At 40.5% G+C, this 208,513-nt stretch overlaps 5 protein-coding genes across 14 annotated transcripts; 2 read left to right on the forward strand and 3 right to left on the reverse strand.

Annotated features, from left to right (window-relative positions):
• Nucleotides 1-22,311: 22,311 nt before the first annotated feature.
• Nucleotides 22,312-48,450, reverse strand: LOC100706059 (DNA-binding protein SATB2). Of its 3 annotated transcripts, none has more exons than XM_005460652.4 (12): nucleotides 48,250-48,450; nucleotides 40,012-40,257; nucleotides 37,475-37,660; nucleotides 33,841-33,967; nucleotides 33,116-33,239; nucleotides 32,063-32,165; nucleotides 29,400-29,450; nucleotides 28,632-29,161; nucleotides 28,326-28,538; nucleotides 28,002-28,154; nucleotides 26,066-26,257; nucleotides 22,312-24,135 (listed from the first exon to the last, which is right to left on the reverse strand). In XM_005460652.4, exons 2-12 carry the CDS (start codon nucleotides 40,211-40,213, stop codon nucleotides 23,497-23,499), a joined length of 2,520 nt encoding a protein of 839 aa, XP_005460709.1. In that variant the 5' UTR covers nucleotides 40,214-40,257; nucleotides 48,250-48,450; the 3' UTR covers nucleotides 22,312-23,496. The 3 variants fall into 3 exon arrangements, with proteins under 3 accessions (XP_005460709.1, XP_005460708.1, XP_005460707.1); XM_005460651.4 differs by lacking the exon at nucleotides 48,250-48,450 and adding an exon at nucleotides 46,752-46,852; XM_005460650.4 differs by lacking the exon at nucleotides 48,250-48,450 and adding an exon at nucleotides 46,724-46,849.
• LOC100700946 (beta-crystallin S) lies at nucleotides 46,942-53,885 on the forward strand. 2 transcript variants are annotated; one of them, XM_013264494.3, is made up of 4 exons: nucleotides 46,942-46,973; nucleotides 52,107-52,209; nucleotides 52,668-52,910; nucleotides 53,198-53,885. In XM_013264494.3, exons 2-4 carry the CDS (start codon nucleotides 52,180-52,182, stop codon nucleotides 53,468-53,470), a joined length of 546 nt encoding a protein of 181 aa, XP_013119948.1. In that variant the 5' UTR covers nucleotides 46,942-46,973; nucleotides 52,107-52,179; the 3' UTR covers nucleotides 53,471-53,885. The 2 variants fall into 2 exon arrangements, with proteins under 2 accessions (XP_013119948.1, XP_003455941.1); XM_003455893.3 differs by lacking the exon at nucleotides 46,942-46,973 and adding an exon at nucleotides 52,395-52,593 and having other exon boundaries at nucleotides 52,161-52,209.
• Nucleotides 53,886-54,091: 206 nt separating this feature from the next.
• Nucleotides 54,092-107,489, reverse strand: LOC100706322 (potassium voltage-gated channel subfamily H member 8). Of its 5 annotated transcripts, none has more exons than XM_005460654.3 (15): nucleotides 107,362-107,489; nucleotides 85,747-85,980; nucleotides 85,506-85,637; nucleotides 83,720-83,865; nucleotides 82,743-83,001; nucleotides 80,055-80,212; nucleotides 77,379-77,586; nucleotides 75,477-75,854; nucleotides 74,744-74,943; nucleotides 73,689-73,938; nucleotides 68,840-69,054; nucleotides 64,081-64,355; nucleotides 57,135-57,244; nucleotides 56,828-56,874; nucleotides 54,092-55,009 (listed from the first exon to the last, which is right to left on the reverse strand). In XM_005460654.3, exons 2-15 carry the CDS (start codon nucleotides 85,874-85,876, stop codon nucleotides 54,269-54,271), a joined length of 3,249 nt encoding a protein of 1,082 aa, XP_005460711.1. In that variant the 5' UTR covers nucleotides 85,877-85,980; nucleotides 107,362-107,489; the 3' UTR covers nucleotides 54,092-54,268. The 5 variants fall into 5 exon arrangements, with proteins under 5 accessions (XP_005460711.1, XP_019207651.1, XP_005460710.1 ...); XM_019352106.2 differs by having other exon boundaries at nucleotides 107,333-107,436; XM_005460653.4 differs by lacking the exon at nucleotides 107,362-107,489 and adding an exon at nucleotides 101,038-101,621.
• A 103-nt stretch (nucleotides 107,490-107,592) lies between these two features.
• fam184aa (family with sequence similarity 184 member Aa) lies at nucleotides 107,593-174,483 on the forward strand. 3 transcript variants are annotated; one of them, XM_019352104.2, is made up of 24 exons: nucleotides 107,593-107,787; nucleotides 119,326-119,403; nucleotides 120,832-120,966; nucleotides 121,243-121,341; nucleotides 126,244-126,450; nucleotides 126,881-127,054; nucleotides 129,599-129,769; nucleotides 130,227-130,362; nucleotides 133,196-133,377; nucleotides 133,452-133,637; nucleotides 141,602-141,724; nucleotides 141,828-141,989; nucleotides 149,405-149,526; nucleotides 149,872-150,022; nucleotides 157,965-158,079; nucleotides 159,249-159,346; nucleotides 162,612-162,765; nucleotides 163,342-163,469; nucleotides 163,600-163,784; nucleotides 165,313-165,459; nucleotides 165,623-165,740; nucleotides 166,569-166,673; nucleotides 170,452-170,819; nucleotides 173,075-174,483. In XM_019352104.2, exons 1-24 carry the CDS (start codon nucleotides 107,623-107,625, stop codon nucleotides 173,187-173,189), a joined length of 3,624 nt encoding a protein of 1,207 aa, XP_019207649.1. In that variant the 5' UTR covers nucleotides 107,593-107,622; the 3' UTR covers nucleotides 173,190-174,483. The 3 variants fall into 3 exon arrangements, with proteins under 3 accessions (XP_019207649.1, XP_019207650.1, XP_013119976.1); XM_019352105.2 differs by having other exon boundaries at nucleotides 129,599-129,760; XM_013264522.3 differs by lacking the exon at nucleotides 170,452-170,819.
• Nucleotides 174,484-180,705: 6,222 nt separating this feature from the next.
• pln2 (phospholamban 2) lies at nucleotides 180,706-187,993 on the reverse strand. Its single transcript, XM_005460656.4, has 2 exons — nucleotides 187,834-187,993; nucleotides 180,706-182,668 (listed from the first exon to the last, which is right to left on the reverse strand). The coding sequence occupies exon 2, from the start codon at nucleotides 182,515-182,517 to the stop codon at nucleotides 182,356-182,358; it is 162 nt and encodes a 53-aa protein (XP_005460713.1). The 5' UTR covers nucleotides 182,518-182,668; nucleotides 187,834-187,993; the 3' UTR covers nucleotides 180,706-182,355.
• Between the last annotated feature and the right edge of the window lie 20,520 nt (nucleotides 187,994-208,513).

Below are 208,513 nucleotides of genomic sequence, written 5' to 3' on the forward strand. Positions count from 1 at the left end.
GAAATCCTTCCCTGGCTTCTTTCTTCCCTTTAATAGAGCAAGAATAGCCACAATGTCCTGTTGGGTTTTGGGTGGGGAAATGTGCTAATTTTGAACCTAAAATGTGCTTAACTGCTGAGTCCTTTCCTGATTAAAAAAAAAAAAATTATGGGCATGGAACAATTTTTCTGTCCTACTTCAGTCCACATTTGTTGTATTAAAAAGTACAGTACTAAAAAGTGGCCACATAGAGGCGCCATTTCTCTGTTGCTAACAAAGGCACAGGTAGTCACAGAGACCCAGGACGTATCGGATTCAAGCATGTCCTTCTCTTTTCTTTCTGTTTGAATTATAGAAATGAAATTTTTGTTAAATGTGAAATATTGTCAAAGAAATCTGTCTACAAAGTTCAATTCAATTCAATTCAGTTTTATTTATATAGCGCCAAATCACAACAACAGTCGCCTCAAGGCGCTTTAAGTTCACAAATATCTCATCACTGACTGAATCCCTTAATGCTGATTAAACACACACAACTTATATTTCCATTTAAAAGTCAATTCTTTGTTTTGTTTTAATGTGTTTTAATATTATGTCCCTCGCCGTTAAGAGCTGCAGGAAAAAGTAGAATAGAGTGACTTTTCCACATTTCCACATTTCTTTCCTCTCCTGATCCTTCAGGAGCCACTTCAGATGTTGAGCAAAATCCTCACGGAGCCATAATTTGTCTATGATTGGCTGCAAAGTGTTCTGAAACGCCATCATTTGCATCTCGTGCCCCCCCACCACCACCACCACCTTTTTGTGCTCCTCCCTAGGACCACAACAAAGTGACACTGAACACTGAACAAAGTCTTCAAGAGCTGGAGGGTGGGGGTGGTGGCAACCAATTCCATACCTAGTAATACTAATAGTGAATGAAAAACACACAAGCAGGAACAGGATTTTCACTCAAACACATCCATATTATTATGAATAAATGTGCAAACACAGTTTATAATCCACTCAGTGTGTAATTCTTCTCAGTCTGTGTTGCACATTTCCCACCATTACACCCTTCTGTCTCTGGATTGCTTGCCCTCATCTGAGTAATGTGGGCCACACCATTACTTGTCATTCATTTCCAGCTTTCCTTAATTGCCGGGGTGAATTTGCCAACGAGGTCTGACTGTGCAAAATGAGAAGGGCATGTTTGATAATTACAGCAATTTACGAGCTAAAAGTCCTTTTATACTCCACAAAGATCATTTAAGACACAAGTGCTGTCAGGGCAACTCGCCTGGCTGTTTGAGTTTTCTCTGGAAACAAAGGAGAGTGAAGGTTTTATTCTGTGACTGTTTTAGTTTGTCGCTTTGTATTGACTACTTTCATTTCCTCTTAATATTAATTTTCCATGTTATACATCATTTTTCCCCCCACCCCGTCATTGCTAGGGAATGTTGTGTGTCAGAAGTCTTTCTATCACTGCGTTTCAAGATTCAAGACTTTTTATTGTCATCAGACAGACAAATTAGGACAATTCTCCATCACATGGTTCCAAAAAAGGACTTGAATAATATACATATATATATATATATATATATATATATATCTACTCATACATACACCCATAAATACATATATATATGTACATGACAAATATATATATATAATCAGTTAGATTGGGATGTTATATTGCACTGCTGGACTGAACATGAGTTATTTCCATGCCATGTGTATGTCTATGTAATGTATATATGTTTTGCGATCATTTCAACCTTCAATTGACTTAAATCAAACAAAAATGACCTCAGATGAGTCTGAATCAGACACAAACTGCTGACTTCACATTCAAATGCAATATTTAGGTTAAAGTCATTCGTTGTGTCATCTGTCTTACATCGGAGTGAGTAATTTGGCCCAAAATGAGCCTCGCGCTGGAGGGGTGCAGGCTTTGCCAAATGCAGAGGAAGAGGGCTGGTTTTAATCTGAAATATAAGGTTTGGAGGTAGCTTATTTCTCATCAAAAGTATTGATATGAAAATGACAAAAAGCAGATTTTCTGTTTGTTTATTTCAGAGTAAAAATACTGAGGTAAGTGTTCCAAAATAAAATCAGTTGTGCCTCACAGAGATTCAAATCTATCCAGTCTTGGTTTTGTGACAAACAAGAGGTAGAGAGTAAATAACAGGCATGGAAGAAATAAAATGGAGGTCAAATATCAGGTCAGACTCACATTCCCATTGAAAAAAGGGCCCGTTTTTACCTCAGTCGGTCAGTCACTCAGACAGTCGTGGAGACAGAGGTTGATGAAAAATGAGCCGTAACAGAAGGGTTCAACTCTGACTCTGTAATTACTCTACAAATCTCTGATTTCCCCTCCTTCATCTCCAGACTATTTATAGCTGCTGCATTCCTCTCAGAGAATAAAATGATCTCTTTGAGACAGTACAATGCCAGAAATAACAGGTTTGGACAAACATTTGCTGAGGCGTGGTGGGCCTGGCTGACCATCGCTGAGTTCCACTGTGGTTTCAGTCTACTGTTTTTTTCCCCCCTCGTCCATTTATTCATCTGTTCTTCTAAATGTGCTCGGGGTGGGGAGGTGGTGAGTAAGATGCGATGGCTCGACAAAAGCAGCTTGAACGGAGCGGGATGAAATCACTTTGTAGCAGAGCAGGGGGTTTCTAACACACGAGGGGATTGGGCGAAAGAAAACACACAAACGCGCACCTTCATGTCTGCAAACACTCAGGTGCCTACAAGGCCCAGACCTCCCTCTTTGTGCATCACTGTGTTTATGTTACAATCATATGGATTTGCTGGCAAATATGATCCACTGAGACATGTGTGAATATGTGTGTGTGTGTGTCCTTGCGTGCCAGTGTGTTTAGGTTATCAGAGGAGCTTTGCTATCGACTGTGTTTTTTGTCAAATTTTGTTTGCCAGAATGAAACAAAGATCATATGATGCCTGCTTAGCATCCAGGCTTCATATCCAATTTATTTAGACCAGTGTTTAGAAAAGGCTGTGTGGGTAAATGAATGGGTAATGCTCCTTTCAACTTTGGACCACTGGGCCAGATGACCCCCTAATTTGGGGTAAGTTTATACCACTGAGTAGAAGAGATTTTTTTTGGGGGGGGGGGGGTGTCATTGTTTATAGTATATTGTATGGAGTTTTGGTCTTCAGTATGTCTAAATTCCCTAAATGTATCCAATGTGAACTAAGGAGCTTGGAAAGAAAAGCGTCTGGACTTCTTGAGTTGCTTGAAGACGTTTCATCTCTCATCCGAGAAGCTTCTTCAGTTCTAAGGGTCAGTGGTGGAGAGTCCCAGATTTAAACCTAGTGGGAGACTCTCCACCACTGACCCTTAGAACTGAAGAAGCTAATCTCTACTTTTGTGGACCCAGTTCTATTTGATTCAAAACCTTGATCTAACGTTTGTTTAAGGTTATCCTACTCTTTTTCAAGTTTCAAAATTCCTGCCAATAAAACCTCAGACTATGCAAAGGACCCTAAACATAGGCTATAGTGGAGGAAATATGAAGCTACTGTAGGAGTCCAGGACTCTGTTAGCTTAGCTCAGCATAAAGATTAAATCAAGCTACAAAGGTTTTAAAGCCATCCAACTACACATGGCATCTATAGCCTGTTGTTTCATTTGAGTGCATTGAACCTATTTGAACCTCATGGCAGTGCCAGGCTAACTATTCACCAAGTTTTCAGTTCTTTTGCTAAGCTAATTGTTTCCTAGCTATAGCTTTGTGTTTAACTTACACACGGCAACATCTGTATGTAGTAAAAAAAAACAAAAAACCCCCCAAAGTTTTCACAGGACTGGTGTAAAAAACTAAGTATCTTTCTGCTTCAGTTAAGGGGGTAAGTAATAGCCAGCTGCTGCTAATCAAATATACTTAATTAAGTAATCATCGAAAGCTGTGACCACGTCTGAAAAAGTAAACATTTTGGTACTATTCAGGTGTGTGTTAACAAAAAATCACAACTGCCATAATCTTCTCAGGAATGGGTTACCACCAAATTCACCCCAAGGTCGCCATGCTGAAAAAAAAATGCAAGAGCTACATCTCAGATGCTACAGGCCTCAGTTAGCATGTTAAATGTTAAAGTTTATGACAGCCCAATTGGAGACACTTCCAGGAGAAAGCCTCTTCTCTTCAAAAAGTTCATAGCAGCTTGGATTAGGTTTGCAAAGTTGCATCTGAAGTCAACCACAGTACTTCTGGAACAATGTCCTCTGGAGAGATGGGATCAAAGTGGAGATGTCTGGTCATAATAGTGCACAAACACATCATAGAAAGTGTCAAGCACAGGGATGGGTGGATGATTTGGGCTTGTTTTACAGCTATAGGACCTGGGCCACTCTGCAGTCATTGAGCTGTACACGAACTCCTCTGTATACCAAAGTCTTCAAGAGCTAAATGTGAGGCCAGCTGTCCAACAGCTAAAGGTTAACCAAAATGAAAAAAAAAAATGCCTGCAAACTTCAATAAGTTAAAGCAATTTTAGAAGGGAGAGTGGGCCAAAATTCCTCCACAAAAAAACCATTACATGTACTTCAACTTATTGCTGCTAAAGATGGTTCTGTAGTCTGCTGAATTTTGGGGCATGGTAAGTGAAACCACTGTCTTTTGCACGACTGTAAATAGACTTTAAATGAAATCAAAAACTTCCATGTAACAGTAAAATGCCTTTATTCTCATGGCGTGGTCATTTGGTTACTGAAGCCAGAAGCTTGCCATCAGTTGAGCATATAAGAGTGGATAAGAGTCATTGTTTCTTTGGAACCCACTTAACTCCCTGACATATACTGAAATATGACAATGCCATCTATATAGCTGTGTCCCAATTCCTAGGCCGCATCCCTCGGAGAACCCAGTCCCGGTCTACGTGGGCCGGGTCCTTCGAAGACCAAGAAGGCCGGAAGTGCGAGGTTGTGAAATGGGACGGTCTACCCTTCAGATTTGCATCTGATTTGCACCATCTCACACTTCTGTTTAATCAGTTTTCTGTTTGACATTTATTCAGCTGTGTGAAAACTATAACTAAATCTCTGCCAAACCAATTTACTCAGAAACAAATAAAACACTGAAAAAAGCCAAATAACAACATTTTTAAGTTATGCAAGTAATTATATATCATTTAACCCTGGAACACTATCGCTATAAATAGTAACACAATCACTAATGCCGGGTGATTTTTACCTGATATAATATGACCAACAAAAAGTACTTGTTATCAAAATATATCAAAATATGACAACACATGACAAATTAGAGTGGTCTTCGTTTACTTTCAACTGTGCCATGTCTAACAAAATGAAAAAAAAAAAAAAGTGTCATGGGGGGGACCCTAAAATAATGCTTCAAAATTACAGAAAAATTAGGACAATGAACAAAAAAATTCCTAAAACAAAAATGACACTGGAAACCTGGTCTTTGGTCCACCCAATCCTGGGACATTTGAGACTTCCCTGGTGAAGGCAAAGTCTCCTCGACACGCTAACAGCTGCAGGAGAGAGAAATCGTGTAAATGTATTTGCTCGGGTGAAAATCACCCAGCAATAGTGTTTTAGTGTTAACCTGAGTAGTGAAAGACCGCGGGGGTCTGAAAACAATGTGCCGGGAGTTCGGTGTTCTCGTCGGCTCTAGTGAGCCTTGACCTCCCGTTTAGCTGAGCTGGTGGGTAACAGACGTCTCCAAAAACTTCGGAGCACTTTTGCAAATATGTGATGTCTTGATAAACCAAGCAGATATTTGGAGTTGACACAGCTACATTCTCACCTGAAAATATCTTTATTTTGTGATCCAGAAATTAAAATTAATTTATTATTATTAATTTATTTATTATTTATTAAAACTAAGTAGCTGCCGCCATTGTTGGAAACTGGAATTGGCTGGGCTGCGCTATGAATTCTGGGATAGGTTGGGCCACGAAAGATACACCCGACCCATCTGACACATTTGTCAGCCGCATTTGTAGCAGGCTTCAAATTGGGACAGCCTTTGTTGCCTGGCTGTGACGTAATTGGCCTTCAAATGCGGCCTCCGAAGGATGCGGCCTAGGAATTGGGACACAGCTTTTGTTTATCATTTTTGCCAGTACATTAAAAACAGCTTTTCTTCTGAATGCCATCTTTATGCCACTCTATCTCACACAAAGTTTGCTTTAACATGTTTAATGTCTCTAATAGAACTTCAGGTAAAAATCCAGGACTGTGGGCCAGATTTGTATGTGAGTACAGAGAGAGGGGATGTTATAATAAACCCTTTTAACTGATGATATTTTATTTGTCACAGCAGTATAAGCAGAGGTGTTTCTAATGACCTCAACGATAAGTAATGGTAATAATTACAAAAGCACTTTTCATTCTGCTATATGTTAAAATGCCTTTAATTAAAAGGGCCTGATGCAATGCAAGAAAAGCATGGAGATGGAATTAATCATTTCACTGATTCTATTTTACCATTTCTTAACAAGAAAAAAACAACAACAAAAAATAATTGCACAAAAACATCTTTGCCCACAGTGGATGTTGAAGTACTTGCTACATAATAACCATTATAGGTAACCCATATATAATACGGCCACAAAAAAATACACGTGTCAATCACATTGTATCATAACACAAAGACGTTGTCCCTTTTCTGGCTTTCTCCAGTGGTTGTTTGCTCTTTTGTGAAAATGTTTTACCACAATGGTGTTGCATTCCACAGCGACACCCGATGATTTCTCTAAATGTAGACATATTATTTAGGGTTTTATATGCTGAGGCCCTGGCTATAGTTAGTGGGTGTGCACACACTGACCTATAATAAAGTAAACACAGTCAACTGGGCTCCGGCCAGTGAACTAAAAGTGAAGCCAAGTCTTCTTGCTATTTCCCTCTGGAAGTATCAGGTAAAAAGAAAATAATGGTACGATTCAGCTGATGTTTCACGACATAAAGATACATTTCATAGTATCTGTCAGCTGCCACTACTCCAGCGCTCATCAAATTAATTGATGACTGGTAATGTTTTTATGGTTGTGCTACCTGAGGGTTCCCTCCTGGGGGAACAAGATATTCTGCCAGAGTAATGCTACGTTTTTTTTATTTAAAAGGCGACTTTGTCATCACCCACACACACAGTCATTGCCACTCTTGGTGGTGAAGAAAAGATCCACTACTAAATCACTGTTTTGTTGACCTCTTCTGATTGAAAGCTGTTGTGGGTGCAGAGAAAAGCCACATCCCAAACAACATCAGTAATGTGCTTGCCGCTGCTTTTACAACGTTTTGCTAGCCACCTTGTAGCCCAAACAAATGGGAGCAAAATTGGAGTTATTAGATCACAATTTCTATAAAAAGTCATGTATTAGACTTGATATGGTTCATATTTAATCTTCTTGTTGTTGTTCCAAGCCACATATGCCCTGAATTACAGCCCTTGTGCTTTTTAAAGCAGACCTATTATGATTTTGACCACTTTTCTGTTCAAATTGTGGATGCTTGTATCAAACATTCAACTAATGAGGCATAATGTATGTACTTTTAAGCCCTATAAGCCAAAAGCTCAGGCTTCAGTCTGCTCTAAGCACTCAGTTTCTTTCTACAAATGGTTCTCAGTCATCTCAGTGAGAGCTGTTAACCCCAATGTGGTCATCTTAGAAACACAGCTGGAAGCTCAGAAGCCCCACCCACCTTCAGCCTTTCGTTAATATGGAGCAGCCAATCAGAAGATAATGCAAGAAAAGCATGGAGATGGATTTAAGCATGATGGATCAAATGAGCTGCATCTCTGCATTGGTATGGTTTACTTTACTGTTGAGTAAACTCTAAGATTTAAAAAATTAGGCGATAAACAATATGTAGACCTTACCAGGGCTTTAAATTAGGCAAATACAACCTCAGACGAGCAATGACACATGGTATATTGCACTGTGCCATTTATTCATTTGACAAAAACTAAGTCAAAATGAAGAAAGCAGAAAGTTCTCACAGGACTACATATAGGTTTATAAAAACTAAGTACACCCCAAGATGCAGTAGCTTGTAGAAACACCTTTAGCAGCAATAAGTTGAAATAATTGTTTCCTGTATGACTTTATCAGTCTTTCAGATAACTTTTGGCCCACTCTTCTTTATAGCACTTTTTAGTTCACTGAGGGTTTCCAGGATTTGCTCATGAACAGCTCTCTTAAGGTTCTAACACAGCATTTCAGTCAGGGTAAGGTCTGGACTTTGACTGGTCCACTACAACCTTGATTCTTTTCTTTTTTTTCAGCCATTCTGTCGAGTTGCTGATGTGTTTGGGATCATTGTCCTGTTGCACAATCCAGTTTTGCTTTTACAGCCAGACAGATGACCTCATATTAGACTCTTGAACACTTAGGTTTACAAAGTTCTCCACTTTGGTGTGGTCTGTCCAAAGGACATTGTTCCAGAGTTCTTGCAGTCTAAAATAAACCATGCTGCCATGTTCTTTTTGGAGAGATGAGGCTTTCTCCTGGAAACCCTTCCAAACAAGCTATTTTTGTTCAGTCATTTTCTAATTGTACTTTCATTAACTTTGACATTTAACATGCTAACTAATGCCTGTAAAGTCTGAAATGTAGCTGTTAGGCAAATTTGAACTTGGGGGCAATTGCTGGGATATTCACTCTTGGAAAGATTGGCAACTGTCTTGAATGTTTTCCCACAGTGAATAACTTTCTCACTGTGGGATGACTGTGTGGAAACAGCCTTATAACCCTTCCCTTGATGGACAGCAACAATTGCGTCTCTGAGATAATTACTGATGTCTTTCCTCTTTGGATCCCTCCCAAATCAAGCACATTTGAATAGCAGAATGTAGCTGCTACCTCTTAATTCCTATTTCTAAAGGTTAAAGGTGTACTTAGATTTCCCCCACTGTGTTTCTGCATTTTGTCACATTTTATGATTAGTGTGAGTTTGTATTTGCCTAATTCCAAGATCCACCCAGGATCAGATGACTTTTTAATTACGTTCTAATACATAAAGCCTTAAACTGAAAGACAGTGTACCTCCTTTTTACAATGACTGTAAGTCGAGATGCTGCTGCTTCTTCTCATATGCCCTCCACGACTCGAATCAGGCCTAATGGTCATTTGGGATCAAACCAGAGAATTGTCAGTTGTAGCTGTTCTTATTTACTAGTTTCTGCTCCATGTGACATCTTAAATAAATCATCATTCATGGGGGAGGAGTGACAAAGACAGAGGGGACGACAAGCCGAGTCATTCTGCGATCATTTCAGATGCGGGTTCATGAATTATTTGGTAGGAAGATAACACTAATTTTGCATTAGATTTATGGCCCAGTGCACCTGCAGAGTTTCACCCCCCCAACAAACATGCTTACACACAAACACACGCACGCATATTTCCTGCCCTGCCCCTCCTGACACCCTGTTGTTTGTGTGTGTAGTAAATGTAGGTCATAAATGTGTGTGCGTTTGTGTTTACTGTACTGTATGTGGTCATAATGGACACACAGTGTGCTATGGGGGTCTCTTGACAAAACTACAAATATAAATACACACATACACACGCACTCAATCCAGCGGTAGGTCAGTTTAATATTTCATTTGGCTGATGGACGGCGTCTGCTACTCGGTGAGCCAAACATCATTACAACTCACTAAGTGACTTAACTCTAATTAGAGCTGAAAATCACATTAAAGCTGCCCTGTGATACAGGAAGTAGTTCACCTTTTCCCATTGCTTGTTTGGGACTGGAATGCATGAGTACCTTAAATCCATATCGTTAAACACATTTTAAAGTCAGAATTTTTAAAGCACAGAGAACAAAAGTGAAACGTGCAAATTTCAGCATTTTTTAATCCACGTTTTTTGCATTCAAACGTCACACTTGCTGCTTAATGCTAATTTACAGAAACAGTGACGCTTAGCACCTTTTTGCCCAGATATTTGTAGCCAATGCAATGAAAAAATAAAACACTGCATCGCTTTTTTGTCCAGCCGTTTTGTGATGTGCCAGAATGTCTGTGTTTACGTATATAATTTATGAATGATGAGGGAGTAAACAGCCCTCCCTTTGGTAACATGCTTTTGCACTTTGAATGCTTGTGCGTAAGGCTGTGCAGCTCATGTGTGAATGAATTAACAGCCTGTTTATGATTATTCTTTCATTCCATTTTTCTTTAAAGTTTGCTTCGCTTTTATTTTTCATTTGTTGGTGAGCTGGTGGTGTCAAGTTTGAACATAATGTGTTGCAGTGTGTTGTAGAATGTTTGGTATTATATATGTGATAATGGCTTATTGGATGACTGGAGGAAAGAGAGTCTTTGTAGCCTCTGAGTTGGTTGAATTCTCACCTGAAGCCAGGCCATGAATCCCACTAAATCAGGAGAAGATCCAGGAGGAATTTTCTGGAACTTCTGGCTGTGGTAGAGGAAAGGGATTAGTTATAAAGTTCTTTGTAACTGTAACTGTAATTTCAAGTGCAACTACCCATATTATATGAGCTTCATCACCATTGGCTGTATATGCAAATGATAAGAGTGAGTGATCAAAAAAATAGATTATTCGACTCATAGTAATTTGCCATGCATTAAATGATATTAATGATTATCTAATATAATGGGAGACTGGCCATGCATTAAAAAAGAGTCAAGATAGACTAATGAATCATCACAGTTAAGGATCATTTTATGAGTCATGAAGCATTTAGGTGTAAGGCTTTCTCCAGGGAAACAAACAGAAACAGAAACCCTTTATCACTCTTTAAAAAAAAAAAAAAACTTGATAAGAGTATAAAAAGAGACAAAACAAAGAACTGTGTATTTTCTTCTTTAAAACTATTGGAACCAAAGTCCCAGAAAATCTTGATCTGAGGTTTTTAGTTTCTATAGAAATCTGTCCTTTTTACTTCAAGCTTGTAAGTTTTCCTTTTCCATGAAACTGTTTTGGATTCCTATTTTGAGTCCATATCAACTTACTTTTAAAACCTCAACAACCACCTCCTTCACTCTCCATCCACTTCCCTGCACAGCACCATGCTTCACCTAGGGTGGGAGTCAGAGATGCCCTTGTTTTCTCCTCCCTCCATTCCTCCATCCCTCACTGTGTTTGTGCTGAACAGATGCCAGTGCTGGGTAAAGTCCTCTCCAGAGGGACTGCGAGCAGCATATTGGTTTATAATTAATGAAATTAGGGCTGCTGTCTGCTGAGGAGGCTACGGTCCCAGTGTAGGATAGACTGCTGCCTGCCAGGAAGACAGACGACCGGAGAGATCCAGGAGGACAGACAGAAAGAGACGGATATCGCTGGATCACTGTCTGTACACTGGACGACCCTGGCAGTTTCCTGAACTAATATTTTAAAAATTGATCCATTTGTGACAAAGGTGCTAGCCTAATGCTAGCTACTTCACTGCTACAGTACACCGGCCTCCTTAACACTTACCAGCCAGTAACATGTGAGCACTAAGCCTCATATACACTGCCTTTTTACCACAGATGTAAACATGTGCACGAAAACAAATTACATATACAAAAAAGTCCAATTGTAATTGTAAAATTGTAATGCCAACTCTCAAAGTTTAGGGTACGCCTACACTTACCCTAAACCTACACATGCCTACACATAGGCCCTTTGTGCTGAAAGCCAAAGCTGTGTGGACCCTCACAACCAAGTATGACATTGTAAAATCACAAATTAGTAACGTGTTCTCGTTCTGGGGAGTCAAATACTGCTGTTCAGAGAGATTTGTGTACAGTGTCTCATGGCACCAGTCTTTGACGCAACTTTGGAGGCAATATTGAACACCAGGATATCACAGTCCCTGAGGACAGGTGATGGTTGGTGGGTTGTTTTCTTTTGGCAGGATTTGGGAGAGCACTTTGTTTCACTTAGTTTTTGCTTACATATTTGTGTGGCTCTACCAACTGGTTGGGTTAATGCTCCAAAATTTGCTTGTTAAGGTTTATACGGTTAAAACTAATGAGTAATGTAGGCAAATATTGCAGTTTTGGTTAAAATACACACCTTTACAACATTAAAATGGCATGTTAAAAAATGCTTAAGCAATATGTTTGCATTTCAAGCCAAGGTCAAGTTTGATGAGTTTGGCGTAGTATTGCCACAACCTACATCAAAGAAAAAAATGTGTATTGTGCAAGGAGTGAAAACAGGCTGGAAATTTCCATGGCTTTCCATGAAACTAGGGTGATTCATTCTGTAACCTAACAGTGGACAGTTTCCTTCCCTGAAAAAATTCAGTTAATTGATGAAAAACGTTTCCCCAAATCCAGTCGTGTACTTCTTTGTTACCTGTGAAGACACATTTCCCTTTTTTTGGCTTTTAATACTAAAGAAGCAAGAACAAACTAGTACCACAAGCAACCCGGGGGTGCCCTAAGGTCTGCCAAATGAAATTATCATGCTATACAAATACAGATGCCTATAAAATATTAATCCTTGAATTAATAATTTGTTGTTTCATGTTAAATATTTAACATTGTTTTGAGCAGATTACATGACCTTCATCAAATGAAGTCCTAGACTAGAATCTGCTATAAAAAAATAATAGTTTGCAAATAAAAGATGTGAAAAAAAACTCATAAAAGTGTGGATAGTGGAATTTTCTCACCAGACATTTTGAGTAGCAGTAGGAAAAGCACAGGTGTTCATAAGATATTAACAATAGTTTTGTTCTATTCAAGTGCCCCAGTGAGTCGATGCAATGACATTCAGAGAGCGTGGTTTCAAGAGCCTAAATGTTACTATAATATCACTCATTTAAACATTTACTTTGTCAAAATGTCCACTATGAAAAGGGGACTGACTAAACATTGACATTCATTTTCTAGAGACTTGCCTTAACCTTAAAGCTCAAGTTTAGCTTTCAATATTCACCCTAAAATATATTAACTCACAGTATGCAGACTTTTTGCCTTTTGTCCCCAAAAGGGAGCCACAATGTGACTGCATGGACTCACTAATGTCCACAAGACCTCACACACACACACACACACACACACACACACACACATACACACACACGCGTGGGCTTGTAGTCCTATTCATGCCCACTAATCTTATTTTAGTCACTTTCAAGCTCTCCTCCTCCAGTTAATTCACTTAGAGCTGCTCAATCTAGCAGCAGCCATTAAAGCTCTCCCGCTGTGTCCCAATGCAGCCGAACCTTCAGTCCACACAAACACAAAACGATACTGCGGCCACATCAAATGCACCGAGCTGACCTCTAGCATGTTTTTTGTTTCCGTGGGGTCGTGTTTTCCATGAAACAAGTCATGGATATTCTTGGCGAATGAATCTTAACGTTTTAACAGAACATCTGAAACATAATAAGGGGTGCTGTGTGATAGTGCAAATTTTGGTATTTACCTGATAGCAAGTAAACATCGGGACTGTATTTATACCGATACCAGTACCGATACTTTTAACATATAAAGATCAAGACGAAAGATCATCACCACCAGTTTGCAAATTCTGAGCATGTTTTTATGAACGCTAACTCGCCGTGTTACTAACTGAGAAAAAAAATAACCATGGCTTTTTTTGACGTTCGGAAGATTAAGACTTCCTCAGTTTCTCGGCTTGATAACATAAGTGCTTGTAGTTTACTACAGGCATCATGTTGATAATGCATCTTGTTTGTCTCAAAGCTTCACTGTTATGACATTTGTGCTCCATCACATTATAAACAGGCAGCGTGGCTGGCTGGTAATGTACAACCACTAATTGTTGTAATTGTTAGCAGTTGTTTGAGCCGCCTGGTCTGTGTGTATTTCTGTATATGAATACAGAATATCTGTGTGTTTATAGTGCGCGTTATAGGTTTCTTTGAGTGCAACATACACCTACGCACATGTGTGTGTCTGTGTGTTTATGTATTGATCTGTGTGGATGCATTACTCTAAACACTTCCTTTCTCTTTCAGTTTAGGCTTTAAACACTCATGATTAGTTGGGAAGATTAGAAGAAATACCAGAGAGGAAGGAAGGAAGAAATAATGAGGGAAAGCTGAGGAGAGATAAGAGCAAGTAAAATGAACAAAACAACATCTCATTTTGGTTATTGCGTTTTGTTTGACAATAGCAGAAATGTAACTGTTTCAAAATCTTACCTTTTCTAAAGTAAGTTCATACATATTTCAAAAGGACGGCACATGTTTTTGTGGACTACTATTTTAAAGTAGGAACTGACTGTTTTTTTTTAATTGTGATTGTGTTTGGATTAGACTGTAAAGCTGGGGAGTTAAACATCCTGTAAAAAAAGAGGGCACGCTTGCTGCTAATCAAATCCATTTCATTAACTGAACCATTTTGGCAGTTTACTGGTCTGGAGCATTCAGGTTTGCACTAACACAATGTTACAATCTGCTCAGGAGCGAACATCCCTTCAAATTCAATCCAAGGTCAGAGCGTGCAATGCTTAGGGAAACTGCAAAAAACCCAAGAGCTACATGTCAGACTCCACAGACCTCAGTGAGCATGTTAAATGTTAAAGTTCATAACAGAAAAAGACTGGACAAGTGTGGATTGCTTGGAAGGGTTGGAGGAGAAAGCCTCTCGTTTCCAATAAAAACATGGCAGCATGGATTAGTTTTGCAAAGTTTGAACAGACTGCAAGAGCTCTGAAACAATGCCCTTTGGACAGATGATACCAAAGTGGAGATGTTGCAGTTGACTATGAACTCCTCTGTATACCAGTGGCTAAGTCAAAGTTCAGACCTGAGGTGTGCTGTGTATAAATGAATGCCCACAAACCTCAAAATGAACTGAATCAATGTTGTAAAGAAGAGGACCAAAATTCCTTCACATTGATACCAGAGACTGATAAAGTCATACAGAAGACCAGGACTTCAAGTTATAACTACCAAACATGTCTCCAAAAGCGACTGAATGATGTGGTGTAGTTTGTTTTTCATGGGACTGCATAGAATCACTTCACTGTATGTTAATATATATATGCTAGCTAACTTGCGTGCCTAGCAACTGTAGCTTGCAATGCACTGTGGTATAATATAGGGTGCTAATTTTGGTTATCGAAAAACAGACTTAACATTCATCTCCGATAACTGTGCCACTGCCTCGATAGAATGGAGTCAGTGGAATATCGTCACATCATTAAATCTGACTAGAGCTAGCTTTTGGAAAATATATACTATTGATTATCTTATATGTGCTAAACACAGCTAGAACTTAGTTAGCTAAATTTTGCACCAAGATTGGAAATAGGAGGACACCTGTGTAACATGGCTGGTTTCAGCTGTGTGTTATAGCAACAGTCATATAGTTAAACTTGCACTGCACTGAAAGTAATATAGAAATGTTACTAGCTAGGAAAAGAGGCTGCCATTACAACTTTTGTGGAAAAGTAACCAGTGTAGTCATTTGCACTTGAAGCAGTCATATCCCGTCAGAGTAACGGGAAAGCGTGCACATCTGAAAAGGGATTCATTCACACAGTCTGTCATTGGAAGTGTCAGAACTTGACTGAGGCTTTGGACTATCCAGGGTTTTGGGGACCATGTTCTGGGAATAGAAAATTTCAGCGGTAGACCAACGCCACCAAAACCAAAAACTATTTGCATGAACAATTTGTGTTTTTGTAATTTTGGTAAAGTGACCTTTCTTAATTAAATATTTCTTGTCTTGACAACAGTGAAAACAAATATGCTCACCCTGTCAACAAACAGATCTCAACCGTCACTAAACACAGACTACCAAAACACGGCTTCGGCAGCAAACTTGAAAATAAGTCCAAAGAACATTTTCCTCCATTCTGTGTGAGGGAGATGGGCAGTAAAGCGTGGTGAGCTGTGGGCCCGTGGCGGCACTGTGGAGGAACAGCCGGTGCTAATCCAACCCAGTAACGGTTCAGCAGGCGGCAGTAGGAATCGGTGGAAAGAGGGAAGGAGCGTGAAATCCCAGACACCTGGTGGCTCTTTCTGCACAAGAGTCTGCAGCTGGTGTCGAGAGCCCACAGCCACCCGGCCAGCTGTGCTTCCTCGACGGCTCCTCTGGCTCGCACTGAGGTTAGACCAACATATTATCTGTCTGCTGAAAGGGTTAATAACTTCAGCTGTGCTCCAGTCACTGCCACATTTCTTTTTCAATGCAAAACAGTTGAAAGTGTATGTTTCAGGATCAGTTATTAAATATTCCTTTGGCAAACTTGTGTCCTTTAGTCACTGAGAAATAACAGAAACCTGTTCTTCAGGGGTTTTTTTTGACAACCTCACCTAAGCTGGAAGTTGTGGATGTGATGTAAAATCCAGTGTGATGAAGCGAGATCACTGCGCAATGACATAATTATTTACAGAGCATAAATTAAGCCAACGTTGCCTTACATAACTTCAGAATGCCTTAATAGATCATTGACTCTCACTTTCTCTGTGTGCTCAAAGCTCAGAGAGGCATTAATGATGGTGTATACGCCGATCACGAGCCACGGCACTTGTTTCATATAGTCTAGGTCCCTTTGACCTCTGTTGCTGTCCCATGGTGTCTTTCACCAGGATGTTGGCAGTGGATCATTCAGGTCCTGTGGGTTGTGAGGATTAGGTCATTTCTGGCACATTACATGTTTGCTTGGGATGAGATTTAGGAAGTTTGGGGGCAGAGTCAACACTTTGGGTTCTTTGTCATGTTGCTTGAGACATTCCTGAACAGGTTTAGTGGCGTGGCTGGGTAGGAGGGGGTGAGTGTGCTTGGTCTGCAACAGTATTTAGGTGCTCCATATAAATCACAGTAACATCTACAGCAGTTTCCCAGTCACCTGTTTAATTTTGCTGCTGGCTGGTAGTGTAGCCTAAAAACCTCTTCAGTTACTGGGTGAACAATAAGTACCAAATGAAAAATCAGAACAAGCAAATAAATTGTGCCACGAATTAGAGCCTGTAAATTCTGTTATTTTTTATTAATTATATTAATTGGTCTGTTTCCTAATTAGAGTACATATGTGAATGTTCTGTTTACCATACCTACAGAAGCATTAGTAATCTATCAATGGAGTAAATTAAAAAGGTAAATAACTTTATTGTTCTCGCTCAGTTTGTACTGCATGTTGTATAGATGTATTTAATTTTAGATGTTTCTTTCCCCCATTAAAACACTGGGCTAAAAGTACATTATTTCAAAGGGAGTATTACGGGTGCCTTTATTTAGGTTAATAGGCTCACCCTGCATCTCCTTTTATCTGTCACACTTACAACCACATCACACATGTTAATATGTTAGATGGAACAATGCCAAAAAGCCTCTTCACCTAAATTAATGTGCATGGAGCGAATCTGCATCTAAGTGGCTAAATGAATCATCAACATTTAAAGATGGGATTTTCACGGTAACGATGATACACTGTATTCCCCTACAAGCAGCAGGGGGCCCGGGACACTCCCCTGTGGGACTCCGTGTGCTAAAAGATAGATATAGTTTGAACCCTAACTCTTTATCATTGGGTTAAATACAGAGTAAAACGTTATAGTGTTTATGATCGTAAACCATCACTGAAAGCTTCTGAAGTAGCATAATTTGTTGGATTAGTCATTCATCATTGAAAACACCTGACTATAGAGAGTAAAGATGAGCTGGAAGGTTTTATTGGAGATCAACAAAATCTTGATCAGGAGTAGGTTAAAGTTAATGGTAATCCACATCCACCAATGAATTATCCAAATATAAGATGTCCATTCCTAAAGTTCTCCCAAAAGTAGAGAGAAAGCTTCCTAATTTAGCTTTAAATATATTTCCTTTTTTTAAAAAAACATGTATTAACAAAAAAGATGGAGCTTTTATTACTTGAAATGGCACGTTAAATGATCAGATTCCAGACTTTTAGAAGTTAAAACCCTATTAGTCTTAAATTGTCTTTCATTTTCCTCTTGAAGTGATTTGCTTTGAATGTCTTTTGTGGGCGTTAAAAATGTTACTGGCTCAATGTAACGCTATTTAGAGGCGCACATCAAAACCCGCCGGTCAGCCACTAATGCAGCAGAGCTGCCATAATTAAATGTTTGTTTTTGAAGGAGATGTGATGTGGTTGTTTTCTGACTCGTTTCATCTCTGGGTGTTTTGAGGGGTGTTTTCACCATCTGTGTGTAAGTGTGTGTGTGACGGGCCAAAAGTTGTGATGTTTAGTTACCACGAGTAGCTGATGACAATGTGCAATAACTTGGATGCGTCTTAGCATATATAATACCCTACAGACGTACTGTGTTAATGACACATTTCTGAGGAGGAATTTTCTACGATTTGAATAAGAGCGAAATTCTGTTTTGACAAATGGGAAGGTTAACGTAACCGTGTGTGTGTGTGTGTGAACTGGTGAGGATTTAGATGTCACCATACCTGCTTAAAGCTTTGTTTCAAGACTTGGACTTGGTTTTACACTTCATCTTAGAACCAGTTTTAGGTTCAGGTGAAGGTTAAATAGTTAGTAGTTGTAATCGGTAAGAGCATTAGTGCTATAAGAGGAGGTGTTATAGGAGCATGGTAATTATAATTTACACAGTTTCTGTTCAGGTGCTTGTGGGCGTGTAAATTGCATAATTGTGGATAAATGTCACCTAATGAGACAGACAGGATGTACTTCGATCTCAAGTATGATACATTAGTAATATTGTGTTTAAGAAAACTCAATCAATAATTCGTAATCTGACTGAACGTGCTTTCTGTGAGATTATTTCAACGTCCGGTTTTATTCACAGAAAATAAACCCCACATCTGTAGTCTGGACGTTTAAGCTGCTCATACTTGTAGTAAAGAAATTTTCTCCTATTGTAGGAGGTAGTAGGATATTAGGATACTTTTAGGTTTTTTTGCTACAAATGCAGAGACAACTTGTTTGCAATTTCTAACAATTCATATTCAGATGAAGATCACAACACTAGTTGCAATCTATCTGCAGCACTGTGCAAAAGTCTTGAGACACCCTTCACGTCTTTAAATTTTGCATACAAGGAGCCAGACTTTGTTGTGATTTTTAAAGTTTAGTTTCTTTCAAGTTTCTAAAATAATGTTCTTAAGAAATAGGAAAAGAAAATCCAGAAAAGAACCTTCAGCTGGTCTACTGTCTACTGAAGCCTCATCAGAAATGGTCTCAGTGGAGGGTGGATGTCAAGAAGCCATCCTTAAGGAAGGGAAACAGGGAGAACATTAAATAAGAACTAGATTGAAAGTCAGTGGCAAAAGTTGAAATTTTTGGTTCAAATTGGGATCAGTATGTACAGAAAAGGTCAGGAGAGAGTACAATAATGAGTGAATACACCCATCTGTAAAACACGGTGGAGGCTCTGTCGTGGTTTTGGTTTGCATTTCAGCAAAATGGTGTTGGAGATCTTGTCAAAAGTGATAAAATTATGATTGTACTGTTAGATTGGCAACAGCTTGACATTGATCCTGAACACACCGGCAATGCAGTACTAGCATACCTGGAACACTATCAGTCTTGGATTGGCCTCCCCAGAGCCTGGACCTCAGCATTATTGAAGCAGTGTGGGATCATGTTGACAGAGAACAGAACAAAAGGCAGGAACATCCACAGAAGAGCTTTGGATGTCCTTTCAAGAAACCTGGAGAACTATTCCCGAAGACTGCTTTACTAAGCAAAATATAAAGAAATAAGGGATGGCTCAAGACTTTTGACAAGTATCCTACGTTTTCATGGGTTCTGTGCAAATTAGTGCTACTCATACTTATTGCAAGCTATAAATGAATCACATGAGTGTTTAGTTGACTAAATGAAGTCATCAGGGTGCCCAAAGGAACAGAGCACAGTAGATGAAAAAATAAAAGCCCTCATTATGCAACTAGTGTGCTGCAATGTGGACTCTAAATTAAAAATGTAAAAACTGGTTTGCACGTATAACTTTCTCGAATGTTTCACTACACGCTGTTTGTTGCTTACATGCAAGGCAGTGCACACAAAGGCCACAGAAGCCTCCAAAACCTCACACACAGACACACACACAGTGCCACGTGTTGGCTTCACTGATTACCGTGTGTTGCGTTCAGTGGTGTGTGAAGTGTTGCCACTGCGAGTATTAGCCTGTTTATCAGAGTGTGTATTAACGTGCTCCAGCGCAGGGGCTAAGGGAACAGAGTGTGTGTGTTTGAGTGTGTGAGCGTGCTAGCAGGGGATCACAGGTGTGTTTGCGAGCTCCGCAGAGAGCCTCCTTCCCCCTATAACCCCCACGCCCCCACCTCGAGCATCCTGGGTAATATCAGCCCACGGAGCACCTGCGTCCCTGTCCCAGAGCACTCACACACACACACACACACACACACACACACACACACCTCTAATGGCCCCGTATCAGCCTGCCATACGGCTCTAATAGCCAGCTGTGTGAGCAGAAAACCGGTGGACCGTGCTGACACTCACTGATGCAGTTGTAATATTAGATCTGAGTTAACTGTGATCTCCAATTAGTTTTCATCACACTTGAAACAACCGATGAACACAGAAAACTACATGAAACACACAAAAGATATTTCACGCTTTAGCTTTGAATCCATTTTTTACAAAACGTTTTAGTAGCACAGGGCTCACGGCTTTACTTTTACAATAACTTTTTCTTGACTTTCCACCACTAGGTTGGCTGTTTTCTGAAGGATTTCCTCTCCAGTTTGAGTGAAAACATTTTCAGTGTGGGAAAGAAACCTGTAAACAAGTAGGTTAGAGTCGTGGTCGAGCGTGCAGGTCAGGGTTTTCACATGCAACTTAATATAAATGTCTTCCCGACAACAGCCTGCTACCACAGTCATTTCACACAAACACGTGTGACCTTAGAGGGGCAGACAGTTAGAGATACGAGAGTTTGCTCAGATGATTCAAATTGTTATCAGGTGCTCTGGCATGTAAGGAAGACACGGAGCTGCACAGAGTTAGCAAAACTCTTAATGACTCCCAGAACAAAACAACTCTGAACCCTCACAGCAGATATCATCACAGTGTCTCTGACAGATACGCAGTTCTTTGATAACATTTTTAAATGGATTGTATTCATTGGAAAGACTCAAGGACATCATTACACTCAGATTTACTTATGTAATCAGATCAGTACATTTTGCCATTAGTACACCGCAGAATGCTATAACACAGCGGTCCCCAACCTTTTTTGCACCACGGACCGGTTTATGCCCGACAATATTTTCACGGACCGGCAATAAGGTGTCGCGGATAAATACAACAAAATAAAACTAGTGCCGGTACCGAAAAAAGAAGATTTATTCATAACACACGTGAAAAGACCCAGGAAAACCGAGTTAACGATAAAAACGATAACAAAATAACGCTGAAAACCGATAAAAACCCTGAAAACCATACATTTCACACCTGAGCCTCAACTCTCGCGGCCCGGTACCAAACGACTCACGGACCGGTACCGGTCCGAGGCCCGGGGGTTGGGGACCGCTGCTATAACAATAGTATTCAAAAAAGGAAAACGGCTCCGGGAAATATTAAAAACTATAGGATGAGGCTTTCACTCGCACATACAATTTAAGTTAACAAGAACTTTCTTATTTCTGCAAACAATACCTACATTGACTTCTCTGGTCAGTAAACTCAAGCAGCTCTCAGTGAGTAAAAACTGCAGGACGGTTCACCTGCATGGTGTCATTTAACACGTGCTTGTGTCAGGTAATGTTTCTCCCTTTAATATTTGTTTCTACACAGTCCTCGAGTTAAATCTGCACGACCTAAATTTAAAAAAAAGAAAGAAAAAAGAATCCCCCCCCTCAATCCCTTTAATTGCTTTTGTACAATTTATATTGTGCAGTTTACAGCTGCTGTTTTTACAGTCACGTCTGTGGTCAGCGAGGCCTTTGCATATGACAGCTGCTCTTTTTATAATGTCGGAGGTTGGAGTTATTGCAATTGACTGCTTAGAATCAGTGATGGAATGACAGCTATTTTGATACGAGCTTTTACATGACTTTACATGCACCCTTCAGTCATTATCGAGATCAACTGATGGATTTCTGTGGAGCGCAGACATGACGACAACAAACAGGAAGACCCTTGAAAACAGCCGCCTTCGTAGGTTGATAGGTGTGTTTGATAAACACAGAGACACATACCGAGGTTTGTACAGGCTGCTACTGTAAGTGTCATTGCAGTGCTATTGAAATTTTATGATTCAAAAGATGCAAGATTTCCCACACAGAGAATGCATTAAACTTATCAGATTTTCCTGCCCTGCCTACAACAGAATCAGCAGTTCAACATTACAAGTGAAACTAACAGGAACTCTGTCCTGCAGATAAACTGTAAAGCGATTCATTGGTTTTCACAAAATCTCAACCTTGTTGCACAAAATGACACAAAACAGTGTAAAGTGACAGTGGTTGCATCCCAGTTTAATGGCAGATTCACTTTTGCAGGTGGATCACCAACATTTACATCATAACGTACATAAATGTCCAAAAAAAAGAAAGAAAAAAAGAAAAACAGTTTCCTTTTCAGCCAAAGTAAAAGTTCAATGTTGAGTGTGTAACAGTCCAAAGGTCCTCTTGGCATGTTTTAGTCCCATTTACAAAGACATCTGTAGTCATTGCAAAGAAAAGAAAATGTAATTACAACAATAATACTTAGATTTAAGTAAATACAAAGCTGGTAATAAATAGTAAAAGGAGCAAATTGTGAACTGGCTTTTTTTGAGTTTCACATACAGACAAGTCAATGCAGGGATCTCCAAAATAATTTTAAGGACAACACAAAAAAATTATATCTAGAAGGAAAAAAAAAAATCAGAACATAAGAGGTTATAGTATTTTTTTCCCTGCATGCTTGTATTTCTAAAAGGCGAATGCCTTCGCTGTGAGCTACCACTGCAGTTCAGTGCCGTTTATCCTTGGTCCCAATGTAGGTGCCTGTAACCTGAACCTGAAGGCATGTATGAGTTTGCTCCTCTGACCTGCTGTAAGCCTCTATCCCTGCAGTTATGTATTTATGGGGTTGGCTTTAAGAGGGGCAACATGCACTCAATCACTTTTTACAAACCGGATATGCACCTTTTATCAAAACAGTACAGCAAATACAAAATTTATTGCATTTTATCGACAGCAGACAAAGAGGATGCACATTCTTTGCTAAAACTGTTGGAAATGTACTTGGAGAGCTAGTAAGTGGGCTGTGTTTTAAATGCAGTCTAAGATGTAGAAGGTTTGAGTGTTTTCTTTTTTATCCTGTCAAAAAGTGGAAAACGACTCAAAGAATTAAATAAATCTGATTTTCAAAGACGTGTTGTCCTATGGAGCCTTTTCCCCATCCTCAAAACAAAATCCATGGCATAACTGAAGAGCATTTTCTCTCAGTGGCACTGAACATTGTCCCAAACACTGTTTTACAAACCAAAAACACTGGCTCTGAAGGTAGGTGGACTCACTTTTCAGTCAAACCATCCATAAATACTTTTCCCAAGTTTTTCAGATATTAAAGAGCTCTGATCATCAGCTCTATTAAAGGTGATGACAAAATTGTGTTTATTCACAGGTTGTCTGTGTGTGGTCTCTGCTGTTATCTCTGCTGCTCTGCAGACTGGGGGCTGTCCACGCTGCTGTAAGGGGACAGAGAGGAAGCTACTGGCCCTGAAGCTTTTGCATCATCCCCTTCCTCCTTCTCAACCTCCATTTCCACCTCACCTTCTCCTCCCACATCTCCTCCTTCTGTTCTGAACACCTCCACTGATCCTCTCCCGTCCTCACTTGACTCCTCAGACGGGGAGAGAGCCTCTTCCCCTCCCCTGCCCTCGATTGTGCAGACGCCTCCCTCGCTGGGACTGGAGCTCTCCCTGTCATCCTCCCCAGCGATATGCTCTCTGGTCTGGCTGTGGTGCTTAACGTTGTAGCGCTGGTTCTGGAAGAACTTGATGATTGTGTGTTTGGGTAGGTCGAGCTGGGCTGACAGGGTGTGGATCGCTTCCTGGTCCGGGTACAGTCCCACATCGCCAATGAAGCTCTGAAGGATTCCCAGGGCCTCCAGAGAAATCCTTGTCCGTGACCGGGCCTTCTTTGTTCCTCCACCTCCGAGGCCAGGGCTCATCCCGCGCTGAGGCCCATCTTCTGAGCTTTGCAGGGCTGGCGGGGGGATGGGCTGGGGGTCATCATGAATCGGGGATGGCGCCATTAGAGGTGGCAGGGGCTGCCTATGGAGGGTCTGTTTAGAAAATAAAAAAGGTTGAGTCACAGCATTTAGAAGATTTGTGTCGCCTATTCTGCAAACCAAGACAATGGATCCGTCTCACCTTAACAGAAATGTTTGCCTTTTCTTGATTTTCCATATCAGTTCATTTAAAACTTTGCCAAAAATGTACATTTAAAAAGCAGATTCAAGGTCAGCTCATCTTGTTCTGAGGCAGCTTAACACAAAGTTGACACTGTATGAAGTTAATAAGTGGCCCTTAGACATGATTTCTTTTATTTACTGTTAAATGTTATCACTTAAACTTTTTAAAACTTCCTCGGTGTCCTGTACAGATGAACAAATAAGACTCAAATCCTAACAAAGTATATATGTTATATGGAGTAACTGTTGTCAAAATAAAAGGCAACATCAGGTGTATGCTTTAAATACATTTAATGAAAATGTATTTAGATTTTGCTGGTAATTGATATGCAGCTTGCAAAGAAGAGTAAAAAAAAATATGTAATATACATTTGTTTGGCTTTTCTAAAGTTTTTGTCTTCTCGCTATACACAGTGAAATCAAGCTAAAAACAGTAACAAGATAAATTAACATATGTGTGTGTGTTTTCATACGTGAGTGAACTGAACAAGTGACACAGACTTCACAAAAACTGCCTGTAGGTCGGGTTTTTAATAGTAGTCCTGCTGTAGATTTGAATAACTTTCACTGTGTGACAAAAGGAGACGGCGATTACTTTATCGCTGTTTTTATGAGTTTTTTTTAAGACAGCTGCATCACACGTGTATTTCCTGCATTAGAAACTCAGTAGGATATGACTGAAAGCAGTTAAAAAGGACATTTGGTTATATTTTTGTTTTGCTTTGTGTCACTGAAGAAGTTAGATGTGAAAGACAGGAGAAAAATATTTCAGCACTTAAAACACTTTCATCATTCCCTTTACACACGTTTCTTATATGCAAAGCTACAAATATACTGCCTTTTGATCATTTGTGTAGAGGGCATATTTGCTTTGCCATCCATGCTGAAAAAGGTTGCACATATTTGTTCATAAATAACTAAATCTCTTAAACTCTGAAGCTTTGAAACATCAAAATCTATTACACACTATGGTTTGCTCTGTCACAGTCTATCTGAAGATTATTCATTCTGTGTTCTCACACTCCTCATCGCCACGGGAGTAAGTGAACTGTTCGGCTCGTATTTCAGCTCGTGCCCCTCTGCAGACTCAAAGAAAATGTACTACAAGCGGAAGTGTTATCAACCAGCTTCCATCACCCGCCAACATGCACGCTAAACTCCCAGATTCATCACACAAACAAGCACGCTACTAGAGCTTATTAACAGGGTGGGGAGGCCTGCACACCCAAACACAGGAATCCAACACCATAAATCTGTGGTCCATCAAAATTAAAGGACCTAAATAAAGATAATGGCAATTCCTTTTTCTCTGCTTCAATAATTACAGGCTATGTTCTGAATAATATTGAGGTTAGGGCTAGACTGGAGAGCATTTTGGTTTTTGGGAGAGGGTGGGATGGAGGAGTGTTTAGCAGGAAATGTGTGGGCTGGTCATTTACCACTTCTATTTTCAATGACTTATGGGACACAAACATGACAAAGAGGAGGGCTGCTAAGAGGAGCAGGTGGTGGGATCAGACAGACGGAGGAGACAGAGGAAACTTTTCGACACAGCACAGCAAACGCTCACATGCTGGTTTTCCCATTTTCTCACTCGTAAAAACACTTTGATTGTGTCTTTTCTTACACATGGCTGCGCTGTGGTTGCGAGTGGCTGACTATTTTTAAATATCAGATTTTCACGCGTTTCTTTTGCTCCTCGGATTTTTAACCACATTTACCACATCAGTGAAACACAAAACAAACTTTCCGATTCATCCTTGAGGTCCCAAACTCCAACCACTGACTGCATGTTTGTTACCTGCGGCTCTGAGATGTGCAGGACGGTGTGCAGCCTGTCGCTGTGCTGCTGTCTCGACTCTTCTTCATACACCTGATCTCGGTCGGCTTGTGGCAACGCCAGGAACCTCCTGATGGTACACAGGTTCTCCCACAATGTGCGGTTCTCGGGGCTTGGGCTCTCTTTCCATCTTAGCAGCTCACATAGCCAACCCTGAAGGAAGAAGAGAGGTTAGCTGTGTCTTTACTATCAAACAAATTAATGTAGTGCCCACTTGTTTGCAGGTGTAACTCAAAAGGAAAGCATTAAAACTACTCTAGCCTCGTGTACTGAGCATTTTCCCAGACTGAGATCTGGATGGTTTACCAAAGGAATACTGGTGGTGGTGGACACCTGATTAAAGGGTGTTTACAGCAATTACATTGAAAGAAAAAGAAGGTGGGGCTTTTCTAACATGCTTCAGTAATTCGCAAAATCAGTAGTGAAATAAATAAAGAATCTTTTAAATAATGTTTTTGCATTCACGTAATCACCTACACAAAAATGCTAAAAAGTAAGTGAACTAGAATTACAATCCAAATAAACGCCCAAACAAACTTTATCTAGAGCAGCTTAGTTAAAACTAGTTTACAACTTTCCAAAACTGAAGGCAGGTAAGTTTAATGATTTCCCTGTGAAGAAAATGCTCTGTTATGGCATTTAGGTGACTAATATGAGATTTTAGGGCTACACACGAGGTGACTGTAACATTCGTTCTCTTTTAAGTAGCAAAATGATTTCAGTTACAAAGTGTCTGTACTTATATCCACAATACCTGAACCAAAGCATGACGTATATATGTACATATGTATAAACCACTGTAGACACGTATACACTGAATATATACTGTCAAGTCCTTATGTATATACAGTAAGCAGTTATCCATGCCTCGTTTATTCCATAATTTATCCCAGCATGTTTGCGCTTTTTCACCATTGCACATATAAATATAAACATACTATACAAGCTGCTTTTCTCTATTGTTTGTTCTGTCACATACACTGAGACCCTGCATGTGCACACATACTTGGTGAATAAAGCCGAGTCACTTTTTCTTCAATTTTACACTTTTTTTAAATATTATTTTATATATGTGCGAACATGAGTGAATCAAAGTTTGTCCCAAAGAGTGGAAGGAAAAACCAGAAGGAAAGTCTGATATGAGTGGGGCCTGCAAATGAGTGCATGCATGTGTGTGTGTGTGTGTGAAGATTGCATTATCTCTGCTAGGCTGACCCAGGATCTGCCACCAGCTGTTGTTTATACACAGCCTTCAGCCTGGAAATTAATGGTAATAATGTGATCATCCCTCCATCATCTTGTCTGTCTTCTCCTCCATGTTGCATCCTTCTGTTCGTCCTGTGTTCTCATCCTTTAGCGTTTCAGATTTAGTTTTTAAGCATCTCTCAGTGAGTCTCACACACCCAAACACACCAACTCGGTATTCATAATAAATGTAGTCTGTTGTCAGAAGATATTTAAACTGGTTTTAAAACCATAGCGTCCTCCTTCTCCCTCCCTCCCTCCCCGTCTCCCCCTTCAGAAGCAGACTATGCTTTGATCTCGCCCTCGATCGCCCGCATTGTTTATCTGAGGATGGAGTCATGATGGTATGCCACAAGTGGGTAATCAGATACCGCACACGCCCTCGCACAAACACACAGTCACACACGTCTACACTACACCCTCATCAGCTCCTTCAAACATTATCAACTCAGAAATTTTTACTCATGTTGAGACATTTTTATCTCAAGTTTGCACGTGTAACCTTCTGACTACATGCAAGTTTAGGCAGCCCACCTACAGCCCACACCCGTTCAGGCTAAGTTCACAGCAGTGGGCTGTGATTACAGATTCAGATTTGAGTATAGTTCGGTTGTGAAAATAAAAAAACGAAACAACAAAAACAAGGACTGACCTGACTTTTATTAGCAGCCACCTTAGCGAACAGAGCCTGGGAGACCTTCGCCCTCTTCATCTCCTGCTGGATCTCCTCATAGATCCCTGATGTGATGTTTACCAGCGAGTCCAGCTTTATCTGCAGCTCCGGGCCGGGCATGCTGCATTTTGTCTGCACAAGACCAAGAAACACAATCTGACGTCAATGAAAAATAAAGATATGTTGGAGTGAGTGACGTGAGCTAGACTGTAAGAGTCTAAGATTTTTCAAGTTTTAGTTGAAAAGAAATCTGTTAGCGCTTTATTTAATGTGCAGAGCTTGTATTTAAATGTGTGCTTGTACCTGCGCGTGTCTGTGTGTGTTGGCACTGGAGATGTGGTTGGTGGAGTGGTTGTGGTTAGTGCTGGTACTCCTCTCCCTCTCCTCCTGGTAGATCCGGTCTCGCTCGCTCTCAGGCAGGTTGAGGAAGTTTTGCATGGCTTTCAGGTTGACCAGGAGAGACTGAGAGGCAGAGCGAGGATCCTCCTCCTTACGGAGGATTTCTGACAGCAAGCCCTGCAGACGCACACATTTAAATAGTCATTCTTACATTATATAGAATGAAGTCTTTTATAATGATCTCCACATTTGCCTTAATTCCACGTTTACCTGTGTGCGGTTAAAGGCCACACGGGCAAACACAGCCTGGGAAACGCTGGCCCTCTTCAGCTCATTCCTGACCTGCTGGTAAATGTCGGAAGAGACTTCGGCCCCGGAGTTGAGGCTGGGCTCAGAAACAGCCCCGGAGATCTTGCAGCTCCGTGCGATAGGAGGATGGTTGAGGAACTGTTGGTTGACTCCCTGTGGGTGCTGGTGGGCAAGCAGCCGGCTAACAGCCAGCTGCTGGTTGATGAGGTGGGCCATCGCGAGCTGTTGACGTACAAGCTGAGGGGGGAGTTGGGGAGGCAGGAGCCCGCTGTGGCCCAGGAGAGGTGGAGCCTGTGGACGAAGTGGAGGACTGGGGTGATTCTGTCCACTAGGGTGAGGCAGGCCGTGAGGCTGAGTCGAGGTCTGAGTGTCCCCGAGGCCACTCTTGAGAGAATGAACTCCGGACCCACCCAGGGTGCCCAAATGGGTGGGAGAGGGCAAGAGAGAGGGAGGACGATGGCTGAGGACGCTCAGGTCCAAATCCCGCTCCACTACGTCAACACACATATACAACATTGTGTTAATATATCTGGATTAAACCCACACCAGGATGTTCAAAGGTTAACATTTCTTAGACTGCTGGTATTCAGTTTGAAGTTTCAGACAAATCTCACACAGGAAGCATGCAAACACTCTGAGACACTTCTTATTAGCGAGCATCATATGTAATGTAAATGTCAGAAGTATTTAATTTTCATTCCACTAGAAACACACAGACGATGGACGTACCTTTTATATCCGACTTCTCCTGTGACGACCACATCTTTTCAATGTATTCACCTACAAAGAAAGTGAAAGCGAGAGGACCAAGACTGTTAGCAGTTTCTTCAGAAATAAACTAATTTCTGCATACATGATTACCCACGTAGTTCAATGATCCTTTACTTATAAAAATGATCTACACTGTATCCACTCCATTAATGGTTACTTCATGTTTCTCATCCCACTCTGACATCAGACAGTGTGAGCAAAAGTTACATGGCTCAGGTTTTATCCAAGCCTCAGTAGTGACAGTAGAGGAGCTTGTGAGAGATACTATAGGGATCGTTCCAGGAGTTCTTACAGCAGCGGTTCTCAAATTAGGTCATGGGACCCCCAGAGGTCCAGGACCCGGAGTCAAGAATACCACAAAATTTTGCTCCAAGTCACAAAACTGTACTGTATCATTTCAAAGTGTGAAGATCTCAACTACAATTCCAGTCCTCAGGGGACAATCTGATCACAACCTCGGCTGAAGTATGGTCTTATTTTCACTTACTGTCTCCATATTCACGAGATAAGATTATCAAATAAGTAAAGAATGTTTCCTCTGAACTCTTTTCTTTCTGTTCCCCTGGATTTTAACAGCCTCTCCACGTAAGTCTGCTTCTTGTTAGGCTTCCACTCCGGTTTGGCTGTGTGTCGCATTTTTGGTTATTAAGGGAATAAAAAGTTGCAGCAAGGTTTGGCAGGGGATCAGATTTTTACCTTGTGTGTGTGTAATAAGTATTATTCCTGTGTTTTGTTGGTGTGTGTGTGTGTGTGTGTGTGTGTGTGTGTGTGTGTGTGTGTGTGTGTGTGTGTGTGTGTGTGTGTGTGTGTGTGTGTGAGTTTGGGGGGGGGTTACTGCTGTTTTCCATTAGGAGTTAAGAGCATTTAGTTTTGTCATGTGTATTAAGGGTGACATTAATGTGAACCATGTGTGACAGTTCCTTCCTACTGAGAGCTGTCACTGACAGACGTCTCATGCAGCAGATTAGACACACAGAGGCTGGCACACGTGCTCAGACACATACAGGGGGTGGACAGAAGAATGGAAAAGCTTCATTAGGAAGGATCACAAAACGAAGGCATTAAGGCAGGTGAGTCATATTAACTTGAGATGTGACTAGCAATAAGTGTCACTTCCTTCTTTTTTAAAAAAAGTGTCTGACAGTTTTTACCTTTATGAGTTTTCAAAGCAGCAGAAAGCAAATAAAGTATAAACAGCTGAACAGCTGGTGGCTGAGGTTCAGGAGAGTTGTTCAAAAAACTGTAAAAGTTTTTAACAAGGCAGGAGGGGGACACTTAACCGGGAGGTTACCAAAAGCCACACACCTAGACTCAAAATATAATCACTACATTGCAGCAACACCTGGCAGTGAGGACCAGAACTGTACATACACACAAGGATCCGGTACTCAAAAACCCATGTGTGGCCACATTTCTGCTCACTGCTGCGTAAAAAATATCATTTTAGTCACCAGCTTTCCTTTAAAAAAACAAACAAACAAAAAGATTGCAAGATGACCTCATTATCGAGTTTGTCATTTTTACTTGTTGTGGCAGGAAAAGCATGTGTGGAATCAACCCGGGAAAACAAACATCAGCTATTCTGATTTAACCTCCGGGGGAAACACCTTCATGCTCACACCTGAAACCTGCTCTAATGTTAATGGTCAACAAAACTCTCCTGTTATTTGGGTTTCAATTAAATTCTATTTTATTTTGTTAAATATATAGACTGTTACAATAACCAATGCTCATATTAAAGATGGCTACATTTTCAAATAACACGACCAATAAATGCAGACATATAAGGTACAGGTGTAGTTTCCACTTTTGAAAATATTGTTATTTATATTTTTATTAAAGATAAATAAGGATATTTTCAACTGTGAGAGTCGAGGAATGAAAACAGAATTAAGCGTTAAAGTTTAAATGACATGAAACTGTCATTAATGACATCATTAGTTACATTTCTTCGAGACAAAAGTGTTCACAGTGGAAAATTACCACCCATAGATTTTCACGTTGTACAAAATGGTTCACTGGCAAACTGTTTCAATATTGATCCTATAGTCAAAGAGACACATAATGAGCTTCTTTACCACGGAGCAGGAAAAACACTAAGGCGACCTTACATCACATCAGTCTTTATCTCGTCTTAAACATTGTTCCACTTTAAAACAACAGCGTTAGTAAAACCAGGGGAATCATTTGGTAAATCATAAAGCCAATTTACAACCGTAATGCCATTATTCATTTTTAAAAAGGATAATTAGGGACAAATTCCTTCCTGCTTCAAACTGTAGCATTTCAGCCAGGGCGTTAGAAAGCATTCAGTTGTCATAATCTAAGTGAGAGCGCACAAGCTGCAGCTAATTAACTACATTGTGGTCCCATTAGACTTTGCATGCTGTTGTCTCTGACAGCCAACAAATATATGCAACGCTGTTCCATAATCAGAAAAATACTGACGAGTCTCCCACTGAGCACCTTCACTTTAGCACTTTAGGGCAGGAATATCTGTGCCCAGCTTGAGGCTAGTTTGCAGATATAGCTTGCTTAAAAATGAAAGAAAGAAAAAAAGGAAACCGACTGCCTTAATTACACTCAGCTACCTGATAATGTGAGTAAGGCTTCAGAGTTACCTTTGATGCGTTTGTATCTCTTGTACCAGCGTCCAAACTCCTGGCACTTGGAGGTGGAGACGTTGGCATAGTAGGAACTGTTGACGATTGCTGAGATCATACTCTGACACAGAGACAATTTGACATAATACATTAGTCATTCATGGGGTTAGCCAAAATTTTTGAACCATTAAGCAACAGCTTTGTCTTTCAGACTGATTAAAAATCTCAAGTCTCCGCAAATGACCAACAACTGGCCACTTATACCGAGCAAGAGATGCAAAAACGCCAGCAAAAGCTCAACATGGGAAACACTGAGGATTAAAAGTCACATGAGTCAAGCTGCAAATGCACACCACCCACACACTTCCCCTAATCACTAATTACATCATGACTAAGTCTTATGTATAAATCACAAGTCGAAATGACACACTCTCGACTCTAATGACTGCAGGGTGTGTGTGAGCAGGATAATTGAGGTGTGCGTGTTTGCATCCTTTCCCATGGGATGGTACCAATATTTGTGTGTGTGTGTGTGTGTGTGTGTGTGAGAGAGCGACTCAGATTACACATTGCACTAAGCGTGTGGTGAACTGATGATGAAACCATGTGCTTAGAGACAAATACTTAGCATCTTGGCTATCAATAAGTGTGTGACAAAAACGGCAAAAAAAAAAAAATGGCAAAAAAAGAAAAAAGAAGGAGTTTAAACTTTGTCCTTGTGTTCAGTTCATCACAACACATCATAAAGAAAATCTGAATATCAAGCAACCTGCAGGAACATGTAAATATGTACTGCATGTGCTGATTATAGCTCACATTTGTGGCTTATGGGTGCTAAAACCTGAAGTATAAAGCATTTATTATCTGGGACTTAGCAAACTAATTCTTTTGAATGTTCTGTTTACACCATCTAATGTGAGTAATATGCAGTGACTGAATGGATTACCTAAAAATCATAAAAACATTCAGTTTATTCAGAGAAAGAGCGACTCGAGTCTGATTTGGACCCATGACACACTGTAACTCCTGCTGAGCTTGAACTCTGCCTGGACAGAGTTATGAAGCGGTTACCTGGGAGAGAGGACACTCCTTTGCCAGAGCGCTCTGGTTGGTCTCTCTAAGCAGCTCTTTGAGGGCGTTCCTCACGGTGGCGTGGGTCCACTGGTCTGACGGCAGCTCCTCCAGCCGGGCAAAGCTACATGGAAATGACAAAACTTTTCTGTTCACTCTTTCAAGAGCAGTGCTGATTACAGAAAGAAACAAACAGGAATCTGATGTAATCCAAGCATTTAGAAGACAAGACTAGTTTTGACCCTTGTTTTCTGCAGTCACTGGTTGTAAGAGGCTTTCCTCTTGTATTTTGCCCGTTCCAAAGTGATCTCTTGTATAAATTATACCTGCTGCACACATACGATGAATAATGTAATGTATAAAAATGTATATAGTGCATTCTAATGCTTAGAATAGGATTCTACTCAAGTGTATTTATTCTGTAACTCTTAAAAGTCACCACTATAATGAGTGGATGGGTAAAACTGTACTTTTGGGCTCCCAGTGACACCAGAGCTACTGGCCTGTGTGCATAGTGTATACATATGGTCATCTCCATATGTCCACCAAGCACACGCAGCAGATACACACACTGCAGTTCTGTTACTGCAAAGTGCCCTCTGCAAAATGAAATTAGATGAACAAAATCAAGTCAGCTGGTGTGCCTGGTAGTTATTTTGAGGGGATGCTCCACCAAAAAAAAAAAGCTGGATTCCTATGTACAATCTGCAATACACAGTGCTGACCTGTGCAGTAGGATCCGCAGTGTGACCATGTGGTAAACATCCAGCAGCATGTCCGCCACCGTGGCCTCCGGAGCATCTGTTAGGTAGTGGATGGGCATCGGCTTCCACCGGCCCACTTTAATGATCCCTGATGACACACACACAGGCCAATTACTGTTTAAAAGTTACCATTTTAAACTCTTTTGTTCCCGTCAATATATTAAAAACAGCTCAATCTGTTTGTGCCTTTTGACCTGTTGGTTAAACTCTTGGTGAATCTTTGAGCATCATCATGATTTGAACATTCCCCTGGCCTTCATACGGCCGTGACTGGAAGTGCAAATCTAAACAGACCTAATCACATTAGGATCTTCTAAATCAAACACAGACCCTGTCTAGTCTTAGCCTGCCAGCCTCAGTTGTGTGCGTGTGTGCGTGTGTGTGTTGCGTGAGGATGCTGGTGATAGGGGCAAAGAACAAAGTGTGTTCTCTTTGGCCTCCACAGTTGATTAATCAGAGGAGAAATGTAAAATCAGCTCAACATTAGGGCTGAAGCAGGCTGTGAATGGGTGCGCTGTTTTGATGCTGATGCTCCAAATAAACACTGTGAGGTCATTGCTCTCTTGTCTAACAGAATATCTTCTGATAACCGGCAGTTTTTACGTTTCCTAGAGCTGCCATGTCTTTAAAATTATTGATACCTTCACATGTGGTCAACTACACACTGAGATGCTACTTTAACCTTTTAAAAACTCTCACTTGAAGTGAATAAAGCTTAAATTGCTGCTGACAGGGCAGATGTTTAGGCTTTATCATTTTACCAATCTGCAGTCTTCCCTAGAGCCCAAACAATACCTCATATCAGTGTATCTGTCTGCATGTCAGGCGCAGAGTAAGATTTTGCACTACATATTTTGCAAGAGGGTTCGACTTCCTCCACAAAGACCCAAAAACAAATCTTTTTTTTGTTGTTAGAGCAAAAGGATGTTTATCAGAGATTAAGCTTAAATATTAAACACAACTTCCTGTCATCTTTTCATACGACTCTGCAAGGTCTAAAAGATGAGTACTGGATTCTTGATGGTACAATTTACTCACGTCATACACTATTAAACATACCTGCATGCACACCAATGCATTTCTCCCTGCATTTTTTCCCCACAGACGCACATCACAGTACTGTATCCAACAAAATCACAACTTTGTAGGTGGGATAAGATTACGAATACAGACATTTTTTGACAATGCAACAACAAGATAACGCAAAAATGCTAACTAACTGAAGATGACTAACAGACAGATGCTAATGACCTAAAAGCAGCACACATGTAATAAAACAAAAGGGCGTTTTAGTCATTTAATCTAATTATCAAGCAAGAAAAGGTTTTATGGAGAGAAAAAAGAGACACCTAAAGGAGCTACGTGTTCCACAAGCAGCAGTTTGGGGGATTCAGAGGTACCGTAAAATTTTATTTTAAACATTTTAAAATAAGTGGGTGCCGACATAATCTATGTTAAGTTATGTTAAGTGCAGTATCCTTCTTAAAATAAAGTTTGGGGTGTTTAAAGGGATCCACTAGTGGTTTGAACACTTTAAAAATAGTCATTTTTAAGTTTGTAATATCAGTGAATGTTTCCAAAAACTTGACCTTAAGTTAAATTTAGTTAGACTACTTCTCAGCAGTGCACCTAAGCCCACGTTACAACCCGAGCCTTAACCATATATTCCAAATAAGAAATAGCTGCTTTTTAATTAGCCATAATGTGCAAGTTAATTAAAGAAAAAAAAAAGCCCTGTGCCATTCAGTGAAGAGTTTAAAAATACTCATCCAGTCAAAGTTATGCAAGATGCAATTCAATCGCAGAAGAGACTCTGTATAATTTTGGTCGTGACCACACTCGGGGGAAAAATGCATGACTCCAGCCAAAAATTATTTATTTGAAAAGAAAAGGCTTATTTCTCAGAACAAAACCTAGCTATTTGGGACAGGCGAGGGGGGTCGTAGGGCGTCGGCCACATGGTTAGAGTACCCTGTGTTTATGGGACACACCAGGAATTTCAAACTGCCCTGCTCTGTGAGAGTGAGTGCGTCTCCCTGTGTGTGTGAAGGCAGTTGAACTGGATGTTGCTTGCTCTCCTGTTTTGATCTCTGAATTTTGGTGCTGGTCTGGGGTTTTCAGATATAGATTTATTGTTCAGTTTAACCGCCACGCAGCCAGGTGGGTGTACTGAATCACTGAAAATACTTTCCTGGTAAATACCTCTCCTGTGACTGTCCCAGAGTTTTGCGACATCAGTACTCACTGTACCGATGTGGAAAAACCCCACTCAGTAATATTTCATTCAGCTGCTGCTGGATTAATTACTCAAATAACTAACAGGGCGGTAATAATGAGTAAGGCATGAGGTTTCCCATCAGCGTGTAATAACAGAGAAGTTTACAAACGCATGTTTCTCACATGTGAAGAGGCTTCAAATTAGTCAACATCCGATCATGTTTTTTAATTTGTATTTAAAAGATGTGGCATGACTACAGTTTGGCTTTGTTTTCACTGCTCTGCTGTCTGGGTGGCGTTTAAGGGGAAGTTAAAGCCCTGAAGATGCTCACAGTAGATCCCCTCGTGTCTTGGATGTTCTTAGAGAAGCAGTAAGTCATTCAGATTTAGAGGCGTCAGTTTTATGTGGATAAAATTTACTGATTTTAAATTGTAAGTCAGGGCTGCAGTTTGCCTGCTATTCCTTGTCATGTCATCTGTGAGATTTCTTAAAAATATATATAATGCCAAATCGCATAAACTATCACCTCAAGGTGTTTTATATTGTAAGGTAATGACCCTACAATAATAGAAAACAATAATAGCAAACCCCAACAACCTATGAGCAAGTACTTGGAGACAGTGGGAAGGAAGAAGCCTCCAGCAGAACCAGGCTGAGGGAGCAGCAGACATGCGCTGATCGGTTGTGGGTGAGAGGAGACAGACAGAACAAAACAACTATGGATTAAATTTAGCTCCCTAAACCTGTCAGTTTAGGGAGAAATGTCTAAATACATTTAGAAATGCATTTAATAAACCCAGGTATGATCTTAAATTCGAACACATGTCTGCACCTCTGCATCACTTCTAGTGCAACTGCAACTTTTAGATCATTCCCTGGAAACGTCCCAGCCAGCTTGACTTTGAGATTGTGAATCAAGGTTTCTACTCCAACATCTTGAGGGATCCGAGGGTGAACATTTGGTACAAACCACCTGAACTGTGACACACGACACTGTTTGGCAGTACCCACCATATAATTTTTGGCTACACCAACATTATCTGTGCACACCACCTGTCCTGCTTTACAGATTTGGCTCTCAGTGACTTCATCCTTAATCCAACAAATGAAAATCTAGTTGACGAGTCACTGTTTCGAGGAGCTCCAGTACACCTTACAGACCAAGAAGTGGTCAGTATGGGACTTCCAGAGGAGACTAAAAATACTAGCAGTGTCAGGAGATGTGCCCAGATAGACAGGGCGATGAGCCAAATTTAAAAATCAGTTATGGTTCATTTTTAAGGACAGAGTTGAGTCCTCTTCATAGTGAGTAACATCTGAATCATCTGAAAACCACATGAATTTACCTTTTCAGACCTACCCACACCCACTGCTTACCTCGTGCCTGCACAGCTGAGTTATGAGAGTATCCGAGAGCAACCAGTGCCGTCTCTACCAGCTGTGTGAACAGGACATCTTTACGAACCAACACAAACTCAGCGTGGCGGTCGCTACGCCCCTCACAGTTGCCTGCCATTCCCATGTCTGCATGCTCCACCACACAGTAGACTGGGATCATCAAACCTGGCGCAACAAGACAGAGGGAGAAAGTTACAGCGCTAATGTGTAGCTCACCCTCTTCCCAGGTCCTCGCATTTAACGGGAAATCGCAGGTCAGGCCTTACTAGCGTTTCACAGTGTTTCCCTCTACCCCACCTGTTAATGTGTTTTTATCTGAGGAGGGGAGAAAATTTCCATGATACGCATGACAAACAGAATATTTCAATATTCAACACTTTACAGGTAAAAGGTAGAAAAAAATCCTTTCAGGATTTCCCATCCCTGGCCTTCTTGTTGCTGTGGGTCTAGCAGTTAAAGCCGTGTGACTGGAGTGAACCAAATCTAATTATCTGCATCAGTCTGGAAAGTGTGGGAGAAGAAAATGTGGGATAGTTTACCCTTTTAGCAATTACTATCAAATGCTTGAGCACTCCCCTCTCCCACCCTCCCTCTTATCAATGAAGCGATATTCTTACTCTGTTAAACGGTGACAGAGAAAATGTCTTTTTTGCTGTAACACAATGTATCATTATAGTCATGAAAACAACTGTTACTCATCTTATAAAAGGTCTACAATTATTTGTATAATAGGCAAATAAAAAAATAGTACATTTTCAAACATGTTAAGTCCTCCCAGTTGGGCTAAGGATTTGTGCTAATATGTGGACATATTTAAGATTTAATGCTACATTACTGACTGGAAATTCATCCGAGGGAGTAACACAAACTTAATGTTATAAATTACTTTCTCCAGGGATTCCTCCAGAAGTTGAAGCTCACAGCCACACTTCAACAAATTTGTCTGTTCAGTATTTAGTGCATCAGCACTGCTGCACTATAGCAGCTTGGTGGTCTCATTGTGTTACACTGGGCAGCTGCCAGTGTCAGTATAAGTCAGTGCAAGATCGTACAACTGTATTTGTGTTTGAACCACATATTAAAAGCCACAAGGGATAAGACTTGTTTCCAGAACCGCTATTAAACTGCTGCATCTAGCGCTCAGGAGCCATGCCACGACTCTAGTGGTGAAAACGGTTCCTATGCATCGGTCTGAACTTGTTATCGGGTAAGTGCTTAGAGATCCTCAAAGCACAGAACCACTCACACCCATCCAGTCCACTCGTCTGTCCCACAGGAGCTGCTAATTAACAAGCCATCAATCCTTCTCCCCCAGTGTGCGGAGCAGTGACAGATCAGCCGGAGCCAAACCGCAGCAGCATCAGGCACGCTATCAGCCAATAACCAGACCGCTGAGTGGAAGGGTGGAGGGAGGTAACTCAGCAGTGTGTGTGTGTGTGTGTTTGGGTGTGCGTGTATGTTCCGCTACAGTGTTTGTGTGATGATGCATGATGATGTTTTCAACTGCATGAGAGAATAATGGGCATCTATGACTGAGTGTTTTCTGTACCTTCTGCTCTGTAACACTATCCATGAGCCGACGTTGCACAAACTCTCTATAAAGCTCTTTACAATGTGTTTCTTTTTCTGCCAGGGGGAGAAACTTGGGTTCAGTTTCTTTCTCAAAGCCATGCCCGTGATTGTGATGTGATTAGCAGACAACCTGCTTTGCCACCAGAGCCATGGCTGTGTCTTTTAGCCATTATATCCAATCATTACAACATATGAATGCGCTAGAAAGTAGTATGCAGTGATAATTTTACTACATATATCCTCTTTGATTAAGGCTGGGACAGCCTCAGAACAAAGCAGTTTTTACATAGTATCAAGCCTGCTGGATGTTCATATGCTCAGTACACTGATGTGGAGTGGAAAGCACGCCGTAGACAAGATATCATAAAGATTTAGACTGACATACATTTTTAAACAACCTCCTGTCAAAGGCTTTCATGCCGAGCTCACCTTCAAAGATGGACTCATTCATTTGTCACATGTCCAGTTGCATGAAGTAAAAAATAAATAAAAATAATTAAACATGTATGATCACTAACCAAGCAGAAATACCAAATATTCTGATTTGAGGTTAATAAAATTGATGTAAATACATTTATAATAATTACATGAATAAAACTAGAAGTGAGCACTTTAGAGATTCTTTATGTTCCCTTTACACTGCTGAATTTAATTTAAGGATAAAAGTCATTTTAAATGAGGCAGGTGTGGCAGGACTGCTGGGTGTCTTTCAGTGTCTGACCGTTTAGACAAAGTTGGCTCAAGTGTAGCATTTTACTGTGTGTTTATGGCATAGAGAGAATTTGGGGAGACTGATATAACTTCCGTGGAGAATCCAATGCAGAGTTGGAGCCACTAAATGTTTATTAACTCCTTTCACTGTCTGTCGACAGCTTTGACACTAAAATAACTTTTATTAAAACAAACATGTACACCTTTATCAAGCTATCCTGTTGACAACGCACCTCCAAGTGGTCTCAGCGGTGTGCAGTTCTGTCGGGTCCGTGGGTTTGTTGGGCTGCCATTGACCTCCATACGGCTCAGCTTGCACTGAAGACCACCGCTAGAAGTGGGACTTTCCCCTTTCTCCCCCATCTCCTCTGGGCTGGCGCTGTCCTGATGGCTGGGGCTCTCCGCTTCCCCCCCTGCGTTTCCACGCTGCTCCATCCTCTTGCAAACTCCAGGAGGAACACACAGCACAGCCTGTGAAGCTGGCAACACACAAGAGCTTTGCTTTAGCACAATTGAATCTACAGCGATTAATAACTACAACATGAATTAGTCAGTAACAGCTCTACAGCAGTGAGGCCACAATTAACAACCTAGAGATAAGAGACACATGGGTGGATTACGAAATACAAGAAGTCTTTGTATGAGCTCACCAGTCTGGAGTGAGGTTAAAAAAACTCAACAGAAGCTACTTTTGGCTGAACCCTTATTCACCAGCAGTCCCCACAGCAGGTAGTGCCACATGTTTGACTTCACTACACATCCTTCCTGACACAATCCCACAGCTGTTTGTGCATCCTCCCAGGATCTAACCGGGGAGCTTTCATTTAGTAGGTGAATGCATAAACTACACCATGAGGAGGAAGAAGGAATCAAAACCTCATCAAAAAACTGCAAATCACAGATCCTTATAACAATGAGTCAGTAACAGTGATGTTACAGTAATTGTCCTAGACAGCTTCTCCTGAGAATTAGCCAAACTTTGCAGCCTTCAAAGAAAGTGGAGCGGGAGGCTAGCTTACATTTTATTACACATCCAGGTGGTCCAGAGATCTACCATATGCATAAATAGCTTGCACTGTCATCTTTTCCAGTGTTTTCTTCACGATGGAAAGAAAAACCCACAGCACTAAAACAAAACAATCGTAAAAAACAAAAATAACAAAACACACGATATAGTTGATCTACAGCGTGCAGATCAACTATATCATCTTTCTTATTTTACCACTGTTGACAGTGTAGAGCCATTACAGACTGTTTCATCAACCACTCTGACTTTGTTCCTTCCCTGCACAGTCAATCCAGCTAACACATTTTTTTCTCTTATTTACACAGAAGTGAGGCAGGGACAACCACAACAGACTAAACACAGACCCGTTTATTATCCGCTGTTTAGGCTCACAGGAGTACACAACAGGTTATAATGAAAGACGTGAAGGTGCTTAAAGCACATATGAATACAGTGATAGTGCACACTGTATACTGTGGATGCAAATAAGCAGAACTGTACTTTATAAAAATAGTATGCTATGCAGTAGTAATTTTCAAATGCCTACATTTACTCTCTTCTTAACTTCAAATCGCTCGAGCCTCTTCTAAGCAACAACAAGAACTTAAACTGCACACTGCTGCAGTACACATCACTATATGCTAATGAGGTCATCTTTTGCAATACTATGTGAATGTGCTCGACTTTTATTCCCGTCTTTTCAGTCGGCATCTAAAAAACATCAAGAAATTAATAAAAAATAAAATAAAAAGTCTGTTTTGCTTTCATTAATATGCTAAAATATGCAGCCGCTTTCTCCAATATACAGTCCGATTAGCTTATTTACCTGGAGTTCCTGTGGTGCGACTATGACGTTCCTGTCACTCTGCTACCAGAGAGGATAAAATTATAGCAAATAATATTCAAGATGAGATGCCTACTTTTGCTTCGAGGTAGATCCAGTATCAACTGTTATGCACACGATTAAATAACATGGACAGCATGTGAGACAACATGACAGGGAAGGACACGACAGAAGAAACCAGGAGAGGACGGAGTACATCACAGCACACAGCATGAAATCACAAGACGTGACACTGTGTGACCTAAGGGGAGGTTACAATACTATATAGTGTTTTATAACTCTCAGTGACAAGACGAGCTGAAGTTAACACAACCAAGAAAGTAACTGCTGTCGCACTTTACACATTTTTGCACAGATTTAAAAGAATTTGCGTGCTTAACTTTATCTCTGGAGGGTGAACTGTTACATTTGAACCAGGTGAGCCGTTTCCCTCCGTTCCTACTACTTTTGATAAGCTAGATAAATGAGCTTAACAACTGAAAGACATCAATGGGCTATGAATATACTCATGTACAATTTAGACTAAATGAAAATTAACACACTTCCTGGCAATCACTTCAATAGACAGCACTGCAACTGGGCACATGAGATCATATCATAAGAAAGAAAAAAAGACAAGAAGGCCCAAAGCAACACGATGATGTGATTGAAAGCACTTAAACTGCAAATCTGTCCTCATGGGTTCCTAATCTTGCACAAAGCATTCAAACAATTATTGCTGAGGCTCATTAAAAAAAAAAAAAAAGTGTGTACTCTCTAGATTTATGGCACATGGTAACAAACAACTGATTGTTAACTAAGAAGAATGAGAAACATCCTGTTTACACATATTTCTGTATACTATAAAAAGGTTTATCTGCACTGTCGTGCTGTCAGAAACAACAGTCCTCTTATATTTAAATTCGCTGAAGCTTCATGAGAAATAAGCTCAGAACCTGAATCCAACTGACGCCGTTAAATAGACTCGGCGCTGCTCGATTGTGCTCACAGCTTTGTGTTTTTCCTCACGCTGTGTGGTTTGCAGTGGTATGGCCGTAAAGTCGGCAGTGACACGCGAGTCTGCGCCAAATGTGACACATTATTATAATAAAAGTCACATGCAAAATTAATAGCTGCCATTAAAAGAGTTTGGCCAACACAAACAAGGAAAAAATAAATAAAGAATCACAACGTATGGAGCACAATGAGGCCCCTCCACACTGGTACAGGAAACAGAAAAGAAAGTCCTGAATGTTTCAACGGTCCTGTAAACGGAATTCCTCGTCTTTACATTTGCTGAACTTCACTTGGGCAGGCTCCTTAGATCTATTAACAGCTGTCAAAATATATTAACACCTCATTTCTATTGTCTGACGCCTTCTAAGGCTTCAAGTAGTACAACTATGTCTCTCTGTTCACATCATCTGAAATGACACATGCAAGTGTTCCTCGAGTGTTTCAACATCAAAAACGGCCAAACTTTCAGCTCTCACACGGGACAGTTTGAGCTTGGTTTTCTCTTGCCTTTTGAGTTGATTTGATGTAAATAAAAAAGAAATACTCTGGTTTTGTTTAATATACATCCTCTCACAGCATGTTAACACTCAGCTGTCTGGTTCAGCTCCATCAAAAGTTTATACGTGCTTGCATGTCTGCAAGCAGAAGCTGCAAACACTGAGCGCAATGAGTTATTCTGGTTCATGCTTGGAGTCTGCCTGTGTAGCTGGGATATTGTAATGTAGTTATTGTAGCGTAGTATCTGCAGATTTGAGCTGAAGGTCACGCTGTCACACACTCACAGACAGTATAACACTGGCGTCAATGTGACAACACTGAAATACATTTTACATACAGTTATTCACACTCACTAAAACATCTAGTAGGAGCTTGCACAAATGACCCCAGTCCCCAGTGTAAGAACAAGCAGAAGCACCCTCCTCACACCTGGTCCTGGAAAGGCTCAGCTATGCTTGAGACACTCAGTGTTGAAATCAGGTTCTCATCGTGAACCCTGTGGAGAAAACCCAGACCGTGCTCTTTGCACCCGTGCTCTTTGGTGAGAATAGTCAAATGTCAGTCTAATAAACACAAAATAAAACCCTCACGATCTAATCCACTTCTTCACAATCGTAGTTTCAATCAGATTATTTTTCCAGTATATCCAGTGTTACTCTACATTAGATCTTTTTTTAAAATTAATTCTGATTTTATTGCATGTAAACTTAAAACAACAAAGTGCTCTTTCTCCCTCTCAATTTGAGTTTGGTCTGCTTTTAATAAGCACATTTTTTAAATATTTGGGGTAATGGATTATAATCAACCCCTTTCCCTCGTTCACATTTTCTCCACTAACCAGAGCAACATTTAAGTCATTAATGAGGAGACATAAAATGTGGGAAGAAAAAAGTAAATGGCTTTGAGGTTTGAAAAAAAAAAAATGTAATGTGGACATGGAGGCATCACGGCGAAGCACACAGGATGTGAAAGGAATCAGTTTAGATTTAAACACAAATTTTAAGACTTTTTTGAATAATGTTTGAGCTTGCTATGCTTTTAAAACATGATAAACTTCTGCTAGAGTCTGATCAATGCTGGCAGGGAGTAAAGAAATATTCTTTATATGTTGAAAACTATGCTCTCACTGTTTATTAACTTACCAGGAAAGCATTTTTCAAACTAGTAACTTGATATGACGCCACCATTTGACCCTGCATCATCCTGCTCTGCTACATGTGCTGCCACACAGCGCTCAGAGTGCTGTGAATTGTGTGAACACATTCTGCTGTGTATGAGAAACCAGAAGCTCATAGTGATAAACATCAGCCATCCTATTCATCAAACACAGTTGATGTAATGAATTCAATAATAAAATGTTGGAAAATAGACTAAAAAGATACCTAACATTTATTTTTCCTTCACAGAAATGACCAAAAATACCTGCAGATTTATTTTCTCTTGATGAACCCTTTACTTCAGCTCGCTTTGTGACCCATGGACCATAGTTTATGCATTCGGATTATGACTGGACTAATTTTTTCCTTCTATATTTTACACGTGTCAGAGTGTAAAATCGAGCAGTTCATCCAAAGAAAGCAAACCGCTTAACCTACCACGTATCCATATTGGATATAGGACCCTTGGAAAAATTGGCTCCATTGAACGTGAGACAAAAAAGGAGGAGGATAGTTCCTAAATTCTTCATCAAATGCATATGTAAAAACAACTCTGGCCTCATGCTGTAATACCTGTTTGACTTTAAATGCAACGTGCCAGGATACAGATGTGTGTGGGTGCACGCCATATGCCGAGGCCAGGCGATTTATTCAGTAAAGAATTCCTATCATTTGTTTAAAGATTCCTGTTGCAGGCCCAAAAACCCCCTTATTTTAAAGGTAAACTTTGATTATGGCATGGGACCTATGAGTTTATAAGAAAAGCTTTACTCCATTTTGATTTTACACCACATCAGTGTGGCTGAGAGGCCTTTATTGACTTAATCGATCACTTCTGTACATAAAGAATACGACATATTCTAGCCCTACTGTGACTACACATTCTTGAGCTCGCTGTATGGTTATGCTGAACCACGTGAATATATTTTAAAGGCAGGCACCGACTAGAGTCCCACATATTTCAGAGCTGTAACTGAAAAGGCATTTTACTACTCTGATGTCTTAAATTCACATCAAAAACAGAGGGGGTAAGACGTAGTTAGCCTTTGTATGTTGCTTTTTGGAGTAAAGTGTCTTTTACTCACTCATACACACATTAAAACTACTTCAAGCAACACAGTTGGTGGGAGTACAGCTCAGAGACCACACACTCCCAGCACGCACTCTTTACTAGCGCACATGGAGGCCAAATGTACAGTCACACTCAGTAGCCTTTGACCGACAAATCACGTAGAAACACACGGAAAACCTCCAGCAGACTCTAATTTAGGGAGTGTGCGTAAAAGCAGAGCTTAAGGTGCCTTTAACTGCTTTTTAATGAATTAAACTGTGAATTCTAAGAGTAGGGATACTGGATTAAAACCTGATGGCCCAGGAGATTAAAACCAAGCTGAGTTGTATTTAGCTGAAATGATTGGGGTCTGGTGACACCTAAATGTTTGTGGCGAGGGTCTTAACGACTTCTGGAAGATTTGTGGGTTGCTCAAGATGCTTTCGGGATCTATATTCTAAATATGTAGACAGACAAGAGTTAAAATCTGTATTTCCAACAATCTCATCATGTAAACACACTGCTTCAATCAGAAGATGAACTCTTGACCAGAGTAGTGTAATAATGCTATAGATTCAATGTAATTCATTGCAAGCACATTTAATACCTATAGCATGTGAGCCGTACAGGACGACAACTGGTGATTGTTAAACTAAACTATGAGGATTATGCAACTATGCTTAATACACTATATCAGCAGCAAAACCACCTTAAAAAAGAAAGTTTACATCTCATCAGGAGCCTCTAACATGGCTCAAACATATAGTTTCCAATCACTGCTTGCTCACTTAGAGAATAAGGAACAGATCATACTTAGGGATTTTTTTCTTGGAGAAAAAAAGAGATGAGAAGCTTTTTTAGAAAACCGCACAGTGACTCTGTCCTGTAGATGGGAAATGATGGTCTGGAAGCTCTCAGTGTTTGTATGTATCCCACTTAGATAAAAACCTGTTATAAGTGGAAAATCATTTTCCCATTAACACAAACTCCCTATTTAAAAAAAACAAAACAAAAACAACAAAAACGTTTTACTTTGCCTTTCTTCCTGTACAGTGAAATTACTTTTACATTGAGGGCATTTTAGCCAATTATTTTTTAAAGTTTACTATCTAACACATATACTAGCCAATACATATGATTATTAAATACTTTATAACACATTTTGTTCCCCACACTCCTTATGTTGCCATACTTAATATGACATATTTGCCTCTAAAAGCTGCCTCCTGTCAGCTACTGTAGCTTGCAGCTTGTTTCAGCAGAACCCCTCCTCTCGTCTCTCAAAATCACCTAAATAACAGTTATTTATGAATAATTATTAATAAATTCGCAGTATTTTAAATACTGGCTAACTCATCATTAATTCGGCATACATATCCACATTATTACTTACTCTACTGTCGTCTGAAGTTATAACTTACACCCAGAGGAACAGCAGCAGCTATTAGCAGCTCTGAAAAGAAGAAAAAAAAGCAGCTTTTTCTCTGGCCCTGTTGTGGCAGGAGGGCAAACACAGCTGCAGCTAATAAAATTAGGCTAATAATGGCTCCGTTTGATTCAGGTGTGCCAAATGAACCACTACTGACAATATACGCCAGTGAACACCGACAGAAACGGCGCTATTGTTAACGCTCAGCGGCACAGTGAGTCAAACGGTGCTGGAGTTATTAATTTTATTAGCTGCAGCTGTGTTTAACCAAAGGCGCCTACGTGAAAGAGGTCAGCTAAACAAAAGGATATTAAAATAATGGACGGCTTGCCAAAGTGAAGAGGGGAATATTCGGTTTTTAGAGAAAAGGCATGTTCATTTCAAAGATTTTTTTTTTAACTGAAGAGAGGGCAACTTTTGCCTGCTGGCAAAGGCCTCTGGCTAATAGACCAGTCAATTAAGTGGGGCCTTAATTAAGCTAACCCTTTGCATTGACAGTGAGGAAGTGTTTTTGGTGTGGTTTATTAGTTTTTACCATTTTAAAATAATACGGAGGTCATAAAAGAAATATTTTATACCAAGAATAGGCCACTTTGTTTAAATGAATCCATGTTAATCTCCCTGTTAATACACAGATGCTTCTTACATTTAATTTTCCAGCTTTTCTTAGAAATCACTGACAGTCTCCCATCATCTGTATTTAATATTGGTGGGAAAATGCAAAGCTGCTTCAAACTTCAAAGCACAGAAAACTGAAGGAAGAATTATTTGAAGTTAGTGGTCCCAAAACTATTCAAAAAGAAAGGATGTGTCCAGCTTACAGAGGGATAGATAGAGGGTGTTGGAGGCGAACTTCCTTCACACAAGTGTTTAGCAGTTATTATGGCACCATAAAAATAAACGAGTGTTAGGATTAACTCTTTAAAAATTAGTAAAATAGACATGTATTTACTATGCAACGCAAATGTGCCAAAGAGAAGGGGTGGTATTGATACATGATAAGAGAAACAACAATTTTCCAATGTGGGTCTTGTGCCTAAAATACAGAATCAAAAACTAAAGCTAAAGCTGTTAAATAACTACATTAGGCTTAAAACTGTACTTTAAGTCTTCAGAATATTCCACAAGTTAAAACCCATTAATATCTCCTTGTAACATGATTGTGAGGGATGTTAGTGTTTACTTTATTTAATAACTATTGACAGTTTAAGGATAAACTACCATGACTTCTATCAGCTCAGCCTGGCACCTGCTTACTTACATATAAATATATATGCATTGACCCTTGTGATTTTGGTGCTACATTGTCCTCAAGCATGAGTCAAAACTGCCATAAAACTTCAGTCTGTAAGCTCTTTGGTTTTAATATGTCATTAATAATTTGTAACAACTGCTTAACTTTTGGTAACATCTAAAAGCATCATTTCAACTTCTACCCATTTAAGCTTGCCAAAGTTTTATGTCTGCTTACTCGAATATGAATAACTCACTTTTCAAGAAGTCACTGTGTGCGCTTGGGAATAAACTCCATCCATTGGTGAAAACAAGTGAATCCAGCCTGAGAGAATAGGAATTTTCCACCGTTTTCCCTTCCTGGCGACAAATGGCACGACAGTGGACCGAGCAAGGAGATCTAAAGACAAGGAGTGATGAGGACAGACTGCTGCTGGCGGGCTGAGTAAAGAGCAGTAAAATGACACATGCAAAGAGAGTGAGAGAGAGGGGAGAGTGCAGGAGGCAGGGAGGGAAAGAAAGGGGAGGGAGGAAGGTCTGGGAGGGAAACTCAGAGACAGAATGACATGAAATCAGAAACAAAATGCAGTAGTCACATTTATTACTGCCCCCACATCACAGTGTTAGCCTCAATTAATGTAAAGTAGTTACAAGTGCAAAGTAATGGACAAAGCTGTGCAGGTAAAATAAGCCACTTCTTTGTTCTTGAAAGCCGCAAACTAAAATGAATAATGTGATCACGTTAGTCATTAATTCATATTCCAGATGTGGCGATAGCAGAGAACAGGAGGACGGGGAGGAAAAAGTGGAAACGGTGATGGCAGAATATTAATGTCAGAAGTTCATCTTGGAAGCAATGTCAGAAATCGTGCAGCTCATAAATAGAAGTAGATGCGGAGATCTATAAATGAAAGACACAGAGATGATTCCTTCATATATGATAGGCTTAAAAGTCCTGTCTTTGTCTTTATGTCTCTTTATCCCACAGCTCTGTTCTTCTATACTACACAGAGTTTTCCACGCTTTGGCATTAGATAGATGAGCAACACGCTTCAACGAAGCATTAAAGAAATGGTTACGTGAAGCACTAAACTGATGGAAAGCTAGGCCTTTTTATGAAGCGGAAAATTCAAAATTCAGCGGGGAATGCTGGTGTCCAGCCGTCTTTCTGTGTTTTTCTCACAGTGTAAAATCAAGTCATTGTATTGAGTTTGTGGTCCCTGATTATAAATGGATTTACCTGATCAAACCACGGGGCGCTCGCTGTACTCTGTGTGTAACATGTTAGTGCTATTGGATTATAGCTGATTGTGTTTCCATCGTCTTTACAAGATGATAAATGGGGAATATTATCTCCCTTGCTTTTAAGGAAAGCAATAAAACCCTGGACTTTCCCCATTATTTATTTCACATATATACACCGTCCATCCACTGGTTATATGTTTGTTTGTGTGTGCGTCCAAATAGCAGGCCTGGGTTTTCCCAACAGTGTGGTCAGCATGTCTTGATTTATTCTAGATGGAAGAATAGTCACCTATCATTACCACTCAGCCCGTCTGCCTTCCTGTCGCACCTCCTCTGTGGTTTTGCTCTCTCTCTCTCCCTGTGTGTTGTGTGTGTGTGTGTGTGTGTGTGTGTGTGTGTGTGTGTGCCCGCACTGACAACACTTGTCTGTCCTACATCATCTTAAGTATCTTTGACAGCTCACCACAGGTCACTCACCGTGAGCATAAGGTGTGTGTGTGTGTGTGTGAAGGTATGTACAGCAGTTAAAGGGTGCTTTCAGAAGGCTCCAGCGGAAACAAGCCGGCTCTTATAACCTGTAATGGCAAATATTGATGTTACACGTGCTTTAACGTCCTTAAAAGACCACGCGGTGTGTTCTTGATTGACTTATATGGCATAAAGCGAGATGTCTGCAATCTGCTTTAAAGCAGAACAAAGTTTCAGCGCGGCCGATTGAAGGCCTCAAAGTTACTGCAGAGCGAACCGTCACATCACAAATAAAAATCAAGTCTCCTTTTTTTCTCTTTCAATCCATGAGGATTTTTTTTTTTTGCTTTTCACATTTTAAGAAGACACTTGTCAGATCAGTTACATACAAAATATAATCGTCAATAATAATCAATAATCACTCTTTGGCTTCTCTATTAAATGGATTAATCTTGAAAAAGATGCAAAACTTTTCATATGTAACTCACAGAGGCTCAGGACTACGTTTTACTCACAGGCCCACAAGATAAAAATGTTTCTATAACTTAATATGTAATATAATAAAAAGAAAATGAAACAAAGCCAATTGGAAATGTTTAATATTAACATTCAAAATCAGTTATTAAAATAAAGACATGCATTTTCCGTCTGTTTGGTGACACTTGTCACTGGTGCAGGAGCACTGCTCTAACAAAAATGAGAGACTGTACATATACTGGACCTGTCATGAGAGGAGCGCGTGTCCTTGTGCTTTTCTGTGCAAATGCTGCCTCACTGTGGTGCCAAGGGGGAAATTATATGTTTGCTACTGAGGGTGTGTAAACTAGTCCAGAGCTCAAGCTTAAGGTAATTACCAGGTAATAAAACTAAATACAAAAGTAAAAGAAGATGAGTTTTTTTCCCTAGTTGAAATAAAAAATACTATAAGAAAATGTGTGTTAAACAAAATTAAACAGATGGAATATACTGTATATAATAAAAATAATGAATCAATCAATCAATACATACATGTACAGAAAATGTCTCCTCTACCAAAGCCACATGTAGTTCCTTTGTCTGTCTTCCGTGGTTCACTGTGGCTTTGACATCCTCAGAAATAAAGATAAATTAAATTGTGTCACCTGTACGGAGAACAAGAATAAAGAAATCATTTAAAATGTTTTTAAATGTGCCTACGTAACTTCTACTGAGCTACCATGGATTTAAACAAATACATTTACATTGCTTGTTTTGATTCCCAAAAACCACAAATCCAAGTAAGAAGAGGAGCAAGGAGAAGACCCATCATGGAAAGGCAGGCTGCTGCACGCACCACAGGCAGATAGAAGAAATGGCTGGCACCCAGCCTCTATGGATCTTGGCTGGACAAAAGCCTACCAGTGGCTTTTGTCCAGCCAAGATCCATAGAGGCTGGGTCTACCACACCAGCCAAGACCCCAGGTGCAGGCTGTGTAAAGATGCCCCTGAGACAATCCAGCACATAACAGCAGGGTGCTAACAGGAAGGGCATACACGGAACGCCATAACCAAGTGGCGGGCATACTATACAGAAACATCTATGCCGAATATGGCCTGGAAGTCCTGAGGTTCTGGTGATGGCTAACCAATGGACATAGTAGTAGTGGACAAGCAGAAGAAGATGGCTGCAGTGAGAGACGTAATGATACCGAATGACAGCAACATCAGGAAGAAGGAACATGAGCTGGAGAAGTACCAAGGGCTCAGAGAAGAGCTCAAGAAGATGTGGAGAATGAAGGTAACAGTGGTCCCAGAGACCAACAGAGAGCTCAGTGCAGTGACTCCCAAGCTAGGCGATTGGCTCCAGCAGATCCCAGGAACAACATCCAAGAGTGCCGTCCTAGGATAAGCAAAGTTACTGTGCAGGACCCTCAAGCTCCCAGGTCTCTGGTAGAGGACCCGAGCTTGAAGGATAAAGACCGCCCGCAGGGCAAGAGTGTAATTTGATATGAATATATATTTCATAATCTCTATATAAAATATGACAAAATCACAAATCAGGGGAAAAAAACAACTGTGCTTTAGTTGGCTTTATTTCTTTAACCAGGTCTGTTGAGTGATATCACCAAAAACCAGCTGTTAAGCCAGCCTTGTTCATGTCTATGTAAAGCCTGTGTAAATGCTTTTACTTTCATGTGAGCACAGCGTGTATGTGTCTGAAAAGGGCAAAAAGTGAGTACTGACTGCAGAGATGAAGAACTGCTGCCATTGCTGCACTGAGATGAAAAGAAAACAGATTATCCACAGAAATATGTAACTAAGTGAGCGGACTAACCAGGTTTCCAGTGTGAAAAGTTTACAGCCCAAACCACAAGCTGAAGATGGAAGATTTTTATGCTACACAGCAAGAAGTGCATCATCTTACTTCTAATATGAAATTCAGAACTGAAGTGTTGAAGCTCTGGACGACAATGCAGCGTTTTGGACTGAAGAGGAAGAAGTATCACACTGACTGAATGGCAATACACATCAGCAGTTCAGCTAATGTGAGTTCTAGTTTAGCTCAGAGTTGCTATGATTAAGTGCAGTTTAATATTTATGCAATCATCCGTCAGTGTGTTATTTGTAACTCTGTGTGCGTGTGTGTAGTTAGCACTGTGTGCAGTATGTTTACAGTTTTCTGTAAAGAGTTGGTCAGTGCCTGAGGTCTTTATGTGGTCTAATCCCACAGCCTCTTTCTGGAAAACACGAGTAGCAGTGGAACCACTGACTCAAATTTTGGATCTCATTCTCATGACCAAGCAATTGTGTGAGTTTCAGAGGGCTCTGAAGCTATAAAAGAGGGCAATATGAGCACATACGTTACATTACTTGTAGATATTTCAAGGGAGGCTAAACAGTGAAGCACAGTCGGTCCCAAGATGGGCAGGGTGAGTAGAACAACATTTAGATCTGGCATGTAAAATCATTAATACCAGGTTATCACTCACATACAATCCCCCAGATCATTTTCTACGAGGACAAGAACTTCCAGGGTCGCAGGTACGAATGCGACAGCGACTGCACCGACTTCCACTCCTATCTGAGTTGCTGCAACTCGGCCCGTGTGGAGAGCGGGACCTGGGTGATCTACGAGAGACCAAACTACTTGGGTTACCAGTACGTCCTGAAGAGAGGGGAATACCCCAACTACCACAGCTGGAATGGCCTCAATGACAGAGTCAGCTCTTGCAAGATGATTCACTTTGTAAGCCATCTCAACACATCAGGTGCCTCGTACCAAGAGGTCAAAGACACTGTGGTTAGTGGGAAAGTGGCTGTGATACCCTAAGATCCTACACATCTCAGGGGATTTTTATAGCATTTTAAAAACGCCACTTCATTTTCACATAAATGAATCTTGAAAACTGGATTGGAGGAATAAATCCATGATAAGAAACAGCATATTTCTGTAGTGACATCATTCGAACCTAGCTTCATTGTTTTCCCAACCCCCAACCCTCCCCTCTACCTACTGTCTTCTGCTTCACTCAGGCCCCTGGAGACCCCTACAAGATCCAGCTGTACGGCAAAGCCGATTTCTCCGGTCAGGTGTTTGAAGCGAGCGAGGACTGCGCCTCTGTGCTGGAGACGTTTCACTGGAGAGAGGTGCACTCCTGCAGGGTCCTGGGAGGCTGGTGGGTCTTCTATGAGCACCCCAACTACAAGGGCCGCCAGTACCTACTGGAGAAAGGCGAGTACCGCAGGCCTGTGGACTGGGGCGCTGTCTGCCCCACCGTGCAGTCGTTCAGACGGCTGACTGAGTAAAAGAATTCCAATTATTATTATTTTTTTAACCTTTTCTTTGGCTTTCGATTAGCTAATAATTTGCATCAATGCAGCTGCTAAATAGGTAAAATAAAAACTGAATGATGAGACATTGCGAAGTTGTTTCATCCCTGTGTGTGAGTGTGTTGCTTTAAAGTGTGGAGATGAAAAAGTCTAGCCCGTGTGACCACAGCTAAATTATTTAAAGCCGTATTAAAGGAGTTATTAAAAGGGACTACAGGGTCTAGTTGAGGGGGTTGTGGGTCCTGTAACACCCTTTAACGGATTTTATGTTAACAGATTTTCCCAAATTAAAAAAATAAGGCACCACTTCGGTGTTTATGCAAAATTCAAGCTATTTTAAATCAAGACTAAACTTGGCAAGCATGCTCATGTCCTTTAGAAAGCTCCAATCATTGCTTTTGCATGAGTTGTGTAACACCTGCATTCATTTTCAGTCAGTCTAACATTACTGCTGTGTGGTGCACACCTTTCAAATCACTTTACAGACTGGTATCCTAACAGAAACCAGTGCTAGCACAGTAAAAGGAGAAAAGAACATGCTTTTAGTATTAGAAGTCTTTCCTTTATATGATTGACTGTAAATAAATCAAATGAAACTGTAAAACAAACATTTATTCTCAGATCTTCTTGAAGGTGCTCATGATAACAGTTTCCAACAGTTTAAAATCAACATATTTACATTGTAACCCGCATGCCAAACTTTGTCATGCAGTAGGATGTGTGGCATGCTGCTCCCGTCTCTTAGTCGAGTATCCCAGTCTTCCTCCTGTGTGCTCACATCGAGGACTGTCCTTCATCTACAAGGCTAAGCTGGGTGGTGTGCTCCCCCCACTCCACCCTCTGCAGGTCCAGGGGGGGCTCTCGGGAACGTGACGCCATGCTGGAAGTTTGGAGAGAAAACTGAGGCTGGATGTCAGACTGGGAAAGGGAATGAGGATAAGACTGGGACATGAAGTGGGTCTCTGACTGGAGGTGGGACTCAGAATGGGATTGGAGTGGGAAGTGGGGCCGAAGCCGTGATTGCGGCTCTGATAAATCCACCAGAAGGGGAGTGATGGATGATGGGTGGCTTGATGAAGAAAGAGAAGGGATGGAGGTAGAAGAGGAGGGATGTGGCATGATTGTGTGCTCGTGGGGAGAGCTGTTGAGCGAAGGGGGAGCCGAGCGGTGAGAGACCGGGGGAGTGGTACTGGTTTGGTGAGAGAATGGAGGACTATGGGGGGAAGGAGAAGAAGACAACTCTCCTTGAAACACCTTGGTCATGCTCAGCTGTGGAGAGGGCGGTTCATGCATCATGGACGACGGAGGATTTTGATCATCAGAACAGTGCACAGGTGCACGCTGGGTATTGAGGTGTAGGGCCAGAGAGCAGCTGAGTGGGGACACGCTGGGCGAGGGAGTCACGGCACTGGGTGTCAGCAGTGTAGACGGGTTGTGAAAGAGAGGCTTGAGAAGTCGCGTCATTTCCTGCAGCTCCTGACTCACAATGGATACTTGATGGGAGAGGACAGACATCTGGAGGACGAGACGAAAGGATGTGAAAGCAAAAATAATATTACTGGTAATCTCATATAATACAGCATTTCTCAGTAACACATAATTACAAGAAACTTTTATCCCAGACACTCTTGTCGAGATAACCCCACAGGGATTTGTGTCTCCTCCTTGAAGGAAACTGAGGATCTCATGCTCATGCTCACTGGCCAAATGTGTAAGCCACTACACTTTGGAGCTCCTCTAAAATGGCTTATAACTGTTTCTTAATATATTCATTGGTCAGTGTCATAAATAGTTATGAAGAATGATTTCATTCATTCATTCGTTCTTCTCATTTGGTCTAATTAACTTCCTGCCCTAATGAGTCTTATCAAACCAGTAGCGAGTGATTAATTTTTACTGTCATCATGCAACACAAATTACGCCAAATTATATACAGATGAAGTCTCTTTATGTCTCCAACAAATCATAAATAATAAAGCAAATAACAAATAAAAAGAGCTGATGAATTCCATCATCTCACCGCCAGAGAAAAGAAACTGTTCTCCAAATCCACACTGTCAAAGTCTATTTATTTCAAATTGTGAAAGTACACAAATAATTAGGCAAACAGGAAAAAACCTTATGCCTCAAGCTTAAAAACAAGTACTGAAATATCCATATTCATAGGTGTTTCACATTTTGAAATCCCTGAAGCGCACAAAGCTGCTTAAGGTAAGTAAAGTTGTAGAGCTATCTTACTTTTTTTTTAACAAACCAATCTCAACCTGGGGCTATGGGAGGTATTTTGGCGGGGTGGGGGGGGGTAAATTCCACAGTGGATTTGATTTGGCACAGATTTTTGCTGGATGTACTCCCTCTAGGAGTACACTAGCTTGTGCCCCAGGGACCATTCACATGTCAGGGGACTGGTTTCATCACATAAGGTAGTGTATTTAAAAATAACAAGGAAAAGCGACACACATGCAGTGCATGAAATGTGCATACAGTATACCTTTCTAGCATTTGGGGTCATCGACTGGATCGATTCCTTTAATTATCACCTAACTGCTTCTTTGTTAAAGCCACAAAGAAATTGAATAAAGTTTTGATGGACTATTCTTTTGCCCTGAAGTAATACACAAAATCTCTTGACAAACAGCTACATCTTAGGCCCCTGAAGGTTCTTATCTACATCATGTTATAACATCATCACGTTGCTTATCAACCACCTACCAACGGGCTGACCTGTTCTTAACTTTTAAGCACCTAACATCTAATGAAAGAATTACATAACTTTCATGTAATGCCAGTCAAATCTGACATGTTATATTTAATGTAAAAGTTGAATTATACATGATATATTATAATGTTTCCTAGCAACCGCCTAGCAACAGGCTTAAATCATAAATTTTTAGGATTTGGTGCACCTAGAACACCTTATCGAACAATTGCATCATTTTCATTTAACCGCATACAGCACAGACAAGACAAACAATATTCTAATATGGAGATGTACTACTATTACTACTACTACTAATACTAATAATAATAATATTTATTACTAACTTCATGCAGTTCTTAGCATTAAAAGATTCATATCTTAAAGTGTTGGCAAAGTCTGAACCTGAACCAATTGAGCCACTTTACATGCATTTTGTTGAGACTGTCCTTAGAAACAACAAGTTAGACAGAAAGTTAAACTCTTACAGCTGAACAATTGTGTTCTACATGGTTGTGTAATAAATCCTTAGCTGCCACAAGTGCCCAGTAAAAAAATGCGGACGTAACCACAGATTAAGAGCCTGCTGAAAAAATGTTTTGTTTTGTTTTTCATGACACTATAACAAGCCTTACCTCATGTTTAAGCTTTGTAATGGTTTGCATGGTTTCATCCCGGGCCCCTGTGGACACACAGATATACACACTTACACACAATGCATTAATCCTGAATGAATCAGGACTTTGGAAGCTGGTATGAAGGATGATGTAAAAATGTGGCCTTCAGAAGTTTGATACCCAGTGAGCTGGACACAATAACAAAAACATCCATCATATAAGCGAATGTTGTTCAGCAGCAACATAATATTCACAAAGGCTCTATCCATCAAAAAACTTCAGTATAACTGTGCATTAGTTTTTACCTGCTCTTCCTGTTCTTTACCTGAGGTGGCTGAATGCGGGCCGGGCAGAAAGCTCTGGGTTGCACTGGGAGAAAAATCAAATCTCGGAGTTGAACCGCTCTGGTTTTCTGTCTCGATCCCATCCACAAACCTGAGGTAAGACAGGGAGGTGATGAGAGAACATTTCACGCAAGACAACAAGATAACACAATGAAATTTGATTTAAAATATCAGATAATTGCCAGTTAGTATAATAAGAGACTCCAGAAAAAAATGGGAGCAGTTTGGGGAACTATTTTATCTGAACGTGAGAGTTCAGCTATCAAAACCTGCTGGTTAATGACACAGAGACACCACACGGTGGCAGCAGACTCTGCCAACAAACTGCAATACTGGGTAAAAATGACACATTAAAAGCTGCAGTTATACATCCAGGCAGGTATACTGGAAATGGCTTTTACTTGTTTAAGACAACATACACGATCCCTCCTTCCTCACGTAAATGTAAATCTATATGAGCAAGTTCCAAAAAAATAAGTCATTCGTTGAGTCCAGAAATACACTATATTTTTATTATATCACACAGAACTCCTTTAGAGTTTCCAGGAGTGTGATTAAGGCACTCCCCAAAACCTTTCAGTTATTTTATATTCTTAACAGCAAATACTTTCTTTTCAGAGTAGAGTAGTCGACAAGATTCATTAGCCTGGGAGGCACGAACATGCTCAATAAAATGTCGTTATTATTTTCCTATTAGGATCTAAAATATGCATGAGAGTGGTGCATGAGAAAAGATCGAGCTGTGCCCCGTCCTCTGAGGTGCATGCATGTGCTCAGTAAATTTCAAAGTGACTGGAACCTGGATGACAAACCAAAAATCCGTAGGCAGCATGCAAAAATAAATATAAATGTAATAAGCGCCATCGATTTAAAGTCTATAGTTTTGTAGTTGAGTTCTTTTATGGGAAACTTACAACCCAGTACATCAAAAATGATCAAAGCATCCTCGCTCCACATTGCTGTCTGTGCTGAGAGTGCTTCAGCTCTGAGAGGAAAGTCTCTTGGATCTATTATCTGCTAGACTCCTGCAGATCCCAGACCTCCATCTGCTTTCTACAAACCCCGCAAAGTTCACAGACATGTCAAAGGCTCACCACGCCTCTCCGAGAACTCATCGTTATAGAGAGGGTTTATGGAAGCGCTGCCCAGCTGTCAACAGTCAGTGGGTCAAAGGTCGTGCTCAGTGTGAGCAGATGACGGAGAGAGGCTGCGCACCTGTGTACTAATTACTATCCACACTCCTGCTCACTCAATCATACACAGAGTGTCTGACTGTAAGCGCTCCCTCATTCACTCATCTACTATTTAGTCCTGCTAGGACTTTGAGCTTTTGGATGCTAATGAGTCACCACCGACAGATGTAGTATTGCATAACACTAATGTGCATGCCTATTATCTCAGGAGGAAGGAGGAAAGTAGTGTTGCATTGTGGGATTTTTAGCAAAATGAGGTTTAAGGTGAAACTTAATTTATTTTAGGAGTTTATGTAGAAATTGGACACAAACTACCAAAAACAGAAGCATGGATTGAATCAAAATAAGGTTTTTTATGTGGATATAATGTAACAAGAATCACTCCGAGAGCGCAAACCACCATGGTGGCTCACTCTCTGGGCGCCATTTAGTTTTATGGGAATAGTGTTGTAGTGTGTAAATAAACATTATGTAGGAGTAGCTAATGGATACTGACTTGTAAATAAGGGCGTTAATAACTAGAGATTATTATATAAACTTATGCTACAGTATATTTATAAGTAAGTACGCAGCTCATTCTTTCTCTTGACAATACTTTAAAGATACGACACACCTTGGGGCCAACTTGAAAAAACATAAAAGTTTGGTCAAATATGACTTGATGCAAACTATAAAGTGATATTTTAGAATTCCCATTCACCACAACACGTTCTCATCCCAACAAAATTGTCAGTATGTTACGTCTTTGGAGCTGGTTGGAATGAATCTGCACATGTAAATGTGTTTTACGTTCTGATCATGAATCGCTTTGGAAAACAATATCTGATAGGGTTAAGGTAATGGTTACAGTTATGGTTAGGGTTAGGGCTGGGATAGACGACAAATCATCGGTATGTTATGCGTTGGGAATGAGAATGCTCTTTTCACCAGTATCATTTCTTAAATGTTCCCAATACAAACAAAGGCAGCAGAATTTTAAGTTTTAAAGATAAAAGACATATTATGTTTGACCTTATTTGACCTTGAAGAAGAGGTCAGAGTTTAAAACATAACATCATAATTTTAATCTAATAACAGTACTTTGTATATGTTGACACACACCACACTTGCAAGAATCATAGTTTCTAAGTTCTAAGTAACTCAATGATTTATTGGTCAATTTTCGACCAATAAATCACTGAGTTGACCTTGAAGACCTTGGTAGATGTGAACCAATTTTAATGGACTGTTAACGCGACCCTGCTCTACACCCCTACAAAGTTTCATCAGAATTCACTCAAAAGCTTTCCAGCTATCACGGTTACAAACAGAAAGACATTCAAATACTACCAAAAACATAACCTCCTTGGCAGAGGTAGTAATCGACGAGTTTGCGACAGTTGCTTAGATATGCTCTTACTTCCTGTTCCACAGCTTCGTCCTTTCTATAAAAACCTAAAATCCATCTGCCAGCTTTTTGTGAGACGTAGTGGAAAGATTAACAGTGCCCATTCTGGTGAAGATTAAAAAAAACAAACATCCTTTGAAGTAATTCAGTGAAGTTACATTGGACATGACAAGTTGACACATCTCAGCTTTGGGACTTCCCATAGTATTACCAGACACTTCAGTCCCCAAATCCAATTACCATGTTCTTCCTCTAAGCATGTGGCGTTATTTATTCGTCTAATTTTGGTGAGTTTCCCAGTTTTGAAGATATTGGCTGTAGAGATGTCTGCCTTCTCTTGAATATAATTAAACTATACAGCGCTTGGCTGGAATTGAAAGGATGAAAAAGGATGACTGGGAAAAAAATCAGCAGCAGCATCTCATTTCAGAAATCATGACCCACTTATTCAAAATAAAATATGCCAACTTTGTTGGGAGCAGTTTCATATAAGAACTATTCTCTTTGCTACGTCCACCAATCATATTGCTCTACAGTGCAGACCCGTGAAGAGAGCTGCGTGCTTGTAATAGGATGTATTAAAGGCAAGAACTGAAACCCCCTTCAGTTGGACTGTAATGTTAGGTAGAGTATATACGCCAAAACATAGAGAATTCCTCCAAAAAACAAGAGCACGCACAGAGAGATTGTATGATTTCGTTCTTGGATAAGTCTTTAATTTATGAAAGCCATTTCTGAAACCACTCTGAGACTCTGCCTTTAGACACAAAAGGACAACTAGACTTTTTCCTCTTCAATATTAAAAATAAAATCTTCTGAAAAAAAGCATTTTGAGAATCTGCAAAAATTAAATTTTGTAACATCACTTTAGCTACACACAAACGACTTTTAAAGCAGTAATATACGACACCACCGTAGCGTCACTGACAAAAGAGAGGGGGGAAATTTTTTGACCCCTTATTTTAAGAAACCAATATGAAATGAAGACAGAAACATTCTGAAAGGAAATGCGTACATGCAGAAAATGAACAAATGCAAGTATGTACTGTGGGTCTAATGACAGCTGGGGTACCCCACCATCCTTTCTGTGGTCTGGATCCAACCACAAAATTTCATCAACATCACAAAGGATTTTATTCCCTCACCAGGCAGCATGGGAAATATGCCCTGGTATGTCTAATCCAGCCTTGAATATGCTCTATGGAAGCATCTCTATCGGCCTCTTTCATGGAAATTAAGAGGTATTCTATTGAGGGATTTCTGTCAGAAACCTTCCACTGCTATGATGAGAAAAATTCCACTACTCTGCAGTGAGGTGCAAGGGATGTGAGGGTCAGGGGAAAAAAGATTTGTGAATGTGGGGTGGTCATAGAACCAAGCACAAACCCGAGCAGACTGATGGAAACCGACATCTTAACACATGATAACGTACTTTTCACTGCTTTTGTCATCTTCTATTTTCTTGACAGAAAGTGTGGACAGTCCATGCCACAGTGAAGGGACTTAAAGTGTAGATGCACTGTTTGTCCACCTTCCTCATTTTCTTTACTTCTTTCACTTTCAATTTATTTATTTATACAGTTCCAAACCACAGCAACAGTCACCTCAAGTCGCCTAATATTGCAAGTTAGACCCTACAATAATACAACAGAGAAACCCCAACAATCATATGACCCCCTGTGAGCAAGAATTTTGGCAACAGTGAGAAGGAAAAACTCCCTTTTAACAGGAAGAAACCTCCAGCAGAACCAGGCTCAGGGAGGGGCGGCCATCTGCTGCGACCGGCAGACCTTCCTTCGTCATTCTCACTGGCCCATCATCCACCATCATCTGTAAACAAATGGCCCAATTTATAGGGATCTAATTCATGTGGCTTTTTTTTCACCAGATTAAAGGTGAATTCTTTGAACTATATAATGTGTGTGCTTTCTGAAGGAACACAGGAGGATATGTTGCAGTGAATGATTTATCAGATTTTAAGTGGATAAAGCAGGACAATTAAGCCTTGCCGATCCCCCGAACTTAACCCTATTGAAAATTGATGCCTACCATCAACAAGCTTTCAACCAAATTGTTAGTATGCAATGTATTAATATATATGAGGCTGTATGCATACTTTCGGCCCTGTTTGCATCGGAGAAAACCCCAAATAAATCCAAGCTTATGCACCGAATTCTTGTTTTTTAAAGTCATTAAAGATGTATGCTGTGCAATCATTCCACCCAGGAAAACAGAAAGGTTCAAAGAAATCATTAAAAGCCTTAAATTGTCGTGCTGTTCATGCAAACTTCTGACCACAACTGTATATGTGCAAAAAGGGTTTAACACACACACGATCTGATATCGTCGTGTTGGTGTTGTTCCCAGATCATCATACTAAATGTTGTTCCAGGATCAACATTGCAAGCGACCAATGAGAATGTTGTTACGTCATACTTTTGCGACTTCGGGAAAAACCGCTGTAAAACAAAAAAATGTAGTTAAGCTGTGATAAACCGCCTCTGTCCGCTGATCAACGGACCCTGACCCTAACCCTAACCCTTTAATAAACGGTAAGTAGAATTGATATTGTCCTTGCAACATTGGAATTTCATAAATGCATGAATGGCTTGGCGTGCAAAAGAATAACGTCACAACAATGTGATTGGTCACTTGCAATGTTGAACCTGGAACAACATTTTCATGATGATCTGGGAACAACACCAACACGACGGTATCAGATCATCCCACACGCACGGAAGCTAGTGAATATGTTTGGAAGTTTATAGAAAGATGAACATCATTTGAGATGTGAGGTAATAGCCTAATAGCTTTTTAGCTTCTTGTATTGTGTTGGCCGTTTGGAAAATCTTAAAAAAAAATGTTGAAATTGTTCTTAAAACAACTGAACGCTTGTTGCCTTGTTGCATCACTCCCTTGTATGTTCCCTGAAAATGGCTGAAGATGTATTTACCATGTTTAGCAAGTTTCAGTCGATCAAAAGTTGCTAAATTACAACTTCACTTCCTGTTCGGCAGCTTTACCGGTGGTTCTCTTTAATGGACAAACACTGTTGAAAAAAATATCTATAAGATAACTTTTGAAAGGCTTGACTTTAAGATTGGTAAGCAAGGCCGACAGGGTGCCTGACTGCTGCTCAAGCCAAAGTGCATTGAACCCCTATGGTGCTTTCTCCGAGTGGCAGACCTCATTTATGCTAGGCCTGGCTGGGTTCGAGAATGAGCAAAGGCCCAACCAAACAGCGCTTGTTCAGGCCCCTACCCAGGGCCTGGCTCCAGGATGAAGCTCCAGTGATTATGTCTTGGTCAGGGTGAACTATTCCCTTGATCTTGTCAGCATATAAGGGGTTTTCTGAATCTCTCTTAATTTGGACCCTCACATAGGACCAATTTGTCCTGAACAAAGGGCCAAACTTCTCAGGCTGAATGGTTGCTATCCCAACATGAACAAGCAAACCTCTCCACCATGATAAGATAGCAATCATGGAACAATGTCCTACTGGGAGACCGGATGCACACTTCTGATATGCCAGAGCATGTCTGTGATCTGCCTCCCAGCCAGCATGGCAATACCCTTGTATCCACCCTGAAGAGCTGTAGGAGGTAGGAGAGGAAGGTCTGGGTTTCTCAGCTTAGACTGCCGACTAATCCAGACATGGATACGAAGTAGAAAATGGATTTAAGACTATTTTTACCAACTTTGGTGAACATTAGAAAAAAATGTGTTTTTTAAAAAATTTTAACAGTTTCATTTTTTTTAATAATATCCTACAAGACAGTAATTCATATGTTTGGGTGCTTTGAACTCAACTTTATTGAAGAAATCTAACTGTGCCATTTTTTTTTTAATGAAACGTGTGATTTAAAAGTCATGTGCCAAGAATCACCCTCCATCTGCGACCCAGTGCTGGCATTTGGGTATAAAGGCATTAGATGAAGAAAAGGTAGAGACAGTGTGGGTGTCTGTGCTGATTTACTGGTTGTGCCCAGTTTACTAAAAATCATTAAAGGTAGGTGATTTTTTTTTTCTTTTTTAAAAAACCAGCTGTAATCCTACTTTCCCTACATGCATTTTTGTAAAACCGACACAGTGACACAATTTATGCTCGTCTGCGCCCTCACACAGCTGAGCCAAAATAAATTGATTCCCCAAGCCCAGAGTCTGCTGCCACCTCTCCAGGGACTCCATGCAAATTAGCCTGTGGATGGTTTGTGTTTATGAATAATGTCACAAGTGACAAGCAATTCAGGCCAAATTCCCACTGAGGATTATTTACCAGTGAATGAACTCCTCCAGGCGAATCTAATGCTAAGTACCGAGTCAATAAATCCGTGAATGGCTCCCTACCGAGGGCTGAGGTCCGGCTGCAGGCAGCTGAAGCTCACAACAGGGATCTGCAGGCTGGAGGGCCGGACGGGATCACTTGCTGGCCGGAAGGGCCTCGGCGGCAGGAGCGGGGAGCGAAGAGGGGAGCGGAGGGGCGAACGCAGGCCGCGGCCCAGCCTGCCAAGGGATGACATCTTGGGTAGAGGGGAGCGTTCGCCCTCGGACCCTGAGCCCTCCTCGTCTTCCTTAATGGAAGGAAGCTTTTTCATGATTCCTCCATTACTCTCACAGTCTCCCTGACGGGGCAGAAGTTAAAACAGGAGGTTAGAAAACATCATCAATTTTCAGCAAGACTGAAATTAATATTGAAATATTCTTCTTCTTTTTTTTCTACAGATCACCTTTTTTAGTCTTTAAAGTGAAAACACAAAACAATCTGAAAAGCTTTTAGAGAGAAATCAGGAATGATGTCATGTCACTCGCTGATCAGTAGGGGGAGCTGCTGAGTTACTCAAAGCACTGATCAGGGTGAAGACTCGCCATTCACAATAGCTGCAACAGCTCTCATCTCCATTCATTTTATGAGCAGCCCTGCAAAGAAGCGTTCTCATTCAAAGCCGAGCAAACGCTCCAGTCGCTGACAGTCAGTCTGTGTGAGGTGGACAAACTGAACTAAACAGAGTTTAATTCCTGCACTCAGCGTGTTGTAGGCAGTAAATGCATTGTATTAAAAGGTTGTTGGTTGTATCTCCTGCGCCTTTTCTCTTTTTGCATGTATGCATTCTCACATGCTCCAATTCAAAAGCTGATTAAAAAAGCTGGCATGCAACCCCGTTTTCTCTTTTCCCTCTATTCTCCCTTGTCCTCAATTTTTGTTTCCCCCTGTCACCAACACCACCCTTCCCCTCCTCTCTCCTCTGCTTGTTGTCTTCTTCATCCAGTCTTGGGCTCACGTGCCTGCTTGGTATTTTTAGATCACAGAGGTTTAATTTTAGCAGAGGTTTGCCTGGAGGGAACTAAGCGGAGAAGGGACTGTTTGGAGTTTCAGTGTGTGTGGGTCTGTGTGTAGCATGTGAGCAGCACGTGCAGTCTTGATATGCGGCGTGCCACAAAAGGGTCACCGGGAAGTTATTGGTGGTGGGTTGCAGGTGTGGAAAACGGTGTATGTATGAACACTGGGCTGGAGCATGGCCAGTAACATGTTGTGTGTGTGCGTGTGAGTTTCTACATCTTTTAGCAAGTGCAAATATGCTGTGTTATGTTAGTCCGCTATCTGCAGTGTGTTTGCACTTAGAGGGCATAAACGTGTTGACACAATCACATCACTGTGAAGTCTGGCTTGAGTCTCCAGGAAATGAATGGAAGTAACTGTCTTCTGTAAGTGATGGAAATATGACTGTGCGTGAGGATTTCTTTGTGTGTTGGCATGTGAATGCAAATATCAGCAAGGTTCTTCCTCCTTCTTCCCCTGCAGCTTCCCCTTCATCCTGATGTTTTCCTCGTCTCGTCTCCATCTGGATATCGCTCTATTTTTATCCAGCCGGGGATGACCCTGCCCCTCCCACGCACATCTGACAGCACTATTTTTAGTCCTACGCTGCGCCCACTTAAGGATGCACCGCTGCTTTCGCTGCACGTGCATATATATAAACTCTATATGTGGGTTTGTGAGTGTAAGATGCTGACAAGTTTGGTGCAGTGAGTTTGAGATTTATTCTTTTCCTTTCATGCTGCATCTGCATCCATCTTGATTCGACGACCGTTACGGCTTCACATTTTTCGTGTACCGGTAAAACATAAACCCAAGACCTCTTCACCCAGGAGCCTAAAACACATGGAACTTCATCTGTCTCCACACATGAATACAACCACGGTTTGACTTTACATTCACCACACAGACAGTAGAGCGGTCAATTTGAGGTTCCCAATCTTTGAGAAAAATTTCAATTCAACTTTAGGGTTTTTTTTGCTATTTTTCCTATCATCTGCACGATTATAGATAACAAGCTAATACTTTTATCATCTGTGTTTATTGTCTGTGTGCATCCATCCACTGGCCACTCTGTTAGACAGGCCTACACCTTTTCAACTGCCTGTTAATGCAAATATCTAATCAGCCAATCACATGACAGCAAGTCAGCACATTTAGAATGGGGAAGAAAGGTGATTAAAGTGACTTGGAGCATGAATCTGCCCACACAACCATCTCTAGGTTTTCCAGAGAATGATCTTAAAAAAGAAGAGAAACTTTTTACTTCTTTCATTTGAGACCAGGAGACTGTCACTACATTTCACACAGGATCACCACAACTGGAAAACAGAAGATAGGAAAAACATTTTCTGGTCTGGCGAGTCTGCATTTCTGAGTAAGCAACACAAAAGCATGACTCCATCATATCTTTTAATAGATCACCCTGTTGGTGGTGTAATGGTGTGGAGGATATCTTCTTGACACATTTTGGGCCTCTTAAGTACCAGCTGAGCAACATTTAAACATCACAGCCTGTCTGTGTATTGTTGTTGACCATGTCCATCCCTTTATGACCACGTGTACCATCTTCTGATGGCAGCACAACGTTGGACAACTCACAAAGCCCAAATCATCTCAAACTGGTTTCTTGTCAATGCACTAATTGAATTATTCTTGTTGACAGCATTAAACCCATATTTTTCCAAAACTGTTCTTGGCTTTGAAAACTTGTTTTGATACATCTTTCGAGTAAAATTCAGCTGGAACAGAGTTGAATTTTAATTGTGTTTGTTTAACCTGTTTGAAAACATGACCACATTTTTCTTGTAAGGCTTAAAGATTCAATTTTATCTTCTATTATTAAATTTTAGAATTTGAAACTAGGTTATTTTCAGACAGAATGAATTTAGCAATAAATGTTAAGTGAAAATCTAATATTTAGTAAGAAATTACTGCAATCATTTCATACCAGGTGAAATCTAACTTTATTATACTACACTTAAAAATGGGACAAGGTTAGGATTTCTAACAGCAGTGATGTTTTTATACAAGAACAACATCAAAAACTAAGTAATTTAAGTGTTATTTACATATTTTTCTCTCTTTTTTGTTATACTATATGAATGTCAAACTCATTTTACATTGTGGACCACACAGAGCCCAGTTTACATCACTTTGGCCTTAAATTGTAAAACTGTAACATTACAGCCCACGAGTGAACTCACTGTAAAAATCATCAATTTTTACAGTAGATATTGAAAAAACTGCAACCTTCTATCATCTAATTGTTTATCTATTACTGATTTACTTTGGTACAGACTGAATGGTCATGGGTGAGGTTGTTATCAGTAGGAAAAGCTGTAAAAATTATTAAAATACAGTTAAAAGTCTAAAATTCTTGCCATTCTTTACATTTTTCCAGGGGGACCAGACTGGTGTCTTTGGAGGGCTAATTCTGGCCCCCAGGCCTTATGTTTGACTGTCTTTGCCCTCTTGATGGCTTCTCTTGCCTCTGTGCTCATTAGCAAGCTTACTCACAGTAGAAATGTGACTTATTTCTAGTGTAAGCTGGTTTTTCATGTGCATGCTACAGCTGAGATCCATCTGTAACGCCCTGGCATGTGAATCCTCGTGTTTAGATCGTGTCTTTATCCGCTGGCTGTGTCTCAAGCAGAAGTCGCGGGTTCCTCCTCAGTCCCGGTCCAGATGGCTAATCCTTTTCAAGTGCAAAGCCATCGCCGTGGCATGGCGTAAAAAAATAAAAATAAAAAATTTGGGTGGAGGAGATCATTGCACAACTGAGACTAATCTAAGACACAGACAAACTATTTTCGTGGCTGTTACATTTAAAATGTATTATTAGCATGAGTCAGGTTTTACACTTGATCAAGGCAATGAAAACTAATTGTAATAACTAGAATTTGGTTCGTTTACACACATGCAGTGATTAGGGGTACTTTAATCTTTTTTTTTTAGCCAATTAGAGGAGGTGTGTATTGATTTCAGTAGAAATGAGTTTTCGCCCTTTGTGAAGCAGAATAAACTTGGTTAAGGAACACATGTCACAGGTGAATCGGTGACGCTTTTACTAATGCAGGTAATGACATAGCCATAGTTCTGCACATAAGTTATGGGGAGTGACTATAAAATGAGTTTGCCATGACTTTGGATGTTTTTGTTAAGTAATTGTTCAGTTTTTAGTGATATTTCATTTTGGCATCAGCGTTTCCTTCGGCGCCTCTTCTTGATTTACTTCCTGCCTTTGCCTTTTCCTCTCAATTTTTTCCTCATTCACATTTTTGCCGTTTAGGATTTCAGGGCTTCGTGTTTCTGGCTTGTTGCTTTTTCTTCTGCCTATTTCGCATTGCATTGGGGTCCACATTTAAAAGAAAAAATAATAATAATAAATCTTAGAGCTAGGGTAAGAAGGACTCATAACATTCATAAGGACTCTCCAGTGGAAGGGTGTTTTTTTGGGGTGGCATCTGCTCTGTCCCTTAAATCAACCCCGAGCATAATGGAGGGATTATACATCCCATCTGGCTGTAAACATGTTGATAGGAGATGTGGCTGTGGAGAACAATCCAAGTGCTTTACCTCCTTCCACCAACCACCAGTCACTGCTGGCACCTTACTTGAGTTTATTTGTTTTTCCTCTTATTGCATTGAACATCACTGATAAAATATCACCACTGCAATTTATAATGTGTGTTGCTTCAAAAATAATGTCTAACCTGAAACTAAAATTAATGTGGTAAAATTGTTACTTGACAACAAAGGTAATGTAGTGACGTTTGGCAGTTGCTGTACCTCAGTGTTGTGCCCTTCTCGTAGATTGTACGTCAGATCGTTCCGGATTTCTGTGATGAACTTCTGAGCGTAATCGGGATAGAGGCAGAGCACCTCACGCAGCCCTTTGAGGCTGATGTACTGCAGATCACAGTAGGTTAATGCTTTCACACAGGCGTTGGTCTTTATAACTTCCTCCTGTGTCAGACAGTCAGAGCCAATCAAGTCACCGCGACCTGGAAAGCAGAGACACAATAGATAGTAAACACTGTGTGTGAGGTGTTACCAAAAGATGATCAAAAAACTGAACTATGGTTTAGACTTCTGCTGGCAAAAAATGGTGTCTTAAAAATACTTTAAACTACAGCAGTGGCAATGTAAAAGGTTTGTAATGACACTAGGAGAGACCTGACCGTCCTACTGGCCCAACCTTACTCCATTTATTTCTTTTGCAAGTAGCCTACATACTTCTGTTTAAACAATGAAACAAAACAATGAAAGACACTAAGTGAAAATGGAGAGGATCCTTCTGGGAGTGACAAAGAAAGAAAGAAAAAAAATCAAGTCAGTGTTGAGTGGATTAAATAACAATTAAAAGTAATGCAAAATAACTAACTGCTTCTAGTCAAGCCTTAACTGCGGGGGGGAGACACTTGACTAACACAACTTCCACTAGCATCACATCACTTCTTTTGACATTTAACATCAGTTAACTAAACTATCACAGCAGCCTGGTGTGTACAGCTCCCGGCTGTGATGTGACTGAGTTGAATGCACTTTGCTTGGGACACATGCATCTAACTTGCTAGCATAGCTAGCTTGCTATGGTAGCTGAGAAGCTAGTAGTTAAATTTTAGCACTTCATAAAAGTCAGTTTGCTCTTGGGCCTCGTTACCAAAATAAACACCTTGTTCAGAGCATTAAATGAAAAGTAAACACGGGTGTTACTAATGTCTACTTTAGTGGTTCAGCTCTTTTTGGATGTGAGCTTCTTGTGACTAGTTTCACCTGTGTTTACCCACTGTTTCATGTCATACTGTGGAAAATGTATTTTAGCAAAAGAAAAGCTTGACTTCAGATATGTTTTATTGTTACTGAGAAAAAAATTCTGTACTCAGATGAGTGAAATTCTAATATTATTTTATGTCTGTGTTCACATCAATCAGTAGGCATCAGTTAAAACAGTAGATAAAACTTGCTAACCAAACTAACTAGTCACATCTGGCTGTACTGACAAGTATGGCAGTATGGCCATATCAAGACTTCAGTACAACCCATTGGGTAATGTCACAGTAAGTATGTTCATATCTGTTTATCTATGTTATGGTTCCCAGTTGAGGGCCTAAATCCCTAGGCTGAAAACTACTGAACTAAACTACCAAATAAAACTAAATAATTAAAACTAGCTTAATAAACTAGCTTGCACACTGAAGAGTCAATATCAACATTCTGATGTTATCACACATAATATCAAATGCAAATACACATTTTGCCCTACAACCACCCTTTTCCTTTGATGCTCTAAATGTATTTAGCTGATTTATTGTGGACCATTCCCTAAAATACTAATATGCAAGCATTTGCCATGCTACAAGCAGCACGTGCTGGCAGAGCTGGGAAAGTGCTCCCACTGGAAATAAACTTTGAGGTGAGACCATGTGCCACGTATTTCACATAAGAACCCGAATGCAGACACAGAGACAGACTGAATACTAAAAAGCTAATTTTTTTTTTTTTTTTTTTGCTGATTGATAGTCTAAAAGACCCTCCCAAAAACACATCAGGTAGACGGTAAAGAAAATCCAAAGAAGGCTGTAACACAGTGGGAAAGGTAACACTGTGAAAATGAACAAAGGAATGAATGAGAGGACTATATATACTGATGCTCTCTCACTCTCTCTCTCTCTCTCTCTCTCTCACACACACACACACACACACACACACACACAGATAGCCTGATAGCTAATCAGGAGGATGAGAGACAGCTGGTGAGACAAGGTACAGTTTAAACTAATTAATGAAAATTTGTCAAATGAAGCAAAACTAGGGACAAATTACAAGGGACAAAAGACTACCAAAATAAAACAGGAAGTAACAGGGAAAGCTAGCTTAAATAAATAACGAATCCAATATATGACTTTAGAAAACTGATAGAAACTCAAATTCTAAAACACCAAGAAACTCATAATACTAGAATAATCATGGAAATGCACAGAAATCAAGATATGCCTCAGAAAACTATGAGCAAAGAAACAACCATAAAACCACAGAAGCCTTTACAATATTTATAGAAATAAGGAAAACCTTAGAACACCTACAACAAGACTCACAGACCATGACAAGGTGACATGTATTATTAGACTGTGAAGTACAAATAAACAGCTATGAATTGAAATAGAAGGTCAGCATTTCCTTCTTCTGCTTCCCCTCTTTACCACACTGTCGTCTCCTGAGCTGTAAATCCAAAGTGGCAATGCCAGAGCAATTTGTGCGCATGTGTGTGAGAGAGAAAGAGCAGACAGGAATACTGTGATAAGAAAAAAAGCACTGTTTGCTCACCTCTAAATGTATAAGAAAGCAAGAAATGCATGCTTTTATGCGTGGTCATGTGTGCACCCAATAACACATGTGCACACATAACACACGCAGGCCAGACATACTAACGAGTTCCCTGTCTCTCCTCTGTAGGCAGCAGTCACTTTATTATTTACACCAGATAGCTCATTAAAATGAAAAACATTGTTGCTAATTTGCCACCTGAACTGGTTCCAGTGCTGTTTGCGAGTGTGTTTATGATTGTGCATTCTGTTTTATCCACGTCGGAATGGAAAGCGTGTCGATGTACGTGTTGTAGGACAAGACCCTGGAGAGGCTCTTATTGTGGCGGTATGACATTGACCCAGGTTGGTGATTTCAGCTGTTTAACAAGCTGCTTGTAGTGCAATTTAAAGGTGAAACTGCAGGAATATTCTCAGTGGTGGTTTGAGGTTGTTAGCCATTCCCTGCTCTTAAGTGAAGCTGCTGTCTCTGTGCTTCTTTTTTGCATTGACATTGGCTCAAACATCCTGAACCCACAGATTATTTCCCATATCCCAGAGCTTTTTAGCCCGTTTTTTGTCTTTCTGACAAACAGCCCTCACCGCAATAAAATACTTGCGGGATAGGACGAACAGCTGCATGCCTTACTCTGTTTACGTATAGTGCAAAGTGTCTGACAGCATGTCAACATGTCTACAACTTGTTCCACCGCAGCTAAGTGGAGAAATGAATAATTCATTAATTCACACATTAATGTTGTTTATAGGTTTGCTTTAGGGTTTATGGGTGCTCCCCAAACGGTCTCATCAATCCCTGGGTCACACTCCATCTTCCATCTGATGGGATGTTTATTGTTGCCCACAGGGACGGTTTAATATGACTGCAGTTTTATAAGCTCTGGGCCGCTCTTCTTAATTATGTTCGTCTCCATAAAAGCCGGCTATTAAATCTTGAAAACCTAATAACGACCTTAGTGTTAAACAGCCTATTTCCATCTTTGCACACAGCACTGAAACCAGACAAAACATATTTGCTTGCAAGCAGATGAGATTAAAAAGGAAGATTCCTTATCCTCTATTTTGTCTTCCTGTCTTTGGTACTTGGTTGATTTCCCATGCGTTTTAAAAGCAACCTTATATGCCACCATCACAACTCTAGAAATTATTTTTCCAGTTTTTTCTAAATATTATTACTTCATAGGGGTAACCCTACATTTGTACTTGCGCACAAATGTCATACCAGAGCTGGCAAAGTGCCACCACTGTTTAACTAACAGGTGATGTAAGCTTCTGCAACTAAACTGTTAGTTTCACCTGGATCACCTTTGGGTCATCTTTCTGTGCAAACATTTCACTGCAACACAAAGAGAGACCATGCAACGGTAATGGCCACGAATGAAGAGCGGAAAGAGGTTTCGATGACTCGACTCGAGTGCAAACCTCCCACGACGGGTATCTGGCACTCAACGAAGGCAATAATGACAGCGCTCTTTTCCTCTGAAGCTCACTGAACTCTATTACTCATACAAAGAAGTGACCGTAGGCCCTCGTTAGCTCCATCCTCATGCACTCTCAGATAAATGCTGGTTTTTAAGACCATAGAGAGCTTCTATGGTCTGTAGTCCAAGACAGGCCTGACACAAGGCCTAATGCTCAGACACTTTCTTCCCTTGGGTGCATCGCCACTCATGTACTTAACAATACTTTTTACCTGATTCTAGGCATTAGCATAAACTAGTCCTACCTCTTATGCCTATATTTAACTCTATATTTTCATTCTTGGACTCTTGGACATTAAACACTTTGCATGTGACTGGGTAGCATTAGCAATTTATAGCCAATAGCCTGTGCCATTTATGTTCTTTTTTGTAGACATTTCAAGGAAATACATCACTTTTTGATCAGATTAGTATTTTGATTAGAGTTTGATTATTGGGTGGGCCCCATTGGATTGCCTGGTTTTTAAGGGTCTTGCAGACTTTTTGACTTTGGGAATGGTTGTACTACATAAAGAACTGTCAGTACTCCTTTAGTCTCTCACAAACAGGGAGTCTGAACAGCAGGTGGGCAGACTGGGCTGTATGGTTGAGGTGACCATATTAAAAATCACTCTTCTCTATGACTTAAGACAGAGCCAAGAGTATAAACGTAAGCTTCTGGGTCACAGGGATAACTTGTGTGCACACCGACCTCATGGTTTTAAATTTTGGTCATGTTTAATATGAGCGTCTCTCATAGTAACAGTGTATATATGACAGAAAATAAGGAAAAATAATTTATGATTGAACTGTTTGAGTTTGTACACAAAATTAGCTGATTTCGATTTTCTTTACCTAAAATAGCCAGCACAGTGTTGTCCTTCAGGACTTCCATGGAGCCGGAGCATACAAAGTAGATAGCCTGGAGCGCGTCACCCTGGCGGATGAGGAACTCTCCCGGAGCGCAAAAGGAGGTCTTGATGATCAGGGAGAGGGAGCGCAGACACCCCCTGCTGGCCGATTCAAAGAGCGGCAGCTGCAGCAGCTCTTTATTCAGGTGCATCGCGATGTCGGCTCTGAGCTCATCCGGGAAGTCCTTCAGCAGCTGATGACGGAACGAGAACATGGCTCAATCTCTGCCTCAGCTTCTGTTGCTTTTAGACGCTTCTCAACTTTCTCTACCATCCTCTGAATGTAACTGTGTGGGAAGGTGAAGGTAACAGCCAAAATAAAACCTTTTCACCTTCCCACATAGTCACAAGCAGCTGATACATGCATGTCCAGCAAAAGGTTTAAAGGCTTAAAATGTTTTTGCATATTTACTCACTCGTGCAATCTCACTGGTCTCTAAAGGGAAAGGCCTAGTGTGATGTGGAAAAATGGGAAAACTTTGCAAGGAGGAAAGTTGTTGGTAGTCATGTCAAAGTAAGAGCGTCTGTCCTCCATGATGTTATTTCTTTAAAAAAAGACAGGATTATCTAGATTTAAAACCAACTGGTGGCAAAACACACCAGGAGTGAGTTTAGCGTCTGTGAGGCCATTAATCCGTTAAATTAAGATGGCTGCTCCAGCGTGAGAGAAACCAAACAAAAACCAAATCCTCTCAATGACTGGGAGCTGGGTTTTATTTATATATTTATTTATTTTCTAGTCTGCCTGGAGGACAAGTCACCTCATCTGCACTTTCAGTCCACTTTATCCCATTGTGGCTAACAAGGTTAATCCATGCTACAGAGGCCACATGTCCGTTTGAGAACGTTAAAGGAACAGTCTCACATTTGTTTCCATCTACAATTCACTGAATTGGATGCACAAACACTCCTATGAGTTTTACTTTTGCCTCAGGGCAGCAGTACCTGAGATCTAACTTAGATTCCAGCACTATCAAGACCAAATGTCATCCTTCCTACCTCACTGACATCAATACCGTTGTTGACAGACCAGGTTGTCTGGAAACACTCCATCATGCGTTGCTCCAGCACCTTGGGTAACCTGTGCACACGAATAAAGTCCTTCAGGTCCTTGGTGCGGGTGTGGTAGAGGGAGCGACGTGAGTACATCCTCTGGATGATGGCAGTCACGTTACCAAAAACCACAGCATGCATTAATGCTGCAGAGGAGACAGAAAAGATGAGATGTTTTTTGCAGTACTTGAGGAACTTGTGTGATTTCGCTTAACGTCCAGCATTAAATGTGCAGTGTGAGGTTTAAATAACTTGGGATTACTGGGCAAAAGTGGCATTTTCTTATATCATGTTTGTTTTGTTTCAAATCAGCACTGTAAAAATGTATATATTTCTTTTAACAGATTTTTTTTCCATATTTTGAAAACCAAGCATGAAATTTTAACACTACACAATTCCTCATTTGCATAAAAAAGCAAACAAACAAACAAACAAACAAACAGGTAAAATACTAGCAGAAAATTACAAGTAAATTTGCTGCTTTTTAACAGATTATTTTTTTCTACATAATTTTTTGGTTGCTGAAAAAACCCTATATATATATATATATAGATATATATATATCTATATATATATATTATATATATATTTTTATTTATTTATTTTTTTATTTATTTTTTATTGGCTCAGGCTTTAAAGGGTTAAGAACATCTGATTTTGATGTTGAGGTTTTGCCCACCTCCGATCAGCATGGTGCAGATGGAGAAGATCTTCTCAGAGTCCGTGTTGGCTGAAACGTTGCCAAAGCCCACGCTGGTCAGACTGCTCAGGGCGAAGTAGAGTGATGTCACGTAGGAGCTCCTGACAGACGGTCCGCCGCTCACTGTCATCCCTGAGCCATTTGGTGCCCTCACTCTGGTCTTGCTGCCATTCCACTGGCCTGAATCCAACACGCTCGGCCCGTTCAGTGGCTCCAAACTAGAGCCGTTCCACTGGCTGTAATTGCTTAGTCCTGCTGTCACAGTCTCTTGAGGCGATTCAGAGACTCCCAGCAGGGAGGTCAGCGGTGCCATAAAGTATGGCGTTCCCAAGCGTTTGGCCAGTTCATGGAGCCAGCCTGGTGGGGGAAGTGGGACAGTCCAGAAGAGTTTGTCAGTTTAATGAGAGTGAATCCGTGTTTGTTTGATGACCTTTACTAGAAGGCTTCATTAGCGGTGGTAACAAGCCTGGAAGGGTAGAGTCATTCCTTCAGCTTTGGTGTATGTGCATTTGGGAGGCGTACACGTCTGACACTGCATGCAAGCATTTTAGATAATGTCAGATTGTATTTATGCACAGTGCAAATAATAAGTCTCATTATCTGTCAGCTTGTGGCTGTTTTAACATTTTGACAGGAAGTCAAAGTCTCTTAGAAATTACTTACATCACAAGGGACTTCTCATATTTGCTTCATACTACTACTTGTTTTTAATCAACCGCAGTAACGGGCATGACTTATATAAGCAGAGCTCATTCTTTGAAGTACTTAATATAAGAAAATGTCAGAACCCTAAATGGCTTTAAAATGATTAGGCATAGTGGCGCACAATACCGATATAACATACTCTTATAATGCTTAAAAAAGCTAAACTCTATCATCTAGTCATATATTCAATTCAGTCAAAACACAAAACAGATGCAAAAATGGACAAAAACCTATGACTAGATCTAGAACAGGCTGTTCTTTAGTGCCTAAAGATACAATTTAAAATGTGTTCTTTGCTAAGTTGTCTGTTATGTGTAAACACAACATCATCCCTATCCTTCTTCTTGGCCCTCCAATGGCCAAATAAGACTTTGAAAGACCTTCAGAAACCCTGGAGAACTATTGCTCAAGACCCATTTAAACAAAACACATAATGCCCGTCATTTGGAAGCAAAATACAGAGACTTTTGTGCATTATTGTCTGCTCCCTTGTCTTCTTTCCTGCTGAGTCTCTATCAGAATGTTGCAATTTCAAGAGTAAAACATAGCTTTTTGTCTGAGTTGTAGCAAACCCGGAGCTGACTTGTGTAGTGTTACATAAATAAACTGGTAAGAGAGCTTTTAAACCTCGTGTGCACAACTCTCATTAAGCTTGACTAGTGGAGAACAAGCCTCCTCATCGGAAGCAATTTGTGCAAGCTCAATTACCAACCCTATGATAAACGGCTGACCCACTTCTCCACCTTAGCCCACCCCACGTGTACATTTACATCCATGTACATCCCCAAATCAGAGAAAACGATATATCTTTAACCGCTGCTCACCGTCGTCCTCCCTCTCTAGTCTTTTGTCTCATTGCGCTTTGTTGCGTTAAATTGCTCAAACAGGATAAGCACCAGCACCACATGCACCTCGCAGTATTGTTGTTGTTTGGCACCGGTGAGCGCAGTAGGAGGGGAAACAGATCACCATAATTAGAAGTGTTTTCGCAGTGAAAGGACACACATACAAGCTGCACATAGAAGAGTGTCTTCATGCTTTGCTTCGGAGCATTTAAAATGACACGCACAATCTTTGTTTGGGTCTGTCTCCCTGTCTCTTTGCTCTTTCCCCCCCATCAAATGAATCCCCTTAAATCTTTAAATGAAACCACAATACAGACACATAGACACAAACCTATATCCCAGGAGGTGAGGCTATTACTTTCGATCTCGCTGCGCCCAATGAAGTACCACACACAGGCCATCCAGTGGGCCAGCAGTGCAAAGGTGGACATGAGCAGTGTGAGGACCACAGCGCTGTACTGGGAGTAACGATCCAGCTTCTGCAGGAGGCGTAAAAGGCGTAGCAGGCGCACCGTCTTCAGCATGTGAACGCCGAAGTTCTGGGAGTCAGAGACAGAAGGGAAGGCAAATACTTGTAACGGCAAATATGACAAGTAGAGCTCATTAGGATGGGATTAGTTACTCTCAGATAGGTAGGGTAGAATATTTACCAGGACTTGAATTAGAAATAGTCAGGTTTAATCTTTTTCACATCTGGAGCTGGGGAAGGTTTGTAATTAGAAGTATTCGTGGACACTGACAGTCTTAATCAGTCACCTTGATAGTGAGCTATGTTACTGAGGGACCTGGTGCACAAACCTATTTACAGCTCAGACAAACAGCAAAGAAAATGCCTCAGTAGCCTTACAACATAGACAGAATTAAAATAGCCCAAGAAAATAAATTCAGAGCTGGTTCAAATTCACTTGTAGCAGGCAGAGGAAGTCACTGATGTTATCATACTTTAGTGAAAACAGTCCTGATGCTCCATCTTACCTCCTCAAACATGCTCACGATATTGATTTTTCTCATTCTGTGCAATTCCTTTCTCATTTCTGTGTCCAATTAGTAGCCTGTTCACTGAAGCAGCTCTGGTTTCCACACAACGCATGATGGATTACACCACACAGAGACAAGAATTAAATCCAGAAACCTGGACGTGATTAAGAATCGGCAAAGAAGAGACAGGTGTATGAATGCTCTGCTTTGCTCCTGTTCTAATCACAGAGGAAGAAAGTTACAAAAATATGATGATAATAATCTAAAAAATAAATGATTAGAAAAAACCCAAAACAAACAGACTAACAAACCAAAAAACTCCAACTCAGTGTCATGCTAATCACACACTGTATATACAGATCTGCCTTTAGTTACATGGCTGTGTTGCACAAAAAAATCAGAAAAAAGTTTGTGGTTCAAAGACGACTTCATGGGAAGTGTAACTGTAATGTTTTTAACAAGCACCTGTTATTATGATTTCCAGCTCCTTAGTTTTATTCTGGGACTTCACTAAAGTGGTGTTTGAATACAACATTTTTTAATTTTGGTTCTGTACATTACCACAATGAATTTTAAATGAAATAACTCAGACGCAGCTGAAGTGCAGACTTTGAGCTTTAATTCAGGAGGTTGAACAAAAGGATTGCATAAAAATGTGATGAACTACAACATTTTTAACACAATCCCATCATTTCAGGGGCTCAAAAGTAACTGGACAAATTAAATAACTGAAAATAAAGTGTTCATCTCTAATACTTGGTTGAAAACCCTTTGCGTGCAATGAGAGTCTGAGGTCTTAAACTCATGGAAATCACCAGATGCTGGGTTTCCTCCTTTTAAATGCTATCATAGACCTTCACTGTAGCGGCTTTCAGTTGCTGTTTGTTTGTGGGGCTTTCTGTCCAAAGTTTAGTCTTCAACAAGTGACATGCACGTTCAATTGGTTTAAGATCAGGTGACTGACTTGACCGAGCAAGAATACTCCACTTTGTTGCTTTACTAAACTTCTGTTTTTTTGGGAGGACAGACACTCTTCAATCTTTTGGGTCATCGTCCATCTGTATTATGAAACTTTAACTGCTTTTTGGCTGAAAAAATACAGTATATACACTCCACTTGTCACATCAGTACTTTATTTTTTTTTTTATAACATCTAGTGGTTAAGGATGCAACCAGGAAGCCTTAAAGAAGTGCCAGAAGTCTGGTCCTCCACATCTAGAGTCCCACAGCCTTTTAGACTTGCAACCCCTGAAAATACAGACATATCTCTTTATGAGAAACAGCACAATGGGGACATGAGCTGTAAATGCTCTATAAAAACGTAGTAAAAAAAAAAATATTATACCTAAGTAAAAAAAAAAGAAGTTTTTTCTCATATATAAGAAATCTTTTGTGCATTCATAGCAATTTTACCATCTTGTGGTCCTTTAGATTTCTCTGTAGTGTAGCCTCACGAGCCAGTTGCAATCTTTTCTGTATGAACAGCTATCAGGATCTGCACTGAGCATCATCTGGCTAATCTACTTGTCTCAAACGGTAATTTGTCCTCAGCATACTCATTTATCAACTTAATTACCGGTTACCTAATAATGAGTTCTGGTTGATGCTAACCCTCTCGGCTTTCCTCCCTTTCGAAGCCACTCTTGCAACATATTTGCACAGGAAGAGCAACGTTTCAAAAAAAATATGGAACAAAAAGTTGTCAGTCACTTTTCAATTCGAGTTTTTGTGAGTTTAAGTGCAGGCGTTGTTGTCTTGGTGACCACTGAGCATGTTCAGTTTAATGGCCTTATTAAATCAGCAGTGAAAGAGTGTCAGCAGGAGAGTGCTACTGATAAAAGAATGAGGTCTATGACCACCAGCGGGGCCCTTAGAGCCGCTACCTTCATGTCACGTGCACAAAAATGCATAAAAATCATAACTAAAGGATCACAAAAGCACAAGCAACAGTCAAGCATGCAGGATTTATGCATCATGCCTCTATTCTAACCATTGTGTAACCAACTAAGAGTCATTGCTGCAGACTCACCACACTGATATTGAAGGCATAGAGCAGGTCAAAGGGCAAGGCGGCGATCAGATCCACAGACAGCCAGGACGTGACGTAGTGAATATATATAGAACGGGCGTCATAGACCACCTGACCCGACGTGCTCACGTAAGTTGTTCGGAAGTTCAACACGATATCTAGAAAGAAGCACACGAAAGGCATCATAAGAACTGCAACCATTAAATCTGGAGAAGTCCATGTACTGCTGTATGATGACCCAGTTGGATTACCAAGACCACACTGTAAAAAAAAAATCCTAAAAAACCAGTAATATTCTGGCAGCTGGGGCGGCAAAATAATACCAGAAAATAACTTTCCCATAAAAATACGGTTATTTTCAGTAATGACAATACAGTTTGTTGCCCTAATTTTACATGGGATTTTGCCTTTTTCAAGTGCTTTTAAACATTAAATTAGGAACATTTTAATGTGATTAAACAATGAAATTACCTAAAAACAAGGTCAATGAATGCGGCAATATGAATAATAATACTTAAATGTACAGAAATATACAGTTCACTCTTGAATTCATACACTGGTGGAGGCAAGCTACAGTTGTAGCCACAGCTGCTCTGGGGCAGACTGACAAAAGTGAGGCTGCCATACTGCGCCATCGGCCCCTCTGGCCATCACCAGTAGGCGGTAGGTGAAGTGTCTTCCCATAGGACACAACAACTGAGACCGTCCAAGCCGGGGCTCGAACCAGCAACCTTCTGATTACAAAACGAACTGCCAGCTCTTGAGCCACGATCGCCCTAAATAACATTAATTGATGTAAAAAAAGTTTATAAGAATCATTTTATATATTTTTCCATAGCATTACATTTGAATTTAACAGTTCAATCTTTCAATTAACGGACAAATATTTGTGAAATTATGATACATTTGTGAATGTATTTTAACAATCTAAATATGCATATGTACAGACAAATACATTTAAAAAACAGGAAAATTATGTTTTATTACATTTACAGTGATTTTATGTTATTTTACATTTGAAATGTGAAATCACTGTAAATTTAATGATATTCTAGAAAAACAGTACAAAACTGTAAAATACACAGTACAATACTTTTATATTACAATTTTTTTTTTTTTTACAGTGCAACCCAACTTCTATTGAAATAGAACTGGCTAGCAAAAAATAAAAGGAACTCCACCTTCACCACAGATAAAAACAAGAAAGAAAAAGAATGAAATCACAAATGAAGGTTGAAATGCAGTGTGCCAAAACCTTAAAGTCTAATTGACCCTCCTTCTTGTGATTAATCAGTCACTTTCTTACCTAAAGCAACACTGTGTCAGTTTGGTAACGTTTACTTGCATTTTTTATGAGCAGTAGATGAGAAATTTGATACTGCAGCCATGCCTGTAGCATAAATATGAGGCTAAAGCCAGCAGCCAGTTACTCGGCAGAACCAAAGGGACTGAGCTAGCACAACCAGTACCTGTAAATCAAACAAGTATTGTGTTTGCTAAACCAGGGTTGTCAAACATAAGTCTCAGGGGCCAGAATCGACCCGCTTTTCTAAAGCCACTGGACAGCTTTGGACGAAGCGCATAAATCTTAAATCATTTTAAAAATTATTTTTGAAGGGTGGCATAAATTTTACTTTTATCTGTGTTTTCATAACTTAAAGGACCTTCTCCACGTTCATTCATAAACCATTAAATGACTGAAAGTGCCTGTTTTTTACTGTTTAATTTTGAAATTTACAATTTTTACAGTGGGTTCACTGTAAAAAAATTAAAGTAAAAAGAGGATTTTCTGTCAATTTTCCATTTTATAATTACAGGACAGTCTGTGCAATGAGCTAACAGAACTTTTTCTGTAAATTTATAGATTTATTTCTGAAGCCCATCATGCAGAAAAACTGAGATGTATTGTTGAAATTTTCTTCCACTGTGGGCTGTACTTGGCCTACGATGTAAACTGATTTTGACATTAAGCTCTAAACAAAGCCAAATGGCAAAAAAGAAAAACAGAAAAAAGAAAACTGTTTTGCTTGTTTGTTTTTTTCACTTGCTGTTTCTTCCTGTCTAAAGTCTTTATGCTAACTAGCTGCTGGCAGTAGTTGTGCACTAGTTTCCTCAGTTTTAATGTTGCTCCCAAAAAAAAAAAAATCTGTATAAAAGAGATAAATCCCATGGACACAGCTGAATAGAAGCCTACACGAGTGACTAATGTGAGCTCCTGGTGGCTTTTAAAGCAGTCTGATCTTACAAGTTCCACTTCCAGACTGACCCAGATTACCTAAATACAAACTGTATTCATGTTTTGGTACAAATGGAACAAAACACAGGCCTGGATGACCTGGTTAGTGCAGCTGCGATGGGAAATGTGGAGTCACATGGACACTAACATCCCCTTTTGACTGAAGGGACTTTTCGAGAGCTCAGGACAGTGGGTATCATTTGTCTCACAGGCTGTTTAATGAAAACATTTATGGGATTTGGGCCTTTGTAAATACTTTTGTGTGAGTTCTATATAGATACTTGATCATTTCAGGCTCATATTATATTCACCATTCATAGATGTTTCCTGCAGAAAAAAAGGTGCTCATTTTTAAATGTGGTTCATAAAATTGGATAGAAAATGATAAACGGATAGGAGTTAAAAGAGAAATGACTGGCAGAGAGAGGGGGAGCATCTTCAAATGGGCTTACCAATGATAAAAAGTATCTCCACCAAGATATCGCTGACACTCGGTGGGTTTCGCGCCGCCGAGCCGCCGTCCTCTCGTATCTCGACAGCCGTGAAGCAAACGTTATAGGGAACGGTGATGGCAACGTAGAAAGTGGCCAACAAGATCAGCCAATCCCAGCCGGCCTTGAACGCACCGTAGTGAAGGAGGATGAAACGGGATTTTTGGACATCGGCCACCTTATACTCGGGGACAGGGTTCGCATTGGCTCCGAGAACGCTCTTGATGTGCCACACGGAAAAACACACAGGAGAATTAATGGGCATAAATTAACAATATTAGCATTATATATCTGCCAAGTTAACAATGGGGAGGGGCTTTTCATCTCCATTAAATATTTCATCTTTAGCACTAGATGTGAAGGTATAATTTATGGTTCCACTGGATTGGCGTGATTGAGACTTATATCACCATCAAATCTAAATAAAATTGGCCAAGCTGAAGACAAATGGCTATTCCGACTGTTCCTCGCATGTTGGAGGCAGTTTGGCAGTCTTTATCTCATTCAGGTTGCTTGAATTTACAAGCATTCATCTTTTTGAATTAGAATGCAGATCACAGTCACAAGCAAAGCTCTTGAAACCATGACAACCCTCTTAATCAGTAAAGCCAGTAAACCCCCGACACCTTATAGTCTTGCTCTTCAGTTGCACTCTCCTGGAGGCTGCAGCTTTCCCTACAGGCAAAACATGCTGATGACACAGCTACTTTTGGCCTCACTAAAGGCTTAGTCAGGGCTCCAAAGTCAGTGACGGGGTATTTATATTTAAAATGGCGCATCCTCTGTGGAGCAGGAATTGCTTGTCAGTTACTTTTGATATTTTTTGATATTTAGCAAAGGAGAATTGTGACTGTAGAGTAAAAGTCAGAGGTCACTGAGCTTTAAAAAAACGACATTGGCTGTGGATAATTTAAACCACCAAACACAGCACATCTCACACTGTTGATCTTCAGCTTGCTCTTGGTTTTGTCCTGTTTCTGCAGGTGTCCCGACAGCTGATAGAGGACAGCCCGACTGCGCCGGCGCTCCATGTTACAGCCTGAGGGGCGGCTGATCTGGCGAATCTCCAGACCAGTTTCCTCATCTGAGAACAAGGGCACACAATAGGAGAACAAAGCACTAATGTGGCAGAAACTCTCACCGTGCTAACCTGCACATGCCTACAACTGAATCTAAAAGGAGGCAAATGAGAAATAGCTTGGGGACGACTGTTGTCTGGTTTAATTGAGCAACATTATGAACATTGTAGTGTATTGGCTACACTGAGATCTGTAATCTAAAGCTAATGTGTTTCACTTTAGGTCCTGGCTGTTAACCATAGTTATTGAGAGCCATAATCTAAATGTCTGAGGCCGTGCAAAACACTACCTGTGAGGTGATGACAGCATTAGATTAGTGGAGCGATGCTGTACATTTACTCCCGGCTGCTGTGGAGCTGGTGGTTATGTCTTTACATCCCTCAGCCACACATACAGAAAAGTTTTCAGCACATAGCAAATGCCCTCCACAAAGCAGAAAACAGCAAAAAAATAAATAAATAAGGTGATGAATTCACTGTAAAGTAGGTCTGTCTGATATTCCCATGTTGGTGTTCTTCCTGTGTCATCCTAACAATGTTGGTCTAGGATCAGCGTTGCAACTGACCAGTCACGTTGTTGTGATGTCATAGCTTTGGAATATGGAGGAAAAGGAAAAAACAAATTCCTTTGTTTATATAAAACTGAGCATTTCAGGTGTTTTCTTTAGGAATTCATACAATATAATAAATATATTATCAAGTCAGGTTTCCTGTTTGCCAAGTTTAGGTTCCCCATGTTGGGTTCCTCGTGACAGTTAGCTAACTTCTTGGCTAACGCTAACTGAATGCATCTGAATGCTAAGACAGTGTAAACAAGTCAGCTGCGACGCTGATTCTGGACCAACATTGCCATCATGATGTAGGAACAACACCGACACAGGAATATTAGACCATGTGGAAATGTAAGTGTCCACTTATATTTTCAGATAAACAGTCAAAGTAGCACACAGAAATCTCGATATGTGCTTTAAGTTCTTGATGATAAATGGTAAATGGTAAATGGCCTGTATTTATATAGCGCTTTTCTAGTTCCTAAGGACCCCAAAGCGCTTTACACATCCAGTCATCCACCCATTCACACACACATTCACACACTGGTGATGGCAAGCTACGTTGTAGCCACAGCCACCCTGGGGCGCACTGACAGAGATAACAGTAAGTTTGCCTAAAATTTACCACTTGGGAAAGCAGGACAATCGACTTGCCCGACTTGTTTGTGTTCTGTGAGAAACTGCACTGTTTCATTCATGAAGCTCCATCAGACCTTCAGATAGACAGCTGCAGCAGCTCTGCGTTTGCTCGAACCACTAGCATTATTTACAGCTCATCATGTGCAACGCGCTCACACGTCACTCTATGCTCACATCATGCTCTTTAAATGCAAAGTGTATTTGTTCAGTGAATATGTGCTAGTGCATTCATGCACAGCACTATGCTTATGTGTTTTATAAGTCCATGCACAATAGTCTAAAGGATGCCGTGTTTATTTGACCCCTTCTCTTTAATGGAATCGTATGAACTGATCGGCTCTTTGCCATCTCTCTCGACAGAACTGACAGCAGGTAAGTAGAGTAGGTAGTTTGACTGATACTCGTTAATGCCTTGCTCATTTCACGTGAATTGGACAGGGAGTGGATGATGCTCACCAATGTCAGATTCATTGCCATGGTCCTGGTCCTTGTTTTCTGTGATGTCCTTATGTGAGACCAGGAACAGAACCACCTCGCCCTTCTCATTCTTGATGGGAACAATGTCCAACAGACACCAGAACTCAGAGCCTTTTCAATGAAAAGAGATCAGAACAGAGACACATATTGATTTGGAAAAAAGAAATACTGCACTATACGCTATTTAACTTGTCAGTCTGCTCCAGCGACTGAGTCTTACCGCTCTTCTTGTACAGAATGATTTCAGTCTTGAACTCCCGGCGTTCATCCAGAGCTTTTTGCATCTGCGTGGTGAGAGGGTTGCTGGTCTCACTCCCGTACAGAAAGTGACACATGCAGCTCTTCTGCATCAGCTCGCCGCGGGCAAAGCCAGTCAGTTCGCAGAAGCCATCGGAGCAGTAGACAATGGGATAGAGAGACTGGACCTGAGCATTCCCCAGGACGAAGTTACTGTCTGAGCAGAGGGAAGACGGGAAAGTGATGAAGCAAAGTCACAAGGGAGGAAAAAGGAGAAACATAATCAGGGTAAGAGTGTAAGAAAACTGGAGAGCAGTTAGAGGACAAAAGAACAAACCCAGAAAGCTCAAGTCGTTCTCTCTTGTTGTTAAATGCTGATAAAATACTTAATCACCATCAAACAACAGCTTAAACCTGCTGAAGCTGGGAGCTGTGCCTTTAAGGATGAATTTTGCTGTGCATCCTGTCACATTTATGCACCACGCTGTGGGGTCAGCACCTACAGGTTCACCAAGCTTATTCAAAAGATATCGCATTAAAATTTCATCCACGGCTGTTTTTTATTTTTTTCTTTCAGTGCTCACTCTCGCTGAGTGTTTGGCTCTAAAAGGCTTCTTCTCACTTTGAAGAGCTGTCCTCAAGGAGAATTTAACATGCCTGCTGCTTTTCAATGAACTTCAAAAAAAATAATCATCTCCTTTTCTTTGTTCGTCTTCTGCACCTCCCGTGCATTATAATTTTTTTTTTTATTATCTTCAGCTGTTTCTTTTAATCACATCTTTTATGATTTGGGGCCACATCAATTTATCCTTACTTAACCTTTAAATAGTTTCAGACCGAAAATAGCAACAGTATTTTCTTCTTTGTGTCGGCTTTATTAGCTATTATAAAAATACTGGCATATCCAATTTTTAAAGCTATATAATATATTAATAGTTAGCCATAGCTCACTTACTAAATTAATTCTGTGTGATATATTTTTCTATAATTTCTTTTAATATATACTCATATGAATTACTATGAGGATTTTAGGTATAGACTGACTTGGATAAAAGCTTCAGCTAGATATTATAACATAAAACCACAGACTGTATATAAATGATGGATGCAGTGGTGTCTTTGACTAAAATCCTATTTAATGGCCAGCAGGAAGTGACTCCAAAAAGATAAATATCCCAGAGATGCTGAGCACTTGGTGGCCCTTTTGCCTTCACTCTGCGGTCCATCTCATCCCAAACCATCTTGATTGGGTTTAGGTCAGGTGAAGGCCAAGTGGAGGCCAGGCCATCTGGTGCAGCACTCCATCACTCCCCTTATTGGTCAAATAGGCCTCACACAGCCTGGAGGTGTGTTTGGGGTCATTGTCCTGTTAAAAAATAAACGATGGCCCAACTAAACGCAAACTTGATGGGATGGCATGTCGCTGCAGGATGCTGTGGTAGCCATGCTGGTTCAGTGTGCCTTGAGTTTAGAATAAATCCCCAACAGTGTCACCAGCAAAGCACCCCCACACCATCACACCTCCTCCTCCATGCTTCACGGTGGGAACCATGCATGTAGAGAGCATCCGTTCACCTTTTCTGAGTCACACAAAGACATGTCAGCTGGAACGAAAGATCTCAAATTTGGACTCATCAGGCCAAAGCAAAGATTTCCACTGGTCTAATCTCCATTCCTTGTGTTTCTTGGCCCAAATAAATCTCTTTAGCTTGTTGCTTTTCCTTAGTAGTTTTTTCTTAGCAGCTATTTGACCATAAAGGCCTGATTGACACAGTCTCCTCTGAACAGTGGATGTAGAGACATGTCTGCTAACTGGAACTTTGTGTGCCATTTATCTGGGCTCTAATCTAAGGTGCTGTTAACTTGTGATTTCTGAGGCTGGTGACTCGGATGAATTTATCCTCAGCAGCAGACGTGACTCTTGGTCACCTCTTCTTCCTTTCCTGGGGCGGTCCTCATGTGAGCCAGTTTCATTGTAGCACTTGTAGCACTGGATTTTTGCAATTGCACTTGAGGACACATTGAAAGTTTTAGCAATTTTCCAGACTGACTGAGCTTAAGCTCTTAAAGTAATGATGAAGTGTTGTTTCTCTTTACTTAGCTGATTGGTTCTTCAAGAAAGGCACACCTGTAAAGTGAAAACCATTTCAGGTGACTACATCATGAAGCTCATTGAGAGAAGGTCAAGGGTTTGCAGCGCTGTCAACAAAGCAAAGGGCGGCTACTTTGAGGAATCTAAAATATAACACATATTTAGAGTTATTTATCAATTTTTATTTGCTACATAATTCCATATATCTTGCTTCATATATTTGATGTCTTCAGTGAGTATCTACAATGTGTGTCCAAACTTTTGACTGCTAGTGTGTGTGTGCGTAAGCATACGTAACTTGACGAGCAGGCTATGATATAAGCCAGAGCTATGACAAATCTTTTGACAGCTTAAGTTATGCAGCCAGCCTTGAATAATTCATTATCAGACACTGGGTTAGGTATGATAACTGACTCACACTCTTAAGACATTCATTCCATTGAGATCATTAAAGTCCATGCATAAATGAATCTGGAGGACTGGAGCAACCACTTTGAAGAATGTGAGCAATACAGGATGAGAGAGCAAATGATTGAATGAGACGAGCAGCAATAGATGAATCAATAAATGCAGAGAAAGGGAGATTGCTTGAATAACTGGGGACAATGAAATTTTCTAATTTGCACATTAATAAAGCATGCCCAATGTAAATGCTCTTGCCAGACCTTGAAGCACCACTCAGACATAAATACAAACTGCCTTTCAGTGCTAGAGGCTCATGGAAAGTCACATACTTCTCCGAGGCAATACACTGAAGTTGTAAATCTGAATAATTAACTGACAAAAAATATTTTTGTGCATATCGGGTCATCATTAAATATATGGCTCAAGAAAATCTCATTTATAGTGACACAGTCATGAGAAAAAGAAAGCTTTCATAAGATAAGATAATAAAAAATAGCAGCCAAATGCTGCTAATCAACTGTATTTGATTGGCTGATAACCAGCCAGTGTGAGCATCTCTTAAAAAAACTAAAGTTTTGGCAGTTTGCTGGTCTGGAGCATTCAGGTGTGTAAAACAATGTCACAGTCTTCTCAGGAGTGGATACCCAGTAAATTCCACCAAAGGTCAGGCTGTGCAATGCTCAGAGAAACTACAAAAACAAAACAAAGAGCTACATCTACAGTTAGCATGTTAAACGTTAAAGTTCATGACAGTACAATTAGAAAAAGACGTTGCCAGGAGAAAGTTTCTTCTCTCCAAACAGTTCATGCCATCATGGCTTAGGCTTGTAAAACTGCATCTGAACAAGCCAAGAGACTTCTGGAACAATGTCCTCTGGAGAGATGAGATCAAGGTGAAGATGTCTGGTCATAACAGAGAAAACTAAACACAGCATATCAGCACAAACACTTGATCGAAACTGTCGAGCACGGTGGTGGCGGAGTGATGAGTTGACCTTGTTGGAGCCACAGGACCTTTACACCTTGCAGTCATCAACCATGAACTCCTCTGCATACGAAAGTATTCTAGAGTCAAATGTGAGGCTAAATGTGGGGACAATTAAAGTCTGACCCAAACTAGATCGTGCAACAGGACAATGATCTCTAAACACAGCAGCAACGGCTGAAAAAGAAAAGAATCGAGGTGTTTCCTGTGACCCAGTCAAAGTCGAGACCTCAACTCAAATCCTGAGGCAGTTGTCAGCACACACCGCACACCCATTCTTCATAAAAGAATGAAGATAAAAACACTGTAAATAAAGACTGAACGGCGTTGCAAGATGGTTGAAAAGAGGAGTGGCAATAAAAAAATAAAGAAAGCAATAACAATTGCTGACAAAGGTGGTTCTAAAAGCTACTAAATCGTGGGGTGTTCTTAGCTTTTCGGATGCAATGAGTCGTGTGAAAACTTTCTTTTTCACATTGCTGTATGAGAAAGCCACAATTTCTGCGAGTTAGATGAGAAGATGAGTGCTGCTTTATTTTTTTGCACCCTAAGTCGTGCAGCTACACAGCATAACGCTGACTAAAGGGAGGATAATAAGGTGATAACGTCAAGTTGTATTATTTATTGGTCTCCTGGAATACACCATGCACAGCAAAGGAACTACACATACTCTTTTGAAAAGGGAGCTTCCTGTTCAGAGAAAGTCTTACAAATTATTTCCAAATTTAATTTAATTTAAATGAGGATGTTCTGAGTTAGCTGGGAGCTGAGTCCAAACCGGCTACAGCACTGAATTGGAGAAAGGGAAGAAAATGGATGGACTTCCAGCAACTGTTAAAAGACTTCATTACATATATAAAAGTTTTATTTGCTAGCTGCTGGTAGTGGGGAAACACATTTTTTCCTAGCGACTTGTAATTGTCACGTGGTTGCCGACCTGTCTCGAGGCCTGAGTCACCTGGGATTCAGTAGTATCAAACCTCTCAACTAACTGATGGCAAAACAGTGATGTATATTTCCCCAAATGCTGGCAATTCTTTTAAAGAGCTTGTTTCTTTTATTTTTTATGATTGCTGGGAGGCAAAACTGTAAATATAAGCTTTGGTTATTGGCTGAAAGAAAAAGATTTTTGAGTGCAGTCGTGCATTAATTTCTTTCACTTCAAATTTAGTTCGCTGCCACCTACAAACAAACAACGTAAGTAAATCAGTTCAAACATTATTTTCACTCACCCATCCATCTTGGCCATTATGTTTCCACAATATGTAGGAGGAAATGTATGTTTCTGTATAAAGGCCATATGGTGCTGCTGACTGCAGAAGGGCATATCAATCAGTGAAGTGTAATTTTGTGGCTGTGCTTAGCTAAAGGCAGCTGCGAGGCCTGCGAAAGCATGTTTTTGCTGACTATGATCTCAGAAAAGCCCAGCATGACAGACTCATGTTCTGAGCAGCTGTTTTTTTCTGTGTGTTTTTTCTCTTAATGTACAGCTTTATGAACAATGGACCACGGTGAAGCTTGAGATGTAACAAGTGTGAAGCCGTGTTACTCATACAAAGCCGGGTAGACGGGCACTGACAGCAGCCACGCTGGTGCCGTCTCCTTCTTGTCAGTTTTAACCAGGTGTGCTGCTGTAGAAACGGGCTGTAATAACACCTGATCATTCAAGCTGCTCTGTCAGGGAGCAGGGGAGGGAGGCGCTCAATGATTTCGCACATAAGGATCCGGCGATTCTGAAGAGTGTGACAGAATATAATGGGATATGATGAATCACTGGGCAGCACGGTGGCACGGTGGTTAGCACTGTTGCCGCACAGCAAGAAGGTCCTGAGTTCAATTCCAACATCAGGCCGGGGTCTTTCTGTGTGGAGTTTGCATGTTCTCCCCGTGTTTGCGTGGGTTCTCTCCGGGTACTCCGGCTTCCTCCCACCGTCCAAAGACATGCAACTTGTGGGGATAGGTTAATTGGATAAACCAAATTGCCACTAGGTGTGAATGTGCGAGCGAATGTGAGTGTGAATGGTTGTCTGTCCTTGTGTGTTGGCCCTGCGACAGACTGGCGACCTGTCCAGGGTGTACCCCGCCTCTCGCCCCATGACAGCTGGGATAGGCTCCAGCGCCCCCCGCGACCCTGAAAAGGAGAAGCGGAAGCGAATGGATGATGAATCACTTCACCCAGAAAAATAGCCTTGTACATTTGAAATGATTAAATGGAAGAATGAAGGAAAGAATATATTAATATTTAATAGCGGTGAGCCTATTTTGAAAAAGAACAAAGGTAGGCTTTCAAATGAGGCTACATTAGGAGCTTTTACTGGGACTCTTAAACTTTCAGGGTGATGTGATAGAAAAAAACTCACAATGGGTATTTTTGGAAAATGAAATAACAAAAATGCTTACCACATTTGTAATTACTGACAATGATGTTTTAAAACAGATCAATCCAAATATCGATAGTATTGACACCAGCGCTGGTATTGGTATCAGATCGATACTAACCCGATAGGATCAATATTTCTTTCTGCCCTCTAAGCTTAGTAAGTAAGCTCAGTCCTGTATTTACTTGGTATCGGACCAAAACTAAAATTTGCAGTATTGCGTAGCACTAAATAAAGGCACCCTGACAATTTTTATTCAAGCCTAGCAGTTCTTCTGTAGTCTTCTTCCATGTTTAGCTCCTGTAAACTGTCAGTAGGAATGTGCAGGACTGTGTAGCATATATGCATGAATGCATCTGAGTCCAAAGCAGCAACACCCAAGAGCTAAAAGATGGCACACTAGGGACAACAGGAGTTGGAGACCGTGGCATAACCACATGCATTTATTGCAACTGTGTGCCTTTGACATGGTTGCTTTGAAGATGGGTTAGGGTCCACAGCCACTCCCAGCCAGTTGTTGTCGTCAAAGTGCCTTTGGCGCATCAAGATGGCAATAAAATGACAATAAGATTCAGTCTGCTGTCAGTTTGAGATTGAATGAAGTTAAGTTGGCAATTGCATGCAATCTGTTTGTGATAATGCAGCAATTAACTGTGAAAAGTCAGCAACAATCTGCTGCTGTCTACATAGAGATTCACATTAACTAATACTTCCATTCCCAGTCCAGCCAGAACCTCATAGACTTAAAACAGAAATTAAGAAAGTCATCCACAAATAGTGAGGTAGCTGCTGCAAAATGACCAAAGCACTTTGCAACCCTGCTTTTATATAGGAATATAACCAGAATGCAACAAGTTGGCAACTAGCTGAGTTGAGTCACCTATTGCAAAGAGATGCATCACAGACAAATTGTGCTTGAGTAATGCTTTAATGAATGTGTTGTTTATTCTAGGTTTTATATAAAAGATGGATATAGCCACTATTATGTGGTGTTGGCAGTCTCTCTGCATTTATCAACTGGATGGAAAGTATTTGCGAGACTGCAATCAGTTGGATTGCAGAGTCAAACTTGTGATTGAAAGTCTTCGCCCAGAAGTTTAGGGTGTTGCACACTGAATCTCTGGGTAGCCAGCTAGTTGTGCAACTACTTACATTTGACCTCCAACGGCTAAAAAGTAGCAAAACTAAATTCAGCCCAGTCAGCTGATCATATGGGCAACCACTAACTTTTCCTTGTTACAGCAGTTTGCTGTCTTATTTCACTCTAGTGTGACTGAGCTTCAAAACAAGTTAGTTTCCATAGTCTCCCATGTTAAAAGCATAAAGATACACCTTGCTAACATAGCAAGCTTGCTAGCATTAGCTGATAACTCTACCTTCTCTTCCAAATTTGCTCACTAATGGCTCCAAACACAAACTAAACAAACAAACAAAAACATGTAACCAAAAAGCTAAATTTGATAAGTGACATAATGGTGGCTTTATCCATCTTTTATATACAACCTAGAGTAAGTAACACGTTCATAAAAGCATTCCTCCAAAGCACTACTACTTGGTCAAAAACTCCACAGGGAACCCGTAGAGCATTTTAACAAACAAAACAATGTATTAATTCAAGCGTTATTTCTTTGAGTACCCTGACAGCACATCATCTTCAGCCTTAGCCTTGGTTCTTGCTTTTTTTGTAAGCATTTTTCTGTCTCTCGTTGTTATGGATGCAGTCATTTTCTGGCTATGGAAGATGACATCCACATTCTTAATCCCACATCCAAAGCTGTGATTAGCTTGGTTGTTACCGAGCCAAGGAACCAGCATTCAGACTTCTCCTTAATGGGAACAAAAGAGCTTAATCCAAACCATGGAAATACACCCTTACCAAATGTACAGAATGCTTGCGGACAACTTTACCCCAAGCTGTATTCATCATTTTTTCGAAATACTGGGAATAGATATATTTTTGCGCTGCTAATACAAAGCAAAAGAGTGGTTGCACAAAACCAAAATATCACTGAGCCTCTTTGCACTTTTAATCTCATGAAAACATAAAAGAATGGAATAGAAAGAGTTTCCTGCAAATGCTGAATCACATCTTTGCACCTAAACATGTGATGCTTTCTGCTTCTGCACTGTGTGCAAGGTTACAGAGCTCATTACATACACATGCGGCGGTCGGCCTCATAGTTACATGGACACTTTCCCTCAGAGACGTGATCTGCTTACAGAGGAAACAGTTTCCTGTGCCCCTCCATTTTCCTTTTGGCCTTATGCCGTGATAGTATTTTGTTTTTGTTTTATTTTCTGCTCATTCCCCGGGCACTAGGCAGGCCTGTCACATCCCCACCACAATCCAGGTGTAATAACGTGTGAACTGCACAACAAAACCGCTCAGACTCAGCCCCTGAGCGGCTTAGGGAACCCCGATAAACCCTGCTACTGATAACACTGACAGCGACAGCCTGCCACAGCACATTCACGCACAATGTAAGCCTAACACACGCGCACAGGCCGCAAACATTACATGTTTGTTTGCAGCACCCGTTTGGAGGCGTCTACTGAACCATAATTACTATAATTCTAATATTATATAAGAATATAAAACAATCTCTCCTTTTTACCCATTTCTGATACACTTTTAAATGTTTCTCATATAATTTAAGTATCGTGTGTGACTTTGTCTCATATAGTAACACCTTTTTTTTTCTGCAACTGGCATTTAGCCAATCACAACCCAGCACACAGCACAACATGTTTGCTGAAGTCACTTTTGAAATATTGATAATTTTGAAGCATCAAGTGCAGAAACTGTAGACACACTGTTGACCAAAATTATTAATATGCGTTTAATCTGGCTTCCATTTATAGCTGAATTTGTCTGTGCGAGAGCCGCTGCCAATGAAATGAAAAGGGAACAAACAAGTAAAGACACGAACACTGACAGCTGGACGATAGCAGTTATTAAAGCCGCTCTCTGACACGTTTCCTCGACTGTAACTGAAAACACGTTTTCGTTTCCAATCGGCTTCAAAACTATTTAGCCCATGGCTTTATGTATGACGAAACTCCAGTAACGCAAAGCAAGCAGATGTGTGAGCTAACTCAGAGCTACTGCATGGCCAACATTGATGCAAAGCAAACACTTAATTCTTACATATGTTGATAATTACTTGGACAAAATCTGCTTAATGACATTGTTCTCTGCTCTGGTGAAGGGACTTCCATATTTGCTCAGTTAAAATGTTTTCCTGCTGTCATTGTGCAGTACTTGTGTGTGGGTTTTTTTTTATAATGTTAGTCATTAAAGTGTCATTTTGAGTCTGAGCTATTTTACTATCTGGGTTTTGGTCTTTTATCAACAGTGTGACCTGCAGTGTACCCCTAAAATATCACCTGTTATTAACATCTGATCTGTATCTGACACATCGTCTGGATGCTGACAGCCGACGCATACATTTACATATATTCCTGCAGCTTTTGTTGGCCTCTCTGTTGACCTTTTGGCTGATGTTATTTATTCAGAACGTGGTCACGCTGTGGGCCCCAGGTGTCACAATAATGATGTGTTGATGATAACTGTGATATTTAAAAAATGAGGCATCCATAAATTTAAAATGCACGTAAGATGACGTCATGGATAACTGTGTTAATTGTCTCTGTCTGCCATGAACTTTTACATTTTGATTTTGTAAATTTTTGATAAATCTTCTATAAATTCTGAAATCAGACCAGCTTTAAATACTGCAGTTACACCAAGCTAAGAACCAAGAGCAAAGTGCTCCTGACCGTTGTTGGACTGATTTACATCCACAAGTCAAGACTTGACTTGTTTTACGTTTCCCTACAAGTTATTTGAACAGAAATCTAAAGTTGTTACAAGACATGCACTCATCTGTCACTACCTGTTCAACTAATCAGCCAGTTACATGGCAGCAACCCAATCCCAGTTTAGGTATGTATACAGGGTCAAAACAACCTGCTGACATTTAAAGTGATCATCAGAATAGGGGCGAGAAAATATCCCGTGAGCGGTAGTTCTCTGGGTGAAAATGTTTTGTTGCTTTGAGAGGTCAGCGGGTATTTAAGAGACTGTTTAGAGCTAATACGAAGGCAACAGTAAGTCAGACGTTCTTCTGTGTACCTAGAGTATAATGAGGTATGCAGAAGAGCGTCTCTAAATGCACAAAATGTTGAAGCTGGACAGCAGCAGAAGACCACACTGGGTACCACTTCTGACAGCTAAGAAACTAAGGCTACAATTCACACAGGTTCACCAAAACAAGCCAATAGAAGATTTGAAAAACAGATCTTATCTGATGAGGCTTGAGTTCTGCTGCTACATTTGAACAATAGGGTCAGAATTCAGCCTAAACAACATAAAAGCAGCAAGCCATCCCGCCTTGTACCAACGCTTCAGGCTGGTGGTGTAACGGTGCATAGGATATTTTCTGGGACCCCTTAGCACCACTTGTGCATTGTTGGTAATGCCACAGCATATCTAAGAATTTTTTCTGACTGTGTTCTTCAAGCACCTTGTCGAATTAGTTCCTCAAAGAGTTAAGGAAGCTCTGAAGGCAAAAGAAGGTCCAACAACCTTGCCCGGGTATGTTAAAGTGTCCGTTATTTCAAACTAGCAGACCTTCATCAGAGCATCACACATACTGAACTCACTCCCAGCCAACAGTTAAGACTGAATGAGGAGTCTGTACTGCATTTTTGAAAGTCAGAAACCATGAAATTAAAAAATACTGTTGAACGAAAACCTAATTGTTAAAAATCTGTCGCCACAAAGCTGACAGCTACCTTCAACATTTTCTGAGATTTGCTATCAAACTGTTATTAAACGGCTGACTTTGTACGTTTAAATATGCATGAGGTGGACTGAGATATCTCTGGGTTAAAAGGGAGTGGATTTTGCATTTTAAGCTTTCTTCTAAAATGAACGAAAGGAAATCAAGAAATTCCCTGGAGTCTCCCTGCTTCGTCTTGCTCTATTAATGTTGTATGAAAAAAAGACAAGACGATCCAACCTAAAAATACTCTTCTGCTCAGCTGGTAACGGGCATTTGAGGAGTCACTGTGAGTCACAAAGAACAGGTCCTCTGTTCTGTCGCTGAGCATAGGTAATGACAAATGAAACCAGTGAAGTGTGTGAAGATCACTGACATCTGAAGCAGTTTCACAAAGATCTCAGACAAGTTTGCTCAAAGTTACTGAAGTCTCTAAATTCCTACCCTTTGACAGTTTCTTGACAGCATCCCCGTTGACAGCGTTATACAGTTATACTGTCATATGGTTGGAGATGCCCCTCTTTAAAATTCCACCTCTATGGTTTTACCAATGGCCTGTTAAAGGTTACGGGGGAAAAGCGAATTCATGAATGAGAAAGTCAACATTACCATCATCCCAGACATCATTCGCATGCGGCTGTTCAAGCATGAAGAGCTTCTGCTTATCAAAAGTCAACATTCATCCAATCTATTCACGCGTTTATCCCCCGTAGCTGATTCCGTTTATGATTAATGCTTATACGTGTTTAATCAGGCCTCATTGAAGCCACTTATTGAAATTCTGTTACTGTGAACTGCTCTTATTATCAGCTTTTGTAGCAAGGAGCATCATTTTAGGTTGGTTCGAGTCAGCGTTAAATACGCACAGCTCAAAGAAAGGATAAATAAACATGTGATAAATCAAAAGTGGAAAAGTAAGTTTATGCTACTGAAAAGGTGTTGGATCTTATCACACCCAATATTTTTTACATCAATTATTTCCTGTTTAACGTTTGCACCAATACACATATTTCTTTTACTTTTGCTGTAAATGTTTTTTCCGTTTGTGTTTGAATGTACGCCACACTCGTCTTATTTCACGCAGATTCTAATATTAAACAAACTCTGGAATTTCCTCTTTTTTTGTTACTTTATGCATTATTTGTGCAGCATTAAAGTACGCAGAATCTCTCGAGAGCACGGGAGTTAAATAAATCTGTATAAATAAATCATCGGTTGGTTCATGATAGTCAGTGTTCACTATTTGTAATGCTGCTTTCTGTGGTATCAAAACTGATTCGTGTGTGTGTTGTTCTTCCAAACCTCCAGACAGTAGTTTATGTATATAAGGAAGGGAATAATAGAGGAAATAAATTAGAATTTCTAATAACCTTTCCTGCAATAGTACAGTGGGGGACTTTGACATCATTTATATATGTTTTACAGCAGTTTCCAGCCAATAACAACGCCTCAAAATGTACTTGCATAAGCCGTTCCTGGGATTCTTTTTTTCCAGTAAACATGTACAATATCATTGCAAGTAGCAATTTTGATCATCACTGGTAATGTTTTGCATGCAAGATCAGATGGAATCAGTTTGGAAGTGAGAGGGAATTTTTTCAAGACTGATATTGAAAAAGAAGCAAAAACTTTTAGCTGAGGAGAGAAGAGCATGGCACACTGTCCACCCCTGCCATAATTTGATTAAATATATAAACTCAAAGGATTATTTATTCAAATAATCATTAAGGAAAATGTCCTTGGTATAAAATGAATATGTACCTATTGAGTACATTTTGTTTGGCCATGAGTGTAAACCTTTTGGATCACTCCTCCTGATGAAACACCAGGAGACACTGCATGCTTTCATGTGATGGTTACATGTGGAGGCAGCCTGTAGTTTATGTCCTAGAGTCTCAGACTGTCCACCAAATACCAGAAATGAACCCCGAACAACAGACTAGCTCTTTAGGTTCATGGTGATACATGCTGGAGGGCTAAAGGAAGCTTTCCTGGTGCTCCGTGGACTCTGTCCCCCTGGGGCATCTTTTTGATGGGTACTAAAGCTGCTGCCTTGGACCTTCTGATTCCTGGATGATCCAAACTTTAATTCTGCAGAAAGCACAGGTGCATACCCTTTCTTGTTAGCTGGGTTAAATAATATTCAAATCCAGGGCCAGTTCCTAATGAAGGGTAAGCTTTATATTTCTTTTGATAAGAAAAGCAGGTGGACAACTCCTCAAGTCTTAATGAAGTGGGTGAAATCCCTGCTTACTCAAACAGTGTGTCTAATGGATTTCCTCCTGCCAGCCTGTGCACTGGGACCGCCGGGCGACTGTAAGAAGTGATCAGAAACAATCTGCTCTGCTCTCACTTTAGAGTTGAACTGATTGCTGTTGACACAAAATGAAAAAATAATCTAATTGAATCAGTGCTATCTCATGAGACTTCAACTGCACGGGCCTCGCAGAAAACACTGCATACTGAATATATTATTAGACTTTTGATTTTTCCGCAGCATTTTGCAGCAGGAAACAAAAATCGACACAAATGACATTTATTTTGTGTATTTATTCAACTTAGAGCTTAGAAAACACAGCTCTTGCGCATACAGTGCATCAGCTCTCAGTCCAGGCTTTTAATTTACACCTTCAGGTCTGTGTTATGTAACTCTCTTAAGCAACTGTATGTGCTGATTGACAGCAATATTTGTGAGCCTAATGCACAGTGCAGCATTTTTGCAGTGAATGTGAGAACAGGTCAATAATAATAAAAGGCTGGGTTTTAATTGGTTTGACAGTCCCAGTATAACACTCTGACTGAATGTGCTTATTTTCTTTTAAAACAGTGTTACTCTGAAGATGTTTAGTTTAAAGGAAAATCGGATGTCAGAGCATTTTAAATGAGTTCAGGTGGCACCATTACTTTATGAATAGATCTATGGTGACTTTTATAGCTGATGTAACAATTTGAAATGTTTTTCTCACAGAGCAAGATGTCAAGGCTCATTTCTAGAGGCAAAAACTCGAGATGGCCGAAATCTCCAGTATGAACAAACAAAAAAAGCATTAGCTGGGCACTGGCTGCCTGTCCAGGTCCTTTCACCCTATAACTACCGGATAGGCTCCAACCCTTGTGAATCTGAATAAGATAAAGAGAGGAAAATGGACTGATGGTTGGACTCAGTACGTCCATCAAGATTGAAAATTCCAACCACAGGTCCCAGATCCAGAAGGATATGATTTCACGTTTCAAGTTTATTTGTGACATAACATGTCGAAACTGTTCCAAAAAGTCCCAGCTCTAGATCAGGATTGACTCCAAACTTTAATCACTTGTGAGTTGGGCTAAGCCTCATCTCTGCTAAAAAGTTTTCATGCTAATCCATGTGCAACTTTTTAAGTGATCCTGTTTACAAACAAACAAGCCGGGCCAGTCACATCACCTCCTTGGCAAATGTAATAAGGATTTTAAATCAAGTCCTGATTTCTAACCTGAGCTTGAGGCCTTCTAATCTATTTCCAAGACCTTCATAATTAGGTTATACACTCATAAATTAAAAAAAAACACACAACAACAACAAGACAGCAAGCCAGCTGAGAAAAGATAAAAACATTGCACTGAGAGTGGAAGGACCAGGACGTTAATCGGGGTTTGACAGCATGTTTTTTGCCCTTCTGGGCTCCATCCGTCCATTTTCTTAACCGCTTATCCAAGTTGGGATCATGAAGATTATCCCAGCTATCATAGGGCCCAAGGCAGGGTACACCCTGGACAGGTCGCCAGTCCATCACGGAGCTAACAAAGAGAGACAGACAACCCCACACTCTTACATCAACAGCCAATTTAGAATCCCCAAGCATGGTCTGTGGACTGTGGGAGGAAGCCGGAACAATCCAAACTGCACACAGAAAGGCCGGCTAACGGCGCAGCACCACTGTGCTGCCTGGAGTCCATTAGCAAGTTAATTCAACCGTGCTTGAATGAGATGACTGATAAAGGTTGTGATATGGTAAACTGAAGCATTTTGAGCAGACTGACATGTATCAGATACAACCTTTCAAGTACTTACAACACATTATCTATATCTATTAGACACAGAAACTCTGGCGTGTTATATGAGGAATCAGTGCTGTAAAGCTCAACTTATGATGGATACAGTGATGTAATAATAAATTGGCACCGGGAAAGTTATGATCCAATACGACTAACTTGGGTTTTAATGCACTGTAAACTTACAATAAGAGCCATGGCTTCTGCAGGTCATTGTACTCAGTGCATTAAACTCCTTTGGCCAAGTCTGAATTATCAAGTAGCCTATGCAAAATTATCTCTAAGCTGGCGTCTCAGGTAGGCGCTTGATGAATTTTTCATATGTTAAACAATAGTCTGGGCTTTCTTTCATTCATCATTACTCATTCATTAAAGAATCGGCAAGCTTCAAGTGTCCTAAATCCCCATCAAGCACTTTGCATGTCCCCGGAGGAGCACTCTGTACAGAGTTTGGATATTTTAATCTTTTATTTTTAAAAATGTTTTCATAGATCCGAGTAAGTAAATAAGTCAGTGATAAATAAAGTGCTGTAAATGTCCATTGCGCACAATAAAAATTTGAGGATAAGGGGAATTCTCGGAGAAGACATGTACTCACGGGTGCCATCAAAACGAGTGGCGATAGTATCCAAAAAGGTGTTCTGTGGCGCGATCAGACCCCGCATCACGGGCATCCTGGAGCGGGTCGAGCCTCGTCTTTCCCGGCGCTCTGAGCCATGGCTCTCGCCGGCGGTTGACACGAAGCCCGGCAGAAACCTCGAGGATGCCCCCGGCGCTCCTCCTAACCCCTGGAGGAGGGCGCCGAGCCGAGAAACCCGGGACTCCACGGTCCAAAGCTGACCACCGACCACCGAGCAGGTGATCCGGGCTTATAGGAGGAGAGATGAGCCGCTGGATGCTACAGGGGTGAGGACGGAGGGATGAAGGGGGGATGGAAGGACCACGGCGCGGATGGTCACATTTACGCACGGATGTACTGCATAGCCATCCCTCTTTCCTCCTCCCCTTCCCGCTCGCTCTTTCTCTCTGCCTCTCTAACACAAACACTTTATTCCTTTCCAAACACTCTCCTCTCAGGCTAAATGACCATTTCCAGTAACCGTTTTCTTTTTTTCACCCAATATTTTCCCCTCTATCGCACCCCTCCCCTTTCCTCCTGTCTTTGAAATTCTGTCAATCTCTCTTCACCTTCCCTGCTTTGATGTTCTGATGGAGCGTCTATTTAAAGCTGGTAAATTAAAGTGTCATATTGTCCTTATTTCGGGTACTGTTTACACTGCGTGATTAACTATTACCAGCATTGTCTGCCACGTTTCACACTTGAAGCTGCAACATTTGTCACTCAAAGAACAAATGAATAATTTAGTCAGGATGGACATGAAAACTGTTAAAAACTCTCATCAGTATGATTATATATATATTATAATCCACAATCCACTCAAATATACAAAATCCATGTGCTTATGTGTGCAGTTAGATCAGTGGGAACATATTATACTTCTCCTTATTTTCTGTCATTTGCATACTTTTACAATAATAGATGCTCATGTTAAACATGGTACGAGGTCTAAAATAGTTATGTTTGGTTTGCTAGTTGTTTGTTTATTTGGTTGGTTGATTGGTTGGTTGTTGACATTGAAGGGAGGAGATATACCTAATATGGTCATTTCATGCAGCAACTTTAGCTGTGAGCACAAAGTCCCACCCATCTACTGTTCACATCTTTTGTTTGCAAGGGGCAGCCAATCAGAAAACAGCTGGCTTAAGTGATTGAAAAGGGAGTCAAAATAGTTTGTTTTCAGACAGAGGATGAACTGAACTGTGAATGATACAAGCTTAATCTGGTACAGTCCAGAATATGCAGCTGAAAATGAGCATGATAATAATAAAACATTTTATGCATTTTTCTAATATAAACATATCAAATAATATGCAGTGTGATACAGATGTGGTTTGCCAAATGAGATGATGACATTATGTGGCATTTGCATTTTCTCTCTGTGCAGGATTCCTGTCACTGGGCTAGTTTTCTCCATCAGTCAAAAGATTAGAGACTGCCACTTACACCCTGGTTCAGTGAGTCTTAATGGATCCCCGTCTATATGTCAGCAATGTGAGTGGCAGCACATCCAGAGTGCAGCCCTCCTTTAGCTGGGATGGTGCAGATAGTGCTAGGATGTGGATGGAGGCCCAACCTCTGCATTTGCTGATGGTGACAGCTTTTCCTTATGTTGAAGTGCTTGGGCTTGGAAATGTGGTTGAAAACCAAAACCAATACTAAAGACTGCCAACCCAAGTTAGCCTTAATGGCCTTTAAAAAAAATCACATGTCCGAAAGTTGTTAGAGTTTAAAGTTTTAAAAGAGGCTGTACCCAACCATCTCTTAAATGTGGTTAAAGCTGATGTCCCACTGCAACACTGCAAAACTAGAGAAAAGGGATGATGTCACTAAAGTTCTGCATCTTTTATTTATTGCTGCCACACAGTTAAGACACACTTTTGGTCAGTCGGTAGAAAGTGGTTTGGTCCAAAGAACAGATTAAAGATGTTAAACACAATCCAAGAGTGGGGCTTCTAAGCTCAGAAATCCCATCTTCTGCAGTTGGGCAAGCTTTTCTTAGTGGCCTAAGGTGTGAAACAGCTATGATGTAGCAGAGACTATGTTGTTTAATTTCTTACACCTACATCTATTCGGTACATACAAATGGTTTAATTTTCAATATTCTATAAGCCTGCCATGTAGGACCATGATGGTACTCGTGTTCCTCTTTAAGTAATGTTTTCTTATGATATAACTGAAATTAAATTAAATGTAAGACACTTTATATATATATATATACATATATACGTATCTTTGCTATTCCGGTTTTAAACAACATGCACCATCCCACAGACTGAAGACAGCATGGTCCTGACCCCAAGCTGAAAACCTGCAGCATTTTTTTTTTAAATATTTGTTTTGCATATTAAAATTCTACTTTCAAGGCCTTCGTTCTGCACATCCTGCCCTTTGGGTGCAGTCTCATCAGACTGCAGCTGGCTTGCAGCTAGAGTCTCCCTGGCTTCTCTTTTAAGGAGATCTCACAGAGAAAGACTCAAATATCCTGAAATGTCAGGGACAAGCAAAGCTCCAGCGTTTTCACACTTATTGCACTTTGTCTGCTTCGGGACCCCCAAAGGTCTTAATGCTCCTGGAACTGCAAAGTAAGTATGCCTCTACTCTAATACCCTTTAGAGAAATTCATTGCAAATGCTTTGCACAGCACACATGAAAACATACAAACATACCTATGTATATAAGGTGATGCAGTGTTCTAGACCTCAGTATTTCTTAGCGAGAGATTTCAATTCAGTTGGGTCGACATTGAATCCCAAGCACATGTTACGCAGCGCAGCGGCTTTTAACAAGGTAGATTCAATACAGGAAGCCCTGGCGAGTGTGGTCTGCAGATAAAACAAGGCTAAATTAAATCATCCACACCTGCGGCTGTCTGGAATTGCTGCAAAGACTAAAATAGGCTTAGAAGTTACTGTTAGACAAGATAACGGCATCTCGAGAGAAGAGGCGAGCTCCTCTCTGAACTGCTGCAGCAGAAACCTGTCAATCAAAGAGGAGGGGGTGCAGAAAAGAGGGCTTAGGGGAGGGTGGGGATGCAGTGGTGGGGAAAATTGACTGGGAGCTGGTCCGAACCAGAATGGACTCCTTCACTCTGGTTATGATATTGGGAGTATAAACCATGAGCATACTGTAACATTACAGCCCCATTCACAAACACTGAAAACCCTGACCATCAATGTTGTAAATAAAGCAAGGGTGCCATCTACAGGAAAATCTGAAATATTCTCCAGGGCAAAAGTCAGCTCTTCACTTGCAATGGTGTGTTTCTTATCACAATCAAGGGGATTTTAATTAAAAGAAAAGAAGAAGAAAAAAAGGACAGTGCACCACACAGAGGATCAGTTGTCTGGATGACTTAAGGGTGATGATCAGGACTAAATTCGTAGCAATGATTTGCTTGTTTCCAGATTCGGAGGAAGCTCCCGTGAAGTCTGAAAATATTAAAAGCGTGTAGTGTATCAAATCAGAAGCAGCAACAAAATCCGTACAACAGAACAGCTGTTCAGTGCTTTAGCAGCTGTTTAACAGCTTGTGAGTGAGTCTGATTCTGTGCAGAACAGGTGGGTTAAGAATGTTCTCAAATGTAACGGACCACAAGAAACTCACTGTGAGGTCTCTGAGGTCCCGCCTTGTAAGAGAAATCTGAATGTACAGTGCGATTCTGCACTGCGGTATGTTATCTGTTTGGCAGTAGTGCTTGGTTTAGTGAGATCTGCTCTAGTCTAAACAGCACCTCTCGTGTAATAAATTATACATGGCTATGTTACTGCTGGATTTTGTTTTGGCGAGACCACGTCCAGTGCAAAGATCGCACCTGTTTTCCAGCTTTGCATCATCGAGGCAGTGTGAGCGTGAGTGAGTGAGCCTCCCGCCCTGGTCTTGATTCGCTTATGACCAACTTATTTTATCTTGTACTCAATCGCAGCCAAAGTTTAGTTAGATATCCACGAGATGATGAGATCTGATACGCCATCTAATAATGATACTATCCCCAACATCCCTTAAGTAATATCACTGATTTGAAATTCACAGCTATGGCTTAAGTCAGATACAACTTCATAAAGTCAGCCTTGGTGAAGTGGACAGTTTCAAGTTTTGGCCAATATTATGAAAACTCACCCTCTAGACGCCCTCGAGTCAAGATAATAACCGAGAAATTATAAAGGGGCAGTTTTTTCCAACCCACCGCGGAGATCTGAACAGTATCCAGGATAATGAGGATGTGTTAGGTGGAAAGACTGAATGGTGATGCCTTTTGATCAATACAAGTGAATGAAGACAAAATGAAGGTTTACTGGTAAACATCCCAGCATCCGATAGATGGCTGGATATGGATAGATAGAGCGTGCAAATCAGAAGTAGAGTGTGGTTTGTGCTTCCTCTCCCTGCACGGTGGGAAGTCATTATACATTTTAGCTGTAGTGGGTTGGAACGATTTTCTATATCAGAGCATGTTTACAGCAGAAGTGAAGGAGCCTCCTACTGAAAAGACTGTAGCTATTTGACTAGTAGGTCATGCAGGGGATTTGATGTGTTGTCTATTACGCTGTAGCATCCTTCTCTGAGTAAGTAAGCCTAAAGGCTCCGGGGCAGTCACCAGAGCAGAGCCAGACTTCCTAATCAGCATGCAGAGCATCCAAGTGTCACTGGATGTGATGCTGCTACTTCAACACATGGCTGCAAAGAAAAATGCACCAGCAACAACACACTTGATAAAAAATGTGCAACAATTTGCTCACACATAAACTCTTTCCTTTATAAAGATGACATCTGATGACCTCCCCTCGTCCCTTAACGATGAGTTTTGACACAGCAGTATTTATCAATACAGACATGGTTTTTCGAAGGGTAGCTGCACAATCAGAGATAACTCTGTCTTCTGATACACACTCAGTCATTTTATTCTATGAACAGGCCTGAAACAGGCATACTAGGGTTAGTCCTAGGCACAGTGCTGTATATGATTTTAAGATCTTTTTTTCTATAGATTTTTGCAATAATATATTATCATGATTGTCTGATGCTGCGACAGCCCTACTAGTACTTATAGCTTGAACAATAAAAGTTGCCATGCCAATATCAGCGCTTGTCTGGGATTGGTCAAAAATCAAACTAAAGCAAATGAAGATGCAAGTAAAATGTAAGAAAATCACTTATGAAGTCATCACTGAGCACATTTCCTTGTAGCCTTGTGGTTTCAGATTCAATCCGTCTATTTGATCTAATTCGCTTTTTATTTGTTTTCTTTACTTGAAAGCTAGCATTTATTAGGAGGTGTCTGCTTTGACATAATCAATCCTTTCACATCTAAAGCTCCCATCATTTGGTCTAATCATTTTATTTATAATACACATCCACTTTCTCTGTGTGGACTGCATCTAATATTCAAACAGAGAATGACCCAAGAAACTATGAAAAGCATGTTTGATCAAAGCTCTTCACATATGCTTTCCTGAAAGCCAGCTCCAGATCATCAGTGCTGCACTTACACTAAATGAATTGTTCTGGAATAAGATTTCATGTCTGTGGAAAAAGTTCCCAGTAATCAACGTGAAAACTGAAATACCCAAACAAACCTTGAAACGAGATCACGGGCTCCATATAACTAAATCTGACCTCAACCAGTAAAACCGCAGCACACCAGAAAACTCCTCAACAGCAACGATGGTAACAGAATTATACTCTCCAGGAGAAAATTAAAGTTAATTTAGATGCTGCTTCAAATAAGTGGAGTAATTCTGACAATAAAAACAACGATTGACACAACCACCTTCCATCCATCCACCTTCTTTTTTCACCCGCCTTTATCCAATTAAGCGTGGCGGCAGGGCTGGAGCCTCTCACAGCTGTCATAGGACAGGAGACACTGAGTGTAATTTTTCACGATGTCTGAAAATTGGCTGAACTGATCCTTTAATAATAATACTAACAATAACAGCAACAGCGTCGCAGTTCACACGAGCCACCAACAGATGTCACTGCAGGATTAGTGACAGCCTGCGCTTCTCGAGAGTGACGTAATCCAGTGAAGCCTAAATGAAATCCAAAGGTATCTCCCTCCCCCCTTGGGCTTAAAGTTGTAAAAGCAAGAGTGTAAATCTTTTATGCTTCAGCCTATATATACCTAACAGGAAAAACAGCTGTTTCAGAACAACAGTAATAAAATTAATAAAATAATAAAAATAAACGTTAAAACCCGGAATGAGGAGGATGAACTGTATTACAGCTTGGACTGATGGAAAGATAGAAGAGAAAAGTCACACAAGCCACTCACAGCTGCATTAAAGGGTAAACCAATCGGACCTGAGCGCGTGCTACTGGGATGAGCATCTGGCGCGCGTCTCCGTCACTCTCCTCATCCCGAGTGCTCGCGCCCGCGACGCTGGAGGATGCGTTGCTGCGGAACGGTCTCGCGCTCCGCCGCTCCAGCTCTCCGTCCTCCGTCACAGAAACCGACAGACTAACCGCACAAGCCGCAACCACGGGACGATGTGAGGCGCAGCGGAGGCCACTTCCATTTTATCTGACTTCGCGGCGTCGCGTGTGGGTTTATTCCCGGTGAAAATGGCGACGGGGGCAGGCTGGCAGCCTCCGTACAGCACCTCGACTAGCAGCACCAAATATCCCCCCTGCACAACCTCCAGCATGCTCTACGACGGGAGCCTAACGCTGGAATACACTCAAGACCTGCATTTGAAGATGAGCAAGAAGATAGCACAGCTGACCAAGGTGCGTGGACGTGAGTGAGTGAAGCTTCGTGGAGTGGTTCAGTCATTTAGAGCATGTAAATGAAGTATAACTGTGTAATAACTGTGCTGGTGCTGGATGTCATTTGTAAACATTGCGCTTATTTTTCCTGTATTTTTCATTAACTTTGGTGTGTTGGCATTTTGAAGCAGGTGCTCTGCACGCCTGCAGGGTTCAGAGGTCACAGTTAAATACCCAGGCTGGGTTTGTTTGTTTGTTTAGTAGTTGTTAATCAGTGGCTGTGATTGCTGTGCAGTACTTACACACTTCCCCGTGCATGCTGGTAGTATACCTTACTCTGTGGCCAGGCTGTTTTCCCTATGGCTGTTGATAGCTAAGAGCTTTCCAAATGCCCAGAGGAATGTGTTAATGTGCATCCACCCTCTCCCCACCACAGTTTAACTGTTTTCTGCCACCACTGGGCTGCCTCTGGTACCCAAGGACTGAGAGAAGTTATGTAATCTCGGAGGGATGCAGAGGTTTTTGCTTTCTTTGTAGTCCACCTGACACCAGGGTAGGATTCAGGGGTACTATGCCCTGCAGTTGTAGGAGATTTAAAGTTGCAGTACATTTTTAGAGCATTTAGGTTTTTGTCAGAGTGGAGCTGAGGATGTAATGTAAATAAAGCCGTTTATGCATATCAAGGAGAGACAAAAGCAGGAGTAGATGACAGAAGATTTTACATAACACTCGCGGTGACGGTAACCCAGCGGGGAATTAGACACTCTGTAGGGTTGGATAAGCTGTGCAAATATCCACAGTATATTGAGCAGATTGGAAATGTGGACATCCAAGATTAAAATTCAGTGTTTCAGTGGTTGATTAAAATGTATTTGGTGAGAGAGCAGCGGCAGCATTAAGGTCCACATTTTGTCAGCAATCCAACTGCGTGTTTGAACCCGGGGACTTTTTCTCTGTGTTTATTCGTCACCATGTTTTCCCCTCATGTTTGGTGTTTGTTTATGCGGTTTCAGGTTGTTTCCTGCTCCTCACCCAACAAAAAATAAATAACAAAAAATCCTGAACAGCCACAAGCCACAATCATCGATCCAAATGAAAATGAAAGATTCACCTCGCCGGCTGAATTACAAAGAGGATTTAGGACCTGCAATCAATCCCAAACTGGCTGAGGGATGTTTTACTTCACAACTCTAACTTGCAGATTGGATCTTTAAATACTTTCCCTAGTGTTTTGGAAAACAGCAGCTTGGCAAAATCTGTCATCTGCATGCCTCTCAGGCTTTTAAAGTATTTTGTATAATCGATGTAAAATGTTTGCAGCCAAGTCAGCGATGGTTTAACTTTTTCAGCAACTTCCAAATGAGCCCATTTCTGAAAAAAATGATTGTGTTGATGGAGTTCCTTAAATCTAATAGCTGCACAAATTGGGAAGCAATGCTGCATAATTAGATTGGAGTATGTGTAAAGCGGCATGTTGTGTGAGCAGGATCTGAAGCCGGAACAGTTTGTTGTATTAACAGATTGACAGCATAGCTGATTAAACACTTTCAAGAAGATATGGTGAAAGAGATACTCGGCATTTTCTCCAGCGCAGCATCTGCCATGTAGAAAAACAAGCAAACATAAAAATAATAGTAAGCCGCAGCTCGGTAGCCGGCAGCTTCAGTGCCAGTCAGATTTGTCCTGAGGAGATCTCAGAAATCCCTCTGAGTTTAACTTGGATTTTAACACAGATTTAGAGCTTGTTTTGTTGCATCGTCCGTCCTCCCTTAAAGCGAACAGCACCTTCCTCTGCTGTGAATCCATGTGTCTTTCGTTTTTAAAAATTGAAAGCGTCATGACAGATTTATGCGTCTCTGTTTTGTTTGTGTGAGTGCGTAAGTGTGTGTTTATCTGCAGGCTACCGTTATCTGTTAGTCCTGCTCAATGTGGCGCATGTGTTACTCTTCTTTGGAAACATTTTAATTTCAGATGAGTGAGTCAGACATTCCCAGCGTTTCTATTCATGTGTTGTTCGTCCACGTAGTAAATCCGAGCTCTCAGCAGTGCTGTTGTGTGTGTTTCGGTCATTCTGCCTCTGCCCACAGGACTGCCCACGTCTTCGCAATTGTGCTTCTTTGTTAAATTCACAGGTGCTGCATTGCCTTACCTTTTCATGAGGGTCATGCAGCAGCAGCGTTAGACGAGGAAAGTGGGCCATTTTCAGGCTGCAGCATATTTCTCAAAAAGATTGAACACCCGGTACCATCAGCAAAGAGATCAATGAAATGAAATTAAAATGATATATGCAAATTACCAAAAATTCATCATCAATCATCCACTGTATAATCCAGGATGAGGTTGTGTTACAGTAGATATTCTGCTGTGCTCTGATTCAGTGCAGTGCTCTGACATGCTTGATTTTTGCCCTAACATTACATCATCTTCACTGAAGAGACGATACAGTGACACACAGAGCACTAAACTTACTTTCAAGAGCCTACAGCAACAGCTTTGAATAGCTGTATTCAGCCAGTCTAACCCATTGTGAACCTCAAGGTGGAACTGTTTTCATCAGCTCAAATGAGAAATGTCACTTTTGCCTGACATTTAAGATGTTAAATCCAGCCTCATAATCAGAGTTGTTAATGCAGTGAACACAAAATTTGCTTTGACCCCAAAAGTCTAATGGTGATTAAAAAAATTGTCACCAAATTAGTAGAAAATATTGATCATCTTGATGTGAGCAGCATCGCTAACAGCTCACGTTTCAGTGCAAAATCATTTCAGCTGTGACCTCAGTGCTTAAACATCTGGCAGTGCATATAACCTCTTATAAAAGGATTTTTCTGGGAGTACAGCATTGATTAAATTGAAGGTTGCACTACAATGTCATATGTTACATTAGTTTTATTCTTTAACACTCCAATCCGTTTTAAACATAAGAATTTATTGCAAAGACTCTTTTTGAAACACCTGCTCTACATTCATTTGCTTTCTACTGCTTATCTGGAACCTGGTTGCAGGGGTGGAGAAGGAGATGCCAACATCTCTCTCTCACCAGCTGCCGCCTCCAGCTCTTCTGGGGGAATACTCCCAAGTCATCCAAGAAACATAATCTCCAGCAAGTCCTGGGTCTGCCCGAGGGTTTCCTCCTGCTTAGATATTTCCAAAACACCTCTCCTGTCCCTGCTTGTCTATTTCTTCCCTATACATCCAAAACTAATGCTCACCCCAAAATACAGACACATTTTCAGTTACACTCTAGCCTAGAGAGACTGACAAAACCCACAAATGAGGGATATCGTGATGGTTGGGCCTTAAGAGTCATAAAATGTGGTCAACAGACACACCTGATCTCTTCTGTTTGTATTAATATATGAATTACATATATGCCTTTTGAAGTGTGAAAAAACCTTTACATATCAGGAACCAAAGTCACACAGAGGCAACACAATTGAAAGTTTGTCCAGTGGAAAAAACATTAAATCTAACTTTACATTCTGGCAGTCCAATTTGCAACAGCTATTGGATCTCAGCTGTAGCAAAGGTAATTTATGCTTCAAAATAAATTATTTGTTGTGTTTAAAATGCCATAGAGGAATCGGTAAATGACCAAAGGCTGGCTGATAAGACTGCTGGTTGATGTTTATGCCTGGCAGACAGTAACGATTCATAACTCTGAAGCTTAGGCATTACTTTGATTGAGTGACCACTTATTAGAAATCCATAATTGCCCGTCTGGGTTTGGCTAATATTTTTTGCAATAACTCTTGCAAATGTAAGTCAGCATTGAAAGATTTATCTAGCCGGAGTTTATACAAACTAGCTGACAGCGGTGAAAGTATCAGAATTGAGGACTAATTAGCTAATTAGAGTTTGAATTGATCTACACATTTGGCTGAAACTCTCAAAACTCTTATCATCCCCCGGGACACTAGCAAACCATCCAGGGTTTGGATTAGGTTTGGGTTTTGTTTTAGCCACATGCTAAATAGGTACATGTTCAGAAACGTCACGGAATCGCTTTTTAGTCTCATTAAGTCCTCCTAGAATACTCCGCCCGACTGTATCCTCAGTTGAAGTCAGCAACGTCCCACTCGCACTATACATCACATGATTAGAGCGCTGCTTTGCCAGAATCCCTCTGAGGCAGTCCAAAAGTCTTTTTCCATGGCCTCACCGAACTCCTCCCACACCTGACTGGGGCCACAGCTGCAGTGATGAGGATGCTCTACAGGTCTGTCATGGAGAAGCGAGAGCTGAATATGAAGCATAGCTGTCCATTTTTCAGTTGGTCTTCGATTGATCTACGACCCCACCCTCCAAAGCTATTCATGTGTTATTATTCCATGTATTAAATCCCATTTCAGGCACTATCCAAAGCTCTGGTCATAATCTAATCTAAGAATTAGATTATGGATACAAGCGGCTGGAATGAGCTTTCTCAGCTCCACTCTCTCTCAGGATGGCTGGCTTCTCCCTTAGTGAGAGGATGAAGAGTACAGGAGTTTGAGGGAGACTCAGAGTAGTGCTGCTGCTCTTCCACATTCAGAGGAGCTAGTTTGGGTGGTTTGGGCATCCGCCTCCTGGGTGAGGTGTTCCAAGCAAGAGGAGGCACCGTGGTCGACCCAGGACACGCTGGAGAGATTACAATCCTTGGCTGGCCCAGCAAGCCTTGATGTTCCCCCAGATAAGCTGGAGGAGGAGGCTAAAGAGGGAGGGCTGGGTTTCTCTGCTCAGGCTGCTGCCCCTGCAACCCCGCCCTGGACAGACAGCTGGATCAGTCGAGGCTTACTTTTAGGTTGTAACATGCTGTTATGGCTGTCGCAGAAACATTTTTCTATCAAAGACACAGTGTGCCTTTGTTCTTGCTTTCTGTTTCTGAGGTTGTGATGTAGCCTAGTGATGCTCAGGGAGGAAAAGTGTGCGTGAGCTGAGTGTCCTTGGAGCGCCTGAGCTTCGAAATGAAAACAGAAGGAACAGATGCGAAGTGTCTTTAAACCAGGAAAAAGTAAATGCGATGTGCTCGTCGGCTAATTGGTAACAGAGCCTGTGTTGCCACTTCATGGCGCGTCTGGTGAAGGAAAACATTGGACTAAAAGCTCAAATGTTGAGGGATCCCATTAAGACTACAGCGCATCTGAGAGCCAGGCTTTCATTAATCCTTTAATTAGTGCATATGATGGTAATCCTCTGAAAATGACAAGAGCAGAGCAACAGAGCTTTGTCAGAGCCAAATGCTGCAGTTGTTCCTCTCCAGACTTTAGTGACCTTTCTCCTGCGGTTTGATCAATAGTGATCGACTGTAGCCTCAGAGAGATCCCTCCTGGGTGCCCCCACTGTCATTTTTAGCATCATCCCTTATCCATCCTGCACACAGAAGCTCTAAATTTGAGGCCTCGATGATAGAGGACTCCGACTGTAAATTCTGTGCATTACTGTTCGGAGGAGAATTTGCTGTTAAACAGTCTGTAATGATAGATGCGGTTCAGTTTGATTGATTTAACACGTGCTGCGTGGAATTCAGCTGATCAACTTTAATGATACTCTTCTATGATGCTTTAATGGCTGTAAATTTTATACCACTCCGAGAGGAGTAAAAGGACGCAGCAGGAAACTTTTTTAATCTATTCAAATAGTCATTTTAAAGCTGGACCTGATTGATTCAAAATAGCCTCATTTCAGTTACCATGGGTTCCTGATAGCACTTCTTTGAACACTGATATCTCAGTGTTTCCCACAAAATTAGACTGTATTTGTATTAAATGACTGGGAAAAAAAAAGAAATAAAAAATTGTCATCTGTATAATCTCAATTTTATAACAATTTCGAGGTATTTTTTCATCATTTTGAGTTAGTAAGTTGAAAATTTGAGATACCTAACTCCAAATTTTAAAATAATACTCTGAGATTTTGGCTTGCAGAAGAAGCTTCTCTAATTCCCTTTTCCTGTCATCTTAAGCCCGGATGATTGAAAGGGAGTCTTTGGTCAACAACATCTAGAAGTAAAGATCATTAAAGGCTTCTGTAGGTGAACCCCCTTGAAGATTAATTAATGGTTTGCTTCCAAGGCTTTCTCACTGAGTCTACTTTTGGAAGCACACTACCAAGGTGTTGCTCTCCATCACACTCCCAGGTTTCCTCAGGTTCACAGACAACCTGCGGTGGAGGCTGCAGAGCCATTAACAGGGGTTAGGTGTTGCCCATGAAAGATGAGCTTTTTCACCGTGTTATGAATAATTATGTTAAAATATCAAGACTAAACTAGAGCTAGCATGGTAGGTCACGTTCGTCTCTGCATTTAATTTGATTTTTGCACAGTTTAGTCCACCTGGTGGGTTAATGGGAGATAAATATACTGTGTATCTATCTAGCTGTTCTTGAAGCACACTGTAGTTTTTTATTCCTAATGCCAGTAGAGTGAGATGAGCAACACTAAAAGTGGTACAGAAAGGTGTTTCATGATGTTTTTGTGCTGTTTTTTTCCAGCACTAAATAACTGTGTGTAGCTGCAGGCTGTTGTATTGCCTTTAGGCTTGTTTTGATTGGAGCCTCAGGACAGAAAATGTTCCTGTGAGACCTCCAGCAGAGAAGAAAGGAAGAAACTATTGGTTGTCGTTCTCTTCCTTTTGTTGTCAACCTTGTCATATCCAGCAGTGGACGTGTGCATGCTCTGCTTCACTTTCATGCATTTCTCTTTGGGAACCTGTTAGGTAAAAATAACACGAAACAAGTGCTGGTGCATGAACTCCACAACCCCCTCCTAATGGCTACATTAAACATATACAGATAAATAGATAGTTGTTATGTATTCAGCTGTGTGTGTTGCTTAAAATCACACAGTTGTGCTACATTTATCATGGCTGGAAGTTCCTCATTCTCTGCTGCTGCAAACATTAATCAGCTTGTTATGGCGTGTCAGGTTGCATCTGTGTGGTAGACAGATGCCAGTGAAGTCTGTTTAAACATACCTAGCTGTACTGTAGTGCTCTGAGAGTGACACATATCACACTGTGTTTGCTTTTTTCACCCTAAAATCTGAGCCAAGCAAGTGTTACAGTCTGCTTCTATGCAACCACGCACAAAATGTTTATCACGTTTGTAAATCTGACCTGCAGCAGATTTGTTTAACGTGGAAAAATTCAGAACAGCTACAGTAAAAATCTTAGGTGCTTTTAAAGAGTAATGAACCACTTAGTTGCTCAGATTAAGAGCAGGCAGTCAAATGTTTCACATCATATCAACTATTAGAGCCTGACTGATATATCGGCAGCATTAATATATCAGTATCAACACATATATTGTAAAAAAGCAAATAATAGAAGGAAGAACCACCATGTAATCATGTTATGTGTTGATGTTGATGATGTAGTTTGTCCACCAGAGGACACTTAGATTACACTTAAAATTACCCAAGTAATCCACAACTTGTTTTAACACATGTATTTTTCCAATTTTCTTAACTTGCATTGTCGTATTATATTAGCAAGGATTTGTCAGACTTTTTAAATTGCCAAATATTGGCTTTGGTCTTAAAAATCCTGTATTGGTCCGGCTCCATCATCGATATCAGATTTAGAGACTACTATAGAATAAAAGGCAAAAGTTTAGATTAGACAATTTTACATATTTTTTAATCTACTCTAACATCTACAAACGCTTGTGTAAAGTGAAGCCTTTTTTAAATTCTGGCTGGATGTCTCAAATTATATTGCACTGACTACATCCTGTAATCTCAGAGAATTCTCTGGCTGTTCTCTGGCTAACCTCAAAACCAAAATAATTTTTTATCAGTGTTTCCCAGAGAACTGTGTGACCAATAAATTAATGGCCGATATGTGTAGCTGCCTCTTCAGTAAGTTTCTTGTCTTGTACAGCTCTAACTCCACTTTCATGGACAGCAGGTAAGTGCAGTAGTTGTCGCTCTGTTCTGCAGCCTCACTGAGCTCAACATAGCAGCTTGTTAACAGCTTCTCCACCTGTCACAGGCTCTTTTTACCCCTAATTTATACTAAGGTGTAGTCTACACAAGTAGCAGCCACCATTGCCAGCATTTATACCTGTACATGATGATGTGCAGTTACATTTTTTGGTAGGTTTACATCAGATTACGCAATACGTTATGGTACAGGGTTTCAGAAAGGTATGCGGTTTAAGTTTAAGTACTTCAGTATAAATCCCCTGTTAGAGTGGCCTTCCAGTTCACAGAGCGTCTTAAGAGCTGAGCAAGACCTGTCATCACCACAGTAGTTCGAGAAGAGTCTACAACAGAAGAAGAGCCTCTCTAGAGGGGCAGCTGAATGATATCGAGGGCTGCCACAACAGCGACCTGGTACATCTGCTGACAGGAAAATAGAAGATGGGCTGGGCCTAGTTGGTTAGAAGCATCCATCCATCCATCCATCCATCCATCCATCCATCCATCCATCCATCCATCCATCCATCCATCCATCCATCCATCCATCATCCATACATCCATCTTCTTCTGCTTATCGTAATTCCATTTGTCAGCTGAGCAGTGTCTTCCAAGCCTCCTTGAGTGGCCAATTGTACTTTTCCCACAGTTAATACACCTGGGCAGCTCTCCCAAATAAAGTCTATGAGTAGGAAACACTGTCATCTAGTTTATGGTGACATCAAACACTGAAAAGCTGCAAATCAATAAATCTGAAAAGCCGTAATCAGAGAGTGTTTGACAGCTTTGCTAAATGATTCATGTAGATGAAAAGCTTGACTTTTCTTTTTCATCAGTAAATTCATCACTCATTAACAGTCAAAAGTCAATAACACTATCTAATTACCAAGTAAGGTTTTATCAGTGGTTAATCACAGCAGAATTTCCTTTGCAGCTAGGTTACTTTGACACAATTGCTCCATGAGAAATTATTTATGGAACTCAAGTCTCACTGTTATACCATGGATACAAATAGAGATGTTAGGTATCTTCATCCCTGCGAGATGACGAGACAAAGAAGAAAGTGTAAGAGAGAGAAGGGAGAGAAGAGGGGAGGAGAGATAAAGAACAAAAAAGGGAGATGAAAGGATGGGAGCAAAGAGAGAGGAGGGAAAGAAGGAGATGAAAGCAGCAGGCACAGCAGCGTCATTAAAATAATCATGTATAATTGAAGGAACAGTTCCACGGCAGACTTACTGCTGGGAATCAAGGCTCACTCTCAAAGAGAGCGGAGGGTTGAAATCCACCTTCCTCTCACTGATTTTGCTGCCAGCTTAAAAAAATAAAATAACCAATGACAAAATTTCAGCTTAGCACCAAGAAAAACATTCAGGATTGTTGTAAAGTGGAAAAACACAAATGAGATCATGTGTCACTCTTTTAGATTACAGGTGTATAGGATACCAGGCAGTGGTTAATGGCAAGAGAAATCCATACTTTTAATTTAATTTGATTTCAGATTAAGTCAGATTCAAGGCTTTTTGTTTTATTTTGCAATTCCTCGGCTGCAAGTGTGGGTCCACTCCTTTGCTCTATGGCGAGTCAACCATTTTGTAGTGCTGCTCAAAGGCTCGGCTGCAAATTGCATTTAGCACATACTGCACTACAAAATCACATTAAGTTCTCCATCAACTGACACCATCATGCATTATGACATATTTGTGGTTAAAAAAAAAGAAAGAAAAAACCCCAAGAAGAAATAACTATATTTTTTTTCCCTGATGAGATAACGTCCATCAAACTTGTCAGCTGTGCACTGGCATCCTCCCTCCTCTGCCTCGAGTTTTTTTTTTTTTTTATCTAAATGTGCAGAGAAATCTCAGTAACTATATGCAGAAAATAGCATCACTTAGGTGTCTTTGGCCTCCACAGGGGTGAAGATATTTCTCGTTGTTTAGTGACAGGGATACTTTGGAATATCTGGTGCTTAATCATAAACGTGTCCAAATTAATAACAATAAGAATACCTTTTTCTTTATAGAACTCACAGACACCTTACAAGCAATTAAATAATAAAATCACAGTTTGCATAAAGACACCGTAGAATTAATCCAGACCACTACATTTGGCAACAAGTGTGCTTGTAGCTCAAAACGCTCACCGGTACTGATAATACAATGAGATGAAAAACGTACAATTATCCTATTTTACCTCAGACATACAGCTAGATGTTGCTCCGGGTCAGTTGGCTCACTGAAATGATTTCTCTGCCTCCCACATGGTCCCATGTCAACTTATTTTTTCTTCACGGTGCATTTCTTTAGGATAAAGTTTTGAGGACGCAACACATTCAGTGTACATACTTTAGACGGCAAGTTTGAAACTGGAAAATTCTGAATTTTGCGTTGCGAATGCATAAGCAGTCACTGAGAGAAGACATGGGAGGGTTATTCCAGGCTCAGTAGACAGATAAAGCTGGGTGTCATCAGCATAGCAATAAAAATATATGCCAAACTTCCTAAAATGTTGCTAAAGATAAGGAAGACAAATAATAAATAAAAAGGGGCCTAAGACAAAGCCCAGAGGCACTAGTTACATAGTTGTTCAGTGTGATTCCAGTTACTGGGTCACATTCATTATCATTAAGATAGCTTAAAGGCCGTAGTAAGGCTCATCTCCTCTGGGGTGGCTCGACCTCAGGTGGTAGAGCCCCATGTAGTCTTCTGCACATCACAGCTGCTGATCCTCTTTCTGTCAAGTAAAAGCAGCACGTATAATCAAAATGTTGCTGCTTTTAAAGGCACTAGGAAATCAAATGTAATATAGAATATTAAACAGCTGTTATATTGAGTTGCTGTGATACAGTATGTATCACAGCAGTGGTTTTAGTATTTCTTGCTGAGTACAGTGAAGTTTAATAAAGTTGCAAATACCCTGCAGTGATGATTACTCAATTGTTGATCGCAGTGGTGTTTAAGACGTCAGCAGTGTGCCCATAAAGGATAAATATCCCCCACCACTATACCTTTATGTCCACTTCTTGCTGTAGATTTGTATGTAACCTTTTCCTCTCACCTGTAAATGGAGTAAAAGGTGGACCCGCTCGTCTCGATGCCAGCGGGGCTGTAATTCAGCTGACCGTGACTGAATATTAGCTGCTCTCCCTGCAGGCTTCAATTTGCTGAAGCTTAAGCTTTTTTTTTTTTTCAAAGCCCTTGCATATCATTTACCTCCAGCACTTGTAAAACCTACTTATATTCCTGGTAGAGAGAGAGCAAGCATGACTGACGAGATGTTATTCACTTAGGCTTGTGCAATATGCAGCAGCCAGTAGAGGGCTTTCCTGTGACCACAGGAATGTCTGTGCTTACTGTGAAATGTTCACTTATCTCCTTTGCACCAAATTTATTATCGAACACCCGACCCCTCGCCCCCCCACCTCCCTTTCTGGGACTTTTGTTGTGTTTTGTGTGTAGCGTAGTCCTGGCTCAGTGTGTGACTGTCTTTAATCAGAACACGAAACATAATTCTCTCCTTTCCTGATGCTGTTGGTATTGATTTTGTTGCACTCTCAATGCAGAGCTGAGCATAATCTTCACTTCTATTGATCTGATATTGAAACAGTTAATAAGAGCTTTCTTTCCTGTCTTCTTTCTGTCATCTAATTCTGCTCATTTCTCCAGGTAATTTATGCTCTCAACACCAAGAACGATGAGCACGAAGAAGAAATCGAGTCCCTGAAAGAAGCTCACGAGGACGAGGTACAGACACCGAACACCCTGTTATTATGTGGAGGAAAATACTCTGTAACTGATAAACAGCCGTGTGGTTTGTCACTTGTGGGAATGAAAGTGTGTTTAAATGGTGTTATTTCATTTACATTATAAAAGTGTGGTGAAGCAGAATTCTCCTTAGTGAGGTTTCCCCGTCATTTGTTTGGTATTTTAGTCACTGTGGAGAGGAGAGGAGCAAATTCAGTGGCAAACTGCAGTTTTGTTATCAAGGCTAACCATGTTTTTGCTGTCTGCCACCCTCCTGCAGCGAGCAGGTCAGCACTGCAGAAAGGGGCGCCCACGTAGACCTCTTCATTCTTGCTGCTTATCGGTTTCACTTGGATCTTTTTTTGTTTTTGTCTGTGCAATTACAGTAAACAGTTTATTTAATTTGACTGAGGCGGTGATTAGGAAAGTTAAACTAAAGATGAACTTAAATCTTAAGAGCAACTGTTACCCACAGCTGTTTCCAGATGCAAAGTTCTGACTTCTCAGCTGATTAATTCGCTTCACAGCTAAATCACCATGGTAGGTACAGATGTTTCCAGTGGTTTGTGGTATAGCTTCCTCAGGGTTGATGATGCTCACTGTTAAACACATGACTCCAAAAATCTCCCAGAGGTATTAATCTGGGTCAAATCTGTGAAGAAGTCATCATTTTACACTCCCTGTGCCCTGATGTCTGTAGAAATATCCACATTTATAAGGTTTTTTCACTAATGTGTTCATCCGTAATGTGCCACAGGTATTGTGAAATTACGTGATTAATCACATCACCAGGATTTTTTTTCCAACCTCACATACAAGAACATAACAAAAGCACAGCAGAGTTCCCCCAGATTGTCCACTTAATTCAAAGGGTTCAGCTGATTCAGTGTAATCGGTGTGGATGGTTTCCACCAGCTGCCTTATGTTCTAAATGTTACAATTTTCTGAACTGGTTTCAAAGACACAGAATAAGTCTGGCACCAAATCAAAACCCATTATATTCAGTGGTGGGCAGAGTTTATTTGAGGACGTGAACTTGGCCTTTACGAAACTGGTTTAAATCTACTTACTTTCACTGGTATTTCTTTTAGAAGGAAGCTCTAGTGCACCGTAGTCTGCAAGGTTGTTAATTAAATGAGTGTTTCTTTCAAGTGTTAAATTTTCAAAGTGAGACTTTTCTCCCCCAGCCAACATTTCTTGGAGTCCACGGTGTTGTGCTGGCACCTTTTTCTTATTTATTTTCACATATTTCTCCTTAGGCCTTATTTCCTGCTACTCTGTTTGTAAATTTATGATATTTTTCCACTTTGGAAAAGAACAAAACAGTTTTAATCCTGCTCATAATCATCTTAATCGTCTAAACTGGAGCTGAACTTTGCCATTTAATTCTGTTTTAAAGCACTGGCTGCTTTCTTTCCTCTTGCTCAGGTCCAACACATTGTGACAGAAACCAGAGACAAGATCATGCAGTACAAGACTAAAATGGCGGACGAGGCGGATCTGAGGCGGCGGCTTGCCAGTCTCGAGGAATCTGTAGAGCTCCACGAACACATGAAGAGACAGGTCATTCAGCGCTGCCGGGCACCACGTGGCTTCATTTAGTTTGGTTGTATCTAGCCAGGCTTTGCTTAGTTTGTGTATTGCTTCACATATTCCTACGTTGTCATCTTTAAGCCATAGTATGTTTTAATGTTGTAGCTTTTTAATATGGATTATTTAGGTGTAAAAGACTGGATAGTATCAACTAATACAGGAGTGGGTGTGTTATATTGCAGTTGTACATTTCCATAATGTGCTGCATTTGTCTTTATGTAACACTGTTGTGCTTGTTGTCTTCAGGCTCTAGCAGAGTTCGAGATGTACAGACAGAGGATGGAGGACTCGCAGCTGTGCACAGAGGCCCAGCACACGCAGAGGGTCGTTTCTATGAGCAGAGAGGTAAGTTTGGGCTCATAACAAAAATAATACCTGATTGTTAACTTTCATGCATAAACCCAATTCCCAAAAGTGTTGGGATGCTGTGTAAAATGTAAATGTAATCACACATACACATGCAGAACATGCAAAACTTACCAAAGGTTTAAAGTGAGAAGATACAGTACTGTATGTGATTCTTGTGGTCTTTGTCATTTTTTTTGCTTCATGATACTCCAAATGTTTCACTTGGTGAAACGTCTGGACATGCAAGGACTTACCTGAAAGAGATGGGAGCATATGTTGCTCTAAATCTGTATATAACTTTCAGCATTGCTGGTGCCCTTCCAGATGTGCAAACTGCCAGTCCCTGAGGCACTTATCCACTTACACCATAAGAGATACAGAGTTTTGGCTTGAGTGCAAATAGTTCCTTTCTCCTCGAGGATAAAGAATCCACGTTTTCAGATGTGAATTCTTCTGACCACAGAACAGTTTTTCAACCCGCCTCAGTCCATTTTAGATTAGCGTTTGCTCAGAGGATCAGCACCCAGGGGATGATAGTGCTTCAGGATCATGTTAACATATGGCTTCTTCTTTGTATATAGAGCTTTAACACTTCCACAGTGAACAGTGGAAGTGTTCCTGAGTCCATGCAGTGATTTCCATGACAGAATCATGTCTGCTTTTAATGCAGTACCGCCCAAGGGCCTGCTGATCACGGGCATCCAGTATTGATTTTTTGGACATTGAAGATTTCTCCAGATTCTTGGAATCTTTTGATGATGTTACAGTGGCTTCCAAAAGTATTCAGCCCCCTTGAACTTTTCCACATTTTGTCACATTACAGCCACAAACATGAATTAATTTTATTGGAATTCCACATGAAAGACCAATACAAAGTGGTGTACACGTGAGAAGTGGAACGGAAATCATACATGATTCCAAACATTTTTTACAAATAAATAACTGCAAAGTGGGGTGTGCGTAATTATTCAGCCCCCTTTGGTCTGAGTGCAGTCAGTTGCCCGTAGACATTGCCTGATGAGTGCTAATGACTAAATAGAGTGCACCTGTGTGTAATCTAATGTCAGTACAAATACAGCTGCTCTGTGATGGCGTCAGAGGTTGTCTAAGAGAATATTGGGAGCAACAACACCATGAAGTCCAAAGAACACACCAGACAGGTCAGGGATAAAGTTATTGAGAAATTTAAAGCAGGCTTAGGCTACAAAAAGATTTCCCAAGCCTTGAACATCCCACGGAGCACTGTTCAAGCGATCATTCAGAAATGGAAGGAGTATGGCACAACTGTAAACCTACCAAGACAAGGCCGTCCACCTAAACTCACAGGCCGAACAAGGAGAGCGCTGATCAGAAATGCAGCCAAGAGGCCCATGGTGACTGTGGACGAGTTGCAGAGATCTACAGCTCAGGTGGGGGAATCTGTCCATAGGACAACTATTAGTCGTGCACTGCACAAAGTTGGCCTTTATGGAAGAGTGGCCAGAAGAAAGCCATTGTTAACAGAAAACCATAAGAAGTCCCGTTTGCAGTTTGCCACAAGCCATGTGGGGGACACAGCAAACATGTGGAAGAAGGTGCTCTGGTCAGATGAGACCAAAATGGAACTTTTTGGCCAAAATGCAAAACGCTATGTGTGGCGGAAAACTAACACTGCACATCACTCTGAACACACCATCCCCACTGTCAAATATGGTGGTGGCAGCATCATGCTCTGGGGGTGCTTCTCTTCAGCAGGGACAGGGAAGCTGGTCAGAGTTGATGGGAAGATGGATGGAGCCAAATACAGGGCAATCTTGGAAGAAAACCTCTTGGAGTCTGCAAAAGACTTGAGACTGGGGCGGAGGTTCACCTTCCAGCAGGACAACGACCCTAAACATAAAGCCAGGGCAACAATGGAACGGTTTAAAACAAAACATATCCATGTGTTAGAACGGCCCAGTCAAAGTCCAGATCTAAATCCAATCGAGAATCTGTGGCAAGATCTGAAAACTGCTGTTCACAAACGCTGTCCATCTAATCTGACTGAGCTGGAGCTGTTTTGCAAAGAAGAATGGGCAAGGATTTCAGTCTGTAGATGTGCAAAGCTGGTAGAGACATACCCTAAAAGACTGGCAGCTGTAATTGCAGCAAAAGGTGGTTCTACAAAGTATTGACTCAGGGGGCTGAATAATTACGCACACCCCACTTTGCAGTTATTTATTTGTAAAAAATGTTTGGAATCATGTATGATTTTCGTTCCACTTCTCACGTGTAAACCACTTTGTATTGGTCTTTCATGTGGAATTCCAATAAAATTAATTCATGTTTGTGGCTGTAATGTGACATAATGTGGAAAAGTTCAAGGGGGTTGAATACTTTTGCAAGCCACTGTAAGTGCCGGATATTAAAATTCTTTGCAGTTTCTATTTCAGTTCTGTATTCTGTTTTGAATAAAAGATGAGTTTATGACATTTGCAAATCTTTTCCTTGTGTGTTTAATTACATATTACACAGCATCCCAATGTTTTTGTATTCAGGGCTGTAATTGTAAAAATGTAAAGTGTGTTATGCTCTAAATGCACAGTGGGCATGGTTTATTTGTGCTGAATGCAGGTTAATCAATCAAACAAGACTGATACAAGCATTAGTGAGTAATACCACTTGACACCACAGAGTTTATACATTAATAGGTTTTAACTGGTACGTATGATAAAATTGATAAAATATGTTATATTATTGTTTAATTGTTTAATTTATAAACTGAAAGACAACTTAAATTGGCATCAATTAGATCGTGATGCAGGTAAAGGACGCTGTCATCAGGCTGTAATGACGGCGTCAAAATAATTTAAAAATCTATAATAATGAAGCCCACCGAATTAATTCTGAAGGTCTGTGCTTCAGTCACATCTTGATTGAAAATTAAAAAAAAATGATCATTGTCCAAATACTTATGGTCCTGATTTAATATGCACTGTGTAATGCTACAGCCACATTTGGGAAAACCGCGGCTGGAGACTGTGGTGCGACCAAAATTATTGGAAAAAGTAATTGTTACTTTTAAAACTGGGACCCCCGTTTGTGACCACTTGCAGTTAGCTGCCATCTTCAAAGCAACTTTGTGCATCAAGACAGTGATATAAGTCTGCAATCAGTTTGCAATTAAATGGAGTCAAGTTGGCAATTATGTGTAATCTGTTTGTGATTAACTGAGACAAATCTGTTGGCATCTGTTTTAAATATTTTGCTGTCTAAACACACAGAAGTTCACATTAACTCCTTACATCCACAGTTCAGCCAGAGTCTCACAGATCTGAAGCAGAAGTTTTTCCACATATAGTGACGTAGTAGCTGAAGGACATGGCATCCAGTCCCAACTGCAGAGAGACGAGTTGCAGACAGGTTGCAGTCATCAGCATAGAATGACATGCTGTCTGTATTTTTAAATTAGACAGCAATTATTTGCAAACCTTCATCAGTCTGAGAGTGATTGCAGTCAGTCTGAGTCAGACTGTGATTGTTTGGAGACATGTTGCCTCCCACCAGGTGACAGCGTGGAACACCCACAACCTCTGTGTCATTTAGCGCTACCAGTTTCACTATTTTAATTTAACATGTGGTACTAGCAGTCAGAAATAATGAGTTGGAGGGGATAGGTATGAACACTATAAATAGTATTTATCCTCTCTTAGATCAGATTTATTTTTCCCCGGCATGTCACGCATACAAGGAGACTAGATCTGCCTGTCGGTGTCTCTCTAGTGGTACAGTGTAGAAATAAAAAAATAGGAAGTGTCCGATTGAACAAAGAAAATACTGACAGTGTACATTACATACATAAGGCTATCTTTTACCGACAAAATATTATATATTACATACAGACAGATATACACACACAGTTATGCTTGTAGAGTAGCAGCAACATGTTTTTAGTAGTGCAGCATATGACACTAAAACAAGGGTGACACACCAGTCACATGGGCAGGAGCATCTGCCAGTGACACACGAGTGGTAAGCTGTTTACGAGCTGCACACAGCAGGGGGAATGTCATAATCATTACTGGCATATGTTGATAAAGAATAAGGATTTAACTTTTAGTGCCACAAACGTGCTCTTCACTGCACTCTTCTTTTGTACGCACCTCGCTCCCAAAATTAAAATTACACTCAGAATGAAGTGCTGCTTGGCACATTTGATTAGGAGAAGGCGGTCGATTGCTTATTTACACAGTAAGTGTTCACTTTATTATAAGGAAGTATGATTTCTACTTGTTATAGTCTGCTATTACTTCAGTATTGCACAGATTATGTTATGCTACAATGACTATAATAAAAAAATAGATGTTAATCTAATATTGTTACATGTGTCATGTCATGTCATCTGTCATGTCATACGATCATGTGACACAGTTTCATATGCACTCGTCTGATGACTGTGGGGACAAAGGAACATCTCAGCCCTACGTAGATGTAATGAGCTGGTGGGTAAATAAACCCAGCTCTTCATCTCTTACATTTGGATTGTTGTGTGTTTTCTTTGGACTTTACACACTTTCACAGTGTCTGCTTCCAGTTTGACCAAAAAGATCTTTACCAGCACGAACAGTTCGCATCACATGACATATGATATCACATCACATGTTACATTTTTCTACATTTTTTCAAACTGTTTCAGATCTTGCGCTGCAAAGAACACTTTGCTAAGCTTAGAGGTGTACGTAGAGAAGCTGCACGCTTTTATTTTGGAATTCACAAACAAGTACTGAGAGGCTTAAGATGCTAGAACTGAATGTTTTGTGCCTCCCTGAGTGTTACGGGAGGATTTTGAGGCGATGCTGCGATCAGTTAGCGTGACACCATTAGCGACTGGGCTAGCAGTAACACAAAAACAGATTAGAACATATTCCGTGGTTTCAATAGGTGGAGGAGATGCGTCGGGATTTTGAGGAGAAACTGCGCTCGTTCAGCCAGGCTCAGGCGCAGTTTGAGGCTGAGAAGCGGCGAGCGCTGGAGGAGCTGAGGACCACCCACCGCCAGGAGGTGGAGGAACTCCTCAACAACCAGCGGAACCAAAGCGCCTCCTCCACAGAAGACCAGGAAAAGCTGGCTGAGCTTCATAGACAAGAGGTGGGCGGAGCTCGATTGAGCGAGGGAGATAGATGAGGTTTGGACGGACGAAGGTTTGGATTGGACTGATGCATGTTGGGATTTTTGTAGAAAGTTGATAAAGCAAGTTTCTTTCGAGGGTAACTGCTGTTTTTTTAAGGCTTGTCAATGAAATGAAAGGATGTAGTGTTGTAGTGCAGTTAGCTTATGAGCACAGTATAAACCTGGAGTGATAATAATTTGGCTATAGAGATTTGTTGCATGTCATTCTCTTATTTTTCTCCCATTTTTCTTTTCTCTCAACAATAAAAAGACTAAAAACTAACTTAAGACTAAACATAATGTGGTTTAGGGGCATGATCTATCCAAGACATGTTGTTTTTGTTTTTAAAAAAAAAGTATTTTGGCATGGGTCTTGACAAGCTCTGTGTTTATCCATCTCTTGGTGTAGGTGGAGGCATTGATGGAGAGGGTGGAGGAGCTAACAAAGGATAAGGTCCACCTGGTGGAGGAGTATGAGGCCAAGCTGGCCAAGGCTCAGGAGTATTATGAGAGAGAGCTGGAGGCCATGAGGAGAACACACCAGCTCACCACTGAGAACCTGCTGGCCTGGAAGAGGACGGAGGTAAAAGCTTATTCTTCTCCTTTTTAAGACAGAAGAAGAAGAAAAGCAGAAACCACATTTTAAGTACTAAACTCAGGCATTTAATTTGTGTTCATTTGTTAGGAATAATGTACCGCTTTATTAAACAGAGTCCGAAACATGACGTTCTGTATCAGGCCTGTAGCTGTTTGTGTTCCTGAGAGAGACACAGTGCTCTCTTTATTAACAGGTGTTGTGTGTCTTAAGACAATTATTCCATTGCAGTACAGCTACAGGCAATAAAATGTGTTTAAACAAACAGGCTTATATAAAATTCTTGTAAAAAGTCAAGAAGTTGGTCTAGAATAAAGCCGTCCAATAGTGCCAAGGGCTTTATTTATCTTAACTTTAGAAGGTAGAAGCACTTTATTGAAACAGTTTTATATTAGAGGTGAGACTTTTTCTAATTCCCTCTGTTTGTTAAATATAATATGTTGCATTAGTTTCCACTGCTGGAACTCTATTTTTTTGTATGAAGCTTTATTCTCGGGTCTAATAATACTGTTAATACAAAATCAGCACTTCCTGAATGCATTTCTCGTCATTGCTTAATATGATTTTAATTGTAAATACCATATGTAAGAACAGGCAGACGGTGTTAAAGTTAATAAATCAAACGTAAGAACAGCTGTTGAAAACAGCGGGGTGATATCGTTGTGTTGTAAAAGTACTTTTGTGATTAACTCACGCACACTTACATGACCGACACCATGATGGTTTTTTTGTTTTGTTTTTTTCTTGCTCATTATTTGGGACATATTCGCTGCTAGTTTTCACAAGCTGACTAGAGCAGTCTCTCCCAACTTTTTGGAGCCACGACACATATTTCACATTAGTAAAATCACACGGCACATCACCAAACAAAAATGCAATTTTCCCTGCGCACCAGGCATAGCGGAATTGGTTCGGTTTGTCCCCAGTATACCTTTTTTGCTTTCTTGTGACCACTACTCACACTGGGGCCTTCATCTGGGTCGAAATGTTCTCCAGGACCCGGGTCAGATTGACTACTTCCTCTTGTCAAATATTTATCTATTTCTAATACACGCTGCGTTGTCTCACTCGCAACATGGCTATGTAATTTCTTCTTCATCTTCAACCCATTTAATTGGAGCAAAACGTTGCACTGCACTCTAGTGGAAGAGAATGTAATTGTTCTGCCTGTTTCTCACGCCGGTCGCTTAGAACAGCATATCCCAACCTTTTTTGCACCACGGACCGGTTTAATGTCAGACAATATTTTCACGGACCGGCCTTTAAGGTGTCGCCGATAAATACAACAAAATAAAATGATACGACCAAGACAAAACCTCTAGTATTTTGTAAATATGATAATAAACGCAAATTCACTGTGTAATGTGTAACTTTATTAGCAGCGTCTTCCTGAAGTGTGCCAACAACAATGAGAGTAACATCCTCCTCTCTGTCCCTTAATGCTCTCTGGTCGCTATGGTGACGCGTAAATATTTCTTTCAAGACACACGACTACAACACGGGAAAAGACCCAGGGAAACCGAGTTAATGATAAAAACCCTGAAAACCATCATTTCACACCTGAGCCTCAACTCTCACAGCCCAGTAATAAACGACTCACGGACCATTACCGGTCCATGGCCCGGGGGTTGGGGACCGCTGGCTTAGAGTCCTAATCAGGTGAAACCAGATAATTTTCCACAGCACACCTGATCATTTCTCATGGCACACATATGACACAGTGGCACAGTTGTTGGGAAACACTGACCTAGAGAAAATGACCTCTGAGTAAACTTTTAATTTAGGGAAGCACAGTATGCCTTTGTGGACACACAAACTCAGTTGATGCTGTTAACACCATTAAAGCATTACCTAACATTAAGAATTGATTATCTAAAAGCAGCATTAGTTGGTTGGTTTACGCACTTCAAACACAATGCTGATAGTTTACATACATTTTTCATGGGAATGTGTTTTTGAATGTGTTATTGTTAGCAAACAGTTCCCTGTTTTTGCCTTTAGTAGATCTACATTCATTAGAAGGCATGTTTCTGTTTGATTTCCAAACACATTTTAGCTTACACGACTCCAGTGTGTTGATGTGCGTATGTCTTTGCTAGCTTACTTGCCAACTTTGTGTTTGCTGTTGGGCAGGTGGGTTGGGTTTATTCATGGTTTATTGCTCCCTGCTGCTGCTTGAAACGAGGTTAATTAAAGCCCTGAAAGCCAAAACGGTATTTGAAAAGAAGCCTAAGGTAATTATTCACACCTTTTACATTACATACAGGCGTTTGATCTACTGTTTATATTAAAATATGGATTGATTAGTCCAGCTTTTGTTTGTGTCTTCGTCAGTGGTGGTGGACTTGCATGTTATTGATACATGAGAAGCAGTTTTTGAGACACTGCCTTAAAGAAAGCCTCATTTATCTCAATGCACCTCTCAAGGTTGCTTGTGTCGTCTGCTTTTAACTCACACAGGCAGGTGCTGTTGGCTATAAACATTGTGTTCTTGTATCAGAGTGACTAATTTAATTCTGTGTCCTCATGAAGGTCGAGCTTCGTAAGGAGTTCCAGGCGCAGGAAGTGGCATTGCAGCGTTCACTGTCCAAGCTGAGGAGTGAGCTGCAGAAAGCTCAGGAGGAGGCCAGAGAGAACCGCGACAAGACCAACAGACTGCAGACGTCACTGGCCAACGCAGAGGGAACCATCAAGGTGTGTGGGGTACGAGTGGATGAACACCATGTTTTATTGTCAAATAAAATGAATAAGACAAAATAATGAAAACCCTCTGGTTCAGATTCCCTTGATGTTTTTGTAATGACAGAAAAATAATGTAGCAGTATGTGCTAATATTGCTACTGCTGGTTTTATCCTTCATCTATTTGCAGGATTTCCCAAAATAGTACAAATAATATAAAGAGTTTTTCTTTGCTTCAGTTTTAAGTACAAAGTGGGATAAATTGAATGGAAAACGTTTTCTGGAAACAGAAAGCCTCGGGGTGGAGAGTGTTTTTAAGAATCTTAAGGTGGTGGGAAATGTAGTGTGCACTGATGGTCCTGCAGGCAGATCTGTTTGGAAGTAGCTGGAGAGAGTCTGAGCTGAGGTTTTAAAATGCCAAACGTTGTATTGTTGTAACGTAGCTGAGCGTGCGTGTGTGTGTTTCTGTGCGTGCTGCAGAACCTTCACAAGCAGCTGGAAGAGGCAATCCAGGACGGAGAGATCTGGGTGATGCAGCTTAAGGACACCGAGTATGAACTAGAGAGCAGCAGAGAACGAGTTCAGCAGCAGGCTACTGAAATCCTGCACAAAGCCAGTAAGATATGCCCGCTGGTGTTCACCACTGCGCTGTGCAGTGCTGTGTGCAGATGTTTCACACATCCATTAAAGAGGAAGTCTGCTATTTGTCATCCTTATGCTCACGATTGTGTTTCATGTTCCCCAATTTGCAAAAGAAATCCTCACACACTGCTGCAAATGAAAGCGATGTTTCACAACGTGTTTTATAATTGATCGTCGCTTGCAAATTTCAGCTAAATTTGCGAGTCCAGCAGAGCTCCTCATGCTTAATTAACTAATGTTGTAAATCTCAGCTTGTACTTTTAAAATTTGATGAGGTATTTCCATTTATTCTAATTGGTCCATTCATGGCTACGTGTGGCTTTTTAGCCTTTCCGTAGACCTCTGTAACCTGTGCAATAAAGTTTCCTAATGACATGATTAAAATTCAGCAGTCAAAACGTGTCCGCGTAGAAACAAATGGATTATAATTTGTTATAATTTTATGAAAACCGTTGGAGTAAAACAACATACAAAATCCTCAGACACACTGAAAAACTCTGCTGTTAACTGGACTCAAATTCATATAAAGATTTTTCTTTTAGTTTGAACAACATTCATAGCCATTCAGCTGTAGATTTCCGAGTTTACATGGTGCACCTGAATGCACCACGAATAGTATATGTTGACTGCTTTACAAAGCGGTTTAGACTAGAGATGGCACGATACCACTTTTTTATGTCCGATACCGATACCGATATCATAAATTTGGATATCTGCCGATACCGATATTAATCCGATATAGTGTGTTTTTTAATCAATAAAACTGTTTTTTTAATATCTTGCTGCATTTTGTATAAGTTCATACTCAGGTTGATATAAACAACAACACTAAAGCTATTCTGTTATACCTGTGTGTAAAAAATACATTGCACCCAAAATATTTCATAGTTCAGCAACACTGATCAATCTAATAAACTTAAACCTGCTCCATCCTCCCTATTCTGGTATTTTAAAGAGTACTTAGCAGAAATATTAAGCAACCTAACTAATAGGGTTGCAAACTCCCAGCAAAAAAAATAGGGAACCACCCCCCACCCTCCACCTCATGATGCTTAATCGATGTAATCAACTTTAATTTGATGCAGTGTGAAAAAAATGCACAGAAATAAATTATTTTTCAAGAATAATTAAATAGATTCAACATCTTTCTTCTACAGAATTGCAGACTGCACAGATGGTACCTTCCCAAAGGAAAAAGTACTATAGCTTACTAGGGTATATTAGACTTAACAGTTACTATATATAGTAATGGACTTCTATACATTTTACATCAGATTAAAACTTTGGGTGTAAGATTCAGATAATTATTTATTAAAAGTTAGACATTTTAAATGAGAATAAGAAAGAAAAGTCTTTGTGCCCCCTTTTCCCTGTTAATGCCCTATCGGCCCCCCTGGCTAAACTTTGCTAGATCCGCCCCTGCACAGTTACCAGCCGTCAGCTACGTAGAAAAGGATCCTGGTCTAGGAAGTAATATTAAATACATTCTAACAACAGCTTATCAAGGTTAAACGCGCCGCTGTTGTTCCGCCGCTGGTTTCCTCTCTCTGGTGCAAAGTGGGCCAAAAACAAACAAGAGAGACGGACTTGCGACAGAAAAGCCGATCAGCTGATCATTGAGGAGTTTCATGAAGTAGTGGCAGGAGAGAGGGAGAGAGAGAGAGGCAGACGCTCCATATATCGGTGGTTAAGCTTAACGCAGGTACGCTTTACAAACATTCAGAGATGAACTTACACACTTGCTTTACTTCTCTCTGGGATAACTTCCTCGGAGATGAATTGCTGGATTGCTAGCGAGGCTACAAATACACACAGCCGCTCTATCATGTGAGCACACTGCTCTGACTGCTACGGTTATGAGCCGAGTTACGCCGTGTCGCAAGTTTTGTGAGGTGCTTTTTTGATATTTAATGGATCGGATTACATTTTTTATTTTTCGCCGATATCCGATCCAGTAATTTACGTCAGTATCGGACCGATACCGATACCTAATATCGGATCGGTCCATCTCTAGTTTAGACACCCAATCGATTAAAGTGTAGTTGGCAATATGATTGCAGGGAGTTTGTGTGTAGCTTGAGGAGTCTCGGTCGACGCCTGTTTGGGAGAATATCACGCAGAGAGTGCGACAGCGGGGAGCCGGGCTCCAAAAATAGAAAAAATCATTTCGCGGAGGGCAAAGTTTTATTTTGTCCAGCTGCCACAAACGAATGGTTGAAACACAGTTTTTTGCACCTTGAGGAAATTTATGTGCATGGATAATATTTTTCCCTCCAGCATCGGTGCAGCGGAGCATTTTTCTATTATGATGGGAAAAACAGCTCGTGTCTCGCAAGGTCCAGGTTGGTTAGTGATACAGGGCTCAAGCCAAGGGGTGTCTGCATGTCAGGGTGCCTGTGCTCAGGCCTTATACTGTGTGATCTCTACAGAAGCGTCTATAGAAACTTTAAAGCTCTCCTCTGATTACTGCGTTGAAATTGAGCTTTTATGTCATAAGTAGTCTGAATAAATTCATGCCACATGTTTTCCTTTGACTGCTTTTCTTTTTAGAACATCTGTTTTCCTTCTGGCTGCTCAGCTAACCACACTGTTGCACCACACTGTTTTTCTTGTTTGTTATTTAAAGTTTTTCCCACCAAGTTTTACAAGCAGCTGATATTTTAGATTAGCAGACTGTCGACTTCCTGTTTAATAACACTGCTTCTGAGGCCACTTCTGAGGCTCCATCTAGTTTAAAAGTTGGCTCAGATTCCTGATTGTAGAGCCTCTTTAATGCACACACATGATTTCGATTTGACTGCATTCAGGTCAGATCGGCTCCTTGCAGGCAACACAGATGGCCCACGAGGCGACCATCAGGAACTTGGACCAGGAGCAGAGCCGCCTCAAGGAGAAGATCAGCAGGCTGGAGGAGGAGAGGGAGGTTCTGCTCAGCCAGAGCCAGACCGCCAACGACCAGCACAAACAACAAGTGCTCAAACTGGAACAGGTACTTTTTTTTATCTTTTCTTTGTCTGTCACAAAAAGCCTTTTTATTTCCTCTAATCTGCCTCTTGTCCTCAGTCTCTGCGCGAGGAACACCAGGGCTATGAGAAGGAGCTCTCCAGGTTGAGAGCGCACTATGAGGAGGAGACACTTCGCTTCAAGGAGGCGCAGGTCAGAGCATTGGAGGAGCTCGAGGAGAAACACCAGGTGATGAGAGAGGAAGCCCAGCAAGAGAAAGAGGAGGAGAAGAAACTCCTCATGACGGTGAGTCCAGCGTGAAGGTTCGGTGTTGATATCGAATCTGACGAATGGAAACTATCCTAAAATCCTTCACAAGGTTTTCTTAATCTATTTTCAAGGATATCAAACACTAAATATGATACAAAAAAGTCAAAAATGGGGAGCAAAGTCATCATTTCAACACAGACAGTGTGACAGACAGATGGTATTGTTGCACATGTAAAATACACACGAGCACAGTCGCAGAAACGTGGCCATGACACAGTAGGTCTCTTTGTACTTCATGATCTTCATGGGTTTTTATTCATTGCATTTGTGTGTGTGGTGTCCTCATTTGGTCGAAACATGTTTGGTCAAAGTCTTCACATATTTTAAAAAGCTGAAAACGAGATTTCCAACATCCTGATTTTCTCTGCCTCTGGATATAAGAAATTAGGTTCGAGGAACATTTCACCATCAAATTCTGAGTTTGCTGCTACTAATAAATTTAAACACTTTGGTAATAATAATGTTGAGAAGAGCCTCTGCAAATGTTAAATGAAAGACATTAATTCTCTGTAGCTCTGAGCTGAACATTACCTGCACCATCATTTTGAAAAGTTGTAAGAGTTGAGGAGGGTGTGTGGATGTTTGAGGCGGGAGTAGCTCAGCGAACCTCGGGGCATAGGAAAAATACAGAGTAACACAGAACCTTAAACCATCTGTCACAGAAGTGGACGACTTTTCTCATCCACAACCCGCTGAGTCAGACATCGCTGTGGTGGAGGACCGTGGTTGGTCCTGAGCTGTGTCATCCGTTAGCTAAGCCTATAAACTGTAACCCATTGGTTAGCAGCGTCCCGTTGAGACACCTCGAGCCGTTTAAGCCGTCATCGTCTTGGTGTTTTGAAACTGTTAGTGGAGGTTGGAGCCACCACACTCCTATGGTGGGCATACACAGCTTTATGGTCCTTTCGTCGCCAATGAAGACGGTTACAAAATGAAAATCTTAAATTGAACTCTGTCAGACTTTAAACTAGTGATTGAGACTATAAAGTCACCAGGAAGGGTTTGGGTTTTTTCTGTAGCTTTCTTGTTACTATCAGAAGTCTTCACCTGGACGGGGTGCAAGAAGGAACAGAGGTTTAATCCACTTCACATTAGCTTTACAATTCAGAAGTTATGTCCATCATTATCAAGTGAATGTTCCAGATCCAGTAACGGCGGAAGCCATGGCTCACTCATTCTTGTCTCCCTCTCGCTATTGAGGGAGTATCCTGCCATCTGCAGTCTGATAAGTCAGAGCCACACGAGGGTCTGGAGAGTGTCATGCGGCGGTGTGTCTATTCCCCTTGAAATCACTGAATAAAATGAGGCTTTTCAACCAAATTGAAAAGCCCTAAGTAGAGGGGTTTTTTTAAGAAAATGAACACATATGAATGAAGATTATGTTTCATAGACTCCAAGTAAAGGGCAGAGGCTGGAGGCGGTGGGTTGGCCATTTCTGATTAGATGGTATTAAAATCTAATGCCATCTAATCATTTCTCTGTCTTTGTTTATTTTTAATCAGTTTTGATCAGTGCCAAAAGACTGACTCTGTTACGTCTTTGGCTAAAACCAACGTCACGTCACTCTGCTGGCTGTATTTCTTTGTGTTGGCACATGACTGAGAATTTACATTTACATACTGCTGTCTTTGGCCAAACCCACTGTCAGTGTCACTGCAAGGAAATCACAAACTCAGCAAGTGTTGGTCACTTGGATTATTTTAAGATATTCAAACTAAAGGAAGATGGTTTGTTTTGACTTTTTGCTGTGTAACCATCTTGATCATCATTCTTTATAAAATGATAAAACATGCAAGAAGCCATAAAGATGTTTTTTGGGGGGATAAAAACAGTAATTGGAACACAAATAGCCGAAGGTTTCTCTCAGGGTTTGTGTCTCTCACTTTTTTCACAGAAACATTTGCAATTAATTTTCCTCAGAGCAAATGGCTTTAGTCATTAAAGAAATATGTATCTCTAAAAGAAATGCGCAGCCCCCCTCAACATTTAATTAGGTCAACATTAAGACTAAAGACATGAAGCGCAGCATCTCTCTGTGCCTGTGTTTTCTCCTCTGCGTCTTTCAGTCTGTCATCGCTCTTTCTTTCTTCTTCAGCTTTTCTTTTTTTCACTCCTGATTTGCTCTCCTCTCTTTGACTTCAAAGGGGAGGGGTTACGTGAGGAGAATACGAACGGCCTTATTGCCAAAGAAGCAAAGACAACTGATGAGATTACCCAGGTTAAATTAATTTAACCTGATCTGTTTAACATAACAGCAACAACAACAGGACTGCTGGACAGACTCATCTCTTTCTTACTTGTCTCACTTATTCTGGATAGCTAAATAAGCAAAAACAGGCCTTTATGGTAGATCTGAACTTATTTTCAACTACAGGGAATATCTGTTTGATCAATGGGCACAGATTTTCAATTCTTTGTGTTTAGCAATAAGTGGGCTTGTGTTTTTCTTTTTGTTTTTTTCTTTTTTGTGAGCTCACATCTAAAATTGCTGATCTCCTGTTCTGTGCTAAAGGACAACTGTGGGCAAAGTGCTGTCCAAACATTGTCTGGGGTTAATCTTACATTTCTATCATGTTAGCTTGTTGACGTTGAACCTTGGAGAGTGCTGGCAGCGCCGTGGACCAGATTGCTGCGGCACAGTGTGAAAGTTGTAAAAATCCACCCACACCTTTAGTCACAGGCCTGCTCGTCACACGAGCACAAAATCAAGGATTTATTTTCAGTTTTTATTAATTGATTTTGATCTCCTGATGATGTACTCGTTCAGCTTGTTTCCCACTAATTCATTAGATAAAATGAGTTCAGGATCAGAAAAGAGAGAAAATTTGGAAGGTCAGTGTTTTTAAAATCACAATTATTTAATTACTTCATAGCGATTTTACTCATTTAAATTTTCTTTAGGACTAAAAGAAATAATATAGAAAAGTCAAATCAATTAAGAAACCAATCTCAACGGATATTATCCTATAGATTAAAGATAATAAGATTAAGACCTATAAAATTTTAAAAGTGCAACTTTTAAAATGATATATTTCTGTCTATGTAAAATTATAGAAGCCTATAAGAATTAAGAATTTGGCCTATATTAAAAAATATTTATTATAAATTGGTTCTGACACGCTATTAAAAATTTCTGCTATCTGGTTATTTTTACACACACACATATAATATCAGTATCTTCTGTATATTTAATATCTGTAACAAATTTCTTTGTTTTAAGCCTCACGTGAGTCATAAGGCGATAAAAGTCACATAAATGATCTGCTCTGACAAAATCTTTTGATCACTCTATTACACTAACTAGCTCATGCCTACACTACGGTAATGTTTAGTCTATTGTTATGTGGTTGCTAGGCAACTTGACAACATCTCATAAAATATCAAAGATAATCAAAGTTTTGCAGATATAAAGTAGACGTTATTGTGATAACGCTGTAAGGTGTTCGAGGTGGAAAAATGTTCAACGCAAGTCATTTTAGCCCGTTGCCCCTAGCAAGGCGGTCGCTAGGCAACATGATGATATCAAAATGTGTGATAAAGATATATAGATGTACCCCTGTACGAAGTTTAGTTGATCGTGTAGGAGTCTGTGGACAGAAAGACAGAGAGAGGTGTACGTTGCAGTGGCTCCACTGTGGCGGCTCCACCAGACCGAAAATCTGACTTTTCACTCATTTTGCATCTTTTAAAATATTGTTAAAAAATACAATTTGAGAAATAATGAATGAATAATGATTCTTTCTTATATGTAAGAAAAACACATGAGTATCAAATTGACTAAAGTTCCTGATTGTCCAGTAAGCTCTAACCTTTCCATCAAACTGTGTCAGGAAGGATAAACTTATATTGAGCAGTATAGTATGACCAGGACATGGCTTACAGCTGGAGCTGGTCCATGGGGGCTGCACGCTGCCTGCCCACTACTCCCAACGCTTAAGATGGGTTAAATGCAGAGAATAAATCACTCTATGGGGCTCGGTAAAGGCTGCCCTCCTCTCTTATCTTATTATCCTATAGGCCAGTATGACTGTTTTGCTCTGAAAAGGCAAACAGTGAGCAGAATAGTAGGTCCTATTCCTGTCTTGTTTATATCTGTTACAGCACATTACACCCCCTTTATTCACGCTCACACGGCTCCAGCTGCATTTAGAGCTGAAGTTCAGCAAAGGACAGCGTACATACTGGAGTTTGCTTCCATCCAATTAAAATGAATTAGCTAAGAGGCATGAAGGCAGTGTAATATATGACAGGCACAGAGTAACACAAAACACTTTGTCTCAAAAGTCATTCCTTTAATATTAAAGCTTGCCGTCCAAAATGAAGACGTATCTTCTTGGTCTGAAACGATTAGACGCTGCATTTTAAATCACTTTGCGCTCGGTGTTTTCTCTCTTCCGTCTCGTCCCATATTTCTCCTCTTTCATATTGTTGCTCTCTCTCTTTTTTCCTTTTTTTTCGCCCCTCGTGAGCTCACACTTCGGATGCTGTTTGAAGCTGACTGCTAATTGGTTGATTTTCATTGACATTAAATCCTGCCTCTAAGCCAAGTGAGAGTCGTGCATGAGCGTGTGGGCGTGTGTTTATAGATTCCCTGAAAGACAGAGCGACGGAGAGAATGGATGGAGGGGTTGATGAAAAAGGGAAATATTATGTAAGCCGAAGCTGCGTTTAGATTAATGTCTGTTTTTATTTGGGGTGAAACGAGAAACGGGATGCAGGACGAGAGACGGTGAGACAAAGATGCAGACAGAAGAGAAAGAGACAGAAGTGGTAATTTGGAAAAAGAAGAAGAAAAAAGCGATTCATTCTAAAACGTCTTCATCTTTGTACTTCTTAGTTTTACGACTGTCAGCAGATATTAACGAGTTTTTCAACCGAAGCAATAAAGCGACTAATTCTACAAATTGCTTGTGCTGTATTAATTCATAATTCACCACGGTCTACTTAAGACCAGATGAGACAGCAGTAGAATAAAGACTTTTCATTGGTGTTTCTAATCTCCCTGCACTGCTGCACATGTAGATTCATTCCTCTGATGGGTTTGTTTGCAGGTGAACGCAGCTTCTCTCAGTTTAAAAATGAAAGTGTCCATAATGAAGTGATAGGCTTTTGGCATCGATGCAGCTTTCTACTCAGTGTCAGCAGCGTGTTGTCTTTTAAATATGGCAGCAGCTGAAGCTTACGAAGGCAGCCAACTGTCACTTTCAGTATTGTTTACTGTGCTGATTGTTTTCTAGATCGGGGATGTCAAAGTCATTCCTCGAGGTCCACATAGAGCCTGTTTTGATCTTAAGTGGGTCAGACAGGTGGAAATCCCCTTTCTGTCACTTTGAAGATGTTTAACCACACATTTAATCCCTGAGATATCTCATTATAAGAAGGAGAAGTGCAGTTTCAACAGCTTGTCTCAGTTTTTCTAATAAAGAAATGCTGCTGTAGTTAGAGAATTCTGTCTATCATTAAAGACAGATATTGTAAGAAATGTATAAAATTATAAATGATTTCTGGCAGCACATCACCTCCACAGTTTTGGAATTATAAAGCAGAAAGTTTTTATTTATTCATTTATTTATTTATTTGACTCTACATTGTAAAAAATAAAAAATAAAAAAACACATTTTTATAGCCGATATTTAAAAAAACACTAACTTTTACTTTAGTGTCGTATGATGGCTCTAGCGGTGATCTTTATCAGCAGGAAAATTTCTATGGAAATATAATTAAAAGTCCTGTATTTTTGCCCTCCTTTACAAAGGGACCATTTCCAAAGATGGAAATAGGCCGTATTGGAGTCTTCTCAGGGCCAATTTTGACCCCCGGGCCGTATTTTGACACCATTGTTCTAGATGAATTGTTTGGCTTTTAAACAATCATAAAAATGTCCTTAATCAAATTTCGTGTTCTTTTTTCTATTTGTGAAAGTTAAATATGTTTAACTGAGGCAAGGATCGCCGTAGTCAAAGACAATTTCATTTCCACTTGCAGTCATTTCGACACAAACACTATACGCCTGCGTATGGGTGAGGAAGACCCCTCACAGACCAGAGCAGTAACACGAGATTTGACACGGATTGAGTGAAGCACTCTGTGGAAGGTGGTGCTGGATTGCAAAGCAGCTTTTGGATGTGCAGCAACTCGAGGCGGGCTAAAGAAGCTTAAATACTGCAATCCTATATGAGACCATCAGTAGGACGAGCCATCAGCTGGCGTGCGCTAGCATTCAGATTATTCGAGTAACTGATAACTGTTGCCCATTCAGTTTGTTTAAAACCTCTGTACATTATCAAAACAGAGAGTATGAAGAGATTACAAGTTCTAGCAACAGTGCAGTGGCCACAGTGAGGTCCATCCACCGGTTTTCCATCTTAACCATGTAAAAACTCCAGGGAGTTGGAGACTATCCCACTGTCAACAACATGTGAATCAATATCAGATAACTAGCTAACATAAGCTAATTAGCCCTCACTATTCATTTATAACTGAAGGGTTTCTTGTCCTTGACCTGCCGATTGATAGAATTATTGCCCCATCCAGGTAAAAAATGCTCTTAACCAGCTCTACTTTTATACACTTTCATCCTGCCGGGGGTGACAGCGATGTATCACATATCACTCTGCAGGTGATGTGTGATACATCGCTGACGTGGATCTCTGGTAGAGAGTTGAATGATTGAAATGCTGCGTCTCGCGCTATAAATCATTTCTAAGTTCTCAAAGCTTGCAGTTTGTTCACATGTCTTTGTTACACTTCTTTTGAGACGTGATCTAAATATTTATTGGCTGAAGACTTGCACTTGCATGGTGGTGTGACTGGCATGTTGTAATGCTGCAGGTTTTATTTGTTTGCTCGGCTTTTTTTCCCTTCCAAGACTTTGTGCTTCTCACTTAATTGAAATCTGTGAATCGGGGCTACAAGAGTACAAGCTCTGATTTAATTTTAATCTTGTGGCGCTCTAAAGCTGCACGGGAAAGGTGGCTCTCCTGTGAGTGGGCTAAAGAAAGAGGATGTGGATTACTGGGTGGCTCCCAGGGGGGAAAGATTAAAAGGGGGGTTGCTTTATATTTTGCTCACGTCATCGAAGAGATTCTCATGGATACAACTTGCCTCAACCCAACGGGGACGTCAAGATGATAAATAGTAGCTGCAAATTAGACACTAATGACTGAACCCTTATTGATCACTGGTAAGACAAATGCACAGCTGAATAACTAGATGTACGTGCCCTCTTTTTGTATTTGCCTGTAACAAACATCAGATGATCAGAAGATCCAGAAAATATTCTAAATTCACCTTTACACTAAAATAACAGCATCTGCAAAGAATGAACCACCAGAAACCTGTTTCTCAACACTGTTACTGAATACAAACAGAGCTCAGTATTGTTTAGGTGTATCATAAAGCATAGACAGTAAGGATCTCAGGAATTTACTGAAAAGAGAGACTTAAGAAGTAGACCAAAAGGAGATTTTCATAAGAGGAATCCAGAGTGGCCCAGAAAGGATTTGACGCTCTGGTTTGAAGGATTATAGAGACTGGATGTTTTGAAGAGATGGCCTTTTAAGTGTAAATGACAGTTCACGTGTCTTTTCCTCATTCAGTAGCCCTGCGTCACGCTCAAACGCTGCCATGACTCCACATTGTGGCAGAAATTGGATTTTCAATAGAGTGGCTTTTAACTCTCCTCATTTTTTTTAGAGACTTTAAGTTTATATCAGAGGAAAACGGGCACAAAGCGTTTTCATATTGAAAACATGCATTGAGAATTTGTCTCACAAAGACATTTTAGACATGGAGGAATGTAGAATAAATCTCTAGTTTCATGGTCCAGCACTAATCAACTTGCCCAATTTCTTGTCCTATTATCCTTCCCGTTCTTCTCATCCGTCTTTTCATCCAATCTCGTTCCTTTTCTTCCTCTCTCTCTTTCTTCCCATCTCCAGAAAATGAGCCAGGAGTTTGAGATTAAACGGCTGTCGTTAGAGGAGCAGAGGGATCGCCTCCAGCAGCAACTCGACAACTTGAAAGAGGAGCTCTCGGCCAAACTCAACATGGCCAATCAGGAAGTATGAGTCAGCTCTTACTGGAGCGCTAGCGCGTGACCAGCATGATCTGATCGTCTCCAAATATACCGACACGTCTCAATCAACTGAGTGGTTGTCTCCTCAGGTGTCCCACCTTCAGGAGCTGGTGAGAGAGGGGGAACAGAACCTGAGTTCAGCTCAGACGCAGATTACCTGTCTGAAGGAAACTCAGGAGAAACTCAAGATAGAGCTAGACGCGACTCGAGCCCGCGTCCGAGAGACGAGCAACCTGCTGACTGACCTACAGGTGAGGAGAAAGCAAAGACAGTACTGAGGTTTGGAGAACCTGAAACGAGGGTCCTCCTGTCTTACTGAGGATAATCACTTCAATATCAATATCACATTTATTTCTATTCCACATTTAAAAGCAACAAAGTTGACCAAAGCCAGTGTAAATTTGCTAAAACTGGAGTGATGTGTTCATACATTCTAACACCTGTTAAAAGACGTGCAGCAGCACTTTAGACTAACTGCATCTGATGGAGAGATGAGTGTTGAAGACCCAAACAGAGAGAACTGCAGTAGTCCAGTGTAGAGGTGATGAAGGCATGAATAAGTTTTTCTGTGTCTTTAGGAGGAAGATAAGGCTTCGCTTTGGCAATTTCACGTAACTGATAAAAAAGTGTTTTTCACAACTGTGGACACTTGCTTCTCTAATTTAAAAGAGCTGTCTAAAAACACTCTGAGATTTCTTACAGGGTGCGAATGATGACAAGCAAGAGGACCAAAGGTATCAGTTAACTTATCCAAAAGGGGCGTGTCTTCCAAAAACAAAAACTTATTTTTTTTAGGGTGAGAAAATGTTGTGTTAACTGGTCTTTAACATCATGTAGACAGTTAAGCAGAGGCTGCAGTGGGACAGAAACATCCCGTTTCAAGGGGAAGTAAATTTGGATGTCATCAGCATAACAGTGAAAGGGAATGTTGTATTTCCTTCAGTAGTCACAGATCACTTCTTAATATTTATTTTAGTATCCTGTAAGATGTAAAAATACAGAGTGTCAAATTACACAGATTGGTTATCAGTGTCACACTCGGATATTCAGATGTAGACAAATGAACAGAGCGTTAAACCGCAGCTGAGAATATGCAAATTCTGTCGTCTTTGTTTTGTTTTGTAAAAAGTGTTGAAAGTATTAAAGGTGCAAATAATGAAGTAAGCATATGTATAAGTATAAAAATAATGTAAAAGTAAGCCACTGATAGCTTTCTAGTCTGTTTTCTTTCTGAATCAGATTTCCTTATAAGGTCATTGCCCCTCAGCGGGCTTCCAGAAGATGGCCAATCAAAAGAGAGTGGGATTTTAGGGACTGGAAGGGGACTTAAAGAGACTTTAAAAATATATATTTTGGGGCCTTTTTATGGGTTTATTTTTGAAAGGGACAATGAAGACTGACAGGAAAGTGGAGGAAAGAAAGAGGGGAAGACATGGCAAAGGGCCGGGTATCAGACTCTAACGCGGGCCGGCCGCTCTCAGCCGTGTGGCATATGGTCGCCTGCTCATTCCAGTCAGCTAAACCAGCGCTCCCCAAGGATAAACTTAGGGCTGTTAATTTCTGGCTCTTTTTTTTGTCTAATGCACGTTGTTACACAAACTCACTTAAACTTAATGGATTAAATCCCAGCTTTTATTTTACCAACTTTCTGGGACTCTGAAATGAAGTAACCTTTGCAAAACTCTTGACAGGTCAGGTCAACCAGTCAAGAGTTTTCAGACCCGACACTGAGACTGGCAGATGGTAATTTGCTTCCTGACATAGTAAGTCAGTGTGACAGCCTGTCACATAGTCTGACAATAACAGCTCAGTCAGTCAAATAAATGTGGTGATTAAAAAAAGCCTTCACTGATGACCGAATAGAGAGAGAGACAGAGAGAGAGAGAGGGGGGAAAACACAGGCAAGGATGGGAGGATGGAAGGATGGGAGAGGGGAAGAACATTTTGAAAGCAGGAGAGCAGGAAATGAGAGTTAACTGAGAAACAAGCGCGGTGCTGAAGGCCAGCTGTGAGATAATGATGATGAGGCCATTATGAGTAGAGTGGGCCTATGTTTGAAAAGAGCCCTGCTGGTGTGAGACGCAGGAAGAGCGTTTGTGATAGAGAGCGTGGCTTACTGTGGCAGGGGAGGAGGAGGAGGGAGCGACTGGATCCTTTCATTAAAATTATAGCTATTAATACTGTTATTAATAATAGGAATGATATTTGTATTTAAAGGAACTTATTCATGATAATAAGTCATCAAATGAGAGTTTGGGAAGGCTGAATCATTATAGGACTGTACGATAAAAAGGTTTAAAGTAGAATAAAAATGCAGAATGGGATAGAAAAAGTGTGGAAATGTCTTAGCTTCAATAACATGAATTAAAACAACTGTTAATAAAGGCAGAAAGAAGAGGTGATAAGAGGCACAATGCAGAGAGGCTATATGAAGAGCGATAATTAAATGAAACTGCAGAATGGTGCTCTTTGAATTCCCACCAGGCTTCTTATTTAAAGTGCTATTTAAAGAGCGGGACTGGGGCAGTAAAAAAGCCAAGCTTGACACAGGATTGGATCCTGTGTTCACACTGAGCTCATTAGCATAGACACAAGCTCAAAACCAGCAGAGGCCGGCCTCACAGTAAATTTAGACCAGCTATTGTTTAGCGCACAATGAACCTTTAAGTAGATTACTAGGTTAGGAAAAGTGCAAAGAGAGATGGTTTCATTTATATCTTAAATGCAGAAAGTTCACAAAATAAAAAAAAATGAAATAAACTATGATGTCATTGTAGAGATTACATCATGTGTTCCTCAGACAAGCAGCCTGTCAGTAAGTCATGAGCCCTCATGTTTCATGGTTTAGATGTGTTGTTAGAAGTTCCACAAAAACAAAATAATTTTATGTTTTTTTCCAGTATTTCACACAGCGATTGCAAACATGCTGGTTTTATTTTGGACGCTTACATTATTACACATTACAGGGAGTGCAGAATTATTAGGTAAATGAGTATTTTGTCCACATCATCCTCTTCATGCATGTTGTCTTACTCCAAGCTGTATAGGCTCGAAAGCCCACTACCAATTAAGCATATTAGGTGATGTGCATCTCTGTAATGAGAAGGGGTGTGGTCTAATGACATCAACACCCTATATCAGGTGTGCATAATTATTAGGCAACTTCCTTTCCTTTGGCAAAATGGGTCAAAAGAAGGACTTGACAGGCTCAGAAAAGTCAAAAATAGTGAGATATCTTGCAGAGGGATGCAGCAGTCTTAAAATTGCAAAGCTTCTGAAGCGTGATCATCGAACAATCAAGCGTTTCATTCAAAATAGTCAACAGGGTCGCAAGAAGCGTGTGGAAAAACCAAGGCGCAAAATAACTGCCCATGAACTGAGAAAAGTCAAGCGTGCAGCTGCCAAGATGCCACTTGCCACCAGTTTGGCCATATTTCAGAGCTGCAACATCACTGGAGTGCCCAAAAGCACAAGGTGTGCAATACTCAGAGACATGGCCAAGGTAAGAAAGGCTGAAAGACGACCACCACTGAACAAGACACACAAGCTGAAACGTCAAGACTGGGCCAAGAAATATCTCAAGACTGATTTTTCTAAGGTTTTATGGACTGATGAAATGAGAGTGAGTCTTGATGGGCCAGATGGATGGGCCCGTGGCTGGATTGGTAAAGGGCAGAGAGCTCCAGTCTGACTCAGACGCCAGCAAGGTGGAGGTGGAGTACTGGTTTGGGCTGGTATCATCAAAGATGAGCTTGTGGGGCCTTTTCGGGTTGAGGATGGAGTCAAGCTCAACTCCCAGTCCTACTGCCAGTTTCTGGAAGACACCTTCTTCAAGCAGTGGTACAGGAAGAAGTCTGCATCCTTCAAGAAAAACATGATTTTCATGCAGGACAATGCTCCATCACACGCGTCCAAGTACTCCACAGCGTGGCTGGCAAGAAAGGGTATAAAAGAAGAAAAACTAATGACATGGCCTCCTTGTTCACCTGATCTGAACCCCATTGAGAACCTGTGGTCCATCATCAAATGTGAGATTTACAAGGAGGGAAAACAGTACACCTCTCTGAACAGTGTCTGGGAGGCTGTGGTTGCTGCTGCACGCAATGTTGATGGTGAACAGATCAAAACACTGACAGAATCCATGGATGGCAGGCTTTTGAGTGTCCTTGCAAAGAAAGGTGGCTATATTGGTCGCTGATTTGTTTTTGTTTTGTTTTTGAATGTCAGAAATGTATATTTGTGAATGTGGAGATGTTATATTGGTTTCACTGGTAAAAATAAATAATTGAAATGGGTATATATTTGTTTTTTGTTAAGTTGCCTAATAATTATGCACAGTAATAGTCACCTGCACACACAGATATCCCCCTAAAATAGCTCAAACTAAAAACAAACTAAAAACTACTTCCAAAAACATTCAGCTTTGATATTAATGAGTTTTTTGGGTTCATTGAGAACATGGTTGTTGTTCAATAATAAAATTATTCCTCAAAAATACAACTTGCCTAATAATTCTGCACTCCCTGTATTACAACGAATCTGAACGTTTGTTGTAGTGTTCAGCAAGTCTCACACATGCCTCCTGATCAGTCTTAGCCCATTCTTCTTCGGTCAATCTCTCAAACTCCTCCAGATTTGATGGTCTTCTGGATTGGACCCTGGTCTTCAGTCCACCTCACTGATTTTCAGTGGCAGTTAAGTCAGGGGTTTGTGCAGGACACTCAGTAACGTTCACTTTGGTCTTTGTCGTGTTGGAAGACAAAGCGACGACCCAGACCCAGCTTTGCTGCCGACTGCTTGAGATTTTCTTTCAGAATCTTCACACATCCTTCGTTTTTCATGGTTCCTTCCACCTTGATGAGATTCCCAGTTCTAGTTCTCATCTGACCAAATGACACGATTCCAGTATGAATAGTCTCCTGGTCATCTTTAGCATACTTCAGTCTGGCTTGAAGGCTATTTTTTTTAATTTGATTTTATAAGGTTTAAGCATCACAGAGTTAAAGTAGAACAGTAGTTTGTGCTATGGCTCACTTAAAAAAATCCGCTTTTAGTATTAAGCTTTGTCATTTTGATTTTTTCTGAAAAAATTCTTCTATTGTGTGCAAAAATGTTTATAAATGCTCTGTTAAAAAAGAAATGCGTAAGGGGGCTAATAGTTTTAACCTCAGCTTTACAGTTTCTTGTTTTATAGTCTCATTTCAATAAATTTTTAGGCTTAACAACGTTCAAATATATATTTGAACTACATTTGTAGTGCAAGATTTATCCTGTGACACTTTGAAGGGCCCCACATACTGGAGTGAACTGCACCACCCTCACTAACCTCTGATGCACATCCAGTCATTTTGTTCTATAAGCAGCTAAAATATGACAGAAACTGAACAGAGCTTTAAGGGTTACTCGCAGTTAGCTTTAATGTAGGTGGTTAGCCTTTGCTGTAGTTTCTGATTTATCAAAAATGCTTAATCAGTGCTTTTTAATTTATTATTTTTAGTCAGCTGAAATAAAATGAAGCTAAAATGACTGAGATGAATTTGATTTGTATTATGTCACATTCGCGGACTGTCTTACAGATCTTCTGGCTTAGGCAGATATAATTTGTTGTCTGAATGATTCAGAATTATAATTATTCAAGTGAAAGTATAATGAAACAAATACAGACTTTTTAGGATAATGTTACAAGTGAAATATGAGTCATGTCCGTGGTTTGATTTTTGTTCTTTTCTTAATTTGCCGTTGAGCACATCAGTCGCTTTTTGAGAGAAATCCAGCCCACTGTGGCTTACTGAAGCATATATCTTTATTACTATAAATGTCCAGTCCCCAGATAACCTGTGCACTGTTCCTAAAACAGGCTTTTAAATAATGAACAGTAGCTACTAAGAGTCACAAACACTCAAATCCGACTGGTCATATACGTATATGTTTCTTCCTGCATTGCTCCTCCAAAAATCATCTCCACTTGTAAGAAATCCAAAAGCACAATTTTTTTTATTTTTTTTAAATCTTATTTAGATTCCCAGAAATGTAAATTGTCCTCACAGTGGATTTAACCACTCATGTGCTTCCCCTTGCAGCTAAACAAGAGAGCTTTTAGCTCTTCTAATGAGCTCATCAGCACTTACAGCCTGCAGCCTCTTCAGCAGCTGGAAACAGCTGACCCGGTGAAGTTTGTTTCTGCCTTGAAACCAGCACATTATAAATGCCCTGTAGCCATGGCATTATAAATGCATGTGGAGGTGGGCATTACAGTATGAGTCATCCAGCTTCAGCTATTGAAATGTGGCATCTGGTCGGAGATGCAGACTTGGAGAAAAAAGAAAATGCACTTTTTTACTTTAAGTGGCTTTAAACTTGCATTATTAGGGCATCAGCACTCTTTAAACACCAAGGTTATTTTAGACATTACCTGCCTGCATTATTATAGATTTTACTCTGAAATTCTTTTATTACATATTTATTGATTGGGGCTTAAAATTAAAATGTGATGTCAAGCAAACCAATGCTGTTACTAGAATCTGCCATAAGACAGTCAGTCTGATGTCACACTGTGATTGAATGGGGTCAGGATGGCAATTATAATTACAAATTCACATCCAACTATTACATTTGTGCTCATCAGTCTTCCTGTTCTATAGGAATATAACCAGAATACAGTCCCTTCGAGTTATGCTTATTGACAAAGGCTCATTCAGACTGATTGCAACATGTTGGCAATCTGTATTTATAAATTAGACTGCAATTATTTACAAATCTTCGACAAGCTCTCTGAGACTGATTGCAGTCAGTCCAAGTCAAAGTGCAACTGTTTGCAGAAAGGTTGCCTCCTATCAGGCGACCTGTGCAGTCACAATGAGATCAGAAGTGGTTGTGAGTCTGCAACATTTAGTCACTACAGGTTGTGATTGGTCACAGAGCATGTAAAACAGCGATTATTCATTTTAATTTTGTAGCTGTAAGGAGGTCGCTGTTCTGTTTTATTTGTGCTCTGAATTAGGAGGCAGCTTTGTCAAGTTACCGGTAAGTGTGTCCAGTTTATCACTTTATCGTCAGGTTTTCTCGGCTAACGTTATCTCTTTTATCTTTTTTGTTTTGTTTTTTTGCTGAGCTGCAAAGAACTAAAAAACAAGCTGTGAAACTGAGTCATCTTGCACACTGGGGATCAACACTGGGACTGGGATGCAGTTATTAGTGGAAGAGGCCACGTATTCCAAGACTGAAGGTGGCACTTCATGCTGTTAGCAGCAGCAGTTTTTGTTTAGCTGTAAAAAAGAAAATCATGAAACGAGGCCCTGAGATAAAATTACCATAAATTGGAAATCTAAATATCAGATCTGTTTATGTTGAGCATGAGTTAAATTTTATAATCTTGAGATGCTTACATATATTTTATTTGGTAAACACATTTTTTGGGGGGTTTTCATTTGATTTCCTCAAAATGAAATCTGAGCCCGGCCTGGTGTGGTTTTAATATGTATTATCTGTGGCAGTGATACAATAAAACATGATGTCTCCTCAAATGTGCTACTCACAAACAGTACAGATGTTTCTTACCAACTCAATTGCTGATTTCAGACTGAGATAGCAAAAGAATATATCAGGAATACTGATACTGTGTGAGTGGTGTTGGAGTTCAAATTTGTGCACCTCTTTGTATTTGCAGGAAGAGATTGAAACCCAGAAGCAGCAGCATGAGGCCAGAGTGATGTCCATCAGAACAGAGGAGAAGCAGAAGATGGACAAGATGGCAGATGACTTGGATCGGAAATGGAGAGATGCACTGCGGTAAAAGAGAAAAAACAGAAAGCCCATCTCCCCTGATGTCTCGCTCTCTGTCAGCCTGTCAGTCTCACTTTTCCTGTTTTGCTTTTTCTCTGTTTTCTCATTCGTCTCTGTCATCTCACAGCCCTCTTCACAATCACACTTATTATCCCAACAAGTCGGCGTCTCCCCAAAACACTCATGTATATTGATGAGAACGAATAGGAAATGAACACAGTCGGAAGCAAGTTTATAAACGCATGCAATATTTACAGATGTCTTTTAGCAGGACAAAATCGAGCAGCATGAACACACGCACACCGAAAGTACAATGTAATTAATTTAGTCAAACTTTGTGTCTTTCTGTAGGGAAGAAGTGCGTTTGTTAAAGGAGGAGTTGACCGAGGAGTATGAAGCAGACAAACAGGCGGCCATGACTCAGCTGTCCCAGCAAAAAGAGCTGGAGATGATGGCAGCGAGGGAGGGCTGGCAGAGGAAGGTCGAAGACCTGCTGGAGCAGGTAAAGCACACATGCTAACACTGACGGGTGAGGGTCCGCCCTGTTTTGGTTTTGTAACAGGGGCGATCGTGGCTCAAGAGTTGGGAGTTTGCCTTGTAATTGGAGGGTTGCCGGTCCGAGCCCCGGCTTGGACAGTCTCAGTCATTGTGTCCTTGGGCAAGACACTTCACCCGTTGCCTACTGGTGGTGGTCAGAGGGCCCGGTGGCGCCAGTGTTCGGCAGCCTCGCCTCTGTCAGTGCGCCCCAGGGTGGCTGTGGCTACAATGTAGCTTGCCATCACCAGTGTGTGAATGTGTGGATGACTGGATGTGTAAAGTGCTTTGGGGTCCTTAAGGACTAGTAAAGCGCTATATAAATACAGGCCATTTGTAAGGTTACCACATACAAGTTTTAGGGCTTTAACTCCAAAAAGCCTGAAGCATAAAATAATAACGAGACACTCTTAAAATGCTGCTTAATTGTACTGTATTTATTTTATTTCACAGACATCGATTTAACTGTAAGGCTAAGTGTAAATATATTGCATTAAACTATGACTTATATGGAACTTTGATATTCTGGATCTTTGTTTTAGAAGATTTTCTGTAACTGGACCTACTGGAGCTACTTTTTAATTGAATACCCCTGCTGTTGAACATGATAGTGTCGTCGCCCAGTTTTGGAGATGTCAGCTGTAGACATGTAGACGTTTCTCCCCAGACATTGACTGGTTTCATTTTTCTGTCTATCAAACCATACCCACCGACTGTGTCAGGAGGAAGTGTTCATCCGCTGATGATGAGAGGCTCACGTAATTGACAGCAGGGCAAGATTTTAACGTTGTAGAGACCCCCCGTCAGCTGAGCTTTCATGTTAGCTAGTCGCGCACTTCTTTTAATTGGCAGGCAGCAGAAAGAGATCTGACATTGCTGGATCTTTTTTTTTCCTTCTTGTGGTGAGAAGGACATGATTTTTACAGATATTTTTAGAGCTGCTTATTTTTTTTTAATGTATTTTTAGTGTTTTGAGAACCACAAGGTAAGTACCATTTAGTTTCAGCATATACAAGCAAAAGTAGACCTTTATATGGCTGATGTCTCAAAAACTGGGAACTTCACACCAAAACAATCCAGATGGATAAATAGCTCTACAGTAAATATGACTTGCTGTTGACATAGCAACTCTTAAACGTATTCTTTTCTTAGAGCTGCCTTACAAACCGACCCCAGTCTCAGCTGATAATAACAAAAACACAATGCCAGCCTGAACCAAGAGAAAAGAAAAGGTCATGTCAGTCTGAGAGACGGAGAGAGGGAAGCTTGGACTGCTGATTTGACCAACTTCTTCTTCCATGTAAACGATTGGCTCTCTTCTTATAGTAGTTACTAACCAACGTTGTTAGTATGTTTGACTTTGCCTTTATAGTCAGACCCACAAACAGTAGCTTTCTGAGTTTTCTGTAAACAACCAAAAGCTACAACACAAGGTCGGGAGCACATGCTGGTGAAGCTGCAGTCATCACTGCTTGCAGTATGCGATAAAGCATTCATGTCACACTCCAGGTGTTGCAGGTGAACACTGTTAGTATCCGGGAATGCAGTTATTCATTTTTTATGCGTTTTTTGTTCTTTAACAAGCGGTTGAAATTATTTATCATTTACTTCAGATTTCTTGGTCTATTCCAGAGTAAAACTTGATGTAATTCAATCATTTATTTTTTCTGTTGCTTTAATAAGAGAATCCCAGCAGTGACCTGTAACTCCCTGTTAACCTAAGGCCCCATTTGATTGACAGCTTCACTGTGAGACAGCCTGAAGCAAAAAAAGAAAATCCAAATAAAGTCTCACAGGCATTCCTCTCTTTCAATAACCGTGTGAATGTGATTAACAGTAGCGCTGTAAATAGCTTCTTCACCTGCTTCACAGCTCATGTAACTCCCACAGCAACAGTTAATTGGTATGGAAACAACAAAGGCTGTAACAGTGTTAATTTTGTCCTGTTATAGTGAGGTAGAAGAAAAGGAACAGCCTCTTTTTTTAAACTAGGTTGTCTCTAAGCCATATTTTAAGGCACATGATGCTTGTATACATATGCATGCTGTGCATTTGTAGCCTTTAAATAGGTTCTTTAAAGAAGGCCTTTGAAATTAATGCTCCTTCAGATGTTCCAGTAGCTACAGTTCTGGAGATTTTATCTTATGAGGATTGAAATTAGCTGCTAGGGTCAGAATGAGAGCGCTGTAGGAACAGAGCGAGCCGTTTGACGCTGGTTTGGGAGCTCAGACGCTCGTCTACTTAGACTCATGTAGCCGTTCCTGCAGAGCATACTGCCTCTGGGTAATTCAGAGCTGAGTCACAACTGAAACCTCAAAGAGGCTCGTCCTGAGTTTGCCAAGACGCTGGTGGCTCCAGATAAACATTTTCTGACAAGCTGGAGTCACCAGTGCCAGCTTGGCAACTTTTCAGACGGCCCCCAACCAAAACCGTGACAAAAGCAGCTCACGGCAAAACGAGACAAAGTTAAAGAGCGATCTGACTTTAAACTCCAACACAAGATACAAGAGATTCTGTTTCACACAAAGTTTTGTTCTTCTTCATAAAATATTTTCGTTTACCAAAGAAAAATTGTCCTTTGGTTTTGAGACATCTGTTTGTGGTCGGCGGCTCTGCGATGGACCTTTGACTTTTAATATAGCTACTGTGTTGGATTTTCTTTATTACTCCAGAAATCATTTGTTCTGCAGACTAAAATTAAAATATTTATTTGCTTAATTGAAAAAAAATGTGCAAGCTAAGGTGGCAGTTTTCAAAAGAATCACCAAATATTCAAATAAATGATCGCTACCTATTTGTTTCAGCTATAGATATGATACTATCATTTTTAAGATGAAAGGAAGGAGTCCTCATTGATGTGCCTGAATAATTAAAATGGAATTTCATAGTGGGCTCTTTAGGGAGCATTATTTCTTATCTGAGCATCTGCAGATTATAGATGCTAGATTAGGAATCATGTAAATGTGGGTCACAGTATAAAAAGAAGCATTTTAAAGTTATAGTGCCAAGCGGCTAAAAATAAACTTCAAACAATATCACAGATCGGATATCTAAGGAGCTTACACTGTATGTGTACTATATGTGTGTCTCTGTCTGTGTGTCAGATCGCTCTTTTTTGTCCTCAAAGGGGTGTGTGTGTGTGTGTGTGTGTGTGTGTGTGTGTGTGTGTGTGTGTGTGTGTGTGTGGTTTAGGAGCAACAGAAAAAGAAGACTAATGTGTGTACATGTAATACTGTAATCCATGGATATTATTAAGTGTATATACACTTACCAGAATCTCTTTAAATATGCTTTGCTAGTACCTCTTTTGATTTCAGATCTGCATTAATTCCTCATGGCATAATTTCAACAAAGTGCTGGATAAATTCCTCAGAGATTTTTGTCCATATTCACACGACAGCAGCACAGAGTTCCTCATCACAAAGGTGCTCTATTAGATTGGGATCTGGTGATTGTAGAGCCCATTTGGGTTCAGTGAACTGAATGTCCAAAAAAAACAGTTTGAGATGATTTGAGCTTTCGGCTTGGTGTTAATACTCAGGTAGGCTGTGGCAATTAAACGATGCCTACCTGGTACTGACGGGCCCACAGTCTGTAAAGAAAATATTCTCTACTCCATTGCACCACGAGCGTCATAAATCATTGATACGAGGTAGGATGGATCCCTGCTTTCATGTTGTACACACCGGTTTCAGACCCTACCATCTGAATGTTGCAGCTGAAGTCAAGATTTATCAAAGCAGGCAGTGTTTTCTAATCTTCTGTTGTCCAATTTTCGAGAATTATAACCTCAGTTTCCTGTTATTAGCTGACAGGAGCGGCATCCAGTGTGGTCTTCTGCTTTAACATTTGCATGTAGAGATGCTCTTCTGCAGACATACTTTTTACAAGTGATTATTTACTATAAGTGGTTGCCTCAGTGTCAGTTTAAAGCAGTTTGGCCATTCTCCTCGGACCTCTGGTAGATGGCATTGGCCATCAACCAGTATAATTCAATGCAGAGAGGTCTATTAACACATAGTGAGTGAGAAAGGTGACTGAAGAAGAAATACTGGATGCATCATGGGAATCCCCCAGCAGCCAATGCCTATTGCAGCATAACTAAGGGAGGATTCGGGGTCACCTGATCCAGCCCTAACTATATGCTTTTGCAAAAAGTTAGATATTTGTGTTAATGAGCAGTTGAACCAGTGTACCAAATAAACTGGCCAGTGAATGTAGGCTTAAATACTGTTTTCTTTGCTGAAGGGACATGGAAATATAGCCTTTTACACGAGAAAGCTTTCCTAGTGGTCGGAGCATAGCAACAGCAGCAGGGTGCAGTAAAAGCCAGTCATTGCTCTGAGTTTGATATGGCCCGGGGCACCAGTACAGCATTAAAGTGAAGTGCAGATAAGCATAATTTTCAAAATCCAAGACCATGCTATATGAACATCACCTGAAAAAAACATTTCCAAGTAGTTTAATTCATGCTTAAAAGATCATTTTCAACCCAAAATATTTAAATTTAATTTTAAAGCCCAGTTAGGAATGTTTTAGCTTATCCCCGTAATACTTTCAATCATAGACTTGCGCAAAGATTAACTACTTTATGAGAAAAAACAGCAGATATGCAAGCTGGGCCACTATAAAGACAAAAGGACGAAGGTATTATTACAGTGATCTGCACTGTATTGACCTACTTACAGCTCTGCAGAAACACCAGCCCTATCGGGGGAGACTCATCAGTCTCAAGGAGAAACTCGCAGTCCCCTCAGATATAACACATCACGTTGCATTTTAAGGAAATTCTCACACTGTTCACACATAAGCCATGATTACAACTAGCATCTGTCAGAGTGATAACGGAAATATGACGGACGTATATTGGTCGATTACCCATTAATAAAGCTAAGAATAATAAATTCTCCGCTTTATTTATCAGAGAGGGTGATATTATATTAGAAGCGCTTTTAGATTGTCTCTTGTTACTTTCCTGGTGTGGTTTTAAGGCTGTCAGTGCTTCACTGTGTCTCTGCACCTCCTCTGTATCATCTTTACAAATTCAAGTTATTATGCATTCAGACAGCACCAATCCCATAATTGCATCAACAGAGCTGTGTTATTTCCACCACCGTGGTGTGTACAATTTCTCTTTCAGTCAAAAAGATTTCTCTTTAAAAAGTAATTCCAGTAGCAACCACTGCTCTTCGGCATTTCTTTTGATCAGTGTTAATACTTCATACGCCGACCCTCCAGCCTGCCAGATGCTCCGTTTGCTCAGAACAGCAGAGCGGTGAGCATGGTGGGACTCTGTTCTTGGTTGCTGTGTGATGGATTTAATGGTGTGACAACTGCCATATTGCTGAATTTATCATTTAAATACATTTCAATACAGATCTAAATTTAAGTAGATGCCTTTCCTGGCTGGGAGAGGGTCTTGAGGGGCAGCTACAGCTGTCAGCACAATTAGTCTAAAAGTAAGGGTTTGTTTTTCCAGGAACACCCCTGTGATTGATAGAGTACTTTGTTTATTAACTGGAAATGAAGATGCATACCAAATCCAATCAAAATATTTCCCATTTTTTTCAGAAAATTAATTGTGATTTAAAGGTACAGCCATTAATTTTAAGCAGTTACTTTTCTTCTGCTACATCAGAGTAAACAGACTAATATAACATGGTTAATGCCTTTGTTCTTTCCATACCAATCTGTTGCCGCAATCACTTATTGTCTGCAGATTAGACAAGCAACTGGCCCATCTCCAGACAGCTGACACCTGTTTTGGCTAAACAACAACAGCTAGTTATAAGCTAACGTTACATATGTAATGTTTGGCTCAAGTGTCCTAAAAATTACACTTTCCCTCTGATAAAGAGTTTGATTACATTCTCACATCGTATCGACGTTCAATCATGAAGTTCCTGAGTCCAAAAAAGTTGCAACCATTACAAAGACAGTTTTAACAGTTGCTAACAGAGGCTAACAGCTAACAGTGGCTCACAACTGAGCTTTTCTGACTCCATATTGGACTCCTTTCACAAAGTTTTATAGCCTCTTCCAGAGTAAATAAAGATAGATGCTTCTCAGCCAGCTTTGACAGCTGAGGTAAACAGTGGACTGACAGCCTTCCACAGACAGGGAAAAACTCCGGGGCAGACCTGCATCTGGTTCACACAGCAGTAAAAACATGCCAGCCGGCTGCATCTGTTATGGGGTTCAGTCTAAATTGAATGTTTTTGATCTCTCTTGGCATGTTTAATTACCAATGTCAGTGTTATTTCTATTCTAATTTTAAAAACAACAAAGTATCCAAAGTCTTTACAAGTTAGTTAATGAACAAGCATGGTAAATAAATATAATAAAATAAGATATAAAAAGAAGCAAATATGATATATTGTGACAACATAAAAAAGCTACAGTGGCTATCCTATAGCAGCCACAGTAACTAGGATTATGCACTTGAATTGTGAGGGGTACAAAAACAGACCCCAGTTGCCTGCAAAATCTGCAATCCACCGACACTTGGCGCTGAATAATTTGACTCACTAACTTTAAAGAATTGCCAAGACTCAACAGGATGAAAAAATTGAATGATTTACTTTTTGACTGTTTTGTGCAGACACACTAGCAGATGTAATTAAAAATGACCCCTGACATCCTGAATTTTTGATTAACCAGTTTCAGGGAAGCCATGTATGCCTTTGCTGCCTTAGCCTCTCATATTTGATGGACGTGGCAGCTACATGTGCTGTTAAAGTAGAAAAAGACATTTCTGAAAGCCCTTAAGTGAGCGCAGGTCCCGTGCGGTATTGTGCGCCTGGGCGGATGTGCCGTAGTTATCTATAATGACTTCTTTTTCATTAAGATATTTTCATTACAAGGTCCTAGCCTGAGGCTCCAGTTTGTGCGCGCCAACATGTGTGCGCTTGGGATTGTGTTTAATTAAGTCACAGAGGGCTGGGTGCATGTTTTTGCAAACAAGGTCACTTAAGGTATTTCCACACTGCTAATCTCACACATCCCATTATTTTGCTGTAAATGTAAAAATGATTATTTGGAGTAGACAGGGAGGATAAACTGTGCAGGCCATCTTTTTTTTTTATCCAATGTAGAACCTCAGAAACTTCATCCCAGCCCTGCTCCTCATCCTCTCATTTTTAAATCCATCTTACCTTACACTTGCTAATGTGGTACTTCTTCAGCACTAAGTCCTGCGGGGGATTTAACTGCAGCGGCTCAGAGAAAGAGTGGCATGTGAAGGACCGGAGCCGTCTGGCTGAGAGAGTTCTGCCACTCACCGGCAGTTAGGCCCCTGATAGCTGCAGTATCTCCTCGAAACAAAACACTTTGGCGTGCTCTGATGGGGCTTACGCTTGTTGGCTTTTGTTATTGGGCTGTGTGCGCTGTCACTCGTCCTCCTGACGGGCTGTCAGCTCATTGACACGAGTGGAGAAATCTTCATCCGCAGCCCTCAAGTGGTTTTATTACATCTGTGTGTCGATATCACCACCGGGGAGTGGTTGTTAGAAAAAGGGGAAAAAAACCTAGGCTCTCTCCCCAGTTAAGAGCGATGCATTGGAAAAAATATTGTGGAGCAAAAGAGAGAGTTTTGTAATTAAATATGTGTGCTGTGTTAAGTGAGTTGCTCCTTTCCTGGAGGTATGTCTTCCTTGTAAATTAAATGTGATGTTGCCGCACAGTTGGAGATAGAGAACCACCTGGAGAGAGACACAGTGTTGTCCCTGCGGTTCAGCCTGTAATTACTGCTTTTATCGGATGTGGGCACGCTGACCTGTTAACATTTGCTTTTAATCTAATTTGTTCTGTCCTGTTACTTTTTTCTTTTTTTTTTAAATAAGCCTTTGCTCATTATAAACACCTGTAACTTTTACTACTTCCCCCTTTGCGTCCCTTTTTCCTCTACCCAGATCTCTCTGCTGAAACAGTCCCTGGAGCTGCAGCTGTCTCAGTCTCAGTCAGCTCTCCAACAGCTGCAGTCTCAGTTCAACCAGGAGAGAGAGCTCCTGAGCCAACAGCTCAAAGGTATGTACGCGCTTCCTCCACGGGGCGACTGCGGCTACAAGCTGCCGCTGGAGTTTCAACATTTCATCCTAAAATAACTTTCTTAAAGTAGCAATTTTGCATTTGTATGTGATTTTAACCTCCTTTAAACATTAGTTCTGATCAGCAGTTTTTCATCTCATATCATTTATATTATTTCCTTAACCTTAAAATCATTTTTAATGGAACGCAGCCACAAGAAAGATAATGTCTGAAAGTTTATGTCACTGATGCAACTATAAAAAAAGAGATTTTTTATTTTTTGATTATGGTAATTTGGAAGAGAAGGAAGGTTGGAGCTGTAAGAGCCAGTATGAGCTGTTAGATGACGAGTTGCAGTCTGACAAGTTTTATCAGGGCAAACCTGCCACCTCTAAATCAGCCATTCCCAAAGTCAAGAGTGCTGCGACCCACTTAAAAACCTGAAGATCCAATGGGGCCCACCCAATTTTAAATCATCACTCTAATCAAAATCCATGAGAAAGTGATGCATTCCTCGAAAAATTTATTAAAAATAAATAAACCACCCAGGATGTTGGCTATAAATTGCTAATGCTATTTGCCCAGTCATATGCAAAGTGGTAAGGATAACTGGGACATAAACTTTAATATAAGGGAAGTAAATTTAGGTCAAAATAAAGTAATATCACCTCCTATTTCCTGTTTTAATTCCATATTTATATAACTACATTTACATAAATATGTAACTGTGCATACTACTAATTTCAAGCTGAATTTCTGTTATTATTGCAGCCAAGCGGCCATGAAGGGGCCACTGCTCCCTTAAAAACTTTTGGGAATCACTGCTTCAAAACATCCATGAGGGAAATAACTGCATTCACAGCCCAGGATGTTCACTAGCATGAGATCGTCAGCATGTCGAGACAAATCATGCTGCAGTGCACTGTGCCACTGCTGAAACCGATTTTTATTCTGTCGTGAAAAATAAATAAATTCAGAAATGTAACCTAAATATTTAATACAAAGAGTCCAAGCATTAAGTGTTTAAATAGTTTGTTGTCACCTTCTGTTCAGCGGCTCCTGCCGCTGTGCGACTGGCTCAGATTGTCATATTGCCTTATCATGTCAAACGGAAACACGTCTGCTGTTGATGCATCTCAGTGTACACGTTGATATCTCTGTGTTTGCAGAGATGCAGAGAGAACATCAGAGGAGAGAGCATCGATTACAGGAGGCTCACTGCTGTGCCCTCAGCACCATGGAGGAAGCCAGGCAGCACCAGATAAGAGTACGACACACACACACACACACACACACACACACACACACACACATATATTTGCAAGCATGTAGGTTTGCATCGGTTGTCTTGGGATTTGTCACATAGTTGCACGACACTACCTGCCTTTTGTTCTCTCTGAAAGGGAAAGTAGAGCAGGTTCTAACTAACTTCTCGGGGGCTTCTACTAAATACATTACAGTAGCCTTTCTTGTACTGCAGCTATGTTCCACTGTGGACTTCACTGCAGTCTTCTTTGAAGTCATCTGTTTCTACACACAGTAAAAGTGCGAAGAGGATAGTTTAGACAGCCTCACCAGTGCAGCAACAACAGCTGCTAAATGCTACCATCGTTCACTAACAAGTGCTGTGACTGAAGCAATAATGTGCTGCAGTAATTCTAGTAGCAAGAATGCCAAACTAAATGAATAAAATCTGTGATTTTAAGTATGTTTTAAACAGCAAACCTTTGACTACTGAATGCAGCACTCGAGAGATTTATTGTTATTAACATGAGTGCAAAACACTGTATGTTGGTGGATCCTGTATGGCTGGGCTGGAGTTTGGTGTTGCAGAGATTTCAGTGTGATGATTTTTTTTTTAAATTTGGTTTGATCATACTACTGTCACCTCAGCCAAGTCTGAGACTGAGCAGACTTGCTATAGTTCAGTTTAACTCAGTCTTATTTATATAGACCAGCATAAGTCACTTCAAGGCACTTTATATTGTAAGATAAAGAAAATAATACAGAGAAAACCTCAAATATTAAACAAGCACTTGGCAAAAGTGGGAAGGAAAAACTCCCAGCAGAACCAGGCTCAGGGAGGGGCAGCCATCTGCCATCTGATGTGGGTGAGTGGATTTGATAGTTAACTCAAAAACAGAGTGATGATGTACCGCAAGGTCAGAGGTCAAGTTTTCTGAAAATCTTGTGAATGCGATGACTCAAGGACATCATGTAGGACTTTCAAATACCATAGGTGTTCAGAACCACCGCCACTATTTTTTACCTATGTGATTAAAAATGACTACAAGGCAACATTTAAGCAGAAAATTAACCCTAGAACACTATCGCCGGGTGATTTACACCCGAGCAAATACATTTACATGATTTCTCTCTCCTGCAGCTGTTTGCGTGTTGAGGAGCCTGTGCCTTCACCAGGGAAGTCTCAAATTTCCCAGGAATGGGTGGACCAAAGACCAGCTTTCCAGAGTCATTATTTTGTTTTAGGAGGGTTTTTTTTTTTCATTTTGTTAGACATGGCACAGTTGAAAGTAAAAGACGACCACTCTAATTTGTCATGTGTTGTCATATTTTGATATATTTTGATAACAAGTACTTTTTGTTGGTCATATTATATCAGGTAAAAATCACCCGGCATTAGTGATTGTGTTACTATTTATAGCGATAGTGTTCTAGGGTTAAAAACAAAAAGTGGCTACATTTTCTTCAAGTCATCAAAAACACATATGAAAACGGCAGCATTAAAACTATGAAAAGGTTAGCACTGCATGTGAACCATGATTGATATTCTGTCCAAAGCTATCTCTGCTTATAGGTTGATTTAGCTGCTTGAACAGCAGAGTAAGCAGTAACCTTGTGTTAAGCTAATGTTGACTGAGATTTCTAGAAGAAATTTAGAGTTTTTGACTAAATCCATCAATACTAACATATGAAAACAGATCATTCAGAGAGCGCAACTCCTATCAAAGGGCAACTGATGTTTTATGTTTTATTACAACATGATGATGTCAACCTGTTATGTCATCATTGTGACATAACAGGTTAGGTAATCATGTCCCCCAAGGCCTAATATATTGCTGTTATCGGTATCTACCATCACAGAAAATCTGAAAATGCTGTTTTGAAAACTGTGGACACCATACTGCTAACAAACAGACAGACAGACAAAACCAAGTACATACTCCCTCCGTTAGGGAGGAGAACAAACTAAAAACTTGCTGCTAAACTTAAATTAAAGAATTAAAGTGTCCTTTAGCTGTCTATCAGCAGGAGAGTAGAGAATTGTGCTTCAGTAGCTGATATCTCCATAATGTCACTTCCCTTGAACTTTGTAATACAAAAGTAAAATGCCTATTACCATTATAAATGTTGATAGTTTAGGTGTATTTTAAGTTAAAAATGAAAGAAAAAGACTGACAAAAATAAGAGTTGACCTATCATTTTACCTTTAAATCATCAAATTAGTTCATGTGCTCCTCTGGCTGTATCCTGTGTCTTTTTATAGTTCTGTAAAAATGTGACTTTCAGTACAAAAATCTGCAGCTGCTGTTCCTCTCTTTTCACCTGTGTTCTCATCTACTTTTTTATGTATGTAGCAGTCTGTGATCAGCAAAAGCCCTTAAAATAGTGCTTTATAAGAGGTACACAACTTGATTTGTCATCCTGGGAGCTTCTAGTGTCTGACGTTATTTCTTCCAGAGAGGAAATTATAGTGTGGAAGGTGCTGCAATTTGAATTTCCAATATAGTCCACAGCACAGCAATGATTATGTGTAGCAGAGTATCCATTGTGAAGTTCAGCGAGTGCTGGTCTACAAAACTACTTCAGAGCAAGTAAAAAAGTTTTTCAGCTTTTCTAATTTCGTTTAATGATCCTTTTATGTCTGCCACAGAGTCAAGAAGTGTAGAAGATTCATAGCACAATCAAACCCCTCAGGAAATTTCTGGCTTTCTGAGCCATTTTATTTGGATCATTAACTTTAATTTCACCAATTTTCTTGTTAAGTAATATTAAAATGAGCCAAATTATATAAATTAAGGTTGAGGTAGATTTTTTTTCATTATGTGGGACTGAGAGGATGTGTCAAAAAGCTCAGTGATTTTATACTTTTACACTCTTTAGTCATTTTCAGCATGTTGATGGATCTCGCTGTCAGTTCTGCTTCCTGTAGCTGTGTAGCTTCTTTGTTTTTTCCCCACATAGTGGGACAGTCTCCAAAAGTCTCTGTGTGTACTTAATATTGTCACTTTTCCCGTGCCAGTCTGTAACTCAAAACCAGCTTGGAGCTGTGGTTCGATTACACTGTTCATTTTCTCTCTTTGTCTTCTGGCTTTCTTTTTTACAACATTTCACTTTTATTTTTCAGCCAAAAATAAAAAGGAAATATTGAGTCAGAGAGCCAAACTACACTTTTCTCAAAACCACATTTTTCATGTAACATATTGTGTCTTGTCATCTTCGTCCTTTCTCCTCTCCTTCCTTTCCGTCCCTCTATCCTCTTTAATCTCCTTCATCGTGCCGTCTGCCAGGCCCTCGAGGAACGTCTGAAGCAGGAGCAGCGGGAGGAGGTTCACGCTTTGAAGGAGGCCCACAGGAGGACCTTAGAAATCCTCAGACAGCAGTCGGACCAGGAGCTGCAGACACTGCGATTTGAATTGGAGGACGAGGGGAAAGCAAAGCTGGGTAAATGATGACAGATATAGTAAACGTGGCTTTGACTCATCTAGGTTTGTAGTTATCGATCAGGCTTGTTTCCACACTGCCAGCCTCGCTCTGTGGCATGGTTTTAAATTGCAGCAATGATTTTTCTCCCCACCCTTTGGTGTTTCTACCTACTGAGACGTTCTGGTTCTGTTTCTACCTGCTGTGGTGATGTTTTTATCCATAGTGATTTCAACAAAATCGCCTTCATTATCTGCCTATTGATGTTTAGAAGAATAGAAGGAAGAAGAAAGAAGCATTTGGTGGTTGAATCGTAAGATGCTTTAGGAAACCAGTATGAAATTAACTAATGGTGAAATCAGCTTGCCGGGATCTGTGAACTTGTGCTAGGTGATAAAATTGATCTCAGTAGTTGCCTCCAATATTAAACCAACTAAAAGATTAAATCATAAAAGTACGATGTAGGAAAGGAGTCACAAAAAATGGGAATATATCTTTAATTTCTTCACACTGTTGTCATTTTTCTACATAAACGTTGCACCGGTACCCCGTGTTAAAATGATCCCCTACATTACCTGCGGCGTCTCTCCCCTGCAGCCTCTCTTCGTGCAGAACTGAACCACCTCCACGCGACAGCCATCGAGCATCTGAAGCAAATCCATCTCAAAGAACACACTGCCACCAAACGAGAGCTAGAGAAAGCCATGGAGCACAGCCAAAAGCAGGTAACACTGACAGTGGTTTAGTTCTGTTTTTGTTCTTTTCTTGTCTCTCAGTGTTTCGCCCTAAGTGATCTCAAGGTTCAAAAGCCTTCTAGCAAATAACTGCCTTTTCTGTATTATGTGTATCCTCTAGGAACAAGATCTCTTAATTCGTATCTCAGACCTGCAAGCGGAGCTGTGTTCCCGTAGCAACCGTATCACCGATCTGGACCATGAGATCCACTCTCTGAACGAGACCATCGACACACTAACCAGAGAGCTGGAGCTGAAGGGCAAAGAGGTGCTGCGGGTCCGCAGCGAAGCTAACCATCAGATAAGGTTCAGTAGACATTATCCTCCCATTACCCTTAAATACTCTTGCTTATATAAGAGCAAGAGTATTTAACTAAATAATATATGTGAACTTTTTGCATCAACTATCAAATTTTAAATATGCATTCAGTTTGCAATTCTGTTGAAGAAAGATGTTGAATCTATTTAATTATTCTTGAAAAATAATTTGTTTCTGTGCATTTTTTTCACCCTGCATCAAATTAAAGTTGATTACGTCGATTAAGCATCATGAGGTGGAGGGTGGGTGGTTCCCTATTTTTTTTTTTTTTTTTTTGCTGGGAGTTTGCAACCCTATTAGTTAGGTTGCTTAATATTTCTGCTAAGTACTCTTTAAAATACCAGAATAGGGAGGATGGAGTAGGTTTAAGTTAGGTTTTAAGTTAGGTAAGGTTTATTAGATTGATCAGTGTTGCTGAACTATGAAATATTTTGGGTGCAGTGTATTTTTTACACACAGGTATAACAGAATAGCTTTAGTGTTGTTGTTTATTTAAACTTGAGTATGAACTTATACAAAATGCAGCAAGATATTAAAAAAAACAGTTTTATTGATTAAAAACAAACAATATCGGATTCATATCGGTATCGGCAGATATCCAAATTTATGATATCGGTATCGGTATCGGACATAAAAAAGTGGTATCGTGCCATCTCTAATTTTGACTTCCACGCACTTTTTCCCTTATATACTCATGATGATTGACTGATGGTCTTCCATCATAATCTAGCTAACCTAAAGACCACTCTGACTATGTTGGCTTCTCCAGCGTTAATGAAGTATTTGCACATGGTAAATGTCAGTGTCTTTCAAGCTTAATGTGTTGTTCATAACACAGACTTTCTGTCATATTGTCTCGCCCAATGTGAGAAAACACTGCATTGCAGAAGATATTATTCAATTCAAACTGAAATGCCCTTTCTAGTGGTTTGAGTGCTACTGTCAAGTGTTAAGCTTGTAAAAACAGTTACTTTAATGAGTGAGTGAGTGATGCTAAAAAGAAAACGTGAAAGCAAAACCACAGCCATTAAAGACGGATGTTCGTCCGCTAGTCGTGCAAGCTTCGGCAGCCTGTGCTAGTAACCCTGGCCCTGCTTCTTCACATTTCTTAAAGGAAGTTTAATTCTAATGGTCCCCATATGTAAATGAAGCACACTCTTCATTACGTTCTTTAACTTCGATTGCAGACACATAAATTAACACTCTGACATTGACACAGTAAGCACTGAGGGACCGGATGCTGTCTGTACCAGCTGTGCTTTGTGTCCCAGCAGAGTTTACTTTGCAGCTGCACATCTTGCTGTCGTCCTCTATAATTTAGTGAAATGCGGTGTCAATGTCACAGTTCCCCCTTCCGGGAAATTAAGTGTACTGGTGAGAGGCAGAGGAAAAGTCCCTAAGTGATTATTATTTAAGTGTAAACTTGTGATACTTGGTGGCACTTTAGGAAATATGCATCTAGCAGAAAAGTTCACCTAATGATTTATTCATTTATGACTTCTGTCTTTGCTGCAGAGCTCATGAACAAGACCTTGCAAAGAGACACGAGCGAGAGATGGGGGAGCTCAATGCAGTCCATCAGAGAGAAACACAAATCATGCTGGCTGACTTCAACAAGGCCCAGGAGGTCCTCAAAGACAAGATTTCTGCTCTACAAATACTGTAAGACATAAAACCGTGTGATGAAACCTCTTCTGTGGCTCTTTTGGGCTGCTACTGTTTCACGATAGATCAAAGTTGTCTCTGTTTTCTCGTTCTTTTGTCTCTCTGGTGCCACACTTTGTTCCTGTTTACTTACCTCTTTATGTTTTCTGGGTGCGTCCAGGTTGGAGGGCACAGAGGAGAAGTTAAGAAACAGAGAAAGCCGACCAGAAGACCTGCATGTGATAGCAGAGCTCAGAGAGATGGTGACTGAAAGGGAAGCTCTGGTCAAAAAGCTGGTGGTGAGTAGACGGGGGGGTCCATGGGTCCAGATCTTGGCATGGGATAGTCACAATAAGGATATCTCTGTGGAGTGAACTGAAAAATAGACATGCAGTTCGTGAGAAAGTCTAAATCAAGGATTAATCCTGGAAGCGAGGTCAAACTGTCAACAGTTCTCAGGGTTAAAAATGTATTTCTTTGTGTATGAAAGTTCCTTCATCTGACTGCATGTAAGGGTCTCAATCAGCAGATGTTGTTTACTTAGGAAAGAAAAGTTAGTGAGCAAGCTGCGTCTTTGGGATTTCATCAGTCTTCTGATGAATGATAAAGACCCTGAGAAGCAGTTAAATGTTGATGAGCAGAACTCGGTTTGAGCGATGTCTCTACTTCTTCACTCTCACTCCTTGTGCGTGGCCCTTCGAGGCACTGTGGATGACCTGTGTATGTTGTAACGCACATCAGACTTTGCGGCACGCTCCTGATAACTTCATGAAGTCTCAGTAAGCCTTAATGTGGAATCACCCTTTGTGGTTCTGCTTTGTGTCAGCCGGGATCTCAGTAGACTTTTTTCAAGATGCTGATCCACAATTCACTTTGTTATTCTTTAAATTATGAATCCATGGATTGCATTGCAGCATTGTGTATGTGCACTTGCTTATCCTTCGAATGCAGGATAGTGAATAAAGAATGTGTTGATCTCGTCCAGTTTTAGTTGAAAATACTGAGTGAATGCAAACTTTTTGAAACTGTGACTATTAAAAATGTGTGTTGGCACACAGACAGAATAGTGGAGTGTGTTCTGATTGGGGTGGAGTTTGACTGCAACATGTTGTCGTTTTTTTATATAGGATGACAAGAAGTTCTACCAGCTGGAGTTGGTCAACCGAGAGACGGGATTCAACAAGGTCTTTAACTCCAGTGCCAACGTTGGTGTCATCAACCCTCTTATTAAGGTGAGTGGGCTCATTCCCTTTTTTTCACTGTGAGTGGTGTGGATGCTTCAGTCTTACAGCATACCAAACTTCTGCACAGCTGAAGTCATCTACTTCACCTATTTACCCGCGGTAAGTATTAAGCCCTTTTCACACATGAACTCTGGTGGTCCCTTCTGACATGTAGCGCACAGCAGGACATACGATGCCTGCTCCCTTGATTTTAATTCTCTAGATAATTGCCTGCATTTAGTTAATTGGCACAAACAAGGACCACACGGGTTAAAAAAAAAAAAAAAAACACTGTTTAATGCCCGTTCCCACTGCTGATATTGAAAAGTTCAGGCCTGTCGTGCATGTGTGAAAACAGCTCAAATGTTTGACTGAGTGCTTTGCTGTCAAGGTTCTACATTGGTTTATCTTTAACAGTGTATGAACTACATACAAGAGAATGTAAAGACCCACATCCACGTACTAAACATATTTTTTAACATTTTATTACATATTCAAACATCCAACATGTGATATATGGTGCAAATGTACTGAAATCATCCTTGAAGATAAATGAAAGTAATCCTCTCGAGTCATAAATTCAAACCAGTGAAACCTGCAAAGGTGAGCTGTGCTCTGCAATGAGTCAACTCATCCAACAGGCTGAGGATTGGAGAAACACCAGGACAGTCACTGCATGCATCTTGGCACAGTTACCCAGCTTTGTTTACAGCCACCAGATGAAGTTATTGATCATTATCCCGCCTAATGAGGGTAGCAAGCATAATTTATCCATACCAACTATGTTTCTTTATTATATAGAAATAGATCTGCAGCAAGAGAAAGCACAAGGACACTAAAACCTTCTGTGTTGCCATTGTACCTAATTATCTTCACACGTTGGTCTGCTACTGCTGTAAGAATAGAAAAAAGTTTGCGGCCCGTGTGCTTGTGTAATCTTCTTGTCGTACTCGTTATGCTCCCATTTTTTCGTCTGTTGTCTGAGCGCCATTGAGCGTTCTTCCTGAAACCTGGTGCCCGTTGCACACGACTCATGATAACTGTTATCTTTGTACAAAGCTGCTCATCATCCTTCATGTGTGAACACAGCTGTCACAGCTCCAGTTTGAGTCATGCAAGAACAATAACACTTGATTTCAGTATCATAACATCGGCTCATTGTCTCCTCATTTCCATCCTCCTCCTCCTCCTAATCGTGCCTGTGTTGCTCGCTGTGGGTTGTTTATATTGAATAACATATGCATCTTCAGTCGTTCTCTCACACGTCTAAGCTTCCAATGTGTAGGACTGGAAAATCTCTCAGTTTGCCAACTAGTGGGGATATCAAGAAAGTGTGGAAGATAGCAACTCTCTCTCTCCAGCAAGTCCCCTCAGGGAACACTAAGAGATTATTCAAGGCTAATCTGTGCCTACATTTTAATTTATATTCTTTTTTCTTTCATGCATTCTTTGCTGACTTGCACTAAACATATTTGGTTGATCCCCTAAAAAAATATTGCAATGCCAGTATGTAGAAAATATATTAATGAGGTTTTGCTGCTGCATGTGATAAAATGTAATCTAGTGCATTGTGCATTTGGCCATATGATAAACCTTTGTGACAGCCGTCCAGTCACAGTCGAGGAAATGTACTTTTCTCCGTACACCGACCAGGCATAACATTATGGCCGCTGACAGCTGAAGTGAATAACACTGATTATCTCTTCATCATGGCACCTGTTAGTGGGATATATCAGGGAGCAAGTGAACATTTTGTCCGCCGAGTTGATGAAGCAGAAAAATGGTCAAGCACGAGGATTTGAGCGAGTTTAATGAGGGACAAACTGTGATGGCTAGACGAACAAAACTGCAGATTTTGTGGGGTGTTCCCAGTCTGCAGAGGTCAGTATCTATCAAAAATGGTCAGAGGAAGGAACAGTGGTGAACTAGCAACAGGGTCATGTGTGGTCAAGGCTCACTGATGATTGGGTACAGAAGGCTGGCCCGTGTGCTCCAAAAGATGATCTACAGCACCTCAAACTGCCCAAAAATGCTGATTCTGACAGAAAGGTGTCATAAAACACAGAGCATCACAGTTTGTTGACCAGACACGGTGATCATGCTGACCCCTGTCCACCACCAATGGTCTTGTGAGCAATGGAAGAAGGTGGCCTGGTCTGATGTGTAACACACCTGGCACCAGGATGCACTACGGGAAGAAGACAGTGTGATGCTTTGGGCAATCACACTGTCTTCTGGGAAACAGTATGAGTGCCATTGTTTCCCAGGGAAACAGTGGTAAACGTTGTGTCCTGCCATCCATGTGGATGTTAATTTGACACGCACCACCTACCTAACCACTGTTGCACACCGTGTACATCCTTTCATGGGAACAGTATTCCTTGTAGGCTGTGGCACAGAATAATCTGCCCTGACACAAAGAAGAAATGGTTTGAGGAGCACAACAATAAGTTTGAGGTGTTGACTTGGCCTCCAAATTCTGGACCAATGCTGGACAAACTAGTCCGATCCATGGATGCCCCACCGCACCACTTACTGGAATTAAAGGGTCTGTTGCTAACATCTTGGTGTCAGATACCACAGCACACCTTCACAGCTCTAGTAGTCCATGCCTTGATGAATCAGGGCTGTTTTAAATTCAAAAGTAGACCAATGCAATATTAGGCTGGTGGCCATAATGTTATGCCTGATCGGTGTATGTTGAAGCATTTTAAGGCATAATTTCTGAAGAGACGATAACTAAAAGTCTAAAAAAGATTGACGGTTGTGTTAGCAAACGCTGCCACATAAACTGTATAGCATTCCCCTACCATGTGGAAGGTGGCCCTTCCAGATAAGATAATACAAGGTGTGATCAAAAAGTTCTATAAGCTTTACAAACAAAAAAAGCCACACATCCCAGATTAAATATTCCTGCTATCCCACTCAGGGCTGTATCCTTGTGCACCTCTGGTCAACTTCTAACTTGGACTTTTAGATCACTGGGCGCCCTGTTCTGACCACTTTGTGGTCTGCAATTTTTTTGCACACAAACATCTCAACTTCTGTGTCAAACTCACCAACCTTTTTGGATGAACATCATCACTGGTGATAAGTTGGGTCTCCAGCTATAAGAAGAGCTTGAAGTAGCCCAGATGTGGTGCATCAGGTCACAACTAACTCCAGGAGCGTGCTTTTCTCTTTTTTTTTTTTCCAGTGTTGACACATCTGAGGGAGTAAAACATGGTGTACCTTAATATACCCACTCAGAGTGCACTGAAAACAGTTTTATTGGCCATACCAATGCAAACTTCGCATAACACTGGTTAGTTTTGACTCCCTCTGTCGTCATTGTCTTCCTTAAAATGAATCTGATATAGTAGAAGAGATCCAACATTAATACCTGAATAAAATAGGAAGTAATCTTAAAATACCAGGAATGGCACTGGAGTTAGTCCAGACCTGCATGAGGAGATTCCTCGAAGAGGATCACAGTTAATTTTAAATCAGGTAAGATTTCTGCTTTTTTTGAGTGGCGTCACAGAACTTTTGATCAGACTTAGTAGACTGGAATTAGAAAGATGCGTATAAGCACCTTACTCCTGCTCTTCACTGGATTTGCTTAGGCAGGGATGCAAGTTTAGGTTAAAGGTCATTATCTGAGATGATGCTAATAGCTTTGACCACTTTGGTTACCATGGAAACTATACAGCATGACAGGCACATTGTTAAAACCAGTTAGTAGTTTGATCTGAGTTAGCTGAAGATAGCCGGCATTCATGTCTTGCCTCTCTATGTGTGTCTGTAGTCAAAAACAGGCAGCCAATCAGATCACCGCTTCACCAGCTTTCCTAGCCATTCAGCTCTCCGATTCGTCAGCCCTCCCACCATGACTCATGAAGGACAGGAAGAGGAGGGACGGGAGGTGGAGGAGGTAGGATCAGGTGGCCCTTTTGCGCCTCCTAACTCCCCCCTCCAGAGATCCCTCCCCCGACTTAGGAAACCCCTTCCCCTATTCAGCCCTTATCCTCCTGCTCCTCTTCCTCAGCATCCTCCTCCTCCTCCTCCTTCTTCTCCTCATCCTCCACATCATCCCATGCCAAGCCTTGCTCTTCCTCATGCTCCTCATCCTCAGGAATCTGTGGTGCAGCATCAGGGCCTGCAGAGCTTCGGGAGGTGAGAACTAAAGTGCATTTCTGCTACTGCTGCCCACCGTTCAGCTTCACTTCACATATTCAAGCAGTGAATTATGTGATGTCTGCTGCTGCTTCCACTGTCTCAGTCTTTCACCTCACTTCTTAGTTTCCCTCCATTCTGTCTTCACCCCCTCACCCTCAACCGAGGTGAGGTTTATATTTAATCAGCACTTATGGAACCGCTGTTACTCCTATTTTTTTTTCTTTTGTTCTGATAATGTCCAGAGATGAAATATGAGAGACAACTTTTTTCTTTTTTCCTTTTTTCTTTCTGTTCTCTACTCTTTATAATTTTAATTTAGGCCCGAGCTAATACCGAGTGCAGCATTGATCTTTTCATTTCACGGAACACTGCAGCCTCGCTCCATTAGATCGGGGTCAACACCCAAAAATAATGAACATGTAATCTCTTTTTGATGCATTACGCACATTAACATCACATATTTCATTTTCTCAATGTGGCGCTATCAAAGACAGAATCGTCTTTGAAATGCACTGTAAATCCTCGCTGTATCTGCTCTCAGTTGTTAATAAAAAATATTTTACAAAAAGACGAGAACCAACCCGGAGACAGTGCACTTACAAATCAGTCTCAGTGGGACTTTAAACTGGGAGTGAAGCAAAGAGGCAAACAAATGATTACTTTGAAAGCTTTGCGGCAACTTGCAAATGTAAAACTTGAAAGAGAAAGAAATAGTTTCGGTCTTTGTTCTCTCCGCAGAAGGCAGTGGACATACAAATGAAGGAGTTCTGTTTGCTGCGGCCGTTGATTAGAAATCATTGGGAGGTCTGAGGCTCGAGGGTATAAACTGCAGCTGAACCGCAGACTTTGTTTGAAATCTTAAAGTTCTCCAACTTTTTCCCGTCTCGTAATGGAGCTGCAGTTTAGATTAAAGCTGAAGTCTGTTATGTTTTTGTTTTGTTTTTTTACTTTACTGCTTCTTTTGTGCTCGTATTGTGCAATCTTGGTATATCTAAGCAGTTACCAATCATTGCCACCACCCGTTATGCCACGGATCCCTAAAAGGAGCAGCCAACTATAACAAAAAGTGTTTATGTTCATTTAAAGTGTCCCAAGCTTTATGCAACATGTCCAGACTTCCAGTGACCTGTGCACTGATTGCAGGCTTAGGAATAGCACGGAAACTGAAGCACCTGAGTAATATAGTACATATGTGTCTGTACATTTGCATCTACAGTGATTTACATTTGGCAGTAGCCACTCTGCTCTGGGACTCCATTCTTCTGCTAACACATTCAAGGAAAGCATGGTGATTGTACCAGAGGGGTAGAGGTGGGTTGCAAAGCATCTTGCACAAAATCTGCAGACCAAAGCAATGAAAAAACTTATTGGCAAGACAATAAATAAACTGATATTAGCTATTTGTCAGTATATCAGTATTTGCATTTGTAATGGCATCTAAATGAAAAGTTCAAAAATAAAGAGACAGCAGAAAATGTCTTTACCAATAGTAAGAGTGTTGACATTGAAAAGTTTGTCCACTAGGGGGCACTCTGCAGCTAATCAGAGCACACTTGGGCAGAGAATAAACAAGTAAATAAATAACCATGCAAACATTAAGAAAATCTGTTCGTATATTGTATGCCTGAAAGAAAATATCGGCTGATATGTCGGAATATCAGATTTTTAAATCACCGAATATTGATATCGATCTTAAAAATCCAATATTGCAGTTACGTTAGTTTCCAGAGGGAAGGGGGTCAGCACTGGTACCTGAGAGCAAAAAGGTCCTATTTCTTCTCTTTTAGACTTATTTTGTGAATGAGCTTCCCACCTCACCGTGGTACACCGATGGCATGTCCATTTCAGGATGTAGAAAAAGGATTTGGTGATTTGAAGTTAGCGTTATTTATAATTTTAGGTCTGGTGTTCCCAAGCTCTCCTTTGTGCATGTGTCCTTAAATGTGGGCAGTCTAAGTCTATGTCCATGCTGGACATTGCACCACCACTTCTTCACTTGTATGACATCGAGTAGGAGCACTCACTGGATCTCCCTCATTATGCTCTGACAGTGGCTGCTGCCGACGATCACAACAAACAAGGCAATCACTATTATTTTCTGTTCTGTGAAGCTCCCAAGCTTGTCAGCTAAAAATCTGTGAGCATCTGATTGCATACATCTGTAAGCCTGTGAATTCCTGACAGAGCATTTCTCTGTCCTCGAGCTTCTGCCTCCTCATTATTCTAACAGATGTTTTTCTTCCCTCCCTCAGCCTTCCTGAAGCCAACGCTGCGACACCATCGGACCCCGCGCGGATGAATCCAGGAAAAAGCAAAGAATACATCACAAAAGAAGAGGAGCTGTACGCCCAGTACTTCACTTTCTGACTCGCTAAATCCCAACTGTGTCAAAAAAAGGAAGTAATGGGACAGAGAGCTAAAGTTGGACAACGATCAAACTGCAGGTTTTCACAGTCATTTGGGCGACATGAATATGAGATGTCCTCTCCTCATTGCAGCACTCCCATCTGTCGTGTGCATCGCTGAGTGAATTTAACCTTAGGGCTTCCATACGTGGCGAGCACGATGAGCAGTGTGGCTTATCAGTGCTTCATCATGAAAGTATGCATGGCAGAAAGAGGTGACATAAAACATTAGTATACAGCGATTTGTCTTTTACATTTATGCCATCTGTTATTCTGCAAAAGAGGCCATTTGTATGAGCTCTCATGCTACCCAATGTAAAGTGTACGAGAAAATTACAAGTTAGAAAGAATTAATGTCCTCTGAATTTAAATGTAATAATTTATTTTACACTGAAGTTCAAATGCGTGGCATGCTCTACAGAGATTTCCCAAAGGGAGTTGCATGTTTATTGATGACGAAGCTGGTGCTAATGATTTCATCTCATTTTTTTAAGATTTACCGGTTGCCAAGCGATGTCAAAATGTATCCTTTTGCATTTAAAATCTACAAATCAATATGAAGACTCTGATTAATAATGAGAGTAACTCTACACGGTGCTTTTTGAACACCGTTCTTAGGGCTGCAGTTAATTAAATTTTAATCTTGATCACAATTTTGGCTCCTAACAGCTAAAATGTATCATCTGCCAAAAGCACACAAAGCAAATCAAGCGCTCACTGAATCACTGCCTGCATGTGCCAATCACAGCTTCCTGGATTTTTCCTGGATGTAACCTGGACGAGTAACAACAAAACATGAACTACACAGACCAGACATCAATATAAAATTCAAACGTGCGGCATGCTTTAAGCGGATCATCATTATCATTATTTGGAAACACTTCAGATTTTTGGTTTTAATTGCTACAAAGCGACACAGCTAACTAACACTGGTGTACAGAATGCAGTAGTTGCTGGCGGGAATGATCCAGCAGTTTGTCATAACCCTACAGATGAATCATTAAATCATTAAATCCTTAATGCAAATTCAGAGCACATTTTAATGACCACTAAATCACTTTGACTTTTACTTTCAACAGTAGTTAATATATTAAAACACACCTTTCACTTTTTTGGAGACATCAAAATAAAACAGATGTGACAGTCAGCACAAAAAGTTTCAGACATTTTTCATGGTGCATGTTTGAGGTTTATTTTTTCATTTCCAAATACATAATTTGTTTATGACAATTCAGTGGGCTACATACTGGACTTAGGCTACGTTCACACTGCAGGCGAAAGAGCATCAAATCCGATTTTTTTGACCCCATGCGACCCATATCCGATCATGGTATGACAGTGTGAACGGCACAAATCCGATATTTTCAAATCCGATCTGGGTCACTTTCGTATGTGGTACTGAATCCGATACATATCCGATGTTTTAGAAAGCTGTTGTTTGAACGGTCATGTCGCATTAAATCCGTCTTTTACGTCACTGACACAAGACAGACGCCAATTATCAGCGCCGGAGAAGCGCCTGAGAAGACATCGCGAACGCTTTCTGGCCATCCAGTGTAGATGTTAGTGAAACTGTTGGGAAGACAACGTTGGAGAAACGTGAACATTTTATTTGTACTGTATAATCTGCAGATTCTGACAGAAATCTGCAACTATCCTTTGAAGCACCGCTCCTCTAAAACAGCAATAAGGATCATTATTAGGTTATTTACATTATTATGTAAATAACAAAATAACTTAAAGCAAAAATTGGGAAACGTAAAGTCTGAAGTCTTTATATTAAGGGCCATCAGTCAAACAATACTGTTTGGTCTGGGTCTAAACAGAGCGCGTTGTGTGTGACGTCTTCTTTTGCGCATGCGGGCCGCTTTGAGCGTTCACACTAGAGCACGTTTGCTGTCGCATTTTATTTGTAGTGTGAACAAGCAGACAAAAAAAATCGGATTTGATCAAAAAATCGGAATTGAGCATTAAGACCTGCAGTGTGAACGTAGCCTTAGAAAGTGGAAACAAAAGTATCCATTCTATCATGCTAGTATCAATAGCGGGGTTGGTATCAATACTATCGATGCTTGATGATCCACCCAACTCTACCAAAAACAAATCTTTAAAATTAAAAAAAAGTATTTTAATGTTGGATTCAGTGGGCATTGACTTGATTTTGGAGCCAGCCCCAAGTGGCCATTTGGGGAACTGCAATTTTTGCAATTTGGGGAGCTGCTTTGTTATTATTCAGCAATCTAACTAAATGTTTTTTTCCCAACAAATTTGATGAAATAACTTGTAAAAAGGGTCTGTAATAATCCTTACATGTTCTGAACCCTTACCGATTTCAAACATTCAGAAAGTTTAGATAAACACTTGGTCTATATAAAATTATCATTTGAGCTCATGCAAATGTTCACGGTGTTGCAGGTAGTATCCTGTACAGTTGGTGTGTTAAACGAAAAGTTTGTCTTCACAGCTCATTAATGTGTCTTACAATTTGTTGTCTGACTAGAAGTGCTTTCAGAGTTCGGACAGGACAAAGTGATAATGCCTTGATACTTGCCTTTAGTCTTTAATACTGTAGGTCCATCTGTTGTATAAATATGCATTTGTCATTCAGAAGTGATCTTGAGGGGAATTGGCCTCGCTGTTCATTCAAGTTGTGTTTTTGGCATCTGCAGTATGATAAACTGGAGTGCGCCACAATAACGACACCAGCAAAAAGAAAAAGACTAACTTTAGCTTGCTGTCCCAACACTTTGACCGTGTACATACAATAAATGTTTGAAAGTCCTTTTCAGATCTCTGAGCTCTCTGAGGGGTGCTTGATTTACCACTTCAGACGCCTCAACAGTCTCAGGAGGGGAAACATCAAGGTAAAGTGAATCAAGCACCCCTTGTCTTTTTATTATTCAAGTATTTATATTGTAATAAGCTACTGTTTTTCTACGGTCTGTTTATGACAATGGTAGCCCTGAGACGTTCAGAGGAAGAGTTCTGTCAGCGACACGCAGACATTGGTTGACTCCTAGAAACTTTTTTAATGCCAAGGAGTGTTTAGTTCATTACCAGCTAGGAGTTCGTGTCAGCGGCCCAACTCTTGCTGCTGCACGTCTCCGCCTGCAGAGCAGACCGTAGAGCATGTGAAAACAGGAACACTATCATAATGCTGCTGTTGCTCACTTGAAATCTTCTTTTCTTTGGTGTACTGTCTTGTTTTTTGTTTCTGTTTCATTTTTTTTTACTTGACTTGAAAGTTTACATAGTTCCTTGTGATGAAGTCCATTCAGTAATCTGTACAGTTTCCAAACTGCATGGTCGTCATCAGCCTGAAAGAGGCTCTATTTGTTACTTCTTAAAAAGCGGATAGAGAGACAGGAGTTTGAAGAGCTTACTTCCTCTCACAGTGACACCGCCAGGGTCCACCTAACCACACAGACACGTTTCAGTTCAGTGTGATTGATGATCAATGCTCGTCTTCCATAACAGGTTCAACTGAGGCTGCAGGTTTCAGGAAGTGTTTGGTCTTTCACCGTTTCAATTCATTGTTTAGGTGATGTAGGACGGATGGGGGCAGATGAAAGGAAAAATCAACACTGAGTGTCAGAATAGAACAATTTGTTGTGTGTGTAAAACTGATATTAATTAATTCCAGTTTAAAGTCTTTGCATATATTTGAAAGAAAGATTTAAGCAAAGGTTTATATTAACTTTGCTTTTGACTGGAAACAGCCAGTTTAACATTATCTGTACCTCTGGCACTCGCTTATTGACTTGTTTTGTCTTGTATCTCATGTGTTTTGTTGGGGGTTTTTCTGCGCCTGGCGCAGTGATTTCCAAGATTGTCATTCCCATCTCCTGGCTGGAGTGTCAGATTAAATGGACTCTAACTGTAGAGCTGGGCACACATTTAGTTACAGTTGATTATGAATGCAGTCTGGACTGACTGTACAAGAAGAGAACAGGCATGACCCATGATAAATCTTGCGTTCATATTAAGATTTTTTTTAAAACATGTATAATATTTGTGTCACCAGCAATCAGTCCTATCAGGGACGCAGAGGCCTTGTGTTTACCTAGAACATCACTCCTATCCAAATTTACCCCAACTACAGAAGATGGTAGCCCTTAACTTGTAGCACACCTGTTCTGGAAGCAGTCTATAATGTCCTCAGTTTTTTAGTATGTGTGTGTAAGGTGTAAAAACTTTCAACAAAGCTTCTATAATGTGTGACATGTTGTGGAAAACTCATATTGTGAGAGTAGATGTTTGCAATCTGTCCATGAGGAGAAAGGTCTGTGATTATTACTTTTCGCTGTCTCTCGAAGACCAGAATTGGCTCCAGAAGTTCTCATGTTTCTGCTCTTAGTGAAGCAAGTACCAAGCATAAACAAGAAAAGCCATAATCAATAGTCAGCTTTTTTTTTGAGTGATATATGTGAGTGTAGTATCCATTTTCCTTTGCTCGTAATCATCATTCTGTTTTTTGAACACTACCCTTGATATCTGTAGATGCTCAGAGTTCAGGTGTAGTTAGTGGATCATTCATAAGAAACACCTCAGTGTTCTTTCATTCTGCTCACTTAGGTGTATTTACCAAGCGTGACTGAAAGCAGGCTCACAATTACAGCCTGGTCTATATCAATCTTCTCGTTTGATTGAAGGTAATATGACAGACAGGCTGTCTCATTAAAGTGAAGAGTTAAACACTTCCTGAAACCAGATTGAGACATGGTTGTCTGTATTTGTGGCATATGGGAAGGACGGCAAAAATGAGCCATTAAATAAAGGAATGTGACAGAAAGTACTGCAGAGCATTCTGTGGCTGACCCTGATTCATTTTCATCAGGTTGAGAAAATAGATTTCTATAAACAGAGAACTGATCAAATGAGTAGTTTGTCGGTGGCGTCATAGTGTCCAACTGTCCCATATGACAAGAATGCAGCGTCATGACACTGAGGCTTTAGTTACGCCAAATGTCGTCATTAATTACACTAAACTGTTCCACTGTAAATACTGACCTGTAACATGACAAACCCCAGCAACAAACCAATACGTGAACTTAAACTGGCCGTATCCTTCCTGGGATCCTGGCCACGGTACACCGAACCACAGCTGGTTCATTCCTCCATGCACACTGTGAAGATTTATTCAGATAACTCTGCTTTGAAATCTGCATCCAACAATGCAGAAGCCTTCTGTTTCTTCTTAGAGCTAAGTTCTAATACATTTTCCTCACAATCACATCTGATTTTACTGCCTCTCCTTTCATTTCGTTTGAGCTCACAGCTCTTTCACTCTTTCAGTGCACACTTTAGTTGCATTGTTAACCCCAGCTGGAACCAAGAAGCACACCTTGGGGGACTGTCCTGATAGTTAGAGGATCGTTCCAGCACTTAGAGGCGTTTCACTCTCCAATCAGTTTTAAATTATTATACTATGGTTTAAAATCATAGAGAGACTTGAAAAATGCTCAAGAGAGGTAGCCGGTGGCTTGAAGCAGCTGTTCAGGAAGTAGTCAAAGATGTAATTCTTAGAAAATGATTTTCCTCATCAAGAGGAATTTTTCCGTTTGTTGGACAATTTATTTATTTTTTTGTTGTTTTCTGAGCACTTTACGGACTTTTTGTCCATGTTTGTTTGAGAGTTGAGACGTGGAGATCATTCAGCAGTTTCACCGGGTCCATTAAGTGGTATTTCTGGAGCTCTCAGACGTGTTCATAGAGATGAATCCAGAACTAAATGGGCATTATGGTGAGACTGATTAATTTTAATGAATGAACATATGGTACGGTCCTTTAAGTTTAATGTTATTTAGTGGTTTGGCATAACCTAAAGGGATTATTTATTTATTTATTGCTGTTTTGTTTTTAGATTCAACATTATATCCATGTATTTGGTTTTGTCATTAAATGTACTATTTATTTTGTACGTTTTTTGTATATGTTCATATATTACTTTATTGAGTTGATGTTTTAATTTGTTCTTACATGTCCTGCCTCTTCCATTACACATTTTCTTGGCTAATATAAGATATAGTCTTTAAAATTTTAGCTTTTCAAAATGAATTGGGATTTCTTGGTAATATCAAGCAGCCATTGGAGACCCATAGAAACTGCAGAATCTGCAGAGAAATTGAAGTAAGTCTGACATCGGTCCAGTTACAGGTAAATACAACAAATGTGTTGCAGTTTGTAACAACTGAATTAAAAAGTAAATTAATGTCTCCCCTGTAATCTGTCACCTAATGATGTCTGTCTTGTCATTTTTTTTGAAGTAAAAAATATATACCAGTAATAATAATAACAATATTTATTTATATTTATATTAATTTCTGTTGTATGTTACAAAACAGTAAAATTATGATTGTGAGATAAAAAGCTGTTGTTGTGCAATTCTTCTTGTAAGATTTGTGTTGAATCTACATCCGAGTATTGATGGTACTTTCTTTGTACTCTGCACATATCTGAACTTGCAGTATTTGAGGATTTTGAAATACACAATTGGATATTGCCAGTTTCTTAAATGTGATATTACAAATATTTGTCTTTTCTGTTTCTATAAATAAGAAAAAGTAATTTAGATCCAAATGAACCCTCATATTTTGTAAGCCACCAAATGAGGAACTTACCTTGGCTAGCTGCTAGCATACACTGTATGCTAGGTTAGAAGAAGTTGGGGACAACTGCTCTTTACTTTGTTACTTACTTAAACATGTCTTTTTATATATGTTTAAGACTGCAAAGCATTTTTTCAGTTGTCTTTTAACCTACATAAGTAGATTTTTAAATGTGAACACTGGGGTAGACACCTTTTGAGAGTCCTGGGGTTTTTTTCAGTGGCCGTGACAAAAGCTAGCAAATTTTGTTGCTAACACTATGCTCAAAACAACTGTTGGGCATCTGGTGTTCAGATTTATTTTATTTTTTTGGATTGACACTACCAGTAACTATGATCCAGTTAAGACAACAAATGGTGAAACAACTAAGAGAAAACTAGTCGAAGGAGATTTTCAGAAGGCTTTTTCACCCAGGTATTTTTCAACATTACTGAAATTATTATGGAAATTATCCATCTATAACATTTAATATGTATAATCTCAATATGTTTTGGGGCTTAAAAATCAAACATTGCTTCAGATTTGCAGACTGTTTTTCACAATAATAATAATAATAATTAACTGAATAATGTAATGAGTGTTTTTAAGCATTACTGATAAATCAATGCATTTTTTCAATTTCTGAGTATTTGCTAAATAGAACATCTATAATAATTTTTTTTTTTTTTTTTTTTTTAAATAGAATTCAATTCACATTTGGGTAAATAGTCCCTTGGCTGTGGGTGGCAGTGGAGATTTCTCATATGTTCTGGTGATCACAGGTCAAGAAAAAACAAGCTCTTGAATGTAGGCAGGCGTTCAAAGGGCTGTAAAACCAAAACAGTAAGCAGTATGGACCATACGGACAGATAAAGACAAAGCATTTGTCACTTAAATCAGACACTACTTTTAATTGTTTTGACATGCAGTTTATTTGGTGTTCCACAGTTTAAAAATCAGGTGGTAGTTTTTCAAACGTACATACAAGACAACAAAAAAACAATTAATTGATACTCACCTATGTGCATCTCATTTTTTTTTTTAAACATTTTTAGTCATAGTACATTTCAAAAGCAATGACATGATTTTATAATTAGGTATTTTATTCCAGCGCCTAAAACAAAAAGTCTAGCTTGAGTAAAGAAATTGGCACTACGTGTAATCACACCATGCAAAGTGAGCTTTCTTTCACAGCTGATAGTGTATAGACTGCATGTACCTGTGAAGCACACTGTAAAGCAAACCTTTCACTGTCACTGTTAGACTGTGCTTCACACACACTCGTTAAAGGTCTGCAGTACTTAGAAACATTCCTAAGTATCATATCAAGTATGTTTATATATGTTAATTAAGAGTAAGAAACACACTGAATAAAATGGCAGACATGCTGCACCTTTGGGAGTGAGCAGACAGTGATAACAGAGCTTCAGTTGATAAATAATGCCATGGAGATTTAAGATATGTGTCAAATTTCTCAGCAGAATTGATGAAAAACAGGGTAAAAATAATTTTACATTTAAAATGATCCACCATGTCTTTTGTGATATAACCACTGGGCGGCGCCAGAGTTTGAAATTTCAATAGAATTGCAAATTTATTAATTTTTTCATCTTCTTCTCTTCTGAAGACGTCCTCAGTGAAGAAATCTGAATGTCAGTGATAGTGAAACCAGCAGGTTTACAGCTTTAGGCGACAGCAGGTTTAGCAGCGTATGTAAGTGAACTGTAGCCTCCATGATTGGGTGTATGCCCATCTGATGTAACTATGGGCCAATAAAGAGTGGCAACAACTCAAGTACTCAACGGACGTCACACATGGCAGCTTTTCTAGGGCAGCAACGTTACATTTTGAGGCACGCTCATCTCAGACTTTCTACCTGCTACCTTTTGCTAAACTTGTGTTGCTGAAAGCTTTTTTTATTTTTTTTACCAACAAGCAGTTTCAGGAAACCTCAGCGAAACCTCAGTGTTTTCCTGTGATCTGTCTGTGGTTTCTGTCAGCGGCACACCAAGAAAGACGTGAAAACGCTCATGGAAAAAAAACATTTCCAGCCTGTTTATCTTTCTGCTGTGGGGGTTGGGTTGGGGGGGGGTTTACAGGAAGTAAAGGGGGGTAGGCTTGTGGGAAATAGAAGTCAAACATTGGTGATGTATTGATATTTCAGCATCGCTGCACTTACTCGTGCTTATGCGTGCATAGCGGGAGTCGCTGTCCTCTGCAAGCGAGCACAGTGTGAATCTGAATGAGCAGCAGGAAGAGGTGAAGGTTACAAACTGCTGGAGTCGGGTCACTTTCGATCATTCCCTTGAGACACAGACAGCGCAGCTGATTCCCGATCAGCTCCCACATCACCCTTGAGCTTTGCTGTGAATTGAGAGTTTGGCCAATGCCTCCGTGATCCTTCTCCGCGCCTTGCTGGTAAACGGGGTTAAGCTGATACATGCCACTTATATTATTGCTTCTTATCCTTTTTTAAAAATATATCTGCATGTATCAGTGAAACCCTCATCTTTGCCCAAACTCTCTCTCTGCACGTGTCTCTCAGCTGCTCAGTAGGACGATGATGTAGATGAGAAGCAGGCAGATGAGGATGAGGGTGAAGTTGACGAACAGCTCCTGCAGGTTCCTCTTGGCCTGCGGGTTCACCTCGATCTGAGACGCTCGGCGAATGGCCGATTTGGTCATGTGCTGAACGCGCTCCATGAAGGCCGGTTACAGTTTGATCGGCTCGATTGGGAGACGAGGGAGTTCAGGTCAGGCTGCTGGGCCTGTTGTTGTAGAGATGGGGGGGATGGGGGGGTGTTGATCTGAAGATGAGCTCGGGTCAGGTGGCAGTCGCTTTATCTTCTCTTTTCTAGTGGCGAAATAAAAAAAGAGACTGTTAAACACATGAAAAATGGGATTTCAGAATCACCCCAGGCCCTCGTCCCCTCATGCGACCTTTCCATATCAGCACTACATAGTGTGATGATAAGACGGCTGCTCAAGAGGCGCCAGCTGAGGCCTGATGATGTGTTAAGCTGGAGTGTAGTCTGAGTGGCAGCAACACAAATGTCATGACCACAGTCCTGGGACATGTTTGTAAAGAGGGAGGAGAAAAAAGTTTCTCATGACTTTATAATATGTTTTGTCCCCCCTCTGTCATTACATCCCAATCAGCTGGGGGTCGTAGATTGTAAGCAGAGTGCGTAAGCAGGAAATAAAAGCACGTCACACAGTGCAGCTGCAGGCTCTCGACACTGGCTTAAATCCCCTTTTGTCATCTGATCTGTGACTTTCCCCAGATCAGAGGCACCGTGACAAGGTTACCGTGCTCTCGCATTAGAGGCTCCTGCACACAGCGAAAAAAAGAAAAGAAAAATCTTCCCACTTGTGCATCGGCTGTGCCAAGGTCTTTTCTATTTTTAACAAGATTAAAATCCACACAGGCGCACCCCTGCTGGGTACATTGTACATTACATCCCGCATTACAAAAAGAGGCTCAGCGATCTACACACAGCTTAGGAACCTGAGAGCTTTGCTGCTAGAAGGTGTAGGTGTTAGGGTGGTAATCCAGGAGTTTGGAGGTCCTCTGTGCAAAGTTTCAAGTTTATCCTCAGGGGGGCGCCAAAGGAAAAGTGCCCCATACTGCATATATTATGACTTACGCTTATGATACTTGAATTGCACTTTTAAACTCTAATGTGCCATTTTTATTTTTTTTTTTAAATCTTGTTTCCTCGTGTCTGTAAAAATAAAAGCAAAAAGGCAGCCATGGCTATTTTTAATCATTTCACTTTTTTCCTTCCACCCCCGTAATCTTCCTCTGAGTCACTCATTATCACTTGACATGTTGACACTTGTGCACACAGTTTCTCAGACCCCACGGGTTAACTCTCCAGCCCGCTTGATCAGACCTCACTGAAGTGGAGCGTAGCGTGGCTCTGGAAGAAGGAGGTTTGAGGGGTTTCATTTCTGGAGTAATCGACCGGTACACAGTCGTGTCTTAGCTTTGACCTGTGTGTAGAGGCGTACTGACAGAGTTCATTAATTCAGCGTATTAACCTGATTAAAGAAGAAAAAGACACTAAAATCTGCTGTTTTCATGCCAGGTGACGAGCACAGAATTGCTGATTGTGTCCTGCATGTGTCTTTCTCATCATCATCACCTGTTTTATCTCATGCCCATGTTTGACCAGCTCCTCAGGACGTACATATGCTGTTTCATCAACACAAGCAATCACTGTTACTCATAAATCCTCCAAGTCTCTGTATGTCCTCGAACAAATGCACCAAGAATGATCAGAAAGTAATCAGGCTGAACTTTTCCTCTCATCTGTTTATGATTTTTCTTCTTTTCTTCCACCCCACAGAAGCAGCCAGTGAAACTCCTCTTTCTATCAGTGTGAAGAGATTTAACTACACATTGAATCCCTGACATATATTAATATAAGAGAACGAGGAGTGGTTTCAACAGTACGTCTCTTTATCTACGTGATAAAATAATGCTGCTGTAGTAAATGAAAGAAATCTGTCTGTGCTGAGTCTGTGCTTAGACAAATCTGGTCCTCAGGCCTTATGTTTGACACCCATGATTTAGAGCGTTTGCGTTCAGTCTGGACTTTTAAACTCATTAGATTCTAAATATTTGGCTCCATGTAGAAGTAGGCTTTGACTTTATCAGCTATGGAGCTTCAGGGTGGCCTGAAAGGGACAGGCTGAAAGTCCTGTTTGGTTTGGGTCAACAGGTGGCGCTCTTTCAGCTCATTATTTGTGATTAAAGGGTTTTTATTGAGGTATTGTCTGTAAACACAACACCTCAAAATGTTTTGTATCCATGCTGGTAAAATGTTGTATGGGTGTAGAGCGGGGTCATGTCGTCCACTGAGGTCTTCAAGGTCAACTCAAAGATTTATTGGTCGAAAATTGACAAAAAGCCTTAAAACTTACTGATTCTTACAAGTCAACATATAAAAAGTACAGTATAAAGATTTAAAATGTCTTGTCACATTTGACCTCTGACCTCTTCTTCAAGGTCAGCAGATTGATCTGAAGGTCAAAGTGCTAATAATGCTAAATAGAACTATTTAAAATGACAGAAAGCTTTCAGACTGACACAACTATGCTTTTTGAGTATAGCTGACACAGGTTATAAAATACAAAACTATTTAAACACATGTGCAATCCTCACGAATAAGTATTATGTTTGTTTTTTTAAACCAAATAAACTTTTTTTTCACTTCATATTTATCACTAAAAATGTCCATTTTTACTAAACAGTAAAATGAATTTCCTCAGCTCCATCTAGTGGTCTGCAGACAAACTGTGTTTGGACTGAAGCAATCAAGAAAAATCTTTGCTTGTGCGTCTTCTGCACAGACGGTTTGTATTCTGGGCTTCCCTCTGACAGCAGCTCAAACTACACCTATAGAAATTAATATTCATCCGCCCCGGTGTTTCCCTGCCCCGCTCTGTTCCTCTCAATCATCCTGTGCCCGAGGTCATGAGCCTTCCACTTCCACTCATCCTTCTCTCCTCCTTGCTTCCTTTCTCACTTTTTATATGAGAAATTAGCATTTTTGTGCAGCTTGTAGTTTGACCTTTGAGGTGAAATTACATTCTCTCTGTATGTCAGTCTGCACACCGCGTGTCTGATAACAAGCGAGCCACCGCTGCTCGGCTTCATCCTCGGCTGGTCTGCAGCCGCATCATTATAAACTGAGCTCTGTCAGTCAGCCAGGCTGTGCTTTTCTTTCTTGTGTCTAGAGTGCAAATAATCTTCATTTCCACTGCACAAAATGAGTGAAAATGAAATGTTGACAGTAGATATAAAGCTTTCATCTTTTTTGGCCCACACAGGCACACCTACATCCTGATGCAGTGCATACATCTATTTTCTTATTTTCAGCAAGCTCTTTACTCGTCATCATTTCCTACTTTGCTTCTTAGCCTGTTTATACATCTCAAGTGGCTTAGGGCCAAATGTGTCACAGGAAACATGGTCTAGCTAACTTCACAAACACAACACCTTTATTTAGGTTGAAGCTGTGGCCTTTATTTCAGTGGTAATTTTGTAGTTTAATGGAACACATGAGCCACTGTGTCAGCCCCAAAAGGGCTACTGATTAAACCTGAGGGATTATAATATTTATTAATAAGCTCCCAGGCTTCTAAAAGTGTTGGTGATAAAGGATCATTAGCTGAATGCTATCTTGTGTCCTAACCAAAAGTCAATAATCTCAAAGCAACACCTGATGGATTCAATTTCAAATTATTCCAACAAATCAAATCAAAAGAGGAGTCTAGGTTAACTGTAATTTCCCATCTTAGCCACGTCCTTTAATATGGAGAAGGCCCCAAAAAGTAAGCAGTAGATCATTTGGGTGATATTATTTTACCTCCTGCAGTTTCAGTAAAGCGGGTTAGGAAATGAATCTATGTTTTACTTTACTGTACCATTCTGCTGCTACTTTTGAAATTTATCTAAAAGGCCTCACGCAAAAAACACAGTGCATTTAATCATTTGATTAGCTTATTTGTATTTACCGTGCAAAGCTCGAGGAGAAATCTGTTTTTATTTTTAGATTATCACCGTTAAAGTGCAGATTGCTCCTCTGGGCTGCTGAAAGGACCGCGTTGTCCTATAAACACAATCAGCTGTTGTTAGCCGTTCTTGCCAAGCGATAGATTTCTCCAGTGTGACCAACACAGAAGTGGAAAATAATGGTGCTGATGTTACTGGTAATAAAGTTTTTAGAGATGGAAATAGTTTCAAAATAAACTGAAATAAACTGAATTAATCTTCTGTTTTTCTCCTGTGAGTTTTGTCGCTGTGTGCCAGAGCGCGCAGGTACATGCACGCCACTTTCTGCCCACTCTAGAGGCTAAAGTGACACTAAAAATAAGTCATTAGCGATGCTTTTTGTCTTTGCAATCAACATCAGCACTTGCAAGAGAAGTAGCTGGTGTAATGTTAGCATTTCCTCTTAGAAAATGATTGACAGCTGTGAAGTATGTAGGTTAGACAGATGCATGGGCTTACTGATGTTGTCCTGCTACTCTAATTGGGTCATGGCTAGCTGCACCCACTCCTTGATAGCAGCTGTTGGGAGCCAATACCTCACATAAATCACTTTAAATTTGGCAGCATATATATATATATGTACAAAATTTAAGGTCTTTATCATAAATAAACATGTCTAAAAATATATACATGTGTAATATTGCATTGTATAGCATGATATAAACATAGTTTCATAGTATTAAATATAATTGATTTCTTTTTTTACCAACTGTTGTGTATTTTGCATTTGTCACATGTCAGAAAGAAAATCTTACCACCCACTTCTTTCTAGTGTTGCTTTTTTGTGCGTAACTCGCTCCATGTACTGTATCTCCTTGAGAGGTCATTGTGAAGTAAAGATACATCTAAAAGTATCTTAAAATTTTTTTCTTCTTAATATTTTTTTAATGGAAACACATCTAGAAATAGAATAAGATTATCAAATGGAGCAAAAAAAAAAAAAGAAATACAGTGAATTCTCCTGGACCACACTGGGAAATATTGTATATCGTACTGCAGCATTAAGTATTACTAAGATAGAGTTGATTTGACTCCTCAGTGCTTTTAAATAAAATCATGTGTTCGGGATAGGAATGTAAGAATCTGGGATAAGTCTTTATCCCTCTGGGAGTTTTAGCCCAGTCCCTGTTCCCCCTGCTTCTCTCTACAAAGCTGTATTTACTGTAAGTGAGCAATGACTTTATAAGAATCAGTGATTCATATCGTGCTCCTTAATATCTTAACATAAAACATCTCCTGTAACCGTTTAACTTCTGCAAGTACAAATGTCCTTTATGTCCCTAACCAGTTAAGTACCTGACTCAAATAACTCAGCTACCAATAATAATACGTTTTAATGACTCTTCTTATCACAAGATTTACCCTACTGGGCTTTTATCCTGTCTGTATCATCATTTGTCATCATCAACTCTCTGTCAGCCTTCCTACAGAGCAGCTCAGAGGATGCTGGCTCTTACCTTTCAGATGAGAAGAGAGCTGGTTGGAGTTTGAGAGAGAAATGTCAGATATGCCGTCCTCTCCAAGGCTGTAAACACAGTGAGAGATGGAGAGAGAGGGAGGGAGGGGAGAAATAAAGGAGAGAGAGAGAGAGGCAGGACATCCCAGCAAAGATTTCAGGAGAGTGGGGATACCAAATTTGTATTAGGGCTCCTGAATTATACATGCAGCCACCGGCACGTACCGCTGCATTTCAGGGTTCAAGTTTGGGTGAGAGTTCTGAAAGCTGAGATCGCGAGGTCATTCCCTCGTTTAAAACAACTCAGTCATATACGCAGACGTTACAATACTTTTTGTTTCTGGCTCTGTAATAGTTTATTATTGATGATGCAGTATTACTGTTCATTTAAGATTTTTCAGGGAAAGCATGGTAATGCTCTTAAGCTCTCTGGGCTAAATGGCTGACGTATTAGCCACACTCCTAGAGCAGATTTGTTTTCTGGGAAAATTATTTTGGGAAATGTGGAAAATTTGCCAGCTTTAGAAGGACACCAGTCCTGTTGCACTGTGCCCATCTGTGAAGAAAGAGATGCTTTATGTGTTACTGCCATGCCATCCTCACCATGCGTGCTTTCTTTATCCTTTCTTTAATGCATTAATGACGTGGCTGCTGGGAGGGGCCAAACACGTCCCTGCGATCACTTGAAATCTGGCTTCCGATCAAATACCACACCTAGACCACCCTATTGTCTTCATTATCCTGGCAGCCTGATATACACTTGGCACATGTGTTGTGCTTTTTGAACAGCTGATGACACCTCTAAATTTACAGTATACATTTGGCCATGACCACATCATTGATCCTCTGGGACCTTGAAATTGTTGAAGCAGCCACGAGAAAGTTATTTCTCTTCTATTGCTTAACTCGCTAACTCTGTGTTTCGCAGCTGGTGGAGAACAAACAGCAGATTTGTTTGCCTGGATGTGAATTTAATGTGTCACAGTAATACTTGTGAAAGCTAGTCTGCTTATCAGATCCATTCATTTTGAAGCTATTTTAAATTCGTTAGCTGTGAAGGTGGGTCTACCTGACATTGTATGAATTTCATTTAAAAAAGTATTTTTATCATTGTGTGTATGTGTGTTTGCGAAGTGTGTGAAGTCCTGGACAGCATCCTCCACTTTAGAGAAATCAGTCGAGACAAGGGTTTCAAAAAGAAGTCTGTAAAAAGTAAAAATAACCCCCCTGCTGTGGCCCAGAAAGCATTGCATCTGCCTTATAAGGGGAATCAGCATGTAAACAGGCTGTCAGTCACATACTGGGAAGTCTGCTTTGTTGATGTTGCTGGTCTCTACTCCACATGGATACACACTTCAAACAATCCGAGAACACGGGCAAGCAGATAGTTCTATCTTTTATGACAGCTGTATCTTTCCCAAACATGAAGGGGAACCTTGATCCTCCCTCTGGGAGACAGCTCCACTGTTTCAGGAACATTTGTAAATAGAAAATTAACATAATAATAAAATAATATCATATTAGCCGAGAGTCAAAAGCACAGTCAGAACTGTTCATGAAGAAGAATTTGTTGTGCACAAAATCATAAGAAAAGGACGTTTAGTAAGAAAGACTGAATTTAAATCTAAGGAGTAGTGGACGTGCTGTACTTGGGACATTATTTCCTGATGCATTCTGAAATCCAAAATTAGCCATTTATCTGGGGACTAAAAGGGTCCAGATGTTGTTGAATGTACAGATTATGAGTGTTCTTAAGAGACTGTTTTTAAGCCTGCTTGTCGTGATCCATGCAGGGTTAGTAACCTCTGAAAGTCTTTGGTTAGCCCCATTTAACCTGCAGGACTGTCTGGAGGCACCTGGGCCATCCTTTGCTACCTTGGATGAAAACTTTTGTCGACCCTGATTTCGTAACAGGGGAGAAAACTTGTCAAACAGTCAAAAATTATGACCGTCATCTCTAAAAGGCAGTCTGGAAAGTATCAGGTGGAGAAACCGGCTGCGCTGACTTCAACGGTGACGGGAAATTTTTAGAAGAGCTGATTGTTTTTTAAAGCCAGTAGCCAGATGATAATACACTGTCCAGCAGCTATGGATGGATAAACAGGGCTGGTTGTCAGAACTATAATGGTACAAAGTAATATGGAAATCAATACATTCAGTTTTCTTGGGTTATATTCGATCACTTGAGTTTTAAAAGTGTCCAAACACGTGACAGGCTATCACGTTTGGATAGACTATAGCAGTAACTCTCAAGGAATCAAGGACAGTTGAATTAACCCCTGCTAGCAACACTAAAATTGAAGCCTAAAAGGTATGTTTTCCAATAACTATGTAGTTAGAGGGATGACAGATATAGTGCAGATGGTCTTTTTAGAGTTGTTGAAGTTGCCATAAAGGTAGATTTCAAACTACTAACTAAAAATCTATCAGTAATTGCTCTAAAAAGTCAGTACTGATCTATTAGACGGACCGACTTTGGCATATGTAGGACAAAAAAGAATTTGGCATCAAGCTGATGTATTAATGTGAAATATATTTGACATATGCTAGGTATAGATTGATTTTTGGCAACAGAATATTACTGCTGATAATCAGCAGGCGGGCTTTCATTGGGCAGTGGTGAGGTGCCAGTGGCCGACTGAGGGTTAGAGCTCATTGTGTCTTTGTGTTTGTTTGATGCCAGGACTGAAGGGATAAATCTAACTCTAAGTCTGGAATGCGCAAATCATTTTCAGCTCCGAGGTGCTCTTGAGGTAGGCTCTCGCACATCTGAGAAAGCTCTTCAGCTGTGGACAGATCCAGCTCCTGCTGCACTGGACAGCCTCCAGGTGTGGAAGTGTGGGAGTGGGAACACTCCTGAAACTGGGCCCACTGCTGTCACTGGAAGTCTAAAAATAACACTCTTGGCAAAAATAATCGCTTCTCTCCTGTTATGTAAAGTCCTTTGAAAGTGATGATAAATATTTGCGTTTATCTGGTAGATTAAGTGTCTCTGCACTTAATTTTCATTGTCATCATCATGTTCTGTCTTGCCTTCATGAGCACACAGAGCCTTTATGTCCAGCTGAAAAGTAATTATAAAATCTCTTACACTAGGAAAATAGTTTCCTCCTTTTTTTTTTTTTTTTTAAATCCCTAGAGTGGTGCAGCTCTGCAGCCTTACATGGTGAAATACCAGACTGCTCTAACCCACGACTAGCAAGACAGAAAGATTCAGAGGGAAAGAAACAGCTTGACTCATATAAAGAAAACCACAGCAGGGCAGAGAAAACAGACAGAGCTGCTGCTGCTACCAGTCAGAAGTCAGAGATTTGCTCTTTTAAACAGAGACGCAAAAAGAAAATACTGCACTTTAAACTTTTGTGGTTAAACCTGTAATGAACACACCTGGCCCTTTCTCTAGCAGTCTAAGGTTTTGCACTCACTCAAAATTCTCGCTGCGCACATACAAAGAAAATATATTTGAGTAGAAGCTTTCATGTTCCCCAGAGGATGAACTTCTTGTATTATAGATTTTTTTCATAAACTGTATAATGAATTTTAATGATCTGAAGTACATCCACAGGCCCTGAGTGTTGGATCTGAATGACAGCAGCTCAAAGACAACAACAATGTATGCAAGATTTGACACTTGGCAGCCATCTTGAAATGTAACCTGGCAATTAATTATGAGATATTTTGAAGCATTTTCTAAATTAACAGTAGCATCTGTAGAATCGGTCACGGGTCTGACACATAGAGACAGACATCCATTCACACTCACGTTTGCACCTTCCAGAGATTTCAGTGGAGGTGCTTGTGGTTAAACCTGTAATGAACACACTTGTCTTTGAGCAGATCTCATCACCACTGCAGTTATTTCTGTTACGTTCTGCTAGCCACCAAAATGAAATAAAGGGCGACAGGTACGCCCATACCTTGCACTTAGGCAAAATACAGCCAGGTGGTTGGAGCTGGTCCATGGACTATTTTAATCCAGGCGAAGATCCCCTAAAAAATGGAAACAAACAATATCCAGAAGACAACAAAAAGTCAGTATTAGGCCTCAGTCACACAGGCAAGAGACTAATCCGAGACCCCCCGGTCAATATTCCCTGATTGTTTGGTAAAAGAAATTGGTGATGAAGAGGTATTTAGTGGTACCCTAAAAACCTCTTTGCAATTGCTTTAGTTGCTTGCAAATTGCTGCAGATTTGTCTGCAAGCACTTGTAAACTATTCACCGAGCAGTGGTAAAACTTCAAAAGTTGCAACTCAAACCAGAAACAGAGATTGTCCCTCTTCGGAGTACAACTTGCGCTTTTTGATTAAAGTGTTGGTTTCTGTTGTAAAGCACAACGTTTGCTTTCAAGGCTAACAGTCTCCATTTCTGGTTTGTGTCACTCTTTTCATTGTTTCACTATCACTCGGCGTCTTCCCTGCAAACTTCGGGTACCCACAGCAATCTGCCACTGATCAAAGTAATGAAAAAAAGAGGTTTTAGGTCCAGCAGCTTCTTTGAAAATTTGCTATATTAACAACTAATGATTTCACATGATAATAGTCAGCAACCCCCAACCACCACTGTCCAATACATAGGTTTACCTGCTGACCAGAGATTTCCAAGCAGTCACTGACCAGTCTGAGACCAGTCCTTGGGTCAGTAAACCTGGGCATGAATAACTACAGTGAACGTGAACAGCAGCAATGTTTGTAGGGTTATTGACGTTGGGCTAGCTGGCACACAATGGTCTGCTACCTGGTGTCTAGCTACAGAGCTATGGTTAGGATAATATAAACACATTAGCAGAGCAAAGATGGAGGACGAATGGGAAGGTTCTGAGGGGCAGAGACGAGTGGCAGGAAAAAGATGCTAAAAACAGACCAAACTTCAGTCAAGCGAACATCTGTGATGATCCATCTGTCACACCAGGTGAGTCACTAGTACATGAAAAATTCATATACCACTTGAGCTATAGGACCCAGAAGCACAGCTGATATGTCATCACTTAACGAGTGGATAGTGTCATCCAAGAGTGACCACTTCTTGATGTGCACAACAATGCTCCAGTTACTCACTCATCTCACAGCTACTTCACACATAATAACCACACATTGTTGAAAACAAGTATGTAAGTGGAATTCCTGAAATACTGCACGCAGACAGAGAGAGTGGGGCAGATCGCCAGCATTCACACGCCGTGCTCATGCAGTGGTTTGTGTGGATGTTAGTGAACATGGGAGGATGGCTGTGAAGTTTGCACTGGAACCAGGAGAAGAATTCTATAATATATCATGGATAAGTCTATAATATATACTTACATACTTCATAGAATAAGTATTGAGTAAGCATTCGCTAACAAAAGGCAGCTGTCTTTCATCATCGAGCTAATATACATGCTAACTGATTACATATTAGCAGATTTTCCTAGCATTCATTAGGCTTTCTAAACCTTCTTTGTCATTCTGTTGATAAAGTTGTCCTAATTATGCATATTGATGTATGGATGCATGCATAGATGGGCAAATAGAGGATAACAGAGGGTGAGGGCATTTTAGGGGTGAAGAGGGATGGAGGAAGGGTTTACCCCATCAGCTGTGTTTACACTGGAAGACTTAATGCTGCTGTTGGCGGCTTCACACACATTCTCTCACTCTCGCTCTTTCTTTCTTCCTCCTCTCTGTTCTCCAGATATAGCCAGCTATGCAGAGAAGCCCACAACTAGCTTCTCCCCAGAGGCCCCGTCTAAGAGCAGGCTTTATCTGATATGGGCTTCTGAGGAACAATGCTAACAACTGACACGCAGCAACAGCTCTCTTCTCCGACTCACTCTAATGACATTAACGTGTTTCTGGAGCCATGATTAGATTTCGAAAAATCACATTTAGAAACTCAGGTGGGTTAAAGAGTTTTATTGAGCATTTGCAGGCAATATATACTTGAATCCTTCGTCACCAGTGGGGCTAAATATGTGAAATGCCTTGCTTTCAATAGCGGATGATGTACACCTAAAAGATCTTGAAAGGACTGCCAAGCTCAGGTTTTAGCCAAGTTAAAATTAATCATCAATCCTTTACTGAGCAGGGTTGCAAAGCATGTCCTGGCATTTCTCACACAGCAATTTCTTCATCAGTATTCACGCTAATGCACTCAGCCTAATGTGATTACAAGACTGCTCCAATTGCACAGACCACATACACCTTGGTCTGATCTAATTTTAATGACTTGTTTGGATCTTTAATGTCTGCAATTAAGACCTGCAGTGATTTTAATATTTAAATGGCAGTGGGAGATGCACGTTTGGGTGTGTGTGCCTGTGTGTAGGTGCTGATGTCACATGTTATGTATATGAGCTGTCAGCTGAACAGCTAAAAAATGTGTCATTTATATACAGTTGATCCAGTAGTTTCTTTACATTTTAGTGGTTTTTAGGAGGTGCAGGCAACACAGTTACTGTATGTGTGACATGATCAGTCCTGACATGAAGGAAGGGAAAGCCTCTTTGAGCCTGTAGGGAAACATGTCAGCCTGAATGATCAACAAATGACACATACAGGAAAGTGATTTTTCCTGTGATACACTGATTGTGAAATTCTGAGCTAATGCCTTTTTTAGGAATTGCAATTTATCCACTGTCAATGCTAATATATTTTTCTGAGTATTTAGTATGTTTTTGTTGTTCTCTATCCCTCTCTTTGTGCCATAGAAACAAGGAAATCTTTCAGCTCTTTGTGACATCAGATAATTATTATTTATGCATCTTAATAATTAATATCTGTTGGGAAAAACTCATGTTCAGACCAAATATCTGTGGAAGTTCTGTGTGGAATTTGATACTGATGTTACAGCAGTACACTCTATGTCAGTTCTAAAGTTTTACATATCAGGACGTAATAAAACATTATCTGGTCCTTACCTTAAAATGAGATAAATACAGCCTGAGATGAACAACAACTACTGGTTCCATAGGGATTAGGAGGGTAAGCGTTAGTGAATTTCCCATAATGCATTGTGCCACATCTGGCAAATGTCAAACATAGCATATGAGCACAAACACCTCATACCAACCGTGAGCACGGTGGTGGAGGAGTGATGATTTGGGCTTGGACACCCTGCAGTCATTGAGTTGACGACGAACTCATGTGAATACCAAATATTCTAGAGTCAAACTGAGATCATCTGTTCAACAAACAAAGCTTGGTCAAAACTGAGTCATGCAACAGGACAGTGATACCAAGCACAGCAGCAAATCTACAATGAAAAAAAGGAAAAGAATGAAGGTAAAGTCCAGACCTCAACCCAGTTGAAACGCCGTGTGTGACGTTGAGAGAGCTCAATGAACTGAAGCAACAACGTAAAGAAGAGTCTGCTGAAAGTTAAAGACCTGGTAAGAACTAACTAATGTTTTGTGTCTTGATATGTAAAACCTTAGAGGTTGGATTATTTTTTCCCCCATTAATGATATTTTATATTTTACTCATTTTTTTAACTATATGTTTATATATTTAAACTCTAAGTTTAACTCTGAGTTCTTGGCTGGCAAAGTTTAATCTCTTAGCTGCCTTTCTTAAAGAGTAATTTTACTCATGGCCTTATAGGCTTATGCCAGCGGGTGTATTAGTGTAGCACATGTCCCACAGTTAAACATGTGTGTCCTTGCAGAGGCTTGTGTTCAACCCCACCCTGAACCATGAGTGCACAAGGCATCAAAGACCCCACGGGGTAAATCCTGCAGATGCCATGTTTTTGTAGCCAAAAACACTGATGTGAGATTGATTTTAGATTTCGGTGATTTTTGATTTGGTTCTTTTAACCTTTTCCAGAGTGTGGCTCAGAACATTTGGCTGGAGACGCCATAGTGTACATCCTGCAGACATGCAGGCTTAATCTCATAACTCTCTCAGCCTGCTGAGGCATCCTCAAGCAAAACACTGAATCCTTCACATCCCAGGGATACTGCACCGCTTAGATAAAGAGTTTCCTCCTCAGGGATCAAAAGTCCCACTGAAGAGCTACCAAACTCAGATACCAGTGGTGTCAGTGTTAAATTACTGTGAATCAAAAGCTCCCAATCTACTTAAATCAATCATTTAAATCTAGAGTAGCCATCATCCATCCCTATGACCTAATATCAAAAATACACTCAGTCTGAAGTATCCATCTGTCACATTGCCTTAAATAATCAACAAAGCCACCTCATCTAGCCAACTAAAATAAATCAGACACACTCAACCTGCTAAGAATGACACACCACAAATCCATCAGTGACAATAGCTGGCATCCTGCAGCCATTACAAATCCGGCCCACCTAAAGTGACTCAAATGACTTCTAACCGAGCCCCCTGATGGACCACAATGGCCAAAAGTAACCACAGCAGGCTACTGTTGTAGCACTAATCTGGCGCACTCATGGTCGGGCATCATACTTTTCAATAAACCTCATAAAATAAATGCTGCTGGGCCTCCCGATATAAATACCCCACAAATCCGCAGCACCTGATTGGCGTTGTCCCCTCTGTCACGTATCCAAAATAATCACTCAAATCCAATGAGTCCAAAGGACGGCATTCCCCGGAGATACCCGCGGACAATCGCTCAAATTCGGAATGTCCTGGGACACTCGTTCCTCTAAAAATAACGCAAAGCCAGTACACTGGAGTTTTGTGCGCACTTGTCAGGCATCTGAAAATGGAAACCCAGATTGACCTGCTGTATTCACTCTGATATCAGGACTGCAGTTTGGATTTTATACAAAGCGCTTGTCTGTGTCTAAGTCTGAAACACAGAAGTGAATTCATCTTCATATTTTAAGATTAAAAGCAGCTGGGACACTTAGCACTTAGCAATGCCAATAAAACCTAAAATTATCCCTCTTTTTGCTTCTCTTTGAGCTCCTCGTGAGGGAAGGTGAGAGCTACATGGTGGAGGAGCTGCTTTTTCCCCCAGAGATTACAAGGGAAAAATAGGAAATATGACGGCTAAACAATGATGTGCCGCCAGAATACAGACCTTCTTCGTGGCTTCACTTTTCTTGTGTGCTCATACATTAACTAGTGTTTATCTTTGTTGCAGACAAATGGGATTTGGGGCCAAAAACAAGGCCTGTAGTTTATACTTCCAGGAAACACAGAAAGGAAGCGACAGCTACTTTTCAGAATGGGACCCTCATTTAGGGGGAGTGCACTGAGTCACAGTAACTAGTGAAAGCGCTGATGTCACCACTGATGTTGTTGTTGTTACTGTTGCTAATGTTACTTGGCACTAAAATATCCTCTATCAGTCTGCCTCCTCGTCCTCCTCTCTTCTCTTCCTTTTTAAGGGAACAATCAAAGATTTTGCAGACATGGTAGAAGTTTCTTAAGCACTGGTTTTAGGTAAGACCTGCAAACATCATTGATATTACAATGACGTGATTCAGTTTAATTTAGTTTTATTTATATAGCAATAAATAAGAAAAAAAGTCAAATCAAGGTGCTTTATATTGTAAGATATATACCGTAGAATAATACAGAGAAAACTCAGTCAGATGAGCCAGCACTTGGCGACAGTGGGAAGGAAAAACTCAGTTTTAACAGGAAGAAACCTCCGGCAGAACCAGGCTCCAAGAGGGGCCATGCGCCTCAATGCATTGGTGGTTAGGGGAAGGAGACAGGACAATAGACACGCTGTCGAAGACAGTGAGAGATTATTAATAATTAATGATTCAATGCAGAGTGATTTAATAAACACATAGAGAGTGAAGAGGAAACACTCAGTATGTCAGATGTCTTCTGTGTTTTTAGGTGCTTAGCTTATTGCTATTCTTTTTAGTGAAAGAATAGCAATAAGCTATAAGCAATAAGCAATAAGCCATCCCCACACCCACCTGTGTGAGTCTGAAACCCAACAAGCAGCAAGTTACTGAGGGAAAGAGATACATCTTGACATGTAGTTGATTGACCCAAAAGTTCAACAAAAGAATCGGTGATCCAGTTTTGAAAAATCTATTATTACCAATGATTACAGGTAGTACGTGCCATACTTCCCACAAGCTTAACTAAATGTTCTTATCACTGGGCGTCATTAGCGCTCCGTGGGTGTTGTTTCCACTGGTACAATATCATGTCATCACATGGAGTCTATAAAAAGACTGTATTCACTAAGGCCTCTTCAAAAGTATAACAGACCTGACTGAACAGCTCTCTGACAGGGGTTCTCTGAAAAGACTTCCCTGTAATTTAGATGCCACGGTGTCTGTCTTTTACTTTCATGCTAATGAAGTGATGCATGTGTGGCAGGAAATGTGGGCTGACTCTTCAAACCTCCCCAGCGACTCCCTGCACTCTAAAGCCTCACACTGCACATGTGATGTGCACGACGGATTTATATTTCACTTAATATCACAGGGATCTCTGCTGTTTAGGTCACGCACTCAGAGTATGTGCTGGTCGAAGGTCATGCACCTCCGGGATCCACCTAAAAAAGGGGCCCAGGTGCCGCAGTTTAAATGTTCTGTTTAGTTTTAGGACAGTCTGTTCATCACCCCCCCCCCCCCAGATGATCCAAAAGTGAGGACCACTCTGGTTTGACGCAGAGCAGATGAAATAAATGATTGGCTCTGGTTATTTAAAGCATTTTCATATGATGATGAACTCATCCGAAATGCTCCGATTGGCCGTTGCAATCAATGTAGCGGATTGCGATTGGATGCTGGGGTGTCTAAAGGGGTTTGTGTCCATCTGATGTACAGACGTGTTGGACCGGAGCAGCGGAAAAATAACTGCTCTATTTATAAAGGCCCATTTAACGGCAGAGGGTCATCTGTGTCCCTCAGAGGAACAGAGTCAGCCTGTCTCCATCACAAGATCACACCAGGACTCGTGGAAAGCAGAGAAAAGCTGTGTTTCAAGTTGACAGCCAATCAAATTCAACCACATATTAAGCTGGAAATAATATAACCAGGAGCTGTTTTCATCTAAACCTCTGTTCTTCTTTTATATGAGCAAAACGTTTCTACTGTTAAAAGTCTTGTAGAATAATAGATTTAAGAGTCATTAAATCATTTATTTTTAAAAACTTTTTCTAGTCTCTGGGTTAAAAAAAATGCTGAATTTTCTGTCCATTTTTGCACAGTGCAGGCATTACGGGGTTAAAAGCATAAACTGTGAGCTGAACATAAATAAAAGGAAACTGCTGTGGTTCCAAAGACTGAAACAACCACACACTGACACAAAGTGACAACATGAAATAAAAGCTTGTAAATGTTATTAATATGATTTAAACCCACTGCTTTCTCATTGTGGGAAGTGGAGGTGGTTTTACACCGATTTATTCAGCTACTCACATAAATCCTATTTGTGTAAATGTATAATTTATCCAGTGTTAAAATCATGATACCTTATAGGTTCTTCATGTTTTCAGCAGCTGTTTGTACTGCATGCATGTGTAATGTAATGGCGCCACCCTGTGGACAACTGCAGCACTGTTAGAGCATCACTCTTTAGATCTTTGTGTATTCTTATTAAAAGCTTTGTTGTCTTTGCACTTATGAAGAAAGATATTAAGTCCTTATGTTGCAAAACATCAGCAGTAACTGAGCATTTGTCAAACTGTGAGTGTTTTTATGTCATCTTCAAAGCTACACTAATATTAACAGTAACAGTGGAACAGCTGTGGAAACTGAAAACAGTGCAGGATGCTCAGCTGGCATCTTTTCTACTAGATCAGTAAACAAACCCGGGAAGATTTTTAAAACTGCACATATTTTTTCTCAAGCTAGAAAAATTTCGTCAACCACTGACCCAATTTAAGGTCGTTTTTTTTGTTTTGTTTTGTTTTGATGGTATTTTTGATAAGCGATACGTGATATTGCTGTTGCTTCTTGTGGTTTTGGCTGACACAATGAGCTGTGCAAATGTTCACAAACGGTGACCCATCGTGTTGAATACAAGTTATGTGAACACATTTTAATCTGATAAATAGTTATGGAGATAAAAGTACTTCTAAAACTCTAAATGCTACGTAAAAATACTTCAAACAGCAGGATTCAGTATTGGAAAAAAACCCATCAAAAGCAAAAACTCTAAAAGTGCCGATGACATTTAATCTTGGAGCCATTTCCTGTGATGCATGTTCAGTAATAGCTTCTTCTTCATTTTGCCTTCTATGCCAACTGATATACTTGAAATTTGGGGATAAATTGTATTGCACAAAGCACTGGAAATAATGGTTTTAGGACTGCAACAGTCATTTTGTCAAATCCTGCTTAACGTTTCTGCAAAAAGCAGAGTTTTGTTCCCATACCAGCTGCATGTAAACACAGTTAAATGAAGTACCAAGTTTAAGTACAAAAACCAAACCAAAACCAGACTGTCAGTGCTCTGTGATGTGAAACCCACACACTGAAACCAGTATATACAGGTTCCTGTTAACCACAAGTGGGAAATGACATTTTTTACCAAGTAATACTTTTCTACTCAAACGTCTACAGGAAGGATTCTCACAGTACGCACACAGAGATGTTTATTTGTCTTAAATGCACATAAAATACATTTGATCATCAAACTGGAAAAAGTCCTGACTTTCCTAACATGCTCAAAAAAGGAAATGACAAGATAATCATGTTTCACTGATATGGCTCAGAACAGGTAAATATCAAAGAGCTGCAAAGACTGGTATAATGTAGTCGCCCCCTTTGTTATGTGTTTTCAGCTAATGGTAGCCTGCACACTGCAAACTACATTACAGTAGTTAAGTATAAAAGAAATATACTTAACTATGTATGTATGACCTTTTCTAAGTTAGAATGACACCGGAATTAACACATTTGAGATACCTGTCAAAGCTGAATAAAAGAGGACTGGAGAATTTTAAAGCACCTGTGGTGGTTTGTGGCTTGACAAACCAGAGAGATAACAGGTGTCTAACCTAGATTACCCCTTGGTGTTCAACCCCTTTGCAGACATTTTTTGGCACAAACCCCAGATTAAAGCAAACATCAATAGTGCTGGGCGGAGAAGGTGTCATTACAATTATTTTAGTTTTAGAAAATCTATTAGATCTTATTATCATAGTAGGCCAGACAAAACCTAATATGAGAGCCATCACTAGTGCGAGGGTTTAAGGTGACATTAGTTTTAAATAGGAAAATCCCAGATCACAGAAAGTAGTTTAGAATAATTAAAATATCAGAACCAGCTCTCCAGAAAACACCTTTTAAAAACCAAGCAGTGCTACAGTATGACAGGCAGGTGGAAGAATTAGTGTCACAGCGTCTTCCAAGATTTCTAGTGAGATCTCAGAGAACTGATTTAGGATTTGGCTTTGTCGATTCAGTCTTAAACTTGGGATGGATTTCTGAAATTTTATGAGTAAATTAATCACTTGCACACTTTACTATGGAAGGACCAATAACTGATTTTTATTGATTGATAACCTTGGTTAGCGATGAGCTGTGACAGACAGATGTTCCTCACTTCCCGAGTTATGGCAGAAGCAATTAATTTCATATATTATATTACTGTACACTATTCTTATTGTATATATTGTATATCTTATATCTTATTCATCTGTTCCCCTGTCTCTCCTGCTGCTTTGAGCATGTACAGGACAAAAGAATTTCCCTCGGGATAAATAAAGTTGTTCTTATTCTTATTCTTAATTCGCCCTTTTGCACTTCCTCTTGGCCTTTCTGCATTTCCTCTTCAAAATTCTTAATTCCTCATTGACTTTCTTCCAGAATGGGGACATCAAAACCAAAATGCTTGAGTGGGAGTTGTTAAACGTGCTTACAAGCTCCTCTGTGGTGAGGTTGTGTTTGCTGCTGCTGAGAAATGTTTCGTGAATGAGGAAAGGTTTACAAAAAACGTAAATGTAAATAACTGGAATCTAGAAAGAGTAACATCATCCAAACACACATCATGGGAGATCACCAGCTCAAATGTGTTTCTTTCTGCATCGGCGGGGTGCTTTGGGTTTAAAGACTCTAAAGACTCTAAAGGTTCAATGAAATCTGAGTCAGATTCAGATGATGAAAGGAAACAGTTTGACATTGAAATCTCTGAATCAGCACTATCATAGTTGGTCATGATAAACCTGATCTGAAAATCCCTGCAGCAAACCAGAAGTCATCTGTATATTTACTCTTTAACATAAAACCAAGACATTCAGTTGAGTTTGTAACTAAAGAGGAGGTTGAGTGTGCAGTACAATCTCTGTGTTAACACCTTTTTTGCAAGGCAGTTGTGCTGGTCAGTTGTGACTCAGTTGTGAGTCATAATTCACAAGTCACAATTGTGACTTGGTTCCAACCTAACACCAAAGTAAGCCCCACTTGCCACCTCCAACGTCTTGCTGCACATGCTAAAGGATCTGAGCTTCTCCAGGAAACAGTCTGCTCGTCCACTTCTTGTACACAACATCACTGTTGGTCCTCTAATCAAGTCTGTCATTTGTGAGTAAAAGTTAACTACAAGTACCTGTAGCTAGCCACTGTTTCCAGATCCTCAATCATGATATTAATGGGCTTTCTTTTTTTCCTCCAGTAGTCAACCACCATCTGTTTGCCTCGTTGACATTCAGAAGTAGGCGACTGCAACCACCACAGTGTCATCAGAGAACTTCTGCAGGTGGTGTGTGCCAGTGTTATGCCGGAAATTTGAGGTTTACAGACTAAACGAGAATGAGACCAGGACCATCCTCTGTGATGCCCCAGTAAAGCTAACTAACCACACCAGACAAGGAAGGCCCACATTTGTACAAACTGGGGCCTCTCTCACTGACAGTTAGTAACCCAGGAGACAGTAGACGTGGTGACACCAATCCTGAGCAGCAAAAGTGGTTAGATGGTACGTGTTCGTCACAATGGCGCCAGTAACATGCAGGTGAGATTGTCACTCTGCAGCAGGTAAATAACAGCAACATCCAGCCCCACAAGATGCCCCGAAAAGAAAACTGACGGGACACCAAAATGACCTGAAATTTAAAAACAAAAGTCCATAACTTTATTTGCCATATTAAAAGGCTTCTTTATTTTATAACATCATGATGGGATATTCAATTTCATCTCCAGTTTCATTTCATTTACTTTCCTTACAGAGATAATTAAAAAACTAAATTTATCGCCCAAATTAGGACAGTTTGTATTTGAGTTTTTGGTTACCTCTTGAACATCTCTAACCGGATATCACAGATTATATTTATATTTATTTGCTGAAGCAAGAAAACTCTTGGATCAAGATCCTTCAAAACCATACATGGGCACGCACGTAAACATGTTAGGGTCCCATGCTCTGACAGGAAATAACCTCTAAACCTCTTACTGAATCCTTTTTACTGAATCTAAAATGAAAAGTGGCTGTTAGTTGAATGTGATGAGAACGGTGAAGAAGATGTCTTCTGCTGCCACCATCGCTGTGTTTCTGCTCTGCTGCTTCATCACTGCCTCCACAGGTACGCTACACTTCATCTCTTTATGCTGTCAGGTGTAGTTTTTGGTAGTTTTTAGTGCTCTGTATGAACAATTAGCTTTAAAATCCAACCTAATGGCTTTGATTTCAAGTGTTAAATGTCAAAGTCATTTACAAGTGTTTAGCTGCAGACTGAATAATTTTTTTTTAACACACATTGATCAGACACTTGATCTTTTGTTATACAGCATGCAGATTTTTATTACTGCACTGGATGAGTAATTCTACTTATTTTAAAATATCAGTCTTTACATAAAGATGTTCGATTCCATAAAAAATGCATAGTTAGATGTTGAGTGACATAATCCATGTAGGTTAAAGTCAACCACACACAGAGTAGGGCATAGTGTTCCTCTGCTTCACCTCCATGTGTGGAATCTATAAGTCATGAACTGCATCACTTCACTCTTTCTTAGTTTTACTTTGAATGTTTTGATTATGCAGCTGTAAAATTCTGGCATTTTTCAGGAAACACATTTTCATGCAGGAGTTACAGGGAAGTGGTAATGGTCACTGGCAGGCATTCAGAGGCCTCAGTGGGTCAGATTGTTGAGTACCATTTGTGGTTAAGATCATTAAGGGGTTGGTTAAGAAGAACAAACTGAAGTTATTTAGTTTATGTTTAAATGTCCATGGTGATCAGAAGAGAAGCAACAATAAGATCCTGCTGAAACAGCAAGGTTTGATTTTGTATGTATTCATTATTTTATTACATTCATTTATTACATAAGATGGGCAAGAATCCCAAGTGTAAGACAATATAAACTGAGTTGTTAATTTAGCCACACACGACTGCTGTTGGCAATCATTCTCTTTTTCCCATGTTTTAAAGTTAAGCTTGATGAATTAAGTTGATCGTGAGATGTTTACAAAACACTCAAAGCCTCTACCCACTGAGTAAAAATATGGTGAAATATATTTAATATCATAATTCTGCTGTTATAAATGTCTTTACTAATTTTTATTAGTTCTTAATGTTGTTTTCATTAATTGTCATCACACGCAAAAAAGAAAAAGAACAAAAACCTTCATATATTTTGGCTGAACCTTACACTGGAAAAACAAAAACAAAAAACAAAATGAATCAAAAAAGTTACCCCCACACACAAGCATTGGATAATTAAACAATCAAACCCTTTGATGTTGAACCCTAAGCCTTCAACTAATCCACAAATTGTGGTGTTTTTTTTCCCACAGAATGAAAAATTTATTTTTTATGATCAAATGGTTTGTGGATGGTAAACAGTTGGCAGAAAAAGGGAAGACGCTGATGAGAGCAGCCAAAGATGTGGTAAACGCCCATTTCTCTTGCAATACTTCTAACACCATCAGCTCTGACATCAGTCTGCCTGTTAAACAAATCTGCTATAAGCCCGGTAAGTATTACTTACTTGCTATCAGCTGTACAAACGTTCAAATGTGCCTTTTTCCAAATGTTCATGAACTGAAGTAGTCATTTTATTGAGCTTGTATCATATTAAAATTCTTTTCTTCTTTTCTTTTTTTATTCCTGAAGTTTTCCCTGAAACAATGAAAGAAATCTGGCTTTTACTGGGTGTTGGAACAGGTATGTTGTGTCTTATGTGTAAAATTCTTACAGTTTAATATATGTGGAATGGCTAAAATGCAGAGTAATTAAGCTTGAATTAATGAACACAGGAACCAAATACTTAACTCTGTACTTTTACATGTCTAATACAATTATTTTCATCCTCATCGGGTATTGTTCTGGTGACCCTAATTGTATTCGTTTGTTGTATCGAGAACAGAGCATGTGCCACCAAACGGTGAGAATTTGTTATTTTAAAAAGCTTGAGTTAAGTCTACAGTTCTGAAAGGTTACTTGTGGAGCTTCCCAAGGTGCAGTGCTAGGACCACTATATTTATATTTAGACTTAAGTTACTTAAAATGGTAGCGGGTTAACGACATTTCACACTTTTTTAAAATTGCAGATGATTCAAATATATTTTGAAAATATTGTTAAATTATGGACGAGGCATCTTAACCTTATCTTCCAAAAAAGCCATGATGGCACTTAACTGGAGCCTTTTTAAAATTTTACTGACATAATGATTGAGCAGCCTAAAACTGCATCCTATGTGATACCTCTGTGGTGTCATATAGGGTGGGTGGGGCTGTCAGGGTCCCATTTCTGTTAGATATGAGTCATACACTTGCATGATCTGTTGACTTCTTTCTGAACCATATAAACTCCAGCACACTACAACATTGTCTTAGTTGTGTATGTTTACTGCAAAGGAGATCAAATGATCTTTATTTGTCCTTTTTCTATCCTTTTGTGTTTAGTTGACACAACCCCATTAAAGTCAATTCTCAGTAATAGCAGGCTTTACCTTTTTCCTACCAACACTTGATGGTCTCTCTCTCTCTTACATATATATATATGGGAGCTTGAGGGTCCTGCGCAGTATCTTAGCTGTTCCTAGGACTGCGCTCTTCTGGACAGAGATCTCCAATGTTGTTCCTGGGATCTGCTGGAGCTGCTCACCTAGCTTGGGAGTCACTGCACCTAGTGCTCCGATTACCACTGGGACCACTGTTACCTTCACCCTCCACATCTTCTCTGAGCCCTTGGTATTTCTCGAGCTTCTTCCTGATGTTGCTGTCATTCGGGACCGCTACATCGATAACTACGGCCGTCTTCTCCTGTTTGTCTACCACCACTATGTCCGGTTGGTTAGCCACCACCATTTTGTCCGTCTGCATCTGGAAGTCCCACAGGATCTTAGCTCGGTCATTCTCCACCACCCTTGGGGGCATCTCCCATTTTGACCTTGGGACTTCCAGGTTATACTCGGCACAGATGTTCCTGTATACTATGCCGACCACTTGGTTATGGCGTTCCATGTATGCCTTGCCTGCTAGCATCTTGCACCCTGCTGTTATGTGCTGGATTGTCTCAGGGGCATCTTTACACAGCCTGCACCTGGGGTCTTGCCTGGTGTGATAGACCCCAGCCTCTATGGATCTTGTGCTCAGTGCTTGTTCTTGTGCTGCCATGATTAGTGCCTCTGTGCTGTCTTTCAGTCCAGCTTTGTCCAGCCACTGGTAGGATTTCTGGATATCAGCCACCTCCTCTATCTGCCGGTGGTACATACCGTGCAGGGGCCTGTCCTTCCATGATGGTTCCTCGTCTCCCTCCTCTTTCTTGGGTTTCTGCTACCTGAAGTATTCACTGAGCACACTGTTGGTTGGGGCCATCTTCGTGATGTATTCATGGATGTTAATTGTCTCATCCTGGACTGTGGTGCTGACACTCACCAGTCCCTGGCCTCCTTCCTTCCGCTTAGCGTATAGCCTCAGGGTGCTGGACTTGGGGTGAAACCCTCGATGCAGGGTCAGGAGCTTTCTTGTACTGATGTCAGTGGCTTCTATCTCCTCCTTTGGCCAGCTTATTATCCCAGCCAGGTACCTGATCAGGGGCAGAGCGTAGGTGTTGGTAGCCCAGATCTTGTTCTTACCGTTCAGCTGACTCCTCAGGACTTGCCTGACCCTCTGCAGGTACTTGGTGGTTGCAGCTTTCCTAGCGGCCTCTTCACGGTTTCCATTTGCCTGTGGGATCCCCAGGTACCTGTAGCTGTCCTCTATGTCTGCAATGTTGCCTTCTGGTAGTTCAATTCCCTCAGTTCTGACTACCTTCCCTCTCTTTGTTATCATCCGACTACACTTCTCCAGACCGAACGACATTCTGACGTCATTGCTGTATATCCTGGTGGTGTGGATCAGATTGTTCAATCTACCGAATTTGTCTGATTGTTCGGTCTACCGAACAATCAGACAAAAATCTGGTGTTTTGCGCCTCGGGTATTTCTTGCCCATCCCTTTCTGTGCCCCACTCATGTATTGACCCATGTGCCTGTTCATCTTAGTCGCTATGATGTCTGACAGGAGCTTCCACATGGTGCTGAGGCAGGTTATTGGTCGGTAGTTGGAGGGGGCCAGTCCCTTCTGGGAGTCCTTGGGGATCAGGACTGTCTCTCGTCAACTAGCAGCTGGTTCATTTGTGCTGCCAGACACTCGTAGAGTGCTGTCAGCTTCTTGAGCCAGTAGGCGTGAACCATGTCGGAGCCTGGTGCTGTCCAACTCTTCATATTAGAGTCTCTTTCTTGGATGTCTGTCACTGTGATGGTTACTAGACCCTGTTCAGGGAGGTTGCTGTGGTCTGCCCTCAGATCCACTAGCCACTGAGCATTGCCGTTATGGGTTGCGTCCTTCTCCCATATGCTCTTCCAGTATTGTTCCGTCTCCAGCCTTGGTAGTGCTGTTCTCATATTGTTCCCCTGCCACTGAGAGTACACCTTTGCTGGTTCTGTGGAGAACAGCTGGTTTATTCTCCTGCCTTCTATCTCTCTGGTGTACCTCTTCAAGCGGCTGGCCAAGGCTGTGAGTCGTTGCTTGGCAGTTTCCAAGCCCTCAGGTATGGACAGCTTGCCGTACTTCGTAGGCACCTTCTTCATTGCACCTTTCTGCAACTCCGATAGTTAGCTAACCTCCCTCTGTGCTACCTTGATCTTAGCCTCTAGCCTCCTTCTCCATGGAGGGTACTGCCCCTTGTGGCTGTTGAACTTGTAGCCACTGCTACCGTATTGTAGATCAGCTTGTTAGTCTCGGTAATGGTGGCTGTAGTTATCATCCATAGTGCTGCATTAGCATCATCTAGTAGATCTTCTGAGGGTACTTCACGTGGTCTTGGTAACTGGCTATGGGGGATCCAGGTTTCAAGCTTGGCCGCACCCAACGATCCTTCTCCTATCGCACTTGTTGCTTGGTACCCAATCTCGGGTGGGGGTGATGATATCTCCCCCCTGACCTGGCGTCCTGACTCCTCCTTGCCGTAGCATTTATGTTGTACCTCGTCAATCTCTAGCTGTGAGAGCAGTCATTCTTTCGAATGTTGGAACACTGAGCTACTAGTTGTTTCGCCAACATTGTTGATGTTGGGTATCGAAGAATCCATAGGTCCCTCATCCTATTCATGTAACCCCAGGGTTACTTGCGTGGTAGCATATATATATATATGTGTGTGTGTGTGTGTGTGTGTGTGTGTGTGTGTGTATTTGCTGTGACAGTGAAAGTTCAGGACTTTTGTAGTAAGATTGATAATAATCCATATGTATGTTTTCTTCTTTCTGATTTAAAGATTCCCACAACCATGCACTAGATGATATATTTGTTGCTGATTTTGCACCACTGGACATAATAAAAATAAATATAATATAAAATTCATATAACGA

This window comes from Oreochromis niloticus, linkage group LG23 (genome assembly GCF_001858045.2).
Source record: "Oreochromis niloticus isolate F11D_XX linkage group LG23, O_niloticus_UMD_NMBU, whole genome shotgun sequence".
Lineage (NCBI taxonomy): Eukaryota > Metazoa > Chordata > Actinopteri > Cichliformes > Cichlidae > Oreochromis > Oreochromis niloticus.

Coding starts and splice junctions, on each gene's coding strand:
- fam184aa (XM_019352104.2), top strand. CDS start 107,623: ATGGCGACGGGGGCAGGCTGGCAGCCTCCGTACAGCACCTCGACTAGC. Junction 127,055..129,598: donor TGGCCTGGAAGAGGACGGAG/GTAAAAGCTTAT, acceptor GTCCTCATGAAG/GTCGAGCTTCGTAAGGAGTT. Junction 165,741..166,568: donor CTCTGGTCAAAAAGCTGGTG/GTGAGTAGACGG, acceptor TTTTTTATATAG/GATGACAAGAAGTTCTACCA.
- LOC100706059 (XM_005460652.4), bottom strand. CDS start 40,213: ATGGAGCAGCGTGGAAACGCAGGGGGGGAAGCGGAGAGCCCCAGCCAT. Junction 33,968..37,474: donor CTCAGCTGTGCAGGCACGAG/GTAAGCAGTGGG, acceptor GTGTGTCATCAG/GGATCATTAAAGTGGGCCGG. Junction 32,166..33,115: donor AGGAGTGTCCTCTCTCCCAG/GTAACCGCTTCA, acceptor TCTCTGTGTCAG/AGTATGATCTCAGCAATCGT.
- LOC100700946 (XM_013264494.3), top strand. CDS start 52,180: ATGGCAATACACATCAGCAGTTCAGCTAAT. Junction 52,210..52,667: donor ACATCAGCAGTTCAGCTAAT/GTGAGTTCTAGT, acceptor ACAATCCCCCAG/ATCATTTTCTACGAGGACAA. Junction 52,911..53,197: donor CTTGCAAGATGATTCACTTT/GTAAGCCATCTC, acceptor TGCTTCACTCAG/GCCCCTGGAGACCCCTACAA.
- LOC100706322 (XM_005460653.4), bottom strand. CDS start 101,113: ATGCCCGTGATGCGGGGTCTGATCGCGCCACAGAACACCTTTTTGGAT. Junction 85,981..101,037: donor CACTCGTTTTGATGGCACCC/GTGAGTACATGT, acceptor CCCTCTGCTCAG/ACAGTAACTTCGTCCTGGGG. Junction 64,356..68,839: donor GAGAAGGGCACAACACTGAG/GTACAGCAACTG, acceptor CTGCCCCGTCAG/GGAGACTGTGAGAGTAATGG.
- pln2 (XM_005460656.4), bottom strand. CDS start 182,517: ATGGAGCGCGTTCAGCACATGACCAAATCGGCCATTCGCCGAGCGTCT.